This window comes from Stegodyphus dumicola, chromosome X2 (assembly GCF_044657685.1).
Source record: "Stegodyphus dumicola isolate Sdum_Otavi_A_Nest chromosome X2, ASM4465768v1".
In the NCBI taxonomy this organism is placed as follows: domain Eukaryota; kingdom Metazoa; phylum Arthropoda; class Arachnida; order Araneae; family Eresidae; genus Stegodyphus; species Stegodyphus dumicola.
The window spans coordinates 124,964,918-125,246,184 of NC_140781.1; the positions used below are offsets into that span (position 1 = coordinate 124,964,918).

At 33.3% G+C, this 281,267-nt stretch overlaps 2 protein-coding genes across 3 annotated transcripts; one reads left to right on the forward strand and one right to left on the reverse strand.

The window, feature by feature from the left end:
• Window positions 1–3,580: 3,580 nt before the first annotated feature.
• LOC118197094 (protein FAM91A1) lies at window positions 3,581–173,215 on the forward strand. 2 transcript variants are annotated; one of them, XM_085809656.1, is made up of 22 exons: window positions 3,581–3,761; window positions 16,077–16,161; window positions 29,224–29,375; window positions 29,457–29,514; window positions 32,115–32,182; window positions 39,905–40,027; window positions 48,839–48,929; window positions 49,721–49,783; window positions 71,831–71,937; window positions 77,625–77,663; window positions 101,192–101,301; window positions 103,461–103,558; window positions 110,269–110,363; window positions 114,489–114,575; window positions 114,736–114,953; window positions 125,230–125,317; window positions 133,236–133,346; window positions 152,756–152,869; window positions 154,493–154,562; window positions 164,342–164,765; window positions 170,439–170,508; window positions 172,623–173,215. In XM_085809656.1, exons 1-22 carry the CDS (start codon window positions 3,687–3,689, stop codon window positions 172,752–172,754), a joined length of 2,478 nt encoding a protein of 825 aa, XP_085665782.1. In that variant the 5' UTR covers window positions 3,581–3,686; the 3' UTR covers window positions 172,755–173,215. The 2 variants fall into 2 exon arrangements, with proteins under 2 accessions (XP_085665782.1, XP_085665783.1); XM_085809657.1 differs by lacking the exon at window positions 39,905–40,027.
• An 8,920-nt stretch (window positions 173,216–182,135) lies between these two features.
• Window positions 182,136–267,239, reverse strand: LOC118199882 (acetyl-coenzyme A synthetase, cytoplasmic-like). The gene is made up of 16 exons (XM_035371743.2): window positions 266,871–267,239; window positions 235,927–236,018; window positions 231,691–231,794; window positions 229,907–229,979; window positions 226,161–226,236; window positions 225,998–226,079; window positions 223,579–223,697; window positions 221,004–221,196; window positions 217,072–217,205; window positions 213,127–213,259; window positions 212,961–213,017; window positions 205,716–205,796; window positions 201,084–201,192; window positions 199,079–199,278; window positions 190,131–190,176; window positions 182,136–183,449 (listed from the first exon to the last, which is right to left on the reverse strand). The coding sequence occupies exons 1-16, from the start codon at window positions 267,173–267,175 to the stop codon at window positions 183,250–183,252; spliced, it is 2,004 nt and encodes a 667-aa protein (XP_035227634.1). The 5' UTR covers window positions 267,176–267,239; the 3' UTR covers window positions 182,136–183,249.
• Between the last annotated feature and the right edge of the window lie 14,028 nt (window positions 267,240–281,267).

Below are 281,267 nucleotides of genomic sequence, written 5' to 3' on the forward strand. Positions count from 1 at the left end.
ACATATCATGTTGTCTGTCAGTTTATAGCATAACCAGTTATTTACCAGCTTGCTAAATTAATCGAAAAAAAAAAAACTTGGATTGGCGCAGATTTTATATGGAAGCTCAAACTATATTTGCATGTAAAACATACTGGATTTAATTTAAAAATCTCCTCAAATCTAGATTTTCTTCCCCCCTTTTTAAGCACGGTAAATTTATTGGGGGGGGGCGAAAAAAATTTTTTGCATAGGGTCCCAAGAATTCTAGCTACGCCACTGCATACGCTTCCTTTCTTCAGTCCTCAGTTTTATCATCAGATGCTGGAATCTGCGTATAAATTTCTGCATCTTTATCACTATCTTTTTATGCTGCATTCAAGTATGCTCTAGTGCCTGCTATTAGTAAGTAGTTAGTACCTGCTATTAGTAATTTGAGTAGTTAGTACTTTTTGTAATGTACATCTGAATGATATTTTGGTAAATTTAACAGCATTCTTTGTAATCGCTGAGGTGCCTTAAAAGGCGTGTCTTAGTTATGCTTTCTAATGATCGATGATCAGTTTCAGCTGCAATACATTTGCCGTGTATACGTATATCTATATATATATATATATAATGATAAAATTGAAAACATCCAAAAGTAATAGCGAAAAGTTATTTTTCTATCTGAGCATAATTTTTCTGATTCTTTGTTAGATCTCTGGAAGCATAAGCAACTACTTGATTTGTAGAGCCATTAGGTTAATTGGAAGCAGAAATGAAAAATTAGCAACGCCTTTGCTGGGAATCTAACCGCGGATCTCTGGAATATGGGCCCAGCGTGCAGACCACCAAACCACGATGGCATGCTAAGAAGGCGGTAGAAATACCTTATATACTCCCCCTTTTTAAGGGCGACTGAGGTTTAGAGGACCCAATCGCCAAATCCTGGATGTGGAGAATCAACTTTCACCATTCTTTTTTAGTTCGAGCGCCACTGTAGAGTCATAAGGCTTTTTTTTTGGATGCAGGAGATGTGAAATGAGCAAAGCCTTTGCCGGGAATCGAACCACGGACCTCTGGAATACGCGCCCAGCGTGCAGACCACCACACTACGAAGGCACGCTAAGAGGGCAGGAGAAATTCCTTATAGATTTTCTTGTAGTAAAATAGCACCTAAGAACTTGCATCTACTGAAAGAGTTACATATTTGTTAAGGTCATCGAATTTTACTACGAGCAATGCTTTTACAATCAGTTCTTAAATCTTTTCGAAAGTTTTTGGTGTTTCTCAGCTGAGTGCCAGAAAACATTTTTCTCGAGTAACTGGAGTAACTGCCTTAATGTTGCAATTATAGCAGCTAGGTTAGGAATAAATTTTGTCAAGTAATTAGAGATTCTCAAAAATCGTTGTAGAGAAGATACATCTTTAGGTTGTGACAATTTATCAATTGCTTTCACTTTAGAAAAATCAGGTTTTAACGCATCTTCATTTAACTCATGCCCTATATAATTCCCACAATTACTTTTTTTTGAGTTATCATTATTGAACTTCAGATTATTTTTTCGTGCTCTCTGGAGCATTCTTTTAGGTCTTAGGTCATATTCTTTTTCATTAGATCGTTATATTAAAATGTCATCTATAATGCATTCAACTCCTTCCAGACATTCTATGGGTATATTATTATTCCAGATATTATTTGGTTTAATTTTCTTTGACAAATTCCTGGAGCTAAACATATGCCAAAATTTTTAAATTTTTATCTGCCAAAAGATGCATTGAATCTTTAAATCTGTACTAAAAACTTTTAAATTTTTATCTGCCAAAAGATGCATTGAATGAACACAAATTACTACTTTCTTTGTCTAGCTTAATTTGTCAAAAAGCATTATTAGCATCTCAAGCGGAAAATCGATAATCAGTTTCATTTGCTTTTGGTATTCTAGTAAAACGTCGTCTATGTTTTACATAGGATAATGTTCTTGTTTTATCGCTTTATTTAAAGCTCTTGGATCTTCCTAAATAAATCTTCTCTTTTCCCCCAAAAATGGAGTGCAATACTCTTTCTGCCACTTCGCCTGTTTTGCCAATATAATTGTCAAAATGGCAGATAAATCCGCTTTCATCGCAGCGCATCAATATCTCGTAGCCACGTCTGATCGGTTTCTTTGGCATGTATTGCTTCAACGGACTACATCCTTTAAATCTGATCATAGACTTGGGTACAGCTTGATTTTGGTATGGATGCAATGCATTCAAAATCTTTTCTTCCAACTTTGACAGAATTGGCAGTACTTTATACAGTTTATAAAATTTTACAGATCCTTTCTTAGGTTGAAAAGTATTGTCATTAAGGTGAAGATCCACGTAAATCGTTTCACGAACATCTGTTCAGAAATGTAGTCATCATGCATTTCTGGTGCAGAGGACCAATAATCGCTATAATTGGATATTCTTTTTATCCCCATCAGTAAATGTATTACTAAGAATTTTTACAGGTCAGATAAATTTAAACTGTTAAAAGGATTATCCTTTCGCGTTACACATAAATTCGCCTGAAAAACTATGTTTCCATCAGCGTCGTGTCAAATAAAAAGGGAAATAGTGCAGTAGGGGATTTCCGATTCTAGAGGTGGTGTTGGTACCTGGGTCTAAGGCCTAACCCTATCTAGAACAGTTTACCTTTCCTAATTGTTACAAGAGAAAACTAAAAAGAGATTGTAGCTGACGCATTAGGTAATTACATGAAATGGAGAGAAATGAGGAGCAACACTGCATAAGTGAGATATAAAAACAAATAATATATAGATACATAAGTGTAACAAATACGAAATAATACAGTTTCCCATTATATAGTTGTTGAGGAGAGCTATTGGCCTATTATTATTTGCTAAACCATTGTAAGCATAAGAACAAATTTTAATAACGGGGTTCCTTATAGACCTCTGGATCTCATGGAATCTTTTTGCAAGAAAATAGTGATGAGTCCTGAGCTGAAGAATATTTAGTTCCTCGTGGATCCGGTTATTACGAAGGTACCACAAGGCATCTACGGTCCACCGCAGAACGCAGCAGAAAAAAGGTTGCTGTCTGCAACCTTTTTCTGTTACTTGTGCAAGCATACGTCTAGACTGGACACGCATAGCAAAGCATGGGAAACAATGTAAATTTGTAAATGAGTAACTTGTTATCTATAGATAGAAGGCTGTTTCGAGCGAGTTTAGCTTTATGAGCTCGAAACTTCTGGATAATAGATGTAATGTGTGGGGTCCCATATGAGCGAATCATTTAGGATCATCCTTAGATAAGGGACTTGGTTGGCCCAGGAGATTGAGGCTTCATAAAAATGCAGATTTTCCACAATTCTCCTTTTAGGCACTAAATTTACCTCTTTGCAGAACCCTCTTTTCAATGATAATTATTTAATCGTTGATAATGTGGGGATAAAGGCATTAAGCCTATGAGCCTCGTAATTGAACCCTTCCTTGGTCTTTGGTGCCGCTGAGAATTGTACTGCGGGCCATAGGTTGCCTGTTGTAGACACTTGAGGTTCTGTTTGGTACTAACACACAGCCACGCTTGCAATTTTTGTCTAAGCCAAAGAAAGGTATTGGGGAATTGGCATCAATAAGTCTTGAGAGGTGTATGTGCAGTATTCAAAATAATGTTTTATAAACACAAATTATGATTATTATTAGAAAATACAAGTTGAAATTTATATTATAATGAGCAGTGGAGATATAGAAATATATATCCGGCAGAAATGTCCTTGGTCCAAGCTTCCTGCATCTGTGAAACAGGTATTGTTACTTGATATATTGCAGACGATTCTACATTTTTATTTGTTTTTGTTTTTATTGAAAGAAGAGAAAAAAATGTTTGATAGTAATTAAAAGTACCGTAAAGTTTTTGGAGATAGCTGTGAGCATTATGAACGAAATTATATGAACTGTTGTTTCATTTCTAATATGTATAGGGAATATAATGTGCCGATAAACTTAAAATCAATTCGAAATACAATATATTAATAACCAAATCATGACGCATCTTCGAAGTTAGAAAAGCACAATTAGCACGCAGTAAATATATTATTGAAATCATGGTACATGGTCGGAACCAGTGGCGTAGCTAGAACTCTTGGGCCCCGTGCCAAAAATTTTCCTACCCCCCAATAAATTTACTGTGCTTAAAAAAAGGGGGGGGGAAGTCTAGATTTGCGGAGATTTTTAAATAAAATCCAGTAGTTTTACATGCAAGTATATTTCAAGTTTCTGTATAAAATCTGTGGCAAATCCAAGTTTTTTTCCCGCTTAATTTAGCAAGCTAGTAAATAACTGGTTATGTTATAAACTGAGAGACAAATTGATAGGTAAACGTACAAAAAAGAAATTACACTAATATATAGCGCTCTGTGATCAACTGAGCTTATGAACATGACTTATGCAATAATATACAAGTCATAAATAAGAACTTTTATAATGTAAATGATACATTTGTTAAATATAAAACATATTTAGCTTAATCATCACGAATATTAACTGCAAAATTGGAGGAAAGTGCAGAATCGCAAACTCCTTGCCGCGTTTTTCAGAAGGGCACATACACAGTAAACATGTACACGTCGACCTATTTTTATTTAAAAATACATCCCAGAAGTGCTCAAAAATGGCATTGCGCACACTCTTGACTTTATCCATGTACACTGCTTTTTTCTCATAAATTAGAAAAATTTGCACGAAAATGCAGGAAAATTTTGTGAATCTTTAAAGTCGGTAAAAAGGACAGTTGATCTTTGGATTATGGTAACTTGGCGATTTTTTGGCGAAAATTTGGCGACCAACTCTGCTATAGCAACCCTCTATTTTTTTTTCGCCGCCATTTTGTCTTCATGAAGTAAAGACATGTTTCTTTTCTTTTTATTTACTGAACACTTTTTCCAACAATCTACTAGCTGAATTACACTTATGCTAGAAATTTTATGTAACAAAACTGCTTAATCATGACAAATATTAACTGCAAAATCGGGGAAAAAGTGCACAATCGCAAACTCCTTGCGCATTTTTCAGAATAGCACATACACATAAACCATTTACACGTCGACTTATTTTTACTTAAAAAAACATCCCAGAATTGCACAAAAATGGCATTGCACACACTCTTAACTTTATCTATCTACATTGCTATTTTCTCATAAATTACAAAAATTTGCACGAAAATGCAAAAAAATTCTGTGAATCTTTAAACTCGGTAAAAAGCACATATATAAAATTACCTGATCGCGAAAATGTATGTACCCTTTCCAAGGATGAACATTTCCACGTATAAAATAAATAAAATATCCAAAAACTTTTACCTCTAACTTATCTATTATATTATAAACGTCACCAACGAATTCATACCGCAAACATTACAAATGGTTACAAATACTTAGTGTCAAATATTTAAATTATTTCCATACACGTTTACTTCAACCGAAATGTATACCAAATTCCTACAGACATAAAATTCACAAAATAACTATCATTTAATTAAAATATCACTAAACCATGTACACGTCGACTTATTTTTACTTAAAAAAATCACAGAATTGCACAAAAATGGCATTGTGCACACTCTTCACTATATCCATGTACACTGCTTTTTTCTCATAAATTAGAAAAATTTCACGAAAATGCATGAAAATTTTGTGAATCTTTAAATCCGGTAAAAAGAACATATATGAAATTACCTGATCACAAAAAGTATATACCCTTTCCAAAGATGAACATTTCCACATATAAAATAAATGAAATATCCAAAAACTTTTACCTCTAAATTATCTATTATGTTATAAACGTCACAACGAATTCATACCGCCAACATTACAAATGGTTACAAATACTTAGTGTCAAATATTTAAATTATTTCCATGCATGTTTACTTCTACTGAAACATATTCCAAAATGCTACAAACATATAATTCACAAAATAGCTATCATTTAATTAAAATATAATTAAATTAAAAAACACTACTTAAAATATAAATAAACACATACATTAAATTAATAAAAATTAACTTAAAATCTTAATTACTTTAAACTAATTCATTGCTAATAAAAATTTTCCAATAATAGCATATTAATTTATTTATTCCTTATATTTAGAACAGTGCATAAAAATAATATCCTCAGATGATTAAAAATACTAACTTACCTAATCTTCTACAGAATCTTGAGTGCATGGCGGATCATAAAATATCCATTTTCACCAGATTTCTTGCACCGCCATTCAAACTTATCTGTAATATCTTTCCTTTCACACAATCTCATTTCATTCCTGCATGTTGGACATTCATACTTATCCGCAATTAATCCTACACTCGTACACCATTCAAGCAATTCTTTTGGATTATCAGATAAACGCAATAAAAATTTCGAATTCACTTTAGATAGGGCCATGGGATCCAAAAATTAAGCAACACTGTTTCACACAACACAGAATGAAGCTAAATACAAAATGCTATAAAGTACTGCAGATATTTTTCCAAATTTCCCCCATTTTCCGATTAAAGAGCTGTCATTCGTCCATAAATGTCACATGACATATCTCATGATCTCTCATTTCTCTCAGACAAAATAATCCGTAATTGGAACTGGGTACTTCTCACATTATTGCCAAAGTCCTAGGTAGTAACCTTTATCACCTACCAAAATGTCGCCAAACTGCCTGTTACCATATTCCAAAGATTAGCCGAAGTTAAGTTCTTTGAAATACTTCTGATGCTTATATAGACACAATGTTGTATTTAATCGTATATGAAAGAAAACATTATTACAGGAAATGTTGTGTGGAGGCAGTGTTTTCTTTTGCCAGCTCTTGTTTTAGATATGTAGCAAATGACTCATAAAAGAAGAAAACAAAACAAAGCTCATACCATACATGTGTGGTAAAAACAGGGCATACACTTGGGATGTTGACTGTGTTGCTGAAATTTATAGTAATTCAAATGATACTGATTTTAGTATTTAAGTGAACAAATCCAAAAAATAATAATTTTTAGTCGGAGAAATTACTTAAATCATTGTTAATAATCAACAGATTGTTTATTATTTAGTTGACTATTATCCATGTAATTTAATTTCAAGCAAATATGCTTATTTAGATTTTAAATTTTTACCAAATTGTTTCAAAAGAATAAATAGTAAAGTTAAATTGGTAAAATAATTATCTTGTGCCACTACTGCAAGGAATGAGATTTCAATTCAAGAAATTCTCTATCTTTATACAAATAGAGAATTTGTTGAATTTAAAGTATTACCAATATATACAATTATTATAAAGAAATATGTGAGTTATCTGGCATTCATTCACATAAAACTAAAATACTGTGATATGTGTGCTTTGTGAGCATAGTATTTAATTATTTACAGATCAAATTTATGAAGCCATGATGTAAAGACAACATAAAAATATACTTAACCAGTAAGAATAAAAATTTACAAAAGGGGAGGAAAATGTTTAGTTTATTTTAGATATAGTGCGATACTGAATAAAAATATGGATACTCAGATAGTAGCACAACCACCTTAGTAGAAATCAGCAAATTTTTAGAATATGGCAAGCTCTGGAAACCATGTGCATAATAATTCTTCAGTTTTAATAAGGAATATCATCTTTTTTTCACATGTTCTTTTTGTGTGCATTTCTGAATATCTACAGCCCCAGTTTCAGTATTCAGTAAAACTGATCAGTTTTTGTGAAGTGTGTCAATAGTCACCTGATGCATGTATGGATCACATATATCATCGAGTCATATTTGTTACACATTTTACATTTAACTGCCATTGTATTAAACAGTGTGATTAAGTATCTGTAAAAATGTAAATATCAGCCATCAAGAAATTTTGTTCAGAAAATTTTTTCTTTCTTATAAAATGTTTCTTTTTTATTATTATAAATGAAAAGTATCTGTGAGCATAAAGATAGCCAAACATTTGTCTTTTGCCAAGTCCACATGAGTTTGCAGTTTTTCATGGAAGTGCAGCTAATCAGAAAGTACCTTACTTTGTGTCGCATTCCAATTATTTCGATAACCAAATCATATACTTTTTGCCTTAAACTCAGTTTTAAAGTCTACTCTTCATGTCTGAGTACAGTGGAAAATTTGCAATAAAATTTCTTCAGTAGAGCAGTCAATACTTTACATAGCCTGGCTTCAATCAGTCTAAATTTATTATAGTCCAGTTTGATAATTCCAAAACAAACTACCCTATCTGATGGCATATAAGACACACCCTTATTTAGAAGGCCACACACAAGGGAAAAAAGTTTCAATAGTCCGGAATAACTTAAAATGTGGTTTCTTTTAGTTCTCACTTTTTGTAAAAGCCAAATAAACAATCATTGAATGCAATTACCTAACATATTTTTATTAAAGAAAATTAACAAACAGCAAGCTATTTTGAACACGATATGTAAATTTCAATAATGATTAAATGAATGAACGGCAAGCAATCAAACATAATACAAAATAAAGCAGAAAGAACAAAAAACACAGTTTCAAGGAAAATGTTGCCTATCATGAAATTAGACTTTAATCACTTTCAAAACCATAAAAACCCTTTTCACTATCATCATCATCGAAAACAAGAATATCGTCATCACTACTGTTTCCGTCATCGCTAGTATCACCTTCTTCGAATAATGCATCATCTTCAGTTTTGTCAAGGGCATTACTGATTCCGCACTTCTTAAAGGACTTAACAGTTACTTCAGCCTTTACATCCTCCCAAGATCTTTTTACCCACTCACACACTTGTGAAATAGAGCACCGCTTCATTCTACATGAGGGTGTGATGTGGCTCTCCTATCCACTTGTTCCATCATTCTCACACTTTTTCCTTAAATGGCTTATTCACCAATACATCTAAAGGCTGCTATTGGCTAGTCAGTCCACCAGGAATGACAGCTATCTGGGTTTTTAATTCTCTTGCTTTATTCTTTATGGTTTCAGTTCTATGGGCGCTAAACTGATCCAAAACCAAAAGAGAGGGTTTTCTTAAGAGTCCACCAGGTCGCCTCACCCATACGTTCTGTAACCACAGTTTCATTCCAGCTTCGTCCATTTAGCCTTTCGGATGAACATGAACAATTACACTTGTTGGAAGTTTTTCTTTCGGATGCATTTTTCTTTTGAATATGAAAAACGGCAGTAGTTTTGTGCCATCAGCACAACATGTTAGAACTACCATATATCGGGTTTTTTCATGACCTGTGGTTTTTATGGTTATAGATTTAGACCCTTTAATACTCACAGTCTTGTTGTATGGTACATCAAATGTGAGTGGAATTTCATCCATATTTCCTATTACCAAGCTCAAAAGAAGTTTTCTTGCGTGCATTTATAACAAACCTATGAAATGCTAGTATTTTTTTCTTTATAATCTGCTGGCATTTTCTGTGCAATAGCTGTTTTTGTGCGCATTGATAAGCCTTGCCTTTTCATGAACCTGTAGCACCAGCCCTCAGACCCTGAAAAGTTCTGATTCCCATGTTTTTCTGAAAATCCTTTGGCCTCATTGATTATCATTTTGGTTGAAACACTTATCCCAGATTTCCTCTTATCTATCACCCACATTTTTACAGCATTTTCAAGTTCAGGCCACGATGGAGCTAGGCATCGAAGGTTATGTTTTTGTTTTTTAGCAGTCTTCAGTTGATCTTCCTTCAGTCGCCAAGTACGTATCAGTTTTTCGGTAGGTGGTGGACAGAAATGCCTTGCTGCTGCTCTGTTTCCATGAATTTTGGTGTAATTTAACACTCCTAGTTTATACTGAATTGTATAGCTTAATCTCTTGTTTCCTGTAGTCATATTTTCCAGGGTATTTTTTAAAACAAATAGTTTTAAGCACCGCTACCAACATGTTTATACAGAGTAGCACCGATACTGATACGTGTGTCGGCTGAGTCAATCTACGTAAAGAAGGAAAGGCTCCATAGACGTAATGTGACCGTCGAACCTGTTCGAACTTTGACATCAGCTTCAAGCTTTGGCGCTTTTTGGCGACAGATATTTCACGCATGCGCAAAATAATTATGGCAGATGTAGAAAAAGTTATGTGTGTCTAGACCTTTATCCGGGCTAAAAATAGCATTCAGTATTGAAACTTAACCTGTGTCCTTCACATATAAGACGCAGGTAACGTTTTTGAGACCAAATTTAGGAAAAAAAGTGAGTCTTATATGCCGTCAAATACGGTAATTTTTATTACCACAGAATTAAAATATATTATGAAAAATCAATATTCAAAGTAACTTTTGATGTTATTGATTCTGTTAATGAGTCAAGGTGTCATTGGAACATTTAAGGCCAATTATTTATGTTTCATTTTTTTACAAGTCATAAAAGTTTCTGCAAAAAATGTTCCTGCTATAACAGAATTTCGGAAAAGCTGCAATATCAGAAACATTGTAAAAAATATAGGTGAAGCATGACATGAATTAATGGCAAGCAGTATGAGGGCAGTAGGGAAAGATATATTAGCCTGGACAAATGATTTCCCTGGTTTCGAATTTCACTTTGCTGAAATCACTAATAATGTGGTGGAAATTTGAGAGCAACTTGGTTTTAATGTGTTAGATTCTAACACTGTAAGTGCATCAAATTGATTTCTAATGAACTAGGTAATGAAACAACTATTAATATAGATGAACTAAAGAACTTCACTGAACAACATGCTTATGAGGAATGGGAGGACAACTTGTTGTTGATTGTTGTCATTATGTTGTTGTTGCTGCCTGCGCAAGAATTAATAGCTAACAAACGCAATTTGTCAGAACCAAAAAAAAAGGGGTGAGGGAGAGAAGCAAAAAACCCCCAAATTGTGCATAATCCAATCCAACCAACCAAATCGTTTTCTTCGATAAAAAATTGCCAATTCATACTAAGATGGCTATTATATTAAGTATCAAAATATGTTGCAGTCGAGATAGAATAATGGAACTAATCTCTCCCTTAAAAAAAAATCTTTGAAATAAGTTACATAATTTGTTGTTCAGTGCTTTCATATAGGACCACTGCAGAATGGTGTCTTATCATAAAGATTTTGTACTAGCATTCTTATGCTTATTCATATTCTTATGCTCTCCAAGTACACTGACTTCTAGAAGTTAAGCATGCAATGCAAATTAGCAGCTTTCAAAAGCATAGTTAAATTTGACTGTCTGAAAAGTGCTGTGGATGCAAATGGCAGTATATAAATTTTATATGTTACAGCCAATGACAATTGCCTTTCCGATCACAAGTCCGAGTGGCTAAAGACATCAGGATTCTGGAGTGTTTGAAAAGGTTTACTTAAATGCTGATATGAAGTGTTTTTAACTTTTGTAGGATAATTTTTTATGATGTTCATGTTTCTACAACAAAAGTGATAACAACAGATAGTGACTTAACTAACAGATACAACTAACTACAACAGATGGTGAGGAATAGCTGGCATGCTTTTGGATGCATTGAAGCAGGACAGTCAAACAAAGATGTTGCTGTTTTTTTTTGATGCTGATCATTCGGTAATTCTGCAGACCTATGCCCAGTCAACCAAGTTAGCCCTTTTTGCAGATTGCTATAATAGCCAAGTGGAATCAATGAGCAGCCTCCATAACTGTTACATCCATGGTTGCAACATCACTTAGTTAGACAGTATGTGCCAATGCTCTGCAAAGAAGGCTTCATGTGAAGGGACTGTACACCAAATACCTAGTATTTGTACTACTTCAGAAGTCAAACAACAAAAATGAGCGTTATATTTTCAAATTGTCACAGGACTAGTTTCGATGGTTTTACCAAACCACCATCCTCAGCTGCAAAAGCACAAAAAAACGAGATAGGATATAATTATTAGATGAAAGCCTGGATAGAAGATAAGCTAGTGACGCCATCTGTTGATGAAACCAGAACTAAAACATAATTTCTTTAAAGGCCGAAGGCAAAGATGGATTGGAATTAGGATCGTTAACTAGAACAGAAAGTTTTTTTGTTGTTTGACTTTTGAATTAGTATTTGCTTGGCGTGTTATTGTGTCTTAACCTAGTATTTGTATTTCACTCGCAGAGTTGTAGAGGGCTGTTTAAAGTATTAGGTTTACAATATTGCACAGCTCATCAGATATGTTTTGCCTATGGCTTGATTGTGTGCAGTAAATGGCCAAATATTTAAGGCCAGAGATAGGTGTTACTCAATCTGTTAATTCATTTTATACTTCAGTGTATTGTTAACTGGATTTATTTTCGAAAATTTTAATTCCAGGAATATGCACTGTGACCTTAAAAGTACTTTATATGGCTTTTACTTTCACATTCGTTGGATACAGACATATGTCTCTGATAGCAAAAATATTTTGTTGGATTCTGATATTTGTATTTTGATGTTTTCAAATTAAAAAAAAAGAAAATTGGTTTTATGAAACATAGAGATTTAAATTTTCATGTAGCCCCCATATTTATATTTATAAAAATTGTGAATAAAAATGTATTTCAGGGTGCCTCTTCGCGAAAATTGGTGATTTTTGGTGATTGGGCAGTAAGGCACAGTTTCAAGATGACCTCTACACAAAACCAAAATGACAAGTCAAAGAATTGCACAAACTTAGTGTCCATGTCCACATTGATCTATTTTCACTTAAAAAAAAAAAAAAAAAAAATCGGATAATTGCACAAACTCAGCATTGTGACTTTCTTTGCCCATGTACACACTCATCTACTTTCACTTACAAAAATCAGAATGATGACATCATATAATGTTAAAACAAAGTTACTCATCATCAGAATTGAACAAAATTTGTAGCTAATCGAAGCTCAATAAACTGCATTTTAAATCACACGAAATAATGTAGGAAGGAAATACATGTTATCACATATATGCTCTAAAAAAAGGAAATATTTTTTGACTTATTTAGAAATTTCTGTGTCTTCAGTCTGTGCCACACAAAATTTCTTAACAGCATACAAAAACGTTCTAAAATTATCTGAACTAGAATATGCATACTGCCGTCACCACATAAATTCACAAAAATAAGAGTAAAAACTATCCTCCGTAGTGCCAGACTGTCGGTGACATTTCTTGCATGAACCTTTCTTGCGGCAAATCCATTTAAAGCCTCTTTACATTCGACCATACGCATTTCCTTCGTACAAATAGGACACTTATAATGACTACTAAGTAAACCTTCATTTACACACCAGTCAGTTAATGCTTTTTTCCCTTTCATTCCAAATTGTACACAACTTCAGATTAATCACATCACATACAGCCATTTTCCAGTGTATTGAACAAAATAAGCAACATACTTTCTAACCGGCATCCAATGCAGAAATAAGCCCTTATAAATATTTCCCCATCGGTCAAATTTGCTACAATCACGCATTCAATCACATTATAATAGGGTTTCCATAACGTTCAACTACACAAGTTACCATAAATTAAACAACAATTTGTTGATAAATGAAACAATAACTTGGCAATAATCCAAGGGGCTCCCTAAAATATTCACTAACCAAATTTTGTAATCTTTATGAAAAAATAAAATACAAAAGGTACGAGAAAAATTGACCAAGCTAGTGAGTTTAAAAATTTGGCATATTTTACATAATTTTTAATTTCTCTTGAGGGCCCAATTAATTAATAAATAAGAATAATTAAAACTGATATTTTCCTCTTAAATGCTATTCAGTGATATTCTTTTGTGATTTACCAGTGTATATATATCATTTTTTAGTTTATAATTTTGTTACAATTGGTATGTCGAAAGAATTTCACTTAAGTAATTTATAAGTTTATAAATGCTATAGGTACATTATTAATATTCCCATGGAGTTTTATTACTTTAGAATCATAATCTAATTTAGAATCATAATCTAATATTCATAATCAATTTATTAAACTAGAAATATTTTTTATTTTTAATCTAATCGAATAATTTTACGAGTTGGCTATTTGCCAATACTGGGCTGCCTCTGTTTTCTAGAAACTAATTCTCTAAGTTTCTATAAAAAGATCTTCTTTTTGGAAAAATAATTTAAAAAAAAGGAATAATTTTTTAACGACAAAGCATAGAAATGCTCATCACTTAATCTGTTAATATCAGCAATGATTTTTAAATGGAGATTTTATTTTTAATTATGCACAGATGGAAATGTTTTACTTTTCAGTTTCTTCAACTTTAAAATGAAATACCTCCCTCAATTTTTGTCATATGAGAGTCACACATTTTTGTATTTCATTTTCCATGATGAGTATAAAATTTTCCTAATTATAAGAGTCGGGGGGGGCATATGTCTCCCTGACTCTTTATAAAATGTTACATCTTGTAATTTGTACAAAGTAAATTTGTTTAAATTGTAAAATGCTAAAACATGAATATTTACATAATTTAAAATGCACTGGTGTGCAAAAATTAAGGACGAAGTCGAAAAATTAGCATATCAGTTGAACGAAGAGGCAGAGCGGACAGAAAGACCAATCAGAAGATTAAGTAAAGTGATGTACGGTAGCACATGTGCAGATATGCAGGTAGACGTAATGGGGGAGTGTCTGAGTAGTATAAAGCATGTTGTCGGTGTAAGATCAGTATTTCTGGCAAAGAGATTGCACGCCGTATAGCAGTTAAAATCACATCGAGTTGCTGCTTCAGCGAGAAATGGCGAATAATCAATCTGTTAGACGACATCTGGATGCTTTTACCCGTGGTCGAATCATTGGGAAGTTGGAGGAAGGCCGCAGTGTGACAAGTGTGGCTGCAGAGTTCGGAATTGCTCACAGCATCGTTTCACGACTTTGGAGACAATCTCAAACTACAGGAACAGCTATCCGGGGGTTTAGTAGTGGTCGTCCACGAGGAACCACACCCGCAGATGACCGGTATATTGCCTTACAGGCCAGAAGAAACAGGCGGGGCAGACAGCGGGAGAAATCGCTAGACACACGACACAGGCGACTGGACGACCGATATTGCGTTTTACCGTGGCCAGAAGACTGCACGGTGGTGGTCTGTTTGCACGACGTCCTGTCCGGTGTGTACCTCTAACGCCTGCCCATCGGAGAAGGCGTTCTCTGTGGTGCCGGGAACACTGGAATTGGAGAGACAATGAATAGGGACGAGTACTCTTTACAGATTATCGCATACTCATCTGGAGAGAGCGGGGAAGCCGCAATTATCCCTCGAACATCATTGAAAGGGACAGGTATGGAGGTGGCGGTGTTCTCGTTTGGGGAGGCATCATGCTTGGTAGTCGTACAGACCTTCTCATCTTCGATGCAGGTTCAGTCAACGGGACCCGTTATTGTAACGAGATTCTTCTTCCATATGTGCGTCTTTTTAGAGGCACTATGGGTCCGCAGTTCCTTTTCATGGACGACAATGCACCATGTCATCGCACAGTAGCTGCCGAACAGCTCTTAGAGAGTGAGGATATTGAATGTATGGATTGGCCGGCACAATCTCCGGATCTCAATCCGATCGAGCATGTATGGGATTTTCTAGGCAGACGATTGGCAGCTCGTACCTTACCACCAGTAATGATTCCGGAGCTTCGATTGGCGCTGCAAGACGAATGGGCAGCAATGCCTCAACAACTCGTTGACACCCTCATTCTCAGCATGGGCAGACGCTGTAAAACTTGCCTAGCAGTCAGGGAAGATCATATCCCCTATTAAAGACCGGATGTTTCTTGCTGAACACTCATCACGGGGATGTTTCGGCCTTCACTCGCATTGCGCTCCATGCTACTTTTTCAATAAAGCTTCTTTTTATACCTCTGATTTCTCTTTTAGTAAGTGTTGCTTACATTACTCATGTCCTTAGGTATTGGGGATCTTACGGTATTAAATGTGTTGATTTGGAAAGCTTTTGTACAAAGTTATATTGAAAAAACCGTGTCGTCCTTAATTTTTGCACACCAGTGTAGTTTTATAATTAGAAATGCATGTTTGCAACCAACAGTTGAAAAAATAAAGGCTAGACGAGGACGGACTCAGTGGATATTTGTGTCAATTAGTATTCTATGTTTATATTTTGGTATTTTGAAATTGATATCATTACTGATGCTGATTGTAGTGATTTTGTTAACTTTCTTATTGACAGATCCTTGGGGATTCTCAGAAAGAATATGAGAAGCTTGTTATTCATTTCAGTGTAAAAAATCAGCTTCGATACCGAGGAAATCTGGGTGAGTTAAGCAGTTAATATTTGTGCTGTTTTTGCATAGTTGTTAATGCAAATGCTTTCATTGTTCTTTTTTAATATATATAAGTATTTAAAATATTGTAAGAGTGAAACATTTTAGATTGTGCAAACTGTTGCTGAAGTTTTTTTTAATTATATAGCATAGTTTAATATCCACAGAGGTTACACAAGCCTAAGCTATATTACTTTGTAAATCATGGGGAACATTTTCACCATTTCATTTTATCGAATTCATTTTTCCCTATTTGTATGGCTGTTTAAGTCACCATATGCCATATATCACTAATTTGTGATGACCATGCATTTTCATGTGTAAGCTGAAACTGTTGAGCAGTTTTTAACGATTGATGTTTAGGAATCAGCTTATGTTCTATTAGTTAAAAATGATTTACAAGCAATTTTATCACAAAGTTTTATTACAGGTTGTATATTTATTTAAATTTTATTTAATCCTAGTATACATTAATCAGATTTCTCAATACTTCACTTTTTTAGGAATTCTCCAAAGTGGAAAGTCTCCAAAGCTTGAGGAAAGTCAGGATGAATGTCCTCCATTTTACTATAACACGATGTTATCTACCTTGTAGATAATATCATCTTCAGTTCTAGCCATAGTAATACTCATTTGAAATGATGAATTCTAATTTAAAATTAGCAGATTACACTGTCCTTTTTTGTCTAGGTACCTTTCACTATGCTAAAAATGAGATGAAAAGTATCTAGGACAACATATAAAAATTATGTTTAAACAAACAGAATAAAATTTAAACTACTAGAGCTTTCTTAGATGACCTATCTGCTTCTTCACCTGGATCTTGAATGAATGGCTCTAGCACATTCATCATCCTTTATCAGTTTCAGCAGAAGAAAGTTTACTAGAATGACAGCTTCACTAATGTGATACATTTTGAAACATTTGAAACAACATTTAGTATTTTTTAAAATTTCTAATTTATTTTGTGGTGACATTTTACATTTAAATGAATCATGTAGTACTGAACAGAAAATGCATGTATACTGAGTCATATAGAATGCCATTGCTGATGGTGTACTTTTATGAATTCTTTTTTGTGAAAGTGTTTTGGTTTTGAAGCTTTTTATTCAGATCACTAGTTTTTCATAATGGGGTTTGAAATTTTGCTTATGTTCATTTGAATATTTGTTGTGTGTCAAAAAGAACGTTTTTATCTCTGCTTTCAATCTCCTTTTTTTACAATATTAATTATTTTCAAGACCTTCCAATCTTTATCTAATTTGCATTTTTTAGTGATCTCTAGAAAAATATCTTGTAATAATTAGTAATAAATTTTGATGTAATTCTTAGTTTTTCATTCGAGGCTTTTACCAAAATTATTTGAGATTGAAATAAAGGAATGGATTGATATAAGGGTTTTATGATGATTGTAAACATGGTCACGTCAGGACTGACTGCTTTTGGAATTTGTGCATAAAATTCACTAAGAGAATACACACTTGATATACTTATTAGTGGAGCAAAATTTGGCAAGCTTGTGTTCAATATTATGGGATAGTGAAAACGTTTCTTTAGTGATATGAAGAATAACAAAACTACGTCATCTACGGAGAAATTTAACATCCAGAAAACAAGAGAATTTATGGCAGACAATGATGTTAAAATATGCAACTGGGATAAAACAGGTGATTTAGTCGTCATTGATAAAAAAATATTTCCAACGGAAAAGTCCAGGGCTATCTACAGGATACAAAATGCCTTGTTGGGGACAAAATGAACAAAAATATCAACAACAAAAAATGTAACTCATTTTGCTGAATTGCGCAGTATCCTGACATAAAATATTACCTTAGTAATATTAAACCCGATTTTAATTATGGTACACCAAAGCTTTTCATACAGATCAAAACTCGGAAAGAAAATTATCCAGCCAGAACTTTGGTGAACAGCGAATTTTTACCATCCAGTAAATTTGAACATAAGCTTGCCAAACTTTACTACACTTTCGTAAAAGATAATATATTGAATGTGCATCCTACTAAATCTGATACATAATTATTTATGTACATCTGATGCATAATTATTTATGTGCATCTGATACATAATTATTTACTGTTTTATTGATATATATATAGCTTGATTTGTTGGGTGATTTTAAATTTGACTATTTTCAGGTTTTCAGTTCAGGCTGAATTTTCTATTTAAAATCTTACCTTCAAGCTTATAAATGGATTGATTTATATTTCAAAGTAAATGGTAGTCATAATTATTATGAAGAAATTTATATTGTGTATGAAGAATTGAAGTATATATTTATACAGAATCTTACTGAAAAGTGATCATGTCAATTAGATTCTGAATTTTCAATTTTTTTTAAAAAATATTTTTTATTTCAGAAGCTTTTCAATTTACAGAAGCTTTGAATTATCAATTTTTATTTAATTTTTTAACTAGTTGTTAAAACTAGTGATTTCTTTTGTGTGTATCATGGATTAATGAGTTGTTGCAAATAACATGGCTGATTTTAACGATGTTTAGAAAAAGAATAAAATATCCATTTAATCCAACTAGACATTTTGCCACCTGGTGCAAGCTCTTTATAGCCTAAATTCTGCTGCCCATTATCTGTCCGAAATTCTAAAACTTTTGTTGCTCATTGCTTCACTAACTTATGAAAATTCTGCCACACTTGCTCTGGCATCCACCCTGACCTTATATAATTTCATATTTATTCTCAATATGTATATTATTAAAGAAATTAGCATTTTCTTTTATGCATTCTAAATATGTGCAATTCTTTAAAATGGCAGCAATCTTATAATAAATCTTGAATTCTAAAATGAGGAGGAAACTTAAGAAAATTATTCTTCAAAGGTATATTGTTAACATTAACAAATGAGATGAAGCAGAAAGTAGTGGGAACATTGATTTTTTTATTGAAGCAAACTTAGAAAAGATGCTAAAAGGAAGAAAATTGAGGTAAATTAGCTAAACTATGGAAAATTTTCAAAATAAAAAGACACATAAATATTTTGTTGTGTGTTGCAAAAAACATACATATTTTGTCGCTTTTCATGTATATAATATTGTTTTTATGTGTATAATGTGTTCCTAATATTGTTTTATTGTCAATATCATAAATTTATGCACATAATTATCTGTTTAAACTCTAAAATGTTCTTATTCTTAGATTATGATATGACTTGAGATGTAAATGAGCTATCATGAAAGCTCCAAGTATTCAGAGATGTAGTTGCAAGATACTTTTGTGGTTGGTAACTTTTCAAGAATTAAGCAAAGTTCACAACATTTATTACGATGATAATACACAATACAATACACTATATACATATTCCAGAGTGGGGCTACAGGATTTTAGCCCTTTCAATGCTATTCTGCTTTTAGGTAGTGCAAAGGATGTCTTTAAAGTAGTAGGATTTTGAAGATACGCTATACTACCACATCCTTTGATACTGACATCGGCGTAAACAATTAAAATAATATTTTCTGCATTAATTGCTGAACCACACAAAAAATATCTTCTAGGAATAGTAATGGTAACAAGTTCCTTGATTTCAGAATAATATGCCAAGAACTTATCTTATGCCAAGAACCTTCTTAGCTCATCAGATACCCCGGAATCCCAATCACAACCAGATTCCCATAATTCTTGAATCATAAACTTAGCTCTAATAACATATGCAAAAATTAGTCCGATAGGATTATAAATTTTGGCTATGGTTTGCAAAATGAGTTTTTTAGTTACTGTTTGTTCATCAAGCGATTCTCTGAATTGTGTTACATGTAAATTTATCTTGATCTGTATCCCACTTCGAGCCTAGAACTTTTGACGAGTTTTTATTTAAATTATTTTCCTCAATATCAATTCCACTTTTGACGCATAGCTCTCTTAGAGCTCTAGAATTGCTTTTCATTTTACGAAAATGCGTGTTTGCATCTTTCAGAATATTCACTGCAGTAGTTGACAGATAAAATGCTTTATCATCATTTTCAGCACCATGCAAAAGGTCGTCTACATACAAGAATTTATCTAACATTTCTATCTATTTCTATATATTTATCTACATACAAAAATTTATCTAACATCATCGCTATGGTCCTCTTTATATTTCTTTGTGTGATATTTAATAGTTGCCGGAAGTGTAAAAGGCAACTGACAAACCAAGAGGCAATCGCAAATTTTGTATATTTGAAATGGCAAATTTTCATCATTACTGAACCAAATAAATTTTAAATAATTTTTCAAATTTTTGTCAAGCAAAATAGAATGAAATGCACCTTTTATATCTGTCCCAAAAGCTGTCTTGTGCAACCTGAATTTTAAAACGATATGCAGTAAATAGCTATGCAAGTTGGGTCCTTGGATTAGACACTCGTTCAGAGATTTTGTATCTTTGTCTTTAGACGAACAGTCATAGACAATATGCACAGCAGTAGTTGTCTTGGCGAATTATTGGACTATGAGGGACAAAATAGCTATCCCTTTCAAGTTTTCAATTAACAGCATTAGAACATTTTTCAATTATTTCTGCCTCTAATTGTTCATTAATTAATTTCTTGTATTCACTAAATAACCATTCATTATGTCTCAATTTGTTTTCTAGCTTCAAAAACCTCTGTTTAGCAATTAGGAAATTATTTTTAAGCTCCAATTTTTTTTCGTTAAATAACTTAACAGTGTATTTTCCAATTTCTTATTAAACAAAAAATTCTTATTAAACAGATCAATAACCTCTAAATCTTCCCACGATAATGAGTCTCTGTCTCTCATAAAAAATTTCTCTAGATGCCAAAATGACTGAATGTCGAACAGAATTGCTGACTTAACGTCTACTTCTTTAACTGAAGCATAACAAGTATTAACATTTGAAATGTTTTGATTTGATGATTTTTGTCCACATATTGTTTCCCTGAATAATGTCGGAATTAAAAATAATTCATCTGATATTTTCCTTGTGAGGCCTGTTTGTACAGACCAGAAATAATTCATTCCGATTAAAACGCTTATTTTTGTTTTACTAGGATCATCAGCCAACTGTTTGTTTCGCTTTCCCATCACGAACGGTGACAGTTGACCTTGAACTGAGATATCGTTATGGGATATGTTATCCGTTATGTAAACCTGAATAAATGTTCTTTTTGATGGATCAATCCTACATTCGGGAGTTATAGAACTAACAGAAAATTTCTTTTCTTGGTAGTTATTTCCAAACAAATAAACTTTTAACTTCTCTATTCTTTTTATAGGCAAATTTAATTTGTTTGCTAAATCTTTAGTTTATATAGAACAATAGCTTAATTCTGAACCTGAATTAATTAACACTCGACAAATTGTTTTCTTTTGTTTATGTTGCATGATGATCAAACAAGTTTGTAATAATACATATTTTTTATTCAATTGCATAGTAGACACTATAGTTTTGTTTTGGTTTGCACTCATTTCTGTTTTAGAATCCTCAACTACTTGTTTGTTTTTAGATAAACAAAATAGTTTATTATGCGATGATTTCTTACAAATTTCACAAGCTTCTATACACATTCTACAGTAAACTGCCCTATGTTTCTTAAAGCAACGATAACACAAATTGGATGTTTTTAAGTACTTTCTTTTTTGATCATCAGTATATTTCATACATTCAAGAGAATCATATTTATATTAAATATTACAAAAGAAATTTTAAATGTAGACGTTGATGACTTGTCTTTATAATTTTAAACCCTTTTTTAAGATTAACCCCTAGATATTTATTACCTTTTGAGCTATTAATCAGCATACTTGCTTCTTGGCATTCAGTTTTGATTTTAATGAACTCTATTAATTCACTGACTTCAATGTTTTGGTTAGATGATCTTTTTCTGTGAAATTCAAGAGCTAAATCTTCAGGTAACAATTTAAGAATTATTGGGTTCAATAACTGTCCGTATGAACCGCTAGTAACATCTAAACCTACTTAAATTTCTAACACAAATTTGTAACTGATCGTAGAGCTTTCTTAACTCAAAAACATTTTGAAGAACTTTTAACTGGTTCTAACTGTAACAACATTTGCATGAATTTTGATATAATAACATCCTTACGACCAAACCTCTCTTCTAAACTTTTAATACATATATCATAATTTTCTTCAGATAAAGCATAACGAGATGCACAATTATATGTGGAACCAGATAATAAACTTTTCAAATATGTAAACTTATCTATTTTAGATAAATTTGGATTAGAATGAATTGCATTAGCAGAGGAATTAAAAAATTCGAACCATTTACTGGGATCACCAGCAAATTTTTCTATACAATTTAGGTAACTTTACTGAAGAACTACTTGTAACAACATTGTTATCATTCAGAGTACTACTAATACCATTACTAGTTGCAAGTATACTTCTTTCAACAACTTAATTACTGTTAATTTTCTTTATTTTACTAACAATCTTAGCTTTAAATGTTATAATTTTTTCATCATACTTTCACATGCAAGTAATTCATTATCATATTCTTTTTCATCAATTACAAGAGCTTTGAGTTAAGACAAGTTTCTCATGGTATTCAATTAATAATTCATGTGATGAATTAAATCTTCTAGATGTTCTTTACTTAATTCTTCAGATAATAGTTTCTCAAGTTTATTTAGAAGTGTAGTAACTTTACTACATACAATAGCACGCTTCTTTTTGGATTTACCTAGATCATCCATGTTTGGTTTTCAAAGATCGATACACCAAAATAAAAAATTCAAAGTCTTACCGACCAATTTTAGCTGTCAAGTCCTCAGTGGTATTGCTCCAAGAGATGTAGGTGAGCGATCATGAAAGCTTGAAGTATCCAGAGGTGTTGTTGCGAGATGCTTTTGTGGTCGGTAACTTTTCAAGAATTAAGCAAAGTTCACATACAACATTTATTACGATGATAATACACAATACACTACACTAATACTATATACATATTCAAGAGTGGGGCTACAAGATTTTAGCCCTTCCAACGCTTCAAGATATGCATCTGCTCACGATGAATTACAATGTCTAACTCTTTTGGTGCATCAGTGCCACCTATACTATCTCACTTCATAACACTGTAAAATGTAATTATTCTTAGATTATATGACTAGTGCTTTTTTAACAGATATTTTTTATCAGTAATAAAATAAAAAACTTAATGTAATGAACATGTAAATCTATAATGGCTTAGGGTTTCGAACTACTTATGTGTGTTTTGTAACTAATTGCTCATCCTTAAAACAGGGTTAGTATGGTCCTTAAGAGTCCTTAAAAGTCTTTAGGTTTTTTTGGTGCTTAAAAGATTTTAATTTTGACCAAATTCGGCAGAAGGTTAATTTTAATCTTCTGAAGTTTCTGTCTGTTTTTACAACTGCCATTTTTGAGTGTGAATTAGCATTTTGGAGGAATATTTTTGGCAATTCACTGATAAATTTGGTTATCTTTTGAATGGGTTCATGGGTTATAATTTGTCCTATTTCTAATATAAATGGTGTTATAATTGAGTTTCATAGTTTGGCAAAATTCTTAAATTTGTGAAGATTCTGAAAAATCTGAATTAGCAGGAGGAAAAACTTCAGCTTGCTCTGCAGTTCCTTGAATTAACTGAACAGCTGGACTTCATGATTTCCATCTTTTTCATGCCAGTTATGTTTTAGTCCCCTTTTTTTTCAACATTATGATGTAAAATTTTCAGCTTAAGTAATTGTTCTACTTTCAGTGACCTATAGCAGTTTTACTCTAACTGAGCTGGCAAAAAGCCAGTTGGATATACAGTCAAAAGTCGTTAATTTGGACACCCATAATCCGGACTTCAAAGCTAAAAACTTTCTGCGCATGCGCCGCGATGACACATGCGCATAGGCGTTTAAGCGTGCATGTAAGACCTTTACGACTGCGCATATGCGTGTGCGCAAGTGCAGAATACATTTTTGCGTGCGTGTTTAATGTATAACGGATGGTATAAGCTAAAATTATCTAATTATCTATTTCAGTTAATGTTGATGATTGCGTTGTTTCTTAATCTTCGAACTGGATCCGGCTTATTACTTTTTTCAGACTGTAAGAGCAATTTTATAAAAGTAAACTTGAACTTTCGATTATGTCAAATAGAATTTCCGATGCTGGAGCACCCAAAGGATCTACAAAACGAAAGTATGTTTCGATGTCCAACAAATAAAAAGTGGAATTGCTCCAAAAAGCGTAGCAACTTAAACAACTTACATTGAAAGAAATGTTTAATAAAGTAAACAAATAAATATTAAGCTTTTTCTTTTCTTTTCTTTTTTTTTTTTGTAAATTTTGATACCCTTTAGATCATAATTGTTCTTTATTTCATAAATTACGGTTTCATATTTTATTTTTAGAATTTCTGCATGCCATCTTACGAGATTTAAACTGATGATCTATAATCCGGAAAAATCGATAATCCGGAATCGCCGAAGTCCCAACGAGTCCGGATTAACGACTTTTGACTGTACTAGCTAGGTATGACATACATCGGAAACAGGAACAGTTTCATAGTGAAAGTGCAATATGAGCATTTTAAAATTATTTAATTTTTTCTAATGAAGAGCTCTTAAACAACTTTTCACTGTTGGGGATGTGAATTCTTTTATTAAACGGTTCTAAATTTGGCAGCTTATCAACATTTTGGCAATTTTAAAATCAGTTTCTATAGAAAATCTTTAATTCTGAGATCTGGGAATTTTTCGATGATTTTTTTTTAAACATTGTAACATTTCTTTAAAATAATGGTCATATATTGAAATTATATTTAAAAAAGAATTAGAATACAAGAGAAACACGCCAATGTGACAATTAAAATCGCAATAACAACCTTGTATTTAGTGTGCATATGTAAAAACACTCAATCGATTTCGAGGGCAGCTAAAGGTCCCTCCTCATCAGGAGAATGAAATTACTAGAAAAGGAAAAAAGAAGAAAAAAAAAAGCATTGGCAAAGGAGTCTTATTTGTGGTTCAGTCTTGGTGCGTAAAGGTGCAGTTATCCCTCGCTCCCTATTTTTTTACTTATTTGATTTGTTTGCATTTTAGTCTATATGTTATATATTTGATCAGATAGCCTGGCTCAGTAAAAGTAGGCGGCCAGTGTAAATCTGATTCAAAATCCGGTTACGACCATGTGTGTACCGATAACGACCACATGTTTCTGAGACTCCTTTGCCAATGCTTTATTTTTCTTCTTTTCCCCCTTTTTAGTAATTTTGTTCTCCTGATGAGGAGGGACCTTTAGCTGCCCTCGAAATCGATTGAGTGTTTTTACATACATATGCTAAATTGTTATTGCGATTTTAATTCCTTAAAGGTACTTAATTTCCAGGTGCAGAAATGTGTATGAACACTGATAAAAGCTGTTTCTATGTCTTAAGATGAGTTACCACTTTTCCTTAATCCTTACTGTGGACTGCTGCACAAAAATGTAAAAATTAACATAAAACTTTATTTCTTGCAGCTAATGAGACTTAAAATAATATAAAACAACTCATTACTTCAGGTGCTTCAGTGGCTTATGGAACTTTGTATTAAATACTGTATATTAACTGGATTATAACTCGAGCAACTTTATGCGAAGCTATGCTGGTAGCTATGTCAATCACTTAACAAATGTGCCAACATGCCTGTTCTGATCAGCATCTCTTTCTGTTTAAGCAAGCGGCAGCATAGGTGTAAGCCAAGTTTCTGTTATGGATCTTGTTGGTTATGATTTTACTTCTCATTTTAACTTATGCCCCTTGACATAAAATCCGCATAAACTTCTGGACTGAGCGAGTACATAACAGAACAAGGCATAAAAGAAAGTGTCAACATGGTGTAAGTTAGTAAAAGTTACATGTCTCTAATTTTTTTTTAAATATGAGGGAAGTGTGAGATGTGTCTTAGTATGGTATTACAAAAGGAAGTTTGTGTATAGGTAACTGCTTCAGTTTATTCAGTTCCCTTTGCTGATTGATACTAATTTTTTTTTCATGAAATGGCCCATAAATTTCCTTAAAATAATTTCTATGTGCAGATATGTATGCAAACCACTAGTCAGGATTCCTTTTCTCTAAGAGAAGGTCTACGAACTGTGCACTGACACTGCCATGTATGGTCAGGCATTATTCTAAAGCAGTTCGATTCCATGCATATTTATTAGTTGCTTAAGGCATAATTTTCCATTCATTTGTTATACAGCTATACAATATCAAATTGATTTATCATTTTTATTGAAGGAAGGAGTCATGAATAGTAGTAGCAAAGAGCATTTGGTAAATGACACATTTAGATGCAAAGGTACCTTTGTAGTTCTACATGGAGGATCTTTCATTGCCAGCCATTGCTGTAAATACACAAATAAAAAGTCTTAGTATAAGTCTTAGAAGATCCACTTCTTATTCACAATCACAGTTTATTGTAAGAACTTTTCATCTTTATTTCTCAAGAGAGAGGAGCTTATTTCTGAATACAATAAAAGCCCGGCTATCCTGCATTCAACTAACCAGAAAGCTGAGGTAATTGGAATATTTAAAATTTCAGAAAAATCTTCTCGCTGGGAAATTCTAATAAATGAGAGATTTTTAGTGTCATTATAATCATAATTAACACATGTACATTGTCACCAAACAGTGTGATTTATTGCCAATAATGGATAAGCATGATGTCACACCAAATTTCCCACCTTGAACATGTAGAGATGTAATACCTCAATTGACTAGGTTCCATGGTTGTCTTGATATGAGTCATTCAGTGTTTAATGCTCATTGAACAAAACAAATACAGTACAGAGTCCGAGATCTGGACTCGCCAGAACTTCTACGATTCCGGATTGAAGATTTTTCCAGATGTTAGATCACCAATTTAAATTTAGTAAGATGACATATAGAAATTACAGAATTAGAAATATGAATAATGAAGCAAATATAAATGAATTATGAAGCAATTATGACCTTAAAGAAATCAAAATTTACAAAGGGAAAAAAGCTCGGTATTTATTTCTTTGCTTTATTAAACATTTCTTTCCTTAAATTTACTTCCGTTTTTTTTTTTTTTTTTTTTTTTTTTTTTTTTGTGCTGATACTTCTTCTTTATTTCTATACATGGACATAATTTCTTGTTCATTTACAAAGTTCCATTGTTCAAATCCTGTAACTGCCATAGAATTCCCGCTAAATTGCCAGTCAATTTTTTCATTTTCAACAAACTCTGTTTCACTTTCTTCACTGTTGGTAGCAATATTTTCTGGATTTAGAACCATGCTACAGATTTCATTATCCATTAGCTAACTGATGATTGGAGGGCCTTGTCATTGCAATGAAAAAATTCTGATGCATCTTCTTCATTTATAACCACTTCTTGGCTTATCCAAAATTGGACCTAGATATTTTGCAGCCCAGTGCAATATCTGGAGATCTGAAATTCTTCTACCAAACACCTCCCTAAATTCTAAAGATTTTGCCATCTCTTAATTTTATTGCTTTGTGCTTCTCTAAATTCTAAAAATTTTGCCTTTCCTAAATTCTTACGCCTGGTATGGCCACACCAGCTCTGGCACCAATCCTGAACATAAATATGAGTCTACTTACCTTTGGAATTCTGCAGGAAGACATGCTTTACTTTAATGCATTATTCATCTGTTACTTCTAAATTCTCTTCCAATAATAATCTAAGGGTGTACTATGATCATCTACTCTATTTCTAGAATGTAAAATATCTTTAGCAAGTGTTTATTTGAATGCAGATTAAGAAAATTTGTATATGTATTTATCTTTTCATGTAAACCTTTTTGTAAGCGTATACTAAATGCTTAAAATTGCATTTTATTTTAGATAAATTATTTGACAAAACATAGGACACATCTAGAATTTGAAATTCATTGATTATTTGAAACTAGGACATTTATGCAATGTGTTTTACATATGGTATTTTTCATTTAAAGTTACTTTTGAACGCTGAGAATAGATTATTTGCTAAAACGTTTATCAAATTCACAAGTTATCTTTGTTTGATGGTGGGTGAGGAGGGATTCCCAATTTTAACATTGTAATTATGAAATTGAATGATTTAGTCATTTTTATGTATTTTAATTATTTATAACAAGCCTGGGTACTTTTCTGTTTCGCCGGTGCAAATCTCACCAAGCAGACTTTATTGGCAACAACATACAGTATACACATAACAAATGTTAGTTCTAAGAATTTTTTATTTTGAAGTCATAAACATTTTAATATTGTTTAAAATTTTGTTAAATGCCAATAAATAAATACAATAAATTTGTAAAAAGACATTAAGAATTTACTATGCTTTCATGGTTCAACATCCTGATTCACCTTTTCATATCACGTGACCTGAAGTGATCTCATCTCACATAAACTACGCTACAAAAATCTAATTCTCTCAGTAATGATCTACATTAATTTCAAGTTTAATCTTAATTTGGAATACAAGTTTAAATGTAAAAATAATTTCGATTCATATGAATAGCTTACTCAGAAATTATGTAAAACTGTAGTGCTTTACTTTGCTAGTGCATTAGCATTAGAATTGATGAATTTAACCCTTGACTTTGCCTTTTCTATATTTTCGCCTTCGGGTGAGCGGTGTGATTGCACCCTAATTGACTTAACTACTGTGAATGGCCTTAGGGCATAAAATTGAACTATCTGGTCAAAATTCTATGTAATTGTATGCCAGTATTGAAAGAAACAATCTTACAAGAAATGGCTTGTTTTGAAAATGAATGTTTTAAAAAATGTTACCAGGATATTACGTTTGGCATCAATTGTACCATTATTGGCGACTTTAATGCCTGCATCGGCAAAACAGAAAAGTACCCAAATTTGTTCTTTTCATTTGAGAAGAAATAATGTGATAAAAAATTGTATGTGGTAGTTACAGGTTTTCCGAAATAGATAATTTTTCCTTCACAAAAGCCTTGCATTCATTCATTAAATATTTATTAAATGAAGTCTTTTTATATGTATTATTTTGTGTATTATAGTTGATAAGATAAACTAGAAGGATAGTGAATTTAATTTCTAATCAAAACTAATTTTCAGTTCGAAGTGTGAAGAAAGATGAGAGAGGTTATTATGAAGAATTGCTGCGGTACAGCCGAGAACACTTGATGCTCTATCCGTATCATTTATCAGATTTTATTGTTACTCGTATGCGTGTAACACCATTTCAGTATTATATATCAATAATGCAGGTAATTACCTCTTAATCTTTATTTTATTCTAAGTAAACTTTGCTTCTGAACTATGTTAAATATTTTCATTTTGAATTTCAGGACCTTATGGAACAGGAAAAAAGCTATGATTCTCTTCCTAATTTTACTGCAGCTGATTGTTAGTAATATATTTATTTGATTATTTAATAGTAATTTATTGAATATGTAAGTAGTTTGATTTTTAATGGGCATAACAAAGTAAGGATTTTTAATACGAATAGAATGTTTTCTTTCTTCAGTGTTCTTGTTTTATTCCTTCATTGAAGAGCGTTCAACAGGATTGAAATTCTCTGACAATGGCTTACGATAATCTCTCAGCGAGCAAATAAGATCAAAATTAAATGTTAAAAATATAAAATCAAAATAAAACAGCTGTATTGTAAGCTTATATTAAAATGCAATGAACAACCACTAGCCTATTTAAATGCAAAATATCACCAAAAATGCAAATTTGTTCACGTTTTCTTTTCTAGATTTTAAATGTATCATTCACAGGAAGTTTAGTTTCTTCTGATTGGTTTTTAGTTCATTAAATTAAAAATAACACCATTATTATGCCATTTTACGTTTTAGGAAACATTTGTTTCTAGAATACGATTTAACACATTTTTTTTTTTTGTAATAGTATATGATTTTGATTTATAAACTATGAAATTTTCCAACCCTTAGTTAATTTTGGTATCATTTTGAATTCACATTTACATGTTTTTATATTTTAGATCCAGATTATTATTTATTTTTTAAATTTCGTTTTTACATTTGTTTCTTCATGTGCCATGGGAGATTTAATCTATGTTTAGAGTTTTGTTGAAGTACAGCATTAGCAAGAAATAAGTTTTGCACTTCAGAGGGTTCTAGAATGCATTCTATTGGTCCAAATGAGATAAAATTTGAACTACAGATATTTAAAATGATACGCTTGACATTTATTAAATAAACAAATTTAGTACCAAATATGCCAATAGGTGGCACTGTAACACATACAATATTTAATATGCTTTGTTAAATATAAAAAAGTAGCATTGTAACTAGTTGATATGTTCCCCTTCATGTTCAACAATCTGCTCTAATCGCAGAACCATATTTTCCACAGCTGATCTCAGTGAGTCAGCCAAAATACCAAGAACATGGCGCTGAATTCCGTCCTTCAGATCTGGCACGGATGCTGGTCTTTCACAGTAGATATTGTCCTTCAGAAAACCCCAAAACCAAGTCACAGGGGTTGATATCTGGCTAACAAGGAGGCCATGCTTTTGGAAAATGCCGGCTGATCACCCATTCATCTGTGAAATGCTGCCTTAGCAATTGCTTCACGCAACGCTCAGTGTGAGAAGGTGCAGCATCCTGCATGAAAATGATATCCTGAGTGCATCCGCGCTGTTGAAGTTATGGGATTACAAAATCTCTCATCATATTACGATACCGTTGTTCTGTGACGGAACAGGTTTACATTCCATTTACAGTTATCTCTTCAAAAAAATATGGTCCAGTGATAAAGGTAGCCATAAAACCACAGCATACTCTTGTTTTTTCATGCTGCAAGGGTTGTTCCTGGATAGCATAAAGGTTTTCTGTTGCCCAAAGTCACCAGTTGTAGGTGTTAACTTGCCCATTGAGGCAAAAGTAGGCTTCATCAATCCGCAGAATGTTCCATGGCCAAGTGACGTCAAACACCATTCCAGCAAGGAACTGAAATGCAAAAGATTTATGAACCTCCAAGTCCTTGTCCTACAACAGGTGCACAGGCTTGATTTTATAGGGATAAAAATTCAAAATCCATCATAAGATTTTTTGTACAAAGGAATACACCGTATCCAACACACAGGAAACAACTGGCGCACTCACACTACCATGTGGCACTGACTGTCTTCTGGCTTCACTACTGGTGGTAGCCACATTTTCAATGCTTGAAGTCTGGATTTCCTTTCGTCCTCTACCTGGAAGATTGCCAAGTTGCCCAGTTGTTTCAAATCTATCATATTGCATAGGGCACATGAAGACATTGGAAATCTTCGCATCTGCTTCATACAATGGAATTCTTTTACAGCTGCACAGGAGTTCTGTTGGTTCTAGTAGAGCAATTCTACCATTAGCACTTTCACTTGCAACATAGGCATGATGTGCAGAGAAGTAACTAATGCTCATGCAGACTCCACTTTCTTTTTATCCAAAGAATAATGCATTTAGGCATGCACTGTAACACAAGTGATGTTTCATATTTTCAATTTATACAAATAAATACCATTTTGTGTTACAGTCCCACTTATCAGTGGATTTTTATACTACAAATTTTTATTTAATAAATGTCAAGTGCATCATTTGAATTATCTATAGTTCAAAGTTTATCTCATTTGGACCAATAGAACACATTCTAGAGCCCTCTGAAGTGGGAAACTTATTTCTTGTTAACCCTGTATTTCTATTTATTTTAAATTCCAAACATTTATGTTTTTATCTGCTTTTATGACATTTTGAGATTTCTTAGTTCTAACATTGGGCAGCATGAGTCTTTTAGTTGAAGTAGACAATAGAATGTTTCATGGCTAAGCTGTTTTTGATAAAAGCTAAAGATGTTGTATTCTTAGAAAAATCAATGATGGTACCAAAGTCTGGTTTCTTTCCCATGCAATTATTAGTATTGTATTAATGAATAGATGTATGACTGTGAGATGTATTAGAATATTATTCTTTCTGTTTTAAAGTGTACTTGTATTACAGGTCTTAGACTTCTTGGTATTGGAAGAAATCAATATATAGAGCTCATGAATCAGTGTCGATCATCAAAGGTTCACATCTTTTTTTTTTTTTTTACTTTCATAGATAAGTGCTTGAAGTGATTATACATATAGACTTTGTTATCCCTGCAGTGTTCCTAAAATTTTTAGCATTTACTTATGATTTATCTTGACTTGTATGCGTATACTCACTTTGAAGAAAGAGGGAAACAAAAAATATTATAATAATGAACTAAGTACTTAAATATGTATATTAACTGATAATTAATAATTTAAGATAAATATTAACATTTATACAACAAGGTAAAATTAACTTTTCGCTGCAGATCAAAAATAGTCTCTTGATCCACACTTTGAGAACTGCTGATATAAAAGATTAGTGCTTGATTTGTTCATAACCAAAGTACATTCTTTAAATTTTCTATGTAATTGCTTCTTAGGAAAACTAGATTTTGCTTGTTGTGAAAACATTTTTGCCATCAATTGTAAAGTATCAGTGTGTTCTAGCTGAAAAGATTAGTTTCAGAATCTGGGATGCTAGGTGGATTTTATTGCAATAAAGGCTGTATTTCTGTAAGATAAGTTCACATACTTTTTGTATTGACGCCTACAATATGTATATGTAATAATTTGGAATGGTACTAATATTCAAATCTTAATAATTTCAGTATAATAACTTGAAAAGTTGTTGATGGTGCAGCTGCTGAAACATGTATAAAAATTCTTGAATTAAGGATGATACATTGCAGATGCAGAATGAAGTCAGAGCCATGACCGAATTAACGATATTTCCTTTTTATTTATAGTTGATGAGCATATTCATAATAAACCAACATAAATGAAATTGCTACAGTAAGTAGGCCTGTTTAAGGCTTTTTACATTTCTGTAGAGAACTGGCATTACCAGGTCTAATGAACAGAGGAAGCTGGAAGCAAATGCGATGTGTTCAAAAAAAAAAAAAAAAAAAAAAAAAAAAAAAAACTGATGTCAACACCACATAACTTCCTTGTATGGCCTATTTAACTATTCATAGCTTTTGCTGCACTTCATTTAAATTTATTTCCTCGAATTATTCTAACTTAAATTAACCAATCCGTCAAGACAAGCTGAAAATGATAAAAATAGTTGCAAATTTTGAAATTAAATATCCCAGTCAGTTTTAGCCATATGGGAGTCAAACTTTTTGTAGTTTTATTTTTTTCATAATGAGTGTAAAACTTTTCCAAATATAAGTATAAGAACCGGCAGACCGCATTAAAAGTTAAATCTCATTATCTGTTGAAAATTGATTTTTTTTTTTTTTTTTTTAATTTGACATTTCCCAAACATGAATATGTTCATCATTTAAAAAACTTTTGTAGTGGAAAATATATAACTACAGCCAATGAGTGCAAAAGTAGAGGCCGTGTAAGTGGAGTGGGTGTATATATATGTATATATGTCATATTTTTCATGCGTAGAAGACACTGAATCTTTTAACAGCTTTCAATATCCATCTTGGCTCATTTTTAAGGCTTACACATGAAGATAACAAAACTGAATGTCAACAAATCGCCAATCTTTTATTTTCGTACATGTCCAATAAGTTTGCCAGACACTTATTCAATCATAATTGAATAGGCTAACTTGCTATGTACTTTTTTTTTTTTTTTTTTTACGAAATGATGTGTTATGTGAGACAGGAAAGCAAAGCAGTGTGGATGTCGATGTAGTGGAAGCTAGGGAAAGGGAGAATGACATAGTTTATATGCAAGCGATATTTAAACTAAGTACACACAGAAAGTACTCTAAGCTGTGATTGGTTAATTTTAGTTTGTTATATAATCATGGAAGGATCTCGAATTTGGGGGAACAGATAAATTTAGGGGAGAGCACCAAATCTAGGATCGTTAATTTTGAGGTCGCTATTATTCTTGAAGCAGCTATCATATTTTCTTATATCTTACATATTTCCCCTTCAAAAGAAAGGGGAGAGCAGGGTGGCAGAAAAGCATTAGTAAATTAGTGAAGCAAGAGAAAGTTTATTATATTAGGAAAGACACGAGGAAGCATTAAGGACATAGCCTGCAGGTTTTCCTATGCCCCGTCATGATTCATCACTTTTCTCATATACAAATTGCAAAATACTTAACAGATAATTTACAAATAATGTAATTTCTGAAGAAACTAAACAATTAGTTAATATGAATATAATTTTTAAAGTCCTCAAGTTGCTAAAATGTCTAATGTCCTTTGAATGTCCAATGAAAATTTTTTGTAAAGTCTCTTCATGAAAAAAATTCCACAGGTAAATGTTCAAATAAGATAATAATACTCAAAGTAAATGTTCATTAAAAAGCCTTTCAAACTTTTGTGGATGAAAATATTTGTGATACAGATTGAGTTGTCAACTTTTATGTAGAAATATAATACTCTATTTGTGATTAATTGAATAAGTTCTTCTTATTGAGGATACACATACTTAATACCACAGAAAACTCAATATAAAAATATAATAATATAAGGCAATACTAAATAAGATAATAATACTTTGACGATTAATTTGGCATGTCCTCTGCAACAAAATCAGGGTACTAACTTGCTAGTGATTGGGGGATGCTTAAGTACAATATATCACAAAACCTCCATTCCTTAGAAAAGTAACTGGTTTTTGGCATTGTACAATTATCAAAGTTTTTCTGTTTTCTTTCAAAAATTTTCCATATTACTTAATACAACATTATACAAAATTATGACTGAAATTTAAGACAAATAACTTGTATAATCAAGTTAGTCTTTTCAAATTTTTGCAAAAATATAATTAAATATTACCCTACAATAAGACGAAAGAAAAAGGAAAATTTTGTTTTAAAATTAATGTGTGTGTGTGGGGAAGTAGCACGTCTGTGCCAAACTATGGTCACAGGATTGTGACTGGGGGAAAAAAATAGAAAAACCCAAGTCAGTCTCATAGCCATAGTTGCATCTCCTAACAGATAAAAGATGAAAAATTGTAGGGGGTGTTAGGAATGTTCCTAGGGGGGGCAGTGGGTGTGTTCTATCACTTCTTATATCTTCTCTAGAGAGAGAGAAGATGCAAGGAGTAAAACCTCATGTCAGAAAAAAGAATAAAAACATTCGTCTTTGAATGAAAATCTGCTATTGGTTCCAGATTTTTCAAAACATGGTTTTACGCTTATTATGAAAGACACACACACCCATACATGCTCTGTGTATGGGTAAGTCTTTACATGGCTTTTATTTTCCCAACCATTCGTCATAGACTTCCAATTACAAAAATGTTTCAAATGATGTAAAGATTCATCTTTTGGCACTTTTAAATTTAAGACTATCAATTCTATAAAAAATACAAAATCTAACTTTTTAATCACTGTACCAAGCCAGGTACTTACATATAGGAAATTTTTTTCTAATTATAGAAAATAAAATACAAAATGATTGATTCCCATAAGATAAAAATTGACCTAAGTAAGGGCCATACACATATTAAAGCATGAAATTTTTGCATTTGTAGGTAACCAAAAAGAAAATACCAGTTTTGAGAAAAGGTTTCTGATGTTAACAGATAAAGTGATGAAAATTTTTCTTCAGATTGTTGTGAAAGGTATTGACCTTGGCCCGAGTGGTTTAAACCATTAAGTGGTGGTAGTTTCTCCTGGGTTTGAGTCCAGTCAAATTGTCTGGCTGCATGGTTGGATTTGTGCTTTTTTGCATGTATAATACAAGTCAGTTTCCTACAGATAGTCCTCTGCAAAGCATCACTTCCCTTAGAAAGAGTGCTGTCATGTGTTTTTCATATTCAACTAAACTAACCAAACCTTTTCAAGAAATACTTCTTATCCATAGAATGTATGTTTAAAAAAAATTGGCGAGCTTCAATATTGATCCATAGCCAACTCAACATTATTTACCTGTATTAAAAATTAAAATAATTTCTAACTTTAAGAATTTTTTTTTTAAAGACAATGAAGCTAAAGTAATAAAACATCACTAGACTATTCGTAATATGTAGAGTATCCATAATTAAACTCGAAATTTGTGAGCAGTCTGTAGCAAAAACTATACAACGGAATTGTATGAAAATTGGGTAATGGCAGAATGAAATGATGGGAATTTTATCGAGAGAAAAAAACGAGTTTCAAAACTACCCCTAGGTGGTGTATCATAACTTTATTGAGAACATGTAAATAATCTGAAAGTTTACAAAACATGTTTAGTACGATGTCCACCATTGTGTGCTACCATCTGGAAGCGTAAAATTGCATGTTCGACTGTTGAAAGCAGCATAAACTGGGGAATGTTAAGCACATGGCATTCTATGCTTTCTTTAATGTTGGATAGAGAGGTGGAGGGATCATGGTAGATCATGGCCTTGAAGTATCGCCACAGCCAAATGTTGCAAAGATTCAAGTCTGGAGATCTATTGCCGGCTGATGATTCTGTCATCAAAATGGTGGCAGAGCACTTGTTTCACACAATGGGCAATGTGTGGAGGAGCACCATCCTGCATAAACACTGTGGTTGTATCACATTGCTTTACCTGAAGAGATGGAAAAATGGATTGCTCTAATAATGAAGCATATCATTGACCAGTGATGGTGCATGTCACAGGCCCTGTGGCGCCCACAATGAAGTTTGCAGTAAAGTTGCACCAAACCATTACATGCAAAGAGTGTAATGGAATTTGTAGGAATTGATGTGGGTTTGTAGCATTCTGAATACGGCAACTGTGTGTGTTAACCACATCTTTCATATGAAACTGGGCCTCGTTGATCCACAATATGTTCCAGGTCCATTCATCCTGGAGCTCACCTTGCTCAAGAAACTGCAATGCAAAAGTTTGTCAACTATCTAGATCAGCTGGTAAGAGCTGCTGTACTAGTGACAGTTAATAGGGATAGTAGCATAAGACCTTTTGAAGAATCTTATGAACCGTGGAACGAGGTTGGTCAACAGATGCTGCAATACACTAGTGCTGCTGATGGTTTACGATCTGTCTTCCTCCACTTGCTTCGCTTCATCATCCACTACCTGTGCTGCAACACACTTCCATCTCTTTCCTGGCTGAATCCCCAAAGTTCCCGTTGCTTCAAATTTCCTAATCATGTTTGTTAGTCCTTGACTAGTGACTGGACCTTTTCATAACCACTTCAAAGATCGAAATTTCCACAAAGCTTCGGTAGCAGAGTTTCCATTTTGGTAAAACAATTTCATCAGTAAAGCACGTTCCTGGAGAATCAACGTCATCTTCCTTCACTTGGAAATGAGTATGACTGCGGTTTGCCTCTTGCAGCTTTATCAGGTTGCTCTGCGCGCATATGATTACTATGGTTACATTTGCATACATCAATAGTTTACATTGCACAATGCCATCTAGTGATGGTTTTTGAAATTTGCTGTTCCCCTCCCTCAATAAAATTCTCATCATTTCATTCTGCCATTACTCAATTTTCATATAATTTTGCTGCACAGATTTTGCTAAAGAATGCTCACAAATTTCAAGTTTAATTATGGACAGCCTGTATATTTAGTGCTTGAAAACTCCTAAATTACTAGTGTGAAAATTCTTCTAATGACCAATTGTAATAAAATTATAAATTAAACAATGTTGCACATCAAATAAATCACAAAAGAATATCACTGAATGGCATTTAAGCCTCCCAAAAAGATCAGCTTCCAATTATTCTAAATATATATAAACTAACATTTCAAGGCAACCTGGAAACGATGTCAAATATCTCAAATTTTGAAATTAGTTATCTTTATCAGTTTTGAGAGGTGGTAAAATTTTCCTAAATATAAGTGTATAGGGACTGGAAAATCATATCAAAAGTTAAGATTTCATAATTTTTATACCAAGCCATTAAACATGCCAAAACATGAATCTTCATATTATTTAAAAAATTTTTTAATTGAAAGTACAGCCCAACCCCACTATAAAAACTTCGAGACCTGAAGTTTGTTTGTTGTGTCCTTAGATTTGGTACATCTGATTCAGGGCAAAAAAACGTATTAACTCGCAAAAACATGTAGAAGGTGAACGATTAATAAAGGGGGGGGGGAACTGAGTAATATCTACCAAAAGAAGTGAATAATATGTATAAATAAAAACAAATCATTAAGATTTAATTACAATTATTGTCATGTACAGATGTTAAATTTTATGTTCATTTTTTTTTTTTTTCTAGTCTCTTCAAAAGGTCTTGGAAATACATTGGCTTTTGTTTGAAGCATTTGCCCAGATATTGGCACAGTATGCCTTTTCAGAATGGCAAACCATTTCAGCAGTGCTTTCTCAACATTTTCCTCATCCGAATTTTTCCATGAGCAAAAAATGTAGTTTTGGTTTTTTTCATATATTTTTTTTATATTGATTTTTTCATACAGTACCAAATATAGATTTGGATTAACTGTATTTCTGGGAGATACTGATTTGGTTGCATCTGTTATGCATTTTTTAATAGTAATCATCTTATAATCATTGCAGAAGCTCTTTGTTTACAGTAGATGAATTTTTGACCTGGATACAGAATGCAGACAACTTAGTCAAGGAATATGTAAGAGTTTTGCTTTTCTGGAAAAAAATGCAGGTGGAAGATAATTTCATCACCTACATACCTTATCCAAAGTCTGGGGAGAGCACAATTATTCTCCCCTAGATAGGTAAAGTTGCAATGCAGAGATTCAATAACAATTACAAACAATTGTGTATATCTTGTGAAAGATGTAATGAGTGCAAAATACCTATTCTTAGGCTAGACTTGTGAGAGTATTTATACTCAAATAAGATACCTATAAGGATAAAAAATTTTCATTCTTTAAAAGAAGAATTAACTGTAAGTAAGCCTTTTCCCCAGAATAGCAAAAATTTCAAAATATCCATTATAGCATCGGCCTTGAATAGAGATCTGTCTGGTAGCTGTCAGTGAATTTGAATAGAATCAGAGAATCCATTCATGGTTTAATGGTCATGTACACCATATGGTGTCCTAAGATATGCTTATTGAATCCCTGTTCTAGAGTTTGTAGTCACACCTCTCCCAGTTAGCCTGTGTTTAGAAAAGTAGGGGGAGATGATAAAAGTGATGTAAATGTTTTTCTTTACTGATGGAACGTGGATCATAATATCCTATACATGGATGATTTTGATAGTTAGTAAATTTTCTGTGTATACTTGCAGAAATCCTGGAAAAACTTAATAAAAGTGTAAATGAGTTTCAGTTGAAGATATATATTCAAGTCGTTATATCCAATTTTTGTACTCTTGGAGATTTGCTTTAAAAGTATGAAATAACATTAAGTGCATAGAAAATTGGGGGGGGGTCTAAAGTTCATTCATTATGAGCCAGGTACTTATAGCGTGGTTTATTTTAGTAGGTTTAGTAGGTATCAACAGTTGCAAAAATGAAGACCATTTATATGTAATCTTCTTGATAGCTGGGTGTATTGATTCAGTAATGGAATAAATGTGGCAGTATTGGTGAAGATTGAGAATTGAGAGGAAATATAAATAAAATTATTGAGTAATGGGCATTCACAGTTTAAGTATCAGAATTGCCAAATTGAAATTGCGATCCATATATAAAATTCAGTTTCCTAACCAAATTGGCATTACAATTATGCCATATTACATGCTTATTTTGTCATCGTCTGCAACTAAAAGCTTTTAATGCATTTTTAGCTCAAACCATGGCTATATAAATCTTAAAAAAAGTAATGTGACTATTTACCTGTGTGTATTAACTGATAAGCATTTTTTTAAACTTATTTAGAAATTTTTTGGCGTTCGTCGAAAGCCTATCAGGGAATTGCTACCAGCAAAGCCAGTTGTAATGTTAGTCATCGAGCCTTGGTGGGTGGTTTTTGTTGGCTATGTGACTGAAGATGATATAAAGGTATTTTTTATTGAATTTGAAGGGTTTGTATATGACTAAAATATTTAGCTTTTTGCATGTAAGAATTTTTTAGTATACTTGACCAGCAATTCCAAGAGGTTTTTGGTGCAGTACTTTTAAAATTTTACATGCTTTTCAAGCCAAAGTTATGATAGATTATTTTAATTTTTCTTTTGCTAATCATCTTTTTATCATATTTTACAGAATTTATTCGTTATCATTATTACAGTCAGAAGTCTTTAATCCGGACTCGTCAGGACTTCAGCGATTCCGGATTATATATAGATCATCAGTTTAAATCTGGTAAGATGGCATGCAGAAATTATAAAATTAAAAATATGAAACCGTAATTTATAGCAATTATGATCTAAAGGGTATCAAAATTTACAAAAAAGGAAGCTTAATATTTATTTGTTTACTTTAAAACATTTCTTTCAACGCGCGCATGCATAAAGCATACATTACGCATAGCCGAAATTAGAAAATTGTAGCCAGAATTGCAGCCAGAACTATTTGATTTGTATTCGTGATATTTATAAAGACGAAGAATTTGATTTAAATCATATCAAAGACGGAGTTCATCGAGATGAAATACTACATTTAGTAAAGAATTATAAGCCGAATAAAATAAAAACATCTGCCCTGAAGATAACGATAGTGCTGACAGATCAACTTCCAGTTCATTGAGCGCTACGACGTACCCCCCTCCCCCGCGCACAGAGCAGCGTGAAATTGATAAACAGATTTCGGAACGGTTAGATAAATAAAGGATATGCCTTTATCCATTTTCTGTAGCAATTCCACTTTTTGTTTGATGGACATCGAAACATACTTTCGTTTTGTAGATCCTTTGGGAGCTCCAGCATCGGAAATTCTATTTGACATAATCAAAAGTTCAAGCTTACTTTTATCAAATTGCTCTTACAGTCTGCAAGAGATAATAAGCCGGATCCAATTCGAAGATTAAGGAACAACGCAATCATCAACATTAACTGAAATAGATAATTTTAGCTTATACCGTCCGTTATACATTAAATGCGCACGCGAAAATGTATTCTGCGCTTGCGCAGTCGTAAAGGTCTTGTGCGCACACGTAAACGCCTATGCGCGTGCGTCAACGCAGTGCATGCGCAGAAAGATTTTAGCTTTGAGGTCCGGATTATAGATCGTTCCGGATTATGGGTGTCTGAATTAACGACTTTTGACTGTATTCTTAAAATTATGCCGACAAATTTAGCATCTGATACAAAACTCAAAATTGTACTGTCATAGTATTATTTACTTCATTAATTTTTATGCCATCCCTTGTCATTCTTTAAGGCAAAATTTCCATTTGCTATACATTTTGTACAGCTGTGTTTTTTGTAATTTTCAATTTCTTTCATTTTGACCTCATATGCCACCACTGTTTTCAGTACTAGAATAATTTTATTTATATTATATTACAGTTCTGCATGCGGGGGGGGGGGAACCACCATTGATTAAAAAATAATCCGATCATTTCCAAATTTTTTATGCCAGTATTTTCATACCAAGTATGCAAATGATTAAATTTTCAAAGCCAATAAGTGTTAAGTTCGATCATAGGCCATGTTTCTATTGTGCATTTAGCATCGTATAAAATAGGTAAGAATTGCAAATGGTTTATATTTGTTTTCTCGTTGTCAGTATTGCAGTTCTCTGGAAACAGAACCAATAATGCCATTACAGCCAACTGGATGACTTTGAACGTGGTTGCCTAATAGGGATGCATTAAATGGCTGGTCATGCTGAGCAGTAGTCTGCTACCTGCACCATACAGATACAGCTATGCAAAGGTGCTGGCAACAGTGGTTGCTTCATTGGTGAAATCAAGGCTGTGGAAGGTGAATATGCACAAATGCAAGGCAAGATTAGATTATTGTGTGACAGGTCTGAACTGAACCAATGGCATCGTCTGCTATCCATCATGCTACAACTTCCATACAATCCAGGACACCACCCACCATCTCAATGATGCTCGGCTAAGGTAAGGTTGTGCTCACACAGCCTTTAAGATGTCTATCTTAACCCCACAACATGGACAAAATTGTTGCAGTGGTGGTGATGCTGATCATCATTGCTTCAGCCAACTGGCATTCTCATTGGTCAGTGATGAATCCTTCTTCAGTCTTGGAGCAGATAACCATTGGGTCAGCATGTAGAGGGGCCTGGGCCAGCAGTTCTGATTTTTTGATTTACAGAGGCACACAAATATTGCCCCTTATGTGATGGTATAAGGTGCTATATCTTATGACAGCTGATTAACCCTAGTAATCCTGCATACAACTTTAATTGCTCAACCGTATGTTGATGATATCCTGTGGCCATTTTTATAACATTTCATAGCATGTCTTCCTGGAGCTATTTTTCAATAGTATAATGCTAGACTTCATGAAGCTTGCATTTTTGTGGGTTTTCTTCGAGCTATTGATACTCTTCCTTGGCCAGCAAGGTCAGCAGACCTTTTGCCAATCAATAATATATTGGATATGGTAGGCTGCCAGATTTGGTTACCCAAGAATGTCAGATCTGGAGCAACAACTGAGGAATGAATGGCAGAATGTATCGTAGGGTGAGATTAGGAATCTGTCACTCCTTACTTCAGTGGTTATGAGCATGCATTGCTGCCAGGGGATTTTACCATCTACAGATTTGAATATTCACTCTGGAGTTCACTGATGTATCCAATGTCCTTGAATTTTTAATCATCCCATTACGTATGTATGAGCTTTATGCATATTTAACAATAAAAACAGTCACTTTCTTCATGGCTCATTTTTTTGGGGGGGGGAAGGGGCCAAAAGAGTGTATATGAACTTTGTAACAGAGCTTATCTTTGGAGTCCCCAATCACCAGATTAGACAAACATTACTTTGAATTTCCATGATAAAAAAAGTATTTATTTATTTATTTTTGCGAGCTGCAGGTTTGTGTATGCCATTTTAAATAATCATCCCAGATGAGCAAGAAGAAATACAGAATTCACTGTAACTGATAATAATATATAACAAAATAAATAAAAACAAATAACTCGAAGAAAATGCAGATGATGGGCGGCAAATCCTCCTAAATACAATAGAAATATCATAAAAGACTGATATCACTTACATAATAAATTCTGAAATACAATTCAGCTAATGCTTTGAACAGTAAGTACTCAATACTGATTAACAACTGATTGCTGCTTGCTGTTGAAGCTATATTTATATAGTATTGCACAGGCTTGTAGATGTTTCAGAAAAAAAATTGCTCCTGAAGCTTTAAAAATGTGTTCCCCCCTAAACTTCCAGAATGTCTCCAGGTTGGCGAGAAATCACTGTCATAACTTGTTATACCCAAAGCCCATCAGAAGGATTTTTACCCAAATCTTGTGTTCTAATTCAACTATTTTCATATTTTAAATATAATTGGCTTCAGTATTGCATTACAAAATCTGCAGTTCTATACATGAAATAAGTGCTCATAAGCAAATATGTGGCTACTTAGTTACTGTAAATTAAATTTTAAAATATATCGCTCTAAAAGCTACAGTTAAACAAATAACTAAGTGAAACAACGCAGAAAAGTAACAATAGAATTGAAAATGAATTATTTACAGAAATTTACAGCAATATCAAAACACTATATTTTTATTTTAGAAGAAAGAATATTTTTTATACAGACCACAATGCCGTCAATCTCTTAATAACAAAACGAGGTCTTGTCTCCCATTTGGACAAATTCCTTGTTGAAATTTAGGATTCTGGTATAGCATTTTGAACTCTGTTATTTGGTAAGTTTAATCTGTTATTTGGTATGTACAACATGGTAAAATAAGGAAGGTTTTGAAATTTCATGTAAGCATGAGTCGTATGGTTGGAAAGGGCAAATTGATAAATATTGCATTACTAATATCTGATGACTATTTGTTCATTTTCTCTATTGTCAAAATTGTGCTTCTAAAAGATTTCTCTGGAAAACTGTGCAGCCATCAGAATCTCTTGATTTTAATTATGAATTTTCTTTAAGTGCTGACTGTTGATTAGATTTTTATTGACTTTATTGTATGAAATTTTTCTTTTTTCTCTTCAGAAACAATATTGAATGTATGGCATTAAAAACCTTGTGCTTGTATTGGGAAATTTTATTACTGAAGAATAGGATCATGTTTTCCCCTTTTTCTGTAGAAATTATTTCAGTTTATTTGTATTATTAAAAAACTGCACACACCCCCTCCCAATGGCAGACCCTCAGCCACCTTTGGCTTGGCCACTACTAATTGGAAAATTTCATATAAGCTTTCAGATTTTTTAATCCATTCTATCACTAATTGAGGTTCTGTCAATTGAACTTTGTGGTGAACTGATTTAAACGATGCATTATGCCCAGCTCGAAAATTTTTAACAAGCCATTTGAAGCTTTTAAGTCTGATAGCTCTGATTAAGGTTTATATCCAGCTTTTTGTTGCAACAAAGGCTCATTTAAAATAACATTGTTTACATGTGTGCTACAAAACAAACCAAAGACAGTTATTTAAGTATAATCATTTCACTGCTTTTGCATTTTCATTACTGTGGCAAATTAAATTTTTCCCAATTCTTTTGTTTTTGCATAGTTTCCCAGTAGTGTTTTACCATTTAAAAATTTTTTTGAATTTTTTGTAAAGTGTTTTCTCATTACCTCCCCTACAGCTTAAATAACTTTAGTTTGTGTAGACTGGAATTCATGTTAAGAATTCTATGCTTAAAAGTAGCAGAAGAACACAAAACACTCTCATCATTGTAATAGCTTTTCATAGAACTTTCACTGAAGAAAAGGTTAGAAATTCGTTTTTGGAAACTTTTAGGTATTCACCTTTGCATTACCAACAGCTCATGCAAGATTTTGGTATTAATTGCACTATCATTTAACAACCCTCTTCAAGGTTAAAATTTCTTAAAACTTCTAGCCTCCTGAATTCGATACTTTTTTTTCTGAACAAATGTGTTACAAGTGCTGCTTATTATTTTTATTACTTTTTCTGAAGCTTTTTTTTTTTTAAATTTATAAAAATTATAAACCTCTATGGAAGTTTTTTACAGAGATTTCTGCTGTTGGAGGTATCAGTAAATGGATGTTGAAATACACTGACGTCGTGTTTTTAAGGTCTGTCAAAATCAACCTTCCATTACCACTCTCATTTTGCAATCCCTTGGGTATTTCAAATTTTTCTTACCCTTACTGTCCTGAATTCCATGCTTCCTTATTGAAACAAATGTGTGAGAGACAAAGACTTTCTTTTATTTGTACTTTTATTTTTGATCTTTAGTCTAAAATAGCTAGTCTCTGAAAAACTTCAGATGTACACTTTTTCCTGTTTACAGCCAGAAGTTAAAGGTAGTAGAATACGTTGATGCCCACTTCAAGGGTCCAGAGATTAAGAACTTTCCATTAAAAGGGAATAACCACAAAAGTGTGTTCCTCATTTATTAGCAGTTTAACTACATGCATATTTTTGGAGCCAAATCTGCTAAATCTTTAGTCTGCCCCTTATGGAGATCAGGGCAAAGCTACAAAATGACAATAATTTGTAAAAAAAAAACAGTAGAGAAATTTATGATTAAAATTTTTATTTATTGTTTCAATATTGATTATTACCGGCTTTGTTATGTGTTGATTTCAGTTTAATTTTCTTAAAAGCTTCTCAATTTTCAATTTTTTGGTCATCATAGAATCACATCATAGATTATGATTCAACATTAACAGTATTCATTTACTTTTTCGCAACTGTTGTTCTAGGCATATTTATTCCAGAAATGTTTTAAATAATGCAAATCTTTATTTCTGGCATTTTTTTACTTGAAAAATATAATTTTGTAAGAATTACAATATAACTTTCTTACATTATTGTTCCCTGTTTAGTAAAATATTTTAAAGATTTGAAGACATAAAACGCAAAATGTAGCACTCCTGTACAGCAAAAACTGACCAAGAGGAAAACTTGAATGAGAAAAACTTGACCTGAATTTTAAGTTTTGGGATTTTTATGCATTTTGCAGTGACAGAAAATCAAACTCATCACCCTCTATGAGGGGTTGGTTAAAAATAAATCAGAATTGTATTTGAGATTGATGTTTTTCCATTCAAAGGTATCCTTTGGGGTTTAATTGTGTTTAAAATTCCGTAATTTATAATTTTGTTACATTTGGTATGCCGAAAGCATTTTTGTAGTAATTTATTAAGTTTTTAAATGCTAAATTTAGGATAAATGCTGTTTTATTACTTTAGGATCATATTCTAATAGTCATGCCGAAAGGTCATCTAACTTATTCATTAGCTAATATTATTTTTTATTTATGCAATTAATATTATGTACTGTGTGTAAGCTAATATTAGAAGCTTGCTACTATTTTCTAAACTTTGAATTCCATGAGTGTATGTAAATAAGATTTCCTTTACGGGGAAAAAAAAATAATTGTATTGATCAAAACTTTCCAGTCTGCTCATTAATGTTCATTACTTAATCTATTGACATCGAAAAATGTTCACTAAACTGATACTTCATACTTACTTAATTCAAATTTATATGCATTCTGCCACAAAACAATATATGCACCCAGAAGGAAACTAACTACTATCGTGAAATTTAACTTGTATGTAGTGTGAAGAGGTAAACAAACGATTACAAATTCTGAGCAAAAGATCCTTTTATTAAAAAGTCATAGCATAAAATCAAATCATGTAGATCACCTATGACCCCCTGCAGAAGATCATGCCATAATCTTTGCAACTGGGTATTTAATTCACCAATATTCTGGGATGGCTGCAGTGTCCTTCCAAGCATGTCCCAAATGTTATCTATTAGTGAAGTCTAGTGACCTGTCAGGCCACAGGAGTACATCATATCCTTCAAGACATTGTTAGGAGACTCGCACAGTATGTGGATGAGTGTTGTCTTGCTGATAAACGGGACCTGGGCACCTTGATAGCATAGGCAATACAACCAACATTAAAATCTGGTCCACATAACTGCAAGCCATCATAGTGCCTTGAAAAACGACTAGAGGTGATCGTGTGTCTCAACAAATTGCCCTCCATACTGTCGCATCTTATGTAATCTCTGCATGCTGCGCGACAACAAATGCCGGATCAAACTGGATGTGGGGTCAGTGGTAGGTGTTTTAATGTATGTAGGCAGCATATACCAGTATTGGTCAGCTATCTCTGAATGATTTCCCTTGATATCACTGGATGCTTGGAAGGTGGTAAGTGGCATCAAATCAATGGTAGCAATGTTCTTAATGTGGAAGTATCTGCTGTTATGATTGTATGATTCGTATGCTCATGTGTGTTCTTGGGACACCCTGACCCTCCGCGATGATAGACTATCCCATCCGTGATCCATTGTTGCCAACGCTGAGCAGCTGCTATATCACCCCGACTAAGGTGGGCAATATGTCTGTTCGACCAACCTGCTTCTCTGAGACTTACTATATGCCCCTTCTCATAGTCCAACAACTGTTCATATTGCCACTGTTTATGTCTCATATTCATCTCTAGTCACAATACTGTCCATCCAAGTAGACAAACTTGTTTGAATAGTCCTATGGCATGAGCAGTCATGCTTTTAAACTCTCCCAGCTGTGCATATTATATGAGATGCATTGCCTTGTCTCATTGACTTCGAAATTTAAATCATTTGCATATCTCTTACCAGACTACATTCCTGCTGAGTTTCGTGATTGTGGCTTGATTTATTCTGGGTGCATATATTTCTTTGTCAGAGAGTGTATTTTACATGTTAATTTCTGTACATTTAGAAATTTGCAGAACATTTAATCAGAAACTTTAAAATTTAATATTTCAGTCAGTTTTTTCATATGAGCATCAAACTTTCATGTTTTATTTTTTAGAATAATTATAAACTCTTAATAAATGTAAATATAGGAAGTGGAACAGTTCAAAATTTTAGATTTTTTCACTTTCGCCAGATTGATTTTAAAAATTTAAAAATGTCAAAATATGAATATTTGTATTATTTAAAACACTTTTATTACTGGAAGTATATGTCTGTGGCAAAGGGCTGTGAAATTAAAGCCAGATGTCTGTTATGTACATAATGTCTATAGTATATTATGTTTGTATTCAGTTCACAAGTATATTAAAAAAAAACACCTAAGTTTAGCTAAATTTTGAATTGAAACTGTCCCAGTTTGAAGGTATCAGACACAGGCTGAGGTATTTCTATTGCAGAGAAAAAAGTCTTTGTGGCTTTTGGAATTCATCATCATTTGAATCTTGATGAAAAGGGACCCTACGTCTGATAGTCCTCGATGTCAGTACAGTTTTTCTTTTTCAAAATCTGTACTAAACTAAGGTTGCTTTTTTTGTCTAATTTTATATGGGCTTTTTCTTTCCTTCCAATTTCACTGCTGTGTACTGTAAAATAAGACAAGAAATGAAACTCAGGTTGTTTTTCTTGAATTGAGAAACTGAATGCTGAATATTTTTATTCATTGAAGGAGAGAGACTCTGTACTTATCTACTTGGAAATGCATAGTTTGCTATACAATCTATGTCAGTTTTAGAATGATTTTTGCATAGTATTAAATTTGATAACGGCATGCTTCTGTTCCTGTATATAATCATGTAATTAATAATATGATGATGATGAATCATATTTGTATGTATATGTATATTTTTTCAGTCCACTATTATATATATATATATATATATATATATATAAATTTTTTTCATATCACTGTTTGAAAAACATTTCCATAATTAAGATTCAAAAATTAAATTGCAATATTTAAATGAATTATATTACAGATTATTCCTGAAAGTGAGAAGTGTATTATTGATAAGATTATTGATGATGGAGCACAAAGAGCTGGAGATCTTAATGCCAAGGATGTTAAAGGTATGTAAAATAATTATAGTGCCTTTTTCATTTTTACTTAACTCCACACATGATGTTTCATTCCATTCTTTTAAACTGCCATCCTTTGCAGGTGTTCAAACACTGCATGGTTGTTCCCCTTAAATGGTTCATTCCAGTTTAAAAAATGTTTCGAATAAGGTACACTATTGGACAGTAACATTTGTACCTGACATCTTTTAGTAAAAGTGTATGGAATTAAAATTTTATATGGATTTTCTGCAAAGAAAGTGCAGCAAAAGCCCGACTATCCGGACTTAAAAGTTCATGAGATTCTTTTACAGAACTTTGAGTCATAGATATATGTCTTACATAAACTTATTTCACTAATGAAGGAGTCAATAAATTTAAGCTTTAGCACTGCTTCAAAATGGTAGATGTAATTTGCATATGATATATGTCAAAGTCTGAATGGAAACTTTTGGGTAATATTGAAGAAATTAATTTTCCAGTAGGTTTTTATCAGGAAAACTCTCTAATTGGAAGAATATATCTGATTGAGAAATCAAACTAATAAAAAAGTATGTCTGAAAAGCAACCAGCTTTTCACTGGCATGGAAAATTGCATGTGTATTAGATTAAACAAAAATTAGTGCAAATGATGCTATGATGTGAAGCATTGGCATAAGTTACATATGGAAAACTCAATTTTCTTTTCTTTTAAAGTAAACATATGTTAGCCAATTATAATTTTTTTAAATAGAACTTAATGAGCTAGTTTTATTGCATTACCCTTTATAAACTGCAGAAATGTGAATTTTTTGTTTCAACAGGGCTTTATAGAAGAGGTCTTATATACTTAGATGTCCCAATAGAAGATGATGATTGTGTTTGTGGTAAGTATGGTAGTACTTAAAATTTATGTATGCATATTCGTGCATTCATTATTGATTCTGAAGTTCCATAGAATATACTTATGTTGAAAATTTTCATATTGATAGTTTATTTTGTATTTCCCCCTCCTACATAAAATAGTGTTACTGTTGTTTGGTACAGTGGATGCGTGTGCTAATTAATGTCCAGTGTTTGGTATGAAGTTAAAAAAAACCCTTTTTTTCACTTTTCTGTAAGGGAAAATTTCTGAACATGTTTGGACATTTTTTGCTTTAAAAATTATTGAATTATGTTGTTCTTATCTTTTGGTTAAGTTTTTTATGCCTTTAGTTAATCTGCATGTAATATTTGTAAAATTATCAACAATTTAAAAGTTATTTAACTGCTGCTAAGCCTAATTTTTTTACTATAACAGCCATATTTGTTTACATTTGAAACTTGGCAAAATAGTGAATTCAGTTTCTGCACCTTCATAGTCTTTTTTCCGAGTGGGACCAAAAAGAAACTTAATTTTGTGCACCAAAAAATCTGCTTTCTTGCTGGTTGGCCGAATTGCTTGTTTTTGCATAGAAATTGTAATTTTAATTGTGAAAATTGTTTTCATAATTGTTTTAAAAAATACTTGGTGTTTTATGTTTTTCTATATCTTTAAATTTTTAATGAAAATATTTAGAATGTTTATGTATTTTTGCTTTGACGTGAAGCGAGAACTGAATTAGTAGTGCATGCACATTAGGTAAGTAGCGCTCAATCCTCTGTGAAAAACTTTTTTTATTTGTTTAATTTCTTTTATACATCATTTTATATTTTTTATAGTATTTGAATAGAACATGTGGTAATTCTTCAGAGGATATAATTCTTGTGTACTCTAAGTTATAAAATTAACGAGATGTAACACTGTTAAGTGAACCTAGCGCCAAAGTGTTGCTATGGTAAATAAATATAGTTAACTTAAAAGAGTGCATGTATTCTATTGTGGTTTATCTACTATCGATGAAGTAGATTTAATTCAAAATTTGTTAACTGTTAATTCAGTATTTTTAAAAGAGCAGGAAAATTGCATATAATTTAATATTCGTTATGGGGAAGTCATGTGTTGTACACATTGGATTTTTTTATTTTAAATATTTTATAGAGAATTTGGTCATAAAAAATGAAGTTAGGTCATAAAAAATAGCAAGAGCTTAGTTTTCGATTAGTTAACTGAATGTAGTAAAGTATGTGAAGCACATTTGTTATAGGAGGAATGCCTTCATGGAGAGATTTATGGGGAAATTAATTCGTGTTCGTTTCACAGATGAGGAAAAGTATACTAATGTGTCAGGTTTCAAATCTCAAATGAAGTGCCAGTATTCAATTACACTGTGCTTTGGTGTGCTGTTAGGCCCCTCACAGTGAAATCGGTTTCTTTAATTAAATAATGTTTCATGCGTACGAACTCATAATGAGTTGATGATAGTTTGATAAAATTAATTTTACCAGAAGAAACAATTTACAGTTTTTGAACTTTCCATAAAAATACTTCTTTAGCTCTTCTTTAGTATCACAGTACAAGATCAATAATTATGCTTCAAACTACCAAGAAAGGTAACATAGTACAATGTGCATCTAAAGAGCAAAGCTCACACAGAGATATCTCCAGACTAGAATTGACTCTTGACTTCAAAAACTGAGAGCTGATGCTCTCTCTAAGCATATATAGTTTTTCCCTGGCCCTTCCCTTGTAGTATCTTCTCCTTCTTAAAATTACTGGAAAGCATATATGATTAAAGTTACATATAAGGGCTGGATACAGTTTCAGTAACACATAGGGATCAATTGCAGTTATTCAGTTACAGTACTGATTATAGTTATATATGGACAGGACTAAAATATAACCAAATGATTGCCAAGTTTGGCGACTTTTGGCTATTTATCGCTAAATTTGATGACAAAAATTAGTCACCAAAACCATCATCAGCTTAATGATATCTCACTTAACTTTCACAAGATAGCCCTTTGCTTAATGTTACATAGCCTTGCCCCTATAATTTTATTTATCCAGCAAAGCTTTGATGCTTCAGACTTTTCATGTTACATTATACAAAATTCATAGCATTGCCCCTTTCCCAAGGACTGCACGTCCCAGGCAGTACAATCCCTAGGGAGGAAGCTATACTTACGGCTAGTACAATGCAGTATTAAAACAATAATTCAGTAAATAACATACAACAAATCAAGCACTAAAATAATAATTAAATGCATAAAACTATAAATTTATATATAAATAGGGACCATGGTCTTAATTTATTATTTACATTATACACAGTATGGAGATTAAGTACTGTGGCCATAGTAAATACATAATTGCCAACTCTGCCGATTTAGGCGGGAGACTTCCGATTTTCAACCGCTCTCCCGCCAACCCAATATACAATATATTTCTCCCGACTTTTTCTTATTCTTAAAATTTCTCACGATTTTTATGGAACTTGGCTTAATACTTTGTTATATGAACAAAGGTGATTTTGGACATCTGAAAGCAATTGAATTTTCTCTAGATTATATCTAAAACAAAACCTTGCGAATTAGATAACTTCTGCTTTGTGAGTGAGAGCATATACGCATCCAGAAACGTCGTTCTCCAGTTCTCCAATGGGCATCGTGCTCCACTGCGTGTCACCTGGCATATAATAACCAATGAGGACAAAGCAAGCTGTTATTTAGATGTTCTTTAGTTATTTCGGTCACTTTGTCCTGAGTTGTGTGAGTAGACGTGCCTTCAGAAAATAGTTTTAGAAATGATCATCTTTTGTTATGTCTGCGAGAAAGGGGAAATACTCGTGTACATTTCAAAAATCGAATACAGTTGACTTTCCTTGCATTATTTCCTCAAGGAAATGTAATAAATTTGTGATGTGTACCGCCTGTCATTGCGATTTTTCAATTTTGCATGGTGAAAGGGCGGATGTTCTCAAACATGTGCGTACACAAAAACACAAGAGCAATGTGAGTTGTTTTGAAAAAAACGAAAAATTAAATTTTTCGTCGGAAACAAAGGACCAAAATGTTATTAATGCAGAATGTCTGTTCTCTGCCTTTTTACTGGAGTACAACCTGCCACTGAATGCATCGGATCACGCTGCAGCTTTATTTAGAAAAATGTATCCCGATAGTGAAATCGCTAAGAAATCCTCAAATGCAAGAACCAAAACAGGTTCAATTGTTAAAGAAATGCATTTGAAAAATAAATCTTCAGTTATTGATTGCATTAAAACAGCTCCATTCTGCCTCTCTATGGATGGAAGCAATAATACCGATTCAAAACTGTATCCAATTGTTGTTAATTTTTTTTTAATCCAGAGTCTTCAGAAAATGAGTGCAGTTTACTTTCTGTATCCACTTTAGACAGACATTTGAGAGGCTTTACTATAGCACAGCTAATTATTAAAACTTTAAAAGAAAATGTAGTCCCTCTGGATAATTGCTTAGCACTTGGTGCCGATAATGCACCAGTATTGGTAGGCTTGAAGATTGGTGTTGCAGGCATCTTAAGAAAGGAAAATTCAGATTTGCAGATTATGAGGTGCACCTGTCACCTCTTAAATTTAGCAGCTGAAAAATGGACAGCTTCTTTACCAATAAATGTGGATGAACACATTGTTGATATTTACTATTATCTTGAAAGGAGTTCTAAAAGAAAGGGAAAATTGAAACATTTCCAACAGCTGCATAACAGTAGTTTACAATTAGAAAACTTGGATCAAGTTATAAAATCAGCTAGGATTGACACCCAGTGGAGTTTGAAAACTGAAAGATGCTGATGGAATTTTAAAATATAGTGAACTGTCTAGAATTATGTTGGCCATCTTAACAGTTCCCCATAGTAATGCAGAGTGTGAGAGGATTTTCAGTGTTGTTGCGAAAACGAGGACTAAATTTAGATCTAAAATTAGTGATGACACATTAGAAAAACTTTTATTAGCGAAAGCAGGCATACATGGCAATTGCTATTAACAAAATTATGAAGTTTCTTTCTTAAAGAAAGCAAAATCTGCCACTGTTTATAACATTTGTATGAAAACTGATTAAAAATTTTTCGTTTTCTTAAATGATGCAAGTAATAAAAATTTTTTTTTATGTGTAAGGTATTTTTGTGTTGCTTGCATTTAAGAATTAGCTACTATTTAAAGTTAATTCATTATTGAAAACTATATTTTCATCATTTAAAAAGTCTTTTTAACATTGTGAAAAATCTCCCGGTTTCTTAAAGAAATCGCCTGATTTTTGAGTGTCGTAGGTTGGCAAGTATGTAAATAGCTAACCTATCATAATGAAGAACTTTAGGCTTAGAATTTGATGACTTATGGATCTGAACTATGTCATCATTCAGCTTGTTTAAAATTGTGTAAGGACTGTCCCAGGACTACTGTAATTTAGGAGAAAGTCCTGTCTGTTCAGATTTTATAACTATACCTTGTCACCTTTTCTGAATCGATGCCTTTTAGCTCTTGTGTCTGGTCTTCACCTTCTGTTTTGACTAAGTTTGTATGAGATGTAAAATTGGGTGTCACTTGAAACCGTGTCTGGAGATCTTGAATGTACTCCTTAGGCGAGGAAGGTGCATCCAGAGGGCAAGGGATCACAAGGCAGACGAAAGACACGACCGAAGAGTATTTGGGAGGCAGACTAGCTAGTAGCTTCATGGATGGTACTGCAATAGACCAATAAGAATTGAGATAACTTCTGATCCCAGTTCTGTTAGTTTCTGAAAACTACCAGCAAGAGATTATTAAGAATGGTTCGATTAAACCTCTCTAGCATGCCATCTGACTGAGGATGTAAAGGTGCTAGAGGTGTTGTCTGGGTATTGTCTATGTGAAGTAGTATGCAGAGTTCTTTAATTACAGCCATGATAAAATTCTTTTCTTGTTTGGAATATAACTGAAGAGGCATTCCAAACCTGGAAATCCAATGCTGTATCATTAATTCTGCTACCGTGACAGCTTCTTGATAAGGGATAAGATGTGCTTCAGGGCTATTGTGAAGTTATCAATGACAACAAGCATGTGTTTGTTGCCATTAGCAATCCCTGGCAGAGTTTGCAGGATCTCAGAGGTGATGTGTTCAAACAGAACTTCTACATTGTAACCTTGGAACTTCCCTTGGCTGCATTTCTTTGGCCCTTTCTAGCCTGCAAAAACGTCACAAGATCGACACCACTTCTGCACATCAGCCCCTGTATTACTTCAGTAGATGCATTCTCAAACTCTATGCAAATTTTTCATTATTCTGAAGTGGCCTCCTGTTGTACTGTAATATAATTCTTTTAGAACATCTTGGATCCAGGATCTTAGAAGTATCAGCTACCATTGGAAAGCCTTTCCATGATCCAATTCCAACTTCTGGTACAAGATCGCATTTCAAATATGAAGTGATTCTCACAGAGACCAATATTATTTTGTTGTATTACTACAGCTCGGAATGCCCTGCAGGTTAGATTTCCTATATGAAGACTCCATTAAGTAAATTATGAGTTTGATGTAATCATCTTCCAGTTGATCTTAATAACTTCTTTGACTCCATGGTTCTGAGTCAGATGATGAAGTTACAAATTGACATGTGATCCAGTTGACCTAACTGTTTATTTCTTGGGATAAAACAACACTGACACTCCCATTGCTCACATTCGTGTCAAGAAAAAATTGTCAAGTTGAGGATGCATTAGGTGTGGTGTGGTGTGTGGTGTATTTCATTATGGCAAAGCACACTAGGGCTATATGCCTAAGGGAAGGGATGTCTTTCATGGAGGACTTTCTAAGGGAAACTGGCTTGTGTACACGTTACACATGGGGAAAACCACGAAAACGCCCATGCAGCCAGCCCGTTCGTGGGATTCGAACCTCGGACTGAACTACCAGTGTTCAGCGTCTTTACCGCTCGGCCGCTGGTGGGCCCAGGATGCATTAGGATTCTTACAGTTAGTTGTTAAAGCCTCTTTCAGTTTGTGCATTCTCACCTTCTTATGTCTGCAATAACTTTTTTTTCTATCAGTTTGTGGAGGGGTATTGTGATGGAAGAGAAGCCTTTCACAAATATCCTATAGTAGGTATAAAGTCCCAGGAAGCTTCTCAGCTGATGGACATTTTTGAGGCATCTCTGATCATTAATTGCTTACTTTTTTTCTGGATAAGTAAACATGCCTTCAAGAGAGGTGACATCTTCAATATAAGTCACTTTCTATGTGAATAGTACACATTTGGCAGGACTTAACTTTAGATTGGCTTTTTTCAGTTTCTTCTCAGACACCGTTCATAGATTTTCAAATGCTCTTCAAAACTTTTCCTTAATGATGATGATGTCATCCAGATATATCAGACAGGCTTCATGGGAAAGATCTCTCAGCACGATCTCCATAAGGTGTCTGAATGTTGCTGGTGCATTACATATTCTAAATTGCATCACATTGAACTTCCAAAATCCTTGTCCAGTAGTAAATGATGTTTTTTCTTGGTCGTCAGGTTGTATCTTTACCTGGCAATATCCTCTCTTTACGTCAAGCATTGAAAACCGTTTGCTTCCTGAGAGGGTGCCCAGAATATCATCAATTCTATTAAGAGGGTAGCTGTCTTTCTTTGTGATGGAGTTCAACTGGGGATAGTCAATGTGAAGTCTACTTGAATCACTTTTCTTTCTGTCCAGGATGATAGTAGAAGCTGAAGGACTTTCTTATGGCTCTATAATGCCACTTTCTATTATGTCCTTTAGAAGTTTTCCTACCTCTTCCTATTTAGCAGTGGATAGACATCTTGGATGTTGCTTGAATGGTGGATGATCTCCCATATCAATTCTATGTTGAACCAAACTGGTTCCACCTACATCAGAGGATGTTACTGAGAAAACAACTTGAAATTCTTGAAATGTTTGGCAGCAATCCTCTCTTCATTCCTTAGTTGTGCATTTTGCAATAACTCCAGTGTTAGTCTGTTTGAAGACACAGAGATTGGCACATTATTCGGTCATTTAATGCAGGTCACTGGAATACATGTTGTTACCATGTCATGTTTTCTAATGATTTTCACTTAATCACTGACATTGGCAACTCTCACTGGGATGGCAATCCTCGATAAGTCGACGAGAGCCAAGGCTATTAGTACTCATCATGTTAAATCACTGAGAATTGGGGGTTTTAAATTAAAACCTTTAACTCAACTGTCACATGGTGCCGGACAAAACAACTAAAAATCAAATTCATCATAAAAACAATCGTATAATGGTAATACAATAAATTTTAGGTTCGCGTTGTGAGAAACCTACGCAAAAAGTTAAATCAATAGCAATAACTTCAAATTCAATAAAGCTCATGCTTCTTAAAAAGCCTCCTGGCTCAAAGAAATGGAGTGACATGACAGGCCACCCAAAGCATATACACACAAGATAAATAAATGCAATAAAATTTTAAGACAAACACATTTATTAAATTTTCTTGAATAATTCTAACATATGCTAACTGGGTAAACTGATCTGTTTCCTACCATAATAAATAAGCGAAATAACACAGACTATCACACCAAAATACAGCTTATAATAATTAATAAACCTTAAGATGAAAAATAACACATATCTCATTCTAAAATTAACACATACTCATATTAATTTGTAAGTTTACTATTTTTGACACTCAATAGCTCACTAATTAAGCCGGTAACACAAATCTTTAAACCTTCATTTACAAACTTTAAATTAACTGGTTATTATTCAAAATATTCTAATCACTTAGTAGTTTACACATATAAAACAAATGTTTTTCTTCTAAGTAATTTGAAAAGATCCAGAGGTAGACAAATTTAAAAATCACTCGCAGATTTTCCGGAACATATAATCTTGAGGGAAGTGTCCATTTTTTCTCACGGAGGAAGTCTGTTTCCTTGAGCCAACACCTTGATTACAGTTAATAAACTAACACTCGTGCATTGAAATCCATTCTGCACAAGAATTTCTGGAAACAGGGTGAAGTCCTTTTTGTAAAATTAACCACCCGATCAGGAAAAAGTTCATTTTTCAGGAACATATTTCTGTGTGGAATGTCTAGGTGTCAGGAAGCACAAGCGACGGATAGTCACATTGATCCGGAACTTCCAAGTGTCAGGTATATTCACTAACAGTCACACACTCAGGAGCATTCTTTATCAGGAATGCTTCAATAAACCAGGAAAAACATCTTGAAAGGACCGAAACTGGAAAGGCACTGGGCAGGATAAACAGAAAAATCCCCTGGTATCAGCATCATCTCGAGAATATCTATTTACAATTCTCGGAAAATTATAATGGAGAAACGACGATGGTATAAATTTTTTGTGGAGTTCTAACACTTTTTTTTAATGCAAATTCTCATCTGCTCAATGCCAGGAATCCATAACCGCTGGTGTGCTGGTTCACGTTGCTCACGAGAGCGAGACCTGCAAAGTGTCAAGCCCTCACACTTTTCTCCTTTTCCTTATAGCTCAAAAATCAGAATCAGAATCCAGACTGAAGACTAACTTCTTACAATGTGCAGCCTCCGAGATAGACTCGGTCTCTCCGCCCCCGAAAATTTCATAGGTTTACAAAAAAAAATCACAAAATGAAATCTCACCAATCCCAGAATTTTACTTTATCTTTAACTGAGAAAATTACACCCCCCACAATGAATCAAAAACAAGGCAATCTGACAATGGAGTCCAGACCATCTGTACTCCATTGTCAGATTGCCTTGTTTTTGATTCATTGTGAGGGAAGTAAGGTGGAGCCCCCCAGCTAACAAACGGAAACTAAGTGAGAAGAGAATCCAATTACCTAACTTACTGAAGGAATCATTGCAAGTATAACAAAGCGAAAGCAAGTGAGAATGAGAAAGCTGATTTACGACCTCCATAGTAAAAAAGACGACAAACGCCTTAACTGCCTTCAGTTCTACTGTTAAGAGAAAAAGGCCGTTAACCAGATTTGTTTGCGTAAACGTTTCCTGTCTTTGTTACGCTACAATTTCAAGAATAACGAGCTAAATAAAGCTTTTAACAATTTAAAAATACTCTTTTTACCAGATTAAAATATACATAAGTATTAATAAAAATACTAGAATAATAACTTAAAACAAACATTAATATAATTACAATTCGCGACATAACTTTCCCCCTCGGACTAGTGGGAAAATTTTGAGGAATTTTTCAAAACAAAACAAAACAGCATTTCAAATACTAGCATGTTAAGTGTTATACAAATAATCAACTCAAAACTATTTGTCACGGATAGCAGTGATTAAAAAAATTAAAAAATTACTCACAAAGCATTAAGTTTTCGAAATTAAATTCAAAATCTAATTCCAACTCATATAACAAATTAAACAACAGCAGGAGTGAAGTGTCATAAAATCCATTTACAAAAACAAGTTAATAAAATGCACACAACCCCCCCCCTCGAAAAAAAAACACTAGTGACAGAAATGTACACTTTAACTCTCGAGCCAACCAACAGTGAAAAAAAAAAAAAAAAAAAAAAATCCTAAATGAAATAAACACAGAATTGAACCAGAAGTTGAAACAAAAGGAGAACACCCCCAGGAATGGAAAAGAGTACTTGACCAAAATCAAAGCCTAAAGAATCTAGAGCACCTCTAGAAGCAAAAGAGAAAATAATTTAGATAAACTTACTTGAAACAAAGAAATGAAAGTTCGGACCACAGAAAAATCTTTAAACCCAAACCACTATTGTGTCAAGAACTCGAAACCAAAACTAAAAGAAATTCACACAAATGCAGACAACTGCTAGATTCAACCAGTTGCAAAAATACAGAGGAAAAACTTTAAATACTCCTTCAAGAAAACAAAACTTCAAATTCATAAACAATTCAAGGTCAAACAAAAAAAAAATTCTGAAATTAGTCAACATGAAAACAACGACTGAACTGAAACAGGATACACACAGGAATTTCACGTAAACATGAAAGTGCCCCCCCCCAAAATTGCCACAATTTAGAAGGAAACCAAACTGCATAAGGGTTCATAAAGAAGTGAGTCACAACGAAGAACAGTTGTTATCCATACCTTTGACTGACATGAAGAAACATAGAGAAATCGATACTGCATCCATGTAAGTTGGGAGAGTAAGGCTATTTAATGAACAATACTTGCAATTCAATGCATTCCCTAAACAAACTGCCAGACCAGTTGAAAGATAAACTCAGAATACACGTCTAGTAAAAAGTTGATGTACTGTAATTAAGGCTGTAAACGAACACAACTATGAAAGACACAAAATAATTCTCAAAACAAAATCCAGTTTCCGGAGAGTAATCAAGTACTGAAAATGAAGTTTATGCATTGCAATTTAGGTAGCAATCAAAAGCATGACAACTTCACAACAAGACTACAAAAACTGCAGGTACAAAAATGCAAAAGCTCACAAGAAGGAAGTGCTTACTAAAAAATATTCTCAAAACCAAAATCTCAAAATCCATAAATCTCACAAAACTCAATTTCATACTTCTTAAACCACTTCAAAACACAACTCCTTGAAATACACTAAGCCTCTAGAGCAATCACAATTTGTCAGAAAACCACACAGTGTCAACCAGAAGAAAAAAAAAAAAAAAAAAAAAAAATCAAAAGAAATTTGAAAGACAAATATTTTGAAAACAGAAACTCAATACAAAGCTCAGTTGAGTTAATTACACTTAAAATCTCAAAATCAAATCAAAATTCTTCACAAAATCTCCACAACACTAAACTCGCATAAGTAAATTGTAATTCCACAAAATCAAGTTCTCAAAACAAACTTCCCTTCCACTAGTAAAAAAGTTTACATTTCGAAACACAAAATTTACTTCCACTTTTAAATACTTATTATAACACTGCAACAAGTTCAACCGAAAAAAAAAAAAAAAAATTCAAAACCAAAGAAATAAAACTATTGAAGCTCAAAAATTGACAAAGTCAAAAAACAAATTTAGATCACTGTTAAAACAAATGCTACACCACTCACTAGGAAACTCACTATAAAACTACGTTCAAACCACTTGAAAAGCCAAAACTATGAGTACAGAGTAAGAATAATATCTTTTAACTACATTTCCCAAATTTCAAACTAAACCAGTTCTACCTTTCCAGAAATTGAATTTCTCATAAATCACAACTCACAGTTTGCTGTAAAACACAGAAACTCACTAAGCAATACTCTTAACACCTTTTCTTGGACAGCAATAAGTGTTAACAAAATTCACAAACTAGGTAGAAATTCAATTACACAAACTCATAAAAGCTAAACAAGAAACTTCACTCTGGCTGAGACTAACTACCAAAAAAATTTAATCAGTCCCTAAGTAAACTGTCACTGGTCCGATGCAACTTTACTACAAATCTAACCAAAATTAACTTTAATATGCTAAAAATTCAGTTTTCTAAAAATAATTCAAAATCAAATTTTTAACTCAATTCTATTCGGCACAAATTTCTTAATATGTATTAACACACTTGAAGAGGTTTAAAAAATTATTATTTCTCGAACACAAAAATACTGCTCTTACACTAAATCAATTAGTTAAAATTAGAATCTCCGAAGCAATTGATCAAAATGCAAATAGCAAAATCAATTAACACAAATACAATTCTCGCGCAAAACTTTAAACTAAATGATAAATGGATCAAACACCTAGATGGGCGCAAAAAAATTTCATCACTTATAATCTAAAATGTAATATTCATACAACATACAAAAACAGAATAGAAATCAAATATAAAATAATACTCAAATAATACACACAAAAATTGTTCTAGTGGTCTGCCAGTCGCGAGGTCACTGCACCATTGTAGCGTTGCTGAGAATGAGGGGTTTTAACTTAACACCTTTAACTCAACTGTCACATGGTGCGGGACAAAACAACTAAAAATCAAATTCATCATAAGAACAATCATATAGTGGTAGTACAATAAATTTTTAGGTTCACGTTGTGAATAACCTACGTAAAAAGTTAAGTCAATAACAATAACTTCAAATTCAATAAAGCTCCATGCTTTCTTAAAAAGCCTCCCGGGTCAAACAAATGGAGTGACATGACAGGCCACCCAAGACATATACACACAAGATAAATAAATGCAATAAAATTTTAAGACAAACACATTTATTAAATTTTCTTGAATAATTCTAACATATGCTAACTGGGTACACTGATCAGTTTTCTACCCTAATAAATAAGCGAAATAACAGACTATCACACCAAATTACAGCTTATAATAATTAATAAACCTTAAGATGAAAAATAACACATATCTGATTCCAAAATTAACACATACTCATATTAATTTGTAAGTTTACTATTTTTGACAGTCAATAGCTCACTAATTAAGCCGGTAACACAAATCTTTAAACCTTCATTTACAAAATTTAAATTAACTGGTCATTATTCAAAATATTCTAATCACTTAGTAGTTTACACATATAAAACAAATGTTTTTCTTCTAAGTAATTTGAAAAGATCCAGAGGTAGACAAATTTAAAAATCACTCGCAGATTTTCCGGAACATATAATCTTGAGGGAAGTGTCCATTTTTTCTCACGGAGGAAATCTGTTTCCTTGAGCCAACACCTTGATTACAGTTAATAAACTAACACTCGTGCATTGAAATCCATTCTGCACAAGAATTTCTGGAAACAGGGTGAAGTCCTTTTTGTAAAATTAACCACCCGATCAGGAAAAAGTTCATTCTTCAGGAACATATTTCTGTGTGGAATGTCTAGGTGTCAGGAAGCACAAGCGATGGATAGTCACATTGATCCGGAACTTCCAAGTGTCAGGTATATTCACTAACAGTCACACACTCAGGAGCATTCTTTATCAGGAACGCTTCAATAAACCAGGAAAAACATCTTGAAAGGACCGAAACTGGAAAGGCACTGGGCAGGATAAACAGAAAAATCCCCTGGTATCAGCATCATCTCGAGAATATCTATTTATAATTCTCGGAAAATTATAATGGAGAAATGACAGTGGTATAAATTTTTTGTGTTCTAACACTTTTTTTAATGCAAATTCTCATCTGCTCAATGCCAGGAATCCATAACCGCTGGTGTGCTGGTTCACGTTGCTCACGAGAGCGAGACCTGCAAAGTGTCAAGCCCTCACACTTTTCTCCTTTTCCTTATAGCTCAAAAATCAGAATCAGAATCCAGACTGAAGACTAACTTCTTACAATGTGCAGCCTCCGAGATAGACTCGGTCTCTCCGCCCCCGAAAATTTCATAGGTTTACAAAAAAAAATCACAAAATGAAATCTCACCAATCCCAGAATTTTACTTTATCTTTAACTGAGAAAATTACACCCCCCACAATGAATCAAAAACAAGGCAATCTGACAATGGAGTCCAGACCATCTGTACTCCATTGTCAGATTGCCTTGTTTTTGATTCATTGTGAGGGAAGTAAGGTGGAGCCCCCCAGCTAACAAACGGAAACTAAGTGAGAAGAGAATCCAATTACCTAACTTACTGAAGGAATCATTGCAAGTATAACAAAGCGAAAGCTAATGAGAATGAGAAAGCTGATTTACGACCTCCATAGTAAAAAAGACGACAAACGCCTTAACTGCCTTCAGTTCTACTGTTAAGAGAAAAAGGCCGTTAACCAGATTTGTTTGCGTAAACGTTTCCTGTCTTTGTTACGCTACAATTTCAAGAATAACGAGCTAAATAAAGCTTTTTAACAATTTAAAAATACTCTTTTTACCAGATTAAAATATACATAAGTACAAATAAAAATACTAGAATAATAACTTAAAACAAACATTAATATAATTACAATTCGCGACATAACTTTCCCCCTCGGACTAGTGGGAAAATTTTGAGGAATTTTTCAAAACAAAACAAAACAGCATTTCAAATACTAGCATGTTAAGTGTTATACAAATAATCAACTCAAAACTATTTGTCACGGATAGCAGTGATTAAAAAAATTAAAAAATTACTCACAAAGCATTAAGTTTTCGAAATTAAATTCAAAATCTAATTCCAACTCATATAACAAATTAAACATCAGCAGGAGTGAAGTGTCATAAAATCCATTTACAAAAACAAGTTAATAAAATGCACACAACCCCCCCCTCGAAAAAAAAACACTAGTGACAGAAATGTACACTTTAACTCTCAAGCCAACCAACAGTGAAAAAAAAAAAAAAAAAAAAAAAAAAGAAAATCCTAAATGAAATAAACACAGAATTGAACCAGAAGTTGAAACAAAAGGAGAACACCCCCAGGAATGGAAAAGAGTACTTGACCAAAATCAAAGCCTAAAGAATCTAGAGCACCTCTAGAAGCAAAAGAGAAAATAATTTAGATAAACTTACTTGAAACAAAGAAATGAAAGTTCGGACCACAGAAAAATCTTTAAACCCAAACCACTATTGTGTCAAGAACTCGAAACCAAAACTAAAAGAAATTCACACAAATGCAGACAACTGCTAGATTCAACCAGTTGCAAAAATACAGAGGAAAAACTTTAAATACTCCTTCAAGAAAACAAAACTTCAAATTCATAAACAATTCAAGGTCAAACAAAAAAAAAATTCTGAAATTAGTCAACATGAAAACAACGACTGAACTGAAACAGGATACACACAGGAATTTCACGTAAACATGAAAGTGCCCCCCCCCAAAATTGCCACAATTTAGAAGGAAACCAAACTGCATAAGGGTTCATAAAGAAGTGAGTCACAACGAAGAACAGTTGTTATCCATACCTTTGACTGACATGAAGAAACATAGAGAAATCGATACTGCATCCATGTAAGTTGGGAGAGTAAGGCTATTTAATGAACAATACTTGCAATTCAATGCATTCCCTAAACAAACTGCCAGACCAGTTGAAAGATAAACTCAGAATACACGTCTAGTAAAAAGTTGATGTACTGTAATTAAGGCTGTAAACGAACACAACTATGAAAGACACAAAATAATTCTCAAAACAAAATCCAGTTTCCGGAGAGTAATCAAGTACTGAAAATGAAGTTTATGCATTGCAATTTAGGTAGCAATCAAAAGCATGACAACTTCACAACAAGACTACAAAAACTGCAGATACAAAAATGCAAAAGCTCACAAGAAGGAAGTGCTTACTAAAAAATATTCTCAAAACCAAAATCTCAAAATCCATAAATCTCACAAAACTCAATTTCATACTTCTTAAACCACTTCAAAACACAACTCCTTGAAATACACTAAGCCTCTAGAGCAATCACAATTTGTCAGAAAACCACACAGTGTCAACCAGAAAAAAAAAAAAAAAAAAAAAAAAAAAAAAAAAATCAAAAGAAATTTGAAAGACAACAATTTTGAAAACAGAAACTCAATACAAAGCTCAGTTGAGTTAATTACACTTAAAATCTCAAAATCAAATCAAAATTCTTCACAAAATCTCCACAACACTAAACTCGCATAAGTAAATTGTAATTCCACAAAATCAAGTTCTCAAAACAAACTTCCCTTCCACTAGTAAAAAAGTTTACATTTCGAAACACAAAATTTACTTCCACTTTTAAATACTTATTATAACACTGCAACAAGTTCAACCGAAAAAAAAAAAAAAATTCAAAACCAAAGAAATAAAACTATTGAAGCTCAAAAATTGACAAAGTCAAAAAACAAATTTAGATCACTGTTAAAACAAATGCTACACCACTCACTAGGAAACTCACTATAAAACTACGTTCAAACCACTTGAAAAGTCAAAACTATGAGTACAGAGTAAGAATAATATCTTTTAACTACATTTCCCAAATTTCAAACTAAACCAGTTCTACCTTTCCAGAAATTGAATTTCTCATAAATCACAACTCACAGTTTGCTGTAAAACACAGAAACTCACTAAGCAATACTCTTAACACCTTTTCTTGGACAGCAATAAGTGTTAACAAAATTCACAAACTAGGTAGAAATTCAATTACACAAACTCATAAAAGCTAAACAAGAAACTTCACTCTGGCTGAGACTAACTACCAAAAAAATTTAATCAGTCCCTAAGTAAACTGTCACTGGTCCGATGCAACTTTACTACAAATCTAACCAAAATTAACTTTAATATGCTAAAAATTCAGTTTTCTAAAAATAAATCAAAATCAAATTTTTAACTCAATTCTATTCGGCACAAATTTCTTAATATGTATTAACACACTTGAAGAGGTTTAAAAAATTATTATTTCTCGAACACAAAAATACTGCTCTTACACTAAATCAATTAGTTAAAATTAGAATCTCCGAAGCAATTGATCAAAATGCAAATAGCAAAATCAATTAACACAAATACAATTCTCGCGCAAAACTTTAAACTAAATGATAAATGGATCAAACACCTAGATGGGCGCAAAAAAATTTCATCACTTATAATCTAAAATGTAATATTCATACAACATACAAAAACAGAATAGAAATCAAATATAAAATAATACTCAAATAATACACACAAAAATTGTTCTAGTGGTCTGCCAGTCGCGAGGTCACTGCACCATTGTAGCGTTGCTGAGAATGAGGGGTTTTAACTTAACACCTTTAACTCAACTGTCACATGGTGCGGGACAAAACAACTAAAAATCAAATTCATCATAAGAACAATCATATAGTGGTAGTACAATAAATTTTTAGGTTCACGTTGTGAATAACCTACGTAAAAAGTTAAGTCAATAACAATAACTTCAAATTCAATAAAGCTCCATGCTTTCTTAAAAAGCCTCCCGGGTCAAACAAATGGAGTGACATGACAGGCCACCCAAGACATATACACACAAGATAAATAAATGCAATAAAATTTTAAGACAAACACATTTATTAAATTTTCTTGAATAATTCTAACATATGCTAACTGGGTACACTGATCAGTTTTCTACCCTAATAAATAAGCGAAATAACAGACTATCACACCAAATTACAGCTTATAATAATTAATAAACCTTAAGATGAAAAATAACACATATCTGATTCCAAAATTAACACATACTCATATTAATTTGTAAGTTTACTATTTTTGACAGTCAATAGCTCACTAATTAAGCCGGTAACACAAATCTTTAAACCTTCATTTACAAAATTTAAATTAACTGGTCATTATTCAAAATATTCTAATCACTTAGTAGTTTACACATATAAAACAAATGTTTTTCTTCTAAGTAATTTGAAAAGATCCAGAGGTAGACAAATTTAAAAATCACTCGCAGATTTTCCGGAACATATAATCTTGAGGGAAGTGTCCATTTTTTCTCACGGAGGAAGTCTGTTTCCTTGAGCCAACACCTTGATTACAGTTAATAAACTAACACTCGTGCATTGAAATCCATTCTGCACAAGAATTTCTGGAAACAGGGTGAAGTCCTTTTTGTAAAATTAACCACCCGATCAGGAAAAAGTTCATTTTTCAGGAACATATTTCTGTGTGGAATGTCTAGGTGTCAGGAAGCACAAGCGATGGATAGTCACATTGATCCGGAACTTCCAAGTGTCAGGTATATTCACTAACAGTCACACACTCAGGAGCATTCTTTATCAGGAACGCTTCAATAAACCAGGAAAAACATCTTGAAAGGACCGTAACTGGAAAGGCACTGGGCAGGATAAACAGAAAAATCCCCTGGTATCAGCATCATCTCGAGAATATCTATTTATAATTCTCGGAAAATTATAATGGAGAAATGACAGTGGTATAAATTTTTTGTGTTCTAACACTTTTTTTAATGCAAATTCTCATCTGCTCAATGCCAGGAATCCATAACCGCTGGTGTGCTGGTTCACGTTGCTCGCAAGAGCAATACCTGCAAGGGGTCAAGCCCTCACTCTTTTCTCCTTTTCCTTATAGCTCAAAAATCAGAATCCAGACTGAAGACTAACTTCTTCTAACGTGCAGCCTCCGAGTTAAACTCGGTCTCTCTGCCCTTGAAAATTTCATAGGCTTACAAAAGAATCACAAAATGAAATCTTCCCAGAATTTTACTTTAACTGAGAAAATTACACCCCCCACAATGAATCAAAAACAAGGCAATCTGACAATGGAGTCCAGACCATCTGAACTCCATTGTCAGATTGCCTTGTTTTTGATTTATTGTGAGGGAAGTAAGGTGGAGCCCCCCAGCTAACAAACGGAAACTAAGTGAGAAGAGAATCCAATTACCTAACTTACTGAAGGAATCATTGCAAGTATAACAAAGCGAAAGCAAGTGAGAATGAGAAAGCTGATTTACGACCTCCGTAGTAAAAAAGACGACAAACACCTTAACTGCCTTCAGTTCTACTGTTAAGAGAAAAAGGCCTTTAACCAGATTTGTTTGCGTAAACGTTTCCTGTTTTTGTTACGCTACAATTTCAAGAATAACGAGCTAAATAAAGCTTTTAACAATTTGAAAATACTCTTTTTACCAGATTAAAATATACATAAGTACAAATAAAAATACTAGAATAATAACTTAAAACAAACATTAATATAATTAAAATTCGCGACATAATACGTGGTGTTATAGTTTTTAGGATGTTCCATTATACTGTGCTGGAAACTTCTGTTTTGAACCATGGATCCAGGTAGTAAAAATTCTGTTCTTCCTGGTACTGTGACATTGTCATGAGCTACTATTTGACAGACGTATTTAACTCCTTTAATTCCAAACAGGGTGTGCTGAATAGGTGTGCATTCTGTAATAACTCTGATATTAGGGTTTCTGAAGACAGAGAAACTGAAGGACTACTGCTTTGATTAATGCATATAATTGGAGTACGTGCTGCAATAACTTCTTACTTAATATCTTTTGCCTTAGCACTAACATTGACAGTGCTCACTGTGATGGCAGTTGTCCATATTTCGATGAGTGCTAAATTTACTAGTATTGCTTTAAGGCTGTTACCGATTTTGGAATATTCTGTTATACCATACTGGGAATGTATATATTCTGTTTTCGGCCATGGAACCAGGAAGTATGAATTTTTCATACTGTGATATCATCTTGAGCTGTGATATGGTGGATGAATTTAACTCCTTCATCTTTAATTCTGAACATGGCTATGTCCTCAGAGGTAGAATATAGTTTTATTTTTAAAACCCAAGTAAACATTTTTTTTTTCCTTAGGCTACTAGTAGTCCTTGCATGTCTAATCCGAGTGTGAAGGATTATATTTTGTGTAATGGTAGACAGCACTTCCAAACATGATTTTAATGTTTAACTTTCCGTTGATTTTTATTTTATCATTGGACATAGTAGTCTGGAGTGTAACTCAGGGCGACATCCAGATGAGTGTACCTTCCACTTGTTGAGACAGATCTCTTCAGATGATGGTAACATTGGCTCCTATATCAATAGCCATATTGCAGGGAACTCTCGTTATATGTCTCATGCTGAAATGTCTGTTGCTGCTACCAGTTACTGCAGAAATCTGAAGCACTTTAAAATGGGGCTTCTCATATGTGCAATCTATGCTTTGCAAAGATGGCCATTGATTTGTTTCTTGCCTCCTTACTGGAGAGCAGTCTTATTTTCTGTTGTTTAGAGGTATTTTGCAACGCTTTAAAATGTGGCCTTCACCATCACAGTTCCAGCACTTAAGCATTGGTTTATTGCCACTTGTATTCCACCTGAGGGCCTTGTATTTCACCTTTGTAGTTAAGTCATCTAGATGAGCAATCAATTGATCTGTTGGCTCCTGGACATAAGCAGCTTTGATTGGATAACAGTCTCTGCGAGTTGCTTCCTAGGCTGCTTTCAACTTCATGGCGTACACTAAAGTGCTGTTTACATCCTTGACATCTGCCATTTGCATGGCTTTCTGTATCTCAGGGTCCTGGATGCAACTGATGAAGTACTGCAGGGATAGAATTTCTCATGTTTCTGTTAGGCAGTACAAAAAGGCGAGATGACACAACCTTGCAAAATCCGTGACGAGCTCCTGGAGTGTTTCTGTGGGCTTCTGTTGGCGAGATTTTAACTGAAACCTGCTATAGTCTTTAAAGACTTCTTGCCAAAGTGCATCTCTAACACACCAGATAGATCTTCAAAGTGTAGCCTCTGGTTTTAGGGAGAGTTGGAAGGGAATCGCCTACATCTGCTTTCAAAGAAGCGGCGAGATGCCGGGCTTTAGCTTCTGAATTCTATCCATTTGCATTTTCCAGTTAAGAGAACGTATTGTACACTTGCCAGGAGGTTTTTCCATCTTATGCGGCTAGCTTTAGAGAGGGTCAGGGAGACAAATAGACTGTCTCCCTCCCCTTTAGAAGAACACAGCAATTTATCTAACCCATGTTTTACTGGTTCTCTTTATTCTGGCTGTCTGTTAAATATATCTGGATCATTTGATTTGATATTAATTATTCCACTTTAAGAAGAGAATCAAATTATATAGACATTCAGATTATTTTAGTTTTGGTCTTGATACCTCTTAGTCAAAATATATGAATTTTAATTATTTTAATATATGACAAAGAAAATTGACTATCAGAAAAATATTTTAGACAACCAAATTAGTAAAAAAAGTACATGATTAACATGATCGCTAATTAAACTTTCTGCAAATGGTGTTGAAGTTAGTAAAAGGCATGGAAAAATGATTTAAGTAAATTCGTTTGTGAATAACTATCTGATTTTTGCAGATAAGGGGGGGACATTTTTAGTTTTATTTCTTCCATTGTTCAAGCTTTTTTCTATAAAATTCTCTACCTTTTTGTAAAATTCTTTGTAATTGGAGATGTGTATCTAGAATCAAAATTAAGAAAGTAAAGCTTATACCTTTTTTCTCAAACACTCTGTGTATGTTGGGGAAATGATACTTTATATGAAATTTCAACTTAATCAACTTGCATACTGAGTTTTAAAATTGAAGATGCGAAATGTGAAAGCTAGAAGATCTGAATTGGGATGTTCTGTGTCAGTGGTGTCGAACTCGCAGTCCCTGAAGTGATTTTATTCACCTGTCGAAAATATTTTACTTATGTATTTGTAGCAAATATGGTACTTATGGTTTTAAAGATATGAAGCTATAGGTTAAGCTTATGTGTGCGAGTGCTATTGAAGGAATAAAGAATGAATAACTTAGGGCTTTATCATTCTATGCTTGTACATCAGGCGATATGTCTAGTGTAGTGTGGGACAATTTCCCACATTGGGTCAGTAGATTTAGTGTACCAGCCAACAGCTGGTGGTGCTCTAGTATACTAAAATTTCTGGTTACAGTTAAAAGTAAGTTATTTAATAGTTAATTGAAGATACTGGAATTACCTGAAATAAATGTCAATCTAAATTTAATCGATTCATTTAAATTACAAAGTATAATAAATAGAAATTTCTTGCAGATACCAGTTTTAGACTGATAAATAGAAAATAAATATAAAATTGATTTTTTTCCCCTTTGTGTTATTATCTATGTATGCTTTGATAAATATTTAGTAAGTAAAATTTCTAATTTATTTTGTTTTGTTTACAATGTTGTAAATTTTTTTTAAAAAAAAGTATTCTAGTCCATGAGCTACTTTCAGATTGAGCATTTGGCCCCACATGCAGTTTGAATTTGAGACCATTTTATGTTATTTCCTCCCTTTAAAGATTTTTTTTTACTGTGTTGAATCTGGTTTCTGGTTTGAAAATTGAAATTTTAAAATATTTAACTTGGTAAACACCTTTTTTATTTCAAGTTGTAAGTATTATTTCAAGTTTCAGTTAACTTTTTTATTTCAAGTTTCAAGTTCAAGTATGTGAAGAGTAAAAAAAATAATTTTTGAAATGACATGTTTCATATAGGCATTAATAATTTCCATGTAGGAGAATGGTTTGCTGTTATATTGTGTAAGGAACATGGACTAGTTAAGTTATAGTATTGTAGTTGAGTTCAAGTAGAGTACTTTTGCATGAGTTTGTTAATATGAGAAAAAAGTACATTGAAAATGTTTAAAAAATAGCTTTCTTCCCTCCTGTAAAACTAGCTAATATATGAACTTATTTTGTATATTCTTGAACACTTCAAATTTACATTTTTCAATATTTATTCCTTTTCAAGATGATCTTTAACTTAATAATTTTTATTTGTAGTTCCTCCTCTTGAAGGATTTGTCATGAACAGAGTCTTGGGTGATTATTTAGAAACACTTTTATATAAAATATTTGTTTCTATAGATGAACACACGACTGTTGCAGAGGTAAGAAAAAAAATTGAGCTGGTATGATTAACTTTTTATATGAACTTCAATACACTGCTGGCCATTAAAATTGCAACACCATGAACGAAAACAAATAAAAAATATTTATTGTAATGTAGTATGGCATAAGGACAAAATGATTAAATTTGTAAGCAGTTTGGGAAGCTACAGGGGTGCAAAATTGGCCCGTACCTGGTAAAGCATGGAGTCGAACTGGGCTTGGATGACAGAAATGGGCAATTCATTCCATGCTGCTTCAAGTTGATGCCACACTTCATCAACCGTATTTGCTGGAGAGGAGTGGCTGGCCAGTCTCTCAGCAGTCAGTTGTCACGCTGCCTGGAAAACCGTAAAAAGTCAGGGAATTCAAAAATTGACAAAGCAAATTCAAGGAAAAGTCAGGGAATTTAAATATTTTAGTCAAAATCTGGAAAAGTCAGGGAAATTGATACGGCAATTCCCCCCAGAAAATCGAGTTTTGCGCCAACTTTGGAAGCGATAACTTTCTTGGCAAAGTGTGTATCGCTTGAGCATCATTCAGGCAGCTGGCATAAAGCCAAGTAGCCAGCAACTTTGTTTTCCAGTAACCTCGAGAATCGAGAATCACATGCGTATGTGCAGTCCATGTTGAACTATGCATGTGCAGTCCATGTTGAACTATGCATGTGCAGTCCATGTTGAACTAAGCAAAATAATAATTCTATTATAAAACAAAATCAGTTTAATCCTAGTGTACGGTACTATGTAAGTTAGAATCAAAGAATATGTATTCTTAAGAAGGAAAACTCTGCAACACGAGTGGCTCCGTTCCAATGTAGAGGGAAACAGCTGCGCATGTGCGAAATATCTGTCTCCAAAGCTCGATGCTGGTGTCAAAGTTCGAAGGTCATGTTATTAAGAGTTCATAAAATGAATTTCGTAAGCAAAAGAAAATATTTTTTCGCGCAATTAAATTAATTAATGGAATAGTTATTTTGAGGGGGGGGGGAACTATGAAAATCCGGGTTTAAATTATTGTGAAAAATCAAAGAAGAAACTTTTTGTCAAAGAATGTTTCTTCTTAACACGTGTTCCTCAATTTCCTGTATATATCGCGGAGAGGGAAATTCTGGCCACTAGGTTTCGTCGCCAAATCCCTTGCCGAATTTTCCCTCCACTTTCTAGCGCCATAATAGCATTACGTCTATGGAAGGTTTCCTTCTTTATATAGACATTCTTTGGTTAAAATAACCTCCATGTATTCTATTCTAACCTCCATGTACGGTACACACAGGGTATGGCGACATTATGATGAACAGTAAGCGGGTCATTTTGGTGTTGGTGACAATTTTCAAAATCATGCCAAGGCCTTACCGTATGCTAGGATTTACCACAAAATCTTTTTTTTTTTTTTTTAATAAATGCCTTATTTGTCATTTTGCAGTAAAATAAAAAAATAGTAATCATTCATCTAGGCTAACCATTAAATATAACTATATTCGCTAAAATATCGTTGATTATTCTAATTCAAGTAATTATCTTTATTTTTATATTATTCATATCATTTAATGCTACTTCTTCCCTCTAAGTTTATTTATTATTAGTATATAATACTTTCAATTTTCAAGAAGTTTTCTCTGGCAAAATCCTGAAATGAATTTTAGCAGTATGACGACATGCCATCACGAAATTTAATGCACATATTTTTCTTATGTAGGCTGCTGAATAAATATAAAATACTTGAATTTATTTTAAAATATCATTAAATATATTTCTTTTTTTCGTTTAGCTGCAAAATGTCTGCAAAAAAAGACATTTTTTAATCCAGATTGAGAAGATTCTAATCTCAATCTTCAGTGGAGAAAACAATTCCTTTATAGTTAAAATAGTAATGTTTTGGGGATTATATTTATATATATATATATGTCATATGTAATTTGCAAATTTTTGTGTTCTCAAGTAATACCGTAATTAATTTACCTCTTAGCACAGCCAACGTGCATTACATGGATAGACTAGAATTTTCTTAAAACACACCTGGAAAACCTGAAAAAAGGGAATTTCATTCTCCTGTTTGAGTGGCAACCCTGGTTTACTCATGTGTAACATGAATGCGATATGGGATGTAACAGATATAATGTGGATGTAACCATTATAAATAAGTGAAGTTTTAAAATTACCTTTAATTTGATATAAGTTAATGGTTTCATAGAAATGAAAATTATATTTTATATAATATCTTCTGAATTTTTCTGTTATTTTAAAATGAGATCTTTAAAAAATTGACCTGTAATATAGTGTATGGTACATGCATTTCGATTGCACACTTGTGCAAAACTGCATGCATACATAATAATAATAATAATGTTACGTAATGTACAGGCACGATGAGATATCTTCCTCACAAAGCAGTTTTCGGGTTGCCATAAAATAGCAAGGAAGGCAGGGATGCCACATTTGGCGACAAAATTGGCGATATGCCATGGACGGATGGAGAACCTTCTGGAACGAATTCTTACCGGCTCAGAATGTCCTCGAACACAAGCCGAAAGCTATATAAACCCTGCTGGTTCGCAGTCAATGTGTGCCTCATCTAGCGAGCTGATAGTCAGTCACAGAGCGAGTGTCTCAAAGTCTAGTGCCGAGTGCATTGAAGAGTCTCTTAGTGTATCGTGGTTAGTGCATCGTTGAGAGAGCGTGTTGAGCTCTAGGAAGAACTGAACCGAAGAGCCGGAATGTAGTGGATGAATTTAGTGTTCTTTTTTTCTCTGTTTCAAGCTCGTTAAATTTGTATGACATGTTAAACCGACGATTATGGATTACAGTGATGAAACTTTTGTCTCATAAATGCATTTATAAATGCTGCTTGAAATGGTAGTCCTACAGCTTCTTGTAGGGACAAAACATTAAAAAATTAAAGAAGGTGTTAATGAAAATCAAAAATTAAATCATTAATAATTCATCATAATTAATTAATAAAAAATTAAAGAAGATATCAGAAAGAGCAGTAATAAATGCTAACATATACAAGGATGGTTTAGCAAATTTATTCCAAAGGATCTGTCATATACATCCAGAAAACATTGAGATGGGCTCTTGGTTCTTTCTCTAAAGTAATAATGCTTGGCCATATTCAGTCTTCATCATGAAAGAGTTTATGGCCAGTAGAAGAGCTGTAGCTCCTGGTCATCTACCTTACTCTATGATTTTGCTGCACCAGACTTCTTTCTGTTCCAAAACCTGAAGTGAGCCCTAAGAGGAGAATAGTTTTCGTATATTCCAGTACTTTAAAACCACGTGATGAGGGTTTTCCATGTGATAACTAGAGAAGAATGTCCACAATTTCCAGGAACATTATTGCAAACAATGGGCATTATTGAATGGAGTAGAAAATGTTTTTCTTGATTTAAGTAAGAATTTTTTGTTATGAAAATCTTAGTGAACTGTAGTGTCATGCTATGTATTGTGCATATGCAAGGTTTCATTATACTAGCAATGCTTCATAATTTTCTTTTTGTAATTCAGCATTTACACTTCAATTTATCCAAGTTTTTCTGTGTAGTTATGCATTTAAAAATAATTCATATTTCCTTCCCATATCCTTTCAGTGCCCTTTATTAAATCTGGTGGGAAAGGCATGTGATATGTTTTGTTTTGGAAGGTTTAGACTGGACCTTTTACTTTCTCATGACTGAGCATCTGAAGTTAAGGGTTATAAATGTATTCTATGCATTTCTGTGCTCCCACCTTTAAGACATCAGTTTGGAAAAAGTCTTTTTGTTTATCTGTGGTGTAGTTCCTTATCTGTAAAACCAGAATCCCACACTAACATACCTTTTTGGCCACCTTTCAAAACAAGTAACTCGAACAAGAACTAAATTGACCTACTTTCTTATTGCTGTCTCATGCACCAAGCTTTTTCAGTCTCTAGAACATAAAAACCTGAAACATGTTTGATTTTCTCTTTCTTGCCCTTATAGATTATTTGAGGGGTTTCTTTCCATCAAGATGATTTGCCAAAATAGATGTAATGTGTGTACTTTCTTAAAAGGTGAAGGGAATGTATATTGCAGAGGCACCACTCTGATCAATGGTAGCTTGAGACCCTTGACCCCTAAACACTGCAGTTTCATAGGAGTCGTGTTCAACAGCTGGTATTTAAGAGAAGTCAATACCATCAACTAAACACTTGAATGCAAGCGCACATTTAATCACTTCCCATATCTTCCAATTTGATCAGTATTGTCAATTTTCTCAGAGATAGTTCATATCACTGAAGAAAACTATCCACCCAGTGTTGCGATGCTTTGAATTAGTCTGGCAATATGTCTAGCTGTGGTGGCATTGCAAGGACAAATGTTTGATTATCATCCCGGAGAATAGCCAAGCACTGCTTTTCTGTCAGAAATCACATCACAGATGATGTGTTCCAATTCAGAAAATAATGGCTGCCAATCTGATCCACACTTCTTTGCATTTCTCTCATTGACCACTGAGGTCTGATTGCCACTATAGGCATATTCATACATCGAAATTCTCTTTGCAGAAAGCTGTAAGATTTTTATCTTTTGAGTCGTCCACAATTCCTTTCTCGTACTCGATGGAAACCTCTTTCTTTTTGCATTCTTATTGTTTGGGTGTCAAAATTTATTATCCTTTAAATTTGTCATTAAATCAAGTGCTAAATGTCTTCTGCTAATGCAGCATATTGTGTACTGAAGATTCTAATCTGTTGCAACCAGATCATTTGTTTCAAATGTGCATGTGTGTTGCATCTACACTTGGTCATTTGGTAACTTCTGTCTACACTTGTCATTTGGTAACCTGTCTGACTGACGATCTTAATTAGGGCTTATTTTAGGAGTTGGTCTTATATTAGGAGTATCCTTGAAAATCATGCTAGGGCTTATTTTTTAGGTCTTATTTTCAGGGAAATTATATAGAATTGTAAATTTGTGATGCATCACCATTGTATATTTGTTTTTCTGATTAATTGTTAGCATATTGAAAAGAATTATATTATCATCTAAAGAGATATTATTTTCTCTATTCCATGTAATTCATGCTGTGATTAAACTAGTAATCATATTATAATCATTAATATTACTCAGCATAATATGTTTCACTTAGCTTCTGAATTACAGCAGAAAATCACATACCAGTAAATTGAAGAGGGTCATTTGAAATTCAAAAGCACTAAGTATTTTGATACTTTTTGATGGCAACAAGCTCTTTAAATATTTATATTTGTAGTATGATTAGTGAAAGATGCTAGTCATTGTGTACTTTGGCTGCCAATTCCCCCCCCCTTTGCTCTCCTTCCTACACACTACATCAAGATTAAACCCTGAAGATTATAATGAAATTATGTAGAAACATATGAACTGTAATCATTATGTGGCATTTTTAATGTCATATATATTATGTGCCTTGGCTACAGAACTTAATTTCTCTTGTCACTGTCTTACCACTATACCACATGGAAACTAATTATTGTATCAGAAAATATTCTGTAGCAACATATAAATTGTGATCATCATGCACATTTGTATTGTGTCATTATTGGTGTGTATTCTTCAAAGTTTTGCATGAATTTTTTGTTTTATTTTGTTTTGCATAATACTACAAATTATTTCCATTTTCTTCAGATGCTAGCATTTCTCTCCTTTGATAATCTGTTGTTTCACTACCTCTTTTGTTATTTTCAGCTTGCAAATATTCTTCAAGTTGATTTGGAGCTTGTTAAGGTAAAAATTTAATAATTGCCTTCATACTTCACATCTGTAATACATTAGTATACAATTATGAATTATGTGTATTCTTGAAATTTTGATATTGAAAAAAAATTGTCTGCTTTCACAATGTAGATATTCAATTGTTCTAAATAATAAGAAAATAAGTAATGTATGTAAAATTCCTTTTATACAATAAGTTTTATTAATAACACATTAAATTAAAAAAAAATCCATGTTGCAAGTATTTACCTCAAGATGTATTTCCTAGGAGGTATGTAAAAATGTTCTTTTTCTCAAAATTTGATATTAGTAGGATAAAATATTGGGTCATATAAAAGTCTCTGCGCTTTTTTGCTTTTAAATGGCATTGATGCCTATATATCCAGCAGCACTCACCTGATTGTCTTAAGCAAACAGGCGCTTAAAAAATGACATTCAGCTTCCATTGTTTGTGAAGATAGTTTTTTAATTTTTTTGCTCATGTCAAAAGTTATATTGATTTGAAAATGAGTGAAATATCTGAAGAAATAGGGTATGTGATGCTTTTTTACTATAAAAAGGGTAAAAATGCTTCAATGACATGCCGAAAAATTTTTGAAGTATACAGTGGGAACGAAGGACCCAGCAGTGGTTTACTTTATTCCATTCCTGAAATTTTAATGTCGAGATTGGAAGGTAATTGCTCATTATGAGCTGCTGCAACCTGGCGAAACCATCAGTTCGGCCTGATACTGTACACAAGTCGACCGTTTGAAGTAAGCAGTCCAGAAGGGGCGATGTACCATAGTCGTATCTCTGTCAAAGAAACAAGACCTGTTCTAGGCTAAATATTTATCTTTATATAAAACTATGTACAGATTACAATTTAGAAAATTTTAAAATACATTTTCACTACAGTAGAGCGTGCAAACCAGCGTCTGTTCTTTTCTCTTTCAAATCTCAATCTCCTTTCTTTCTCCCACCTGCAACCAAGGGGGAAGTCCACTCCCCTCTTCCGGCCGAGGCGAGAAGAGGGTCTTCTGTCCCTTCTTTTAGGGTGGGTGACCAAGTGTTCTTCAGAGAAGGGGAACGTTACAGCTCCTTCCCCCTTCGAAGAAACATTTTGCTCATCAAAATGTTTAGGTATATTTGAGACAAAGAGTTAGTTACACACATACATAAGAAAAAAATGACATAGAAGTACCATGATATTACATCAAGGCCAGTAGTGACACAATTAAAGTACATAAAATTAAAAAAAGAAATACAATGATAAATAAAAAGCTAGTTTTTTTTTTTTTTTTTTTTTTTTTTTTTTAAAGATGCAGACATGTTTAGAGTGTCAGCATTTTTATGGCTCTTCCCAGCTTGGTGAATAACTTGGAAATTATACGGCTGCAGGGCTAAAGCCCACCGCATTAGCCTGGGATTAGAGCCTGCATTAGTTTTTAACCAAACTAAGGGGTTGTGGTCAGTAATAATGAAGACAATTTTCATCAACAAATGACAAAAACATTCCAAAAGGAGAGAAACATCCAATACTGAAAAACCAATAGCCACGTGGAAAGAAGCAACGAAAGTCAAAATCGTGCACGTGGTAAACCGAAAAAATATAGAATTACCTCGAAAATGCCGGTTGATAGCATAAACCAAATCCGAAAAAATGATGGCCACATGGAAAGAAGTAAATAAAATGGTGCACGTGGTAAAACAATAAACAGTAAAATATTCTCGAAAATGCCGGTTGATAGCACAAACTACACTAGAAGAGAAACACGCTAATGTGACAATCAAAACCGTGAAAAACAACCTTATATTTAGCGTAGGTATAATGAAACACTCAATCGATTTCGAGGGCAGCTAAAGGTCCCTCCTCATCAGGAGAAAGAAATACATAGAAAGAAGAAAATAGGAATCACAGAAACACGTGGTGCTTATCAGCACTGCACGTCGTTATAACTAGATTTTTAATCAGAGTTGCACTGGCCGCCTACTTTTACTGAGCCAGGCTGTCTGATCAAGCATAAAGAAATATTAGCGAAGTTAAAATAGGGAGCGAGGGGCAAATGCACATTACGCTCAAAATCTGAACTTCAAATAATGGAAAGCAACCACTGAACGGATTTTTATACCCTCTGGTAGTACCAAGTGCGAGGAGGTAACGCCATCTATCGGCAAAAATAATTGAATTAAGACAGTAGAATTTTAAAGGCATTAGGAAGGACTGGATTGGACTTCAAATCATTAACTAAACTTTCTAAATCTTTGTGAATGTGAAAAGCCTCAAGAAAATCCAATTCGCCTATGGAAGAAGCCTTTTGGATGATTTTTGCAGACCCAAAATCAAAATTATGGTTAAAAGTCCAGCTATGATACGCTATTGAAGACTTGTTAATTTCCCCTTTTTTGACATAAGATTCATGTTCCTTGATACGAAACTTCAACGCTCTTTTTGTTTGGCCAATATATCTTAAACCACACTGACATGATATACTATAAATTCCCCAAGAATTCAAGACAGAAACGCAATCTTTTAGAATCGAAGGGTGAATTTTATTAATAGGGGAGAAACCGACTTGAAAATTGAATTTCTGGAGAATCCGTGCAATTTTATAGCTAACAGAAGGATAAAATGGAAGCACGACAAGGTCATTGATATTATTTCTAACAGTGGAATGTCTTCTTTGATGGGAATCTGAAAATTTTTTGACGGCTTTATCAATAATCACGGGAGAAAATCCACGGTCAATCGCAACTGCTCTCAAATAATTAAGTTCATTGGTAAGCAAAGATTCAGAGGAACAAACTTTTAGCGCGCGGAAAACATAATAGTAAAAAGAAGCCATTTTTTGCTTAACAGGGTGGCATGACTTGGCATGGGGTGGTAAACAAACTGCAAAGGGTTTACGGTACACAGTGGTGCTAAAATCGGTTTCATTGCGGATTATAAGAATATCGAGGAAGGGGAGGGAATTGTTGGATTCAATTTCAAGAGTGAATTGGATGGCTGGATCAATTGAATTCATAATAGATAGAATCTCGGATAAATCCTCTTTATAACCGTCAAAAAGTGCGAAAGTGTCGTCAACATACCGAATCCAAAGACGAAAAGATAATTTATCAAATAATTTCATCTCAAAATAGTGCATATAAATGTCAGCAAGTACCGGACTGAGAGGATTACCCATAGCCAATCCTTCAACTTGACGAAAATATGCATTTTGGAAAACAAAGTGGGTTTGACTTAGAGAAACTTTAGTAAGCGAAACCAACTCATTAATTTCAGTATGTGTGAAGTGAAATTCCCGAAGCCTAGTTTCAAGACAATTTAGTGCTCCTTCAACCGGAACATTAGTAAACAATGATTTGACATCAAATGAAACCATAATGGAACGAAGTGGGGAAATATTTTTAAGTTTATCAATGACTTCAACAGAATTTTTTACAGTGTGAATATTGTTATCAAGTAGAGGAGAAAATCTGGAAACTAAATATTTGGCCAAAGGATATGAAGCAGTACCTATGTTGGAAACAATTGGTCGAAAAGGAATACCGGTTTTGTGGACTTTTGGAAGAGCATAAAGTCTAGCGCAATTAGTAATAGGCGGAATAAGTGATTTCTTCAACTGAGTTGGCAGAATGTGGGAAGATTTAATAGCACTTTTTACTTTCATGAGGTCCGAAGTTGAAGGATCTTTAGGGATCGAGCAGTATGGGCCTTCATTTATCAATTTAGAGACTCCAGTAATATATGTGTGTTTGTCCATAACAACGATCTGTCCGCCCTTATCAGCTTTAGAGATAATGATATTAGTATCAGAATTAATTTCACGTAAGATCTCATTTTCCTTTTTGCTAAGATTAGAACCCAAAGATTTATTGTTAAAATTAACGTTATGAGTAATTAGGTGGCGGATTGTATCCTTCTGCGTTTCCGAAATTTTGGAGAATTTAAAGGCTTTCTCTATAGGGGCGATGATTTGAGGAATTGAAGGTTTAGATGTCTTTGAAAAGTTGAAATTATATTTTAATACTTTTAACTGATCCTCCGAAAGATTCCTATTGGAGATATTAACGATGGAGTTAACGTTTACAGTGGGAAGATCAGCTAGATAATTGGGACTATCCGACTGGTGTGTGAGTTTTTGGAATTTAGAAATGAGCACATTTTTATGCCGTTGACAAACGGTATCGGTTCTAGACCAGGATGTATGTTCAAATGAGGAAAAATTTTCAGTGGAATTAGCAATTTTTAAATGGAGGTAATATAATTCAAATTCAATTTTAGATAAACGTTTGCGTGTGTCCCTTATAATGTGACGAAGAAGTGCCAATTTGAATTTATGCAAAATTTTTGAAACGTGAACGGAAGCTTTAAGGCTACATTTCACATGTATAAATTTGGGAATGAAATTTTGATGTTTGCATTTAAGTAGAAACTGTAGATGATTCAAGAATTTCGTACGCTTAAGGCGTAACTTACAAAATCGGTTCCTGTCAGTGGACATATTGTGAAAAGGGCACAAGCAAGAAACAAGTGAACAAAAGAAATGTAATTCCGAAAGTCCAAACAAGTAATTACTTATAACATGAAAAAAACACCAATAAATAATGAAGACAATTTTCATCAACAAATGACAAAAACATTCCAAAAGGAGAGAAACATCCAATACTGAAAAACCAATAGCCACGTGGAAAGAAGCAACGAAAGTCAAAATCGTGCACGTGGTAAACCGAAAAAATATAGAATTACCTCGAAAATGCCGGTTGATAGCATAAACCAAATCCGAAAAAATGATGGCCACGTGGAAAGAAGTAAATAAAATGGTGCACGTGGTAAAACAATAAACAGTAAAATATTCTCGAAAATGCCGGTTGATAGCACAAACTACACTAGAAGAGAAACACGCTAATGTGACAATCAAAACCGTGAAAAACAACCTTATATTTAGCGTAGGTATAATGAAACACTCAATCGATTTCGAGGGCAGCTAAAGGTCCCTCCTCATCAGGAGAAAGAAATACATAGAAAGAAGAAAATAGGAATCACAGAAACACGTGGTGCTTATCAGCACTGCACGTCGTTATAACTAGATTTTTAATCAGAGTTGCACTGGCCGCCTACTTTTACTGAGCCAGGCTGTCTGATCAAGCATAAAGAAATATTAGCGAAGTTAAAATAGGGAGCGAGGGGCAAATGCACATTACGCTCAAAATCTGAACTTCAAATAATGGAAAGCAACCACTGAACGGATTTTTATACCCTCTGGTAGTACCAAGTGCGAGGAGGTAACGCCATCTATCGGCAAAAATAATTGAATTAAGACAGTAGAATTTTAAAGGCATTAGGAAGGACTGGATTGGACTTCAAATCATTAACTAAACTTTCTAAATCTTTGTGAATGTGAAAAGCCTCAAGAAAATCCAATTCGCCTATGGAAGAAGCCTTTTGGATGATTTTTGCAGACCCAAAATCAAAATTATAGTTAAAAGTCCAGCTATGATACGCTATTGAAGACTTGTTAATTTCCCCTTTTTTGACATAAGATTCATGTTCCTTGATACGAAACTTCAACGCTCTTTTTGTTTGGCCAATATATCTTAAACCACACTGACATGATATACTATAAATTCCCCAAGAATTCAAGACAGAAACGCAATCTTTTAGAATCGAAGGGTGAATTTTATTAATAGGGGAGAAACCGACTTGAAAATTGAATTTCTGGAGAATCCGTGCAATTTTATAGCTAACAGAAGGATAAAATGGAAGCACGACAAGGTCATTGATATTATTTCTAACAGTGGAATGTCTTCTTTGATGGGAATCTGAAAATTTTTTGACGGCTTTATCAATAATCACGGGAGAAAATCCACGGTCAATCGCAACTGCTCTCAAATAATTAAGTTCATTGGTAAGCAAAGATTCAGAGGAACAAACTTTTAGCGCGCGGAAAACATAATAGTAAAAAGAAGCCATTTTTTGCTTAACAGGGTGGCATGACTTGGCATGGGGTGGTAAACAAACTGCAAAGGGTTTACGGTACATAGTGGTGCTAAAATCGGTTTCATTGCGGATTATAAGAATATCGAGGAAGGGGAGGGAATTGTTGGATTCAATTTCAAGAGTGAATTGGATGGCTGGATCAATTGAATTCATAATAGATAGAATCTCGGATAAATCCTCTTTATAACCGTCAAAAAGTGCGAAAGTGTCGTCAACATACCGAATCCAAAGACGAAAAGATAATTTATCAAATAATTTCATCTCAAAATAGTGCATATAAATGTCAGCAAGTACCGGACTGAGAGGATTACCCATAGCCAATCCTTCAACTTGACGAAAATATGCATTTTGGAAAACAAAGTGGGTTTGACTTAGAGAAACTTTAGTAAGCGAAACCAACTCATTAATTTCAGTATGTGTGAAGTGAAATTCCCGAAGCCTAGTTTCAAGACAATTTAGTGCTCCTTCGACCGGAACATTAGTAAACAATGATTTGACATCAAATGAAACCATAATGGAACGAAGTGGGGAAATATTTTTAAGTTTATCAATGACTTCAACAGAATTTTTTACAGTGTGAATATTGTTATCAAGTAGAGGAGAAAATCTGGAAACTAAATATTTGGCCAAAGGATATGAAGCAGTACCTATGTTGGAAACAATTGGTCGAAAAGGAATACCGGTTTTGTGGACTTTTGGAAGAGCATAAAGTCTAGCGCAATTAGTAATAGGCGGAATAAGTGATTTCTTCAACTGAGTTGGCAGAATGTGGGAAGATTTAATAGCACTTTTTACTTTCATGAGGTCCGAAGTTGAAGGATCTTTAGGGATCGAGCAGTATGGGCCTTCATTTATCAATTTAGAGACTCCAGTAATATATGTGTGTTTGTCCATAACAACGATCTGTCCGCCCTTATCAGCTTTAGAGATAATGATATTAGTATCAGAATTAATTTCACGTAAGATCTCATTTTCCTTTTTGCTAAGATTAGAACCCAAAGATTTATTGTTAAAATTAACGTTATGAGTAATTAGGTGGCGGATTGTATCCTTCTGCGTTTCCGAAATTTTGGAGAATTTAAAGGCTTTCTCTATAGGGGCGATGATTTGAGGAATTGAAGGTTTAGATGTCTTTGAAAAGTTGAAATTATATTTTAATACTTTTAACTGATCCTCCGAAAGATTCCTATTGGAGATATTAACGATGGAGTTAACGTTTACAGTGGGAAGATCAGCTAGATAATTGGGACTATCCGACTGGTGTGTGAGTTTTTGGAATTTAGAAATGAGCACATTTTTATGCCGTTGACAAACGGTATCGGTTCTAGACCAGGATGTATGTTCAAATGAGGAAAAATTTTCAGTGGAATTAGCAATTTTTAAATGGAGGTAATATAATTCAAATTCAATTTTAGATAAACGTTTGCGTGTGTCCCTTATAATGTGACGAAGAAGTGCCAATTTGAATTTATGCAAAATTTTTGAAACGTGAACGGAAGCTTTAAGGCTACATTTCACATGTATAAATTTGGGAATGAAATTTTGATGTTTGCATTTAAGTAGAAACTGTAGATGATTCAAGAATTTCGTACGCTTAAGGCGTAACTTACAAAATCGGTTCCTGTCAGTGGACATATTGTGAAAAGGGCACAAGCAAGAAACAAGTGAACAAAAGAAATGTAATTCCGAAAGTCCAAACAAGTAATTACTTATAACATGAAAAAAACACCAATAAATAATGAAGACAATTTTCATCAACAAATGACAAAAACATTCCAACATAATTTTGATTTTGGGTCTGCAAAAATCATCCAAAAGGCTTCTTCCATAGGCGAATTGGATTTTCTTGAGGCTTTTCACATTCACAAAGATTTAGAAAGTTTAGTTAATGATTTGAAGTCCAATCCAGTCCTTCCTAATGCCTTTAAAATTCTACTGTCTTAATTCAATTATTTTTGCCGATAGATGGCGTTACCTCCTCGCACTTGGTACTACCAGAGGGTATAAAAATCCGTTCAGTGGTTGCTTTCCATTATTTGAAGTTCAGATTTTGAGCGTAATGTGCATTTGCCCCTCGCTCCCTATTTTAACTTCGCTAATATTTCTTTATGCTTGATCAGACAGCCTGGCTCAGTAAAAGTAGGCGGCCAGTGCAACTCTGATTAAAAATCTAGTTATAACGACGTGCAGTGCTGATAAGCACCACGTGTTTCTGTGATTCCTATTTTCTTCTTTCTATGTATTTCTTTCTCCTGATGAGGAGGGACCTCTAGCTGCCCTCGAAATCGATTGAGTGTTTCATTATACCTACGCTAAATATAAGGTTGTTTTTCACGGTTTTGATTGTCACATTAGCGTGTTTCTCTTCTAGTGTAGTTTGTGCTATCAACCGGCATTTTCGAGAATATTTTACTGTTTATTGTTTTACCACGTGCACCATTTTATTTACTTCTTTCCACGTGGCCATCATTTTTTCGGATTTGGTTTATGCTATCAACCGGCATTTTCGAGGTAATTCTATATTTTTTCGGTTTACCACGTGCACGATTTTGACTTTCGTTGCTTCTTTCCACGTGGCTATTGGTTTTTCAGTATTGGATGTTTCTCTCCTTTTGGAATGTTTTTGTCATTTGTTGATGAAAATTGTCTTCATTATTTATTGGTGTTTTTTTCATGTTATAAGTAATTACTTGTTTGGACTTTCGGAATTACATTTCTTTTGTTCACTTGTTTCTTGCTTGTGCCCTTTTCACAATATGTCCACTGACAGGAACCGATTTTGTAAGTTACGCCTTAAGCGTACGAAATTCTTGAATCATCTACAGTTTCTACTTAAATGCAAACATCAAAATTTCATTCCCAAATTTATACATGTGAAATGTAGCCTTAAAGCTTCCGTTCACGTTTCAAAAATTTTGCATAAATTCAAATTGGCACTTCTTCGTCACATTATAAGGGACACACGCAAACGTTTATCTAAAATTGAATTTGAATTATATTACCTCCATTTAAAAATTGCTAATTCCACTGAAAATTTTTCCTCATTTGAACATACATCCTGGTCTAGAACCGATACCGTTTGTCAACGGCATAAAAATGTGCTCATTTCTAAATTCCAAAAACTCACACGCCAGTCGGATAGTCCCAATTATCTAGCTGATCTTCCCACTGTAAACGTTAACTCCATCGTTAATATCTCCAATAGGAATCTTTCGGAGGATCAGTTAAAAGTATTAAAATATAATTTCAACTTTTCAAAGACATCTAAACCTTCAATTCCTCAAATCATCGCCCCTATAGAGAAAGCCTTTAAATTCTCCAAAATTTCGGAAACGCAGAAGGATACAATCCGCCACCTAATTACTCATAACGTTAATTTTAACAATAAATCTTTGGGTTCTAATCTTAGCAAAAAGGAAAATGAGATCTTACGTGAAATTAATTCTGATACTAATATCATTATCTCTAAAGCTGATAAGGGCGGACAGATCGTTGTTATGGACAAACACACATATATTACTGGAGTCTCTAAATTGATAAATGAAGGCCCATACTGCTCGATCCCTAAAGATCCTTCAACTTCGGACCTCATGAAAGTAAAAAGTGCTATTAAATCTTCCCACATTCTGCCAACTCAGTTGAAGAAATCACTTATTCCGCCTATTACTAATTGCGCTAGACTTTATGCTCTTCCAAAAGTCCACAAAACCGGTATTCCTTTTCGACCAATTGTTTCCAACATAGGTACTGCTTCATATCCTTTGGCCAAATATTTAGTTTCCAGATTTTCTCCTCTACTTGATAACAATATTCACACTGTAAAAAATTCTGTTGAAGTCATTGATAAACTTAAAAATATTTCCCCACTTCGTTCCATTATGGTTTCATTTGATGTCAAATCATTGTTTACTAATGTTCCGGTCGAAGGAGCACTAAATTGTCTTGAAACTAGGCTTCGGGAATTTCACTTCACACATACTGAAATTAATGAGTTGGTTTCGCTTACTAAAGTTTCTCTAAGTCAAACCCACTTTGTTTTCCAAAATGCATATTTTCGTCAAGTTGAAGGATTGGCTATGGGTAATCCTCTCAGTCCGGTACTTGCTGACATTTATATGCACTATTTTGAGATGAAATTGTTTGATAAATTATCTTTTCGTCTTTGGATTCGGTATGTTGACGACACTTTCGCACTTTTTGACGGTTATAAAGAGGATTTATCCGAGATTCTATCTATTATGAATTCAATTGATCCAGCCATCCAATTCACTCTTGAAATTGAATCCAACAATTCCCTCCCCTTCCTCGATATTCTTATAATCCGCAATGAAACCGATTTTAGCACCACTGTGTACCGTAAACCCTTTGCAGTTTGTTTACCACCCCATGCCAAGTCATGCCACCCTGTTAAGCAAAAAATGGCTTCTTTTTACTATTATGTTTTCCGCGCGCTAAAAGTTTGTTCCTCTGAATCTTTGCTTACCAATGAACTTAATTATTTGAGAGCAGTTGCGATTGACCGTGGATTTTCTCCCGTGATTATTGATAAAGCCGTCAAAAAATTTTCAGATTCCCATCAAAGAAGACATTCCACTGTTAGAAATAATATCAATGACCTTGTCGTGCTTCCATTTTATCCTTCTGTTAGCTATAAAATTGCACGGATTCTCCAGAAATTCAATTTTCAAGTCGGTTTCTCCCCTATTAATAAAATTCACCCTTCGATTCTAAAAGATTGCGTTTCTGTCTTGAATTCTTGGGGAATTTATAGTATATCATGTCAGTGTGGTTTAAGATATATTGGCCAAACAAAAAGAGCGTTGAAGTTTCGTATCAAGGAACATGAATCTTATGTCAAAAAAGGCAAAATTAACAAGTCTTCAATAGCGTTTCATAGCTGGACTTTTAACCATAATTTTGATTTTGGGTCTGCAAAAATCATCCAAAAGGCTTCTTCCATAGGCGAATTGGATTTTCTTGAGGCTTTTCACATTCACAAAGATTTAGAAAGTTTAGTTAATGATTTGAAGTCCAATCCAGTCCTTCCTAATGCCTTTAAAATTCTACTGTCTTAATTCAATTATTTTTGCCGATAGATGGCGTTACCTCCTCGCACTTGGTACTACCAGAGGGTATAAAAATCCGTTCAGTGGTTGCTTTCCATTATTTGAAGTTCAGATTTTGAGCGTAATGTGCATTTGCCCCTCGCTCCCTATTTTAACTTCGCTAATATTTCTTTATGCTTGATCAGACAGCCTGGCTCAGTAAAAGTAGGCGGCCAGTGCAACTCTGATTAAAAATCTAGTTATAACGACGTGCAGTGCTGATAAGCACCACGTGTTTCTGTGATTCCTATTTTCTTCTTTCTATGTATTTCTTTCTCCTGATGAGGAGGGACCTTTAGCTGCCCTCGAAATCGATTGAGTGTTTCATTATACCTACGCTAAATATAAGGTTGTTTTTCACGGTTTTGATTGTCACATTAGCGTGTTTCTCTTCTAGTGTAGTTTGTGCTATCAACCGGCATTTTCGAGAATATTTTACTGTTTATTGTTTTACCACGTGCACCATTTTATTTACTTCTTTCCACGTGGCCATCATTTTTTCGGATTTGGTTTATGCTATCAACCGGCATTTTCGAGGTAATTCTATATTTTTTCGGTTTACCACGTGCACGATTTTGACTTTCGTTGCTTCTTTCCACGTGGCTATTGGTTTTTCAGTATTGGATGTTTCTCTCCTTTTGGAATGTTTTTGTCATTTGTTGATGAAAATTGTCTTCATTATTTATTGGTGTTTTTTTCATGTTATAAGTAATTACTTGTTTGGACTTTCGGAATTACATTTCTTTTGTTCACTTGTTTCTTGCTTGTGCCCTTTTCACAATATGTCCACTGACAGGAACCGATTTTGTAAGTTACGCCTTAAGCGTACGAAATTCTTGAATCATCTACAGTTTCTACTTAAATGCAAACATCAAAATTTCATTCCCAAATTTATACATGTGAAATGTAGCCTTAAAGCTTCCGTTCACGTTTCAAAAATTTTGCATAAATTCAAATTGGCACTTCTTCGTCACATTATAAGGGACACACGCAAACGTTTATCTAAAATTGAATTTGAATTATATTACCTCCATTTAAAAATTGCTAATTCCACTGAAAATTTTTCCTCATTTGAACATACATCCTGGTCTAGAACCGATACCGTTTGTCAACGGCATAAAAATGTGCTCATTTCTAAATTCCAAAAACTCACACACCAGTCGGATAGTCCCAATTATCTAGCTGATCTTCCCACTGTAAACGTTAACTCCATCGTTAATATCTCCAATAGGAATCTTTCGGAGGATCAGTTAAAAGTATTAAAATATAATTTCAACTTTTCAAAGACATCTAAACCTTCAATTCCTCAAATCATCGCCCCTATAGAGAAAGCCTTTAAATTCTCCAAAATTTCGGAAACGCAGAAGGATACAATCCGCCACCTAATTACTCATAACGTTAATTTTAACAATAAATCTTTGGGTTCTAATCTTAGCAAAAAGGAAAATGAGATCTTACGTGAAATTAATTCTGATACTAATATCATTATCTCTAAAGCTGATAAGGGCGGACAGATCGTTGTTATGGACAAACACACATATATTACTGGAGTCTCTAAATTGATAAATGAAGGCCCATACTGCTCGATCCCTAAAGATCCTTCAACTTCGGACCTCATGAAAGTAAAAAGTGCTATTAAATCTTCCCACATTCTGCCAACTCAGTTGAAGAAATCACTTATTCCGCCTATTACTAATTGCGCTAGACTTTATGCTCTTCCAAAAGTCCACAAAACCGGTATTCCTTTTCGACCAATTGTTTCCAACATAGGTACTGCTTCATATCCTTTGGCCAAATATTTAGTTTCCAGATTTTCTCCTCTACTTGATAACAATATTCACACTGTAAAAAATTCTGTTGAAGTCATTGATAAACTTAAAAATATTTCCCCACTTCGTTCCATTATGGTTTCATTTGATGTCAAATCATTGTTTACTAATGTTCCGGTCGAAGGAGCACTAAATTGTCTTGAAACTAGGCTTCGGGAATTTCACTTCACACATACTGAAATTAATGATTTGGTTTCGCTTACTAAAGTTTCTCTAAGTCAAACCCACTTTGTTTTCCAAAATGCATATTTTCGTCAAGTTGAAGGATTGGCTATGGGTAATCCTCTCAGTCCGGTACTTGCTGACATTTATATGCACTATTTTGAGATGAAATTATTTGATAAATTATCTTTTCGTCTTTGGATTCGGTATGTTGACGACACTTTCGCACTTTTTGACGGTTATAAAGAGGATTTATCCGAGATTCTATCTATTATGAATTCAATTGATCCAGCCATCCAATTCACTCTTGAAATTGAATCCAACAATTCCCTCCCCTTCCTCGATATTCTTATAATCCGCAATGAAACCGATTTTAGCACCACTGTGTACCGTAAACCCTTTGCAGTTTGTTTACCACCCCATGCCAAGTCATGCCACCCTGTTAAGCAAAAAATGGCTTCTTTTTACTATTATGTTTTCCGCGCGCTAAAAGTTTGTTCCTCTGAATCTTTGCTTACCAATGAACTTAATTATTTGAGAGCAGTTGCGATTGACCGTGGATTTTCTCCCGTGATTATTGATAAAGCCGTCAAAAAATTTTCAGATTCCCATCAAAGAAGACATTCCACTGTTAGAAATAATATCAATGACCTTGTCGTGCTTCCATTTTATCCTTCTGTTAGCTATAAAATTGCACGGATTCTCCAGAAATTCAATTTTCAAGTCGGTTTCTCCCCTATTAATAAAATTCACCCTTCGATTCTAAAAGATTGCGTTTCTGTCTTGAATTCTTGGGGAATTTATAGTATATCATGTCAGTGTGGTTTAAGATATATTGGCCAAACAAAAAGAGCGTTGAAGTTTCGTATCAAGGAACATGAATCTTATGTCAAAAAAGGGGAAATTAACAAGTCTTCAATAGCGTATCATAGCTGGACTTTTAACCATAATTTTGATTTTGGGTCTGCAAAAATCATCCAAAAGGCTTCTTCCATAGGCGAATTGGATTTTCTTGAGGCTTTTCACATTCACAAAGATTTAGAAAGTTTAGTTAATGATTTGAAGTCCAATCCAGTCCTTCCTAATGCCTTTAAAATTCTACTGTCTTAATTCAATTATTTTTGCCGATAGATGGCGTTACCTCCTCGCACTTGGTACTACCAGAGGGTATAAAAATCCGTTCAGTGGTTGCTTTCCATTATTTGAAGTTCAGATTTTGAGCGTAATGTGCATTTGCCCCTCGCTCCCTATTTTAACTTCGCTAATATTTCTTTATGCTTGATCAGACAGCCTGGCTCAGTAAAAGTAGGCGGCCAGTGCAACTCTGATTAAAAATCTAGTTATAACGACGTGCAGTGCTGATAAGCACCACGTGTTTCTGTGATTCCTATTTTCTTCTTTCTATGTATTTCTTTCTCCTGATGAGGAGGGACCTTTAGCTGCCCTCGAAATCGATTGAGTGTTTCATTATACCTACGCTAAATATAAGGTTGTTTTTCACGGTTTTGATTGTCACATTAGCGTGTTTCTCTTCTAGTGATGGGTACTAGTTTCAAAGAGGCTTTCTTCCTTTCATTTGGTCTCCTGGCTCGTTGACATTTGTCACAGGAACGAATGTAATCTTCAATTTCCTTAAAACAACCAGGCCCAAAAAAATACCGTAAAAGCCTATCCTTCGATTTTTTAACCCCCAAATGAGCCGAAGTTCCTTCAAAGTTTCTGAAGTGGCATAATGCTTGGATTTTCTTCCGAAATTCTATCAGCACTACCAGTATTTTTTTCTCATTTCCATAATGATCTCTTTGAACTCGAACTTTGATCTCTTTGTTTCGATGATTGATTTCCATTTCTTGAGCTAATAGAGTAGTAAATCGCTTTTAACATTTCGCACCTTTTCTGGGAGTCACTAAATGTTCTTCGGCCAGTCTTTATTAGAGCAATTTCTTCCCCGCTGCTCTCTGCTTGCGGTAGCAAAATCGCTGTTCCCATGGTAGGGTCAAGGATTGGAGTGGGGAACTCACTGACCCTGTCTTCCCGAAAAGTCGCCTTTCTCAAAACCCTATCCGCCACTTTCTGTGGGGTATGCCTTTTCTTTTGGGCGTTTCTGCGGCATTTTTGGAATTTCGAACTAGTGATTGCAATCTTCCTGCGATTAGATTTCCCAGAATATACATATCCTCTGTCTAAATCCTCTCCAATGATTGTGGCTTGAGTTTGGATGAACCCAATTTCATTCATCTCAAGCTCTACGCATGCTAATGGTAGACCAAAGGACTTCTCACCCATACTGTTTCTCCCGTAAACATTTCCAGAGTGATATAGTTATGACTCACCAAATCGAGGCTTACTCTGGTGTCCCGCAGCACTTTAATAGAATGACCATTTACACATGCGTCCATGATAAACGGAGACAGCAATTCCTCTGCGCTTTTATATTGGTATATGTTGTTTACCATGGCTGGAGATTTATGCTTGGTGAGTTTTGGGCACTGGGGCCTGAGGTGATTTTCTTAGCCGCATTCAAAACACTTAGAAGCCTTTCCTTTTTCAAATGCTTTGTTTAGGCTAGTCTTCGTTTGTTCTGCCTGAGACGAAACATTTTTTTTTTCTCGTCATCCCCCTTTTAATCTTTAGGATCAGTTAAATTCCTATCATTCTTCCTTCGGTCTTGATACCCTGGATGGGCTGATTTCTTCCGAATTCCTCTGATATCTTCATAGTCATCTAGCATATCTGCCAACTTAGCTGCCGAAGTGACTTTTACCCAATTGTCCAAGAGATGCTCCTTGACTTCGCTGCCGACTCGTCGTTTCATTTGATCAGTAACCATCAAATCCTTTAGTTTCTCGAAATCGTTTATCTCCAGAATGCTTAACCATCCATCTAAATAATTTCTCATAGCAAAACTCAAATCCCTCCATGTTTAATCTGATCTTCGTTGATGCTGAATGAATTTAAGACGGAATATTTTGGGGCTCAATTTGAATCTTTTTAAGAGCAAAGCTTTTACCTATATGTAATCGCAAGCCTTTTCTTCGGGTTCTTTAGATATAAGTTGAACGATTTCCATGGGCAATAGTGCTAATAAATAAGCTACCCAGTCGCTCTTCTCGATACCAAACCTCTTCGCTTGTCTCTCAAACATTGTTAGATACAAACTAATATCCACACTATCCGAATAAAATTTTTGAATAATTTTTTTGTATCTCACGAAGAAACTGCTTATTACTCAACTTTGAATTTTCTGATACTGCAGGCGACGATCTACCCATTGCCTCGATCCTTAGCCATTCTAACTCAAATTGTCTTATTTCCCTAGAACGGCAATCCTCTCTCTCTTGTTCTTTAAGTCTCTTCTCTCTCTCTCTTTTTCTCGAAGTCTCTCCTCTTCCAACCTTTCATTTACTATTCCCTCAAAAACAGCCTTAACGAACTCTTTGTCATAAGCTGCACTTTTTTGAATCGGAGATTTTAGCTCGATAATCTTTAGACTCATTGTAGCCTCCCCCCTAATTCTATTGCTAGGTTGTATAAGTGAATTTTTCCTTTTCCCAAGAAAGCCATTTTAACCAAAGTCACTGAAGTCAGAAAGTTAACAAAGCTTTGTGCCACACTCAATTTCTGTACTTAGAATTATCACACATTAATCAAAAATACAATGCTACTGAGATTATCATTATTAATAGTAACCATTAATGCACAGTGATTTTACAAACATCGTAAATGATCTGAATCTTAACAAGAATTCAGTATACTCAGTACTACAATTTTCAAAATTCCTTGAAATTCCTTAATATTATTAAAATCTAATACACCCTATGACTACATTTACAGAATTAATGAATTGAGTTTTAGTAAGTTTTTACCTGAGTACATACTAATAAAAATAGTAAGTAATTTAATCACAATTTCAATAACACTTAGTACACAATAAACCCACCATCAGTAACAATCCAATTAAATAAATTTCAACTGTACTTAATTTAGTAAATCTCAGTTTTCACAGCTACAGTAGTGCTGATGTGTTTTCTGATACATTAAAGAAACAATATAAAATTGTCAATAATTCTTATACTGTTAAATAACAATAAAACCAATATACATTAATTCCAAACATAGTTAATTTTTGTTTGATCTTACATTCAAAAATGTTAAAACAGGACCAACGAATAACAACAGTAAAAAGACTTTTGGTATTTTCAATGCTACTGAATTTGTACCTTATTATTTCAACAATTATGCAAATTGTTATGAGTAATCATTATGAACTAACACCATAACATACACATACATACGAGTTAAAATGCATAGCAAGGAAGACAATGTATCAACTTTTAACAAAATTAACTACTTAGGATAAGTCACTGCCTTAATGTAAAAATCAAGGTACTTATCCCGTTTGATGACTTGTTAGATGAAGATTTACTGACACTATATCTATTTTATACGATCTTAGAAATCACAAGATTCCCACAAACACAGAATTTATGCGATCAAGTTCTGTAGAACATGCTGACTCTTCCTTCCCAGCATGGAACTTTAATGTTATAACATAAAAATCAGGATGATTTTTGATGAAGAAATCTCGTTGTGCAGAACCGTGGTGGTTTTCTAAAATATCACTTAGATCAAACGAAGAAACTGGCATCGGTATGTTTACAACACAAAAATCAGGATGATTTTTGATGAAAAACCTCGTTGTGCAGAACCGTGGCAGTTCTCTAAAATATCACTTAGATTAAATGAAGAAACTGGAATCAGGATGATTCATACGACGTGAAAATCAGGATGATTTTGGTTCCGTCAACTTATGTAGATCAACATCAGAACATGAGCTGATTTCTAAACTGCACAGAGTCATGAGGATGCTGTCAAAACTTCATTGAATCAGGATGATTTGTTCAAAACTGCAAACCTCATAGAATCAGGATGATTCTGCTCAAAATTCAAACATCACTTCTTCGTTTGACTAGTGGGCCTTTTAAAATTCCACCGCTGCTGCCATCAGTTGTACCATAGTCTTGTCTCCGTCAAAGAAACAAGACCTGTTCTAGGCTAAATATTTATCTTTATATACAACAATGTACAGCTTACAATTTAGAAAACTTTAAAATACATTTTCACTACAGTAGAGCGCGCAAACCAGCGTTCACTCTTTCTCTTTCACATCTCTTTTTTTTTTCTCCCACCTGCAACCAGGGGTGAAAGTCCACTTCAATCTTCCGGCCGAGGCGAGAAGAGGGTCCTCTGTCCCTTCTTTTAGGGTTTGTGACCAAGTGTTCTTCAGAGAAGGGGACTATTACAGCAACCAGACTTGGCCAACAGAAAGAGATTTGTGTTCCATTATGACAATGCACAACTATACATATTTTAATGACCTGGAACAAACTGACGGAACTTGGTTGGGAAGTTTTGATGCACCCACCATATATCCTGGACTTTGCACCATCTGACTATCATTTGTTTCGGTCTCTGCAAAACTCTGTTGATGGTAAAAAAAATTGGCTGACCAAAGCGTTGCTACAAATCACTTGGCCAAGTTTTTTGACAGGAAACCACAGAAGTTCTGCAATGATGGAATTATGAAGCTACCCGAAAAATGGCCAAAGTCATAGATAATAATGTTCAATATGTAGTTGATTAAAATTGATTTTCAATAAAGAAAATTTATGTTCAAAAATGTACCAAAAAAGCAGGGAGACTTTTTATATGACCCAATATATATAACATTAAAGAATGTAAGGCCAAATTCACCGTGTTTTGATTTTGTATTTAAATTTACTTCTACTTAAAAATTTATATTATGAGGACATATATTCAAGCTAAAAATTCTTTAAATGGTGATTTTTTTAAAATTTGAAACTGATAATTCTATAACTTGAAATGTATGGCAAAGGTTTTTAAAATTCTCATATTTAAAGACCTATATGAAAGTTTGAAGCCATTTTTTGTTTGCTCAGAATTGTGGTATATTTTAAAGTGCCTCAGTCTGTGTGTATTGTTTTTTGACCTGAAGGTAAAAGAAATCTCTAATTATGAGATTTATGCAGTGTCATAAGCTTTACAGTTTACATTATGTATTCATGTTAAGATTTTATGTAGATCACTCACTATGTGTTTAATACAGTTATGCCTCTGTATCCATAGTATTAGTTATATGTGGTTTATAGTGAGGAAGGAAAATCATTGCTGAAGTATTGAAAGTGTATTCTGTGTGAGAGTAACCACAGCATAGTGAAATATATCTATTCAGGCCTGCTCAGCAATTGCAACCATAAGCTCTTGTGTGCATGTTTTGGATAAGTGTTATTAAATAAGGGGATGAAAATGGTTTGTCTAGAACCTTAAATTTGCAGATCAGTTATCAAATATGTAGTCTTTATCTTGCACTTCTGCTGGATAGTTATGTAGTTGGCAGTGGAGGTTACAACTCTTGTTTGTCACACAATATTTCATTCATATTGTTTTCTGTACCAAACTGTGTAGTAATTTACTTGTATTCTGCATCTGACACTCTCTGTGTTCTCAGTACCACATTATCTTATTACTGCTTTCATGTGCAGAAATATTATTTATCATGATGTTACCTCTTATGACTAGTGTCTGTGCTTCCAAACTTTGGAGAAACAGTAAACTTGGCTCTGTTTATCTATGTTATAAAAATATCGCATTGTATATTGTGTTCATCATTTTCTGTGATCTGTGTGAAGATTTACAGTATATTCCTTGCATATATCGAACTAATACTACAGCTGTATGCAAAATACAAAAAGATATTTATCAGTTGTCTTGGTTCAATTTTTTTTAAGCCTTTTGATGACAGTTTGGTAATCCTATTTCTCATCTCTATCCCCCCCCCACAAGCCCAAAAAGGATGTTAGTCCCAAATGGGATATTAGTCTCAAAATGGTATTTTGTGTTGAATCACAATGAACAGCATATCACTTTTAAAATTGCTGTACCAAATATTATTGCTATATGTTATATTTAAAGAAATTAAATAATGAAGAATCTGCATGAATGTGTGTATGTTGCTTGCATTGTGAAAAACAACTGTACCTAGAGCCATCAAATTTTGAATAATGTAGTCTTCCACCTGAGCATCAACGCTTGGAAGCCTGAATTTTGAATTAGTTTTATTACCTATTTCATCATTTGGAAAACTTTAACGAATTTTCGATTAACAAACTCAATGATTTAAAAACAAACAGTGGCAATACTGTATGGAATAAAACATTTTTTATTGCTGGCACACAAAACTGTCAATAAAAAATTCTATAGATATGCTGTTTCTAAATAGTTTATGATTTTGCTGTTGAATTGAGTTTTAGGTGGCATGAGTCCAAGAATGTGATATTTAATAGAAGAAGTAAATGCACAACACATTAATAATAAAAAGACAAAAAAGTTTTGTAAAGCCATCTTAGTAAGAAAACTTAACATTGATATGATTAACCGAGAAAAGACTTTAAAAAAATAAATGCAGAAAAATGTATGCCAACACTTAACACTGTGTTGGGAATTCTAAATGTATGCTGCTTTTAAAAACTTTGTAATTTTGATGTTGAATTGTATGCGGCATAAGTGCAAAGAAAATGATGCTTAATAACAAAGCTAAAAAGACAAAAAAGGGGTTAACACGAGTGTGTGTAACAGCAAACTCATAGACTGCAAGCTCAACGAGACTGTAAAAAATCTTAACAAACACTTTTGGGCGACCATTAAAACTTGAAAAACCTTTCAGATTATTATTTTTTTTTATGAAAGGTTCTTTCCTAGGGGCAATCAGTTGCACATTTTCTTCTGCTCTTACAGTACATTAATTGCACTTGCTATATTTTCTTCATTTTAGCAAGTAAACCCTTGGGTATGGATTTATTTGAGAAAATATTTGCATGTGGAACGGATATAATTTTTGGTTGCGATTCATCAATAGCTACTTCACTATCAGCAGTATAAAGGTAACAAAATTTATTATTTAGGTAATCCACTATATTTCTAATCTTTCTTATTCTGTCATCTTTATTTTCCTTTTCATTATCCGTAAAATGTAGAAATTTTGAAATATCAAAAAACGTATCGCGTGGCATAGTACTGGCAAAAATTGGAGTACTTATTGCATATCTTTTTGACCAATACATATACATTTTTGGCTTCTTCATTTGCGACATCAAGATACATAATGCAATATGTTTCATTTCATCAGAACTTACAGGAAACCACCTTTTTTTTTTGTTTGTTTGTTACACAACCTTCTTTTTCTATCACTTGTCTGGCATATCTATTCGTCTCTTCTACTATAGTGTCCCAAAAATCTTCATTCAAGACTTCTTTCAAAACATCTAATATCACTGTTCGATAAACGTCTTGTGCATCTTCGAAACCTTGATATTACATTACAATTGTCATCATTTTCTAGTTCAATATCATCTTCATCGCCTTCGCTTTGTATTTCATTGTAATTGTCAATTTCAGGATCACTAAACCATTCTTCTTTAGATTTCTCAAAGTCACTTTCGCTATCACTATCGTAAAATATATTCCTTGTTTTTGACATAATGGGGCAGTGTATCGTAAATAATGTTCACTGAAATACTGTAATTGCCTCTTCTAAAATGACTGATACAAGCTACAATGAAATGAACAGAATTGTGCCTAACCTTAAATAACGTCTTAGACACGTCATCCGCTCCTAGGGGGGGGAAAGTGAATGATTTGTCTGAAACGTCAAATGTACCCAAGGGGTTAAGTATTTAATTAGTGTAGACAAAGAAGTGTAACATACAGGGGTTGGACAAAAATATGGAAACCCCTTTAAAAAAAAACATGTTCCTTTGCTTAATATGGTGTAGGAAACCCGTTGGCATCCAAAACAGCTTGCAGTCTTCTCGGAATGGATAAATACAGTTCCTGTATGTTTGCCAAGGGAATATTATACCATTCTTCCTGCAAAAAACGGTGGCAAGTTCAGATAACGTTGGCGGTGGATAACGAGAACGCACTTTCTGTTCCAATGTAGACCACAAAGGTTCGATAATATTCAGGTCTGGTGACTGTGGTGGCCAGGGGAGATGGGACAACTCATCCTCGTGCTCAGAAAACCAGTCCTGGACAATGTGTGAACAGGGGCTTTGTCGTCTTGGAAGACACTATCACCATCGGTGAACAAAGTTTGTACCATGGGATGAACTTGATCGGCCAAAATGTTCACATAAGTCTTGGCAGTCATGTGCCCTGACACAGTTATCATGGGGCTAGCAGAGAACCACGATATGGCTGCCCAAACCATAACAGAACCCCCCCATGTTTCACTCTTGGCAACAAGCAGTCTGTATTATAGGCTTGCGATGGCGTTCTCCAGACGTAAACTCGGCCAGAAGTGGGAAACAATGTGAAAGAAGACTCGTCAGACCATATTACTCGCTTCCACTGCTCTATAGTCCAGGCTTTATGACTTAAACACCACCTTTTCCTGTTACGGCATTAGCATCACTGATGAGTGGCTTCTCAATTGCAGCACGGCCAGCATTTCCCTGTTTATGAAGCTCCCTTCTAATTGTTTTGGTACTCACAGGGTTCGGTAACACAACATTCATTTCAGCAGAAACTTTTGCAGCTGTGGTCTTCTTATTTTTCGTCGCAATTGCCCTTAATGATCGTCTGTCACGATCACTCATGACACACTTTCGTTCATGCTGTGATTTATCAGATGATGTTTTTCCGCTTTTCAAATATGCGGAATAAATCTTCGATACAGTACCTCTTGAAACACTAAACATCTTGGATACCTTGCTTACGGAAGCACCTACCATACGTGCTCCAACAGTTTGCCCACGTTCGAAGTCTGTTAACTGTGACATAATGCAATGACAACCTCATATAACAGTACTCCGACAACAACTGAACTGTTTAGCACATTTACAAAGTTGTATAGGTGGCGTCAGTAGTTGAAAACGCCAGCGCCACCTACATATTTCATTAAAATCAATCTTTCTTTTCAAACATGCATTTCACAAGGTGTTTCCATATTTTTGTCCATCCACTGTACAAAATTAGCCTTGAATGGACCCAATAACTATAACTGTCTTTCAAGGTTTGGTAGGATTAACCAAATGTCATTAAAGAGGTTTTTATCCTCAAAAAGATTTTTGGAGGCAGAAAATTATCATGTAAATGTGATCCAGAATAACTGCCTTTAAAAGCTGAATCAGAAAATTATTGTAACTTTTTTCCTTTAAATTGTTTAATAATAAGTTGAGAAAGATTTAATTTAAGGTTATTTCAAAATTAGCTGAAATTAAGTTTGCCAATTTTTCAGTCTGTATGTATTGTTTGTTTGCATGCAGAAATTAAATTTTTATTAATAAACTTAAGTTTAAATAAAAAATTCTCAGAGTAATGTTTCATAATGAAAATTGTAGTATGATGTTAGATTCTGCAATCTTATATTATTTTTTTCAGAATGCTGTGTCAATGTATTGCCGTTTGGGATTTGCACGCAAAAAAGGGCAGGAAGACCTTACCAATTTGCATCCTTCTTGGCAAAAGCAGAGTTCCTCAAAAAATTCAAAGTAAAACTTTAATATTCTAATATATAAATCTTTTAATTGTAGTTCAAACTTACATTTTGTATTGAATAATGCTCCATTGGCTTCTAAAATTGCTGTACCATAAAAAGACAAGTAAGAGAATTAGATTTACTATATTATAAATACATTACAGTAAAAAAATTTGAGAATTTTGAGCTAAGAACATGCAGAATTGAGCACCGTGAGCATCTCCTTCTGGCAACAAAAGCTGCTGTTATACATCTGGGCATAGTGTTGAACAAACTTTGGATGGCAGTTAAAGGTATTGCAGTCCACTTCTTTGTCAGAGTTCATTCGTTTTAGTGGCTGGGGAATGTTGTCATGGCAGTCTCTTTGCAATCATTGACCTAGCATTTTTCATTGATGAAAGATGAGAACACTCTGACCAAGGCAAGAGTTAAATGTCCCGTGTATTAAGGAAACATAGAACAGCATGGAAAAAAGTGATCTTGCATTATCATGTTGAAAGATTAGGTGACAGAGAACTTGAAGATATGAAGAATATTGGCATTAAATCCTCAGTAATGTGGATGATGAAAGTATCAAATTTGTTGATTAGAAGTGAATGGGATGTGACACCCCACATCAGTCCTGGTTTCTTGGCTGGTATGACCACAGAGAATACAAGCTTCCAATGCTCATTATCTTTGGTGCCTTCACAAGTGCATACATAGCCTGTTTATGCCTCCACATGTGCACATATGACCATCATGATGTTGTATGCAAAAGTAGGATTTGTCAGAAGAGACAGTGTTAGAGGATTGAAATATCTGTGTACTAGTGAATATAGCATTGTAATTGCTGTCTTCTTACAGGACATCTATGGCATTATGTATTGTTGCAGCATACTTGGTGGTATGCAGCACATCCCAAATCCTGACACCCCATTCCTTCATGTATGTGCTTTGGCTGACAATTATTAATAATGATGCTTGGCACAGCTGTTGTGTCAAGCATTGGTAAATGGAGCCATTAAGATATGGTATGTTTCTGTGTTTCTGGCACCTATGGACCCATGGACTAAAATTCTTCTTGTAGTCATTTAATCTTTTCTTCAGTGATGAATTCTGTATTGCACATTATGTGCACCCATTATAGCTGGAAAATCAGATTTTGCTGAGCACTGTATGGTTTTATGTATAATTAATCAGTTATTTTGCTTGTACTGTGACTGTTACTTTTATCTGCTCCTACCAGGATGCAAATTAATTGATGTATTTAATTTTAAAGCTCCTGAGTTCAAACAAGACCTTGTGGTAGCTATTACTGACCATCTTGCTACTGTTTCTTCCAGTATGTGATTTACTTGAAACGGTGTTAGTCATAATTGCTTTCGTAGGTTGAGGGTCCAAGCAAAAGCTTGCAGTTGTATTGTCTTGTCAATTTCATATTTTAATACTTTAAATTTTACCTTAAGCTTTGTTTATCGTTTCCACAATCTGCAGAGTTTGATTTCTGGTATCACATATTATATAACTGTTAGGCTGTTCTTTACCCATGCTGTTCTCCAACAGAGAAGGTTTATGTTTGAGTTACTTTACTGAAAGATTAAGGTGAGGGTATTAAGTTGCCTGGCTGTCTTCATGGATCCACTGATTCTAGTTAAGATCCATGCAACTATAGTAATTTAACCCTTGTCCCTGGGGGGGGGGCATATATGTCCCATGTATGCATGCTATTAAATGAGGCTCAAAGAAATTTAGTCTATTATAGAGATTAAAATTTAACTACTTCCTGCAGAATATGGAATGGCAAACTCTGTCAGATTATTCTTGTGTCCCTTGCTGGCTCAATAGTCGACTAAATGAATGCAAGACATAACAATTTATTCTCTATAGACCATGGGAAAAGTTTGAGCTATCAGTTAAAATATTTTATATTAAAACAGTGAAAATTTTCAGTGCATAATTGTCTTTAATATCATGTATTATGTTTGGAATTTATGTTATTTTTTAAAATGGATACAGATGTTCAGAATGTATATTTACAAGACTTATGTTATATCTTCTGTGCCAGACTTGCGTATGCAGAATGGAATCCAGATATTGTTAATTGTATTTTTTTGTTTGTTGTTGTTCATAAAAATGTAGATTTTTTTTAATATATATAACTGTTTTTGTATGGCTTTTGTGTAATTCTAGGTCTGATACCAGTGAGCAAAATGAAAACCTCATAAAATTATTAGAATCTGATCTTGATAACTGGGCTCCATCATGTGAAACTGATACACATGATCAAGGTTAGTTGGTTTCCATTATTTCTCATAATTTAGCTTTATTTATGAGAACAGCCCAACTGTTTTTGCTGAAAAATAATTATCTTTGTAAGTATATGAAGTCAGTAATATACAAAAGTTGTAAATCCCTGTAAAGGTCTGATGATGCAGTAGCTAGCATGTTGCTCAGCAACACCACAGGTCTGGGATTCGATCCTTGGGCTGGGCAGGATCGACTCAGCCTTTCATCCCTGCAGTGAATCTATAAAGTGAGTACCAAGTTCACTTGGGGACTTCAGTTGTGGTTGTCCAGGCCGAGATGCTCAAGCACCCTGTAGGGTGACTGTCTAGAAAGCAGATATTAGGGCACTGGCCGGCCATGGCTCTCTAAGGGCTGTTTGTGCCGCTGGGTTTAGTTTTTTAGAGTTAGTTTTTAGTAAATGCCTTTTGTGGGTGCTTAAAATTATGTTTAGAATATTTTTGCAACCTGAAAGTTGGGTATCTTTGATTAATGTTCCATTATATAACATAATTTGCATTAAGTTTTTTATTTTTTTTTATTTATTTATTTTTTAATGTTTAAAATATTTTAACATGTAAATATTAATGGTGTAAAACTGTGGTCTACAATTTTTTAATTTAAACAGGATTTGAAGGACTAGATATGATGCAGTTACATATCGTTAACATATTTCCTGTTTATATGGCAAATATATATGAAATTGGCATTAAATATATTACTTTTGAAATAAGCATATTGCTAAGATATTTCATGTTAAGTTATGAGAAAAATTATAAGCTTATTTTGAAATTAAAGTAGAGTTGTGCAATGCGGTGATAAGAAATTTGAAAAAGAAACACCTGAATCCTCTCCCGACCCAAACAGTTGTTTTCCATTTTATTAATACAGTCAAAAGTCGTTAATTCGGACACCCATAATCCGGACCTCAAAGCTAAAAACTTTCTGCGCACGCGCCACGTTGGCACATGCGCACAGGCGTTTTACGCGTGCGCATAAGACCTTGACTACTGCGCATATGCGTGTGCGCAAGTGCAGAATACGTTTTCGCCTGCGCGTTTAATGTACACTCATGTCCAAAATTATCTTTACATACCCAAAAATGATGATATTCAATGAAATATCGAAGCAATGTGATCCGTATTTGCACAGAATGTGTGAAAACCAAGCCTAATTAGCATTATCCAATCAAAAGTAATCAAACGGTTTGTGATATGCAAATCTAGGCGTTACATCATCCAAGGGTGAATCAAGCGCTTTGCGCAAACTGAATATTTGAGTGAATTTCTGCAACATAGCGTTTGATTTCAGTGTGTAGGGACTCAAAGCGGTTTGTTATGGCTTCAAAGTATCATTTGGAAGAATCTGTAAAGTGGCGAATTATCGGCCGTTTAGAAGCAGAGCAGTCAATCATGGAAACAGCCACATGTCTGAATATTTCCAGACAGACAGTCTCTAAGCTATGGAAACAGTTTCAAAATGATGGTAGTGTTGTAAGGAGGCCTGGACAAGGTCGGAAACGAATGACAACTGCTTCTGAAGATCGGTATCTGGCATTAACTGCCCGTCGTAACAAAAAGGCTACTACTCGCCAGTTACGTTCAGAGCTTGCAGCCGCCACTGGAACTGTTGCATCACGGCAAACAATATACAGAAGGCTTAATGAAAAAGGCCTCTATGCCAGAAAGCCAAGGGTATGTGTTTTACTGTCTTCACAGAAAAAGAGAGATCGCTTTAACTGGTGTAAAGAACATCAAAACTGGACTGAACATCAATGGTCTCATGTTCTCTTTACTGATGAGTCGCGGTTTAGTTTAACTGGTGATTCTAAACATGTTTACATCTGGAGGGAGTCAGGAACATGAAATGATACCTCGAACATTGTGGAACGTGACCGTTTCGGTAGTGGAGGTGTGATGGTATGGGGTGGAATAATGATCGATGGACGTACGCCCCTACACGTGTTCAGCAGCGGATCTGTGACAGGCCAGATATATCGCGATGAGGTCTTAGATCCTTATGTAAGACTTTTCAGGAATGCATATGGAGCTGACTTTTTATTTATGGATGATAATGCCCGTCCACATCGAGCAAACCTCGTTGATGAATTCCTTGAAAGTGAAGACATTAAGCGAATACCTTGGCCACCAAACTCTCCTGACCTTAACCCGATAGAGAACTTATGGGTCTACCTTGGAAGAGCAATTGCACGTATACATCCTCCTCCTAGAGATGTAAATGCTCTGAAGACGGCATTGCTGGAAGAGTGGAGATTAATTCCCCAAACTGTGGTTAACAACGTTATTTCCAGCCTTAAAACACGTTGTGATATGTGTGTACAAGTCAGGGGAGATCATATTCCATATTAAATTCATAAGACTTAATTCTTTTTCTGAATCATTCCTTTTTTTTCTTAACTCTCTTTGTCACACTTTATTACCATTTTTATTGTTTCATGCTACAATTTTATATCATATGAGGTGATCTTCAATGTTTTCTTTTGCATTTATGTGTCATCATGTTATGTATGATTCCACCAAAATTCATTAAATTATAAGTCATAGTCTCTGAGAAATCCGTGAATTTATGCATGTAAACATAATTTTGGACATGAGTGTATAACGGAGAGTGTAAGCTAAAATTATCTAATTATCTATTTCAGTTAATGTTAATGATTGCATTGTTAATTAATCTTCGAATTGGATCCCGCTTATTATTTTTTGCAGACTGTAAGAGCAATTTTATAAAAGTAAACTTGAAATTTCGATTATGTCAAATAGAATTTCCGATGCTGGAACTTCCAAAGGATCTACAAAACAAAAGTATGTTTCGATGTCCAACAAATAAAAAGTGGAATTGCTCCAAAAAATGGATAAAGACATGAAGAATGTGACAGAGAGGTTAGTGAAAATGAAAAAATTTCGATTGACAAGTTAGTCAGGATTCTCGGCACAGCAATTAACGGGACTTGAACAGCGGAACTTTGTAACTGAACAAGAAATTATGTCTGTTTATAGAATTAAGGAGAAAGTATTATCACATAAAACGAAGCAACTTAAACAACTTACATTGAAAGAAATGTTTAATAAAGTAAACAAATAAATATTAAGCTTTTTTTTTTTTTTTTTGTAAATTTTTATCATAATTGTTCTTTATTTCATAAATTATGGTTTCATATTTTTAATTTTAGAATTTCTGCATGCCATCTTACGAGATTTAAACTGATAATCTATAATCCGGAATCGCCGAAGTCCCAACGAGTCCGGATTAACGACTTTTGACTGTAGTTATATAGTATCCATTTTATTAGTATTTATACATTTTTCACTGTACAAGCAAGGTAGAAAGCCTTTGGATAATTCCATAATTGCCAGCCACAAGTACGATATTGATGGATATGTGAGCAAAACAGACTTAACTGTAGTAAAAACTTTTAGAAAATGCAAGCATCTCCAAAATATAAGTTATGTTACTACAGATCAAGAGTTATTAAGTTAATTGTATTCTGTTATGAAGAGGGGGGTGGTGAATTAATGCTTTAAAAGATAAATTCAAAGAAAATCCCTAGTTAAACTTTAGGTAAACATCACTGGATAATATGAGAAGCTTTCTAACAAGATGCTAACATTTCTGTTGGCATTTGCAGGACATGTAATTAATAAAGAAATCTCTCTTCTTAAACTTTAAAAAAATAAATAACCATAATGAGATGAATGCATCTGTAAATTTAAGGCTGCATCTCATGTCGGCCAAACCTGATTTTAGTAAGTTGCTTGTCTCTCAAAAAGCATTTAATACTTGTGCTAAACACATGCAAAATATTTTTGTGTAATTTATAAATATTGTTTCAAAGCATATTAAAAATTTTCAGCAGTAAATGTAATGTGATGTGTGTACTTAAATTCCTTATTATCTTGGAAATGCATTTGCTTTGTCTGTTCTTTAGTATCCCATTACTTTAGTATCCCAATCTTGTCAGTAGGTTATTTTATGTGCAACTGGATCTGCATTAAGAGCAATTATATCAGTTAAAAGAAAATTTTGCTGATATGAAGTGTAGCTAATTTTTAAAAAGTTATCAATAAGAGTTGTAATGTATGCAAAATCTTGCAAAATTATCTGAAGAAATGTAGATAATTTGGTGGGAAGCAATTAACAATGAGAATTGGTGAAATATATGCAAAAATCATCTTGCAAGTCTCAGTAGCTGATTTTTTGGATAGTCATAATTCCTGTTTTCCCATGCCTTTAATTTACTCCATTTAGCATTTTTTAAGAATGGGTGAGAATAGATTGCCAATGAAACATTAGTGGCAGAAAAATAAAAAAAACTATTGCAGAAGAGTATTAATAGTGATGTAAATTCCACATGAGCACTTGTTAAATCAAAAATTATCAGAAATGTTTTCAGTTGTTGATATGTTAATCAATGATGCCTCAGCAAAGTAATTTATATAATTCCACTGTCTGGAGAGCTATTGCTTGATTGGAAACTAGGCAGAATTATGATGACAAAATCTGTGTAGTTTTCCTATCATAGCTTTGTCATCTAATAAATAATTACATCCAAACTGGAGAATTGTTTTAGCATCAAGGATAAAGTCATCATCTTTTCACAAATAAGAAGTTCAGCCATAAATAATGCCTGCAAGGATGACTAGGTCATTTCAGTAACAGTCAGTGTAACATAACAGAAGCTTTTCTTGGTAAAGCAGTATATATGATATACAATATGAAGTTACATAAAGTGACTGTGCTACCATTGTTTTATTTAAGTACAATACAAAAAACAGCTGGTTTAGAGGGAATCTATATTCAGTGAACAATGGTAAATTAAATGATTTCAAGATAGCAAAAGTGTAAAAATAATTTTGAGGCGACATTTGCCAGCAAAATTGTATTATAAAGCCATAGGCAGATTAGAAGGAAGTTAAAAGGATGCTGCAAGATAGCTTAATGTTGACTGTACCATAGTAAGCCAGTTATGGAACCCTTTTCTAACTGCTCCTTCAGCCTGTGCAAGACCTACTGAAGATTGGCCAAGAAGTACCATTTCTGCAGATGACCAGTATTTGTGACTTAATGCACTTCACAGTATGGACTGAAATTCCATCTCTGCTTAGATTCAGGCTAATTTCTGGAACAGGAAGGACAGCATCAGCCACGACAGTATGCAAAAGGCTACTTGAAAGGTTTGTATGCTAGGTGAATGGCATTTTGCATCCTGCTTACCTCTCCGCACCCGAGGGAGCATTTGACTTGGGCACATAGTCCATGTAAACTGGACAGAAGATCAATGGAGGTCAGTTCTGCTTACTGATGAGTTTCACTTTGCTTTACACAGTGATTCTCGGTATGCTTATATATGGAGAGAAGCAAACACTCGGTGTCTGTGTTTCAAGAGAGCAAATAGTAGAAACTAGTTCTTCTCCTTTCCTTCCTTCCTGCATGGTATTTCTGGTTTTCAATACTACTGAATTTTTGTGTAAAAATTCTTTCACCTTAATGTTATTAACAAAATTATAAATTAAAATACATTATACACTACTAAATCACACAAAAAAAAAAGAAAAAAAATCACTGACTACCATTTAAAGAAAAAATATCATCCTCAAATTATTGTAATTTATTTATTAACCGACCTTTCAATGCAAGTTGTAATAATGTCAGAAATTACAATTTTGGGAATTAAATGTGTTATTCCATTTTTGTAGTATGAGAATCAAACTTTTATATATATAAATATATGATATGTATATTATGTATATATAAATATATATACATATGATACATATAAATATATTATATGTATAAAACATTTTCTTATGTATGAGTATAGGGACCAAGGGAACTAAACAAAAAGTTGTTTCATATTTTTAATAAAAATTAATTTAAAAATAGGAAAATGGGAATCTTATGTCATTTTAAACTTTTTTGTAACTGGAAGTATATCTATGATGAATGATGGTAAAAATAAAGGCTGTGTAAGGACTTTTGTTGAAATGCTGCATGTAAATTTCATCAAACATATTTGCAGTGTGATGAACAGACATCCTATACCTCCCATTCATTCGTAAATTGCATGCCAAATTGAGAATAGCTCTTTTATTAGAGAATGGAGAATTTCACAAATTTTACTGCATCCTTGTCATATAAAACATGCTGCATTGTTAAACCTTAAAATAAGTTATACCTTGTTAAAAATAGCCAATCCAATATTATTTCATTGTTTCAGAAACATAGAGCAAATGTATGTTTTCATTTTTTCTTGTATTTTTTTAAATGCAATCATTAAATAGATAAAGCTACTGAACAACACAATACTCATGATAGGTTCGATTCCTGTTGACTGAATGGAGTGGCTGTATATATATATATCATGGTTTTTGTCTATACATAACTTGAATACAAACAGCTCTGCATAGAAAATCTATGAAGAGCTTTGTATTCCTTTTATTTGTCCCATCTGAGGCTAATATTATTCAATTGATTTGCTGCAATAAAGAACCTAATCTTTTATGTTTGATTAAAATTTAATATAGTTATTTTTCCATTTGCACACTTTTACTTCATATTGGTATTTTATTCTACAAACTTTGTGTCATAGAATAATTGTAAAAATTCATTATCTCAGAATTGTTTTAAGCAGTATGTATAAATAATTTGTAGCATTAAACATGCTTAATCACTCATGTATCAGTGTAATTAATTACAGTGCCAACAATTCTATCCAGTGTCCCTTTGAAGCGAATAGGATTTCTCTTTGACTCAACTTTGACTGCATTTCTAATGATGGGAAATTTATCTCCGGTAAGTGATGTTATTTTAAGTTTATTATACGAATTCCAAGTAAATTTGAATCCACCATTCCTTTTTTCTAACTCCTTTGTAAAATTCTCAATTCACATATATAAAAATAGCAAGGCATTTATAAAAATCATGAGGCTAGTAGGAAGAAAGCCCCCTGTTAGCCTTACTTTAACATTTTGTGTGTTACATGCTTGGTATCAGAATAAGTTCAATCCTAGTCTGTTATTTAATATTTAATTATTGTAACAAAATAAAGACCTTTATATCTTGCCATCATTTTATTGCTCATATCATTTGTCTTGAGCACACTTGTAGAGACATTAGGTATTTTGGAAACAGGAAAGATGAAAAATATGCAATGCCTTTGCCGAGAATTGAACCGCGGACATTTCAATTATGCATTGAGCGTGCAGACCACTACACCATGAAGGCTCGCTAAGAAGACAGGAGAAATACCTTATACACTGATGTTGAATAAGTATATTTTAGCGATTTTTGAAAGTTAGTAAGCTGTTTGTCTAAAAGTTGACTACATAGGTACGAGGGCTATCCAGAAAGTAGATTACGTTTTGGAATAAAAAAATAAACAAAGTATAGGAAACAAATTTTATTATATACAGATGAAAGCCACACTCAAATATTACTTTTCTACATAGTCACCATACAAATTAAGGCATTTATCGTAGCGATGTACGAGCTTGGAAATTCCTTCGTCGAAAAATTCGGCCGCCTGCGCCTTCAACCACTTCGTTACCTCTTCTTGCAGCTGTGCGTCATCATCAAAACGCTGCATAGCCAGCCACTTCTTCATTGCTGGGAATAGGTGGAAGTCGCTCGGTGCCAGGTCGGGACTGTACGGCGGATGAGGAAACAACTCCCACTTAAAAGATTCAAGAACTTTACGAGTGACATTTGCCGTGTGGGGCCAGGCGTTGTCGTGAATCAACAAGATCTTAGAACTCAACATTCCTCTGCGCTTGTTTTGAATTGCTCTTCTGAGTTTTTGGAGAGTTTGGCAATACCTTTGAGAGTTTATTGTAGTGCCTCTTTCCAGGAAGTCCACCAAAATTACACCTTTTCTGTCCCAAAAAACAGTCGCCATCATCTTCCTTGCCGACATTGTTTGCATGCATTTCTTGGGTTTTTGGGGAGAACTTGTGTGCCCCCACTGCATTGATTGCAATTTCGTTTCACAGTTCACATGTTTCACCCATGTTTCGTCACCAGTAACGATGCGATCGAGTAAAGAGTCACCATCCTTATGGTAAGCGTCCAAAAAGTTCAACGCTGCAGCCATTCGCTGATTTTTGTGGTCCTCTGTCAAGATTTTTGGAATCCATCTTTGCACAAAACTTGTGGTAACCAAGCTTTTCGCTGATGATTTCGTGCAACAAACTTCGCGAAATTTGTGGAAAACTCAAAGAAAGTTCCGTTATTGTGAAATTTCGATTTTCACGGACTTTAGCATCGACTTTTTCGAGAAGTTCGGCGGTCACTATGCTGGGTCTCCCACTTCGATCTTCGTCGTGAACATTGGTTCGGCCATTTTGAAATCTTATGACCCACTGACGCACTCCACCTTCAGTGATAATGTTGTCCTCATACACTTCACGAAGCTGCCGATAGATTTCTATCGGTTTACAGTTTTTTGCAGTCAGAAACCTTATTACTGAGCGCACCTCGCAGCTCGCGGGATTTTCAATTAACGCAGACATTTCAAACCGTCACAGTATCTGAACGGAGCACAGCACGAACCTCTCACTAGCACGGCTAGATGCAGACTGAGCTGCGCAACGCTCTGACCCCAAGATGGCCGCGCTAGCCCCGCCCATAGCGGACACAGACGGAAACGTAATCTACTTCCTGGATGGCCCTCGTACTTTACCTACTGGTAAATGACATTAGTAATCATTTTTGTGCTGACAGAGAACATGGTTTTCATAATTACAGAGCATGTGGTGTGGCCTTAAGAATACTAATGTTGTTTTCAGTATCATAGAGTGTGTTTATTGTTGAAGTGTTTTGTGTTAAGTTCCCCGCTACACCTGTGCAAGTAGCTGAAATGTGAGTCATCAGTCACTTTCAAGACACTGAAACTGTTGCTGAAAAGAAGCAAAACAAGCATTCTTCAACATTGAGTGAAGGGAATATGAGAAGTACTTGCATTACTTGAACAGTCTTTAAGGCAAGCCTGCATAAATTATTATTGCAGACAGGAATGTGTTGTGGGAGTGCACAAAAGGCCAAAGAATTAAAGTCTACGTGTATATTGAATACATTGCATACAGGAACTGAAAACATCAGGTAATCTTAAAAGAATAAGTTACTGTCAGTAGTTTATCAACCAGATGGAAAGTAATAAGATGAGCATACTGGATAATGTGCTTTTAGTGATGAGATAAATTTTCATGTTAGGGGTTACACCAGTAGTCCAAATAACAGCTGTTGGTCAACACAAAATCCATACATCTTTCATGTATCATTGCTGCATTCCCAGAAGTTAGGGATTGGTAGGCATTTTCTCAATGCCACATAGTGGGCCCAATTTTTTTTATGAAACCGTTTGCAGTCTGACATACCACAGAATAATTTGGAAGTTGGTAGCTTTTCTCTAGCCTAATGAATGCTGTAGTTATCTGCAACAAGACGATACAACATACCATACATCCAAAAAGACATTTTTGAGGATTGCTTGATTTCAGAAGGTCTGGTTCCCCTCACTTCCCTGATTAAGCATTAAAAATAATTCTGTATTCATGTATTAACACAACCTTGGTAGAAGTCACCAAATTTTCAGAATGTGCCTAACTCTAGCAACCATTTGCATAACTCTTTTTTAGCAACCATGCTCATAACAGTCCTTCAATCAAGAAACGCTGCCATTTTTGAATATGTTCTTTTTGTTGTATTCTAAGTTCCATTGGTGTCTTAAACATAGTTTTAAAATATAAGCTTCTCGAATATCCCAGCAATGGGAAAAACTGCAGTAAAATTTCTTCAGGAATACATAATGTCAGAGCAAATGCCTTTCCTAGATAGCCGCTGTTACCGAGGATTGTACGAAGCCGAATCTACACGATTCTCCGATTTTTTTTTAAAGCTAAAACAGATCACTGTGTACTAAATATAGTACTAAATTAGAATAGCACTAAAAAATTACTAGAAGATTTGAACACGAATGTGTTTTATTTTTTAATGTTTCATCATGTGAGTGTTATTAATTCAAATTTGTATTTTAAATAATTTTTCAAATTTGTATTTTAAATATTTAAAATGTTTTCTTTTAAAATATTAATAATGTTTATAAATTTATGATAAATATTGGTAATTTGGTAATCTTTGTAAAAGAAAAGGCATGAAAACTAGCAGCTTGCACCCTATAAGCAACTTTTACCTTTTTATCTGTAAGAAATAACCAGTTCGCACCAAGGTGGTTGTGTTTAAACGTAAGTACCAAAAATTCTTTGGAGTTTTAAAAAAGGCACTTGTGTCAAGAAAATCTGTGCAAAGTGCTTGGAGCAAGCCATTATATCAGAGATCAATTTCATTAGCTTTGATGCCCTAAAAAGTTGTTGAAAGTATGGTGTGAATGCTTCAGACCCATCTTCAGAAAAATAGTGGACATTTCCAACACTTGCTGTAAAGACATTTTATCATTTGTGCATAACTACATTTCATGATTAAGACACAATAACATGCCGAATAAATACTAATTCAGAAGTCAAATAACAAAAATCAGCGTTATATTTTCAAAATTTTCACAGGACTAGTTTCGATGGTTTCACCGAACCACCATCCTCAGCTGCAAAACTGCAAAACCTCAGCTGCAGCTGAGGATGGTGGTTCGGTGAAATCTTCGAAACTAGTCCTGTGAAAATTTTGAAAATATAATGCTGATTTTTGTTGTTTGACTTCTGAATTACATTTCATGAATCGAATCAAATGTACCTCTGTATTATAATCCATATTGCAGCTGTAGTATATGGTATATCATGATGTACATCATAAAATGATCACGTTATTTCCTACAATTCCTGAAATCTGATTTGTTTGTTATTCTATAATATATATTAGCATTGCTAATGACATGGGTATACTAACATTGTTATTTTTTTTAAATTATAGGGACTGAAAAGTCATGCTGTTACAATGTTTGAAGTTGGCAAATTGTCAGATGAATCTCTAGATAGTTTTTTAGTTGAGTTACTGAAGGTATTTAGTTGTTCTAATCAAAGAAATTTCATGCATGCAAGTTACGTATTTTATAATCTGAAATCATAAGTTAAAAATTAAAAGGAAAACTTGTTTTGCTTCTCATATTAAATAATGCTTTTCTTTTTCTGTATATTCAATATTTTATGTATGCAAATAGGTTGCTGATGTTGGTGAAGGAGAAGCTAGAAGGTATTTTGATCATGCATTAACTCTTAGAGATACAATTGTGTTTCTTCGGCGCAATCGAGAATTGATGTCAAATTATCTTGAAAATACTGGTACTTCTTCTGGCTTAGGACTTGATTTACTGAGGTGTGAAAGTTTGCAAAACTTAGACCAGGAAACCTGTTCACGTCTGTTGAATAAAAACTACTGGTAGGACATTTCTGATAGAAGTATAACTTTGATTTTTTTTTTTTTTTTTTTTTTTTTTTGTATGTGTGGCTGTTTATTATTATTTTTTTAAAATTTTTAATATTCATTCATTGCCTTATTTTGGTTTGATTGAAATAATCCTTTTTTATAGCTTCTTTGCTAAATTAAGGAATTGAAAGAATAATACATTTTTATGGTATTCTTTCTAAATTTTATATTTGCTGTTTAAAAATTTTTAATGAAAAGAAATTTAATTCATTTTTGAAAATTTCTGACTAAAAGTAATGAATTCCTTTTATGCATTAGCAATTCAAAACTGGCATTTCCATTGCCATTGCAGCATCATGCTTGTTCAGAAACTCCAATCACTGCAGATTCTCCATAGTTTCTGTAAAAATTCCTTAAAAACTACTACATATGGAAAATGCTGAAAAAACTATGGCTTTTACAGAAAGGGGACAATGGGGAATGGTTTGCAAAGCGTAACTAATTTATTCATCCGATGATTGGCGGTTCATGGATCATGAGTTATGTTAAATTTATGCTATTATTGGTTTTGAAGAGTAACCAGTCATTGACTTGCAAATTCCAACCATCAGTCTTTCCAATCAAGCGCTCTACAGTGAAAGTCTTAACCTTGCAGTTCTTGTTTGCTGAAATTATGATGAGAAAACATGGCATGTGCTTCTTATAAGTTGTCATTAAACTTGAAGTTTTTAAGCTTATAAACATGAAATATGCCGTCTCAGGATAACAGGCTAAAATTATAAAGCCAGAAATTTAAGGATTCCTGTTCTACAGAATTTCAGTGCATTAAGGTGTCTAAAGTTTCTGTAAATCATGCAGTTTGCACTAGCGGCAAAGGCTTTTCAGTCGTGCATAATGTGAAAGGTGACTGTAAATAGCATTTATTTTCTTAAAGGCATAAAGAAATTAATGCAAGAAAATCAAATTAAATGTAAAATTTCTTCATAAAAGAGAGTGAAAGGATGTTGGAAAAGATAAATGCTATTTTATTCAATTTTTAATTGTCTAATTCAGTCTTTCAGTTTCAGACCATTCGAAGTAGCTTTTGAATGTGATATTTCTGAATTCTGCCTTAAGGAAAAATATCCCATTCAAATTTAACCTGTGGGAAGAAAAAATAAATTCCTATCGTAAAAGATAAATTAAAACAAAATCAAACTGCATTTCGACGAAATTTAGGTATGAAAACTCTTTAGCCATTCTTACTGAAAAGCAAAAATGCAGACAAATGAAGAACTGTTATAAAAAGATGCTCTGATTCATAACGTAAATTTGCAAAGCACATGCTACTTATAAATCTTTTCATTGGTAATTTAAAAATGGATTATAAGTATTTTGTGGATAACTATATGTATATTTCTTAATCGGTATCTGAAATTAATTAATTTTTTTTAAAAATTTCGCTGCAGAAATAAAAATCCAAATAACTCATTAAGATATAATGTTTATAAATTCTAATTTCCTCTATAATTGTTTGTGATTTAAAATATTTGCTTCAATAATATGTTAGCAGATTTAGTGATATTTCTGCTTGAGTAATGAATTAAAAGTTTCTTATTAAAATGCATATAGTTTACCAAAAATATTTTTAATTATTCAGTTTTTATATCTATGGATTTCAAGTTAAATGTAATTAATTACATTTAATGATTAATTAAAAAATATGCCTTGCATGCACATTTTCAAAGATGTAGAAATATCGTTCATGTTTTGACTACTGCCAAGTTTTGTTGTAGGTTGGAGTCTGTGCATGCTGCAATGGTCTGAATACCGATAGAAATAAAGTTACCATTTCTTGAACCAGATAAACTTTATTATGAAAAGCATAATTTTGAAGTTTTTTTCCAATATTTTTAATCAGGTGTTTCAGTCTTCTGCTATGTTTTTTAAATCGGATATGTCATAAAATAGTATTTAACTTTACAGTGTATGAAATTTTTATTTAAGTGACTATAAATGATGTGTATAACATGGGAGAAACAGTGAAAAAGAGTCTTATGCTAGTTTTGTTGAAATAATTCAATAATTTATTTTTCTTAAAAGACTGCATTATAATACGAGGGCCATCCAGGAAGTAGATTACGTTTCCGTCTGTGTCCGCTAGGGGCGGGGCTAGCACGGCCATCTTGGGGTCAGAGCGTTGCGCAGCTCAGTCTGCATCTAGCCGTGCTAGTGAGAGGTTCGTGCTGTGCTCCGTTCAGATACTGTGACGGTTTGAAATGTCTGCGTTAATTGAAAATCCCGCGAGCTGCGAGGTGCGCTCAGTAATAAGGTTTCTGACTGCAAAAAACTGTAAACCGATAGAAATCTATCGGCAGCTTCGTGAAGTGTATGGGGACAACATTATCACTGAAGGTGGAGTGCGTCAGTGGGTCATAAGATTTCAAAATGGCCGAACCAATGTTCACGACGAAGATCGAAGTGGGAGACCCAGCATAGTGACCGCCGAACTTCTCAAAAAAGTCAATGCTAAAGTGCGTGAAAATCGAAATTTCACAATAACGGAACCTTCTTTGAGTTTTCCACGAATTTCGCGAAGTTTGTTGCACGAAATCATCAGCGAAAAGCTTGGTTACCACAAGTTTTGTGCAAAGATGGATTCCAAAAATCTTGACAGAGGACCACAAAAATCAGCGAATGGCTGCAGCGTTGAACTTTTTGGACGCTTACCATAAGGATGGTGACTCTTTACTCGATCGCATCGTTACTGGTGACGAAACATGGGTGAAACATGTGAACTGTGAAACGAAATTGCAATCAATGCAGTGGGGGCACACAAGTTCTCCCCAAAAACCCAAGAAATGCATGCAAACAATGTCGGCAAGGAAGATGATGGCGACTGTTTTTTGGGACAGAAAAGGTGTAATTTTGGTGGACTTCCTGGAAAGAGGCACTACAATAAACTCTCAAAGGTATTGCCAAACTCTCCAAAAACTCAGAAGAGCAATTCAAAACAAGCGCAGAGGAATGTTGAGCTCTAAGATCTTGTTGATTCACGACAACGCCCGGCCCCACACGGCAAATGTCACTCGTAAAGTTCTTGAATCTTTTAAGTGGGAGTTGTTTCCTCATCCGCCGTACAGTCCCGACCTGGCACCGAGCGACTTCCACCTATTCCCAGCAATGAAGAAGTGGCTGGCTATGCAGCGTTTTGATGGTGACGCACAGCTGCAAGAAGAGGTAACGAAGTGGTTGAAGGCGCAGGCGGCCGAATTTTTCGACGAAGGAATTTCCAAGCTCGTACATCACTACGATAAATGCCTTAATTTGTATGGTGACTATGTAGAAAAGTAGTATTTGAGTGTGGCTTTCATCTGTATATAATAAAATTTGTTTCCTATACTTTGTTTATTTTTTTATTCCAAAACGTAATCTACTTTCTGGATAGCCCTCGTATTAACATTTACATGTTTCAGACCTGAGATTTGATGTAGAACTTGAATAGAAATTTATCATTATGGTTAATGCAACCTTTAAATACCAAACAACAGTCTTCTTTATAACTGTGCTGTAACTTAAAGTTGATAAAGATTTTACTTGTTCTGGGTTGTTTAGGCCAGTCATAAATTCTCCTATTATGTGATATTTCTGTGGGTTTTTACAGTATTTTTATGATTTAGATCATATATTTTGACTAAATTTCATCTGTAGGTGCCCAAGTTTATGTTTCTGCACTTAGTTTCAGCTGACTAGCTAAAATAAATTAACTTCAGCTGCTAATAATGGTTATCATTATATACACACTTGAACAGTTAACCGATCATTGAACTGCTTGTCTTTAAAGTTCATTATGTGTGTGCCTGTATTATAATTTCAGTATTACGTTTGTGCCTTTGTAGTAAGCATGTGTAATAGTCATCTAAAGTGATAAAACAATTGAAATATGATCTTGCACTCATTAGTTTTGTCCATGCTCAAATATGAGACTAAAACCAGTGCTTCTGCCAGCAGATCACTCAAAAATAAAAACTGAATTGAAAATTCCAAGTGAAGTAAGTTTATATTGTTTGAATTAGTAACTGCAGCATGTAGGGCCATGCAGCAGGCAAGCAACCTGTAGTAGATAACATAAAACATTTATGTGTGGGAGCTCTATGGTTCTCATCTTGTATAGATTTTTTATTTTCTTTTAATACTACCAACAGATGACTTCTAAAGAGCTCTCTTTTAAAGGACTAATGAAAAAATTACATGGCATAAAATTTTCAACAAGAGAATTTTATATTTTTTTTATTTTGCATGCAAATTTATTTGCAACAGCTCGGTAACACATGGCTGTTTTTAAGAATATCAGTAGAAAAAATTACTTTTAAAGAAACATTGGAAAAAATGACATCTCAAGAAAATTTCAGATGCAACAAATTCTTATTTACTTGTTTATTTTTATTATCATTTGCATATGTGCAGATTTATTTCCTATTATAAAGATGGTATTTACCTTATAAACTTTAAAAAATCTGTGTCTGTAACAAAGAACAAATAACGGGTTGGAGGGAAAGTTCTGTCGTATTTTAAATAGGCAGCAGGTGATTTTTCTTGTAAATAAAAAAAAAAAACATCTGGCTAGTGAGTCAATCAGAATTTTTTTTTTTTTTTTTTAGCTGCTGTATAATATAAAAGGTGCCCTTTTTTACCGTTAATCATTTACTTGTAATATTTAAAGGGAAAAACATGTCGGTAGATAAAGTGCATTTACGACACTGCATTTTATATGAATTCCAAAAATGAAGCAACGCATCTGTTGCATGTAAAAATTTATGTGCGGTATTTGGAAAAGATATTGTAAATGTTCGTACTTGTCAAAGATGGTTTAGCAAATTTCGTTCCGGGGACCTGAGCCTCAAAGAAAGTGTTCGATCTGGACGACCATCCAAGATCGATAATGATGTTTTGCGATCCATGTTGGAAAATAATCCACATTTAACAAGTCGAGAAATTGCAGAAGAGTTTGGCATTCATCATACAACTGTTGGAGATCACATTAAATCTCTTGGGTTTGTGTTAAAGCAAAGTGTTTGGGTTCCACATGAATTAACGGAAAAGAATTTGTCTGATCGTGTAAGAATATGTTCATCACATCTGATTAGACACAATGTGGAGCCGTTACTGGAGATGAAAAGTGGATTCTTTACGAGAATATTAAAAGAAAAAAATCTTACTGCAAACCAGGAACATCATCAGGAACAGTTCCAAAACCAAGTGTCCATCAACGAAAAGTACTGCTTTGTTTGTGGTGGGACAGGAAAGGTCCAGTGTATTACGAGTTGCTGAAACAGGGAAAAAACATCAACGCGGATCTGTACTGCAATCAGCTGGATAAATTGAATGCAGCTATCAAAGAAAAAAGGCCAGCATTAGCGTCCAGAAAAGGAATAGTGTTCCATCACGATAATGCTCGCCCGCATACTGCAGTGGTGACACTACAAAAACTGAATGCGTTAGGATGGGAAATCCTTAGTCACACCCCGTATTCACCTGACATTGCACCCTCTGATTATTACCTGTTCAGATCTCTGCAAAAGTATCTAACGGGAAAAAAATTCAAGTCTTTTGAAAGTGTTTCTAAGGCAGTTGCTGACTATTTTAACTCCATGGATGATAACTTCTACAAAACAGGAATTTACAGGTTACCTGGAAGATGGCAACAGGTTGTAACAAATAACGGAGCATATATAATTGATTAATATTAAACACATATTTTTATAAATGAATTCAAATATTTTCTTTAAAATACGACAGAACTTTCCCTCCAACCCTATAGTTCCCTCTTGTAATTTTGTTACGGGGAGAGAGATTTTTTTTTCCTCTAACTCAACACAAAAGTGTATTCTCTATTATTCTAAAACACCCTTTTATAATTAACTAATTCTGATGCAAATCATGCTTATTCAGCAAAAAGAATGTATGGCTATTAATGCATCTGTTGCTAGGATTATATGAAATTTGAGTATTCTGTTCATAACCAGATTTAAAATATTTTAAGTGTTATACAGGATGAATCACCTAAAACTTGTACTGCAATTATTTCTAAAATGAAAGGTGCTATTGATTTGCTGATTGCATAGAACAGAAGTTAAGATATCATAATTTGAGCCCATTCACAAGCTTTAATATTTATTAGATTCTGTATTTTTTAACAAAGTAACTTCCCCCCCTCCCAAATAGAAAAGTGACTATTGACATCAATAAAATAAAACTAATGGAAATGAAAACATCATTTTTTTCCCCAGGATTCTAGTGCAAGTAGCTTACAAGCTAGCATAATATCAAATCTCTGAATACTGATGGTTATTTGCTTTATTTAATGGCAAAGACTACAATGCTGATGTGTGTGGTTGATTTGTGTGATTATATTTGCATGTGTGTGTTGCTGATTTTGCAGTAAAATAGTTTACAATTTGTATTTTTCTCATGTGCCATGGGTTAGCACTTTATTAAGAAGTACAGAAGTGAAGAATAAAATTATGAAGATTCTAAAGAAGAAAGGGAATACTGACATTTACAGGTTGTGTTCAGAATGATGACTACCAGCTACAATACAAGCCTCCAGTCTGTCATGTAAAGATTATTCCACAGGTTGTAGCATTTCAGCTGAAGTTCCAGAACAGGCAACTATAATACATCATTTCATATCATCTGTTGTAATCAGTATGTCTTTGTAGGCAGTCTTTTAGTTTTCCCCACAGCTGTCAAATCTTGTGAGTGGGCTTGAGCAAATACTGAATATGTATACAGCTCACAGTTAGTTGTATTGAGGAAAGAATGATAATTACCATTTCATTGTTAGTAAATAAAAGTGAAAATTTATGGGCACTATGCAAACTCGGATGACTGTTATTAGAGTATTAGAATACCTGAAAAGTTTTTGAAGAAAATATTGGACTTTTTAGTATAGTATGAACAAAGATGGTGACTCTGAAATAAAAAGATAATGCGAGGCTTGAATGATACCAGTAATAAAGTAAAAAGACTGGACAGAAAGATAGTAAGCCTGAGTATACTGTAAAATGAAAGTCGGTACATAAAAAGGTGTTGAGTGATCAATGTATTATTTATTTCAATGAGAAACTATCTAGCGGACAAAAAAGTTTATATATTTTTTGTATTCCATATACTATATTTAATTTTTATATTCAGTTTATATATTTTCCTATTCTGTATTCTTTTATTTTTATATTATCTTTTATATACTTCTGCATTTTTTATATTTTCATGTTACATGAAAGCATATCTTTTGAAAAGAAATAGGCAATATGGAGAAACAAAGTCTGTGCAAAAGTGTTGTACTGTCTGCAAAGTTTATGGAAAACATGTTGACGCTACATTTATATGCAGATTCTGTAGACTTCTGTCATGCGAAGCTTATTGTTTTAGTACTTTACATACAAAACCGCAATACTAAATTTTAGTTATTTTAGATATATGTAATATAATTAATTACATATTTTAAATTAATATAATAAAAGGTAAAAAAAAAAGTAAGTATACAAACCACATAGAGTACATTTACATAGCCCATGGATATAGTAATTTTAGAGGTAATTTTCTTTACTTCTTGTGATTTTTTTTAAATGGAAACTTCAGATCTCTTCCATTTTAGGATGGCATATGCCAAATAATGTGAAAAAAAAAGTTACTTCCATCAGTACTGTCTAATGGCCACTGTTAAATGTTTTTTTTTTTTTTTTTTTTTTTTTTCCGTGTCTTTTGTAGCAGTGTTTATATTTTCAAAGTATTTTGAACAAAACATTTTTAAAGTGAGTTATTTTGTTTCATTCTTTGTTTTTTAAGATAACTGACCTAAATGATGCATTCTATGTTTTTCAGATTTTACCACAGTCGAAATGAGATGATGACAAAAGTATTGTTAAATGCTGGAAGTAGTTTAGTGCATAAAAAAATTGTTTGGCACATGTGGTCCTATAACAGAAAGGTTCAAAACTTTTTCATTTAATACACTGTATGCAGGAAACATACTTTTATTTTTTCTGCATTCTATCACTTGAGTGCGGGTGATGCAAAAGTACACATATTTAGTTGATTTGGCCTGGAGAGCGGGTATTATATAAATACAAGGTGAATGATGTTTGTGATGCTATGCAATGATTTCCGTTGTTTCTTTCTACAAGTTTAGTTTGTCAAGTTACTTGGTGAAATATACGTGCATGTAATGTGTTAATCAGGTCATCTTTGCAAGATTGATATTCCAAAACAAATATTCTAATTTTTATTCTTAAGGACAAAACATTGTAGCAGCTAGATTCAGGATTTCATTATTTTGAAAACATATTTGAGTAAAAGGTATTCTTAAAGAGCCCTTTATTCACCCAGTGTTTATGCATTTAAAATGAAGCCTTAGCTATTGACGTTTATAGAAGTAATTGAAAAAAACAAGCATTGGATATTTGCAGTGTGTATGTAGATGCTCCATCTAAGTGGGGGAAGGAGAGAACAAATATCGTTTACCCATCTAAATATTGGAATTAGTTTTCAAGTGGTCATTCTTCATTGTTTTAACTATGATGGTCTTAAAATTTAACAAGGTATCAAGTATTTGTTTTCAAAGTTTGTACTCAGTTTATTATAGTTACTATATCATCCTCTAGTTTTCTCCATTTATCTCAGACTGTGAGACTACAAGTCTGGTTATGGCAATTTGGAACTGGAGTTATTTTTTCCATCTCTCAGTATTAAGAAAGTGAAAATTTTGCCAGTCATTGAATATGTTAATTATTTTAAAAACATATTTGAGTAAAAGGGATTCCTAAAGTGTCCTTTATTCACCCAATTTTTATGCATTTAAAATCAAGCCTTTGCTATTGACGTTTATAGAAGTAATTGGAAAAAAAAAAAAAAAAGCATTGGATATTTTCAGTGTATATGTAGATGCTCCATCTAAGTGGGGGGGAGAGAACTTTTCATGATTTTTTGCAAGCGCTCAATCTGTAGAATTTACTGAATTTGGAAAAAAAAAATTCTATAGTATCTGCATGATTTGGAATTACTTGTATAGGCTGTTAGTATTCATTGTGTTAGCTCTTAAAACTGTAAAGAATAGAGGTAGTGTTGCTAAGAAATTTAATTTGCTAGAGTACTTTCTTTTTTTTTTATTTATTTATTTATTTTTTTTGTTAACAATTCTTTTTTTTTTTTTTTTTTTTTTTTTTTTTAACTAAACACTTTAACTTTAAGGAAAGTCATCCAGTGTTTTCATTGCTTGCTTAGGGATCCTGTCCAACAAGTTGCTTCTTTTTATCAGATGCAAATGATGCAAAGAGTGAATTTATTGGTCAGACATACTGATCATAATGATCAAACAACTAAGCTACATGTACACCATCTGGATTGCACCAGTCAAATGCAGGTAAAAAAATGTAGCCTGTCTTGGGGATAGAACCTCACTAATGTTGTTGAGCAGTATTTTTGTAGAGATGTATAGTTTTAATTGCATTGGAATATTTTATTGCATTTTCCTGATAGCCATATAGGAAAAATGAAGATTGATAGTAGAGCTAGATTATGCTGGTTACTGATAACTTTAAATGTTAATGGAGGGATAGTTTGTAGAAAGTAAACAACTACCAACTTGTATGACTTTCATCATTAAGAAGATACCCCTGGAAACTCCAAAATATTGTTAAAAACTGCTACAGGAATTATCATTAATAATATTAGCTGTGAGCTGCTAACTTGAACAAAAAATTGCTGTAATAATTAATACCTTATGAGAATGAACTATGATCTTAGTCTTTTGTCTAATGGCTTAAAGTGTATTGCCAAACACTTCCTTTCTTGAAGGGTATAGCTGATCCTTTTTACTTTCATGTCACCTTTCAGAGTCATGCTGGCTGGACGTAATTCCTTTATACATTCAGAGTCTTATAATATCATCCAAAATGATTTATTTATTAGAACCAAGAAAATGGATTCTTTAAATGTACTTTTAATGTATGCTGCATATAAGCTTATCCCCTTCCCTGATTTTTTTTTTCAGTGAAAAGCATAATGCATAAGATTTTACTTGATATCTTTGTTTTGATGTGATACTTTTGAAGTATAATGACTATACTTACTTTTTGAAGTCCTGTCATTTAATCATATGATGTGACTACATGTAGTAGATATTAAGTAAATAGTGCATTTCCTAAGCAGCTTTAATTGCTTTTTGTAATTATTATCATTTAAAAATGATTCACGTTTGATTGCTGGTTTTTATAATTTGTATGATTATAGAAAAATTCTTTTTCAGTTTGCTAATTTCAATGGCTCCACTTACAAATGAAATCAGACCTGTGAGCAGCTGCAATCCACCACATTTAGGACCACCTATTCCAGAAGTACTTCTGACTTTCAACATTAAGTATTTAAAGTTGATTTTTTGAAAATGCAGCAGTGTAAAAAAATCTGTGGGCATTTTTTTCTGCTAGCAGGGTTGCCACGCTACCTGGAAAACCGGAAAAAGTCAGGGAATTCAGAAATTGACCAAAAAATTCAGGGAAAAGTCAGGGAACTTAAGTGTTTTAGTCAAAATCTGGAAAAGTCGGGGAATTTCATACAACGATCCCGCCAAAAAAGGCGAGTTTTGCCCTGACGTCGGAAGAGATCACTTTTTTGGCGAATTGTGTATCACGTGAGTGTCATTCGGGCAGCTGGCATAGAGCCAATTTTCGCAGCTCCAATTTGATTGTCTTTTAGAAAGGCAAAGCAAGTTTCCTGCAATGTTTGATTTCCAGTAACCTCGAGAATCGCATGTGCAGTGCATGAACTAAAGAAAGTACCTGTTCTCGTATGAAACAAAATGGGTTTAATCCTAGTATACAGTACCATAAAGGTTAGAATAAAAAATATGTATTGTAAAGAAGAAAAACCTCTCTGCAACTGACGTGGCTCCGTTCCATCATAGAGGGAAACAGCTGTGCATGCGCGATATATCTGTCGCCAAAGCTCGAAACCAGTGTCGAAGTTCGAAGGTCACGTTACCAAGAGTTCATAAAATGAATATCCTTTAAAATTTCTTTAAACTCTAAAGGAAAAGAAAATATTTTTTGGTGCAAGTAAATTAATTCATGGATTAGTTATTTTGAGGGGGTGAAAAACTACGAAAATCTGTCTTTAAAATGATTGCGAAAAATCCAAGAAAAAATGTTTCTTCATGGATTTTTCGCAATAATTTAAAAACGGATTTTCGTAGTTTTCTTTTTTGTCAAAGAACCAGAGTCGTAGCTAGTTGTAGTTGTTTTCAGCACCCAGGGACAACTGAAGATTTCGCGCCCCCTACTGCTTTCCAAGGATGGAAAAGATTTAATTCTAAAATATCGTAACATCAGTTTGGCGCCCCTCGGATTCTGCGCCCGGAGACAGATGCCCCCCTCTAGCTACGCCCCTGCAAAGAACGTTTCTTCTTAACACGTGTTTCTCAATTTCCTGTACACATCGCGGAGAGGGAAATTCTGGCCGCCAGGTTCCGTCGCCAAATCCCTTGGCAAATTTTCCCCTTGCTTTCTAGCCGCGTAATAGCATTTACATGTATGGAACCTTTTCTTCTTTACATAGACGTTCTTTGGTTAGAATAATCTCCATGTATGGTACAGCGGGATTTGGCAACATGATGATGAGCAGTAAACGGGTCATTTTGTTCTTGGCGACAATTTTCAAAATCGTGCGAAGGCCGTACCGTATACTAGGATTTTACCGCAAAATCTTTTTTTTTTTTCTTTTCTTTTTAATAAATACCTTGTCATTTTGTAGTAAAATAAAAAAATGGTAATCAGTCATCTAGGGTAACCATGTAGTATAACTATATTCGCTAAAATATCATTGATTATTCTAATTTAATTTTTAAGTAATTATCTTTATTTTTATGTTATTCATATCATTTAACGTTGCTTCTTCCCACTAAATTTATTTATCTTTAGTAAATAATATTTACAAATTTCAGGAAATTTTCTCTGGCATAATCCTGAAATTGATTCTAGCAGTATGATGACATCACGAAATTTAATGCACATATTTTTTCCTTATGTATGCTGCGAAATAAATATAAAATACCTCAATTTAGTAAAAAAATATCATTAAATAGATTTCTTTCTTTCATTTAGCTGCAGAATGTCTGCAAAAAAAGCTTTATTTTATTCCAGATTGGGCAGTTTCTAATCTCAATCTTCAGTGGAGAAAACAACTCCTATTATAATTATATTTGTGTTTTCAAGTGTTAAGGTGCCTTTTAAGAAGACACCTCACACAAATTAAATTTACCTAAGATCTAACCTAACTTTTAGCATTGCGTTGTGATTTATAAGAACCGGATTAGCCTCATGTTGAACTGGTGATGATCATGAGTAATAATTAAATAAAACGTACAATTGTTATCCAATGTATATATCTTAAATTTTATTAAGTTTCTTAAGTGGAAAAGTAAACAAAGTTATCAAACAAAGTGTACCAAGAATAATTAAGAATAAATGTCCTCTGGGATTTATTGAATAATTAAGTGAATTTGCTACACAGTACAAGTAATAACATAATTAATTTACCTCTTAGCACAGCCAACGTACATTACGCGGATAGACTGGAATTTTCTCGAAACATACCTGGAAAAGTCAGGGAATTTCATTCTCCTGTTTGAGTGGCAACCCTGTGCTAGGTGCACTGTGGGGGAAAAAAAGGACAGTTTTATATCTCCCGTTCTACTGGGCTGATTTACGAAATTTAACTTGCATTTTTCATGTCTCAAAAGCGCGACTTAGGATATGTATTAGATTTATATATAGCATTGTTCTAATATAGGTATTTTGACACAAAATCCGTCATTTTACATTTTCTGAAATGACATGCCAATTTTTTTACTCAACATACTCAAATTATGCCAAATTGCCAGGTTTTGAAAAATCGCACGTGTAGTTTTTAAAAAATTAACTCTTCAAATTTTAGCTCCTCAGTGTTAATTGAATTTGATATATATATATTAATATCTCTTTTTTATTAAACTTATTTGATTCTTCCTTTGATATTTCAAAATTTAGGTTCATTTCAAATAAATTCACCTATTTTTTATGATTTATTTTAAAAATTTGTACTTTAAAAAAAATTTTACAAATTTCCGAAAAAAATTTTGAATTATAAGCTTTAAAATTTTTCCATCATCTTAAAATAGATGTATTTGTAAGCATACCTGCAAAAAATTACAGTTTTTTACTCAACATTTCTGAAGATATACGTGAATTTGTTTATTGGCACGTTTTGAAATTTGGCATATTTGTTGAAAGCCATAATAACATCAAATGTGGTTTCGGCACTTTGTTAAAAATTATTTGAAAGTAGAAACGATGTGACTTTTTTTTCCACTCGTGCACAACGTGAAAGGTAAGAACGCTATTACATTTTTCCCTGCTCCTGCATAATGGAAGGGAAAGGAAAATAGGTTGCCATATATTAAGAAGTTCGCCAAGTGAATTATTCTTGGTGCAAAAATGCGCCAAGTTAAATTTTTAAATTTCACACAAAATTTTACAAAATTTAATATTTAGGCATAATTCGAGTCGTAGGACCGAAATATGGAAAAAAATTTGGTATGTTATTTCAGAAAGAGTCCAATTTTATGTCAAAGTACCTGTATAAAACAATGCTATGTATAAGTCTAATGTACACTTATGTCCATAAAATAAGGATAATTGAAAGTTACGCGGAAATCGAACTCTAAAATAAATATATCACCTGTAAAACCACTACACACATCTTGAAGAATCATATGCGAATTTCAGGAAGCAACCAGATTACACCGATGGTACATGACAATGATGAGAGTGTAAGAGAGTGATATATAAGGAATACAGGCAAAGAAATAAAACTGTTCGCAGGCGCATTATAAGCATTTCAGTGCAATAACCGAATAGTTATGACACAAAGGACGCATTTGAATGATTTTTTACGTGGTAGAATTATCGGCCGTCTGGAATGTGGGCGTACCCAACTGGAAGTATCAGACGAACTTGGAATTGCCCAGAGTGTCATCTCCAGGCTTTGGCAACAATTCCAAGATGATGGTAATGTGAGTAGACGTTACAGCACAGGTCGCCCCAGAGTTACAACGCCGAATGAGGACCGGTATTTGGTAGTTACTGACAAAAGAAACAGGCGGAGCACAGCCTCAGACCTGTCTCGTCAGCTTTCTTCATCCACTGGTACGACAATTTCAAGGCAGACCATGTACAGACGCTTTGGGCAGATTGGTCTGTATGCTCGTAGACCTTTCAGATGCGTTTCACTTACTGCAACTCGCCGTCGCCTGTGGTTAGCCTGGAGTAGAGAGCATGCATTGTGGACACCGCAACAGTGGGCTTGTGTGATGTTTTCCGATGAGTCCAGGTTTAGCTTGCAGTCTGATTCTTGCCAGACTTTCATATGGAGAGCTCCAGGTACCCATTACCACCAATAAACATCATTGAACGACATCGTTGCGGTGGTGCAGGAGTGCTCGTTTGGGGTGGAATTATTCTGGGTTCCAGAACTGACCTGCATGTTCAAATTGGAACCATGACAAGCCAAATCTATCGGGACGTCATTCTGGAACAACATGTACGTTTGTCTCGGGGTGCCATGGGCGCACAGTTTGTGTTTATGGATGACAACGCCCGTCCTCATTGTTCAAACATCGTAAGCGAATGCCTTCAGTTGGAGGATATCACCCGTATGGACTGGCCAGCATTCTCACCGTACTTGAATCCAGTAGAGCATGTGTGGGACATGCTTGACCGACGAGTTGCAGCCCGTCAACCTCCTCCTACATGTCTACCGGAGCTTCGGAGAACATTGCTTTTTGAGTGGTGTAATATCCCCCAAGATCAGATCGATAACTTAATACTCAGCATGCCTAGGCGTTGTATGTACTGTATTGCATCGTCTGGGAGACATACAATGTATTAACAATCATACCCACCATGTAATATTGGTTTTTTGTAAGTAGGTTGTTTTTGTAATTTGCTTCAGGGAGAGAAAAATCGCTAATTTTTTTAATAATATCGAACATACAGCATCTTTTTTTGCTCTTTACCTTTTGTTTAATAAATAAGCTTTACAAATAAGTCAAATTTGTTTTGCTTCTAACTCTTCCTTTGCCTGATTTTGCATTATCCTTAATTTATGGACATGTGTGTACATCCTAAGTTGGGCTTTTGAGACATGAAAAATGCAATTTGAATTTCGTCAGTCAGCCCAGTAGAACGGAAGTTCTTTTTCCCGCCGTAGTATACATGTCTCCAAGATTGTCTATTGTAGCTTACTCCAGTTTCAAGATACTAATTTTACACTAATCCATACATAAGGCTTTACTGCTAGTTGTATTTGAAAATGATGTGTTTCATATATTTTATTATTATTTGCAAGCTGAGAGCTGTAGTTCTGTATGAGAATTAAAACACCATTTCTGTCTTATCTCATTATATGAAATCCTTAAATTAGATTTGTGTGTTTTTTTTTTGAATACTTACTCACTTATTTTTTCTTTTTTTCATGTTTAATCATGATATGCCTGTATCAAGCCCTTTTCTCTCTCAATAAAGGCTCCTCTAGTTATAGTTATAAAGCAGTTTATTTAAAATTCAATACATATTCAATTTGGAATAAATCATGTGCAAAAACTATGAAGCACAATGATGAACTACAAGAAATAGGGGCCAAATATGCCAAAACCAAAAATAAAATATGAAATTTACATCTTTCACTGCATCATAATCAGGGGGTTAGTGCAATGAAAGAAGTAAATAAATAAAATGGCCTGTTTCTAAACTGACAGACTTAAAAAATGATTTTAGAATACAATAAAAGTAATCTGTGTCTTTATCAGTCCAACCCCTACAGTCCCAAATTGTAAAATTACAGCATCATAAACATTGACAAATTTTAAAAATGATTTTGAGTAAATCAAATCTAAAAATAAAACTTGCAAAAATAATAATCCAATACTTGAAAACAAAATTATATTCAAATTTTGAAAAAAATGTATGCCTGGTTAAAATAATAATATAAATCACAAACAAACAATAAAGCTTAAAAATATAAATTTACAATTTTAGTGGAATGAATCCAACATATAAACCAGAAGTAATCCAGAATATAAAAAACTATATGAAATAAATGAAAATCTGATTAAAAAAAACAAATAAAAATAGGAGATGAAGTTCTTAAAATTTGTAACAAAAAGGCAACAAAAGTTGAAATGTAAAAAATATATTCGCCTGTATAAATCGCAAACCTAAAATGTGTGAAATAATGAATTTAGAAAAACTGAATTTTAAACTGATTAAACCCAATAAGGTTAATTAGAAAAAAAGCTTCTATTATAACATAAAAAATGTAATAGAATAAAAAATTTCGAATTCCCTGGATTAGGAATCCAAAAAGACTGCAATATTCTGATGACAGAAGTTTTAGTGCATTTTGTTTATGTTAAAAATTAAAAGCTTTAGTAATTTCTCTAGTACATGTATAGTAAGTTTATAATTTTGATAATATTTTGTATAAAAATTACAAACTGTGAACAAAATTTACTTTAAAAATATGTGTTTCACTTTATTCTTTAACATTCCACATGTTAATGACTATTAAAATATTCTTCCTTAACCGCTTGCCTGATTATCCCGAGTTATCTCGGGTTCGTATATATTGCAGTTAATAATTATCCCGAGAAAACTCGGGCAAAACAGAATTTGTTAGTACGATTTCTTGTATCACGGTTTTACTCGGTCTGAAGGAAATGAAAGGAAATATTCAGCTTTAAATGCCAGTTTGCCAAATTTTGTTGGTTGCGCGGTTCTTTTGGAGGGACTGGTCATGTGTTTCCCTATTGTATAGTATATGTTGGCTTGTGGATTAGTAATGTATAAAGAAGGACGCATGCGTTGGGAAAAAAATAAAATAATGTCGATGATGCAGGATAGCAAAAGCGATGATTTTTCAGATAGTGATTATGAAGAGGTTGGGGGGGAAATCAAATCCAACGAGACAGTGTACTCTGTGCTCCCGTGAAAGAGATTCCAGCGGTAAGCCAGTAAGAGAAGAGACCAGATACCAGTGTAGAACGTCAGGTATCACTCTGTGTTGTCTCTTGTTTCAAAAACAATCATACAAAGATTAATATTTAACTATTTTCGTTTGCCCGAGATAACTCGGGATAGTAAACTAATATTAAAAATAAATGCTTTTACACTTTCAAAAAATTAAAAATCCAACTTAAAACTTACATATTTTGATTTGTTTCGTTTTATTGTATTTAATCATAAAATAAAAAAATGTGATGATTTTTTGCAATTTTTTTTCAAAAAAATTTGTAAGGGAAGTGGTTAAAAACTGAGTAATCTTCTATTATAGAATTACCATTTTTGTCTGAGAAGCATTCAAAAGGCTTGTGAAAACAAATATCGTCTACCCATCTAAATATTGCAATCAGTTTTCAAGTAGTCATTCTTCATTGTTTTAACTATGATGGTCTTGAAAGTTAACTCTGTATCAAGTATTTGTTTTCAAAGTTTGTACTCAGTTTATTGTAGTTACTATAGCATCTTCTAGTTTTGAACTGGCATTACAGCACTTATTGCAGTTATTTGGAATACTTTATTTTTCTTCCATTATCCCTTTTGTGCAATTTTTAAAATGTCACCTAATGTTAAAATTTGTGCAAATGTTTATTTTGTATACATGACGGCTACTTTTGCATCATGTCAAATATTTAATGCACATTATTTAAGAATGACTATGTATATCATACATAGAACTATATATCATTAAAAATTTTTGATTTGTAACACATGAAATTATTTTAATGAATGTTTCTTCCATTTTATTCATCATATATACAAGAACATTTAAGTTCTTTTATTAATTTTAAAGAAGTAGAAAGGCATGTAATGATTATAAATCAGTGAGTTCGAAGAAAAATTTAGTGTATAAATAGGAAGCAAGCTTAGCTAACTTACTAAATTACTAAATTACAAAATGCGGTATTTGCTGTCTTTGTTAACCAGGCATAAAAATATTAACCAAAAAGTCATAGTATGATATTTTACTTTGCTGCTGCTCTGCATTTGTTTGGTAGGTTTCTTAGCATTTGATTATAGTATTTCCACTGTAAGGTGGCCGAAATTTCCTGCATTGTAAAAGTCTGCGTTTTATAAAATACAATATTACATTTCCCTAATGTTTAATATTTTTATGGTCATGGAATTTTTTTAATTATTGAATTATCTTTTACCTGCTCTGTAGGTCAGCTCAGTTTGGTTTAAACTTTTTCTGTATAGTGTAACAAAATGTGGTCCTCCTTCCCTCCTCTTGACAAAAGGCACTAGGCTTCGTGTTCTTCCCAAAATCTTTAAGGTAAGTTATCAGATTTCATGACATTGTATAAAATATGAACAAAGTTTTTGTTCTTCATATTTTCTAAACAAGAGTTGGGTTTGTTATTTACTCTTTACTTGCTATGTACAAAACATTTTATCTGTCTAAATGTTCTGCGTAAATAAATTCCATAAGCAGTGTTATGCTTCGAGAGTATAGGTTTATTGTAGTTTTCACAAATATTTCTACTTATCATGGTACAAAATTTCTGCATCATAATTTTTTATTCCATTAAATATATGATATTTTGTTATATTGTATTTCCTTTTATTACTGTTTTTCAAAAATCTTTAAAAACATATATATTTGTGTAATACATGCTAGTGTTACCGTGTTTCATCATGTTTTTATTTCGTTTTTTTTTTATTTTGATACATATAGAAGTTTAATTTTTTTTTTTTTTTTTTTTTTTGATAAATGAACTTTCTTAATTTGAAAATTTTTCTAAAAGAAAAATCAACTCTGTATTTCTAACCTTTAAAACTTTTATGAAATATATTGTGTATTTTTCGGAAAGCAAAAGTGATTTGATCTGGAATCTGCAACAGCAGATAACTTGAAATCCCTGAAAAGCAGATTTTGTGAAAGAAATTAGCTCACTTTTACAGTTAATTTAAGCATTTTCTGTGTTAGGCCTGATTACCGAACATATTATCTTTACAACTTCCAAAGTTCTTTAAGATATCAAACAAGCAGTTACTAGTAATTATTCATCTAACTGATCCAGGACATAAAAATGAAGAAAACACGTAATGTGAATTTATTATATTGAAAAAAAAAGTTATCTCTTAATTTTCATTCTGATGGCATCACTTGCTGTGTATGACAAGTGCTATGAATGACATTAAATGAATATTACTAAAAAAAATCTTGTAATCTTGGTCTTTAGATTTCAGTTTAACCATTTGAAAGGTATTAAAGACCAATATTCTTGCATTTTGAAACAAGAAAATTCATCAAAGAAATAAATTTTTTTTTATATAATGAAGAAGTATTTTTGTATAAACACATTATTAGTAGAAACTGTAAAAATTCTAGCCTCTAAGAATTGAAATTTGCTGCAGTATAGATTTGCTAGGAAAAAATACAAATGTTTTACTTTGCTTTAACCCTTTGTTGAGCATTAATGAGCTTAGATTGCAAATGTTAGAATGGGTACAAACACATTGAGCCTTCATTAGTAATTTTTGGTTTATAAAACACAAAGTAAAATTTTTTCCATATTAAATTAACTCTTTCACACCGAAGTGGCCCCAAATGCCCAATCATTCAGACAACAGCAGGTCACCCGAATGCCTGAATGATTTCCTACGTAGTGCTTTTCCCCATCATGTTACTGCATTACTCATTGCTTTCAGGAGTTGTTAAATGACATGTCAGTCATTCTTTTCAAGGCGACTAAAAGTAGTTCTGTTATTTTAATGCACCTTCTTTTTCCTTTGTTTACTATCAATGTTTAGCTATTGATGTCCGAAGTTGCAATCCCATACCAAGGGGAAACTTCACACAGGGTGAAAGCATCCAAGAAAGAAGTTGTCACTTTATTTAAGTAGGTTGTTGTTATTACTTAAGTAGGTTCGATTTTTGAGGAAAAAAGATTTGGTCCTCTCTCAATGCAAAAGAGTTAATGAAACTCACCTCATTTTATTAGAACAAAAGTTTTTTTTTCCTTTAATATCACTGACATTTACCTTTCAGAAAGTAAATGATTGTGCTTTCTGGATTTTCTGATTTTACTTACTGAATACAGATGGCATTGTGGTGATTAGCATTCCCACAAGATGATAGCATGCTGTGACACTTCAGTTTATTCTCATGGCACATGAAGTACAAGCTGGGATCTGAAAAGGTTTTTGTTGATCACCTTATTTACTGAGAATGCATAACTCAGACTTATTCAAAAATTCTAGAAATAAAATATAATCTGTTAAGTTTTACTGATGGTGTGATATATATTTTTTTACATGCCAACCTATCATTATATGTACCATAACTGCACAAGAACAAATTAAATGATATTTTTGGGACAAATGATTCCGTGTTTGGTGACCTATGTTCATGAACACGATGTTTGATCATAAACTGTGCTACAATTCACGAAGTGTGTGCATGTCTTATTTTCTTATGAATTCTGTGCAGTGCTGAGTTACTAAGCATATTTATGTTATTTTAAGGGTTATAACAAAATGCCTCGTGTATGTATATATATAAGATAAAAATATATCAATCAGCTTTATAATTTACTTTAGTAATGGCTTCTTGATACCTCATCTTTAATTTGGGTGTTTCCTTTCTGTTTTCTCAAAGTAGTAATAACTTTCCTGTCAGCACCATTTCTAGATTAATATATGCCATAGAGCTTGCATAAAACTGATGATGTAGCTTATTCAGAACTTGAAGTTTTGAGAACTGAAACTTTTCTAACTTAAACCAAATCCTTCCTCTTATCGATCTTCCATATTGGATAAAAGCACACTTTCAGCTTCACCCTCTGTGCTGCTTGGACACAATTTTGCTGTCTCTCTTCCTATTGTAATAGTTTAAAAATGTAAATGTTCTGGAAATAGGTACGATTAGAGTGTCAAGTGAATTGTGGCCAGAATTGTTAATTTAAATAAAACTAAACTAAGTGGGGCAAGTGTGCAGTGGCCAGAAATCTGCTTTCTTGACCATGGGCCAGGGGTGTGTGAGCATATGCCCTGAACAAGTGGTCAGCTTGTCACAGTATCCCCGGTGTTTAGTCCCCAAGCGGACTTGGTACTTATTTTATCGACCCACTCAAGGGATAAAACTCTGAGTCGACCTTCCCCAGCCCGATGTTCGAACCCCGGTCCTGTGGTGCTGGTACATAATGCGCTAGCCACTGCACCACCGGGCGTCAATTTAATTAAAAAGGGAATTCAATCTGCCTTGACTGCCCAGTTCCTATTCATTACGGATTAGCAGCATTCTTCCTCTTCAGTATGGATATACTTCATTCTGTGAGTTGTATGTGCTATGCTATCAACATTTGGTATGTCATTTTCTTCTTCTGCATTTCTATGTCTTGGTGTTCCTGTATCAGTACCTGTTAATTTGTTTTCATTACATATATATATTATTTTTTTAGTTATAAATATCATAAATTGTCAGAATATTTTAATTAGCATATAATTTTTTAGCATTAACTCTGTGGTTTTCTAATTATTGTGTAAATGTGCTATTTTTTATGATTTTTGTATTTTTTATTCCCTTTTAACTGTGTGATATATTTGATACCTTGCATCTATCAATTTGTGTTTTTTAATTTATTTCTGCTTTTTATTGCATTTATATTCTGTTTGTGTGAACATATTTTTAAATGTATTTTACTTGTTTGTCTTAAGTAAATGTGACCAAAATCAGTCCTCCTACTCTTTCTTACCTATTGGTTTAACCCAGACCTTCATGTGCTAACATTAGTTTCTGTTTTTGCTTCTGGTTTCGAGAGATTGATTGAAATAAACAAACTGGAAGTCACGGCTATTTATAAGTGAGCCTGTGAATTAAAGGGGCACAGGCATTTTTGTTTATTTCATTAGGATTTTTTTCTATTTATTTTGAAACTTAACATAAGCTTTCTTAGTTAATCAAAAAGTAACATTACAACATTATTACAGAACGGGAAAGACTATCAGCTTTCTCAATAAGTAATGCGTCTTGCTCGCATTTCTCAGGAAAGAGCCAGCGTTTTTGTTTTTCTTACTCAATTTAATAGGTCATTATATATAATGCCTTGAATGGTCATTATGTATAATGACACAGGCGTTATATTTTTGTATATAATGTATTTACTTTACATATAATGTAATTATATATCATGTATATATATTGATGTGATCAGTAATGGATATCCCGCCAGTGGGGCTCTTTCCTTGATCACTTTGCGGTCATCATGGACGCTGTTTTTGATTTAGAAAAACAGGAAGTTTTCTAATATAAACCTGATGTTACACAGGTTTTGAGGATGAAATATTTCTGAGTGTCTTTTGAAGAAGTTTTGGGACATGTGTCGGGCTTATATTCAGTTTCATTCCGTTAGCCATGGCTAAGAGACCTTACTTAAAAACTTAAAAATTTGTCTAAAATCACCAGACACTATACCTTTCCGTCTAACTGGAAGACAGTTTCTAAAAATTTACGTTGACGGAAAAGTGATAAAGGTAGGAGAGGATGCGTTGTGTGCACTAAAACCAAGGGAAAGTGAAAGCAAACAACGTATTTTGAGTGCGAAATATGCAATGTAGGACTGTGTGTCGATCCTTGTTTTGAGTTATTTCACTCACAGCAGAATTTTTAAATTGGAATTTAAATACCTATAGGTAGTTCTTGTTTTTTTTTTTTTTTTTTTTTTTTTAGTTTTCGTATTTGTAATTTTTTCCCTGTTTATACAGTCAAAAGTCGTTAATTCGGACTCGTCAGGACTTCGGCGATTCCGGATTATCGATTTTTCTGGATTATAGATCATCAGTTTAAATCTGGTAAGATGGCATGCAGAAATTACAAAATTAAAAATATGAAACCGTAATTTATGAAATAAAGAACAATTATGATCTAAAGGGTATCAAAATTTACAAAAAGAAAAAGCTTAATATTTATTTGTTTACTTTATTAAACATTTCCTTCAATGTAAGTTGCTTCGTTTCATGTGATAATACTTTCTCTTTAATTCTATTAAACAGACATAATTTCTTGTTTAGTTACAAAGTTCCGCTGTTCAAGTCCTATAATTGCTGTGTTGAGAATACCGACTAATTTGTCAATCGAAATGTTTTCGTTTTCAATAACCTTTGGGTCACTTTCTTCACTATCGGAAGCGAATTATAATGACGAGGAACTTGATTTAAATCATATCAAACACGGAGCACATCGAGATGAACTACTACACTTAGTACGGAATTATAAACCAAATAAAATAAAAACATCTGCCCTGAAGATAAGGATAGTGCTGACAGATCAACTTCCAATCCACGGCTTGGAATTGATAAACAGATTTCGGATTTCAAAACATACTTTCGCTTTGTAGATACAAATTGCATATTAGTAAATATATATCGGAAATTCTGTTTGACATAATCTTTCTAATCTATCATAATCTAATAATGACGTTTCTGCCCCCCCCCTCTGCCGCAGAGCAGCGTGAAATTGATAAACAGATTTCGGATTTCAAACCATACTTTCGCTTTGTAGTAAATATATATCGGAAATTCTATTTGACATAATCGAAAGTTCAAGCTTACTTTTATAAAATTGCTCTAACAGTCTGCAAAAAATAATAAGCCGGATCCAATTCGAAGATTAAGGAACAACGCAATCTGCAACATTAACTGAATTAGATAATTTTAGCTTAGCGTATAACTCTGTTACACATTAAACGCGCATGCGCACAAACATATTCGCAGCCGTAAGGGTCTTACGCGCTCTCGTAAACGCCTGTGCGCATGCGGGAACGCGACACATGTGCAGAAAGTTTGTAGCTTTGAGGTCCGGATTATAGATCATTCCGGATTATGGGTGTCCGAATTAACGACTTTTGACTGTAGTATTTATTTCTGCGTGTATAGTTATGATTTTTGTATTTTGTCTGTTTATTTCTATTAATGTGATATTCTTCATGTTAATACACATTATAAACAAGTACATTAAATACGTAACTTAAAATTTGAAGTCATAATATCCAAATGCTGGTTTTATACTTTTTTTCTGTGTAAAATTGGGCTTAACTCCTGAAAATGCGTGTACTGGTGGCGACGATCCATTTCAGCACGTCCGGTCCCGTGACTGCGCTTCATTCTTCCGCCGCTGGTCCTTAAGGCGTTAAGTCACATAATTTTTAACAAATGAGCCCCAACTTTTTGTTTGCCGAAATTAGGGCATTGCAGGTATAAGTTATATGAAACAAAATTCAGTCATGTTGTCTGTGCCATTGGATAGAACATTCTTAACAGTGTGAGTGATATTCCATTGCAGCCCCTCTTTACCAATGAGAATGAGACACTCAATAGGTGTTTAATTAAACTTCACTCTGAGAGTCAAGAATCCAAGGTTCATACTTCATTGAAGGATCTCTAACTGGTTGATCAGCACCCCTCATAATTGCTTTCTCGCTTGGGAAACCTTGCAGGTTGATGGTGAAAGCTCTTGCAGAGATTCATCTGACTCTCTCAACTTCCAGAACATACCCAGAGCATTCTTGCAGCTGTCAGCAATGAATTATCGAAACTAGCTGTTGTCACTGGCAAAATTACAGACCTAACAAATCTACCCACCATTAATAATGCTGTAGTCCCTCAATCATCTCACCTAGAACATAAAATTTCACAAATCAACAAGTTGTTGAGTATTGTAAACAAATGAGAATGCTCACAAGAGCACGGAGAGAATAATGTTAGACACAACAAATAACATTGTCAGTCCCAAAGTCCCTATCACCAGTACAAAGACCCAGCTAATAATAATTTTTTTTTACATACAAATTTTGGCTCCAGGCTGGGAAAAAAGTAATTCTCCTAGTTCTTTTCATCTATCAGAAAACTAGTACCGTCAATCGCCCAACGACCAAAATTGCTACCTCCATATTTGCTGCATTCTTCTGGCTGATCCATCATCAAAATTAAATTTTGTGATTCACTCTGCAGTTGATTTATTTGTAATTCCCACTTGGTATTGTTAGTATGCAAATTCTCAGTTCATTGGGTCTGTTTTCCTCTAACGGCACAGAGATCGTAAAGTTCAATCTAAATTTGTGTATTGCTTTTACTTGGGCTTTTGTAACTACGGATGTCAATCAACCTATTACAGGTTTTTGACTTCTTAAAAAAGTTCAATATGTTGGTAGGTGTTATAAATAATCATTTGATTGGTGGTAGAACTATCCTGTTTTGGCAAACTTCTTACCGATAACCATCTCAGTGCAAATTTGTTTATCCTTTTAAGCGATCCAAAATTTGATTAATGATTCACTTTTACCCTGAACTCACTAATCCATCGCATATTTCAAATAAAATGAAAACTCCAATGGTCTGTTGCCATATCAAGGCTAAGGTACATCCCATTCTTTGTAAACTGTGTCATCAACTTCTGAGCTGCATGCCAAGAATTTGAATTCCCTATGTCACAAGGTATATTATGCAGCACTCAAAGAGCACTTGAGCTAGTTCTCTGCACATTATTCAAAAAGCAAATGGCGACTGGTGTTCTTGTGAAGATAACCATCAACTAAATGCTGTTACAAACCTGATAGGTATGCTTACCCTCATATCCAGGACTGCACCCAGATGTTTGCTGGAAAAAATCTTTTGAGGCTTTGATTTTTTATGAACTGTTCACAAAATTCTAGTTATCCCAGATGGCGTACCCAAAGGAGCATTCACAAACCCTTTTAGACTGCAAATTTATGGCTATGGCACTTTGAAATTCAGGTCCAACTTTCCGAAGGTTCATTCACCAGGTATTATCTGGTTTGGACTTTGTAATACTGTACTTCGATGACCTGCCCTGAGGAAAAATATCTCCTACGCTTAAAACTGGTTTTTAATTAGTTAAAATCACATTCTTAAATGATAAATCCTGATAAGTGTGTAATAGGCAAGTTTGCAATATCTTTCTTGTCCTGTAATTGTTTCTGGTGCAAAGCCACTATAGGAAAAACTAAAATTATAAAAGACTTCCCAAAACTATTTCCCATCTCTGCCAATTCATAGTGATGTTAAACTTTTGTAGATGTTCATTCAAATGAACGGATGAATTCTTAAAAGTTTTAAATAAGAACAAGAAGCATCCTGTCCGGTGGAATGATCAGGTGATTATTGCTTTTGAGAAGTGTAAAACTGACTTTGAGCATGCTTGGGTTTCATGCCATGGGTTAATAACTGACCCACTTGATCAACACCTCGAATTTCACTGTTGGAGTGGTTTTTAAATAGCATCAGCATATAAGGCCCTCAACCTGGACTCAAACTGCATTACTTAAAGACATGTGTGCATTATTTAAAGATAGTCCTACTTAGCGAGCAGATTATATTGCCATTACTAATTATACGACTTTTCTGCTAAAATTTTGTGAAGTGTTGGTGTGGAAACATACTTATTGCTAAAAGAGCTATTGATATTTTTCCTCTTTTAAAAGGTATATAGAATCATCTGAACTGCCAAAAACTGTCAATTGAATGACTGAGAGAAGTTGATAAAGATAGGCTTCTTTTGGATTTTTTTTTTTTTTTTCAAAAGTTCTACATCTATTTCTAAAATTATTTCAGACAGCTGATCCTGTGTGCTCCTTTCTGTACACAACGTTCCATAGTTTTCTAAATCAGTTTCTCTTAAAATTTGTCAAGAGATTAAGTCAAGAGTCTAAAAACTCCTGAAAAATTTATGAAAATAGGTATTCTGAATCAAACCATAAATTGTAATATTGCAGATACAGATGTGGGTATTGCTGCAAGTGCGAGTTTAGCTGAAAGTGGAGTGTCTGATCTAAAGAAAAGAGAATTCAGAACTCAGTACAGAACCTTTTTTTGCTAAGCTAGTGTCAAAAATAGTAAAAAGAAGTCCATTTAAGTATAGCTTTGTCAAATACATTTTATCATTAGTTCCTAAGTTCATTATTTCTAATGAATTTTTATGTAAGAAAAGGAAGGACAGGTTACTGCATATACTGTATGAAGTGAATGGATAAATTCTGAAGTTGCAGATTAATCGAAAGGGCAGTTTAAAGAATTCTTATTCAGAAATATGGGTGTTTGGAAAGACACTTTTGTTAACTATGCTGCAATGTGACTTGATCTTTTCATTAAGCACTTGATTATTAATTCAGATTTTGAAAAACTGTGGAGGTTTGTGAAACTAGTTCTAATTTTATCACATGGCATTGCCGCAGTAGAAAGTGGTTTCTCTGTTAATAATGATATATTAGTGGAAAACCTTCCAAAAAATTTATTACCAGCAACGTGAACTGTTTTATAATGCCATAAAAATAAATAAAGATGTGATGAATATTAATATAACTCCTGTTATGTTACAATATGACCGTATCTGCTTGTGGTGCATATCATCAAACGCTTGAATATAACGTGACCATGTAATAGTGAACATAATATATATCAGATGAATGGAAAGCACAGATTAAAATTGTGAAGTCAAAAAACAAAAATTGAGCAGATATGTTTCTTCATTCAGCAACTGTCATAATATTTACAGAAATGATTGTTTGGCAATTATATGTTATATAATAGGATAGGTATAACTGCTGTCCCATTGCTGTTTAGTAAACATTAACTTCCATTTCGGAATGTATTTGTAATACTTTCTTAAAACAATGAAGCTATCATTTGTGACATAATTTTATCACAATTAATGATAGAAAAAATCCAATGTTTAAAAGTTTATATATAGCATTGAAAAATTAATTCCTTTCGTTTCTGAGTTGAGTTTGGTTTATTACTTAGATGAAATGATTTGTAAGTGTTTAATTTCTCTTCTAAAATTATGTTTCATGCATGACAAATTAATTTTTAAGTTACACTTTTAACTAATTTTATTTTTGCTGAAATTTTATTGTAAATGTATTTCAATGTCTGTGACTGCATATATTTCACATGCACTAACAATCACTTCTGGTATTATATACTCTTTTCATGTAATTAAAAAGGGAATTCATTTGGTCTTAACTAATTTTGTGATACAGTTGATTGCTGAAGAGAATGTTGGTTTAGTATGTAAATATTGTATAGCAAGTTTTCTTAGTTAATCAAAAACTTAATTTAAAAGTTACTGAGGAGAACAACTCCAATATAGTAATGCTTAGGGAATTCAAAAGTAAGTTTTTTTTTTATCTGAGTTATATGTAATTAGCAAATTTTTGTGTTTTCAAGTTGTACCATAATTAATTTATCCTAAGCACAGCCAACGTGCATCACACATACTGGAATTTTCTCAAAACACACTAGTAAAACCTAGATTAGTCAGTGAATTTAAATATCCTGTTTGAGTGTGTTTCGGTGTTGTGAACTTCGTAGAGATTGATTGTGAGTTGGAACATCTGACAAACAATTCCAAAATCTCCTTACAGCTTAAGTCATGTAAAATATCACCTGTACTGGAAATTATCTGTGACACAAGTAATAATAAAGTTTGGCCATATGTTCCAGCTAGTCTGTAATGAGGAATCTTCAAATCTCTACCTAATCTGTCCAATCTGGGTATATGTGTGACAAGAGGCCTTGTGTAGTATAGGATTGTCTGGCCTTCCATGCAAAAAGATGTTGCAGAATGGACCCGATTCTGTTTGGAACGTCAGTGATCCCAGGTTACCAGAAATATGCACAGTCCATTCAACATTTCACCCTACCAGCTTCAAGATCTGACCGCATAAATTTACTCTTAATCTGGCCGATACCTCCTAATCTACTTGCATGTATTGATCAATTCACTCAATGGACTGAAGCATTTCCTGTCAAAGACATATTTGCAGGAACTGTTGCTCACACCTTCATCTTGGGCTGGATATCTAGTTTTGACGTAGCCTGCACAATAACAACTGATCATTAAAGACAGCTCCATTAGGCTGTGTTCTGCTTACTGTCAGCTTTGTTGGGCATAAATTTCATACACACAACTCTATAATATCCAGCCAGCAATGGTTTAATTGTGTGTTTTCATCACTCCTTGAAACAAGCACTTGATGCCATAACAATAGCAGGTGGATTGCATCATTGCAATTAGTCTTGTTATGAGTACAATCAGCCTTCAAATCTGATGTAAAATGCAGAACTGCCAAGTTGGTGTACAGTTCCACTCTACGTCTTCCCTTAGAATTCCTTACTTCATTTTCTCAGAGTAATACTGAGCCTTTCAGATTTGTGCTAAGGCTCCAAAACTATGTTCTGAACCTGTTACGAACTCAGACTTCATTGCATTCCAACACAAAAACTTTTGTGCACCCAGCACATGAGGTTTGCGGTTATGTCTTTCTTCGGCATGATACAGTACAGAGACCATTAACCTTCCCTTCTGATGGCCCATTCCCAGTTCTATAAAGAATTAAAAAACATTTCACTTTACTTATCTCTGATAAGAAGTTAGTCATTGGTATCGACCATTGAAAACCAGCCTTTTGTTTAGACAAGATTTACCCCACCTCCTACAAACCAGCACTCTCATTGCCACCAGTTCCAGAAAAGCCTTCAATCACAACTTTTCTTGCTGCTCGACAGTTCCAGCCAAGACTCCTCCTTTTACTGCTGCTCAATCAGGCTGGACTGTTAAGCTCATCTCTGTGTTAGCTTCAAGAATCTTATGAAAAATCTGAATAAAAACAAGCTTTGGTATTTTGTTAGAAAAGCTCCAAAAACTAAATATGCTAATGTGCCCATAAAGAATAAATAAGGAAGAAAGGCAATGGATAAAATTTGACATCATAATTCATTTTTGATGTGAATGAAGCAGTTATAGAAATGGCACAATATGGATGAATATGGACCATAAGCCAAACAGAATGTTTTACCAGGGTACTTTAAGCTTCAAAATACATTAATAGAATCATCTGGTAGAATAATGCTATATGCAGATAAAAATGTGTAAAAGAGTTATAAGTTCATTGGATTTACTTGTAGATGAAATAACCAATGAAAATAACAGTGAAATAAATGTTAAAAGAAAAAGTCATCCGCAACATCAAAATGAGAACTGGTTAGTGTCACTAAACACAGACACTGCTGTTTTAGCACTTTTGTATCCTCAGGGAACTTGTGCAATATGAATTTCAATCATTAGTTTATGAGATAATGTGTGTGGATCTGCATTTTTTCATGACAATGACATATGATAGATTCAAAGAAATATTAAGATTAAGATATTCTGCAAAAAGTCTAGAAGATCTCAGAGATAAGAAAAGAACAAGTTTGCTGTTGTCTTGTATCCTCTGTTTGAGACGAATTGCTTGAAAACTTTATAAAGAAATAAAAAAAAAGTGCAGATTGATGAACAATTATTTCCTTTACAAAGGCAGCTGGCCATTTTTGCAGTGCATTCCCAGTAAGCATGAAACATTCGGATTAACATTTAAGTTTTAGATTGCTGCCGACATGAGCTCAAAATATAGGCTAAATGCTTTACCTTATTTTAGAAAAGCTCGGAAAGACATGATCTGAAAAATTAAATTGACTATGTTGTTATAAGTATGCTGGAATCGTTTTGCATAAATGCAAGTATGTTGCCACTTGTTTTCTAACTTTACTTAATCTAATGATAAACTGAAGTTGAAAAAATAAGTACAGTACAAAGTCCAAGATCCGGACATCCAATATACGGAATAATCTAAAAACCGTACCTTAAAGCCACCAAGAACCTTTTTTTTTTTTTTTTGTATACTTTACGCATGCGCATTTGATATCCCCCCCCCCAGCAAAACATGTAGAGAGTTCCAATTCTTAATTTCACTTAGGCACTAAATAAAATACTTTGTTATTGAAGAAACAATTATTTTAGCATAAGTTAGTGAGATCAATAATTTGGCTCCATAGGTTCTTCACATACATTTCAAACTGAAACATTCTACATAGAGACATCCTTGATTGTACACCTACTAATATTTTATATCGCTGATGCCAACCTTTACAAATCATTATTTATTCTACTGTGCTTTCATCACCTCATGTTTATCAACACATGACAACTTGTATAATGACTCATGCAATTGAATAACAAAGAGTATGGCAGCTTTTTATGTTGACCTTACTTTTGGTGATGATTACAGACTTAAGTTGAATGCCCTAAGAAATTTTGACAAGGAAAAATTTAACAAAAATTTCTTTCCATATGCTAAAAATAGATTTTGTTTATGAAGCTCGTAGGCCAAAATATTAATGCTATTTGAATTAAAAATAACTGATTTGTTATTCACATAAACCCAGAACCGCCACCAGAGCTTGTATGGCCACAGGGAGGCAGAATTTAGGGAAGACAAAATTGTGGAAATTTAAAGAAGCACTGTGAGTCAAATTTGAGGGAAGCAAAGTTTTTAGAATTTAAGAAAATTGCTGGGATCCAAAATTTGGAGCGGCAAAAATTTAGAACATAGGGAAGCGCTTCGTAGCAGAATTTAGGACCTGCAGGGACTACAGCAGACAGTAAGATATCTAGTGCCGTCCCTCAACAAGACATAAGTAATGTGGGAATTTATTTTTTCAGGAATCAGATTAGCCTTAAGCATGTGCAAGAAATAGACGTAAGTATAATAAATAACTAAACTAATATAATTCAAGCTTAATTGAGTATGCGATAGAAGCAAGCCAAAATTTAGTGGAACAACTTAATTTCTTTGCCTGTCTCATGATACATAGCAAGTAATGTATACTGAATGCTATTAAGCTAGGCTGCAATTATACTTTATTTTGATTCCAAGGAATTTCAGTTAATGTAGCAGATTGTGCTGTTTCTTAACCTTCTGATTTGATCCAGCTTATTATTTTTTGCAGTCTTTTATTATTACAGCAATTTTATGAAAATTAAAGCTTGGACTTTCAATTATGTCAAAAAGAGTTTCTAATTCTGGAGCTGCAGCAGGATCCGTGAAGCGAAAGCAAGTTTTGATATCCGTTAAGCAAACCTTAGAGTTGCTGCAAAAAATGGATAAAGGCATATCCATCTCAAAATTGTGCGAGAAGTATGGCATTAGAAAGTCAACTAACTGTATATGACATAAGAAAAAGGAACTTTTTGAATTTTTTTGTGTATTCCAACACCCCACTCACAGTGAGTAACAGAAAAATTATTCTTTATGCTAAAAGTGACGATCATGACAAAGTGATGATTGAATGGGTTAGAAAGCATCGCAACGAGGCCATGCCATTGACGAGTCTAATGCTAATGGCTCAAGCCAAAATATTTCATGAAGAAATGAAATTAAAAATTCAGTGCATATATTCGACAGGTTGGTCAACCAAATTTAAAAATCACCATGGCATAAGGCAATTAAAAACTTAATGCGAAAAACCTGTAGGTGATCTGAAGCTGCTGATAAATTCGTTGAACTCATTAATAATGAAAATTTATCTCCAGAACAAATTTACAGTGCTGATGAAACTGGTCTTTTCTGGCAGTATGTACTGCAAGATACCTTGGCAACCTCTACAGAAAAGTCTGCAACTGGTGTCAAAGATTCCAAAGGGAAATTAACAATTTTAGCATGTGCAAATGCTGCAGGAATACACAAGTGTAAACTTTTCATAATCGGAAAAAATACACAACCTTGAGCATTTAAAGGAGTAAAGATTTTCCCCATTATATCTCGTGCAAATAAAAGAGCATGAATGATGCAAGCATTAATGAATAATTGGTTTAAAAATCACTTCATACGCAAGTCGCAGCAGCATTTGAATTCGGTTGGTTTATCTGATTATGCAACAATTGTCCTGATAGTTAACAACTGTTCGGCTCCTACTTCACTTAAAAGTTTTAGTGAAAGACAGTGTATCCGTATTACTCTTTCCTCCAAATTGTACGTCCATCATTCGGCCTATGAATATCGGAATAGTGCGCACGCTGAAATACAAGCATAAATTAGCATTTTTAAAATCCACATTAAATTACTTGAATAATGGCAACAATATTTAGGAATTTTTTTAATATTTAAGCATAGAATCTGTTGTGTGGAGCATCGCAAGATCATGAGAAGATGTGTCTCCAGGTACTTTAAAAAATGCTTAGTATAATTATGGCCAGCTACCATATTTCATGGTGGGGATGATGAAGATAATAGTTGCGAATTTGAAGATTTTTCGGATATTGCAACTTATGTGAAATTTTCCAATTAATGGATTTTGTAAAGAAATATGGAGAAGCGGTAATAAATGAAAATGATATAACAGATTTTTCATTGTGACCAATCAATTAACGGACGGCACAATCTGTAGTATGGTTCTAGATTCAGAAAATACCACTATCGATAGTGAAGAACGTGATGGAGAGGTTATTGAAATCAAAAAATTTTCATTTAGCAAGATAGTCTGAAATTCTTGACATATTTACAGACTTGAACAATGGAACTTTCTAACTGAACAAGAAATTATGTCTGTCTATAGAATTAAAGAGAAATTATTAGCACAAAAAATGAAAGAAAAACAATTTATATTAAAAAGAAATGTTTAATAAAGTAAATAAATATTATGCCTCCTTTTTTTTTCACGTGTGTGTGTGTGTGTAAATTTTGATACTCTTTAAATCATAAAGGCTCATTATTTCATAAATCATGATTTCATATTTTTTATTTTATAATTTCGGCATGCCATCTTACTAGTTTTAAACTGATGATCTTCTATCCGTAAAAATCCCAAATCTGGAATCGCCGAAGATCCAATGAGTCCGAACCTCGGACGTTGTACTGTACCAGATTAATTGGAATAATGAAGCATGCAAGATGAGAAATTCTTGATGTTTTACATTATTCTAATCATGTGCTTTATGTGACTTTACTTACTAATACAAATTGCACTGTGACTATGTTTCAGTGCAAGAACAATGGAAATTTGTTAGTCGTGAACACTCTTCACCAAAGTGTAGATGTTGCAGATAGTGCCAAGAAACTGCTTGAAAATGTGGTGTTTTACAAGGTCTTCAAAGTAGGGTGTTGACATGCTAGACTCGATGGCTACAAATTACTCACCAAAAGCCGCAAGGTGCAGATGACCCATGCCTGTGTTATGTAATATTTCATTACAATGAATGCTTGGATTGCATATGAAGGAGCTATGGGCAACACTATTTCTCGGAAAGATCTTTTATTGCAGCTCGAAAAATTTGCAGAAAGATATATAATTTCTAAATGTATCTCTTTAATCTGTACCACATAGTTCTTGGCATTATAGTCTTGGGTGCTTCTTGAATATTTCTTGAAGTTGTGCTGCTGCTTGTTTTGGAACTCTTTGGACTTGTGATGCCATCTACTGTTTGTATTGTGAACCACTTGCTCCTGGTCTACTCAGTCTGGTATTAATGACAGTGTTTGCCAATAGAAGGGTGCCTGTAAATGTCACTTTTCTTGACTGCTGCACTTTTTGTTGCCAGGATTAAAAATCTGGACATTCTCTAGCTTAACACTTGTACATCAAAAATAGCAGCCTAGATTACGTGTTTTTTGGGGGGAGGGTGTCTTTCTTGCATGATGAACGTAGTGCTGCAGAGCAGCCAAATTTAGTTTCTGACACTACATGGAGAAACATACAAGCATCAGCTTTAAACTTTTGATGACAGAAGCAATAGCTACTCTTGCCATTATTTGTGTGAAAGTTACATTGCCCACTCTTAGAACAACTACAATTATTGAGGAATCGTAGATTCTGATTGAACTGTTTTCGGGACAGTCATTCAACATACTTAGTGAAATTTGGTATTTGTTTTTTTGTTGAGCTCATTGTTAAAGATACCTTTGTCTTTAGCTCAGTATTTGAAGTTGCATTAATAGTTAGTTCTATTATTTGTGATCTTCGAAACCTTGTCTTCTATTTTATCTAAACAAGTTAAATCTATACCAGAAACCAATAAATTTGGTTTCATATTAAAAGGAAGTTTTTGAATTTTCAAGTTTTTTAGAAAAGCATTGTGTATTTTTGATAATTCTTTCATTTGTTTTAAAAGGAAACTAGGTTTTTTTTTTTTTTTTTTTTTTTTGTCATTTTTTTCTCATGAAAGTTTACAGATTTCCAATAAATCCAAGATTTCCAAATCCAATGGAAGTTTACAGATTTGTAGAATTTCGGAATCTTGAAATCTGTGATTAGTTTTTTTTTTTTTTTTTTTTTTTTTTTAAAGTCGACTATTTGTCATTTTGTATCAAGATACCTTATGCACATTTTAATGTATCTAAATTTGCTGCAGTGTGCAAAAATGTATTATCACTGTAATCACAGTTAGATCAAATGTGTCTTCATATTGTCTTAGACTTAAGGCAGAGTTTGATTTCCAAATAGTTGTTATTTTTAACATCACCCTATTAATCTAATCCTTGATAGAATCTTGCAGCTGTGACTCAGTTACTTCTAAAAAGGGAATGGCCTCCTGAATAAAAAGCATGGACAAAACTCTGGGACTCATTTCTGCTGCATCCCACTGGAGAAAGAGTCAGTGCCTCTGGTAGATTTGCTTTTCAACCAAGTTAATTTACAAGCATGACAAAAGTGGGGAGGCAAAGAAGTAAATAACCATGTGTATCCTTGCAAGCATACCTTGTGTCAAAAAAAATTTGGTGAATCTGAAGGAATCAGGAACCTGGATCTTTGAGAAATGAGCTTTTAAATGTATATAAGAGATAATCTTCAATTAAGGCTATTCAGTGTATGACTTCGGACTCTTAGCAAAATCAACTGGTGAGTAATTGGACAGTGCTGACTATGGAAATGGATTATATGACTGGTCAGGAATCAAAATTAAATTTTTATGTACTGTGCCAAACTGGTTAAAGCAATGAAAACAGAGCTATGTGTACATGCTGCAAAGGCAAGAGATGAAATTGTAAAAATTGTGGTAAAGTAACAAAATTTGAATTGACTGTAGTATGGGAAAGCAAATATATAAGTTATTAGAACGTGATGAATGAAAAAAGATAAGTTGAATGCATCTTTTAGTAGTACTGTACAATTTGTATACATTGTAAAATTTGTATGTATTTTGTTTCAAATTAATGTAATTTATAAATTTGATTTTTCCCGCATAATTTGATGAATATGTTTTCTTTTACTTACAGTAGATTGTAAACAACAGTGCTATTAATTATTATAAACAGCAATTATATTACAAAACAACAGTTCTTATTATAAATAACAGTTTCACTTAAATTGTCTTTTTGGATTTCATTGCATATGCTCATAAAATGTTATAACTGAGTAATTTAATGTTTGTTAAAGAGAACTAGTTCTAAAATATTGAACCATTATTTAAAAAAAAAAGTATGCTAAATATATATAATGTTCGTGATTTTGAATTTAACCTGTCAAAATGATAACTAGACGTTTTGGTAATGAAAAAAAAAAAATCCTCTTTTTTTTTAGTATTCAATAATGAAATTAATTTAAAAGGCATTTTTATGGATTAAATTCTTTAGTTCAGTGGAAATCTTTAGTATTAGTCTTGTTAGCACAAAGAATGAGATTCTGAAAAGCAAAACATTCGTGTAAAATTGCATTTAACTAATTCCAGTTCGTTTAGTCTTCCAGGTTCTATGAGAATGAATGTATTCGAGGTAACCGTGTTTATGCTTTTGAAATATTTAACATTCCTATGATAAATTTATTTCTTTACATTTCTTTCAATAGAGAAAATTATGTCTCTATTGAAAGAAATGTAATGAAAAATATGCATTAATTCAAGGATAAAGGACATCCACTCACTGATTGTTAACCTGATATTTCTATAAATGCAAACTGTCGCTACTAATGTTACAAGTATAGCTGTATAGCTTTAACACCGAGTGTGTGTGTGTGTGTAGTGAGAAAATTTTAAAAAGAAGGAAAAAATAAGAAAGGGGAAACCCTTTAAGGTATATTCCTTTTTGTTTACATAAAGTTCGAGATAGTATGCTATATCTGTTTCATAAAGTTTTAAGGTTGTATATCTTGTTCTTTAATTACTTCACATTGTGAATAGTTCTAGTTGAAAGTTTACTTTTAAGACAATCAAACCTCTGCTAAAAATATATGAAGCATGTCATTCAAAAGATCTTTAAAGTCAAAGCAAGTCATCTAACCTTTTGTGTTATTGCTGAAAATAACTGCCATTTAAGAATGCAACTATGAGAGGAACCGGTAATTTTTTTTAATAATGTTGCTGTAGAATATTGTGTATCATAGAGAAGTGATGACTTTTGAATTTTGTAATGTTCAAAGGGGTGAAAAGTACTCTTGAATATTATCTTCTAAAAATTTACCATTTAATTAAATTTTAACAGAAACGTGAATATAATTGCAGACTGTATGTACTTAAAAATTTTATTGCCTTCCCTAATTATTATTTTTGTTAGAAAAAGTTGATAATAAAATCATTTAGCAGTTTCCTTAAAAAAGTCATCTCGGAGAGCTTTGCCTTTATAATAAAGTAACCAAATTCTACCAATCTTTCTTCAAATTTGTTAAAATATTGTGCATATTATAGGTGGCTGCTGTGATTTTGGATATTAAGTTTATTCATGTCATTTTTTTTCTCTGTGTCATTTCTGCGAAATATGAGCTAAAAGGATGAAGAGTTATTTCCAGAGTTTTAATCTTGATCTGGTATCATAATAATAAATATGTGTCTCATAGTTAGAAATTCAAAATAATTTAATTATTGATATGTAAAGAGTTGTTTTATCTCCATGTAGTGAGAATGTATGAAATTTTCAGGACCATGAAAAACTTCTTGTAACTACCTGGTCTCATGATCCCAGCACTGTTCCCATGTCTAATGCTTTGCCTATTCTTAATGATGCTCTTTGCCATTCACCAGTTTTAGTTCAAGTAAGATAATTTTTCTCCTTCATGAAAATATAAAACTCTTATATAAAACTTGATAATGGTCATTTGACATCTTTGCTCATATACAATTTTGGATTTATGCTTTTAATAAGATTCTGACCATACAATGAATTTATGCTTGTTTATTATTACAGTCAAAAGTCGTTAATTTGGACATCCATAATTCGGAATGATCTATAATCCGGACCTCAAAACTAAAAACTTTCTGCGCATGCGCCGCGTTGACACATGCGCATAGGCATTTACGCGTGCGCGTAAGACCCTTTACGACTGCGCATATGAGTTTGCGCAAGTGCAGAATACGTTTTCACGTGCGCGTTTTATTATAATGGACGTATAAGCTAAAATTATCTAATTATCTATTTCAGTTAATGTTGATGATTGCGTTGTTCCTTAATTTTCGAATTGGATCCGGCTTATTATTTTTTGCAGACTGTAAGAGCAATTTTATAAAAGTAAGCTTAAACTTTCGATTATATCAAATAGAATTTCCGATATATATTTGTTAATATGTAAAGGATCTAAAGCGAAAGTATGTTTTGAAATCCGAAATCTGTTTATCAATTTCACGCTGCTCGGCGGGGGGATCGCCGGGTGGCGGGCGTGTAATGAATTGGAAGTTGATCTGTCAACACTATCTTTATCTTCAGAGCAGATGTTTTTATTTTATTTGGCTTATAATTCCTTACCAAATGTAGTATTTCATCTCGATATGCTCCGTCTTTGATATGATTTAAAACAAGTTCCTCGTCATTATAATTCGCTTTCGATAGCGAAGAAAGTAACAGAGGTTATTGAAAACGAAAAAATTTCGATTGACAAATTAGTCGGTGTTCTCGACACAGCAATTATAGGACTTGAACAGCGTAACTTCGTAACTGAACAAGAAATTATGTCTGTTTATAGAATTAAAGGGAAAGTATTATCACATGAAACGAAGCAAAACTTAAACAACTTACATTGAAATAAATGTTTAATAAAGTAAACAAATAAATATTAAGCTTTTTCTTTTTGCAAATTTTGATACCCTTTAGATCATAATTGTTCTTTATTTCATAAATTATGGTTTCATATTTTTAATTTTAGAATTTCTGCATGCCATGTTACGAGATTTAAACTGATGATCTATAATCCGGAAAAATCGATAATCCGGAATCGCCGAAGTCCCGACGAGTCCGGATTAACGACTTTTGACTGTATTTTTTTATCTCATGATACTGTCACTTCTCTGACATTTAAAAGTATATAAGCTTGTGTAAAAGTAAAGATATTTCATAAAGTAACCAATCATCCTCCCCCCATGCAAAAAATAAAAGGCAAACCTAATTACCATTTTCCCATCTATTCTGATATATCTGCCTGAATGGTAAATAGTAACATGTTACAAAATATATGTATAATACAAACTCATTCATGCAAAGTCTGTGGGCTTCTTTCCAAATCAGTTAAATGCATTTTTTAGTCCTATAGCAAGAAGCATAATGTTTAAAGGGGATAGTTTTTCTGTAGTTAAAAAAATATAGCTTTTTTAATATTATATTACAATCTTGCAAGTAAAATTGGAGAGTTCCATTTATCATGCATCTTTTAAATTTTTTTCCTTAGGGACAAGGAACTACAGCAGAATTTTCCTATGTTCCATTTCCTATTTATTCAACAAAAGAACAGTATAAAGGTATTTAAAAATTTTCTCTAAGTAATTTTTTTAAAGGAGAGGTCCAGCTGTCTGGTTTATAATGAAATTTTTATTATAATGAAGATTGTGTAAGTTTAAAAAAATAGATGCTTAATAATAATCACAGTTTATTGTATGTTGAACCCATAATTCCAGTCTCTAAGAACATTTATAAACTTCATTTTCTATCTTTAACCAAAAATTTCTTGGGTGTTGAAATAAATAAATGTGAAAGATTTCCATTAATAAAGCTTAAACATGTAATTTCTTTCCCTTACATTTAAAATTTTCTGATTTTTTTTCATTGAATGATTTAATAAAATTTTAAATAAAAGAAATGAGTGCAAAGCACTCATAATTATATTGCTGAATAAACTTTGATACAGTTTAATGAAAAAATAGTTCCTAAATAGGTAAAAAGTTTCAAATGATATTTTGACTTAAAAGTACTAATTTGTACTTTGTTAGAAGTGATTTTTTAGTCATAATAAAACTGGCATAGTGATTTTTTAAAATTATATTAGAATATGAAATCTTTTACCAGCATTTACAGTTTCAGAATTATTGGTTCCTTTTCAGATAATAGTTATGTATGCTAATAATAAAACTGGACTTTGACATTATCTATTACTTTATACTATATTATGACATTATTTATTATTCTATTATATATTACAGTAAAAAATCCCCAAATTATGTGTGATATGTCATGATATTCAAGTTAAATATTAATCATTTTTAATTCTCTGCATTTTCAATTCTGAAAGTTGAAACTCCAAAGCAGATTTAATAATAAATGGTTACTTTGAAAAAATAATATCTATGTTCAATACATTGGTGAACCATGTTTTTTCATTGCATTACTAATATTCATAAAATTCTTACAGTTCATCTTCATTTTGAATTTTTTTCCAGTTCTTGATCTGGTTGCCATTTGTGTATAATATGCTATTTTATGTATAATAATATCAACTAGTGAGCGAATTTGTAAGATTTTAATTTTTTATACTACTGTGCAACACATATAACAACTGATACATTTTCTTGTGAAATTTTTTCCTGTGTATAGTATGACGTGACATCAATTTTCAAGATAATGTGAAAAAAAGGGGGAGAAAAGAAAAACTTTATTGGAACTAAGTTTTTTTGTTGGCGTTACTGAACAATCAGAAGCTGAGTGACTGAATTTAAGCTAGCTTTCTGCATTTATGAATATATATTCTGAGTACATGAATCATTTAGGCCAATTTTATTTATGAATGAAACACTGCCTTTTCTGTGAAGACATTTGAAATTCTAGCTTTAAATTTTCCCTGATGCCCATACATAATGAGAGGCCAAAAGGCTTTCGCTGTATACAGATGGAAATGAAATCTATATGCTATGCAGCTATGTGCAGATGGTTTTAGAAATAGTTCAGAGTATCATTTAAAATTTCCTGTACTGTGCAAATATTTTTTGTGTCAAACTGCAATAGGCTCTTTCAGCATTTTGCACAGTTCTCATAATATTTATTCAACTCTTTTTTGTAAAGAAATCAGTTTTTCCACTGAACAGTTTTTGAGTTTAATAATTAGAAGTCCTCTTATGCAAATAAAAGTTCCATATTTTATGCAGGCCAAGGAGTGGAGTGGCGAAGTAGTTAAAAAATGTTGAACACTGCTAGTTTGACATGAACCCTCCTAGCAAATAGATGGCTGTTTATTCTTTGTATGGTTTTCCTTATGTTTTCTCGTATTTGTTCACAAATATGAGACAGCTTCCTTTAGAATGTTCTTCATGAAAGTATTTCTACCCTCAGCCTGATAGACTTCATGTGCTGTGCCATATTCACATAGCCTACTTTTACTTTGTTATCTATGATGTTAACAATTACACTTAAAATGTAGGCAAGAGCAGGAAATTTTGTGTTCATAGATGATGTGTAACAGCTGAATCTATGTAATTTGATCGTGCATTCAGTCTGCAATATCAAAATTTATTGCTTTTGCCATTTTTGGAGGCAAAGTATTAATGCAGTACAAACTCCGAGATCCAGAATCATCAGATCTTTGGCATTCCAGATTTTAGATCATCTGTGTAAATGTAATAGGATGATAAGTAGAAAAGTGAAAATATTCTTTATTAATATATCTTTAAAAAAGAATTATTTCTCATGAAGAAAGATTTTTCCCTTCCTCCGAGTCACAACCATGTAAGATTATTCCATCGTGTGTGACTTGAAGCCAATATGGCAACATTTACTGGATTTAAAGGCCAAACTACAGATATTCACCATTTGGTTCATTGATTGATGATTGAAACATTGTCACTGCAAAGTAACACTTCAGTTTTTTTTTTTTATTATTATTTTATTTTGTTTAGCATTTCTTCTTATTTTATTTCATTAATCAGAAAATTCCACATCTTTGTCCTGATATGTGGCTACTACTTAACAGTATTACTTTGGAAATGTTGAATTCTGGATATGTGAAAATTCTAGAGACTTGTGCATATAAATGTACTTTAAAATTAGTATAATTTGCCAGATACTTCATTGAACCACTACATATAGAAGAAATTATATATTTTTGAGCTGTGGCATATTTTGAAACCATTCTCATTTTTTAGGTTCATCTTTCATATCACTGAAGTTTTCGTTTTGTTTTACGATATTACACAAATCAAGTGACTTAAAATTATTTGAAACTTTTGTACCTGAAATGAAGTAATATCTTTTACCTTCTTAAGAATAAATTGAATTTAAATACAAATTTAATTAATTCTTTGCGCCATTGCTGCAAGGAAGGAAATTTAAATTTTAAGAAACATGTATATACGTAAAAAAGCAAATTTTGAGTTAAAATAATTAAAAAAAAGGGAGAAACATATAAAAGATTTAAATTTCGAATTAATCTAAAATATCATTTAAATTCAGATAGCATAAGTAAATCAAGGGCAAAACCAAACCATGAAAATAAATTCACCAATTTAGCAAATTAAAATTAATCTAAATTTTTTTTTTTTAAATGCAAAAGTGAATGACTGCTGAGCAGGCAGGAGACAGACGTATCAAGGTGAAGTTGCCTCCAAACATAACTCTTCAATCATTCAATTCGTGTTTCGTCATTCATGCAGGCAAGGGTAAAAGTCAAAACCAAAATTAAATACATAGTGAAGAATGTCCAAAAAGAAATACCAATAAAGTGGTACCTTGAGAAATTAGCAATTAAAATTTAAAGGTCTAAAAGGAAAATACCAGTAATGAAGTATTTTGAGAAATAAGCAATGTAAAGTCTAGTATTAAATTAAATTTTTTTTTTAAATTAAATTTTCCAGAAAAATTAATTTAGAAACCCTTGTCTACAGAAACCTCCCCGACACGAATCTACATATCAGTCAAAAAGAAAATAAAAAGGAACTGGAGTAATTTATATTAACCAATAAGAAACTAAAAAGAACTAATTCATAATTTATAAAAAAAAAAAAAAAAAAAAAAAAAAAAAAAAAAAAACAAATATATACTAAAAGATATACAGTCAAAAGTCGTTAATCCGGACTCGTCGGGACTTCGGCGATTCCGGATTATAGATCATCAGTTTAAATCTGGTAAGATGGCATACAGAAATTATAAAATTAAAAATACGAAACCGTAATTTATGAAATAAAGAACAATTATGATCTAAAGGGTATCAAAATTTACAAAAAAAAAAAAAAAAAAAACTTAATATTTATTTGTTTACTTTATTAAACATTTCTTTCAATGTAAGTTGTTTAAGTTGCTTCGTTTCATGTGATAATACTTTCTCTTTAATTCTATTAAACAGACATAATTTCTTGTTTAGTTACAAAGTTCCGCTGTTCAAGTGTTATAATTGCTGAGTCGAGAATACCAACTAATTTGTCAATCGAAATTTTTTCGTTTTCAATAACCTCTGCGTCACTTTCTTCACTATTGGAAGCGAATTATAATGACGAGGAACTTGATTTAAATCATATCAAGGACTGAGTACATCGAGATGAAATACTACATTTAGTAAGGAATTATAACCCAAATAAATTAAAAACATCTGCCCTGAAGAAAAGGATAGTGCTGACAGATCAACTTCCAATTCATTGCGCGTTGTGTTGTTTCCCTCCTCCCGCAGAGCAGCGTGAAATTGATAAACATATTTCGGAATGATTAGATAATCAAAGGATATGGCTTTATCCATTTTTTTGCAGCAATTCCACTTTCTGTTTAATGGACTTCGAAACATACTTTCGTTTTGTAGATCCTTTACATATTAGTAATTATATATCGGAAATTCTATTTGACATAATCGAAAGTTCAAGCTTACATTTATGAAATTGCTCTAACAGTCTGCGAAAAATAATAAGCCGGATTCAATTCGAAGATTAAGGAACAGCGCAGTCTGCAACATTAACTGAATTAGATAATTTTAGCTTAGCTTATACCGTCTGTTATACATTAAACACGCATGCGTAAACGTATTATGCGCACACGCATATTCGCAGCCGTAAAGGTCTTACGCACACACGTAAATGCCTATGTGTTAACGCAACGCATGCGCAGAAAGTTTGTAGCTTTAAGCTCCGGATTATGGGTGTCCGAATTAACGACTTTTGACTGTAATTACATATCTAGAAAATACTACATAACAAATACTTAAAAGCAAGTAAATAGTAAGTTTTAATTCTAACTTACCTACCATATTAGCTTTGGGGTCTGCAAAAGTATTTCTAAAGTGATGTAAGTGTATTCTGCAAATTATATAGATGGCGCTTATGTAAATAAAGTTGAGTGACAAGCTGCTATCTTTGTTTATTAAAAATTTTGTAAACATTAATATTAAAATATTTAAATAAAATCTAGAAAAAATCAAAGAAATTCTAAAAGTATGTAGTTCAAGTTTTAATTTTAACTGACCAACTATTTATGGTAGGGAGTTTAGTAGCTGAGCCAATCAAGAGATGTAAGTTTGTTCTGCAAATATCATAAAAAGAGTACTCTAATTGAAGTAAAGTAGAGTTAAGTGGTTATTGTGAATTAATAAATGTAAACTTGTTTGTAATGTTAAATGTGTGTTCTGTTGCAAATAATAACGTTAAGTGAGAAAATTATTTTTTTGTGAAAATTGCAAATTAAAAAGTAATAATTAAAAAATAATTAAGTAAATATGAAATGTTTTAAAATTTTTTAAAATGTTTTAAAATAAAACGTCTTAAGAAATTCCCTAAATTTTTTCAAGTAAAATTTAAATTTTGAAATGAAATCCTTAAAAAAATTTTTATTTATTAAATTTAAAACAAAGAAATCAGAAATTTCCCAAAAATTCCATAAAAAGTGTTTATTAAAAGCTAAATTTATAGAAAGAAATTATTGAAAGTTTTAGTAAACTTGATTCCAACTGGTATATCAAAACTTACTAAATACTGGATAAAGTATGGAAAATTAAAAGAAGATGATTAAAATCCTCAGTCAATTCGGGCTATAATTGAGACTTTTGAAAAGAGTTGGCCCTTTATTAGTAAAAGGAAAGAATCCAGTATTGATTAAATATACATATTTACGAATTTATTTACAATAAAAATTTACAAGATATTCCTTTACTCTTTTTTATCCTCCATTACCCTCCAGCTAAGGTTTAAGGTAATGTTATCATACCATAAAGAGCTAAAAATTATAAAGTAAAGTTAATGTCTGCCTTTTTAATATATAAATTAATAAATTTTGGTTGTACTTGGTTATCAACTTGAACATTAATCTTCTATTTCAGTACATATATTTTTTATTCTGATTATTTAGTTATGAAACATGTTTTCTATTACTTTTCTAGAGATATTAGAGTTCCACTTAATTAGCTTAATAGTATGAAAATGGAAATTCCTTCTTTTATCATATAATTTAATTTTGCTGTGTTTAATAATTAGCAGGTCTAGGTATTCAATAGTATCTTGATTTGTATTCGTTCTATTAAGCGTTAAACGATTTGGGTAAATTTTTGGGTAAATTTTTCAAAATTTACCCAAATAGTTTAACACCTAATTGTTTAACACACGTTTAATAGTTTTTAAAATTTAAATTAATAATGTAAATAAATTTTTAATTTTAAATTTTGAATTGCTCAAAATTTACCCAAATAGTTTAACACTTAATAAAACGAATACGAATCAAGATACTATTGAATACCTAGACCTGCTAATTATTAAATATAGCAAAATTAAATTATATGATAAAAGAAGGAATTTCCATTTTCATACTATTAAGCTAATTAATTGGAACTCTAATATCTCTAGAATAGTAATAAAAAAACACATTTCATAACCAAATAATCAGAATAAAAAATATACGTACTGAAATAGAAGATTTAAAGGAAGAAATAATAAAGCTAATTAATGTTCAAGTTGATAACCAAGTACCACCAAAATTTATTAATTTATATATTAAAAAGGCAGGCATTAACTTTACTTTATAATTTTTAGCTCTTTATGGTATGATAACATTACCTTAAACCTTTGCTGGAGGGTAATGGAGGATAAAAAAAGAGTAAAGGAATTATCTTGTAAATTTTTATTGTAAATAAATTTGTAAATATGTATATTTAATCAATACTGGATTCTTTCCTTTTACTAATAAAGGGCCAACTCTTTTCAAAAGTCTCAATTATAGCCCGAATTGACTGAAGATTTTAATCTTCTTCTTCTAATTTTCCATACTTTAGCCAGTATTTAGTGAAGTTTTGATATATCAGTTGGAATCAAGTTTATTAAAACTTTCAATAATTGTTTTTCTTTAAATTTAGCTTTTAATAAACATTTTTTAAGGAATTTTTGGGAAGTTTCTAGGAAATTTCTGGGAATTTTCTTTGTTAACTTACATTTTCTTTCTTTAAATTTAATAAATAAAAATTTTTTTAAGGATTTCATTTCAAAATTTAAATTTTACTTGAAAAAATTTAGGGAATTTCTTAAGACATTTTACTTTAAAACATTTTTAAAAATTTTTAAAGATTTCAGTTTTACTTGATTACTTTTTAATTTGCAATTTTCACAAAAAAATTTTTTTTCACTTAACGTTATTATTTGCATTATTTACACAATTTTACAACAGAACACACATTTAACATTACAAACAAGTTTACATTTATTAATTCACAATAACCACTTAACTCTACTTCAATTAGAGTACTCGTTTTATGATATTTGCAGAACAAACTTGCATCTCTTGATTGGCTCAGCTACTAAACTCCCTACCATAAATAGTTGGTCAGTTAAAATTAAAACTTGAATTACATACTTTTAGAATTTCTTTGATTTTTTCTAGATTTTATTTAAATATTTTAATATTAATGTTTACAAAATTTTTAATAAACAAAGATAGCAGCTTGTCACTCAACTTTATTTACATAAGCGCCATCTATATAATTTGCAGAATACACTTACATCACTTTAGAAATACTTTTGCAGACCCCAATGCTAATATGGTAGGTAAGTTAGAATTAAAACTTACTATTTACTTGATTTTAAGTATTTGTTATGTAGTATTTACCGTATTTGACGACATATAAGATGCACTTTTTTTCCTGAATTTCGTCTCAAAAAAGGTACCTGCGTCTTACACGTGAAGGTAGTTGCATTCAATAATTGTTTATTTGCCTTTTATGAAACGTGAGAACTAAAAGAAACCATGCTATTGAAACTTTTTCCCTTGTGTGTGGCCGTCTAAATAAGGGTGCGTCTTATATGCCGTCAAATACGGTAAGTATTTTCTAGATATGTAATTATATATTTTTAGTATATATTTGTTTTTTTATAAATTACGAATTAGTTCTTTTTAGTTTCTTATTAGTTAATATAAATTATGTCCAGTTCCTTTTTATTTTCTTTTTGATTGATATGCATATTTGTGTCAGGGAGGTTTCTGTAGACAAGGGTTTTTAAAATGCATTGGTTTCTAAATTAATTTTTCTGGAAAATTAAATTTAATACTAGATTTTACATTGCTTATTTCTCAAAGTACTTAATTATTGGCATTTTCCTTTTAGACCTTTAATTTTTAATTGCTAATTTCTCAAGGTACCACTTTATTGGTATTTCTTTTTGGACATTCTTCACTATGTATTTACTTTTGGTTTTGACTTTTACCCTTGCTTGCATGAATGACGAAACACAAATTGAATGATTGAAGAGTTAGGTTTGGAGGCAACTTCCCCTTGATAAGTCTGTCTCCTGCCTGCTCAATGGTCATTCACTTATGCATTTTAAAAAAATTTTTTAGATTAATTTTAAATTTGCTAAATTGATGAATTTATTTTCATGGTTTGGTTTTGCACTTGATTTACTTATGCTATCTTAATTTAAATGATATTGCAGATTAGTTCGAAATTTAAATCTTTTATATGTTTGCACATTTTTTTAATTTTTTTAACTCTAAATTTGCTTTTTGTATACATGTTTGTTAAAATTTTACCTTCTTAATAGAGTTACTATAATTTTCATTTAGTATCATTTTACTTATTTTAGTACAATTCAGATTAACATAATTCTTCATGAATAGTTTTTTAAATGATTTAAATTCTTTCAATTAAATCATCTGAAACCATAACCTGCTAAATTTGAGCATGTGGAAACATATTTTTCTTTTTTATGTGTTTTGTTTCTCACATGCCGTAAAAAATGTATCAAAAAATATTTTACAACTTCATTCCAGAATACAGATCATAAACTTAAAGTAATAATTAGTTAATTGCCCACTAATTCAACTTTTTTGAAATAACGTATTTGAAATAATTATGTAAATTAAAATTATTCCTCGACATATTCTAGGTTTAAAACCATTAAACCCCCTTAAGCTTTCAGTATTTTTTTATTTCGTGCCTTACCCTTCACCTAAACCACCACTGATTTGCTTAAAGATATACTGTGATTCTTAAACCATTTCCCATATTCAGGATAACTTCCCTTTTTCGTTTCCTGTTTGCCCTGCCTTCTTATATCTTGCCTATGATTTTACTTTTAATCATTAGTTAACTGCTAGGAGGCATTCCATATTCTTTAGAGATATCACTCCGTTTCTCGATTCCTTTCTGTACTTTAGTTTTTTCGCTTTGTGATTAAGCAGTTACAATAATGATCCTCCAGTCTTTTGAGACCGCAACTATAGATCCTTCAAATCACAAAAACAAATCTCTGCTTGCAAACTTAAAGAATAGATTATTGCAGACAAATCCCTTTGAGCACCAGATGGGACACATAACCTTGTATATCATTTATGATATTTTAAGAAATACTAGATTTTTTGTTGAAGAGATATGATCAACTGCATCTTTATGTTCCCTTTTTACTTGTACAGCAAATCAGTAGTAGATGAGTGCTGTTAGATGGAGAAAATGTGAATGAAGCTTTCTTTTCTCGACTAATAAGAATTTGATTGACAAACTGTTAATCAAGAAAGTTTGACAAACTGTCAGTCAAGAAAGATTGACAAACTGTCAGTCAAATACTTGCCAGAAAATGGGTATCAGTAAATTAATTCTTGCAATTTTTAGTAATAGGAAGTTTTTTTTTAATAATCTAAAAATTCAGTTTATTGTCATTTTAAAAGTTCAAATTAACAAAGCCCATATAAGCAATTTATTATAGTTGTAATACAGGTATTATATATATATATTTATTTAACTTATGCAGCTTCTGTAAATTCATTTTCATTCTTTGGCAAAGTTTATTAATAAAACTATTCTAATACTATGTTATTAAAAAGTGTAGATTGTGTATTAATATTAAGTTCCTTTCCTTAGATCTCAGCACAACAGAAATGTTACTCACTGATCACTATGCAGTCAAAATTCTTGCTCAGGAAATGGATCTTAAGCATAACTGTGGTTATATAACTATGATGAAATCTAGTACAAGTGCACCATTTAATAAATTTCATGGAAATGCCCTTCAGAAACTGAAAGGACACTCAGATATTGATTTGAATTCATACTCTAATTTTACTGCATTAAGTGCAAGAGCAAGTGAAAGTAAAGTCTGCTATCAAAGTCGATTTACACATACTGGTAAAGGTGATGGTTCTTTTGAAGCCAAATCTATTCCATTACAGGAAGAAAAGGAGTGGGTGCTTTTAGATTGCTCTTTTGGGATTCCATTATTTGATGGACAGTTAAATTCACAAGTTTGTGAAACATTGCTTTATGAGCAACTCTGCAGCAAATCCAGGTATAATTTTCATATATAATTTGAAAAATGATCGTGTAAATATATCTTTATATGGCTGCCTATTGGGATAGTGGTTATTGACTCTTGACTACTGTTCTGAGGTGTCTGGGTTTGAATCTTAGAGAAGACATAGATATTGTAAATGTATACAGGTGACCCTCCACTTTTGCACATTCTACCTTTGTACGATTTGCTATTTCATGCATTTTTAAAGATTTTTTGTTGATGATGAAAAAATTTGCTTGTGCGTCCAACCGCTTTTGGCTCACTCGTTCCATCTAGTTTTCTTCCCCCTTACTCTCATCAGCGCCAGGTGTTTGAGCCATGATGAGGGTAGGGGTGAGGTAACATAGGTCACAAACATTCATTAGTTCCTACAGTAGAGGACTTCTCAGAATCATAATTACTACTGTGTTATTCTGAGCAAGGGGTTAAAACAGTTTGTCTTTCATTAGGGCATGTATCAATGTGTTGTGCATTTTGCTATTTTATTTCTTTATGTTTAAATATTTCATGAAAAACTGCAGTCTTTATATGAACTAAAAGAAATTAAGGCTTCATAAATTTCATACAATCAAGACAAAGATGGAAATAACTAAACATTCTGGAAACGGTGAATCTCTTTCTTCAACTGGACATTTGTATGATATAAACAGATCTATGTAATGTTCAGTTTTCAAAAATAAGAGTGAATTAAAGAATATGTTCAGAATTGTGGAAAAATATCTTTAAAAATTGTTTCCAAAAGACACGGCAGAGTGACGGAGGAAATGAAAAGATCTTTGTCATCGTGGATTTATGATCAAAATAATGTCCCTCAGAGTTTTTTTATTATTCAAGCTAAGACTCTTTGTTTGCATGAAGATTGGAAGGCTAGATTAAATGCAAATTCAAACATGGTGTTTCAAGCAAATAACGGCTTGTTCGACAAATTTAAAATGAGATATTCTTTGCATAATACTAAATCCAGTGGAGAATCAGCTTATGCAGATAAAGATGCTATGAGAGAATTTATTTTTTCCTTTTCCAGAATTATTGTACATGGAGAATATTCTTCTAGTCAAATATTCAATATAGATAAGACTAGTTTATTTTTGGGAGGGAATGCTTAATTGAACAATTTTAACGAAGGGAAACACTAGTTGTTCTTGGACATAAAGCTTCCAAAAACTGATTGACATTGCTTCTTGGTAGAAACTTCACTGGTGATTTAAAATTGAAGCCATTGTTAGTTTACCAAGCAGAAAATATCAGAGCTTTGAAAAAGAAAGATAAAAATTTCTTCCATATAGTAATCAAATAAAAATTCCTGGGCTACTGCATTAATATTTAAAGGTTGGTTCACTATTCATTTCATGCTGACAGTTAAGAAATATTGTAAAAATAACAATTTACAATTTAAAGCATTATTTATCTTAGACAATGCTCCAGGACACTCAAAATCTCTGCTGAGTTTATACCTGGAAATCAATGTTGTGTTTCTTCCTCCCAGTATTACCTGCCTCATACAGCCTATGGGTCAAACAGTAACAGCTATATTTAAATGATATTATATGAGGAGAGTAAATGACCAAAGTAAGTGACTGAGAAGATGGACCAACATTAACAGATTATGGGGAGAACTATAATATATAGAGCACAATAAACAATATTGGAGACCTGTGGGTTGAAATAAGAGTCAACAATAAAAGCCCCCCGAAGCAATTATTTTATAAATTTTGAAACACTGGGAACTATAGCGGATGAAATAGTTAGCCGAATGAATGTGTAGAGACATTAGGTATTTTTTTGGAAGCAGGCAAGATGAAAAATGAGCAGTCGCCTTCGCCGGGAATCGAACCACGGATCTCTGGAATACCGGCCCAGTGTGCGGAACCACTACACCACGAAGGCACGCTAGGAAGGCGGGAGAAATACCTTATATACTCCCCCTTTTAAAGAGAGACTGGGGTTTTTAGGGGACCCAATAACAAAATCCTGGGTGTGGAGAATCCTCATCCATCACCCTTTTAGTTTGAGCGCCACTGTAAAGACAGGTATTTTTTTGGAAGCAGGCAAAATGAAAAATGAGCAATCGCCTTTGCCAGGAATCGAACCACAGACCTCTGAAATACCGGCCCAGCGTGCAGAACCAACATGAAGGCACAGTAGGAAGGCGGGAGAAATACCTTATAAATGAATTAAGCTTGTATGTCAACAGTGAAAATGTTAATGAGCAGTTTGATTGAAACTCACTCAGTACGTCTGTCAAGCAAATATTAATTGTGCAACTATGAAACATACAATATAAATGAGGAAGAAGAAGCTGATGACTTTAACAATTAAAAATATGCATGAAGCCTTCATGCATCTTGACCAATTTTTGTCTATCATGGAAGAATGTGATCCCAATGGAGAACACATATCTCAGGTATGTAGGGTGACTGAGAAAGACACAGCATATTATAGACATCTTTGTCAAGAAGAGGAAAAAAAGGTGGTGTTCAACTGACTCTTGACAAGTTTATAAAGAAAATACCTGAAACCACTTAACATGGCTCTTTAACTTCATTTTATACTTATTGAATAAATAAATATTTTAAAGAACAGTTTTTGGTGCATATTTTTTACATCCTTTTACTTCTGAAAAATTCAACATTCAGGATTTTCAAGAACCGATTATGTATAAAAGTCGAGAGCCACCTGTAATTCCTTTGGGCACACGGGCATTCCAAATATATGCTGAGCTGAAAGTTCTTTCATGTGGTTTGGTGGGAGGGAAAAAGAGGTGGAAGACCCTCAAACCTGTCCCCTGGGTACACTCTCAAAATTGGAGCAGAACTTAGCAAACTTGTACAGTCATCTCTATGGTGCTTAAGGTTGATGCCAACAGCAGACATAATCATATACTTCTTGCCGTAATAAAATTTGTGGGCTTGTTCTGATTAGGTCAGACAAGTGAGATTAGCTACAACGACAACAGTGCATCTTTATTTTCCTTCAGTGTTCTTAATTACCCAACATAAATGAAGCAAGATGTTTATCACTGTTTTTAAATAAAAAGCAATCTTTACGTATGTATGTGATATGTGGAAAAATGGTTGTAACTATAGCCACCAGATTTGAACATACATAGTCCCTTAAAGCCTAAATATTGAATTTTTATTATTATTATTATTATTATTATTATTATTATTATTATTATTTCCTGTTTTGTGTGAAGGTAAAGAATTCTTGATTAAGAAACTTAGCACTTTAAAAGTGATGTATTGTTACTTGGCAAAGCATAAGATATTTATTTGTCTTTCATATTTAATCAGCACACTCAGCGATTTAAGAGAAATGTATTGCCAGTGACCAAAGTAATATATTTTTTATCATCCACATGTTAGTGCATTACTATTTGGCAAAGCTTAAAATATTTCATTTTCTTTCTTCATCTCGTTAATTATTAATTACTAGATTGACCCATGAAATTATCCTTAACTGCCTTCATTAAAATTGTTACATATTTTCTCTTTTTGTAGTAACTATTTAATGTATCTAGGCATGCAAATGACTTGTAAAAGTAATAATAAAATTATGGCCCAATATTGGTGCAAATTTTTGATTATTTTGCATGGAAAGAGAAATATAAAAATAAAAAGATGAACCACAGAGTAGTCGTATATGCTTTGTTAATTTGCCTGGAAATAATGCTGGATGGCTTAAATATTGTTTAAATTATTTTAAATAATTGTTTTATGTATAATTTTTTTTCCACTGAAATTTGGCTATAGACTTAACCTATGTCATACTTAAAAATGATATCAGTTCATTCTTTAGCAATGTTGAATAATTTAGAATGGAGGAATTACATGTTATTAAGAGTCCATTTGTGTCAAATTCATCATCATCTTAATGAAAAGAAGATATTAAAAAGAATTAATTGTGTCTGTGTGAGTGAGTGATTTGAAATGATTGACTGAAGCTGTTTGCTGACTTAATTTTTTAATGGGCATTTCTGTCACTTGACAATTTTTTTTTAAATCAGTTTTGAACTTATCTGAATTCACTTCAGTTTAAAAAATTTTTCTGTAACAATCGAAGTGAGGAAGAAGCAGCTGATAAAAACGTCCGCACTTTGACAATTAAAAAGTATGAATGGAGCCTTCATGCAGCTTGGCAAATTTTTTACTGTCATCGAAGAGTGTGATCCCAATAAAGAACATATATCTCAAATGCATAGGGTAATTGAGAAAGACTCAGCATATTATTGAAATTGTTATCAAGAAAAGAAAGGTAGTATTCAATGAACTCTTCAAAAGTTTATAAAGAAAATACCTGAGAGCAATTTTGAGCATGTTAACGGAACTGTTGATCACAATAAGCAATGTATTTTCCATGTTTTTGTATACAAACAGGTGCTACTTCATCCATGTGATAAGATTATCGAAATGATCACATTAAATGGCATGTGCTATAAATTTGAATTGTACATAATTTAAAGTGAGATGAAGCATTTTTAAAAGGAATGCAAACTATTATAATTAAAAAAATATTTAATAAAAAGGTAGAAAAGTTAACAAAAGAAAACTCATTATTTTGATATATATTTGAAGATATATGTCAATTATTTATCTTTTTTGTGATGTAAGTCAGTTTGGCCACTTTTCTACTTCATCTTATGTTGCAACTTTTACATATCTAAATTTGGAAAAATCTTTTAAGGTTTTCCTAAATTTCAGTGATTGCTTGGCTTGGAGTTAACTTTGCTTAACTTTCTGTTATTTGTCCCTTGATTCCTTTTGTTAATGATTCAGAATCTCGTCATGTTAGTGTTAGATTTCATTTGTCAGGTTTTGCAGCAGTTTTTGAGTTCATGTGCAGTTGTGCTGCTCAGTTTTCACATAATCTCAGAATTAGCTTTAGAAGCAATTTCAACTCTTTCTTTAGAAAATTATAATTTTCATTATCATCAAAATTGCAATTTCTTTCATTTCATATCCTCTTTGTTATTTAATACCATAGTTTTATTAGAATACCTGTTTTTTCCTAATTTAACTTTTTACTGTCTGCTTAATTTATGGCTTCAATTTTAGAAGGATGGTGTAATATTTTATAGTATAGTTGGACATTATTAAAATTACTTGTATAATCCCACTGAGCAGCTTCATTGTCATTGTCTGACTGGTATGTGCTAAACAAAATTTCTTGCAAGTCGTCCTTAAAGAGTAGGGTTGGAAAGTAAACTCTGCAAAGAGGTGAGCAAAGAGAAAATTGCAGGGACAGGAAGATTCATTGGAACTGTATGGAAGTCAGGACCTGTTCATAGGACCCAAGATTGGACTGCTATCTGTGATGGAATGAAAGATATTATCAGCGATTGCTATTTTCACATTTTACAGAAGAGCCCAGTAAAAGGTTTGAGGGAAGGGGGAGACTCTTAAAAATTGGTATTTGGGAAAATTGGAAATATTTTGATTAGTTATATGTAATAAAAATAACACATTTCACTTTTACAGTGCTTAAAAAACAGAGGGAAACTCATACATATGAAAATTCAGTATATAGAGCTCAACTGTGTTTATTATTCTATTCCTATTACAGCTTTTACTATTCTGTGAGATATTTTATTTGCTGTTTTATCCTGTCCAGATTTATTCTAGTGTATGCCTGTGTATGCTTAATTTTATTTCATGTATCATATTACAGCCTCAAGAACTTAATTACCTCAAACCGGAAATTATGCCTTCAGGTTTTAGAATTCATTTCAGAATATCAGGTATGTAGACTTTTGGAAACTATCATAAATGTATATGCTGTTTTAAGGCCTTTATATGAATGGCTTATATATTCATTTGGTTTGTGAGCATGCATTTCTTGCATTTATTCTAGATATAAATGAACAGAAAGAATTTTGTGTATTTTAGTCATTTTGCATATGTAGCTTAGGCATTTGATATTTGAAGAATGCTTTAAAGAACTAGAATAAAAGCTTTAGAATTAAATAACTATATTAGTAGCATCTTTTATGGTTCTGTTCATTAAATAGGCCGTACTCGAGAATTTTAAATACTGCATTTATGCATGTCTTAGGTATATAAAAGGATGAAGAGTTAACATTCTTAATTGTATTTATTATCCTTTTTTAATGTATAAGAATGTCCATTTTCAGAGGGATAAGAGTAGTTTTGACTTCAACCAACACAGCAATTAAAGTAGAACAATATGACAGTGTTCTTATAGTTTTCAGAAGCCCTCAAAATTAATTATCTATATATATGCATGTTAGAACATATTTTTATTCATTTTCATACTTAAAAAAGATGAATTCGGAAACTTCATTTATGACATTTTTTCTGATTATTTGACTATAACTTTTAATAGAATTCAAATAACTGGATAAACTTTGATGCATGATAAAATAAAATGAGAAGAAATAATTTAAATGATTAAATTTTCTTTTGAGTGGTATGTAATATTATGGTATTGATCAAATATGGAATGGTAATGTAAGCTATCAAACCTCAAATATACACTTTTTCTAAAGGTTTTTCCCAAAATTTTGGCCAAATAAGCATATCTCCAGTTTCTTGAGTAGAACTGTGGGTTTGCTTGTGTTAATCACTAGGCATGGCAATTTAAAGACATTTAATGGTATAGGTGTGAAAGAATCTGCTGTTTGCCTTCAATGTCAGCAAGGTGATATGGATCAAAAGCATTTTAAGAACAGCCCTAAAGTTGTAAGCTTTATTTTTGACATTTCAGCAGAAGCTGATTTAGATTTTAATTTGTATATTACTGTTTTGATTTTTTATATGGCTGTTCCTTAATTAATGGCAGAGATGTTAGATGTGGGTATCTCTGCCATTAATTTTCCACTGAAGAAATAATTTTGTTCACAAAATAATTTAAATATTCGACATTTAATAACTGATACAAGAAGAAAGTACCTCTCTCCTTTTACCTGTACTCATTGACAATTTAAAATTAATTATTGCCTTTTTCATGAAATAAAATGTTGATAATTTTTAATATTGTTAATAACCTGTATGAGTCTGAATTTGGTTATTTGAATAATTTTGCTTGTGTTTGTTTACGATAAAAAATATCTAAACGTCTGATCTTAATGGGCAATAGCCCTTTATAGTCTTCATTTTAATTTGGGTATTTCCTATTTCTGTCCAAAAGTAACTGCTTACAATATATGAACTGCATCATTTCAGATTAATTTATAACATACATTCAATCTTGCATAATGCTGCAGTGCAGGTACATTCTTACAAATCAGTGAATAAGATTTCAATTGAAATAAAAGCTTTTTGAGAGCCAAAACTTTTTGACACTCTCCCAAGCTTTCTTCTGAATGTGTTGAACTTCCACATTTGCTTGCTAATATGTAATGACTCAATTCTGTTTCATCCATTGTCTGAAGATGTGCTAAGCTTTCAAAATTGTGGGATGCATATTGCACTCACAGTGATGTGTGAATCTAAATATGCATCTCATTTCTTTTATCCAGTAGTAAAATGTGCAAAGTCTACGGCTACATTTGCCTCAAAGTTTCTTCCTTCTGTCTATGCAATAAACCACTCCAATCTGTCACATTTACCTAGGCATGCATTTTTCTGTAGCATGTAAAATGTATTTAATGCTTTAAGTTGTTAGTGAAAAATATGTTTTAATTGTTATAGTGCCTAATTTTGTTTTAAATGGCTATTGTTATATGTATATTCAAGCATTTCTCTATTTTCAACACAATGCATTTTTAATTCATGCTTATTAATAAATTCCTTTATTATTAGAAATATTTCTTGTATATTGCTTTTGGTAATATCATTGTTTGTATATTATATGTAATGGAATCATAATGCGTATTCAAATTTCTTTTTCAAGCCTGTCATCTTGGATAGTGGGCGAAATATTTCATTTCCTCCAAATCGTCCAGGTTGTGAACAGGAACTTCCTTTGCCCTCAGAAAATCTTATCTTCTGTGATGGAAAATTATCTATATGGAATCAGAAATAGCTTAACATAGTCTTTATAAGTCATTAAAGGGGAAAATGCGTGAATTATATTTTGTTATTTTTAACATGCTTACTCATTTTTTTAATGAGTGTGTTCAGTTTTTTAAAACCAGGTTTAACATTACACATAAAAGTTTTGTTTTTATTTACTAAAAAGAATATTTTTAAAGCATAACAGGTCATAGTTAATTTATTTTTCATATAAAATGAGGAATTAGCATTTTCATTCATTCAAGTAAGTTAAAAGGGAAAATAATTTTTAAACCATGGTATTTGTTGATCTTATTAAGAATATTAGAAAATTGATGTATTTTTGCATTTTGAAAATGTAGTATTTTCTGGATTTATTGTCAGAACTTATTTATGTCAGCCCTTCTCTTGTATCACATGGCAATAATTCAGCTGTAAATACAATAAATTATTTTTTTATTTCAATAAAGTTTTAACTTTGAAAATATTTTACTTAATGGTTTTGTTCCAAGAGTATGCTGCCTGCATGTGATCTCATTTCATTTGCTTGAAGTAATTACATGGTGCAGATAGCATTTGCCCTACTTTTCACTCATTAAAGCTTGTATCCCTCTTCAAAGGCCCTTAATTTTTTATTCTGTTACTAAAATTAAATGCAAAGTTTTTTAATTTTGGTAATTAATATATGATAAATTATTGGAGATAAGGCTATTGGGTACCCCTTTTTTATGGGCGATTCTTTTTTGATGCCAAGAAGGCACAATTTCAAGATGTCTGGTACACAAAACCAAAATAAAAAGTCAAAGAATTGCACAAACTCGGTGTCCATGTACACATCAACCTATTTTCACTTTAAAAAATTAGAGAATTGCAGAAACTATGCATTGTGCACTGTCTTAACTTTGTCCATGTTGATCTATTTTCACTTCAAAAATAATCAGGAAGCTAAAACAAAATTTAAACTATCATGGTAATCAGAAATGGGGTTTCATCGCGAAAATTGAACAAAATTTGTTGCTAATTGAAGAGGCACCCAATTCTGCACCAGAGCTATTATTGGATATATTCTTTTTAAATACCTAAATTCCTTTCAAATAAGGTAGAGGTTTCCTAATTAACACTGCAGGAACTCTGGTTTAGAATTCAATTTAGATTTCTTATATAATATATTTTACAAAACTTTCTTAAATTTTTTTATTAAAAAAAGCTCATGGTCACGTGTCAAATGTCACTACAAACGTGACTTAGCTAATCACTCTATATATTTCAAATGGAACTGCCCTGCAAGTATTTTCTGTGAGCTTTTTGAACATAGTGCTATCATGCACCTGACTATGAATTAGTATCATTCCACCTTCTGTTCTATCACGTTTTTATGTAGTAAATGTTTCATTATGAATAGATCATAACCTTAACATGGTACTGTTTATTATTTTCTTTAATATCTGCTGGTTAAGTAATCATTTCATGTTTTAATTTCAAATTCTTAAAATAATAAGTTTTTTTAATAAAAGAGCATATTTTGTGTAATTTAATAAGCTGAAGAGAAACAAAACCACAATCAAAACAGCCTGTTTAGTATACATGGGAGAAAACAAATATTCAAAGAGTTTAGCCGAATACTTCACTCTGCCAACAAATCTTCATCTCTAGTTACGTTTAGAATTAGCTCTTCCAAAAATCTTATTAAGAAAGTATAATGCAGAAATTGTATACTGCTTTTCTCTTTCCAAGATAACTGAATAATGCATTAAACCTGAATTTCAAATTTTGGAATCCAACTTTTGTATGAAATTTTGAAAATTGGCTGTTTAGAGAGGGATATTTCTTTGTTTGAAATTGAAGTAAAAAAGATGTTTTGGCTCAGATTTATCCACTAATCATTTCTCCCTTCCCGCCACGATTTCACTTAAAGAAGCATTTGTGCATTAGATGTTGAATTGTTGTTTTGGTCTATTTTATATGTTTTAGAGGAACTTTTGATCATTGTATGTTATTTTTTGTGTGTGCATCATCAAAGGTCAATGCATATGCATCTATTTTATTTCATAATCGAAAGCTTTAGACTGCATTAAACATATTAAAGAGGATCTGTTGGATGGAATGAAAGTGAGTGTTTTAGCTTCTAACAGAAAAATATGCATGCTATAAGATTTGATCCTGTGAAGAAAGTTACAAAACTGTGCAGCATCATTTAATGACTATGAATTGAGATTCAGCAAAGCACTAACTTCCAACAATTGTCAGTATCGGCATAAGTCATTAAATATTAATCTTTTACTGAATGCATTGCTTTAAAATAAATGCAGACTTATAAATAAATTTCTGTCATGCAGTCTTATCACCTTTGTTTAAAATTTGCTGCATTCATTGAGTTGTTAATCCATGTGCCTCGCTCATGACCATTGTTTTCAGATTTAGAATAGCAAATGTTTGTTCCAAGATAAAGTAACTCCTGCCAAAATTCTATACCCACCTAATGGAAAGTTGTGCAGATTCACAAAATCAAAGGCCCAGGCAACCATCTGTGAAATCTACTGCAACACTCACAAATCATCTTAGAACTTCTGTTGGATAGTCATCCAATCGATGTTGTGAGGAGATAATACCTCATGACAAATGTAATTGTGATTCTAGAGATGCTTTTGTGTGATGTACCCTATTTTACCTAGGCCCTTTCAGCTGGCAAAACCATTGCACTTTTTGCAGGTCCAAGGCATAAGTGACATAGCAGCATGCCCTTGATTCGACACACCTAGATGTTTGAATATTCAAGAGACCTTTGTTTTTGGGTTCCTCGTGTGTTTAAGTCTGATGGTGGAGATAAGTGCATATAAACCCAGCACTTTGATTAAAACCAAGTTAATGCAATCAGCAGATTTTGAGCATCATATCAGAATTTATCTTATTTGAAGGAAATATGAAATGTGGCAAGAAGTTTATTCAAGATCATTGTTTATGTTGAAGCAATCCACTTTATAATTGCTTTATATTTGATATGTGCTATGAAATGATATCTAGGTATTTCATAGTAATTAGATGATGCTGTTCAACTTTGTCATTTTTCATTTTCTTCTGCCTTAATATATTCCAGAGTTAGAGATTTAGTAACTTCTTTAAGTTTTCTTGTGAACACTACGAGTGCTTTCATTCAGTCGAATATATTAATTTCATTAGAGAAAAAAATTAACCAGTGCATTTGCAGATTTTCATGTCACTGTAGGACAATATTCAGTGTATATTTTCAGGCTAGAAGGGACAGTGTTCGAGGCATGAGGTGTAATGTATTTGAAAAGGAAATTCATAGTAAACGTAGGGGATCTCTGTTATGTGATTAGGTCATGATCATATAGAGAGTGTTTGCACATATTTAGAATGATTTTGATAAAGAATTAAAAAAGCAGATGTTTTGGAATAAAAATATTAATACTAAACTTAGGGGATCTCTGTTATGTGATTAGGTGTGATTGTAAAGAGAGTGTTTGCACATATTTTTAGAATGATTTGAGAAAGAATTAAGCAGATGTTTTGGAATAAAAATTTATGGCTACAGCGTAGAGAAATATTGTTGTTACCTTTAAATTTAATTTTCCTTCAAATTGTCACATGTAAACAAGCTCTGGATTGAGGGATATGTTTCTGCACTTTCCAAAGAGGATTATTCCTTTTCCATAATTCATACTAAACTTAGGGGATGTCTGTTATGTGATTAGGTTGTGATCGTATAGAGAGTGTTTGCACTATTTAGAATGCTTTTGATAAAGAACTAAAAAACCCTGATGTTTTGTAATAAAAATTTGTGGCTACAACTTAGAAAAAATATTATCTGTTACTTTTAAATTTACTTTTCATTCAAATTGTCACTTGTAAACAAACTGTGGATTGAAGGATATGTTTCTGCACTTTCCAAAGAAGATTATTCCTTTTCCTTAATTCAAAGAACGCCGTGGCGCGCAATGAATTGGAAGTTGATCTGTCAGCACTATCCTTATTTTCAGGGCAGATGTTTTTATTTTATTTGGCTTATAATTCCTTACTAAATGTAATATTTCATTTCGATGTACTTCGTCTTTGATATAATTTAAATCAAATTCCTCGTCATTATAATTCGCTTCCGATCGTGAAGAAAGTGACACAGAGGTTATTGAAAACGAAAAAATTTCGATTGACAAATTAGTCAGTATTCTCAGCACAGCAATTATAGGACTTGAACAGCAGAACTTTGTAACTGAACAAGAAATTATGTCTGTTTATAGAATTAAAGAGGAAGTATTATCACATAAAACGAAGCAACTTAAACAACTTACTTTGAAAGAAATGTTTAATAAAGTAAACAAATAAATATTAAGCTTTTTTTTTTTTTTTTTTTTTTTTTTTTTTTTTTTTGTAAATTTTGATACCCTTTAGATCATAATTGTTCTTTATTTCATAAATTACGGTTTCATATTTTTAATTTTATAATTTCTGCATGCCATCTTACCAGATTTAAACTGATGATCGATAATCCGGAGTCGCTGAAGGTCCCGACGAGTCCAGATTAACGACTTTTGACTGTATTAATGAAAACTGCTCCGAAATAATTCTAAAAATGAGCAAATATCTTTTATGTAATGTGTATTAGGTTTGCTCAGGTGTACAGTGACAATAATGCTAAAACTTCCCCTTGCTTCCTCAAGGATATGGATTAGCCAGTTTGAATTATAACTTTATGCTATAATGTTTATTGTAACTTTCTTAATGTTCCTGTGATACTGTATAAATCATACCCTGATTCCCTGGCATGGTTAATGAAGTCATTCCTGACTATATGGTTGGCAGTTATTCAATTCTGCATCAAGTGGCCATTATGTTGGTGAGAAAACAGGCTGGTGATGTTATGCAATGAATAACTGAGCCCAACACTGTAGTGCATTAGTTTGACTCCAATCTACTGACAAATGATGAATGCGATCTGGGAAAGCAAAAAGCCAATTGATTTGTAGATGAATGCTCAACATGTATGAGGAAAATTTTATTTTACAAAAACTGCCCATAAATGTACCACATGCTTCCTTGAAGGCTGTGAAAGCTTGTTTGAAAATACTAGACCAAGTCTATCAAAGTTCATGGAAAAAGGATGGAATACATGAAGGCAGATCATTAGGTGACCATAATTTTTCTTCACAAATAATTCAAAGTGATTTATGAGACAATATGAATAAATGTGAATGAGAAGCTAGTACACAAGAAAATGTATGCATATCTGGTACTGCAGTTATACCTGCACATGCATAAATGTCTGGGCCTTTTAGCATTTGCTGTGATTTCAGAGTAAGATTAAGGCCTTTTTCCACCAACTGCAGTCCTCCTCCCCTGCAATAGTAAATCTAATATATAGACAATTTTAATTGGTGATGAAACATTATTCTTTTTTCTTTGAACTAAAAATAAAACAAATGAGTGTACAATGGAAGCATTTGTTGTACCCCGCAATAAGTTCAAAATTGCACCAGGGATTGGGAAACTTTTATTAACTGTTCTTTGACAGAAGTGTTGTGATATTCATTGACTCACTCCTAACAAAGAGATACTGTCAAACGCTAAGTACTGTGTGCCAAAATTAGAAATAAAAGATACAGGATATTGAGATCTGATATTGTATTGTGAGATGATAATGCTCGACCATGGTTTTTGTTTCCGTTGAAATAAAGTGTGTTCCTTGCAAGTCCTTAATGAGAGATATTACAGCAGCTATCTTTAGTTTGGACATGTCACCCTGCAGTACCATATGTTTGTTCCTCTGATGGCACAGCTCAGTGGACGATTTTCCTGATTGAAGGTTGAATGGCATGATTTTATGGCAGATTGGCTCCTCTCCAAGCCCAGGCACATCTTTGAGAAGGGTGTCTTACCAGTTACTCGCAGCAGTGGAACTGCTGCTAGCAAGTCTGCAGTAATACTTTTACCGGAAAAATATCTTTTTAAATTAATTACCTGTATATGTACTAAGTTATTCTCGTTCCATCTCACTTGACAAACCAAATGAAATTTGTATGAATTTATATGAATAAATGAGAAAATGGTATGAGATTAGTTAGTGGGAGGCTATTAGTAATCAGAATATTAGTAAAACATATTCTGATTATCCTGGCAATTTTTAATAAAGTCATTCTGACTAGTTGATCAGTAGTTACTTAGTACTGCATGTATTATTGATGCAAATGGGATTGTTTGTGGCTGATACTGATGTACAAGGCACTGCTAGAAAAATTATTTTATTTTGAATGCAGAAAAAGATTAAACAAGGAGATGACCTGTCATTGCTTTGGATAATAGGTTCTAATTCAGTGTTTTTAGTTTTGTTCAGATTCTACTTGCTTATGTATATTAAACATACAAATGAACTTTTCCCAACAACAATTTCTAAGGAAATGTGTGCAGCATGAGTATGCTGGTAGCAGTGAAAACACACTGTAAAAGTAGAAACAACTGCAGTAGCCATTGCTTGGTTTATTGCAGTTTTCGGATATCATCTAGTGTATTTGTCATTCACCAATCCAGTTTCACCACTTCTTTACTTTTAAATAAATACCTTTTTTAAAGCGTTGTGAATAGTGTTAGCTGTTTAATAGTAAAGCTGTAAACTTGTGAGAATAATACGGGAGATATTTCCATCACTCATAAGAATGCTATGAATTCATTCTTATCAGTGCTATTTCACCTGGGATAACGAAGCAATGAACAGTGTCTAATTACATCAACTCATAGGTCAGTACATCTGTAATAAATAGACACCAAAAAGCTAAATGCAAATGTACCATTGTATTCTAAGAAAATTAAACTTGTTCAACTAACTCCATACTCCGATAGAAGATGGCCGCTTTCGAAATAGCGCCGTAATGCTCATATATCCATACACTTTTTTCTACCATCGCAGTACATTTCTGAATCGTACAATGTTTTACAAAATAGTAATGTGTTTCTAGATTTTTAAATTACCTTGTAAATGCATGTGTATGCTTCAGAATTGGGAGGTATACATACTTCTAAGATTTTGAATTTTCATACACAGAAATGTAGAGAAAATGTACTGTATATTCCATCCTATAATACACACATTTGTTACAAAAAATAAGATTGAAATTCATGGGTGCATATTATAGGTTGGATATAAAAAGGATAGATTTCAAAGTAAGGAAAAGATGAGTATGAAAAATTAGATTTCTACATGTACATAAATGCTGTTTATTTAAAAACAATGACATATCTTATGAACTTAAAAATTTGCATTATCGTACAGCATGAAAAAATTTGTCATATTCGTCTTCCATTATATCATCAAGTACATCGTCAAATTCTGTTTCATCTTCATCGTCACTGTTACTTTGACCCATAAATAAAAAATCATGTCCTATTCAATCTATTTCTAGACTAGCATGATGCCTTTGGATTCCATCTGTAAATATTTTTTCACCTTCTAACAGCCATGTATTCCACTATCTTTTTAAATTAATTACCTTTGAATCGTTTATTGATGCTCACATCCAAAAGTTAAACTACGTGTGTTAATCTGCCTGGAACAACTGTCATGTCTATAACTCTTTCCTCAAGTTCTTCGTATTATCCTTTAGATGGGATCTGAACATGTCCCAAACTAAAAGAGTTTTTGGTTTCTTTAGGGCAGCAGGATGCTTTTGCCAAACATTTTTTATCCATAGTTTTGCTCCATTTTCATCCATCCATCCTTTCTCATAAATATGAATGCAAACACTATTTGGGAAATTACATTTTGGCATTTTCTTTCTTTTAAAAATAAAAATGGGTTTTAATTTTGTACCATCTGCTAAGATGGAAAGTACTACAGTTATGTGAGATTTCTCATGGCCTGTTGTTCTTATGTGAAACATTTTTATTGCTTTCACATCAATTGTTTTATTTCCTATAATTATACTAAATATTATTGGAGTTTCATTCATATTGCCAATATTGTGACATTAAATAAATTTTTGCGTTCATAGGTCAATAGCATATTTCTGAAAACATACCAATTTATAGTCCAAATTTTTCGGAAGCCTTTTGCGAGGGGAAGAACTTTTGTCCCCCCTCGTAAAACTAAATTATTCCATGCCATAAATCGACTACACTAACGCAAAGTTGCTTTAAAGATTTCGCTTTCATTTTCATTCTTTTTTACCCATTTTAAGGCAAATACTATGTATGCACTGTTTCTTGTTATAATTAATTCATTCTGGTGATTTTTGAAGACTCAATTCGTGACATATTCTTCTAGGATAGACCATTTCGTTATTTCTGTAGGCAGAGTACATTTATTATTTGGCATATTAATTATTGTGATTTCATTTTTCTTCCATTCACGTGTGGATCTTTCACCAACATCACATCACGTTAGTATCATATCCTCACTACAGCATGATTTCAGATTTCTTTTGCATATTGACATTTTTTGTTTGTTGATGGTTTGTTTCGTGTGGTAGAATCCGTAGTTACTACTAAAAGGAACACTAGATAAATTGCATTTCAGCTAAAGCAAATGCGATTTACTATTTTCATTTCAAAATCACAGCTTTAAATGACTGGAGAGAAAGAAAATATCTGACCCCTGATTCCGCGATTTCATTCGAGTCGGAGGTGCATTCTTACCCCAAATTATGCCCTTCTTTCCTTGAAAATTTAGAATAACATTCTTGTGCACAGCTGCGTTGAATATAACGTACTCTATGAACAGAATTATTTACTCCCTCAAGTATTTCCACCCCCATACACGCACAAATATTGTTCCCCTTATCGTTTGTCAATTCAGTATACCTTTGTTAGAAAGCCTGGAAAAAGTCTTCAGATGAATGACAGAAAAAAAAAATCTGAGCATCGCACATGTGCATTTCAGTTTTCTTCATAAAGAAAAGGGTGTGCGGTATTTGAAGAATATACCTAAAATAAGAAAGTGTAGTTTGAAATTAGAGATGCGCAATATCCGTCTAAATGTCGTTAGTCTGTTGCTTGGTGATGTGGTTACACTGTTATTGGAAAATAGTTTAGAAAAGACTTCCATTTTTCAAAATCTGTAACATCATTATGTTAAACAAAACTTCTTCATAAAGAGAAAGTTCTTGAATAAATTTCAGAATGAGGAAAGGAAACAAAGTTTATAATAGTGCATTGGATCAGTAGATAGGATTTAACTCAAGTTTTAGGAAAAATGAGACGTACAGTTTAAGTTATTCTAAATTATGGCATATATTGTATTTAGATGATAATTTAAATGGGTGTGTATAAAAATCAATCACTTCAATTTTCCTAATATTAAATTCCTCTCAGGTTATTACTTTTCATAAAATGTACGAATATCTGCAAATAATTGAAGGAAAGCTACAGCTTCACAATAAAATAAGAAATTGGAGGGAAAGAAAAAAAAAACAGCTTTGAATACACTCTTTATAATTATTTAATAATACAGAAACAACAAAATAATTAACAAATATAGCACTTTATGTACTTTTTAGGAGACGAATGCACCTGTCAATACAGTAGAAACACAGTTCATGATATGTATGGTCACACTGCTCGTCATTTCTTTCTCTGAACTGAGAACAAGCGTGTTGGTTTCATCTAGTTCAAACAAGGCAGTTATGGTTTTAACATAGATCGCCAAGAAATACATTTATTACTGAAATTATTTGAAAGCACTTTTTGAAGCAACATTTATATATATATTGAAATAATCATTTCTTCTTCATATATTATGCTAAGGAGTGAGATATCTTTTCAACCGTCAGCATTTAATCATTGAATATATGCTTACAGAAGAATTAACATATCTCTTATTTCGATTTTATTGCGAAGATAATGATAACTGATTTTTGTAAAATTTGCAAAAACAGTTAATTATATTAAAAGTCTTCTGCTTGTGTAGTTTAACAGAAATGTCATAATTTTGTGCGATATATATTTTTATATTTTAACAAAATATTTTAAAATATATGTAAAAGAGCATTTTGTAATGGATGCACAAATATATATATTTGAACAAAGGGTTCTTGTTTTCATTATAAGCCACATGCAGCTTTTTGAACAACATTTCAAACATTATATCTATTTGATTCATTCTAATCTAAACTTTTCTGACTATCAAAACATACATAGCAGGCCACTATGATATTTCACAACTATTGAAAGTTAGATCTATTAGTTCATGATATGTGCAACATTGATCCTCAGTACATAGAGAAGCCTTGACTATAGCAGAGAAATTGCAATTTCCTCTTGTGAAGAGCCTATTTTATGTATAGAAACTCAATAATTACGCAAGTACGTTTATTTTATAATATTTTTGAGATTCTCAAGGAACGGAAGAAATAATATTGTTTTTATTAACATGTTAATTAAGTGCGGATATTTTCTAAAATATTTTCTCCCCTGATTTTAACCCAAAATACATTCAATAGCTCAATTTTCATTTTACAAAAATAAATGGCAAAGGCTGAAGCAAATTAAGTTGCAAAATCTCTTCCATAATAGCTTCTCTTCGCTTAAGCTGTCTGAGGACGAGTTTGGAATAATTTTTCAATCAAGGAATCATCAGCAAGTGAAGTGAGATCTCCCAGGTCTCGATCATTAGCTGCAATTTTTCTCAAAACTCGTCTCAGAATTTTACCAGAGCGTGTTTTTGGTAAGCCTGACGTAATGTGCAAGTATTCAGGTGTGGCAAATGGTCCGATCCAATAGCGAACTGAAAATAAATAAATAACATTAAAGATAAATGATATACAGATAGATATAAATTCAAAACAAAGAATAAAAAGTAAATTAAAAAGCCTATGACTTGTGCTAAAGCTGCAAAGTAACAAACCAATAATTCATAAAAATTTATAATAAGAAAACTTTTCAGATACCATCTCCAATGAACACAAATTTAATTTAAAACCATGAATGAAAAACATTTTTTAGTCAGACTTTTAACTTAAAACATTTTTTAATATTTTAAACAGTAATTTCAAGCTCCTTGTTTAAAAAATCTGCTAAGAGAAATCTTTAATTTCAAAAGCACCAAAATCAAAAGTAAATTTTAAGTATTGGAAAAGTAGCTATTGTCATCGATCGCAGATTAATCGATAAATGTTACAGTTTTTCTCCATTTGGTACGACAAGCAAAGTGAGTTTAAAACTCGGATAAAAGAAAATTTATCTAAAATACCAATGCATATTCTGATTAATTCGTTCCTTTTTTTTTTCTGTTATTATTGGAAAAACACTATTGTTGCGAACTATGAGATCGCTGAAGCTTCTTTAACTAATAAGTCCAGATAAATAAGAAGAAATGAACAATTTGTTATGAAAATAAAATATTAAGTAGCACAATAACAGCTGAAAATAGCTCAAAAGGAATGTGGATACTAAGCAATTTTTCCTTAGTGTGCGAAATTAATCGTGAATTTCCTCAAATGACTGTCAGGGTAAACCCTGTCTCGTAATTTAGCTAACCACTAAATCTCGCAGCTGATTCACAAGTCAACTCTGCTAGCTCACGGACTCGTATTTATACTTTGCAGCACGGGCCCTGGAAATTGCTAGAAGAATGGGTGGTAGAGAGAGCTTCGGAAATTTGTTTTGGTGAACCTTCCAGAAAGTCACTAAGTTCGCGAGAAATCGCCAAATGTCACTGAGGCCCGTGAGAAACGAAATTGCCTGTCTCGCGTTTTAACTGAGATATCTTTAGAATTTAATTTGGTGGACTTTAAAAACCACAATTCTAAGTAACACATGAACACTGTAATACAAGACGTGTTCACAAATAAGTTTAAAACAAAAAATTATCAACCTAAAAGCTATAAAATATCACAACATTGTAGAAAAACGGGTGTGACGTGACAGGCCTCCTTATGGTGCGCCCTGGTTAAAGCTAACTCTGTCACATCGTTGCCTCGATTCCTTGTTCTTTTGAGCATTTGGATTTTATTACATTATAGCAAAGAATGGGCTTCGAATCTTGCAATGGAATGCCGGTGGCCTTTCTCAGAATAAGAAGACCCAGATTATGAATGTCACTCATTCTCAAGATATTGACTTATTTTACATTTTTAAGCTGTGAGAAATTAGAACTTATTTATCTTACATCAGATCCTGCCTCTTACACTATAATGGTACTCAAACTAATCCTGATTTAGTCATTATATCTGAAGACATTGTTGCGAACACTTTTAGAAACGTCTTGCATGATCCTGGCTCGGGCCATCGAATGATCATTACAAATGCATCCTATACGGAAGGAAAAACCCAAAACTTCAAGCAATGGAAATATTAAAAGGAATTGGAACTTAAAGAAGGCAAAGTGGAAGAATTATAGAAATGACCTGGAACCAAGATCTTCGCAATTTTGATCTCAGTGGAGTTAAAAGTATTCATGCCGCCACGTCTCGTTTTTGTTCCACTATTATGGAATGAGCAAAAAGTGGATCCCAAGAAGCAAAATAAAAAGAATTAAGCCCTTCTTGGACCTGTGAGCTGGAAAATCTTAAAAAAACAATTTACACTCATGTCCATAAATTAAGGATAATTCGGTGTCACGCGGAAATCGAACTCTAAAATAAATATATCACCTGTAAAATCACTACACACATCTTCAAGAATCTTATGCAAATTTCAGGCAAGTAACCTTCTTCTTAAATCTTATGCAAGTAACCAGATGACACCGATGGTACGTCACAATGACAAGAGTGTAAGAGAGTGATATATAAGGAATACAGGCAAAGAAGTAAAGTTGTTCGCAGGCGCTTTATAAGCATTTCAGTGCAATAACCGAATAGTTATGACACAAAGGACGCATTTGGATGATTTTTTTTACGTGGTAGAATTATCGGCCTTCTGGAATGTGGGCGTACCCAACTGGAAGTATCAGACGAACTTGGAATTGCCCAGAGTGTCATCTCCAGGCTTTGGCAACGATTCCAAGATGATGGTATTGTGAGTAGACGTTACAGCACAGGTTGCCCCAGAGTTACAACGCCGAATGATGACCGGTATTTGGCAGTTACTGCCAAAAGAAACAGGCGGAGCACAGCCTCAGACCTGTCTCGTCAGCTCTCTTCAGCCACTGGTACGACAATTTCAAGGCAGACCGTGTACAGACGCTTAGGGCAGATTGGTCTATACCTGTCAGATGCGTTCCACTTACTGCAACTCACTGTCGCCTGCTGTCAGCCTCGAGTAGAGAGCATGCATTGTGGACACCGCAACAATGGGCTTGTGTGATGTTTTCCGATGAGTCCAGGTTTAGCTTGCAGTCTGATTCTCGCCGTTACGGTGGTGCAGGAGTGCTCGTTTGGGGTGGAATTATTCTGGGTTCCAGAACTGACCTGCATGCTCAAATTGGAACCATGACAAACCAAATCTATCGGGACGTCATTCTGGAACAACATGTACGTTTGTTTCGGGGCGCCATGGTCGCACAATTTGTGTTTATGGATGATAACGCCCGTCCTCAGCGTGCAAACATCGTAAGCGAATGCCTTCAATCGGAGGATATCACCCGTATGGACTGGCCAGCATTCTCACCGGACTTGAATCCAGTAGAGCACGTGTGGGACATGCTTGGCCGACGAGTTGCAGCCCATCAACCTCCTCCTACATGTCTACCGGAACTTCGGAGAGCATTGCTTTTTGAGTGGTGTAATATCCCCCAAGATCAGATCGATAATTTGATATTCAGCATGCCTAGGTGTTGTACGGACTATTTTACATCGTCTGGGAGACATACAATGTATTAACAATCATACCAATTATGTAATATTGGTTTTTTGTAAATAGGTGTTTTTTGTAATTTGCTCCAGGGAGAAAAAATCGCTAATACTTTTAATAATATCAAACATATAGCATCTTTTTTTGCTCTTTACCCTTTGTTTAATAAATAAGCTTTACAAATAAGTCAAATTTGTTTTGCTTCTAACACTTCCTTTGCCTGATTTTGCATTATCCTTAATTTATGGACATGAGTGTATAAGGGCTTGTCGTCTGGCGTCCAGTTTCGCTTAGAAAATCCTCCCTGAAGGCATCCCTTCCCTTAGGAAGATAGCCCTCGATTACTTTGTCATAGTAAAATAAACCAAACCAAATCATATTCAGCGCTCCACTGAACATGTAAATAAATAGTAGAATAAATAAAACGAATGAGCTGTTTGTTTTTTCCAGGATTTAGCTTATGAGCTTATGTGGCCTATTTATTTTTAACAGGGATCTTCACTTATTTCCAACAGAACATGAAAATAATTTCCAATTTTCAATAAAAGTCTCACTTTTATTTCAGTAGCAATAAATGATCAGAGACCGGTTTAAAGTCCACATGGCCAAATTCAGCAACAAATCTTCTTAAGAGGTCAAATGGCCCTGCAATAATGCTGTGGCGCGGACTGCTTTAGTTTTTCTTCCTAGTATACTGGCATCTCAACTTTAGGGTGATTTGGTCGGGGAGCCAATAGTACGTTCATTTCTACAATGTATCCCAGAAGTCGTTTTCCATACAAGAACGCTAGGCCGCATGTTGCTGGTGCTGCTTGGATTTGACCGTAACCACCAAAAGAACAAGACCTTTCTTCTGCGGCTGAGGTAATTAGCGGTATAGCATACTTTCGTCGTGGTATTGCTTGCTTGTAATTGTTGCGAGAGATTTGCATATTGCATGCATATTTAAACTAGATTTACAATATTCTTATAAAGTGATTACCGATAGTCCTCAATTTGTTTCTTGTATTACAAATTAATAAAAACTAAAGGTAGCATTATTTTGCTAATTTTCTTATTGAAGGAGGCATTTTTGTATTGCCTTTCCCAAACTGCCTTTTAAAATAGTCTTGATCTCTCTTATCGGAAGAGATCACGTATGCCTATTTTGTTAATGCTTATCACTATTATTCACTAAACAGTAAATCAACATGTATTGTAGTGGTAAAGCTAGAGACCATTGGAAAGATGGTTGAATGTGGGTAAAAGAGTTACTATTCAAATTTATTAAAAGCGCGCTACAGGGAGCGATGCAGTGTTTTTTTTTTTTACAGCAAGTTGAAAGTGAAACTCATCCGCAAAGTTCTGTTTTTACAAGTACTTTTAATTCTAATTCAGATATCCGTATGAACTATTTAGCAGAAGTTAAAATTCCTCTCCAAAATGAAAAATATCATGTATCAAATTTGGTAAATCGTGAATTAACTGAAAAGGAAAAACTTGATTTTCTTCAAAAAAAAAAAGAGTATGCTTTAACAGAGCAGAGAGAAGTACGTGTCACTAAGTTCTTCATTTGGCAATAAAAGTGTAAATAGAAATTTTAAATATGCGTTATTATCTGAATACCTTTCACTCGCCTATTTTAAAGTTAAAGGTGGAGTGTATAGTAAATATTGCGTAATATTCGCCAAGAGATATGCACGCCAATCGAAAACTCAGACTTTAGGGCAATTAGTAAAAGAGACTCTTCGCAAAGTTAAGCATTCCTTATTATTCGCTTTTTGTCTAAAAAAACATCGTTCTTTGCCAAAAACCTTAATGAAAAATTCTGTGATTACCAAAAGGTTAAAAATAAGATAAATATTCCTTATTATTCGCTGACTGTTTTAAAAAATATCGTTCTTGGACGCAAAGAATCCATAGTTGATACAATTTATATCGCCGGCGTTCGACAAGATGAAGAAGATGGGAAGAAAGCTTCTTATTATAAAAACAATGATCTTCTGTGAGAGAAATGAATTCATTAAAATGTCATCGCGATTCTGAGGAAATGAACATAAATGATAACAATATTGAATCTCATCAGAATGAAGGAAACTTCCGCAAATTCCACAAATTATCAAAAAGTTTCTGAATAGATGCAGGAGATGATGTATTAAAAAACGATTTAGAATCCTGCAGCAACAATACAGTATATACTCCACAAAAAATACAAAATGAAATCTCAAAGTCTTACAGTAAAATTATTTTAGAAAAGATCCTTGAAAAAGTAAATGTTTTCAATTTTAGTTGTTGAAACAGACATTTAATTACGACAGCAAGTATCTATTTATGTGAGATGTGTAGAACTTGAAAGACAAAAATTTACGATTCGTAACCTGTAGTATTCGCACGTGGAGAAGATTTCGCTAATACCGTTATAGATAGCTTGACATCAATAGGCGTAGATTTGAAATACATGAGAAATGAAGGTTTTGACGGCGCCGCAACAATGTTCGGGATATTCAAGGATGTGCAAGCTAAAGTGATAGAGTGAGAGAAAGATTTCCATCAGCATTGACTCCATGTTCATTCTGTTTCTCATTCCTTCTGTTTGTCAATTTCTGATGCATGTCACAATAAAGATATTCATAGTTGTATGGGAGTGATAAAAGATGTAATTCTTTTATGAACACTCGAAAGCAATTTTATCGGATTTTTGCGCATCTTTAAGAAGAGAATCTCGAAAAAATTTTTATTAATCATATCATATTTTGTATGGTATAGAGTTGCTTATCAAATACATGTATCGTAACAAATACTGTGAGTTATTTAAAAACAAATTAAGATTAAAAGTTAATTTATAGTAATTAGTTAGAAGAAACTTCAGTAAATGTTTTAAATTCAGTAATGTTAATTCAAACAAGTGTTCTTCCGGTGGTAATGATTTGACGTGTTACTATGGCCTGCCGCATTTCCTGAAACTTTTCCCTTGATCACATTAGGACATCATTTGTCGCCTAGGGCGAGAACAGCCAGCTGCCAGTCTAATGCTCTGTGTGCCCAAGTGCTTGCAGCGTGGCAAAACATTCGTCAGACAATGATTGATGACCTAAATGACAATATGCAAAGACATGCAAGTACGTTATTTCTGCTCATGGGGACCATATTCGATCTAAGTAAACTGGGATGATTTGAAAATTTTGTATCAAATTTTCAGTCATTAATAGTTCAATCGATCTTGTGAATTTCAAGCTTCTAAAACCTTTCCTTCTTAGTAGTGCAATTTCACTGTTGAGCAGTGTAAATTTGATATAAATTATTTAGAAGATGCTTTAAATACTAGTATATATTATTTGGTTTTTAACCTTATATTATTTTTTAATTTACTAAATATTCACTTCATCTAAAGAAAATAAAGAGAACACTTTTCATACAGGATATTTAAATATTATTATATACAATTTGGTTTTAAGCCTTACATTATTTTTTTAAGTTTCATTATTTCTGAAAAGAAACAAAATGAATACTTTGCGTAAAAGAATTTCATATTGCATGTTTCAAGTGAGTGATTTTCAGTTGAATCCAAACGAAAATGTATGTTTAAATTTTCTATGAGCTGCAAATGTTAGGATTTGACAAGAAATAGTACCTTAATTCAGAATCATTTCACCTACTTTGAATAATACCAATCAATGCTGAGAAATTTGAACCTTACCCTTCTCTTTCAGTTCTTTGTTCATATTTTCATCGAATTTTCTACCCTATAAAAAGAAACAATTAGTATGTTTTTTTTTTTTTTTTTGCAAGCATTTTTAAAATATAAAGAAACAATATATCAGTTTTTTTACAAAGTATTTATTCGCAACTAATATATGCATAATAATCGCTGATAAAGCATATAATATGGAAAGCAAGTGAAATAATTAAGACTCTTTCCAGCCACAGACACGTGGCTGGAAAGAGTGAGGGTGCCCTGAGAATCCAGGCACCCCTTCAGTCACCGAATTATGTCCGAAAATCTAACATTTTAAAGAAATTTTGATAGTAAAAAAAAAGAGAGAGAGAGAGAGGGGGGTAGAGAAATACTTTTTCAGTTTTCGCACATTAATTTTGGTTTCGGTAAAACTGCGATTGAGTAGCATGAATTTAATATGAAGGCTCAACTGCTTTTCTCTTCTTAGAGGTAAAACTGATAGTATAAAGTACCTTTATAATCCATAAGAAAAAATTAAAATGAGATGATAAATAAAAAAACTCCTACCTCCACCAGAATGTTTGGCATTTTTTTTTTTTTTTTTTTTTTTTTTTTTGATTAAGATACAATAACAGGCCGAACAAGTATTAATTAAGAAGTCAAACAACAAAAATCAGTGCTATATTTTCAAATTTTCACAGGACTAGTTTCGATGGTTTTACCGAACCACCATCCTCAGTTCCAAAAGCGCAAATGAACAACATAAGATAAGAAAGACTGCTGAACAGGAGTTAAGCTACTGGCCCCATCTGTTGATCTTTTTTTTTTTTTTTTTTTTTTTTTTTTTTTTTTTTTTTTTTTGTTCACGGTTCACGTTCTTAGGGCCAAATATCTATTATCATTTTTATAATTCTTTTCCATTCTCCATTACTGTTTCCCATTTGCCATCTTGAAAACCAAACTGAGCATTAAGAGCTTTAGTTCGATCGTTTACCAATTACAATAACATTTCAGAAGTGAGAAAAACATCATATTTTGTATAATTTGTGGTTAATTATGTTTGTTGATCGCTGTAACTTTATTTGTTTCAATACGATAATTTTATTTTCTAAATTATTTTCAAAAATATTTGTCTTTTTTCCTTACCTCTTTCTGATCCATTTTTAGATAAGTATAATTTCTTGAAAACTAAAAAGTTCGTTCAGTCACTTTAGTTCCCGGCAGAGGTTTTAAAAATATCTGACAAATTAAGATTGTTCTATGCTAACATTGGTTAACGGCTACTACAACCAGCTGTTACACCATGTAATTTCATTTACGGCTATCTGAAATTTTATAGCATTTTAAATCGAGTATGACCTTGCAATAAAGAGAGTTTTGAAAGAAAATCCTTTTTTTGATGAGCTGAAATCAAGAAGATCGTTCCGACAGTACCAGGCAGCAGAATTTAGGTTGGCAAAATTTTTAGAAATTATAAAGGCTGTGGGCGGCAGAATTTAGGAGCCACAAGAAATTGCATCGGGTGGCCAGAAGCCGATCACCGGCCTAATATGCGTGTCACTATTGTTCATTTGCATAACGTAATTTTAATATTGATAACAAGTATTATACAATTCCTGCTCCTTTTTACGTAGTTAATAAAATTTTCTACAGTCCAAATAAGTACCTGAATTAGCATTCCTCCTTAATATCTTCGAAACCTTGATTAAAAAAATGCATGTAAATATGAATTCTGAACTTGTGTGAAATATTTTACATAATAGCATTCTATAAAGTTGGTTATTTTCTGGAAGATAAAGGTTATTACTGAACTATATTAACAAACAACAGATATAAAGAAATAAATGTTGTTCGAATCTTGAGAATGTGGAAATTTCATAACTGTTTATGATTTATTAAATTAAAGCGTTATTCGTCAAGCAAAGTGGCTTATCGAGATCAATCGTATTCAGTATAAAGTATGGAGTAAATATTGGTTCTTAGAATCAAATTGCAATTAGTAAATATATATATATAAGGAATAACTCGCAGTTAAAAATACAGATCTGAAACTTTTATTGGCCATTCATTAAATAAATGTCTTAATCTCTCGGTTACAAACTGATAAGATATGTTTAATAAGCTTCTACCAGCTTCAATAGCTAAAAACCTTCTTCTGTTAATTTGTCGAGTTTCGATCAACGATCAAAACCAAATCCTTATATTCTCCACTTGACGTTAATTTTCGCTTTCCTGGATACTACGAAGAACTAAAATACTTTCCACGAGAATCTGGAAGAATCAGTTTCTCAGAAAACTATACGTAAAATTCATAGTCCTCGTATGGAAAATCGGTCTCCCTATTTTAGACTTAAAGTCTTGTTATTTTATCAAATAATAGTGATCAAGTATATTGTTTGTTTTATGGCACTGGAGGGAGAATTTTCGAATAAAAAAAATGTGCTTACGAAAAGTTTCATTTTTCTTGACCTAAACAAAGCCTAATTGTAAGAAATAAAATAACACTATTAAAATAATAAAATTGACCTCCTTACATTAAATTACATTAAAAAAGTTTATAATTTTCAGGCTAGGAGGTGTATCCTTTAAAAGTGTGTAAATTTTGGACTAATAGCTTTTTAGCTATTTAATTTAATTGTACATTTGCCTAACTAGGCTTTCTTGTATAGCTTTTTCTTGTTTAATAGTAAGTTTTACATAACAAGCGCGTCGGGAAAAGAAGCGATATAATTGAGACTTACTACGTTTATAGTCTCAATTATTATTGTTTGACGAAACGCGCTATAGGTATTAACTTAATTCGGGTTTTCAGCTGCTTTTGCCTTGATAAATCCGGCTCAAACCTCGGTTTGAGCTAATTTACCATTTGTTGCAATTTTTTGTACATATTTACTGTGTATTTAATTTTTACAAACGTCCTTTTAAAATATTTTGTGCGTTAAAATTTCTTAATTTTTTCCTCACCCTTTTTGATTTTGAAATCATCTCGATTTGTAATTTTTACATTTAGTTTTTACGAGATAACCTTTTACTACTTTAGTATTGTTTGTTGTTGTTACATGATTTAACATTTTTGCTAAGGAACTATAGTATCAAATGTATTTTTTAGCATTAGCTTTTAAACATTCCTCTTACTTAAAAATAAAATAAATAAATATAAAAGCTTTTAAATAACAAAAACAAATTATAAAGTAAAAGTAATGCGTAATTTAATAATACAATGAAATATCAGTTCACGAATTTAATTTATTCCTGTAGTCTGTTTGTTATCCGAGCTATTCTTAAACTAAAACTATTTTCCCAAAGTAAAGTGGATTAATTCGCTTCTTGGCCAAATACAATTGCTTATTTAAAGTTTACAACCGCAACTTTTGCCCATAAAACCAAGAGAAATTATTAAATCCAAGAAAAAATAAAATAAAATCAACAATAAATCAAGTAAAAATAGATACAAAACAAATAACATAGAAGAAAATTTATTTAACATCACTGTACGCTCACGAAGGAGAGCGTAAAAACATGTAAATCAAGGGTAATGAGGAAATGAAAAAAAAAAAAAAAAAAAAGAAGAGATGCAATCATTTGGATGAAAAATCCCCTTCCATAAAAACATCAGATTGTACCATCAGGTATTTTTCTGCGGAATCTTTTTTAACCTTTTCTTTGTCTCATAGCTCCACTGAACTCTGAGATTCACTGAGCTTTCTTTCGCTTCCCTCAAAATTCGTCCAATGTGATTTCTTGTTGTCTGCGTTTTAAAAGTTGTCTAAAGTGAGACAAATGCTTATGCTGTAGCTTACGTAGACATGTAAATACTTATGCTGTCAAATGTTGTAGCTTGCCACCTCTTTATCAAGATGATATCATAACATTACACCTTACCCCATTTTGCACAAATTTCGAAGATGAAAGAGTTAGATTCATTTTCTTTTTTTCCTGTTCTGGGAACATTTCCTCCAAAATTGTCTTCTGTTTCACCTATTGAAGTTGTTACTGTGATTTCTTGTTAAGCTTATTTTTTATTGTCCTCTAGTAACACTTTCATGTTTTTATTCTTAATTTGCAATCTCATGGTCTCGCCTACAGACACAATACCACAGTTAACAAAAATATTCCCAGTTTCAAAGTTCTCAAAATTTCTGCCTGCAGCTAATTTGACCATAATATCTTCCAGGTCGAATTCATGGTTATGTAAGTCACTTGCTGCCAGTCTTTGTTAATGACAGCCAAGAAAAAGAAAATATTAAAATGATGATTCTAGAAATCTGAGTGCCCATTCTGTATTAGAAGTTGCCTAAAACACTTCTGAAAATCATTTGTTTGTCTTAAGTGATCGTAATTCAAGACACCTTTGGTGATCCGAGATTATTTGCTCAGGCAATTTGTTCGTGAAGGAATATACTCGATGTTTTGTGATCCGAAGTTCCACTGCATAATTTTTATTCATGTAATGAATTTAAAATTTACTATTGCAAATTTAAAACAAAATAATTTCTGAAAAGTCCATCATATTAAAATTATTCCTTCATTTTTTACACTGCTGGCCACCCAAATAGCAAGACCAAGAAAGACAAGAGATATCACAACAAAATTTATTTAGTAGATAACATGTTGACCAAGTATCAAATGATTAAATTTATAGACTTCTGTGAAGTGTGGTTCCTTCCAGAATCCATAGCCAGAGTAGCCGCCATTGTTGGAGATCACCGCTACCCCACGCCTCGGCATTGATTCAAAGAGACTTTTGATGTGTTCTTTGGGGTACAGCAGACCAAGCAGCTTCCACACGTTGCCAAAGTTGATCTGGTGTGGTAGCTTGGGATGTAGTCTGGGTCAATCGTTCAGCAACCAAGGACCACATGTTTTCTATCGGCGAATGATCCGAAGAGCGAGCCGGCTAGGGAAGCAATTCAATCTGGCGATTGACGCAGAACCTTTGGACCCTGCGTGTCACATGTGGTCGCTCATTATCCTGTTGAAATATGGCTGTGGGAAAGCTCTGAAGGTAAGGAAGGACAACTGGCTCCAACACCTCGGAGATGTAGCGCTGGCTGTTTCAAGTACCGGCAATGCGTACTAGAGGAGTGCGAGAGTGATATCCAATACCGCCCCATACCATAATACCCGGTGCAGGACCAGTGTGCCTGTGCATAACGCAACTGTTCAGCATCCTCTCTCCACGGTGTCTCCAGACTCGAATCCGACCATCGTGGTGTTGCAGACAGAAGCGTGACTCGTCAGTAAAGGCAGTTTCATTCCATTCTGCCGTCCACATCCTTCTTTCATTGCACCTGTAGAAGCGGAGACGTCTGTGGTTCTGCGCCAAGGGTTGACGAAGCAATAGACGTCTTGTGGATAGACCACTCTGCTGTAAACGGCATCGAATGGTACGCGCAGACACTGGATGATGTGTTACAGACTGAATCTGCTGTGCTATGGTTCGTGATTTGACTGAGCGATCCGTCACTGCCATGTGCACAATGTTCCTGTCATCACGTGAAGTGGTGCACTGAGGTGGATGCGATCGAACACGTCGGTCCGTCGTACCCTCCTGCATCCAACGGTCACATATCCGCATTACAGTTGTTTGGTTTCGTCCAACACGACTACCGTTTTCCCTAAAAGATAATCCACACTCTCGCTAGGCCACCATCCTTCCTCTGTCGAACTCGGATACTTGATCAAAGAATGATCGCTGTTTACTACGAGGCATAATTGATCGTTATTTTGAAAAAACACAAGAAAAACACAATTGCCGAACTTGAAAGCGTCGAAAACTCCAAGCCTTAAATAGCGCTTTGAAGTGGCGCCACAGACGTGCGTGATGTGCGTCTGCGCTGAAATTCTAATCATTTGCATATCTTACCTCGCTAATGCATGGTGTAAGTTTCATATTATTTGCATGCTTTCTTCAGGGTGTTGCATTTACAGTGACCAGCAGTGTATTAGAATTTTTTTTAAAGTACTTAGCGCAAACAAGAGTTGCATGTTACATAAGTTATAACATTTGTTTACATCTGCGTTACTCTTATAACCAGCGTTCATATACTAACATTAGAGTATTAGTACCAAGAATATATCTGTGATAGAAACATTAATGTAAAAGGAGATTTATTTATATTACGGTGTGTAAAAAACATAAAGTAAAAAATTTTTTTAAATGGATTAAAAGTTTTCCAATTTTAAATTTAATTATTTTAATTAAATTTCTTTCATTTTAATTAGTTTAAATAAATCAATTTCAGTTTAAAATTTAATTTTTTTTTTTATTTTTCACAAAAGTCTGAATTTGTATCAAGTATTTCATTCCCATCGCTACAGATATTCAAGATATCATAATAGTAAAAAAATTAGTCTCTTTTGCAGAAGTTCCCTTTCAGCAAATGGACAACCCCCACACATTTAGCGCTGGTTCCTACCTGAGTTATAATAAAGTTTTAACCTAACCGAGGGCTACAGAAAAAGACGTCTGAGACACATAATGATTCACAGGTCCCAGTGAGCCATCACTTACATAACAAGTATTTTTCACAATTATGCTTTTCGAACTTCTTTAAAAAGCTTATTATATTAAACAATAACGCAGCACCTTTATTTATGCATTATTAGCTAAATGTTAATTGTACAAACACTATTATAATCCTAAATAATCATTTGATGGATAGATAACTGAGTACGCATACCTTAACCACGCAAACCTTTTATGAACAAAATATGCATTTAATTGTCCCTTTAAGTATCAGACGCCAGAGCCATTGTAACCGGTGCTGCTACAGGAAGAAACTGGAAGGCAGAATTTTGGAAAGGCAGAGGGCAGAGTATGCACCGGGTGGCAAAAACATCTAGCCCTGGCCCTGCATAAATGCACTGAATTATTTCAGCATAGGAATTTAATAATGACTTGTATACCTTAATTAGATCTAATGAGCGACATGAGTGACACAAGATATTTTAAAATCTAATATTATTTCATATCATGTAATTCCATTCGTTATAAAATACGAATAGACTGATTGTATTTCATTTTAGTGTCGTTTTTCATCCGTTGTTTCTTTAAATATAAATCCCCCTTTCATCCCATTTTTGTAAATATCTAAAATAAGCTTAAATACTGTACAGGTGTAAGCAGGTTTCTGTGATTATTTCCCATCAGTTTGGACTGAGCGACACCGGTTACGGGGTAAGGAGAAGGAATACGTGCTGGAAAACACTTCCAGGTCTTAAGATGTTGCTTCTGATCTGTAACTATATATTTCTTTTTCCCGTGGCAATATCTATTTGCAGTATGCGCAAGGCGTGTAATCATTAAGTTTTGTGTTGGTTTCTAGAAAGAATTCAGATTCATGCGAAACACCGAAAGATGTATATGCCCGGTTTAGCGTTCAGTATTCAGTTTTTAGCGAAACACCGAAAGATGTATATGCCCGGTTTAGCGTTCAGTATTCAGTTTTTAGCGAAACACCGAAAGATGTATATGCCCGGTTTAACATCCATGTTATTTATGTTTAGGGAGAGAGAAGCAACATTTGTAGAAACATTAGGTTATTTTGAAGCAGAAGACATGAAAAATGAGCAATGCTCTCGCCGGAACTCGAACCCAGACATCTCGAATACGCGCCGAGTGTGCTAACAACAGTTACACCACATAGGCATGGAGAAAGGAGGAAGAAAATACCTTATATACTCCAACTTTTAAAAGGCGACTGAGGATTAGGGAACCTAATCGCCAGATCCTGGCGGTGAAAAATCATCATCTACCACCTTTTTAGTTCGGGCGCCACTGTAGAGTCATTAGGTATTTTTGAAGCAGGAGACGTGAAAAATGAGTAATGTCCTCTCCGGGACTCGAACGTGGATCTCTCGAATACGCGCTGAGTGGGCTAACCGTTACACCACGAAGGCATGCAGAAAGCAGGGAGAAAATAATGAATGTCTACATATACAGATGCTGAGAAAATTTTATCATAACTGAAAATTAACTATTGTACAAAAACAAAACTAAAAAGAAATGCTTAAAGATGTCGAAAAAAATTTTTTTAGTTAAATATTTTTACATTATGAAATAATTTATTAGAAGTATTTTACATGAGATATCCCAGTATTATTTGATGCAATTATAGTCGGGATAGTTATGAGAAATGCAATTCGAACAAACTATCGCAGTACTATACATTCATACGAATTATCAGGTGTCTTATAATAGAGATTGTGCCTCTCAGACGGTACAGTGGTTCGGGGAGCCTACTGCAATACTGAAGCGTCCGGGTTAGAATTCCGGGAGAAGGTATGCTTGTAACTGTCCGTCTCCTCTTAGGAGGCAACGGTGGCTCCGTATTAGGTGTCTCCACAATAGAGTGGCCACCATTTCAGGCCTTAGGCGTGGCCAATGCTGAATAGGCAAAGGCCCGTGATTGGATTAAAAAATAATAGAGCTTGTTTCAGCAAGGAATACTAAGAAACCACTTCATGACTTATCCGAGATCCTATCCTCACCTATCCCAGATCTAATTCTCTCTTTTTTTTTTTTTTTCTTTTTTTGGCTAGTCCACAGAAGCTTAATAAAGAAAGTCGTATGGTGGAATTCAAGCTTGAAAAATATATTTAACTTCTAAGGAATTTCTTTTTTTATTTTATAGGAAACGAGCATAAGAAGCAAAATGAGCGAAATGCATGTTTTATTCTTTACCAAGTGGGCCATTATTTTCCTGGACTATTTCTAATGCAAACAAAAAAAGCTATAATGTAACACAAGCTTTATCTTAATTGCATAATATATAGACTTACAAGTAATTTAAATATCTTGTAACGTAACACAAGCTTTATTCTATTGCATGATCTATGGACCTACAAGCAATTTAATCCTATAAAAAGATAAAATGCATCCTATATACAAATTCTTTCTGGTTTTGCTAACTTTTAATTTTGAATTATATATTTTATGCAGTCTTAGACAGATAAAAATAAATTACCTCCTTTAATACGATAAAGCAGTAGAGGCATTCTCCTTTAACTGGGTGTGAAGTGGATACAACAGCAGTTTCCGCAACGTCTTGGTGTGTGATGAGAGCAGATTCAACAGCTGCGGTTGACAATAAATGTCCTGATACATTTAACATATCATCCACACGACCTGTTATCCATAAATAGCCGTCAGCGTCTCGTCTTGCCCCTAAAATTATATCATTCTAGCAGCCGATAGTAACATAATTTTTTTAAAAAAAATTAGATGATTGTGAATTTATCTTATTATAAGTTAGATCAGTAATTACGGGAATGTACGAGTCGTACTTTAGGACTGTTTTCCTTAGAGGAGAATGGCTTTTGTGAGGCATGCATTTTTAAGATTTTACGAGGCATGTACATAGATTTTCGCATAATTGCAGCTCTAAACTTCTCAGAGATTTATTTTGAGACTCATAACATTTGTACGGGTTGGAAAGAGTGATTTGAAGCGTATTTTCAGTTTCTGAAAGAGAAATTTGAAAAACGCATCTTAATTCGTTTTCTTTCGTGGTTTGAGCTCGAGTAGTTTAATCAGCAATATCTACATACTTAATTACTTTTTAAATCTCACAGCTTTGTGTCACTGATGATGGTTTTTAGTGTTAATGGTATCAAAATTGGATTAAACTTCTGCAAAATAAATAAATAAATAAATAAAACCGAATATCTCACAGTTTAGCAAAGTTCGGGATCCTAAATAAAGAATGAGAGTAAGAGTTATTATTTCTGTAAAGCTTCATAGCAAATAAATGCAGCTTACAAATAACCAATTAACATATGGTTCGAATGTGCCACTCTTTGATAAAATTCTAGGAAGCTTACAATATTTAGCAACTAAAACAAGTATGAAGGTTTTATGCAGCAGTATAAATTAAGCTTGTAAGAAGTTTCAAAATAAATTGCAAAGCTCGCAAAAATGTATGAGGGTATAAAAATGAAGTAAAGGAAAATTACGACTTTTTATCAAAATAGTTTAAGTAATAAATATATATATATTCATGTTTTATGAAATTCATAATTCTAATATGTTTGAAGCAGTGATAAAGAGAGAAAAAGTATTGAAAGATGAAAACAGCAGAAGGTCATGTAAGTAAAATGGGACAATGTTTACTAACAGAATAAGGTTTATTTTGTTGTCAGAAGCTTACTGTCTTATAATTACATTTAGTAATTTCATTAATGAACAGAATCAAAGAATAAAAATTCACATACACACATACAGATATACGTAAACATACATAAAGGAAGTATTTAATAATGTGAATTTCTGTTATCAAAAGCCAGTTGAGAAGCTATAAAACATATAAACATTTGGTTAATCTTACAACAGAATATATGGCTGCAAATTCCAAGCGCCACTGTATAACTTTAAAATAAAATTGTTCTGAACCTATGTTTTCTTAATAGATTTCATGCTGTTCAGTTTTAATTACTTCGTCGTCTCTGTATACTCATCCCTCATTTCAGGTTTCCTCATGGTCGCAAGATTATTCCAGGTGAGCGAAGAAGAAATCTTTTTACAGGTTACACTCTACTGTAGTAATCTACATTTACTGCTTTCCTCTTTGTATTCCGAGAGCTAGTGCAATGAAAATAGAGACAGGATGTATGAGGAAGAATTTATAGCGCAATTGGGTCACTTGCGCATTGTTAAAAAACTTGAACCTCTCAGGAACAATTAAACTTTTAACTTTACAAACCTTAAAATTAATTTCAGATGTGCCTAATCTGAAAGCGTTTAGTGATACTTGATTTTCTGTCGTATGGTGGAAAGAATATTTGGAAAAATATTATATAAAACAAAATTTAAATAGCATTGAAACTTCTCAAGGAAAATATTCATCGCCATTTATCTGAAACTTTAATACAGCTTTTCAACAAGCTTATAAAAGATTCAATAGTAACAGCAAGATTAATAAGAAATTCTATAATTAAAAGTAGCTTATGTCATAACAATAAACTTCTCCTTACCATCCCCGGTGCAATAATAACCTGGAAACTTTTTGAAGTATGTAGTTTCATAACGTTCTTGCGATCCATAAACACTGCGCATCATTCCAGGCCAAGGTCTTTCAAAAACCTGCAAATAATCGTTTATATTGCTTGAAATCAAGTAATAAATGACATTCTTCTCCTAAATTGTTTCAGCTTCCTAATCAAAATACTTTTTTAAAATTATCAGGAAAACTGGAAGTACATAAATGTAAACAATGGTAAATGAATGCAGGATTGTGATATTAGGGATAAAAAATACACAAGAAAGTATAATATTAAGGAAGTATACGGGATCTCTATTATAAAAAAGCAGTTATTAGCACTACTCAGCATCATTTGAGGAAAAATTGGGTTGTTTCTATCGAAATGTTCAGCAAGTGCATGTTACCATCAAATGATAAATAGGAGAAATAAAAATACTTTAGTTATCAAACTGAGAAAATAGTCTTCCTCTGCGTACACAAACTTTTGCCGTTGTGTCTGCCAATGTCTGCAAAAGAAATGAGAAGTCTCTGATGCAAAGAAGTAGTTATCTGCACTCTAGACCTCTCTGCCATCAATTAATTTCTTTTTTAAATCTTTAAGAAGCAGTCAAAACTGCGTACGAGTTGAAAAATCAGTGGCAGATGAGTTTTGAGAGTATGTTATGCGAGGAACAGCTTTATACTGCAAGTTACATAAGGTCTGCACAGTGGCTTTTGCCTGGTCACTTGTGGGCAGCATTATTAATAGTATTTCTTTTCCTGAGAATCCGGGATTCCATTTTGTCCCGTTTTGTCCGGAAACAATGAAAGTTTTTATTGCTTTTCGGATCCCGAAAATTTTTATTTGCTAAAGATTTTCCGCAAATAATTAACTAGCCTTGAATCAATTTGTTTTATATTACGGCGAGGAAAAATTTTCTATAGTTTGGCAATAAAAAGGCCATTTGTGAAACTTACTGACCAGACGCCTCATAGATATGAGTTGAGAACGAATAAAATTTTGGTTAATTTGCTTCAATATTTAAATAAAGGGGAAAGTGATGTCAATTTTGGCTTGATATCTGGGTACCCAATATTATCAAAATTTAAATAAAAAGTATATTGCTCAAATTGTCAAAGAAAGTATCGATCTTTCAGTGAAGACAAATCTTAATCTATCACCTGAATTATTGCAGATAGTAACTGGAGATAATACGCCGTTATTCAGCCTATGCGTTTGATATTCTTGAGAAACAGAACAGAAGTGCAGTTTAGTCTAAGACAATATTTTCTTCAAAACAAACCCATTGAACATTTCTATAGTTCGGCAATTATAATTTAGAAAAAGTAGCTTTTAGCTATTCGAGACTAGGATGGGTATAGAGCTACCAACATTATGCAAAAAATTACTTATTCCAGCTATGCCCCTTTTATACGAAAAAAGAGTTTTCTGCAGTCTTGGATTCGTGATAATACCTAGAGCTAATATTTGCTACAAACTATCAACGCTTTGAGAGTTGATAGAGTTGTAGAGGAGGAGTTGAAGGAGTTGTAGAGTTGCACTTCTTCAATCGTCAACTTTTCTTCAACTTTTATGCCATATTTTTACAATAATTGCTATCACATCCAACTCACACTACAATAATCGGCTACTACCTTCGCTATTCTACATCACTACGAACTTTTTCAAAAGGAAAATTTGTTTCTTCCGCATCGGCACCTTTACTAAGCTGCTACAGAAAGATATGTTTACCATCTACATATTCCACCCAAGATGAGACTTACACAGCCTAGGTGCTTGTTCTCGTGTAATCATTACACCAACAAAGAGAGTTGTAGAGTCATTAGGTTATTTTGAAGCAAGAGACGTGAAAAATGGGCAATATACACACCGGGACTCGAACCTGGGCCTCTCGAATACCCTCCGAGAGTGCTGCCGTTATAGATCGGAGGCATGCGAAAGAAGAGAGAAAATACCATAAAGTGAGGAAAGAATTGTTTTGAATGCAAGTTTGAGATTTTATGGGAAAGTTTTCTCTTTAAGAAAAACGACTTGTATTTGCATTATATTTTGAAAAGTGTATTTTAACTCTAAATATGGTTACATAATTTTCTATTTTTTCCTTTGTTACGAAGTGTCTAATTTTCAACTATGCAGATGCTTTCAACTATGCAACCAATTAATGTTACCAAATTTATTCCCGAAATACCGAAAACCTGGAAAATTTCCTGGAAAATTTTCGAAAAATGTCGAAACGGAAAAAATGCCTATTTGAGACTGTTTTATCACCAACATGAAATTTCATGTATTATTTATTCACATTAGCTCTATCTGTGTCAAAGCAATGTTAACGCTTTGTGCTGCAAGTCAAGTATAAGAACCTAGTTTAAATTGACAGAAGGAATATATTATATTCACAGTTGAGTATTCCGTATGGTTCACTTCTGCATGGACGAGGCCTTATGTTTATGTTTAACAACATAATACCTACCGAATAGCTTGGTAGCTCATCCTGCCTTGTATACTTGTAGTGATGCTGCGAGATAACACAAAAGACTACAGTAGCCCGTTGTTTGACGTCCGACAGCTGTGTTTTCACCGTACATGCAATCGGACATTTCAGTCGCACCAGCATAATATTAGGTACTTGCGTATAAATTGTCACTGAAAGGCAGATAAACTTTTCATTGATATTAAACTTTTCAAGCTGTGAAGGATGCATTTTGTTATATTACGTATTTGAACCACCAATATTTAAAGGGGCAAAAAGACAGCAGTTCAGAATTTCATTTTTAAGTAGGAAATATTCAAGCTCATTATTGGCTTCTAATAACTGTGCTGATGAAAGTAGCCTGTCAGCAGTACAGGAAATCACGGGTTCAAATCCTGTTACGCTGGCATTCGAAACGAAAGTAAAACTTGGTCATGTTACTTGGGTTTTTGAAAATGCACTACAAAGCTGTAAAAGGGAATTTGTTTCAAAAGCTTTTGGAAAGCTCTTAATAAGCTTGTTATAATCTAGAAGGAAACTGGAGTTTGTATGGAAGTTTGTATGTTTCCACACTATTTTAGCTATCAATTCCTACAAACGTTCAGAAAATGACATTTTTGTCCCGTCATTCCATTTAAATACAGGATCGCCAACTCAGATGAAGGTTTAAAATAAGCCATTTTTTTACACATCAGCTTGATGGCTACACAAAACTAATAACAATAAGAGTACATGAAATATCTGCTACTTGCAAAAAAAGTGTAGAACAAAAGATACGGCCAAAATAAAATATTAAAAACAAAGTAATACTCGTCTGAGTAAGCTTTGGCTCAAGCCTGAATATTTTCACGAGAAAATTATTCGAGCAAGAGAAGCTAAAGCCGATTTAAACCATTCATACGAGTTACAGGAGGTTGTCTGAGATTAACCGGCTAACGATACCTACCAAAGTCTGTCTCCCGAATTCAAGAACTCTACGCGTAAATAGCCAATAATAATAAGTAATAATTTGCTTCCTGGTGGAACTGATGAAAGTAAAAGTGGAATTCAAAGCAAATTATTAAGATAACTGGTTAATTAATGTGAAATCTTAAAAGTTAATGCCAAATGCAAAAGAAAGTTGGAAGGATTCGTCATGTTATTAAATATTTCAGATTGCCACTTAAATCAGAGAATATTTGTGAATATCAGGCTCAGAGATGGACATTTCACAATTCATATAATTCAGTACTAGGAAAAATAAAGAGGTAGTTATTGCAACTTCGACACTTTAGTGTTCAAAGTCGACTTATATAAGCAACAAAACATTTATTAAGAATCATCAGTTCTAGAAAATAATTTTGATACACTAGAAATGCATTGGTAAAATTACTCTCTTCAATAATAAAGCATGCAAAAATGAAAACAGAACTTAATAGGAAATTTCAGAAAAAGAGTAAATCATTAACTTAAGGAAAGCAACTGAAATTAAGTTTTTGCATTTGCTTCCAGAAGAATACAACTACGTTCCAAATAGAAATACAGAGTGTTTCCCGAACCATTTTCCTTTTCGAATTGTGCCTAGAAGTTTGCATAAAATAAAGTCCAATTTTTTTTTTTAAATTTTAATCTTCAAGATATTTCACTTCCTAGCTTCTTCAAATAGGTTCCACCAGCGGTCGAGCGGTAAAATCTCTGAACACTAGTAGTTTTACTTGGGCTCGATTCCATATGAACGAGCTGGTTGCATAAGCATTTTCTTGGTTTTCTTAATGTGTAACATAGATACGAGCCAGTTTCCCTTTCCACAAAGGCATCACAGATGGCCCTTGAGTGCTTTTACATAATCAACTAAACCAAATCAAACCAAACCTAGCTCCGAGAAATGGATTCACAGTATGATATAGCCCGTCTTCACAATACAGAAAGCTGGAGTTTTAGTATGTGGGGTACAAGGAATATGTAGAATTCGATCTAGAATCAAGGCATGTTTTTCTGAAATTTTCGATAAAAAAGTTAATATTCCTAAATATTTAAACCTGTTCTGCTGATCACATCAAAAACCTGGCAATATCAACGATGTGACAAAACAATTCCCCTTTTACAACTCCACTGAAGTTATCTTTCATATGCCAAGATGAAACGTAATGATGTACAAAAATCATGTTACATACCAGGTATCCTTCCCCTTCTCCAGTTATTTCTTTGCCTTCTTCTGTGAGTAATTTCGCTACAACTCCGAAGAATGGAAAGCACTGAAATAAGAGAAAAACTCAATTTTAAAAACAGTTTTAACTTCAAGCTCAATAAAAGTAGCACTGTCTGAACAAGATATAACTAAGAAAATAGGAAAAAAGGGGAAAAGCATAAAATAATGAATATCAGTCCCAATATATGCAACAATAAACACAGGCTGCTTCAAAAGTCAAAGAATAAACTTGAAATGATTATAATTTATTTTAATAAACCATTTATGCTCCGAAACTTTACTGTTATTTCTCCCTTTTCATTTTACTGCCAGAGTGCAAATTTTCCTTAGCACGTATTTAAGTGAGGGTTTCAGATTGCTTTAATCAGAGCGTATTCCGCCTATTGAAGGCCATGTTACTAGTGGATATTCAACGATAGCATTCCTGTCTACGGCGTTGCTTTAATCTTGCAAATAGTGTTGTCACGCCGGTGTAGGTTAGAGCCAAATTACGCATTTAATATTTCTGTGTAACCTTTGGTTAATTAAAAATTAGTTTTAATTTAAAATTCTACTTTTTGGGTTTACGCCATAAACTGATTCCTGGTTTTGTAAGCACCAGAAGTGTCTTCTTTGCAGCTGATTTGAGTTCTTAATAAAAGCATAAAAGCGACTTTTACACCTTCTTACATTCTCTTTGCTTAAATAGACATAGCGTTAAGTCATTTAGTTCTATTTAGAGTCTTGACTTAGTGTATGTTTGCCTTTTCTTTATTCGTATACTAATCTATGTCATGTCGTTAATGATGTTGCTTGAACCATGAATTCGCCGACGGAGTTGTGAACACTGCGCAGAGAGCAACGTGTCCGATTTAATCTAAATAACGTTACCAAAAATAACGTTACACGAAATAATAAAACTGAAAAATGAGCGATGAATGGAATTGAAAGAAGGAGAGAGTAGAGGGGTAAAAAAGGTTATATCTTTGCGCCATATCTAAAAACTATTACTTTGAAAGAACTTCAGAGTCTCTTTGAATTAAATACATTGAATATAAATATCACCAACAGAGAAACAAAAACATGACACAACTGAGGAACACATGCAAAAAAAAGTACATGAAAAAAATACAAAATTAATATACTGTACTACAGATTTTGTACAAGCTCCTGAAAGTGTTTGGTGTCTTTGCATAGCGAAAAACAGCAAAACGGCATTGTGGGGAAAAATCGCCATTCAGCGCCCAAACTCTTGATTTGCGACCATGCATTTTATCATAAAAAGCCTTTGTTTCCGATGTGTTCTGTTACCCTTTAAAATTTCTTTGATTAATTTTGGAATGTCGTGTACATAGACTACTTTTAAAAGTACTCTGCACTTTAGAATTTTCTTCTGATTATATCCGCTTTCATGAGGGTGTACGAAGATGAAGAGAAGCCGCCTGGAGCGAAGTGCATTCGTGCCATTTTTAATCCTACGAATCTTTTTGCTCTTCAGGTAAGTGTCCTTGCCTTGCTGCATTTGCACAGCAGAGAATTCATGAATGTCATGGAGCACCAACATTCAGCATTAGGGTATAGTCTAAGGAAGCATCCACAGAATAGCTTAACGGTCAAAAGCGGCATAAGCAGAACATCGACGGTTGGCAACAAGGTTTTCTATAGCCAACGAAACTAGTATCAGGATTTAGTTTTAAAGTCCCAAGCACTCAACTTCATGCCAAGACTCGCATAGGATGGAACAAAACAACCAATCAGAGCGAAATAAGTGACCAATTTCTGTTTGTAACTAATGTTAGGCATAGGAAATACCGAGCAGTGGCTGAGCAGTAAAGTCTCGGAACGCTGGTAGTTCGACCTGGGTTCGATTCCAGGGAAATCAGCTGGATACGTGGATATTTTTGAGGTTTTCCCAAGATATAAATTGGATGCGAACCAAATTTCCTTAGAAAGTCCTCCATGAAGGCATCCCTCTTAAGCAGATAGCCCCCGTGCCGTAACCAAGTAAAGCACGCCGAACTAAGAATGTGAAACGATGTGCATTTGACAAAGAAACTTTTGACGTTTTAATTTTACTGTGCTAAAAATTTGGAACAGTCTAATGTATCTCTCACGACAGTGCAGTTTTTTTATTCCAAGTGGTAGAAAAAAATAAAAAGTGCGAATTTAAAACTGGCCGATGAAATATGCTCGAAGGAACTTAGAATTCGTCAAAGTTTGAGAGATATCAAATGCGCACAAAGCTACTAGCTTTCTATCAGTGGCTGTAACTTAGATCTATATCTCCTCAGCGTTTTAGTACGAACACGCAATTATAACATTTACAACTTATGAGCCATCTAGACGGTATAGTGGTTAGGGGAGCCTACTGCGGTACTTAAGGACCCGGGTTCGAATCCCGGTGAAAGCATGGGTGCTTGTAAATGTGCAGTGTCTTTGCGGCATGGAGGCACTCTAAATATATGTCGAGCCGAAAATCCTCTCGAGAGGCTGGTGTAAGGGAAGAGGGGTGGGAGACCTTCGGATCCGTTCCCCGGGAATGCTCTCCATCAAAATTGGGGACTGAACTGAGCGAATTCATAATGTCACCTGTATGGTGCTCAAGGCTCTTGCCAACGAAAGGCGTAATCTTGTTCTCTATGCAACGAAGAATTTCATGGGCTTGTTCTGATGCTGCTGTCAAACAAGTGAGATAAGTAACAACAACACAACACGACTTATGACAATGACAACTGTGATCGCTCCCTAACTTTTCTATCGTTCATTTTCTTAGCAAATATTTAGAATTGGATATAATTATCGATACCTGTAATACGCAAAGTATTCTGTTATCCCATAAAAAGTAAGAATTTTATTATATAAAAATTTTCATTTAAAGCCTAGCATGAATACCAGCATTTCTTACTTAATAAGATGATTTCAAACTGAAAAAAATCTGAAGAACTAATTTTAGAAAATTTGCATATTTTCCAAGTATAACTTTCTGCTTAGTTAACATATTTGTTACATGAAAAACCGAATATCATAATTATTAATAACGTAAGAATTAAATTTTAATCCATAATATCGTGTGCATTGTTTAGAAAAAATCGAAAAATATTTTAGAACATGGTCTCATATATAGGCATTTCTAAAAACTGTTCTTCTGTACAGAGGAGCTTTACATTCGCATTGTTATTTAAAAGTAAGTTCAGAAATTCAAGTGAATTGCTTGCTACTCTGTTATTTATTTCGAGTGAAAAAGTGGTAGGATATTCTTTAATAAAAACAGGGGCGTAGCTAGAGGGGGGCAAGGGGGGCATCTGTCCCCGAGCGCAGAATCCAAGGGGCGCCAAACTGATGTTACGACATTTTAGAATTAAATGTTTTCCATCCTTAGCAAGCAGTAGGGGGCGCGAAATCTTCAGTTGTCCCTGGGCGCTGAAAACCCTAGCTACAACTCTGAATAAAAATCAATGATATAGTTCTTCATTTCTTTAAATAAATTCATTTGTGCACATTTCATTTGTGCATCATTCATTTGTAAATAATGTTACCATATAAAATATTATATTTGTTTAGTATTTTTTGTAAAAATATACCTAAATATTAAGAAAATCCTTTTGAGATGCACACAAAAGACCATGTAACTCATATCAACTTGTCCCCCTTCCCGTTTTTGAAATCATTTTGAGCTATATTTATCTTGCAAAGATGTTTCGTCACTTGATGTTAACTTTTATTTGGTTTGCTAGCCGATTGAATTATTTTAAATCATTACTTGAGCTTCACAAACTAAGACTTTGACGTCACGCTGTCTGAATTAATCTCCGAATTTTTCAACACGTCAGTTCATCGAAAGACGCTTCGTTAAAATGCGTAACTACATTCGCCTCGTTAGGCTTAAACGAATTTCTGCAATAATGTACTACATTTATGGGTTTTGAGCGAGTTCGTGGATGCATTACATATGTTTCTTTGAACTTCGATCCCTAAAAACTTTCGTTATTGGTGACAGACCTGAGTTTGAAAAGGAATGCTTATCCGTATATTTTGCACACACACGGAAGAGCCAAAACATTATGACCACCTACTCAATAACGTGTTGCGTAACCTTTGGCCTGCAAAACAGCTGCAACTCGCCTTGGCATGGATACACAAGTTGATAGATGACTGGAGACAGGTTGTATCAGATGTCTAAGCAGCGGTCACGCAAAGTCGAGATATTCCTTCATGGTGGTGTTTGAGCTCTGAGCTGCCCCTCCATGATATCCCAAACGTGCTCTAGCAGGTTAGGATTCGGTGAGTTAGGTGGTCAGGACATCCTTATGCTCCTCGAATCCCTCCAACGCAATTCGAGCCTTTTAACATGGGGCATTTTCCTGCTGGAAGATTCCATTTCTAGTTGGGAAGACAGACGCCATGTAAGGATACAACTGATTTACAATTATATTAAGATAGTTCGCAACTTTCATGGTCTGTTCTACTACAACTAAGGGTTTCAGAGCCGCCCTTGAGAAAGTCACCCGAAGCATAATACCGCCACCTTCAGCCTGGGTATGACCTGCGGTACAGCGGGAGGAGGGGGGAAGCAAATTTCGCCTGGAAGACGGCGTACCCTGACACGACCATAATCGTGATTCATCCGACCAGGCAGCTGTCTCCCACTTAGTCATGTTCCAGTCTCGATGTTCCAGCACCCACTGTAGGTGTAGTTGACAATGACGCTTGGTCAACAGAGGCAACCGAGTGGGACGTCTACTACGTAGTCCCATATACAACAATGTACACTGAATTTGTGTGTTCCGAAACACTTGCACTTGGACCTGCATTGCACTGCGCTGCTAGCTGAGACACTATTGGCGCCGATTTTTGCTGTACCGAGCAGGAGAGTCTCCGGCATCCTTTTTCTTTGATGACGCGTGAACGTCAATTACCTGGGCGTCTACTGCTGTTTTCACGATCATTTATACGTTTTGCATAAATACTAACAAAGACAGATCGTGAACAATCTCCCAGCTATGCAGTTTCGGAGATACTAGTTCCGAGTATTCAGGTCATTGCAATCTGCCTTCTATCAAATTCGCTTAGATCAGCAGCCTTTCTCATCACTCGCAAAAGTAAGTGCAAGGATAATTCTGTACCTTCTCTAAGCAACAGTTCCCATTTAATCACGAGCCCTCCAAGTCATCCAGACGAGTTCATTGAAAAATGTGGGAATGGCCCTAATGTTTTGCCTCGTCAATTTAAGTCAAACATAATAATTAGACAAAATGATGACTCAGGTGTTTACTCTTAAAACCTGACTCTTGCAAAGTTGTTCTTAAAACGGATGTAGCTCTGTTAATTTATATATCATTATCTTAATTTTGTTGATACTATCAGAATGCAAAAAACATGAATGCCGAAATATTTTTTGAATGCAAGAAACGGGGGGGGGGACTGTACTCTCATCGAAATTTAAACTATGGTTCTCCCAATGGATAGCTGGACATGCTAACCACTTATAGCCGATAACATGAATGGGGAAATGTAAATAACTCCTTAAAAATTAACAAGCATTCGATATTTCGATTTTGAACATGCATATTTTTACAATCAGCAAAGTTATCTGTTAAAATTAAAATTAAAAAATTCATTACTGGAAGTTAAATGCTGTGACACTCCTCTTGGTTCGTTTATCAAGTTAACACGGTGAATTAATTACAATTTGTTTTTGTAGGACAAACCGGTTTCAGTGGTCCAAGAAGTGACAGTCATAAATGGCAGCCGAATTTCATTAGTCGAAATTCAGTATAAAATAATTAAGTTGCACAAACTGAAGAATCGTGGGAAAGACTAACATCAGAAAGGATATGAGATTTAAAAAGATTTCGTCTCATTTCTCAAGTGGATTTTTTGGATACAGCCGGCAGTTAGCCGCAGTCGATAGTGAAATTGCAGCTGCTCTCATGAGAAAAGTTTTGAAGAAACAGACACGGTAAATGGGGAGGAATTATTGAACTCATAGCTCGAAAAACTAAACGATTCTTGTTCAAAAACGCTTGCGAATAGAAAAAAAAAATCTACTATTTAAACTTTAGCTTACTTGCCCATGCAATTTAAATTGCAATGTACTGTTACACATTTAAGAAGTATCTGCGTACTAATAAGTAATGCCACTTAAAAACTCTGGTTGAAAGAGAGCTTAAATTCAACCAAAGCTGGAGCATAGAGCCGTCAGTGTTCGGTTTTTGAGTGAAATCATACTTCAGACTGGAACCCCAGATAAGGCGATGCTTCGGTATTTTTATTTATTATTTCCCTATTTACCGCAAGTTTATTTGATTTATTAATTTTTATAGCTTTATATTCTATTTAATTTTAATTATTTACTTTTCCAGACGGTCTTCTTATACTTCTAATTTACTAAACTACGTAATGCGTGAAAGCAGAAATTTAATGCATATTTGAAATCTGTGTAATACATGAAAAATAAACTTATTTTTCCGCAAAAATGTTATTGACCAATTTTATCAATAGTAGTTTGACCAAGTATGCTTAAACTGCTTCGCGATGTGTTTTCCGCTGCAGATGAAACAGAAATATTATTGAAATATAATAAATCGATCAATTAGTTTCATAAGAAATGCTGCGTCACTGTAGTCCGGATGAAGACTACTAGAGGTGCTGAGCATGTAAAAGATTTGGTGCATACTTTTCAACAGTGTAACATCTCTTTTTCCCCCCTTTCCGTCTCTCTCGGTCTTGGATTAGTTATATTCAATGGTAAAACCAGCAATGAGATTTTTTTTTTTTTTTTTTTTTTTTTGGTGGTGCCCTCTTTTCTTGATGCTGTCAGCACGTGCTTATTTTGCTTAATAGTTAATCCAATTCTATCAGTCGTCCTCAGATTTATAAGCAACGCTTTGATTACTTCTCGTGACATTATACCTCCTGCGCTGAATTTTATGGTGACCTTACATCAACTTCTGATGTACATCAGTCTAATCATTAAAGGGTGCGTTGTTAGAAGGTTCGCCTCTGCAATTATTTATACTCAGAGCTAGCACCCCTTTATAGTGTTAAGTATTTCCCTTTAAGGATACTTCGATTAAAGCGAATTTAACTATGTTATGGAAAATAGTATTATTTTGTCGTTCAGGATACTATAGACACTTTTCGTTAATAGAAAACTTGGGGTGTTAAAGCAAGCTGGTGACTTATTAGCTTACATATGAAGGGTGTACTTATGAAAAGATAAATATATTACCGCAGATCCTGGTTTCAGTGGTATACATCCAGGAAGAGGTGTTATGACAATCCCACCCTGAAAGAGGTAGTATTTTAACTCATGAATAAAACTTACAATTCATAATTTTTAGGTAAAGAATAAAAAATGTGAACTATAATATTAATATAAAATGTATATTCTGTACCGTTTCTGTCTGCCAGAAGGTATCAACAATGGGGCATCTTCCATCTCCTACTACTCTATGGTACCATAACCACGCTTCTGGGTTGATTGGTTCTCCAACACTTCCCAGCAAACGTAAGCTTCCTCTATCCGAGCTAAAAAATAAGCGTTCAAAATTCTAGCCTTTCGTAAATAGGACATGTATTAAAACCCATGAGTTTTGGATACACTACATAACAAACGATACAAAATAGTGTGCATTAAAATACTGATATGGGCTGCTTTCGGTATTTGTTACAGGAAGCAAACAGTAAGCTGTATACAATTCCTGTAAACTGTAGTAAACAATCGGGAAAAATAAGCATACGAGAGTTTTGATAATTAAATTAGTATACATATTTATTATCTTAATTAATTAAAACTGCGGTTAGCAAAACAATCATAAAAAAGAGAGACACAATCACTCGTGCATCTGTTGTAAGAAAAGAAGTATTGACAATAAAGAGAGCGTAAAAGTGATGAGATTTTGCATTTTCCTAGAACCAAGTCTGGGAAAGTGCTTTCCGTAACCGCATCAATATGCAAAGTTTCTTATCGCATTTGATCCATTATGTTCCAAATATTATTTATAAAATTTAAACCTTAACTGTTAACTTGGCCATGTCAGATGTTATTGTCCTGTACGTAGCAATTCGTTTGTTTTGGTTTGGTTTATATTATTACAGCAAACCACACAAGAGCTATCTGTCTATGGGGAGGGATGCCTTCATGGAGGACTTTATAAGGGAAACTGGCTCATATACACGTTACACATAAGGAAAACCAGAAAACGCCCATGCAACCAGCCCGTACGCCAAGATTCGAACCTCGGACTAAACTACCAGTGTTTAGCGAGTGTGTTGCTCAGCCGCTGGTGGGCCTACCTAGGAAATGATTGTTGGATGTCAGTATAAGAATCTTACATAAATTACATAATACAGTTATGATTTCGATCTGAACTATGACTTCTTCTTTCCGTATTCCTCACTAAACTGCAAATTAGGTTTGAGAGTATATAAGCTGAGGGTATTTAATTTCAGAGAGAGAGAGAACTTCTAGCATTCGCGTCGCGCTATTGAATTCCCGACAGCTCTATCTAAAAGTGATTATTTAGGCTTTCGCACTTTCTCGCTAGCTGATGTTTCAGACTTACACGCCGGTAAATTTCGAGCCAGCTTATAGCTTATTCTGTTGAATGCCTAGTATTAAACTAAGTTATCCATTTGACTTTAAATAACTGTTGTTGCTTAATTTACATCGACATAATTGGTGATACGTCTGTCGCAGAAGTCGTGCTTTTTATATCAAATTTCAGTCCAGATGAAAAAGTTATTTTAAGACCGTCTTCTATGTTTGTGAGTTTTTAAAACGTAGCGATAGCTCTCTAACTTGTCTAGTAGGATCAGCAGGATTTAACTTCAGTTTCCAGATCGAAAGCAACCCTACAAGTGACCCCAAACTAAAAGATGGTGGATAATAATTTGTCACCCCCAGGATTTTGCGATTGTATCCATTTATCTCCAGTCACACTTTAAAAGTGGGGGAGGTTAATTGGGTATTTCTCCTTCTTTCCACGTGCCTTTATGGTGTAACTGGATAACACCTCCATCTGGATTCGAATCTCCTGGCGAGAATATTGCACATTTTTCACGTCTCATGGATCGATATACCTATAACCTATACATGAAAAATCAAAGCACATAAGTAATTGTGCCTCATCACGGATATGCAGAGATTATTTTATTTACCGATTTGGCTCTGTGGCACGCAGCTGAATCGTTTTGGTATGTGAAGTAGGTTAAATTTTCGAACTGCTTTTTAATACTGAGCGATGACTTACGCTACAGGATATCTGAGAATAGATGAGCGTTGAAATTCGACTGATAAATTTGCAGAGGCATTAGGGTTTCTTTCTCCTCGAGAAACGTGATTTATATCGTCGCCGGGATTTCAACTTCAAATCTTCCACTGGTAGCTGGATGTTCCACCACTTACGCCACGAGAGTATACATGGGGAAAATGAAATAGTTCTTTATATTTTCCTCCACTAAATGTGTGACTAAGGAGAGGCACAAGACCTGTGGAAAAATCGACTCATTTATGAAATCCATACATTCAACGAATCGACCAGACGAATTATGACAATAACACTTTTTTTAAGTTCTGAGCCACTTTACAGGCATAGGCATTCTTTTTTTCGAAGCAGGAAACACGTAAAGTCAACTATGCCTTCGCCTGGATTCGAGCCATGGGTCTTCTAGTGCTAGCAAAATGTGTTACCAGTTACTCCATAACTACACGCACAGGGGGAATGAAATAATTCTTTATAAATTTATTGGTAAAAAATTCCAGTTATTCAATGCCATCTTCGACATAAGTCATCCGATTAAAGTTTGCATTTATAAAAGAGATGGAAGTTTTCTGCGCACCCAGTATATGAAATGCAGAGTGTGGAGTGGGTGTGAGCAATAGTACTGTGCACAGGCGTTTAATTTCAAGGGATCATTGGCTGCCACTCAAAGAAGAAGTTTGTGATCAGTACAAAAATGAGTTCCTATTGGGTAAAGGACATGTGAAATAAATTATTAGATAATGGTACATAATAATTTTCTAGGACAAGCCAAATTTCATATGAAGGGTCCAGGTAGTCAGCAAATGGTACGGTGAGAGTAACGAATAAGTATATTCCTTATGAATTTATTCGAACTTTTGTTAACCTTATCAGTATATACAAGTGTCCTTAGCCCTAAAGGCCTCATTCGATCATTTAGTGAATATTTTCTTTCTTTATACCTTCGACGATGTAGAGAGTGTAGAACAAACATTACCACTTTTCTTTGACTCGAAAATAGAGATTTTTCAGCGTGGGATAAACCTGTTACAGGTTAGATTGGCTAAAGACGATTAATACGCCAATACATAGATTTGAAATATTACATATTTTACTTTTTGAGCTCTCTGTCTTCGTTTCCCGACTAAAAAAATGGGTAGAACTTTAACACAGATTTAATGCTTCCGTGATCCGTTGTCGATTATCTACTATTTCTGAATTCCAAACTAACGATTTAAGCCTTCCTGTGATAGTGTGAATTATTTTCTGCCGTCATTCTTGTTTATAGGTCCAAGCATGATGGAATTTCATCAACGAATGAGTCACTTTGAATTGGTTATAGAGGATTCTTTCTGTTATACATGTCTAAAAATCTGCAACACTCAGTGCCAGTACTACGTTTTTCTCACCACGAATTAAACGAATTGTGCAAAAGAAGCCGTAGAGCTTTCTTCTAACGCCGCTTCCAAATAGTGATGATTCATTACGCTAAACAGTTTTAACTCCGCTCTGGAGCCATAGTGCAATCACTAATAATGTTATGTGAAGCAATGTTTCACACATCTCTGTAAAATTAAACGTAATGTTACATTATGATTTATTAGTTTACATCATGATTTATTAGTTTACATTATGATTTATTATGCAAAATTTAACAGGAGTTTCTTAAATATTAAATAGATTTAGTACTATATGTTATAGTAAATTTTCTGGAGCTATAAATAATCTTGTTAAATTTCGTGCAATAATATTAAAAAGTAATCATATAAGATAGAATTAAAAAATAGAGTAAAAGGAGTTAAAAATCAGTCGGATGCAAAAGTATGCTCGTATTGGAATTATTGATGGATTAGTCTATTGCTGTATTGACTTGCCTGAGATGCCATGCCAACAAATTACAAGATGTAGTTTATGATTTATTTTAATTGCGTGAATTACAGTTTGAAGTGTGTGATAACATGATTACGTTTTTAATTCAATACACAATACACAGTTAATGAAAAATTATATACTAATTGTGCTAATAATTCCTTCTCTTCAATATGGAAGCTCTTTGGTTGTTTTCCGGATTAGTTAGTTACAAAGAGATGCACTTACTTTTTCACATAATCATCACTAAATCGCATCAGAGCTCGTATGGCAGTTGGAGCAGTGTAGAAAATGCTTACTCGATATTTATCAATCACTTTCCAAAATCGGCTTGCATCTGGGTAGAAGGGCACACCTTCGAACTAGAGGAAAAAGGAAAATTTTCACAATTTGGCATTATAAATAATTCATTACATTAATATATAGCATACACCACTGGTCATAGAAAAATGTAACTTTGGTAAAAACTTGAGTTGTCAAAGCCCAGTTATTATATAGATGAGTGGTTGGTACAAGGATGAAATTATTGCATTTGTGATTTGTTAGGCTCGCGGAACACAAAGAAATCAGTATCATCTGAAAGAGTTTACTTCGAAAGTTATCAGAAAACAATTCACTTGGAAAGTTATCGCTGGTCAATTAATTATATTTGCTTAGAGTGTGCGCCTGAAATCTTGAGTAGTTGAATCGACTTTGAAGCTGCATGCTGGGCTGCACATATTTAAGCATTTGTACTTCTAAGATTACGCAAACAGCGATGGATAGTACATACAAGACTTAACTTTTAGTTAAGTTTTACCTTTTGTCCGTGCTTCAAGATTCCTATACTTCGAATTAAGTGCGAAGATGAGAAGTCGTCGGAAGTACAGGAAGGTTAAATAAGGTAAAGTTTTAAGAATCAATTAAGTTTAGAGATAAAGCTGACAAATTTATTTTGAAATAATCTTACTTTTTTTAGCTGTTAATAATATTAAAATCTTAATATAAGTTTGTTTATATATAACAACTATAATACAAGAGTCAGAACCCAGAATGTGATAAACAGACCTCACGATTCTTTACGAAAAAGTCCATAAAATGTTTTCTATTTCTTGACTGTGAGACGCAATCTGAAGAGGGAAAAAATAAAAAGATTTGTTCTATCACTTTCGATAATACAAATTCTCGAAGAAGAGCCCTACTGTACAAATGTACGTAATTCCAAGGTACTTTCAGAATGTCTAGCATCATTCTTTATACTTAGAAATATGGTTCGATAATGCCTATCCCAGGCATCCAGCGATCAACCCGCTGGAAGATTTACCGATTCGGGTTTTGTCTATTTAGATATAGCCAAGGAACCTCAATGGGTGGTTTTTAATATAGCTACTCTTTGCCGCACGGGTGTCCAGATTCTGCTCTCAACTGTCAACTGCCTCTGCTATTAAGCTCTGGAATTTCCCTAGCCTGAAATAAAGCTTTCTTTCAAACAGGATATAACCTTCTATCTGCACTACGGTCAGATACGCCAAGCACTATAAGTTTAGCTGTTACAGTAGCTAACCTTAATAAAAAAATAAACTTAATCGCTAGTAAGGTTATTTCTGCAAACCTTCAGCATCAAATAAACGTATAAACAAGAACTTTATTTTATCACGTCCTTTGAATTTGCATGTTAACCTCCTGCCACATTTTTTTAAACCTCAATGCTCTTTCGATGTATACATCTCTGCAGCAATCCACTCTTCATCTAAAATTTGCACTACCGGATTCAGTATAAGAAACATACATTTCTGTAAGAAATCGCAAACTTTTGTTTATTATGCAGATGACTAGCATTAACCTGCATGAAGGCAAAAGCCATGTAACTTTAAAATTCAGAAGTCAATTCAGAAGTCAAACAACAAAAATCAGCGTTATATTTTCAAATTTTCACAGGACTAGTTTCGATGGTTTTACCGAACCACCATCCTCAGCTGCAAAAGGCGCAAATAATAGATAGCGCATGAAATAGATGTATTAAATAAAAATGTTCTACTTCTTAAGGTTTTAACCATTAAAAGGTAGTTTGCTCTCCAATGAACGGTCTGTTTAACTAGGTTTCGCTCAGCGGGAACCCGGCTAACAGTACAAATAAAGAAGATAACATTAAATTACTGAGATCGAAAAGCTATCACCTGTAATTTTATTTTAAATAAACCTTCAGACGGCATTATCACCCAGAGGTAAATACATATTTAACAACGTAAATAAGTGATTTCAATGTATGCAACATTGGCAGACTGTAAATGAGCTTATAACCACCCAGCTTATGATATTTTTAAATGCGACGTCTTTCAATGAGACTACAGAAAATTTCTCCATAAATCTATTTAAATAATTTATCTTTCAAATTACACAAAAATGCTAATCTTCAAAATCACTGTTCGCAGAAAAATGCTTTTAAAAGTTTAGCATGTATCTATTTTGAAAAAAAATCGAGCTATATGTTTTATCGGATAAATCTAATATATGTAACATAATACGCATTTCTTTCCCTATGAAAATGATGAAACTTAGAAGAAAATAACATAGAATATGCATTTACAAGGGAAAATGGCAGAAAGTGCAAATTCGTACTTTTGGTATGGCACCGACGAATACAAGTATAGCGCAAAAATAGCGCTCCTGATACCTTCTGGCGTTATATAAAAATTTTATAACGATTCATATTTTAATTACTTTTTTCGTTTATAAGGTATTTTCTCCCTCCTTCTACGGTTCAACAACAGTAGCCTTAATGGTGTAATGGTAGCACACTCGAAACGTGCTCGAGAGGTCCAGGTTCGAGTCCCGGTGAGGACATTGCACATTTTTCACATCTCCTGCTTCGAAATAACCTAGTGACTTTACATGTTCTTTTCTTCCTTCCGCTCTCTGTATATAAGCTTTATTAACTTTTGCAAAGCAATTAATAATTAAATATCAGTTAATCTAGAAACTCTAGTTGTGCAGTTTTTAAGCGTTTATTCGAAAATAAAATTTCAAGAAATAATCTACCGTCTACCTCTAGAAGAGTTTCTGAACATATATGGAACACCAACAAAACAACAACAATAAAAAAAACTTATACAATTTTCCCATATTTTTAGAACTGAGTGACAAAATCAATTTAATTTCTGAATTTTAAAGGCTTTGCTGAATAGATTGTATTCTAACATACGAATGAAACATTTTCATGATTAAATTGTTTTATTATCAAGGTCATAATAATATTATAGATTAATAAACTATGATTTGTGCTCAGACCTGACACATTATTTCATCAGATTAATGTTATATAGGAAATTTATTTTACAATTTTCATTATTTCCTTTGCCTTCAAAATTCAAAAGTATTGGTGAAAAGTATCTGAATCGAGTTAATACCAGGTGAATCATTTAACACGTATCATTGAGAGAGGTGGAAGTGGAGAATGGATTGAAACCAAAATGCAAGCAAAGAAAGACATTATATTGAAAGGAAAAAATTAAAATTTTCATTAGACATTCATTTAGAAAGGCATTTATTTATTTCTACCTATGTTAATTTATTTTTAAATTATAGCATTTAATGTGATTTCACCAAACTATCTGTGGAAAATGCATTGCATGGAACACTCAGCTTATACTTTTCTCCCTGATTTCAGGTTACTTTTCCCTTGAGTACAACCCTTTAGTATAAAATTTAGTTAACTCGTAGAAATAAATCAAATCAAATCAGGAATTTATTGGACTTGTACCTGGACTGAAATACGATTTCCCTATTGCTTAACTAGTCTCAAACATGTCCAGTATTTCATTTGTATAAATTTCAGAAATAAATACATATTCAACACTTTTTTTCCCTTATCAAACACATTAATTATTTACAACGAGATAATTTTTTTAGAAATGAAAGATGCTTCAGAAATAAACAAAGATTATTGGAAAAAATGTGTGATATAACACATAAAATGATCATAGTAAGAGTTACACTAAGTATCAATCAGGCCATCAACAGTTTTGTTTCAACAATTTCGCGGTTCTTGCTCTTCCAAAAGACTTAAACATTTTGAAATCACTGCTGGTTAAGACGAGGATAAAATATAATTGTTGGAGTAATTTGGGATCTGCGCAACTTCATTTCTAACAAAAGTGCACTAATAAAGAGTTAGAACTTACGATCACTGAAGTTGCAGCGTTGAGTAATGGGCCGTAGGTAACGTAGGTATGACCAGTTATCCATCCTATATCAGCAGTACAAAAATATATGTCTTTTTCATGATAATCGAATACATACTTGAATGTAGTATAAGCGTATATCATATATCCAGCAGTAGTATGTAAGATGCCTTTCGGTTTTCCAGTTGAACCACTAAAAGAAAAAATAAACAAAAAATGAAGAGAAATTTCAAGTCCCTGAAAAAAAAAAAAATATATATATATATATATATATATAAATGTCAACTGCCGGGAAAAATAAGTAAAATTTTAAACAGATCACATGAGTGCTTCAGAACTCAGTTTATTAGCATAAAGTGAATTTAATTTAGTGAAATTTACAGAGACATAGAAAAAAAAACACTGTAACAGTTATTGCATTTATCATTCGTCTTAATCATATGAACTCAGATTTTAATTGTGGTTTGATATTAACATAATTTGAGTTAAAAAGTAAGTTTTTATATGATATACCTAGAGTTAACTTTTGCCTTGCAGTTTTAAGTTTTGTTTAGGAAGCCTTTTAACCCTTTTCACTTAATATCAATCAATTTTGATTGATATCAGCTGTATTTTGGTAATCACTGTTCGAATGGGCTCTTCTGCTTAAAAGATTCATCATCAGTTCCAGCATGATTGGTCACAGTAGCATAAAAATCAAAAGTTAATGTTTCTTGGCCAAAAACACTAAAGTTATCAAAATCATCAATTTAGATATCGCTAACTTCATTTAGCAAAGTTGTGATGTCGGTTGATAAATTAAGTAATATGAAATAACTATTATACTTAAATATGGATTAATATGTTAACGTAAGTAATACAAATTATGTTAATAATTTTCTAGCAACATTGGTTTTATATATAAAAATTATTCAGAGCATAATATAATCAAAATTTTTACACCGTAAGAAGTTTTATAATGCCATTATAGTCCTAAAGCGAATAGAGGCAAATTTAATTTTCTTATTTTCTTCTTTCTGCTTTCACAAACCTTTTGGGTAAAATGTCATCTTTGAAAGAAACTCGCCAATATCATAGATTTTAAAACTGACAGTTTTATTGCTAAATTTCATTTTTGGCCCATCTGTAAGGACAAATATGTAACAATCAGTAGCAGTACTGACTTAAATTTCCACTCCACTCTCTTAGATATACTACTTTGCGTAGCCAAAAACTTTGGATTTCAGACAACTTTTCAAATTTCTAGAGAAATATTTGCCACATTGTTCTGTAACTGCAACCATGTAAATTATACGCTCATATTCAAACTTCCCAACAAAAATACCAACAACAAAATGATTAAGAAAATATTTTTAATAATCCTGTATTATAAAAACCAGGAAACGCTGTGTAACTTTTGCAAAATATTTTACGTGCTTATAACACGCACAATTTTCAACCAGATTCAACAAAATTTATAGAATATATGACAAAGTTTAACCAAAACCTCAAACTGAAATATGAAATAAAAACAGAAATATTTGATGAGATATAAACTTAATTTTAGTGAAATATAAAAATAACTTTTAACTGCGCGTGCGCGAAGTATATTACATTTTTTTTTTCATCATTTGGTCGCCAACTTTGCAACTAAACAGATATCAAACTAACTTTCAATAAACAGACAAAAGGTAAAAGGTAAATGAAGGTTTATTGAAGCTGTGCCTTTAGTACAACTAAAAATTAACAAAATATTAGTTTATAATAACAAAATATTAGCAAGAGTGTTTAAAAAACTGAAGTATTTAAATCAATAAACATTGAATCGAACTTATCAACTCGACTCCAGTTAATGGAGACTCCGACAATGCTAAGAAGTCACCGCGAAGGCATGCACCAAGAAGGCGGGAGAAATACCTTATACGTTTATAGCAATACTTGTCGATATCTAATAATTTACCAAAATAATTTTGGTATTTTTGTTCACATTCAATTCCAGAAATTTCAGAATGGAAATTTATCCTTCACTGATTATTTTTCAGTTATTATCATCAGTTATATTTGGCATTCAATCAGTGAATGCCAGGGGAGAATTTAATAAATAGAAATGAAATACAGAATTAAATGACTATATCAAAGAAACCTTGATACTACTGCAGAACATTGTCCCTTTTAGGAATGTAAAGAAATCTAATGCATTTGATTACATCATTAAAAACGTTAGATCAAAAATCGAAGTATTAAGAAAATATTTAAGTGAATGAATTGGTATAGTAGAATTTTGAAGAAGTTTCTTGAACTCTAATACTCTATCAAAAGAAGGATAGTAAATTTTCGTATTTTTCTCACATTAAATAAATATGTAATTTTTTCCAGAAAGTCCCTGAGTAAAATTTTCTTCTATTTTAATTCACAAAAATAAAACAACTGAGAGCAAAAAAGGCAAGAAAAGGTATAGCGTATTTCTTGGCCTGAAAGCAAGAGAGGGAGATCTTTGCAATAAAAATCGGTTGCAGATTTTGGTTTTGTAACAGGGTCTTTCTATGCTGCAAGAAAAATCTGAATGAAAACTGAAACATTTCTTTTAAAATGTTACCTTGTGTAAAGTATAAACAATGGGTCTTCAGCTTCCATCCATTCTGGTTCGCATTTATTCGAAACGCCTGCCATTTCATTGTGCCAGAATGTAACTGTACAATCAATATTCCAGTTTCCCTGGAGAAAGCAAAAATTATGTAGTTCAGCTTCATCCTGAGACGTACGTTTAAGGCAAAGTAATTAATAAGGAAAAATAAAAGTTTAATAACTGCAACTGACACGTGATAAGGCTCTGAATCCCGTGCTGTAGGAAATCAGTTTTGCGTATACGAAAGCTCTTTTGATGTTTCAAAAGTTTAACTAATAATCAAAGTCTTATTGATAGTAAGCTCCACCATTAATATGAGCTGCCAAATAAAGCACATCTGTTACGTTATAATATTTGGTTCTTACAATAAAGTAAACTTAAATTTTATTGCGATAATCATACAATATACAAAGAAGAAAAAGTACCCTTCTAGCACTATATTGAATTTATTTATATGCAAATTTATTTCTTCTGCTTGCAAGATAAATCATCTGCTTATTTTCCCATATTTGGATGGATGATGTTTTATCCGCATGTTATCATCATTGCAGATATTATACGTATTACAAACACCAAGCATTAGAAATGAATAAGTCTTTATTTTTAAATATCCGTGCATATTTATGATACTAAATGATGAGTGGTTTTGTATCTACATGCATTTTAAGCCTTCGTAATAAACCAAACATTATATTTGAATGTACATATATGAATTAGTTTCTTTACACAATCCTTTCCTGAAAACGTCTCTTCCCGATGACAGTTAGCTTTCGATTACTGTGCCATACTAAATTACGTCCTTAACCCATGCTATTCTGCATTAAAATGAATGAAATCAATTAATTAAGAATTACACAAAAAAACTTATAGCTTACTTATTTAAACTGCAAGTTTACTATTTAAGGAAGATATCTTTAAAAGAATTGAAACATAATGTAAAATAATACAGGGTGCGGCAGGGAAACTACCTTATTTTAAAAAATGAATAACACAAACAGTATAAGCAATATCAGTTTAACTTTTTTCCAAGTTTATAGAGAGACACTTAAAGTTTTTTTTATTACGGTTTAAAAATAATATCATTAAGGTGGCCTCCGTTCTGGTCAATGCACTGAGATAGTCGAGTTTTGAAGCTTCTTTCCACTTTTACCAGCATATCAACGGGTATGTTTTCGATAGCAGCTAGGGTCTTTGGACGTTACAGATTTCAGATAGCCCCTCAAAAAGAAATCACACTGGGCTAAATCAGGCGATCGCGCTGGCCACTGACAATAGCCTCATAAGGAGATAAGGCGTCCAGGGAAATGTTCTCCAAAAAAATCATGGTCCAATGATGCCTATTCTGGACAATGCACACCAAACAGTCACACGTTCTGTATGGAGGGGCTGCTCATGAAATTCTCGGGGATTCGTGCCACTCCAATATCGCATGTTTTGCTTAATGCATGCTGCAACCGGAAAGATGAAAATGAGCTTCATCGCTAAAGAACACAAGAGCATCATAAGGCGTATTGTCAAGAACAGCTTTGCTTGCATTTTTTCGTGAAAGAAAATCGCGTGGATTAAGTTTTTGCACCACTGCCAATTCATATGGATGAAAATGCAGTACGTTGAAAAATACGACTCAACGAAGAACGCGTGCTCCTCTCTCGTCCACTGCATGATCGGTACTAAACCTACATTACATAAAACTTTAGATACCGCTCTTTTCAATAAGCGCCATCCCACCCTTCTCGGAATACATGTCGCTAGATGACGCGCGTTTCAAATAAGAAAGTTTCCCTGCTGCACCCCGTATTTAAGTGAAACACAGACTGCTTGCAGTTTTCTGAAGATGTAATTAAACAAAATGTTTTTTAAATATGATATATGAAATGGTACGCAAAGCGTAATATATGAACTAATAATTAAATACGCTTTTTAAATACAATGAATTTGTTCGGTTACAAATAACAAGCTAATTTAATGAATAATGAAAATTCGAATTTTTTTAACTAAGTAAATTTAAGAAATTAATTTTTTAATTTAATTTAATAAATTTTAAGAACAAAAAAATTATGTATTCGAAAAGTCAAAAGACTTTTCGCTCCTTAATAACGTTAAAATTCTTTTAATAAAGTATAATAACTCCTAAAATCATGTAGCATATAATATAGCATACATTTGCACCAGGCTGTAAATCATTTCATCAAAATAAAAGTTGCTGTAACTAAGAGGAAGAAATATGTCTGAAATTGAGACACGAGCAGAAAATTGTATCTCAAACGGAAGAAAAGTTGTCTGAATTTTAGTCAATAAATATTTATAATAAAAAAAAAATATTTTTTAAAATCTATTAAATGTTAATTTCCGACATGCAATGATTTGATATTAGACTATTAGATTGTACCTGTGTATGTGGATGCATTTCTTTACCCTCCTTTGTAGATCCCAGATGCTTCACAGCAATTACTGCTTTCAGTTTATGTCCTCTGTAAGCATAAAGCTCAGATAATTATTGTTCACAGTAAATTGTTTAAAGCTCAAACTAAAGAAATTTGGAACACACGTACTTATTCACGCATATTTCAACCGCCTTTTCAGCGATTTCTTTTAAATTCACTAATTTTGGTCCACGAAAGCCTCCATCTGTTAAACAAGGGGGAAAAAAAAAGTCCATAAGAAATATTGCAGTTAGTATCATAAGATGACATTTGAACAAAACAATGATAATTTTTTATTCCACCTCAGCGGCCTAAATCCAACTAAGAACATTATAATAAAGAATATTGTAAAACAAAATATAACTGAAAACAAAAGCGCAAAAATGTAAATCATAGCAAAAGGAATGTAAACAGGTACAAGCTGAAGCAAGCACTTAAGCATTCCGATAGATACGTATTAGTTATTGCTGGACCTTGCAAACTGTTCAACTTCCACCCCAATTTTGAGGGAGAACACCCTGCTGAGAACTCCCCTCTTCCCCTACCAACAACCTCTCGAGAGGATTTTTGGCTCTCCGTGAACAGTGCCCCCCTTGCCGCACAAACAGTATATGCTTACAAACATACATGCTTTATCCGAGATTCGACCCGGGGCCCATCGGCATGTCAATCAGCGTCACTAACTACTATACCGGATGTGTTTCAGACAAGCAAATAATAAGCCTCTTGCTTTCCAATGATCGTTGCAATATGTTCTGCAGGAAAACAAAACAAGAACCACCCCCCTTAAAAACATGGCCTTATATTTAGAGGCCAAAGGAGATTGAGCAAAATATTGATGCATTCCAATGTTCTTCAAGACAATCGTGAATCTGCAGCTGTTTTGAAATTATGAACGGTTTCTATTTTCGGGTTAGGAGGAAGTCGCCAGAGGTTTCCATTGAAGACATTCTTTCAGTACTTCAACTTACTAAAGGCTTTCTCTTCCAATGGATATTAAGACTGATTTCGGTTCTATATTGAAATCGTATTCGCTGAAGCGTTTATGTAAGTGTCTGCATGAGTAGCGTTGTGCAAGATCCTGTGGTATGAATTAATTTTTAAATAATTCAGCTTAGAGCGATTTATTATGGACTGTTGCAAATTAAATTTAGAATTTTGCTTTATATACATTTTATGTTACATACCCCCACATTCAAAGCCAAAACGTATTGGCGACAGAAAAGCATTTGTAGCGAAAAAGCATTAAAACTGTAAAAATGAAGAGAAATATTATATGGAAAACATAAATCATGAATTTTTAAGAGAATTAATTTGTAAATAATTGGAGAAGCTGAATTTTGTGCATTATATTTTTTAAAATATGCATACTTTTGTAGTTTAATTAAAATTCTAATATTCAGTCCAATTCATAAAGTTTCTGTTAAAGCCCAACTAATTAATTTGATTTTTCAGGGATAGCAAATGACATTATAACAAATCGCAAATATTTACAATATTAATTATTGTAATATTTTATTGAAATTATGCATTCATTCTTATATATTTTCTCTTCGAATTCCTAAACTGAAGACTCAGCATTTCTCTAAAACAAACAATTCCGACCAAAGTAAGGCATATCTTTTTTTGACTTATTGATGTTTTATTGCACAAGTGGTTAAAGGTTGCTCGAACAGTTACTTGAGAAAAGCTCCATTCCCTTGCACAAGTTAATTGGATTTCTGAGAACTGTATTAAAAGTTTTCATTATAAAACATTAAATTTTAAAAATATATCATATTCGTTCTTCGTAGCCCTAAAATTTTCTTGCATGAAAAAAAAAAAAAAAAAAAAGAGAGAGAAAGAGTTATTCAGATGTAAAAATTCGCCTCTGATTTTTAACCAGCAATCCTTACAACATAGCCTAAGCTTTATATTCAATCATTCTTTAAATAATTGTAATATTCCTGCACCATAACTTGAAATTACTTTAAGTTCACACTAATTATAACAATATTCTATATTACAACATTTAATAGTTTCTTTATTAATAAGCAAAAAATATTGGATTATTTTCGATATTCAAAATTACATTCATGTATCATTGTTACGTGATTCTTAAAATAATTCAAAATTTTTGAAAATTATTCAAGATCTTTAACAATAATGCAAAATTATAATTATTAATTCATTAAATTTTAATAAGTTTTCTAAAACGATATCTGAATTTTTTTAAAACTCATTGTACAATTTATTCTTCCTAGTTATTAAAATTTAAATTTCTAATACTAGAAAATTTTAGTATGGTATCATGTTGAAAAAGAATAATATTGTATATTTAAATATATAGTAATATAGTAACAAAAATTTAACGGCGATTTATTATAAGCAGTTGCTATTTTTATGACAGAAAGGGGAAGTACATAAATTAAGATTAAAGAACTATTGAAAATTAAAGACAAAATTTTGCTTGACATACTTTTTTCTTACGCATATGTGTATGATATTATATTTTAAATGAAGAGTTAAGTCTCCCCATCAAAGAGAACAAAAGCATGAAATATTAATATTAAAAAACCATTATGCTATAGTGAGAAAATAGCTAAAAGAAACAGAAAATCTCATTTTACGCGAAAACCAGAGTACAGTGGCAACCTTCTTATTAAAATATTCTTGCGTGCGTACGGGTTCTTAATAGATTGAAGGAACACAGATTCCATGGGAGGTTGATAAAATTTATTTTATAAAAAACTTTGAAGTGTATCTTTTGGTAAAATTTATTTTATCACTCTGAAGTGTATCTTTTAAATGTAATAAACTTTATCAAAAGAACAGATACACTCCAGAGTTCTGGAACTTTCCACGGAAATACTCGTAGAAGTTCATAGTATCACAGAGTATAATCAGTAGTTACACTTTAAGCTACTAAGAACGTTAAACAGAGTGCAATGCAAAGCCATCTAAAAGATAAAGTTCACTGAACTAATAACACACAACTGAGAAGTTGATGCTCTCCCCGGTCTTATACAGTTTTTCCCCGGCCGCCGAGAGATATCTAAGTACTTCCCAAATAACTGGAAGGCATATGCAGGCCGGATACGGTTACAGTTGCATAGAGGACCCAAAACTGTTATTCAATTACGATACCCATTACATTTATACAAGGCCAAAATGTCGTCAAATGGTCGCCAGGCTTGGCGACTTTTGGCAATTTCTCTTCTAATATGAGTAGAAAAACTAGTTGCCCAGAGCGTTGTTAGCTTGGCGATAGCTCTCCATTTACTCAATATTAAATAGTCTTGCCTCTGTATTTTTATTTTTTCGATAGAGCATCGTTTCCCTCAAATTTTACATATTACATTATACAGAAAAATACAACAATTTCAAATATTATTTCATTAAAATTATCTACGTATGTATAAAATTATATATATATATCTATGTGTAACAATATATTCTGCTGCAGAAAGAGAAAAACAAATGGTATCCTTGCTAAGCACATAATACGTGAAAAGATAAAAGTTTATAATCAGTTAAAATTGGAGGGAAAAAATAATATAAAATAATAAAATAGATAAACAGATCAATTTTTGCTGTCTTTATCAAAACGGATGGTAATAAAAAGAAATTCAACAATAATCACTTACCGCGCTTATTGTTTATGGAATGAATAACACATCAAATGATTAAGTTACTAAATGGTAGTAAATATGTTTTAATAAAATTGATTATAATAAAACATAAAAGAAAATAATTATACTTTGCATTTTTTCCTCTATGCGCTAAATATACCATATTAGCAAACGGCTAAAATGCTTTTTCTGCAAGAATATATCCGTATTATGAAATGATCCTTCCTCTCAAATATGAATTAAAGCATGCTTTTACTCACTCACCAGCAGTAATTAGAAGTGAAGCTTTCGCATCCATCATTCGCTCAGCAAGTGATTCTGCGGAGTACCCACCAAACTACGGAAAAGGAATATTAATCATTAATGAAATATTAAAATTTCTTTAATCTCTTTCTCGTAAATGAATATTCATCTTTGAAAACAAATTAACGTCCACGAAACAGAGTAAGTTAAATAAAAAAGAATTTAAAGCTTTAAACCAGATGCGGCTTTAAGGTACTTGGCGTTTATATGCAAAAACTACATTCTGCAATAAAAATCTAATGAGTAAATAATATTAAAATAAAGTCTTTAAAATCTTCAAATATTTACTTGTATTTTTAATGCAATTTTTTTATGATTTGATATTTAAAAAATCATAAAAAGAGAAAGACAGAAAAAGACACGCTAAATGAAGTTAATTAAAGTTTTTGAACTGTCTATTGAAAACAAAGATAAGACCTTGGAAACACGCTCTGACTTTTTCACACGTATTGCACCAAATTTCTTATTTTTTCTAAAGAAATGAAAGAATATTTAATATGCTGTATGTATCACTCTATACCGACAGCGATGCTGAATTAACTACCCGTTCATAGTACGTAGTTGATTGTAAATAACTTTTTATTAATTTAACCCAGAAAACTAGCCTTCATTACTAATCTCATTACCAATCTCAGCGTTTGAAACCTTATCATTACTAATAAGGCTTCAAACGCTGAGATTTCTTCATACACATCTATACCATTTATAACGTCAGCTACGTCGATTAATGACGTCATCACTGAAGTAATGATATTTCTATATTTGTCTGATAAATTTTCATCATTTTCAAATATGATTTCTAATGTTTATCTGACCAAAAAATATTCGCGCCGCTGAAAGGTGTCTGTAACGCTACATATAATATAATATTAACCCAAGAAAAATAAATCATATAGATTACTTTTTTCGTATACATGAAGCCTGATTAACATAAGGTTTCGAGCAGCCACATGTATAACTTCCCTTTAAGATGACGCTCGCTTCACAACTATACTGTAATTCACTACAATTAATTTCACGTCATTTACAAAAAAAAAAAAAAAAAAAAGATAAACTTATGAAAGGATGATTTAATTTATCAACCCTTTCATTTAATGCTTACTTGTTTCAACTGTAGAGACATTAGGTTAATTTGAAGCAGGAGATGTGAAAAATGAGCAATGCCCTTGCGGGACTCGAACCTGGACCTCTCGAATACACTCCGAGTGTGCTACCTTTACACCAAAAAGGCATGCAGAAAGGAGGGAGAAAACACCTTATACAACAGCTATAGAAAGCAGATCACCACGAAAGTTAGCCTGAGAACTATGTAATGTTTCAGCTATATATTCTTAGTTATATTGACTATTTTTCGCCATCGTCGTATCCATTTTTCAGATTTAATATTTACTTCTTTAATATCCAATTCAAAACTCAAGTGATACAAGAAAAATAATAGTATAGTTCAGCTGGGTTAGTTAATACAATATTCTTCAACGTTACCACCAAAGAACATGAATGGGACCATCTTTTCCCACGTTCACGTTCTTTGCTGATATTATGACAGCCATGTCGGTGTTCATTCTGTTTTCTATGCCTAACTGAAACCGTAAAGCCAAATGAGATAGATTTTAAGCTTTGATAAATACATTTCCAAGGTTTTATTTGGTTATAATTTAATTGAAGACAGAATATACCCCATAAGAGGTGATATGTAAAACAGTGCTACTATTATGTATGACAAACATGCATTTGCATTTACTCACCACTATAGAATGAACAAGACCAATGCGCACGCATGCCAGCATGGCTATCACCAGCTCTAAAATCATCGGCATGTATATAGCTACGCGATCTCCTTTCTTGAGACCTGCAAAAATTAATTTTAAAAAAATGAAAAGAAATGGGAAAGAATAAATTCAACGAGAGTATGCACACTTTTGATATATAAAATGATTTGTTAAAAATTAATGTGAAAACAGAAAAGCTAAATTCTCTCTTATCCCTTTTTTGACCTGTTAGCATTTATTCTAATAACAATAATCTGTCGAATTTATTCTGAAATTGCAGTTCTCAAATAAAGAAAACTGTTTAATATTTTAACTTTTTCATAAACTCAGTTTTTATTATAAGCACATATGAAGCATAAAAGAATATCGTCTTTCAAGAAAAACTTAGCAAAATATAAATAATTTCTTTAGAGAGGCGAAATGTGTCTTAAAATACCCTGGAAGTACATTGGTAGTTATAGCGCATTCAGTATAAATTTTAATGATTACGTAAAAATGACATGATGCACTTTTAAGAGTATTTCAATTTTTGCGCATGAAAATCCAGAGGTGTCAAATACCAATTTAATTAAGAATTCCATTTCTAAATTCTAAAAAGTTTTGAGAAAGATTAATAATGTTTAATTATTGTTACAGTTTAATTTAAAACTGTTTTATTTAGTGATGCTTTTATTCGACTTACTAACTCGATATGCTTATAAAATCGTGAAACAAGTTATACGATTTACAAGCAATAACAGCTTTACTTAAAAGAATAAACAAAAGAGAAAACCAGTGGTATGCAAAACAAAAAAAAAGAGAAACGAACGACTATAAATCCAAGAATTAAAGTTGAATGCACTATAAAGACGCCAGCAATAGTGATTGTAATAAAAATGGTCACAACATTATTTTACCGATAAAATACCAGCCGGTAAAATCAGAGCATAAAAATAGCTATAACTTCTTAATAGCTGAACTTTTATTAAGTTAATAATTCAACTAATTAATTAAAAAAATAGAACTCCTTTGCTTTTTGAGGAAATCAAAACTCTCAATCTTTTAAAAATGGCCAATTCTCACAAACTCCTGTTAGTTAAACGAAGTCAAGAGATATTTATCTGAATAGAGAAAAATGACTCAGTGTACAAACTGGTAGTGATAGCTCAAACCCAAAATTATCCAAAAAAGAATGAAAAAGGTAGCGTTTACTTACGTTCTGAACATTAGACTATGCTAGAAAATCCAAAAATAGAAAAAAAAAAAAAAAAAAAGACCCAAAGAAATTAACAAAAGAGCATTAAATGATATAATTCATAGCAGAGGTTAAAACTAACAACAAGACAGAATACGTATCGATAGCCTTTAGCAAATTAGTGTTACAAAAAGCATCGACGTCGGCTTCTTGTGCTGCTAATACAATTTAACCCTTTAGCAGCCATCGGGACATACATGTCCCGAGGGCAGTTTGAAATGACCCTATGGGATAAAAATGCGTTGCATTAATAAGAGTGCATGTCCCAGTGGTATTTCTTCGTAACACTAATAATTTACTATGATTTCCTCCCAACAGACGGCAGCAGAAACTTCCCAAAAATGTTTTTCGACCCAATTTGTCAAAGCGCGGTATTTTTCTCTCTCTGGAATCCATTTATTCTCGTTGTATTACAGAGTGAAGTCTCGTGCACTTGAAATCTCACAAATGATTGCAATTTTTATACTAATCGATTATACAGGGCATAAGTGTCCCAGTGATATGCTTTACTGGTACATTATTGTCCTACTGGCTATGAAAATATATATTGAAGCTCCTTTCTCATGGTTTCCCTTTGTGCCTTTTGGACCTGTAAATAATATGAGTAGACGGAAAAGAGTGTCAGCTGAGGAAATTCAGCGTCTATTGGATGAAACGGATTCAGATGATAAATTGGATGATTCAGACCAAAATGTCAAAAATAAGTTTCCTTTAATAGTAAGAGTTCTGAAAAAACGTCATATCAGAAGCTTTAGTCAGAAAATCCAGGTACTTCAGGGTCGCCCAAGCGAAAGTTGTGACATGTTGAATATGCATCATGTGAGTCTTCGGCTGCTTCGGACTATAATGATATTTTTCCTAATGTATTAGCACAAAACATGCAAGGTAACACGCAAAAGGCTGAAAAAAGAAACAGTAATTTAGCTCATTCTGCTGACCACGTTATTTTGTTCCATAAGTCAGCAGTTTATGCCATGGATGCATCAAAATTTTTGTTGAGTGTGGGCGATCACTTGCCAGTAGAAGTTTCAATTTACCGAAGATGTATACGCTGTGCCAAAGAGAAAAAGGACAAAAGCTGTATGCGCAATGTGCAAAATTGCACTTTATAAAAACTGTTTCGCACTGTATTATACATGAGTGTTTATTATTTAATTACATCTTTCGCAAAATTGATCTGAGTAAAAATAACTTAGCTTTTCGTTTCATTTTCAGTCATTATTTTCAGTACCACTAGGACATATGTGTTTTATACACACCAATGGGACACATATGTCCCACTGCTCCCTTCACCCCTGGTGATTTATATTTTATTTTTTTCGGCGTGTTATCCATATTTGTATTGTATTTGATGTATTAAAGTACTTATTTCAATTTTTTCGCCGAAGAAACGTATTGGCAGCGAAAGAGTTAAAATATTTTTAAGAATATTCTGTCTCAGATAGGTAGAAAAGCTCTTTTTAAATATGACAATACAGATTCTATTACAATGCTTCTAAGCGACATTGTAATATATTTATTTACTTATTATTTATGTAGAATTTACCGAATTTGGATGGGGTCTGGGTGCTTTACAGTCATTAGGTTTTTTGAAGCAAGAGACGTGAAAAGTGTGCTGTGCCTTCGCCAGAACGCGAGCATCTTTAGGTTTATTTATTTTTTCTTTTCTTTTTTTTTAATATCAGTAAACTGAAGAAATCCACAGTGACTTTGCCGGGATTCAAACAGCGGGCCTTCCGATTGCCCTCCTAACGTGCTATCCAGTTACACCACGAAGGCATGCAAAAGGAGGGAGAAAATACCTTATAACTTCAAGCCTATTGAGTATGGTTGGGTCAGAAGTATTAAACAATGAATTCGAAAACTATCCATCGCTGAAATCATCGAACATTACCTTCCAGGAAATAAAAGCTCTACCTAATAATTTCTTGCAATAGCATGACGGAATTGCCAAAAAAAATTCTTTAGATATATCCTGATGTCCATGTTAATTTTCCATATGTAAAAACCAATATAATCATTTTTGAAGATTTCACCTCACTCCGTCACAGAGTGCCATCGAAATGTATGCGGATTTCAGGAGACTTTCGTATTCTTAACTTTCTTCAAACCCATGCATTTCTATGACTAAACCTTCGTTTAAAGTGGAATTTGTCAGGGTGAAAGAAGTTATTTTACTGTACGGGATAATGTGATTTCTTATAACATAAGCCCATAATATTTCTTAATCCATTTAGAAAAAAAAGTCATACATTACTACACATATTTCAGTATACTTGAATTGACAAAACATAGCGTGTATAACCTGCCATCCCTCTCACATTCTGTTGTACAAAGCTCTGAAATTTAGTGTAGGTAACGTAGTTAGAAACTGAGTGTAAGTAGAGTTGTCTAGTAGATTTAATACGCTTGTATCTTTTTAATTGTTCTTTTAAGCAAGATCTTTAAAATTTCAGACTTGGATGGAGGAGGTATATTGCCTAAAATGAAAATGATCATAGCAGTCCATGAAAATACTGAATGCCGAAAAATGTGGCTTATAAAATGACGCAAAATCTTGCAAGTAATCTTACATATATCTCACTAATCTTTCGTTTTCCCCATCACATAGTGTTTCAAACATATGCATGAATAAAAATTCATGCAGTGATTTAAAATGTGTCATAAATAAAAGGTGCCATAATTTCAGTTATATTTTTATAGAATCATATTATAAATGGATATAATATTCCCAAATAAAAAAGCGTTAACTTGTGTTACCCTAAAAATGATAACTTGTGATATCTTTACTTCTCTCTGAAGCCACTATTATTTTACTATATCCCTCTTTTTAATCAAACTCAAGTTGAAAGCAATAATTTAGCTGTAGGATCGTGAAATCTGTATCCAAACTTACGTTAATAAATCTCAAAATTTTTATTTATTATTTTATCCCTGTTACTGCTTTTGTGTGGATGAAGAAACAGAATTGTACTAACCTTTATTCTTCAGAACATTGGCGAACTTGCAAACTTCTTCCAAAAGTTCTTTATATGTAATTCTCTTTGTGTCGTTCATTTCATTTCCTTCCCTGAAATGAAAGTTATGATGTCATTATAAAGCATAATAAACGGCAAAAGAATCCAATTTTTTTATAATAAAATAGTTATGAAATATTTTGGGAGCTTAAAATTATTTTCACCTCATTTTTCTTCTATTCATACATACTAAAAGCCTGATATGAGTAACTATATTTACGTGTATAGTGGACGGGAGGCGAAAGTATTCTATTTCCAATTTATCCATGACATTAAATAGTTCAAAAACTAATGGATTTAGCCTCAAAAACAGAAATACGCCAAGTTACCTAAAGTATTTTATTCATTTTATGTCAGAGCTGAAATACACTTAGAACGGCTGATTGACAAGGACTGAAAATCAATATTAAACAGAATGGATTTCGTTCTAAAAAAATAAAAGCACTCCTCATATTTGGGTAGTTTGCCGTCAGAATCAACTGTGGGACACAATTACTGAAAATAGTAGATCGCTGGTTGACTAAAACTGACTCATGTGCAAGGTCAGCAATAATAGACAAAATAAATTCCTCCTTTCGCTTAAAACAGTGGTAAATTACGGCTGAAACGAAAGTCGCATTTACGTCTTAAAGCACTCCAATCATGCTATTACATTGTCTGTATATTCATGAAGTCAAAGTCAATTTCGCTGTTTTCAGTGAGATGCAAAATGCAAGGTGATTCAAAATGTCTGACCTGTTTCAAATGATTTTATTTCCAAAATTTATGAACACAAGTTACAAGTAATAAAGTAAGTGAAAAGAAACCCATCTAAGTTGATCATGCAAGTGTTTCCTGCGACCGGTCAGTTGTTTAGACAACGAAAATCACGTTCTCGCCATACTTGCTATATTGTATCCGTAGCAATAGCAAAACGAGCTTCGAGATCATGTAAATTTGCTGAAAATTATTGCAAATTAAAACAGAACATCTTAAAAGTACCTTCAAAAGAACAAGAAACATAGTGTAACATCCGGTAATCTAGAAGGAGAGCTGTGAAAACGATGTCATCGGGATTGCTATGATTGATTCAAAGCCATAGCAGCACGTTCGTTAAGAAAACATGATCAGCATTTTGACAATATTCTAAAAAGCCGCTATCCCTAAACGTTTTTAATAGCGTATCCCTAAAACAAAAGTAATTATAAGTTGTAAACCATATAATATAATATAGTATAATGTAATATAATATAATATAATATAATATAGTATAGTATAATATAATATAATATTATATAATATAAATATAAATATAACATAATTCAGTATAATATAATATAATATTACATTATACTATAAGTGTTATAATATACTATTATGCAGCATAATATTTGCACCATACCGAAGAGCTACAAAAAGGTCTATTGGTCTATTAATTAATTTAGCAACATAATTCCCGGTAAGATTTCTATTCATGATAAAATTTGTCTCTTCACTTATCATCGAATACCTTAACTTATCAGCAAATAAAGGTTTCTTACTAATCACTTAATAATCTCTGAGTTGCTGGTATTAGCAACTTAGAGAGAAATTGAAATATTAGTAGCATAATTTCTCTACAGTAGGGCGGTCTTAATGGATTCTATACTAAATAATAAGTTGCTTCTCCGTTTGAGAATTTCGGATGATTGCTGCAGAAGTTTATACACAATGGTGCATGTACATCTGTTACGGTGAAACACCGAAATCTGGAGAATGTCGACTTTCACCGGTGAATGTCAACATTCACATAGTCTCTTGGTGTATGTCGGAAATATTTTCCAAATACTCTTATTTCTGACTTAGATCGGTCAATGTCGATATTCACCATGTACTAATGGTGAATGTTAAACATATAACAATATTATATTTTCTTCTCCGTAATTCAGTCGCGAATAAACGCACTTGAAACTTGAAATAAGAACTTAAGAACATGAGAACCTAAAACACACAATGCATTCAAAATGAGAAAGGAAAATAATAGAAGTTAAAAACTTATTTAATTATACAGTACGTTCTAAATGAGAAAATAAAATAACAGTAATAAAAAACTTACTAAATTATGTGATTCAAATCTTATTTATTGCAACAACTTAAACTATTATGGCACTTTATGACCTCTCTTTTCGACACCAGAGCATATCTGTGATTGTCGACATACACCGGTGAGGGTTCGAATATACAAGAATGTAGTGAAATATTCGATCTTTCACCGATGTATTTGCTGAATGTTGATATTCTCCGGTGAAAGTCGACATTCTCCAATTTCGGTCTTTCACGGTAACATATCCACTAACGACGGAGTCGAAGAATTATCGCAGAAAAGCGACTAGCAAGTTCGAGGAGCTAATCGCGCATAAAACCGTGTACTGTACATAATGCGCCCACCAGCTGCTGAACGGTGGAGTAGCTGAAAGTTGGTAACTTGGTCCGGGTTTCAAATCTCGGCGAACGGGCTGGCTGCGTCTTCGTGATTTTTCGCATGTGTAACATGTATTCTCTTAGAAAATTCTCCACGAAAGCATGCCTTCACTTAGGCAGATAGCTTTCGCTTGCTTTGCCATAATTCAATAAAGCAACCAAACCAACCTTCTCCGCGAAGGCATCTCTCCACTTAGGCAGACAGCCGTCGAGTGTTTTGCCATAATTAATAATTGTAGAGAGTAAGACGTAATTAACATTAAATAAAGGAAAAAATTAATTTCATAGTAATCCATATGCTGTATTTTATACTATTTACAATGCAATTTCTCTCATTCGCATTCATTTAATTTAATCCTTAAGAGACAAAGGGACAATTAAACATTGCTGTATGTATCGCGGGCGACAGAACAATAAAAATCAGAATTTTCAACCAAAGGACATTTTGATTGCAATTAATTACATAAAAAAACTTTAAAAAATGAAAAGATTTACTTAATTATTAGATACATAGATCTGAATCGAAGTAGCATATTTATGCTTATGATGAACGTTGCTGTGGGAAAACCGTTTTGGTTGCACTTAGGCTTCTGCGTTCTTTTATATAATGTTCCCGTTTGGAAAATGTTTTGTAACATATGAACCGTTCAGTTTTTCAGGTTTTAAAATCTCGGCTTCTACAACTCAGAATACGGTGTCACAATTGTGTTACATTTCAATTTTCATACATTTGCGAGTTTTTAATTTACAGAAGCCTGCCTCCATAGTGATGAAACTGCTTTCATAAAATTCTCTTTTATTTCGAGAAGCTTTTTAATTCGAAATATGTGTCTAGTTCAAAGTTTATGGAAATCAATATGGAGTCACTTTTTTAACCACCCTCTAATTATAAAGGGTGTCCCGTAAATGTTTCGACAAACTTCTGTGGGAGGTAGGACACATCATAATGATTAAGAATTCAATAGGAACATATGTTCGGAAATGCCAGGGGTAAGTAGTAGCAGAGGTAGAAGATGGGAAAGGAAACAGGAGAGTGATTAATTTGAAACATTTATTGGACATGAATACAAATGATGTACGACAGCTTGAATGTTACAACAGATGTTCGAAGTTTGCACCATCAGACGCCAAACATGCCTGACACCGATGGACCATTGATTGCCAGACATGTTCAAACACATCGGGAGTTTCTTTGATTGTAACAGCTGCGCAGGAGAGTCTTGCCACGAGATCCATTTCAGACACAACAGAATCGTGATACATGACAGTTTTGCTGGCTCCCCCCCCCAAAAAAAAGAAATCAAGACTCGATAAATCCGGTGAGCGTCAGTGCAGCTTTCCTATGTAAAGGTGCTTGCAACACCAGGGTGCCTGAGCCTAGGCTCTACCCCTTGTAGAATAAAATTTTACTTGCTTAGAAAGTTAATGAAGAGTAACCATTCAATTAAGGATATAAGTTTTTTTAATAAAAAATTAAAGAACCTAACTTGAATAAGGTCTGTCAATTAAGAAGTAACAGATATGTTAATGAACTGGGAAGTTGATAAGCTGTGAATTGAATTAGGCACAGAGGCAGTCGAGCTGGTGAGGCTGGTATAAAAATACATTGTAAGTATATGCAAATATTAGTAACCTGAATCCATGTTAAAAAGTAATACAAAAAGAATATAGTATACAGTAACAAAATGCATTCTAGGGTAATGGAATAATTTACATATATACAAACACAAGATACAAGAATATTACAAAGGTTCGTAAAAGTGATGGTACTTAGCATCAGAAAGAGGTAGGTTTGCATGTACATGGTATTTAACTATGCCAGAGGCCTATCCATATTATTTAAATCACTGTAATCATAGGCACATATTTTAACACTGGAGTTGTCAATGAGGTGTTTCCTTGCATGAAAAGTTTTTGCTAGTTTGTAGTAGTAAGATCTGAGCAATTCCATACCAAGTTCCTCATGGATCCTTTTATTTCTAATGTACCAATCTGCATTAGTTAATCTGCCTAAGAGCAATATTCTGACATGCCTACAGTTTTTGCCTATTAGTTTTTCGAGTATGCGCCCAAACTGGACTGGCATAACACAACGATAGTCTGATAAATGGATTTGTAAATAAGTAACTTATTGTCTATGAATAAAACACTGTTCCGACCAATTAAGGGATAGAGTTGTGCTTTACGAACCCGGAACTTCTGGATAATAGAAGTGATGTGTGGGGACTACGTAAGAGTATTATTGAGGATCACCTCAAGATAAAGGACTTGTTTGGCAGATGGAATGCTGGTATTGTAGAATTTCAGAGTGCTTCTGATCTTGGTTTTTCTTGTGAAGAGGACTGCTTTAGTCTTTTCCACATTCACTGCTATCTTCCATTTGGCAAGCCAAATCTCTAGTGAGTGTATGTAGTTTTGTAGTCGTTGGATTAACTGTACCAATAAATGCACTTTGTGCCAGGATCGCTGTGTCATCTGCATACATAGCTAGTGTTGTGTCATGTGTGGTGGGAATGTCATTCACGTAAATATTAAAATATGTAGGTCCAAGCAAGGACCCTTGGGGGGTCCCCTGCAAGGATAGGGTGTGAAGTATAGTTTGTTCCTGATACGTGAACGACAAAGTGTCTACCAGTAAGGTAGGAATTAGTAATGTTTATAATGTATTCTGGGAATACCAGAACGTGTAATTTGTATGTGAGGGCATCCAGCCAAACTCTATCAAAAGCCTTAGCTATATCAATGAAAAGTCTTCCTGTAATTGTTTTGGTAGCCATGCCTTCTGAGATGGTCTCTAACACACTTTAAAGGTGATTCGTAGTTGAGAGACGCTTCCTGAAGCCAAACTGGTGTGGGATGATGATGTTGCTTTCATTCAGGTGCATGTTGATGCGTTTCAGTAGTATAGCTTCGAATACCTTACTAACTAATGATAGTAGACTTATAGGTCTATAAGATTCTGGTTTGACTGCAGGCTTTCCAGGCTTGAGAATGGGCAAGATTTTAGCTGTCTTCCAGGATTGTGGGAAATATTGCCAATCTAGGATGATGTTACTGATCTTGGTGAATACGAAGATTGTCTTGATTGGAACCTTCTTGAGCATATCGTTTGTTATGGCATCCAGTCCTGGACTTTTCTCCCTTTTGAGTTTTTTTATAATAGCAAAGACTTCTGAAGGTAAGGTTGTGCTTGGGCTTGTAGAAAAGGTGGAGTGAAACTGTTGAACAGTGTTTTCTGTGTCAGTATCATGAATGTTTTTGGTGCGAAACTGAAATTCCATGAGCGTGGGTGCTAGGGAACCGGTCCACCACGGCCAATCTATCGATGTAGGAACAAACATCCAGTCGAAAATGAGCAGGCACTCCGTCATGTTGGAACCACATGTTGCGCCTCGCATTTGGTGGAATATCCGTCAAGCAAACCGGGAAGAACCTGTTCCAGAAAGATCAAATAATTCACGGCATTTAACCTGGATGGTAAAAGGTACAGCCCAACTAAGCAGTCGCCGACCAAACCTGCCCACACATTAACTTTGACACGTTGTTGTGTTGCGTGGTGCCGCACACCGTGGGCGTTTCTAGAGCCCACAAATTCTTATTGTAGTGATTGAACACGCCACCTCTATCGAATGTGACCTCGTCCGTGAACACATAAGCCGGGAAATTAACATCACGGGCACTTTCTTGCAGAAACCACTGTGCGAAAAGCAGACTTTCAGGATGGTCATCGGGGAGCAGTAACTAAACCCTTTGGAGACGAAAGGTGGGGAAGGACTCGGCGCTCAAGACACACTGGGAACTGGTACAAGACATTCTTAATTGAGAGGCAATGGCACGCATGCTAGTCCTTGGATTACTCTCCCCCGTATCCAACACACTTTCTTCCCTAATAACTGAGCAAGTCGATCGTGGCTTGCCCTCACTTGTTCTTCCACTTCCTAATGACCCGTAGTCGTATGCAAATTTTGATGCATACGTGCAAACAAATTGTGGTGTGTCTGTCGGAGAAGCGTTCTCGATAAATGCGTGCAGTGGCTCGTCGATTACCCTCAGCTATTCTATACACTATAAGTGCATGTCTGCAAGCTCTCCGTTCGTATTGCGTTCCATGCTCTTCATAAGGTGCCTACCGCTCGAATGAGGCAATCCTCACTTTCTACTAGCACTCTCCTGTACAGCACCTCGTACAGTGACATTTCTGGGCATGGATCCCCATGCAATTTTTAATCCTTATGATGTGCCCTACCTCCCTCTGTCGTAACATTTACGGGCCACCCTGTACATCGTGCTAAAAATATCCGAGAATATTTCTGTAAAATTGCTGCAAAGTAACCTGAAACTTTAGCGGCTATTCTTCTCACAACTAATAATCATAATAAGAGTTAGTGTAACGGTTATAGCATAGTATCTGTCGGTGTTGGACTTCTTCCGAAAATCCTCATTCGTCCTACTGCTCAGCGCAGCTATAGTTTGTTCCTGCAGTATAGCAATTTGCATTGAATGCTTGTAGTCATGGAATGAAGTTCTGAAAAATTCCTTTGGTGGTTGGCCAAAAACTAAAACTGATAAGATTTTAAGTTAGTATTGATCAGGACTGTTGCCTTATAATCGGGCTAGTGATTAAGACCTTTGAATGATGGAAATTCGACCAAGTTTCGAACCCAGGCGAACGGGCTGGTTGCATGGTTGTGTTTCGTGGTTTTCTCCATCTGTCATACGAGCCAGCTTCCCTTAGAAAGCCCTCCACGAAGGTATCCCTCTCGTTAGATATATAGCTCTCGTCTACTTTGCAGTATTTAAATAGCCTAACCTGATCAGAACTGCTCAAGCTTTCTTAAGGTATTGAGAAAATGAGATTTGCCTTGTGAGGACTATTGTTTGATTATTAAATAATACCGGTAACATCAGCTTTCATTTGTAACAGTTACGTGTTTCAAAAAATCTCTGTCAACAGTCATAACATCTTTGAGATTTTTGTAAGTTTTCATTTGTGATTGGCTTTAGAAAACATCATGAAAAATATGGACTTTCAGAAGTTGATTCAACAATTAAACAATCTCATTGTGTCCATTCTCGAAGGGAGTGTTTTGATAACAATGATAGCCAACAAAATCTCAGGTTAGTCTGCATCTTTTGTAAAGCCAATTCAGAAATATTTTGTGACCAACTTCTTTTGTACATACAAACTTTAACGAAACATCTGCGAAGCATTTAAGCCTATAAAAGGATTTCAGTTTCACTTTATGCCAAAAGATCATATTTTGCGCTTGTAAGAGCTTATTCATAGGTTTCCTCTCCTGATCTAAGTTAAAGACTATACAAACAAGTACTCTCCATATGCTCAGCCTTGACACATGTAAAAGAAGACGCTAAAGCTGATTATTAACCAGGGCCACCAAAAGATTTTAGAAAGAGCAACAATCCTTCTTTTAGTGTAGGAATAAAATTTCGACCTTAATTTAAGATTACCTAAAGTATAGTTATCAGTCGAGGATTTTAAGCATATTTGGACTTACGTGGTAATGCATAAACATCAAAATGCGTTCATAATTTTAACAAAAGAGATCGCTGTAGCAAGTTCATTTTGACAAATATTTTAAAGGTTAATTTTTCCAGTTATTGTAAGTTTTAGTGTTTTTAATTATAAAATATAAGATATTTTTTATATATAGTTTTACATTTTCCGTCTTATAGTAGAGAAGTTTCTTCTAGATTTAATAAATGAAGACAAGGCTGCAAAATTAGTTAATTGTTATCAATATCAGCTCCAGCATTTGAATCAGTTAACACAGATTTATGAATTTTTCTTATGTTTTTACATACGTTATTTATTTTTTGCGATTCGAGAATTAATTACAGCTCTATAATGCTCCCAATTGTTCTTATAAGATTCTTTTCTGTTCTCATTCTCTTTCGTAACAGGAAAAACTACTTCTTAACAAAATATCTACATTTGTGCACAAAAAAGAAATAGTAAATGAACAAAAGCTCTAATTAGGAAGTACTTCCTGCCTTTATTTCCTCAATAGCTAAGAGTTTTATCAACGCATTAAGCTGATAAATCCATTTCATCAAAACGGTACTGAACACAAGAAAGAAAGAGCAAGAATGGTATCTTCAGTACTTAGTCTGCGTTTTAGTTTTAAATTTCTTACTTCTGAGTAACCTCAAAAAGGTATTATGTTTGACAGCTATTTTTTCGAATTCCCGTTTGGAATTTCTCACCTTTCGCATTTCACACTTAAATAGAAGATATTAAGAGAGTTAATTTACCATTCTAATAAAGCATTTATATTTTCAAGATGCAGTTTAACTTCCTAAAAACGTAGCTGTTCTTTGTTGTTGTTTATTTCAAGGGCTTAAATGAAAATAGATCAAGGAAAATCGTGAATGGGGAAGGGAAGTATCTTGCTTAAACGTTGGTCATCAATGGACGTATCACGGGCCATAGATAGTACTTGGTCATCAGTGGACATCGAAAGTCTGTATCCCAGTTTCTCTCTCTAGAGGCGGAATTCGAAGGTTTTCACTTCTTTGCTCTTCTACCAATAGTTTAAGTGGACTTTTGGGTCAGCATATGAAAATCTTTTGCTTCTCCAGAAAGACTTGCAGTAAATATCCATACCTTCCATTATTGATCATACTAATCGGACGATGTTGACTCATTGCCATTCTTCGCGTAATAAGAGACCGAATTAAAAAGTCCTAATTTAAAGTTCCTTATTTTAATTCACGCAATTAATATTCATGATTAAAAATACACATAATGAAAAGTAAGGTTTTTTTAAAAAATTTTCCATCGAAAACTCAATGTTATTTTCACTTTGACAACGCATACCAGGCTGCGAAGTATTATTTTACTTCCGGGAAAAGAAAGATGAGATTTTGAAAGTAATATGACTCTTGTGTGACTAGATTTAGAATTAAAGTTATTATTCATAAATACTTACTTTATCAAAATCTAACAAATAATAATAATTTTTCACTACACTGTGACATTTAAGACATTAGAGAACATTTTTTAAGCAAACGCTCATTTGTTTAATTTAAGTAATTAAAATGACTGCTGTCCCAAAAGAAGTATAAATAGTACTTAGAAATAAAAAAATATTCCTCTGTTTCGTGTTCAAAGTATAACATTGTTTTCTACATGGAAAACTGTAAGTAATATAATTCAAATTATATTCGCATACAAACGTAATATTACATGTCAGTTAATGTACTTATGAAAATATTGTATTAGAGAAATTAACTTAATATGTAATTTTAGTCAAAATCAGTTAGTTCCTCTCATATTACATTAATATAATACAGCAGCAAAGCACACGATTTCTAATTATTTAATTTGAGTTACGGTATCTGTTATATTTTTATTTATTAATGCAAATTTTTGCTAACATGTTGCTCATTTAAATATTTTTGCATGAATTTACAACTCAGTCTATTTTTTTTTATTTGGTATAAAGAAATAAAACGTTTAAAAAAGACCAAGTTAAGTGAAATCTTCAGTAAATCTAATATATTATTTGCTTAAACTTTGATCTAATATTACTACACGTTATGCATTATTTAGCAAATAGTTACATTTAGTAATATCTTGGCATGCATATCGTATGTAAAATTTACTTGTGATGTAAATTATTTTATTCCGATCTCAAACTAAGTTTTGGATGTTAGTTGGATGTTAGGTAAAGATTCAATATATTATTATTTCATTTCAAATTTTTATTCAGAATTAAAGAATTTTATCCCGAAGAAAAAAAGTGAGAAAATGTGCCTTTGTCAACCGAGATAATGAAATATAAATTATTGTTTGAAAATTTTTCTCACTCAAATTAAAAGCAAACTTGCAAGCGTAGGCATCACCCAATAACATTTATTCTTAATAAATGACTTTATCGCAAGCATTTTATTAAAAAGGAAGAGGAATTTCTGTAAAGAATGTTATGAACTACCGCTAAAATTTCTGAAAAGAATGACAGGAAACGGAAGTATTTGCGAACATATTAAATTCTTATCTCGCAAAGGTCATCGATTTTTTGAAGTTTGGCTCTTGCAGCGGAAGCTTCCACCTTTATAACTCTAAGCAATCGATAGCGCCATCTAGCCTTAATGAGCATATCTTCTGCCTTTCAGAGAATTTTCGAAATGCTGTATTAAATCGACTTTTTTATACACCGATTAGAATTTTAGTACCATGAACAGCATATCACGTATTTTCAAGAATTTTTGTCTCCTCCTATTTAGCATTTTTCGTCTGTTGCGTCATTTTTATCACCTTTGGCTCAGTTGGAAAAATGCTTAGAGAACAAATTCGGTATGAGGATGCTTTAATGTTCTTAAGAAAGAAATCAAGCGCAAGAATTAATCAAGATTTCCATGGACGCTACTTATGTATAAGCTAGATTAGTCCATGTATAAACTGGAGGAGTCTTGTGACAATTAATTATGAATTACTAAACAAAATGTTTATTTCCTTTATTTTATACAATACTTTACAATGTACTTCATAACGTACAGATCTAAGATTTTTTACATATAGAGTAATAAGAAGGATGCCTCTATCATCAAAAGATTATACTATAGGACAAGGTAATATAATACGTGAGTGGACAAATTTTATGAAACGATAAAAGTGTCCCCGCTACTCTAGCAGGTGCTTCTCCTTAAGTATGGTTAGTGGATTCAGCATATTTATTGTCAGATAAAGAGTGTTAACGTGATAAAATGCTTAATTTTATTATGACCATGGTCAAATAAAGTGCACATTGCGAAGGTAATCATATCAAAGAAGCCTAATACAATCGAGAGCTGTGAAAGGGAACCAAAATATATTTTTTACCTATGCGTATAATAATGATTATTCAAAATTTTGGCAAAACAAAATTTTTAAAGTTAAAGAATAGGAATGTTTCATTTACAAAAATTTTATTTTCGCGGTTTCATTCTAAAGTATTACAACATACATACTTTCAAATTTATTGATTTATAGGATGGAATTTTTATCAGCTTTGAAAGCAGAACGGTAATTTTAAAGCTAAAGGTTCATTAATTTTTTTATGAAAAAATATTTTGAAATCCTAGTAATGAAACATTGTTTTTAATGCTTAATATGATCTACGAATATCAGAGAAAATAATGAGTGTATTTGGAAAAAATTTAACACCCTTTGAATCCCTAATATCTTCTGCTGCTACCCTTTGAATCCTTAATATCTTCCGCTCTAAGTTATAAAAGCACTATCGAATGATAAATTCAATGAATATATTTTTTCGTGTCCTTGAAGTAAATTAAGATAGGAAGAAATAAATTTAAAATTTAAATTCATAATACCAGACTACCGTTTAAATTCGTAATACCAGACTTGCTAAATATGAATTATATTTTAGATTTTACGTATTTCAGTCACTGATGGGGCAGACAGGTCTATAGCAAGTTCTTATAAATTTCCAGCAGCAAATTAAATTTAAGCTTAGTTTGGAGGCTGCAATAAAAAATTAAGATTTAATGGAGGATACAATTACCCGAACAACATCTAAATAATGCACTAATTAAAAGTAAGTCATACATTAATTAACTATTTGTTATGATTTTGGGCTTTACAATAACTTCTTTCCGTATTTCTCACCAGAACGCAAACGATAACTCGATATAACCTATCTAGTAACGTCTGCAGGAATTAACGTAGTTTAACTCAATAGCAACCTTACGAAGTAACTAAATTTTATCACCTTTCGTATACTAAATAAGGATATGACGTTTAAAAATGTTTACTAGTTTCATGTTTTCAAGACATGTTTTAGCGCAGTTAATCGAAGTTAATGTTGTAGTCGTAGATTATGAAAGGTTTATCCTTGCTACAAATTTAGTATAAATATAACATTGCATACGCCTAATTATTTTTACTTATTGACTAACATTTTGATAAATAAGTTTTGCAGTATGTCAAACTGTTCATTAGATGTAAAGATACTCGTTGAATCAATATGGTTACCAAAATTCGCTTTAAAGTTAAAAATTTTGGGAAGGGTAACATAATTTAACTGGTCCTCAAAACTCATTTTTAAACAATATGAAGAATCGATTAATTTAAGAGAGCAGTAACATCTTTGAATTTCGTTGTCAGTGTTATCTTAAGCACCGCTCTGGATAGAGACAATATTTTATCGCAGGGATACAGGAATTAAAATTTGTTGCTCAATATTCTCAGCGCAGGAACATAGTAGATGAGACACAAAATTAGATTACTTTTCATAATTAGATGCTAAGGATGAAAAGATAATTAGCAATCTCCTCGTTAAGATCTCTTAGCTGTGAATATATAACACTTTACTTTAAACTTTTAACTTAAAACATATTCGCTTAGCTGTGAAATAAGCAGGATATTAATAAATCTTTAAAAAACAAACAATAGTCCAATTCTTGATGCATCAAAAGAAAAATGAAAAGTTGCAGAAAGGTGCAATTACTTTAGCTACAAAACAATTTAAGTGCAATAGAATGACGGTAATAAGAACATGGAAACGTGCTTCTCAAAATAATTGTCAAAGGAAATCTTATGCTAATGTTGAGTCTGAAAAACACAACTGTGGACATAAATGCAAAAATTATGGAGGAAAAAAACTTGAAAACTTTAGACGTTTTCTTCTTAGCACAAGAGGTACCATAAAATCAGAAGTTCCCTAATCTGCATTGTTCCGAATTTTGAGAAAAGCAACATTCATAAAACGAGTTTCAAGCACCATCAAACCATTTCTTACAGAAAAGAATAAGAAAGATCGCATAAAATTTTGTTTCTCAAAAGTCATAGACAGAAAGTTTATAGGCTTTAAGGATTATATTCACAATGATGAAAAGTGGTTCTATGTGACAAAATGCAAGTGATCTTATTATGTGATTATGCGCTTTTAGACGACGAAACTCCACATAGAACGTGCAGAAGTAAGAGATTTATATCATAGGTCATGTTTATGACAGCAGTAATTCTCCCCAGATGGGATGCACGCATATAATGCCTTTTTTGAGGAAAAATTGACATATGGTCAATTGTTACTCAAACACCAGCCCGACGAAACAATAAGTACCGAACAAAAGAAGCGCTATTACAAAGACCATAGAATCTGTTACTAGAACAGAGATGCGGAAAATGTGTTTTGGAAACATTCTGCAAACAATCCACAAAAAATGAAGATCAAGACATTTCCCTACATTTGCTCAGCAGGATAATGCAAAACCACATCTTGTAGAGTCATTAGGATATTTTTTGGAGCAGAAGACATGAAAAATGAGCAACGCCCTCGCCGGGACTCGAATCTGAACCTCTCGAGTATGCTATCCGTTACACCACGAAGGCATGCAGAAAGGAAGGGGAAAATACCTTATGATCTAAGAGATAATGATCCGTTACTATTAGAGGAGGGATTCTGTGATGAATCCAATAATACTGATGAATTGATACTAGCAATAAACTTAACCTATAATAGTATTTCTCCGGAAATACTAGATAACTCTTTTCTGTCACTTCAACCAGTTATGCTAGAAGCATTGAAGAATGACGGCTCAAATAACTTTAAGGTCACTCAGATAGGGTAAGCAAAGCTTCGCAACCAAGTTTAAAATATATTAATGAAATTATTTAAAAACCCAGAAACTATCTTAATACTCAAAATAAGAATTAGAGATAGTTTTAATTTATTGTTTAACTTAATCTAATTTTTTGATAATAAATATTTAGTTCTATATTTCTTTTGATTTGCTTCTATTATTATGGGGCAAATTACAGTTATCTGCTGCTACTATTATTATGGGACAGAGGAAGTATATATTTACAAAAGCTTCAGTTCCATAAAGAATGTGCGATGCAGTTTTATTAAACCTTAGTAGCAAAAAGTTATAAGGAATTATAAATTAAAGAACTCATTTCAAATGAAAAGTAATTGTCAGTTTTCAGTTTTCGAATACAGTGTGGCGGATCTCGAGAGCCACTCAACGCTCGCGAATTTGAAAAAGTCGGAATTCTTGAAACTAGCGCACGGAAGCTCCTATGCGCTAGTGGTAGAGATTTCGACTCGCATGCGACAGACAAAGGATCGCATCCTAAGGTCATTATCATCTTCAATGGCATACGTAACTCATGCGCTGCTACACTTTTCATCAGTGCTAATAGATGGTGATACGAACAGCTACAATACCCGGAACCACTGAGATTCCTCGCACCACGTGATCGCTACACCAGTTTAGCTTTAAATCACTGGATGCAAATTCATGACAAAACGTAAGCTGGATGTAGATTTTCTGCAGAAATAACAACTCAAGTTACGAAATTTAAATCAATAAATAAAATACCTTAATATTTTCATGAGTAGTGGGAGATAATGTTTGAATACAAACAATCAGTTAGCGTTCTGTGATAGATGAAAGGATAATTAATTTTATTCTAAACCTTATATAGGCTCTTTAACAGTATTTATTATCTGTAACGAAATAGTTGTTTATTTGAATTGGTAGTGAACCAACAAATGCGTCTTTACTGCCCGTTCTGAGCTTGTAGTCATGTAAGCTCGAAATGCATGAAGAAATGATGAAAAATAAATAAATGAAATGAAAATAAAAACAAATTTAAAATATCTAGCTTTGATATATACATAGTATCTTATTTATACTTTTGGATCTTTATTAACCCTTGGTGCAAATCTGCTTATTTATATTCAGATGGCTAAAATACCCTAAACATAACCGATAAGTTCATCTCTTGCTATAAGTGCTACTATAAAAAACTTGAAAGTTCGCATAAGTATGTGTGTGATTATGGCAAAGCCTCGAGGGCTATCTGCCTAAGGGGAGGATGCCTTCGTGGAGGACTTTCTAAAGGAAGCTGTCTCGCATATGCGTTACACATGGGGAAAACCACGAAAGCGCCCATGCAGCCAGCCCGTTCGTGGGATTCGAACTACCAGCGTTCAACGACTTTACCGCTCGGCCGCTGGTGGGCCCATCAGTTAAGTAAATAAATCATTTAAACTATTTATGCTGTAGAAATTAAAATCCTTTTAACATCAGTATCTTACGAGGAAAAAGAGAGAAAGATAGCTTTTATGCTATCTTTGAAAAAGGATCATCACATGATCAAGAAAAAGGGAGAAAGATATCTTTTTATGCATGTGCTTTTCGACTTTTATGATGATGGTTCAGCCACTTCTGTCGAAAGAAAGTAATTTAATTCCCCAAAAGCTACCCCTGAAATTAGGAAACTCTTTTGCATTTGATGAGCCAGCAAGCTATAAACTATTGCATAATACTGAATTATACAGTTTCATTCTTGAATATGTAGAAAAATGAATTAATAGAAATAAAATAGAAACATCAAAATGCAAATTTCTGATACAATTTTTTGAGTTGGCTCGTACATAGGCGAAAACGCGCAAAGACATTGTTGTTGTGTTAAGTTGGATTAATATGCAAACGCATCCCATAATATGTGGAAGGGAAGTAATATGTGGAAGTAATATGTTCCATAATATGTGGAAGCCAATTTCAAATTAAAAATTTGCTATAATTCAGTTCTTTTCTCGTTTAACTGACAACGCTCTACGATATACTGATGCTCAGTTTTTCTCCAGCCTGAAAATGAATAAAATATTTCTTGCTCTGAATTTAATTTTCGTAAATTCGAAAATATTTCACCATATAAAAAAATGGATAACTCATCTGTCGTTTTTATTTGATTTCGACAGACATCTTAATGTGAATAATTTTCGAATTAACTTTTATAGTATCCAGCCATAAGGAGAAGAAGTGTCACATCTATATTCGCATAACTATGCATATAAAATACGGCATAAAATAACTTCAAAAGATCGGTCAGCGATTTGAAATCAGGAGTGTTAAAACATCACTGAATGAGCATAAGAACAAATATTGTACCTTTGATTAATGTAAGCCATAATAATTTTGTAAATATGATTTCTATAATTAAAAGAAGTTTTTGGATCATTTCAAAAATTATTTTCTTTCTAAAGGATAAATTTAAGATCATATCAATCAGCCAGCAGTGGCAATTAGTCGCTAATGTAGTAACCAGCACTGACTTTTCCACATGAAAATCCGGTTGCTTACATCACAGGGGAAAAGATGCAGAGGAGAGGGCTTAGAGACCTACTGCTGCGTTTTTTAGCCTCATGTATTTTGGGATATTTTATAGCTAAGAATTGCTGTAGAAATCGAAATAAATGGCAATCAATCTGCGCTATGTGCGAGCTATCAGGTGGGTAACGTCGGACATCCCAACAATATCCACTAATTTTTTGCTGTATGCTTCGTGAGATACGCGAGTGGGCGTTATGATGAATAGTAGGACCGGACCCCCTTTATGTTATGTTAACAAGTGCAGGCAGTCTAACTGCAAGTTTTTGTTTGTTGTAAACGTGGAAGTTGAGCTCAGTAGACTTTATATGTTACTGTTCGTCCGGAGTTAGAAGCAACAAAACCAATTACAGTCTCCAACAAAAATTGTGCATAAAAACTTATTTATGGATCCATTTCCTTCATTGTAGTTAGTCCTTCTGGTTATTCCTTGTAGTTTCCTTCCTTGTAGTTCCTGTATTAGTGGTAATAGGGAGAGATTAATAGTCACTGTATGCTGTTGCCAAATAACAACCGGAATAAATAACTTTAAAAAACGCAGTAGACGAGTATATAGTTTTAAACACTTTTACTTGGTTCTGATAATCCTTTTTCATAGCATATATTTTTGGTGCCGAAATAAAAATCCATGCAATATAGAGTTAAATGATCTAATTCAGTCTCAACTGGATCCTTCCTGGATTCCAGCTCCGGTACTTTTTCTTTCAGGCAGAAATAATACTTCCTGCCAGAGCACATCGATTCCTTTGTTCAGATGCGTTTCATTACTTGTTTTTTCACATTTTAAAAGGGCATTGACATAATAAACACTTTCATCTAGTGTTAATTTCCACTGGATGAAATTGTTTATTATGTAAAGTTCTAAGACTTATTAATCACGTGTGCAGAAGCGTGTTTTTATAGAATGAATCAGTTCTTTTGAATGATACTCTGATGCTTTATAAACAACATCTTCTTATCGGAAACGTATCATCAGAAGAAACCCAAATTTCAACAAGATTTTGGGTCAAATAATGTTTAGAAGCTATCAGTAGAAATCATATTTACTATTTCAGTTGTTTTATTACTTAATTATGCTCAGCACACTGTACAGAAGCGAAAGAAAACTTTTAATAAATTAAAAAAAAGGAAATATTTACTCTAAGAAGAAAAACAATAAGAAATATTTATTTTCTCTTTACATTAAAAGAAATTTAAATTTTCATTATGTTTTCTCGTGCTAAAAGAAGGACATGTAACTGAAAGCTGCTTACGTTTCTTCTATCCTCGCTCTCATATTTTGATATTAATTTATATACTTTCCTTCTTTCATTTTACACTAAAAGAAATGAAAAAAAATACTAAAATCTATTTGCATTCCTTTGGACTCAGAACCACGTTTTCTCTTTGATTAATCAATTTTATTTTTTCTTTTACATGGAGAAAAAGTCAATGATGCTAAAACAAATTCGCATTTACTCTGTCTTTGACATCATATTTTCTTGTTAATTTATTTTTTTCTCTCTTACAAAATTTAAGATAATATTTTTACAATCTAACTGTTTGAAATCATCTGTATAGACATTAAAATAAATATGTTTCATGTAGTTGTAGAGTATTAGGTTATATCAACGCAGGAATATGAAAAATGGGCAGTACCCTCACCGGGATTCGAACACCGGACCGAAAGTGCTCATCATTTACTCCACGAAGGCAGGAGATAAGGAGGGACAAAATACTTTATAAAGTAACCAATTGATATGATTTATGTTTCCTTGAAATTAGTGAACGGCAAGCGCAAATATTGTTATCCAATCAAATTTGAGAAATGTATTCTTTTAAGATGCAAACAATGGCATGATGATGTTAGAATTATTATTTAAATTAACCAGTTATTTATAATTTCAACTTTTACTATAACTTCTTCTTTCCGTTTCCTCACCAAAAATATAAATGAGTTAGAGAATAGTTAAGCTGAGGTTTGGAGATTGAAAGATAGAGCGTGGTTCTGCCTCTCGTGGCCACGCTCCGCTAATTCTGCCGGCTCTAATACGATTGTAATTTTTCAGCTTTGCGTTATTACTGCTGATATTTAATTGTTAAGCCGGTGAGAGGTTTCGAGCCAGGTATTAGGCTTAGTTTTAAATTTGAATTTAGCTGTAACTTCCAGTTATATTGCCACTGGCGGTTGATACTGTAAAGCACAAGAAGTGCTTTTATATTCTAAGTTCCTGTTAAATAAAAAGGTTTGTTCAACATCTTTTTTAAACTCTGTAATTAATTTCAGACACAATGATAATTCTCTTAGCATCTGTTTGATGCTAGTTTATGCTACCAAAGAAAGTCAAACTTTCTAAAGTCATTTAAAAGCAATGCTAAAAGGTTTTTGTATAATGTGCATTTTCCCTCGAATTTCTGTAATTCATAGATTGATTTTAGTGTTTTTCGAGGCAAAATAGTTTTCTATGATGAAGAAGTATCTCATGGAAATTGCTTGAAGTAGACAGCTGTTGATGGTCTAAAAGCGGAGCAGACAATTATAAAAGTGGTAAGACGGATGAATGTGCTTCCTAGCAACTGAAACTGCCGTCTTACAACAGTTTAAACTTTAAAACTATTACTAGGAATCCGGGACAAGAATACAGAAGAAAAACAACAGCTTCTCAAGATCAGTATGTTCATAACTCCCCATCGCAAAGGAAACCTCTTTGGTAGAAAGTTGAGTTTAAAGGTTACAGAAGCCACCGGAGTCGAAATTTTCCTTCCCGCTGAAAGCACTACCGCAAAAATAACACAGGAAACAAACTTCACAGAGAAAACAAAACGAGAGAGAAACATAATTGTATAAAACAGCGTAATAGGGCAAGGAGAAAAAAAGAGAATTCTAAAAGATTGTGATAGAAAAAAAAAAAAAAGAAATAAAAAAAAGAAAAAAAATAAAATAAAATAAAAAAAATAAATAAATAAATAAAATAAAATAAAGAAGTAATTTAAAAAATATATTACGTCCAAAGGGCGCTTTTTTAACGTTTTGTGTGTTACCTTTATTTATTAAATATCATGTTCTTCGCACTTGAACCATAAAATTCAATTCAACAGCAATATCACAAACTATTTAAAAGAGTATATCTTTAGGATTTCCGATACAGAGTCTCGAGCGTTGGAGATAAAAAGTTTTTTTTTTTTTTTTTTTTTCTTTTCTTTTTTTTTCCCCGTACAGTGTTGCCATTGCTCGCTTTGAAATCGTTGAGTTTCTTAATCAAAAACTCATAAATGCTTTACAATATATGAAATAGATAATAAAATAAATTCCAAATTTGGGCTTCTAAATGTCCATATTCAGGTGGAGACGTACCTTATCCAAAATTTGATGGCTCTAGGTACCGTTGTTTTATCACAATGCGGAAATATACATACATTCATGCAGATTCACCATTAGTTAATTTCTTTAAATATAATACGGGGCTCTAATATTTGGTGGCAACAATTTAAAAAGCGATTCGCTGTTTATAGTTAATCAACGCAAAATGCCCAAACGAAATTAATAGCCTTTTTGGGCAAATTGCCCCTTTGAGCTAATAATAAAAAAAAAGCAACAAACAAACACTTTGCAGTTATAAACCTCGTCATACAAAATACCGTTAAGAAAAAAAATAAGGCACATTTCAAAATATTGACGATAGCATGGCTTATAGTGATTTTAAATTTTGAAAGTTTAAGATGGATGTTCATTGCTGCAAATACAAATATGCACTGATTTGTGAGCACGAGAAGAAACAAGGAATATTTTGACGAATATTATCTTAATAATTAATATATTTTATTTACAAATCAAAAAGGAAACTTAAGCATCGAAAAACTGTAAATGAGTAGAGCTGACATTTAGCAGTTAACAAAATCATAAACTTATGTAGTTAGCTCTCAAGAGTAATTTTTAATTAATTCTTTTTATGAAGAGGTATTAGTGAATGTTGATGAAAAAAATACATTGCAAGAAAAATTAGAAAAAGGAAGTATAAGGCTGTACATAGTGTAAGAATGTTTATATTAAAATGTTGCGATTGATTAATCGTTATAAAATAATTTTTTTCACTGTTCTTAGTATGATATATTTTCTGTGAAGATTGTGTATTCTGTGTGTTTCTTAGTTTCGTTTCAGTTTATTCACTGTTTAACACGAAATTTAATTAACATTTTCTAAGTAATTTTACTGTTCATTCGACAGAACGGCCATCTCTTATTCAAGTAGAAGAACATCGAAGAAAACAGTTCGTGCATTTAGATGATAGAAATTTAAAATTATCCACAGATTTAAACATAAAGTTTTTCGGAAATAAATTTTAAATTGTATCATTTTCACAATATGATATTTCTATTTAAGTAATTTGCACACTATTATTTAATACCTTCGGAAATAATAGATTCAAATTTTTTAAATTATTTCTCGGCCTTTTAATGTATTATTTTCTTACTTAGTTACCTTATTTATATATATGTACCTTTTAATTATCACATGCATATTCTTTTCATGCATATATGTATTTATATGTAAAATATAACAAAATACAATGGCTGCTTTAAGAAATAACTGGCGACCTCAAAATTAACTATTCTAGATTTGGTGTTCTCCCCCATCCCGAATTCATCTGTTCTCCCAAATTCGAGATCTTTCCATGTTACGTAACAACCTAAAATTAACCAATCAAAGCTTAGTGTACTTTCTGCATCTAACTAGGTATAAATACCGCTCACAAGTAACTACGTAATCTTCCTTTTCCTAAATTCTGCTCTGCCAACACCGCTCAGCTTTGCCTTGCTAAAAATGCCTACGTCATACTTTTAAAACCCAGTGTATATGAAATTATTGTAAGTTCTTACAAAAGTATATTGTCTACGAAGAATGATTCTAATGTGCCTAGAAATAAAGATGGCAGCTATCTGAACTTGGCTTGTGTCAACATCTTCCTATCATTGCACTCAGCCATTTAAGACTGCAAGCTGTTAAAAGTTCTAGTGGCGTCTACGCACTTAAAACATTACTACTTTTTTCTAATATTTATAATGAACAACTATAAATACTTTTTCATAAAAAGATTTGATGAAAAAGAATAATTTAATACAGAATTTTAAAATTCTCTTCTAATCGAACCTCTCGCTTAAGTATAATCACGGAACCAAGGATTTCTTCCTTTACTGGGAAGTGTTCGATGAGGATGACAGCTGTCTAAAATTGAATTTGTTTTTGCGCGTAGGAGGTTTTAAACCCATTTTAATAATTAATAAACCCATTAATAATTTTAATAATATAATTAAAGAACTGCTTTTAATGAATCGCATACAAGATACTGGTATTACTCGTACTACTCTCATTTTTCAAACATCCTTCATACTTCAAATTTCGTAGAACCTCTACCTTTATCTTCCTAAATTCCATATTTCCTTTTCAGAGCAAATGCATTATTATTATAGGAATATCTACTACAGGAAAGCGTCAGCCATCGGAGGCTGAAGTAAATAATGCAACAATATAACATATGCAATCATATATAACTAATTAATTACAAGTGAATAAATTTTAAAATGAATATATAAATTTAAAAATTAGGCAAATCAAATGAAGATTAAATTAATGTATGGCTTTTTACACAGCAGTTACCGCGAGATAGATGAATCCAGATATTTCATACTTATTAAAAATAATCTGTCAAAATAGACTGCATTATTTTTACATGTTTTTGCTGCTAACGTCTTTTTTTTTTTTTTTTTTTTTTTTTTTTGTGTGTGTGTGTGTGTGTGTATGTGCTAGTTATTTTAGAACTGTATTTGCTATTATTTAGCACATTGCTTGTCTTTTATGTCTTATTGTCTGTTGTACTGCTTGTCTTTACACTTGTTAAATTGATTCTGAAATGATCTACTTTCTGAAAACAATTTTTAACACAGCTTGAGCTAACGTTTTCAAGCTTGTAATGTAACAAACTGCATCTACAACGATAATGGATTTAAGTAATTAACTGATACCAGGTTGTTCGGACAGGTGAAGTTTTTTGATAAAATATGGTGCAATAGCAGGGTTTTTTTTTTTTTTTTTTTTTTTTTTTTTTTTGAAATTTTAAATATTGAATTTTTCATTGATTTAAAGACTGGCACAGCAGCATAAATGCTTTTCGTTTTAATTTTGTCTGCATGACCTGCAATATTATCTATGAAGAGCAATTTTTTTTGCTTACAAATAGTTCTTCTGTCAAATTCAGTAAGCCATTTTACCATAATTCCAGAGGCTGTCCATTCTGACATTTTGACTCAACATTGCACACCAAGTTTATTATAGTATTTTATAAAATTTATGCATTTAAAACACCTTAGCTTTTCTGTTTTCCGTATGATATCTACTTTTTCAAAATCTCCAGGCATCACAAAATCACCATCAGGCGTTTTTTAAAGACATGCATCCGACGCCTTTTTCATGTGTTAAACGTCTTCCCCCCTCCCGATGTTTTTAAGAGACAAGTTTTTATTCAAATTGCAAATATCTTAAGGATACAGATTTTGTGCATAAGCTTTAAAAATTTCTAATTCTTTTTGTTTTCAGTTGAGGATTTTCTGATTTAGCGTCCCTACAAACTAATTTCTTTGAAAATAGATTTTTTTAAAGATTCAGTTTTTTTCCCTTGCTTTTTGCTTCGCATGTTCAGTGCTTTTAAAGAGTTCATCTACAATAATTACCAAATATGCGTCTTTAAAATTTCGAAAACAATTCTGTCTTTACAATTCCTCTGAAAGTTGAAAATTCAAAAGAATGTTGTCACTGTAAGAATTTTCCGTTATAATTAAAGAACTGCTTTTAATGAATCGCATACAAGATACTTGTATTACTCGTACTACTCTCATTTTTCAACCATCCTTCATACTTCAAATTTCGTAGAACCTCTACCTTTATCTTCCTAAATTCCATATTTCCTTTTCAGAGCAAATGCATTATTGTTATAGGAATATTTTCTACAGGAAAGCGTCAGCCATCGGAGGCTGAAGTAAATTAATACCCTTAGATTCTAGGGATTTTTTTTTTTTTTTTTTTTTTTGAGAATTTCTCCTTTCATTACTACTCTCATTTTGCAGCCCTCCTGGGTACTTCAGATTTCCTAATACGCCTACCTTTATCGTCTTTAATTCCACTGCTTCTCTTTTTCGGGAGAAAAATTTTGTCCTAGAAGCAGTTCCTTTTATTCGTGCTTTCTTTTACCTAATTCATAAACTGACCAATTTGTAAGAAAAATTTCAAGGCAGCACTTTTCCGTGTTCTCTGTCGTCGGAGTCCGTCATCAGGAGGTAAAATACATTTATATTCTACTTTCAAAGTCCTGGAATTTAGGAATTATCCGCTAAAGGAGAGGTCTGCTAAAGTTGTTTGTCCGTTATTTGAGATTCAACTGTAAATACTGCTGTACGAAATTTTAATTCCTAGTCATTTTTGGACACGAAAATCTTGAATTTTCTTCTGGGTTTTTCAATTAAAAATATTGAATTAATTAAAAAACTTAAACAATATAGATAAAAACATTCTTTATTTGTTGTCGCCCATCCAAATCGTTGCATGCTGTACTAAAAAACATGCGTTTGAAACTTTGTGAGGTATTTTACTTTAGAAACTTTGCAAAGAATTTCCCTGTAATTAAACAGTTATTATGATTGAAGCCTTTACTATAACTTCTCCTTTCCGTAGACCTCACCAGAATGCAAATTAATTGTTCTGTGCATTTAGACTGAAGGTTTTGAGTTCTTAGATTAGAGCCTCTAGCAAACGCGTTTTGCTGTTACTTAATATCGCCATCTCGGACTAAGCTCTACTCCCGTTTCAGCGTCTTGCTAGCCGATGTTTTAAAATACGCGTCGATCAATATCTGAGCTACCTTAAATAGTTGGTTTTATGTGTAGTTTCGACTGCGTTACCTACATTTGAATTTAATCTTCTATTATATTAATTTAAATACTCACTCGGTAACTGAAGTTCGTCTGCAACACACAATTTAAGCTTAAAGGTTACCTTCTTCCGATTTTGTGATTGTTTCAGACTCAGCGACAGTTCGTTATCAGTTTAGCAAGGTCTGCAGGACTGTGACACAAGCTTCTGAATATAACAGAACCCTAATTTTTTTTTTTTTAAATTTAAAACTCGTATCTGTGAAACATATCTTTCTGTTCTAGCTAACGACTCCTAATTCCAATCCATCTTTGCCTTCAACCTTTAAAGAAATTACCGTAATTTCCGGAAGAAAGGCCGCATCAGCGTAAACGCCGCACTCGAGAAAAATGGCGGGAAAAAAATTAAAATTACACAGAAACGCCGCATCAGCGTAAACGCCGCAATAGATTAAATTGCGCGTGACATCGTAGTGGGCCGTATAGATGCAAAAACTCAACCTAAGTCCTGATATATGACATACCAGTTAAGAAAAATGCATGAAATGAAACCATAAGTCAAAAATAAATTAAAGGTAAGAAATGTATAGCTTCTGTGCCGTTTAGAGACATTTTCAAAAATTTTCCGCTCCCTAATTAAAAACTATCCAACAAGTACTTGTACCCAAACTGATGGGATCTGTATTTGGCAAAATGCCAAGAAAAATCCATTCATGCTGAAGGGGAAATACGTCAGAGTTCGTTATTTCGAGGCAGGTGGAGTCGTGTCCGCCTTTGAAAAAAATTGCAGAAAAGGCAGGGGTGGGGAGAGGATGGGTCCTGGAAGATTCATCGAATGGCAGAGGAGAGAGACTATTCAAACTGATGAGAATGTTGATTTGAAAGGGGGAAGAATGTTATTGTTCTGAGATCTCGTTTAGGGTGAATAAGGCATGTAGGTCCGTTCAAGGGAAAGAATGTAAACAAAATAACGTTCGCAAAAAGCAACTGAGTGGTCTTTTGTGTGGGAACAGCATCAGTCTATGCACAATGACAAGGCCATCCAAACTATGTACAATGACCATCATAGGAAATATTTTATTTTTAGTGCACCTAAACGCCGCATGGGTAGAAACGCCGCACCCGCTGAAAATTTAAGTTTTAAACACGTAAACGCCGCGGCGTTTCTTCCGGAAATTACGGTACGTTTTAGTTCTGGTTTCATCAACAGATGGCATGAGTAGTTTATCTCCTGTCCACACTTTCATATCTTATCTAATCATTATATCTTATCTCGTTCATTTGCCTTTTGCGGCTGAGGATGATGGTTCGGCAAAACCATCGAAACTAGTCGTGTGAAAATTTGAAAATACAACGCTGATTTTTGTTATTTGACTTCTAAATTAATATTTGTTTGGCGTGTTATTGTATCTTAATCAAGTGTTAATAGTTATATTAGGAATACAAATCTCAGTGTTTTAAGACTGGATTGAGTGCTCCAGATCAGGAAAGGAGAAAGATAGCGTAATCAATGACTATACACGAAGCAGATTTCGTAGTTTATAAAAATTGCATTTTGATGTTTGTAGAGTCATTAGGTTATTTCGAAGCTGGACAGAAGAAAAATGAGCAACGCCTTCGCAGGGAATCGAACCACGGACCTCTGGAATACGCTCCCAGCATGCTGACCACTACACTACGAAGGCATGCTAAGAAGGCGGGAGAAATACCTTATATGTTAAATGACTAAATTCTAAAATAGACTTCTTGTTTGATGAAGCTAATTATTATAATTAACTAAAATATGATCTCAAAATTCTTGAAGTTCTTTTCAACTGAATTCTTCTGCATCTAGTGCACGACAAAAAACTTAAACAAATAACTGGATCGGGAGCAATACAGTGATGGAAGCAATACAATGTTGACTTCGATTTACTAGTTGTGGCATATTATTTCGTTAGTTTAAGATTTTAGGCTTCGGTGTCACACTGAAATCAAACCTTTTGATAATGATAAATAACTATAACATGTAAGAAAAGGAAGCAATGCCAAGGGGGGAAAGAAACAAAGATAGCAATAGGATTCAATTCCGATACCTGCAATTCTTTCAGCAGTATTAGACAATAAAAAGTGTAATTACAGAAAAAAAAAGGGGCCATAGCCATTTTATACTTTGTCTAAAATAGCAGTATTATATTTTAGTATTCCTTCTGTCATCCTTTATTTACCTGCTCATAATACAAAACAAAAGTTAATATAAATCTAGAGAAGTATCCTAACAGAGAATGCCGCATAGCTTTAAAGAAAAAATTTGTACTTTATAATTACACATAAGCCATTAAGTTATAAAATTAGGAATGGACAAATGAAGCTGAGACATTAATGTTAAACGAAACACTGCTAGTTTCCCACGTTCCTTTTTTTTTTTTTTTTTTTTTTTTTTTTCATAACTACGCCATTATATTAATAGAGTACGTGAAATGATGCAACAAATATCAGTCACGAGGAAAAAAAAATCTTCTTTGAAGACTGAGAAAACGGGAAAAAGTTTTCCTTGTCTGACGAAATGGATATTGCCTTTGTCAATGGTCGCACACAAGCTTATTAAGATATGCTTGTTGAGTTTGGGTTTCTGTTGTCATCATTCACAATGGAAAAAAAGGATATTTTCCCATAATAAAGGGCTCGTTGCTTCAAGAAACGGCTGAACAAGGAAGCGGTCAAATTGGATTTCCTGTCAAGATGTAGAGACATTAGGTTAATCGGAAAAGGCGAAGAGATGAAAAATTAGCAACCGCCTTCACCGGGAATCGAACCACGGACCTCTGGAATACCGGCCCAGCGTGCAGAACCACTACACCATGAAGGCACGCTAGGAAAGCGGGAGAAATATCATATATACTTCCCTCTTCAAAGGGCGACTTAGGGGACCCAATTGCCAAATCCTGGGTGTGGAGAATCCTCATCCAACACCCTTTTAGTTCAGCCGCCACTGTAGAGACATTAGGATATTTTAAAGCAGGAGTGATGAAAAATTAGCAAACGCCTTCGCCGGGAATCGAACCACGAATCTCTGGAATACCGGCCCATCGTGCAGAACCACTACACCACGAAGGCACGCTAGGAAGCCGGGAGAAATACCTTATAAAGAATCCACCTGATACCACAGAAACAGAAAATCCCTTTTCGTATTTATTCGAAAGACAATAGTAAACAATATCATAACCATAATTTATCTGAAAGCATCAGTTCTAAAACATGTAGCCGAAACTATCAAAATATCATTTTTCATGAATAGTGTGAATCAATTCGGAATCAGGTCATTTGTTTTATGTTGTATTCAACTTTTTGATTTAATGAAATGTTTAGAAAACTTTTACCTTCTTATGTATCTTTGTTACGTATTTTTATAATTAAGTAAAGTTATTTTTGTTTTTCACGTTACGTACATTTGGACTTTTAGTGCTGTTTAGTTGTAAATAATGTTTCTAGAAACTGGTAGTAGAATTTCACAATAATAGTTACATAAAACGTGTCGCCGTAAACTTAACTGAACTTCCGACGTCGTCCTATTTATTTGAGTTAAACTCATCCGTTGATACGCTAACTATGAACTGAGATTTTAAAAAGGGTAGCTGACACTTTACCTAACAAAGCTATGGTCAAGAAGCCCCAGCTATAGCAAATTTAAAACAGCTCCAATATTAGGAATCACCTTTCAATTTCCCAAATATCTCGAAAAACTGTAAATGTTTTTTCATCAACTATACATTGAAAGGATAATGCCCATAAAACAAACCCAAGCTAATGAAACGCTACTCGTATAAGGTATTTCCCCCGCCTTCTTAACATGCCTGCGTGGTGCAATGGCCAGCACACTTGGCGCGTATCCGAGAGGTTCGAGTCCCAACGAGGGCACTGCTCATTTTTCATGTCTCCTGCTTCGAAATAACCTAATGTCTCTATACTCTTAAACTAGAGCAACAGCTGCTGGCTGAACGAATCCATGCGTTTCGAAACGCGCATGGTATATCCTTATAACGAATAGAAGAATTCAATCATAATTAGAATGAATACAACGAGAGAAAGCTTGTATTGATCAAAATAACTAATAATTTTATTCCATGCACATTTTTGCATATTTAATATATCAAGATGCATCTAGTAATGGTCATAATTTTATCGGTCACTGCCACTTGCTACTATTGCATATTTTGGTGTTCTTTTCAACCAGATCCAACCGCATCTCAAAATTTAGAATTTTTTCTTCAGAAAACTACGTGGTAAGTAATGAGAGATATCTTTAAAAAAATCACTTGATAAATGTAAAAAACTGCATATTTAATCATTCCTAACGTATAATGAACTTAGAAAAGATTCTGCTAAAATATGAAGGTATTAAGAAGAGGGAAAAGAAAGGAATACTTTAATAGCCCACTTTTCTGTACAGAATTCATCGACAAATCGAGAGTTTGAGAAGTCGTAATTCCTTCGAAAGTGAAGGTTTGCTTTGATCAAGGAGAATTAAAACGTGATAACGCGCCACTTTCCAATATAGTATATGTATGGAGAGACACTCTGTTCTAAATAAGGGGATGATAGCAAAGGCATCCATAGTGCTATACAGAGGAAACGGCTTCAGTTGTTTCACTGATAGCTAAATGCTTTAGATTCCGTTTCCGGTTAAGCAAATGAAATTATAATTCGGTTTAGCGTAATATCATGAAAGCAATAATATTTGTAGATTATTAGTACAGAATTAGTATTACTACGTATTAAATTTGTTCAACAATAGCACTCATGAAATCATTTAAACACAAAATGAAATTTACAATAAAAGAAAAATCAGTTGGGATTTTAAAAGATAAGAAATGCAGTTGGTTAAATAACTTCTTTACTATTTTGTTACCCAGAAAAGTGTAAAGAAAAATCATAAAATAGCAGCAATGCAGTATATAGCTTGTTTTCCTCATTTTTAGATTACTATTCTTAAACTTCTGAAGAGAAAATAAACATCTATCACTAATATTAATGCACAATTTATCATTACAATTTGATGCAACAGCGCCATTAACAAGAAAGAATACTAAAATATAACGTAAGCTAACTTAGATTATTATGTGCACAACAAATACTATATAACCTAACTATCAGTTGTTTACATTTTGTCCACTCAGGAAACCCATAAAACGCTCTCTGTTTATATATATATATATATATATATATATATATATATGCACTCTGTGTGGTGGTGGCGGAGTCTTGCCATTTTCAGGAAGGAAAAAACCATTCGAAAATATATCAATTTTGCTTAAACTTTACTTGGAAACTAAAAGAAAATCAGTTTTTCATTAGATATTTATTGATAAGGATAAATCTGTTTATATTACCTTGCAAAACATTAGGAACCAGAAATAAAAACAGTATTCTTTAATTACTAACTTTAGGTATTTACTTTTACAGTTAAATTGGTAAAGAATTAATTCGTATTTTGATTTCGACTTGCAGAATCCCTGCGCGAGTTAAATGGAACTCCGGGATTCCACAGAAGGTAGTTCAGAGACCATTGATATAAAATATTGTTCTTTTCGCCTATCAGCTATTTAAATTTACCACTTCCTTTCTTGAGAAATAAAGTTTTCTAAAAAATACTGTTTAAATGCCATTACATTTCGCTTTACATGGAATACTTCAAATAGGTAGATGGATCTAAAATTGTATAAAAAATTATCGAGTGGTTGCAAGATTGTAAAAAATAGATAAATAAACATAAAGTATATTGTTTCTTTATTACAGCCTTTAAATCATTATTATAAGAGAAGTTTTAAATTTTAGACCATGATTTTAACAAATTGGAAAAACACTTCAGGGAGGTGTTAACAAGTGTAATTTGTTAATCCTCACTCAAAGTATTTTTTTATGCTAAAGCGGATTAATACCCAAATTCTTAACTATAATCATTTATTTATTTAGTCCTACCATATTTTTTACCTAATTCTTAGAAAGGAACAGAATTAAAATCAGAGAGCTAAGAGCTACTTCCTTCATTTTTTTTTTTTTTTTTTTTTTTTTTAATAAAATTTTATATTTTGCTGAAATTAACTGCTTTTACTTAACTATAAAATTTTATGTATAAAGAAAATATTAATGTAATATTCAGTACAAAAGACCAAATGAATAGATTTTTCAAGCATTCTTAACATAAGCCAGACAAAGACGTCTCCAATTTTGAGTCTTATATTAGCATTGGTTCTTTTTGTTTACCCTCCCAACGCATAAAATTTCTTCGAAAATGGGTTATTTGTATAAATTAATGCCTTTAGCATAACAGTGAACCGTGCCTATCTTAAACGCCCTGTTTCAGGAAGGGGGAAAAAATTCTCATCTGAAAAATTCTTTGATTCAAGTACCGCTTTCTGGTCAAGTGAAAAATAATGAACGCTTACCAAAAATATGCTGTTCTATTACCGAATCCTTTTTCTACGTTTCTATCTAGAGCGTTGTAAGCGATGTTCGTCCTTGCTGCATCGAACCACTTCACGAATACCTTTCCGTGGCGAGTATCGAAGTTATATCGGCAGAGTTCCTTTTTTCCAGGGGGCACGTTCCAGTACAACTCTTTGGCGATCTCACCCCAGAATCTGTCGGGATCCTCCACAGACTTCTTATACATTTGCCGGTACTGTTCCAAAGAACTTATTTTCGCGTGTTTGGAGAATTCCGCGTTCGGAAGGAAAACTTGACTCGCCATCTTCTTCTCTCCTGTCCTCTAGAGCGAGTGACCCTCTCTAGCGCGTGCGTAGGTCTGCTGATCGAAACCGCGGGAGTCGCCTTTTGACGTGCGTTCCGTTCTCTCGCCGCGGAAACAACCGGAAGAAGCGATTGGTTCGATCTTTCTTCGAATATGAGCTCGTGGATCTCTTTTCCCTCTTACCGAAGAAAATCCAGCGAATGAAATGACTTTAAAGGATCGTAAACATAAAAGGAATTATCTTTTAACTAACCAAAGAAATTGCATATAATGAAAGTTAAAATCACTTCCGTAGCTAAAGAATTTTATGCCCTTCCCGGAAACAAATTTTCTAAGCTTTGAAATTTTACAGAATTATTAGTTTCAAAGGGGTAATAAAAAATGTGCAGAGCTACGGAAATCTTCGACCAGAAAATCTTTTGATATTTTATAGGGTGTAATTCTAAGTTACAGTTGAAAGTGAAGAATCTTAAGAACTAGTAAGCGAATAATCGCTTGAGTTCGTGTACAGTAAACAAGTAAGAAGGGTGAAATAACCCTTTATTATTCCAATTAAAGTGTAACAAAACTCCGTCTTGGAGTTGTACAATAAAGCCAATACTTGGGTTTGAACTTAAGAGACTAAGAATTAAACTAAACTAACCTTAAAACTAAAAGAGATATAGCCGAAGCTATCAAAATTCTAACAGAGTTGGTCCCTTAACGCTAATTGACTGCGAAGCTATCAAGGGTCTAAAGTACGGCCGGATGTAATAATAGCTTACGAGAGAATAGCCTAAAAAGGCGGACTCGTGCAGCCAGAATATCTGGTATCTCTCTCACTAAGACTGTAGAACTTTGCGGTTATATACCGCTCTTCCTCATTAGCATTCAGGCGTGATTCTAAAACTACGTTCTGGCCGGAAGAGTGGTAAGTTGAAATTAGGAATCGATAGGAAAGGAAGTTTAACTCAAAATTTAACTGTTAATAACATTAACATAATCCTTACAATTTTATGCGGAAAAGTATGTATAATTATGATTAAGAAAATATTAAGTTGATAGTCCTTAAATGTAAGCTGTAGACGCCAAAAATAACAGTCGAGCTACTTCCTAACAAGAAGGAGGAAATTAATAATACGTTCTCTTTCTAAGTATTATTCGTTTTGTAAGCAAGAGTAGTAACTGCTTTTATGAGTACCGTTTATTTAATTCTCAGCAGCTTGAAGAACAGGAGAAATTTAAAAAGTTACATTAGAGATTAAAAATTAATGAAGCTGCATTCCCTGCATTACTGCTTTATATCTGAATAGCTCAAGATATGTAGTTTGTTTGGATAAATAAAGCAATTTATATGTGAATATTCCAAAATTAATGACTTCTTGCTCATTACAAACGTACTCTTTTTACATTCGAACAACTTATAATCAATTATGATAAAAGAAGTGTTAAAGTAAAAGGATTCGAAGGCCCTGATCCAGCATTTTCGCCGTCCTAGGCTATTATTACAATTAACTCTCCATATAAATTAAACATGCCAATAATTCAAAGCAAAATATAGCTATAGTCAGTTGTCACTTGTGAAGATAAACTTGGCTGTCATCCTCCAAAAACCGGCATTATAAGCGGCTGCCTATACCGCCTATGCTTGGAATAGACTCTTATGTGAAGAAATTTTTATTCTTCTGAAAGAAATTGCTGTAGAGTCCCGCAAACTCGATCTGATGGGGACTTACAGGATGTCGAGTTTCACGGAAGAAGACATGAGCTATTCACAACTCATATTATTTTGTTCAACATCTAAATCAATGGCAATTTTATTAATACTAATAACTATAATAACTTTGTCTTGTCTCTTGAGGCATCCACTTTCATTTCCATTGATGATGATTTTTCTTTTCTTCTCACTCGACATTTTCATTTGCACACATGTAAGCCTTGATATTAACTGAGAAATTCTACCTAAAATAAATTAAAAGTTTAGCTTATAGATGAATACAACCATGAAACCTTCAGGCAAGGTGCTAAAGGCTAGCAACAGAAGCGAATGTAAGTGGTAATCGACAGCGGCTACCTAACGTTGTTCAGATATTTTGTTACTGAGAGAAAGGATGGAGTAGATTGGAATTTCCACAAAAAAGAACAAAACCTATAACCAGATTCATTATATTGGTTACAAGAAGTAGAGTCACAAAGACAAGGAGACACAAATTTCAAAATCACAATCCCTAACAAATCTTTGAACAGAACTGGAAAACATGCGGACATTCATAGGCATAAATATGCATTGCAATTACAATAATTCAGCAATTAAAACGTACTTACACTGTTTGAATAATATAGGCAATGTTAGAAGTTATTATAGTCAACCTATTAAATAAATCGCCACATTATTTCAAAAATAATGCTCTGCTTGACCAGCAGATTTTAACGATTAATAAAAAGAGATCGTCGAGTTATATGGAATGTCGACTAATCGGAAATATCGTTTACGGAACTCTACTGAATTTTATATTCGCATTGCTCTAAAACGTTTGCGCAACTTTTTGAGATGAATAAAGTTTATTGTGGTGTTAATCATTAATGAGTAGAGCTTTAGTAGCCTTTATTCACAATTGCAGAAATTTATCAATTCACTTTTCTTATCTAATCTTTTCATTACACTTTTATATATTTATATTTTATTTATTACAGCTTATGAAATCGTATAATTTGTACCACAATAAATTGTGCAATTATAGATCAAAAACTATGTTTGGTATACTCTTTGTTTTGGAAGGGTTAAATAAAGATCTTGCATGCTAACGAATAAATTCAACTCTGCTGTGTACGTTTTAAATTTATTCTATCTTTTGGTCGAATATTTAGTTTTATTTACTTTTCTTTAAATTGGTTTCAGTATTAGGTTGGATTTATACGATATAAATATGTATTGTAGCAGAAATTGCGAAAATTCGTATCTAACTCGTACCATATTTTCACTGACTTTTGAAAGGGCAAAAATTTTAATATCTTTTTATTAGTTAAAAATGTTTAATTTCAGTACATAATACTCGCTTTCTCCCTTTCCAAAAATTGGTCTGATAAGAGAAGATTTGATGCGAAGTTCATAGGTTTTGGAGCCTTGGACATTCGATGTTTTTGAGAAAAATAATAGAGATATGCTCACGAAAAAATACGTAATGATTAAAATAAAAGTTAATTTTTGAATTACTGTAGGTACGCAGTTAAATAAATGTATAAAATACCGTAATGGTATTTGGAAACTTAACCCTGTTTTTGCGTCTACACAAAATTTTACTGTGCTGTTTCTATGATCCTTATTTGACAGAATATAGATAACTTAACTGAACACAATAAATAAATAACTACATATAGAATCTTAATCTGTATGTTTTTATTCGTTGATAAGTTTGTAGGGTTTATATTTATTTTAACTAACATTTATTTTAAGTTTAAACTATCTTTCCTGTCAAGCCTTACTTTCCCCTGGAACTGCCAATGCCAGAATATGTAAATTTGAGTAGAACGCGCAAGGATTCAAATTATCAGCGGAAGTATTATGATTTAAATAGAAGGGAAACGAGTTCGGTGTGTGATATTCTTACTTCACGAGCGCGGACGTAGTAGCGAGAAATTGAAGAACCCCGCGTTTCGGCCTATGTGCTTGGCGGGAAGTAGTGTTAATCGTTCAAGTGAGCTTCAAGTCTGCTGAATTAGCAGCGGTATTGTAAAACGCGGTGAGTTAGTTATTTTAGAGAGCCTCGTAGTTAGAGTCTTGTCTTTAGTTTCTTTTCAGGTTATTATTTTTATTTGACCGCCGAGTTGGCGCAGTCTGTGAGCGTCAAGAGCACGCAATTGTAATTTTTACGTTGAATAAAAAGGGACTTAAACCCTTCACAAGACTCTGTGTTTTATCCAGTTTTTCACAGTCACCTCTTGGTTGCGTGCAAGTTGGAGGCGCGCAACGTTACATTGGCGCCCGAACAATTATCGAACTGAAATGGCCGAAAATTGGATGGAAGCCGCTGGACAACACCAAGAAATGACAACTCAGTTGGAAGGATTTGGATACCTGGTCCAGACTTTGAGAGCGTCAATCAAGCCAAACGTCCATTTCGACGTAAAAAATTTGGTGGCGGTATTTCTAGAAGGTCTAGAAAACCACTTTCAGCTCTACCCTGTTCCTGAAAGACAAAACGTTGCCATCGCCACATCAGCACTAAGAGGACAGGCCGCGCTATGGTGGAAAAATATAGGCAAATTTTTATTAGGGGAATTTGGAAGCCAGACATATACATTTGAAAATTTCAAAAAATCGTTAGTAAAGGCCTTCCCCATAGTGAAAGATCGCGCACGGCTGGAAGCCGAGCTATATAGTTTCTATCAACGGGATATAGCAGAATTGACGGACTTTATTCTACGAAAAATTAAGCTAACGGATATGCTGTATGGGAAGAAACCCGATGCGGAGATTATTGAAATAATATTACCAAGATTGTTACCCGCTGTTCAAGACTACTTTGAAATTAGAAACCCAAGCACATTGCAGGAACTCTTCGAATTGGCGGTGAAGTTTCAAAATCGCAGAATAGCGGAAAAAGCGAGAGGGGAAACATATTCTCCAAGTACCCGAAGGAAATCTTCAAATGAGGAAACCAGAAATGGAAGTCGCTCTTATGGGGGAAAGAGCTATCAAGCTAACTCATCGAAACTCGAAGGTCAAGGCCCAAAAAGAAAATTTGAAAATAAACATCCGCGTACCCAGAAGACACAGATTGAAAGGAAAGCTTTAAACGACTAGAGGGGCCTGTGAAAGGGAGGGTCCAGACCCCGGAAGTTTTAAAAAAACCCTCAAATAGACATTTAAATACGGTCATCGTAAAAAACTCACAGCTACCAATTATACAAGTCCTGGTTGGCGATGTACCAGTAGAAGCCCTCATCGATACAGGAGCAGAAGGAAATTTTATGAGTGAAAATTTCTTCAAAAAGAATTTTTATAGGGTACGATTATTTAAAATCAAAAATACGGAAATTATAGCGGCGCAAGGAAAAGCATGTCACTGCATCGGGAAATTATCATTAAACTTACAGGTAAAAGAGGAAAGTCTCAAAGTATTAATTTTTGTGGTGAAAGATCTGCAACATTCTCTTATTTTAGGTATGGAGTTTTTAAAGGCCGCGAGGGCCAAATTAAATTTTCAAGATAGTTCCGTGGTGTTGGAGATGGACGAGAGGGTGGTGGAACCTGTGGAGACACCGCAATTGGACCTTAGCTATCTGAATGACCATGAAAGGAAAGCAATACAGCAAGTGGTGAGTAATTTTTCTCATTTATTTTCAGAAAAACCAGGAAACTGCCAAATAGTTACGCACAAGATTCAATTAAATGCTGAAAAACCTTGTAGGACTAAACCTTATCGGTATGACAAACAAAAAGACGTAATCATCGAAGAACATATTCAGGAGATGTTAAAGAATAAAATAATAACGCCCATAAATAGTGAGTACGCGAGTCCAGTCGTACTATGTAGGAAAAAGAACGAGTTTCCTCCTTCGGATAAAAGGGCTTGGAGGTTTGCTATTGATTACAGAAAACTAAATAGTATTACCAAATTTCCAGTTTACCCTTTGCCGGTTATAGACGAGATCATTAGACAGATCAAATCGACAAGATATATGTCTACTTTGGACTTAACGTCTGGCTACTATCAAATAGCTATGAGACCCGAAGATATACATAAAACCTCGTTTATAACAAAATCGGGCACTTATGCATTTTTACGCATGCCTTTTGGGTTGTGTGGGGCCCCATCAACATTCCAGAGAGCTATGGACATTGTTCTAAAGCCTGTCCTAGGAAAGTCAACTTTAATTTATCTAGATGATATAATTATAACGAGTAGTACGTTGGAACAACACATTAATGATCTAGAACAAGTTTTTAAATTATTAAAAGAGGCCGGTCTTACAATTAACGCCTCAAAATGCAAGTTCGCAACTAAAGAACTTAAATATCTCGGTTATAAAATTTCCCAAAAGGGTATAGAAACGCAAGATTCAAAAATAAAAGCTATTAAGAATTTCCCACCGCCCAACACCGCCAAGAAACTTTCTTCTTTCCTTGGGTTATGTTCTTACTATCGATCTTTCATAAAAGATTTCGCTGATATTGTTGAACCACTCTTAGTAATAAAAAGAAAAAGGGGTAAATTTACGTGGACAGAGGAAGCTAACACAGCATTTGAAAGATTAAAAGAAGCGCTCATTAATGCCCCTGTTTTAAAATTCCCGGAGGGGGACGAAAACCTGGAAATTGCAGCAGATGCGTCAGACTATGCGGTGGGTGCGGTTCTTATGCAAAATAACCATCCTCTGGCATTTTTTTAGTAAAACATTGAATCAGACACAAAGGAATTATACAGCTACAGAAAGAGAAACATTAGCCGTATTAATGGCTGTACACAAATTTCGAGTTTATTTCGGCAAATCGCCAGTAACAGTCTTTTCGGATCATGCGGCTGTTGGTAGACTTTACTCGGGGAAAAACCTAACGCCCAGGTTAATAAGATGGGCTTTAAAACTCCAAGAATATAATATCACAATAAAATATAAACCGGGTAAGGAAAACAATGTAGCTGATGCACTTTCTCGTATAAAACTGGACGATGAAGGAAATGAACTTAAATGCGCTGTGTTGACTTCAAAAATTTTAGATTCTAGAGATACGGTTATTACTGAACTGAAAGCTGATCCTGAATTTGGAAATATCTATGCTTATTTGAAAGACCCCGAAAGCTTTGAGCATACAGATATCGATGCGATAAGAAATAGAGCAAAAAACTATGAAATAATAGATAATTTATTATTCTATACGAAAACAACAAACGAAAATCTTGAGTATAAACCAGTCATCCCAGCCTCGCTTCGATTAAGCATTTTGAAGGAGTTACACGAAGCAAAAACAGCGGGCCATTTAGGGGTCAGAAAGACTTTAAAAAGGGTACGCGAGGCGGTATATTTCCCGCAATTATACAAAATAGTAACGGCGTATGTCAGGTCCTGCAATCAATGTCAGTTAATAAATGATATTAATTACAGCCCGGCCGGGTACTTAAATAGCATTCGCGCTACATTTCCGAATGAAATTTTAGGCATAGATCTTCTTGGTCCCTTCCCCCAGAGCGAGTTAAATAAAAATCGTTTTCTTTTAGTAATAGTAGATCATTTTTCAAAATGGACAGAAATTGTTCCACTTAAATGCGCGTCAGCCAAAACAGTCGCAGATGCATTCTTACACAGATACATTTTAAAATACGGTGCACCGATAAAAGTCATTAGCGATAACGGAAAACAATTCATTAGTCAAATATTTGAAAACATATGCAATGGACTTGGCATACGCCATATCAAAATGGTTCCGTATAGACCACAGGCTAACATAGCAGAAAGAGTTAATAAAAATATAGTAAAAATAATTCGCAGTTACGTGAGCACACATCACAAGCGCTGGGATGGCTACATAAATGAATTAGCTTATGCTTTAAGAACGGCAAATCATGATACTACGGGAAAAACTCCAGCAGAATTATTTTTAGGCAGAAAGTTAATTACGCCTTTAGATAAATTATTCTTTGTGCAACAAAGAGAGCAGGAGTTTAAACAAAAAGATGTGCAAAAGCTGATTGATCAGGCGCTTAAAAGCTCGGATACGGCAAGAAATAGGCAGAAAATATATTATGATAGAAAACGCCGTGAAGCAGATTTTAAAGTTGGGGATAAAGTATTGAAGCGGAAATTTTCTTTATCAAGTGCCCCAGACAATTTTACGGCAAAGCTAGCTCCAAAGTTTGAAGGCCCCTATGTAATTCAGGAAATCAAAGGAGTAGTATTATATCTTAAGAACGAGAGAGGGGAAATCTGTAAAGCAAGTCCCGAACAGGTGAAAAAATACTATAATCCAAATGATTTTGAAATCCTTAAAAGTTTCTTGCAGGACTCAAGTCTAAACGAAATAGAAGGTCCAGAGATAACAACTATTCCACCACCCAAGAAACAGAGAACTGAAGAGAGACCTAGCCCTTCTACAACCCGGACGTCGGTATCAAAAAGAAAAAATAAATTTCAGACTCCAGCGTTTAAGAAAAACAAAAATACAGATGCACCGGGTAAAGAAACCGTGGTAAAGAGAAAAACACCACCTACAAAGGATTGCAGGAAAAATTATACATCAAGGAGAACGCGCACACGGCCACAGAGTCAGGTGCCAGCAAGGCCGCCGTTCCGGAAACTGAAACGGCAACAGGAGGCACAAAAATACGAGGAACAGAAGAAATTCAAGAAGGACTCCAGACCGGAGGACGTCAAGACCAGCCGTCCCAGGGAAAAACGGAAATGCCAACCACCAGACGATTACTCCGCCAAGAGGCCAGCATGTAGAGGACGCAAAAGAAAAAGTAATGTGGACGACACTCGGAGGGCAGTAAGGAGAAGATTAACATCCATGAAACCTCTAACTTGGGACCAATTTTGCCAAAAACGAATGACGGAGTTTCAAGCATCGAAAACTCAAAGATAAGTTAAAACCTTCTATATTTTTTTTTCTCTTTTGTTCCGAAATGTTATGCATAAGTACGAAGTTCTATGTTTTGACGAAAGTCAATATGTCTCGGTTGAGACTTAGTTTGTTTTACTTTATTTAGCTAAGGCAAAAGTATTATTTTCTTTAAGTGTAAAAGCTAAAAGCAAGCATTTTCTGTTTGGTCGAAAGACTAATTCTGTTATGTTAAAGCCAAAATTTGGCCGAAGATAAAAATAACTTCGTATTCTTGTATTAATAAGAATTTTAGTTTCAGTGCCGCCAGCTTGGCGAAGAATGAGTAAAGTAAAAATTTATTTTCTCTTATTCATTTTATGGTAAATTGTAAAAATCATATGTATTAAAATTTTGTAAATGTACGTAAATACTTGAATGTTATGTAAAAGTAGAATTTAGTCTAGAAGCATAAAATTGTAGATGCTAAAAGTGAATGCTTAAAAGCAATGAAGTCAAAATTTAAGTAGTAAATTGCAGATAAAGTCATGCTTTAGAGCGAAAGCCTGCATGTTTAAAGATGAATGAGGGGGAAGTTAGAATGAATGTGTTTTGTAGGGTTCTCCACCTACATTTGAATTTTTAAGAATATTAAAGTAGCTCATTGAGTTGTAGAATGTCGAGTAAGGTGTGTCTATTTGGTCGTTGAATTCTAACAAATCATGGTGGTTAGGGGAAGTGTTGTAAGACTAAAACACGAATATTCCCGTTTGACACCACACATGGTGGAGAGCCAGGGTAAAGTTAAATTAATGCTTGAAAAATTGAATGAATGTGAAGTAAGCAATAACTAAGAAAAACGAATCGTTTAAAAACAAAAATTTATTGTGTCAAGAAAGTGTAAATTATAATGTATTTAGAAAGATACTGATACTTATTCCTTCCAGATGCTGAAAGGAAAGACCAAGATTGATTGATGAAGTCCAGGAAAAGTTGCTGTAAGAAGAGAGCTTTATAACGAGCAACAGAATTTTAGTACACAATTTCTTACATAAGAGTTTTTTGTGTAAACGAGGTTCTCGCCAGTTAGTTCAGAATTAGAGAAACTTACAACAGGTCGTTTGTAGGACCTGCTTCCAAGTTTTCCAAATTCTGGCAGCGGCAAATGTAGGGTTTATATTTATTTTAACTAACATTTATTTTAAGTTTAAACTATCTTTCCTGTCAAGCCTTACTTTCCCCTGGAACTGCCAATGCCAGAATATGTAAATTTGAGTAGAACGCGCAAGGAATCAAATTATCAGCGGAAGTATTATGATTTAAATAGAAGGGAAACGAGTTCGGTGTGTGATATTCTTACTTCACGAGCGCGGAGGTAGTAGCGAGAAATTGAAGAACCCCGCGTTTCGGCCTATGTGCTTGGCGGGAAGTAGTGTTAATCGTTCAAGTGAGCTTCAAGTCTGCTGAATTAGCAGCGGTATTGTAAAACGGGGTGAGTAGTTATTTTAGAGAGCCTCGTAGTTAGAGTCTTGTCTTTAGTTTCTTTTCAGGTTATTATTTTTATTTGACCGCCGAGTTGGCGCAGTCTGTGAGCGTCAAGAGCACGCAATTGTAATTTTTACGTTGAATAAAAAGGGACTTAAACCCTTCACAAGACTCTGTGTTTTATCCAGTTTTCACAGTCACCTCTTGGTTGCGTGCAAGTTGGAGGCGCGCAACGTTACAAGTTAAATACATTATATTTATTATTTATTGATGTCTACATATTTATTTTCCACAATAAATGAATAGATACACATAGAATCTTAATCTGTATGTATATATTCGTTGAAAAGTTAAATACATTATGTTTATTGTACATTGATATCTGCATATTTATTTGCAGGGTCTGCTTACATTTTCACAAATTTTATGCAAAAGGTTATGCGTATATCCTTGTTACAATAATCATTGAAAGGTACTCAATTAAAAGAATTTCAGAGTTATTTCTGTGTTGTCTTAACCTCCCTTTTCACCCCGATGTCTAAAAACTGTTTTCATTTGAAACTACAAGAAAGGTTTAACTATTTCTCTTAAATTCTCACCTGGTTATTCAAGAGATTTTTATAAATCCATAATCACAGGAAATACCTCAACAACGCATTTCCTATCACATTTTATCAGTAATTCCGGATTAAATGCCCAGAAAAAATTATATGCAGCTAAAAATTAATGTATTTTACACTCTACCAGCTGAATTTCGACAATAGTTGACGGAAACGTGTTTAAGGTTATTTAACCCTTTTGCAAAGTCTATTAGGAAAACGTTGTTAGAAGCATGAAGTATCTTTGTTAAGGACTACCTACAGACATATGTAATCCGAAACGTTATTTTTTTAATTATTTTATGCCCTTTTAAAGTTTGCATGAATAGAACAAAATTTAGCAACCATTAGTTGCACTTACAAATGACAATGCTGTCATGTCGTTTGTGAACCATGCATCCTTACTTGTGGCGTCTGCCATAAAATCAGCAGTCATGGCCGATTAACGCCATTAGTAGCATTTCCAGTGCACCTATTACAGTCTGAAGGTTTAAACTTCAAGCCGCTACCCCTCTCTGTCTGTCTTTTTTTTTTTTTTTCCTTCCTGCAAGTTCCAGTACGTTTCGAAGACTTGTAGAGACATTAGGTATATGTTTGGAAGCAGAAGAATTGAAAAACCAGCATCCGCCTTCGCCGGGAATCGAACCACGGACCTCTGGAATACCGGCCCAGCGTGCTGAACCACTACACCACGAAGTTATTTACTGAGTCAGAGAGAATCAGAGTTTCTGATGTGCGCGCGTCTGCCTTTTTGGCCACTCTCTCTCTCAAAGCTGTTATTACGCTCGGCCGTACTCAGGCCCTTGCTAAGCTTCGTAGTCAAATAAGGTATGGGGCCAACGCGATTTGAACCTTGATAGCTTCGGCTATATTTCTTTTGTTAATCTTAGTTTTAGTTTAATTCTTAGTCTTTTAAGTTCAAGCCCAAGTGCGGGCTTTTTTTGTACACTCCCAGGGGAAGTTTTGTTAAATCTTATTGAAATAATAAAGGGTTAGTTACCCTTCTATCTTGTTGTTTCTTGTCACCGAACTTACGCGATTATTCGCTTATCAGTTCTTAGATTCTTCATTTCCAACATTAACTTAGAATTACAAAGTGAGGAACTCTACAGACTTCTGAAAATTCTTGAAGAATACTTTTCTTTGTGTATAAATGGATATATAGAAATATTCATATCAATACTTTAATTAAATTACACAGCCAAATGATACCGAAATAAAAACAATTATTTTTACTTATTCTTGTTGAATACAAGTATAGCAGTTAAATTTTTATTAGTTAATATTCTGGAAACCTGTGAGAATGTTCCTTATCAGATTGATGCCTGGTCACGAAATGCGGACTGTTATTACCAAACAGAAGCCTAATACAATACCCAACACATTTTGTGGTACAGATAATTTATCTTTAAAAATTTTAGTTTTATCGTAATTTATCTTGTAAATAATGTTAATATATCTGTTTTAATATCTTCTTCTTTGTGGCCTGTTTATGTGGAAGAGTGATCTTCCTTGATTGGTTCAACATAAAATGCTTTTAAAATTAGAAAGATCAATCTAATGTTGGCAAAAATTATTTGCTCCTGAAGAAGGACGTACTCTGGCATTCAAAAGTTAAGCATAATTCATAAAATCTGGAACAACGTGATTAAATGTTAATTAAATTTTCAAACTCGCTTGTGGAGAATCATTGTTTGAAGGTTAAACGTGTGCAAATGCAAAATATTTCAGTCGACGTCGGCATACGCAAATCATGTGCTCACGTCAAAAAAGGTATAAAACTGTTTCACGTGCCATACGGAGATCAAGCAGATTATGAGCAACTGCTACGCGGAGAAGCAAGTTAAACAATCAAAAAGGCCGAAGGAAGGCACAAAACGCCAAATGGGCATGTCCAAGAATGGTAGAATTATTGGAGTGCAATCTCTAACCGAAGTGGACAAACTCAAACCGAAATTCTCCGAAGAGAAAGATTTATTCAAGAATTCAAAAGGAAGAGATTTCTGGACGACCTCAAACCGAAGTGCCTCGAATTCTGAATGTGCCTTAGTGTGTGATCTCAAGAGTGACGCAGAGGTTTCACAGTAAGGAAGATGTTACCCGACTACCAGTACAAGATCAACCAAGAGTAGCAATCATTCATCAAAACTGATATTTGGCAAAAACTGCGTAACATCAGAGGGATAGGTGTACCAGAGAACTCGGTTCAGCACTCACAGCCGCCACAGGAGTATGAGTTTCGAGGCAAACTGTTAATGGGAGACTCTTTCATGCTGGTCTGTACGCCATATGACCAGCTGTTTGCATTCCTCTCGCGGCTGCACATAATCGAACTTGTCTAAACTGGAATTTAAAACATCAGCACAGGAGTTTGCAAGAGTAGGCGAATGTGACATTCAGTGATGAGTCCCGCTTTATTCTGATTCCCGGTTTATTCGTATAGAGATATGGAGAAAACTTGGAACTCGTTTTCACCCAAGAAACAGCACAGAAAGACATCATTTTCCTTCAAAGGAAGTTATGGTGTGGGCAAGCATAATGCTGGATGGCCAAGACACGGGGTCTGTTTCTGTTAAAAGGTACACAGTTCTTGAGCCTTATGTTTGCATGTTTCAAGGTGCTGTCGGTTTTGGATTCGTATTCATGGATGACCCCGTGCGGTCCTGGTCGACAACTTTCCTGCAAGGGAAAATATCTAGCCCATACAGTGGCCCGTTCAATCTGCTGATCTTAATTCTATTGAGCATGTGTGGGATATGCTCGGGACACAAATTGAAGCCCTTCCGCACCCACCAAACTCCGTTCCAGAGTTGAAAAGAGCTCTCCTTAACTTGAAACTTTTCGAGGCCACAACTCTTCCACACTCTCATAGCACATATAGGCAATCGTTATGCAGCATGCGTGGCTATCAGAGGAGAATAATCTTTTTATTTAACTTTTTTTCATTAAATTACAAACCACTAGTTTGCGCTGTTTTCTCCCATCCTATTTCTTTGGATAATAAAAGTGATTAATATCCTTCATTTAAGATACAATAACACGCCGAACAAGGTTTAATTTAGAAGTCAAACCACAAAAAGTAAAGGCATTCATTTGCGCTTTTGCAGCTGAGGATGATGGTTTGGTTAAAACCTCGAAACTAGTCCTGTGAAAATTTTAAAATATAACGCTGATTTTTTTTGTTTGACTTCTAAATTAATCCTTGTTTTGCATTGTTTTTTATGATATAACCGTATTACACTCGCACATCAAGTTTCCTGCCATTCTCACTTAGATTTCCTTAAATATTCACATAAACATCAATTATGCTTAACTTTTGAACACCAGTGTATACCTATCTTTTAGTAATCAAAGTTTTATTCAAAGTCTATGCCTTTATATTGGCGTGTCTCTTTTCCTCTTTGACTGTACGCATACTTTAAGAGCCAACTAAACACGCCCCCCCCAGATTGTTTCATGCATGGCTTCTAGAATTCCCATTTTCACTTAATCA

Bases quoted from the DNA above. Each gene is read 5' to 3' on its own strand.
- LOC118197094 (XM_085809656.1), top strand. From the start codon at position 3,687: ATGAGCAGTGGAGATATAGAAATATATATCCGGCAGAAATGTCCTTGG. The intron at 3,762-16,076 runs GTATTGTTACTT...TCTTATTGACAG, and splicing joins TTCCTGCATCTGTGAAACAG to ATCCTTGGGGATTCTCAGAA. The intron at 154,563-164,341 runs GTATTTAAAAAT...TCCTTTCCTTAG, and splicing joins AACAAAAGAACAGTATAAAG to ATCTCAGCACAACAGAAATG.
- LOC118199882 (XM_035371743.2), bottom strand. From the start codon at position 267,175: ATGGCGAGTCAAGTTTTCCTTCCGAACGCGGAATTCTCCAAACACGCG. The intron at 231,795-235,926 runs GTTAGTACAATT...TAATTTTTGCAG, and splicing joins CAATGTTCTGAAGAATAAAG to GTCTCAAGAAAGGAGATCGC. The intron at 213,260-217,071 runs GTAAGTGCATCT...CTTATTTTTTAG, and splicing joins AGTGATGATTATGTGAAAAA to CTCGGATAGAGGAAGCTTAC.